Source organism: Nothobranchius furzeri, chromosome 10 (genome assembly GCF_043380555.1).
Source record: "Nothobranchius furzeri strain GRZ-AD chromosome 10, NfurGRZ-RIMD1, whole genome shotgun sequence".
Taxonomy (NCBI): Eukaryota; Metazoa; Chordata; class Actinopteri; order Cyprinodontiformes; family Nothobranchiidae; genus Nothobranchius; species Nothobranchius furzeri.
This window is the reverse complement of record NC_091750.1, coordinates 47,355,927-47,644,284: the sequence shown is the minus strand read 5'-3', so window position 1 is coordinate 47,644,284 and position 288,358 is coordinate 47,355,927. Positions and strand designations below refer to the sequence as shown.

General features: G+C 43.0%; 10 protein-coding genes across 20 annotated transcripts; 4 read left to right on the top strand and 6 right to left on the bottom strand.

Annotated features, from left to right (window-relative positions):
- Positions 1 to 50,499: 50,499 nt before the first annotated feature.
- On the bottom strand, positions 50,500 to 65,944 carry LOC107386477 (carotenoid-cleaving dioxygenase, mitochondrial). Its single transcript, XM_054730572.2, has 12 exons — positions 65,774 to 65,944; positions 61,632 to 61,836; positions 61,348 to 61,559; positions 60,872 to 60,987; positions 59,803 to 59,905; positions 53,079 to 53,207; positions 52,826 to 52,986; positions 52,571 to 52,738; positions 52,354 to 52,491; positions 51,781 to 51,963; positions 51,520 to 51,630; positions 50,500 to 51,095 (listed from the first exon to the last, which is right to left on the bottom strand). Exons 1-12 carry the CDS (start codon positions 65,787 to 65,789, stop codon positions 50,976 to 50,978), a joined length of 1,662 nt encoding a protein of 553 aa, XP_054586547.2. The 5' UTR covers positions 65,790 to 65,944; the 3' UTR covers positions 50,500 to 50,975.
- Positions 65,463 to 77,297, top strand: snx19a (sorting nexin 19a). The gene is made up of 14 exons (XM_054730570.2): positions 65,463 to 65,661; positions 69,046 to 69,268; positions 72,095 to 72,180; positions 73,073 to 74,530; positions 74,802 to 74,940; positions 75,110 to 75,210; positions 75,291 to 75,410; positions 75,571 to 75,689; positions 75,844 to 75,931; positions 76,000 to 76,129; positions 76,347 to 76,470; positions 76,552 to 76,736; positions 76,813 to 76,900; positions 77,017 to 77,297. Exons 2-14 carry the CDS (start codon positions 69,229 to 69,231, stop codon positions 77,159 to 77,161), a joined length of 2,823 nt encoding a protein of 940 aa, XP_054586545.2. The 5' UTR covers positions 65,463 to 65,661; positions 69,046 to 69,228; the 3' UTR covers positions 77,162 to 77,297.
- Positions 77,298 to 150,922: 73,625 nt separating this feature from the next.
- On the bottom strand, positions 150,923 to 163,237 carry adamts15a (ADAM metallopeptidase with thrombospondin type 1 motif, 15a). The gene is made up of 8 exons (XM_015960895.3): positions 162,089 to 163,237; positions 157,023 to 157,155; positions 156,780 to 156,947; positions 154,491 to 154,774; positions 154,233 to 154,410; positions 153,976 to 154,148; positions 152,052 to 152,227; positions 150,923 to 151,894 (listed from the first exon to the last, which is right to left on the bottom strand). Exons 1-8 carry the CDS (start codon positions 163,016 to 163,018, stop codon positions 151,102 to 151,104), a joined length of 2,835 nt encoding a protein of 944 aa, XP_015816381.3. The 5' UTR covers positions 163,019 to 163,237; the 3' UTR covers positions 150,923 to 151,101.
- A 1,991-nt stretch (positions 163,238 to 165,228) lies between these two features.
- On the top strand, positions 165,229 to 173,329 carry stk36 (serine/threonine kinase 36 (fused homolog, Drosophila)). 3 transcript variants are annotated; one of them, XM_054730569.2, is made up of 20 exons: positions 165,229 to 165,446; positions 165,525 to 165,665; positions 167,518 to 167,595; positions 167,668 to 167,798; positions 167,875 to 168,124; positions 169,181 to 169,274; positions 169,386 to 169,558; positions 169,636 to 169,790; positions 169,873 to 169,933; positions 170,121 to 170,252; positions 170,328 to 170,504; positions 170,578 to 170,669; positions 170,742 to 170,805; positions 170,893 to 171,003; positions 171,088 to 171,162; positions 171,247 to 171,367; positions 171,439 to 171,565; positions 171,656 to 171,836; positions 172,057 to 172,971; positions 173,102 to 173,329. In XM_054730569.2, the coding sequence occupies exons 1-20, from the start codon at positions 165,363 to 165,365 to the stop codon at positions 173,195 to 173,197; spliced, it is 3,258 nt and encodes a 1,085-aa protein (XP_054586544.2). In that variant the 5' UTR covers positions 165,229 to 165,362; the 3' UTR covers positions 173,198 to 173,329. The 3 variants fall into 3 exon arrangements, with proteins under 3 accessions (XP_054586544.2, XP_015816378.3, XP_015816377.3); XM_015960892.3 differs by having other exon boundaries at positions 169,873 to 169,972; positions 171,250 to 171,367; XM_015960891.3 differs by having other exon boundaries at positions 169,873 to 169,972.
- Positions 173,330 to 175,064: 1,735 nt separating this feature from the next.
- Positions 175,065 to 178,222, bottom strand: atf5a (activating transcription factor 5a). Its single transcript, XM_015960893.3, has 4 exons — positions 178,084 to 178,222; positions 176,965 to 177,213; positions 175,472 to 176,660; positions 175,065 to 175,387 (listed from the first exon to the last, which is right to left on the bottom strand). The coding sequence occupies exons 2-4, from the start codon at positions 177,104 to 177,106 to the stop codon at positions 175,201 to 175,203; spliced, it is 1,518 nt and encodes a 505-aa protein (XP_015816379.1). The 5' UTR covers positions 177,107 to 177,213; positions 178,084 to 178,222; the 3' UTR covers positions 175,065 to 175,200.
- A 5,085-nt stretch (positions 178,223 to 183,307) lies between these two features.
- Positions 183,308 to 212,964, bottom strand: phldb1a (pleckstrin homology-like domain, family B, member 1a). 9 transcript variants are annotated; one of them, XM_015960883.3, is made up of 25 exons: positions 212,823 to 212,964; positions 206,695 to 206,790; positions 205,605 to 205,728; positions 203,429 to 203,599; positions 202,327 to 202,452; positions 200,352 to 201,397; positions 196,911 to 197,132; positions 195,012 to 195,143; positions 194,793 to 194,930; positions 194,256 to 194,384; positions 193,679 to 193,834; positions 193,502 to 193,612; positions 193,337 to 193,426; positions 193,099 to 193,230; positions 191,726 to 191,848; positions 191,446 to 191,604; positions 191,139 to 191,279; positions 190,792 to 190,911; positions 190,642 to 190,708; positions 190,218 to 190,356; positions 189,794 to 189,884; positions 187,768 to 187,914; positions 186,837 to 187,056; positions 184,200 to 184,285; positions 183,308 to 184,051 (listed from the first exon to the last, which is right to left on the bottom strand). In XM_015960883.3, the coding sequence occupies exons 2-25, from the start codon at positions 206,749 to 206,751 to the stop codon at positions 183,911 to 183,913; spliced, it is 4,068 nt and encodes a 1,355-aa protein (XP_015816369.3). In that variant the 5' UTR covers positions 206,752 to 206,790; positions 212,823 to 212,964; the 3' UTR covers positions 183,308 to 183,910. The 9 variants fall into 9 exon arrangements, with proteins under 9 accessions (XP_015816369.3, XP_015816368.3, XP_015816366.3 ...); XM_015960882.3 differs by lacking the exon at positions 212,823 to 212,964 and adding an exon at positions 212,565 to 212,763; XM_015960880.3 differs by lacking the exon at positions 212,823 to 212,964 and adding an exon at positions 208,810 to 208,944.
- A 1,397-nt stretch (positions 212,965 to 214,361) lies between these two features.
- On the bottom strand, positions 214,362 to 215,313 carry h2ax (H2A.X variant histone). Its single transcript, XM_015960878.3, has one exon. The coding sequence runs from the start codon at positions 215,288 to 215,290 to the stop codon at positions 214,784 to 214,786; it is 507 nt and encodes a 168-aa protein (XP_015816364.3). The 5' UTR covers positions 215,291 to 215,313; the 3' UTR covers positions 214,362 to 214,783.
- Positions 215,314 to 217,239: 1,926 nt separating this feature from the next.
- On the bottom strand, positions 217,240 to 270,127 carry c2cd2l (c2cd2 like). The gene is made up of 14 exons (XM_015960876.3): positions 269,765 to 270,127; positions 224,653 to 224,748; positions 224,358 to 224,477; positions 222,909 to 223,019; positions 222,368 to 222,481; positions 222,157 to 222,256; positions 221,951 to 222,083; positions 221,593 to 221,657; positions 221,209 to 221,330; positions 220,234 to 220,405; positions 218,951 to 219,052; positions 218,534 to 218,667; positions 217,907 to 218,120; positions 217,240 to 217,628 (listed from the first exon to the last, which is right to left on the bottom strand). The coding sequence occupies exons 1-14, from the start codon at positions 270,125 to 270,127 to the stop codon at positions 217,375 to 217,377; spliced, it is 2,100 nt and encodes a 699-aa protein (XP_015816362.3). The 3' UTR covers positions 217,240 to 217,374.
- On the top strand, positions 270,092 to 274,534 carry LOC107386468 (E3 SUMO-protein ligase KIAA1586). Its single transcript, XM_015960877.3, has 3 exons — positions 270,092 to 270,228; positions 272,406 to 272,466; positions 273,420 to 274,534. Exons 1-3 carry the CDS (start codon positions 270,226 to 270,228, stop codon positions 274,322 to 274,324), a joined length of 969 nt encoding a protein of 322 aa, XP_015816363.3. The 5' UTR covers positions 270,092 to 270,225; the 3' UTR covers positions 274,325 to 274,534.
- Positions 274,535 to 281,646: 7,112 nt separating this feature from the next.
- Positions 281,647 to 286,567, top strand: dpagt1 (dolichyl-phosphate (UDP-N-acetylglucosamine) N-acetylglucosaminephosphotransferase 1 (GlcNAc-1-P transferase)). Its single transcript, XM_015960875.3, has 9 exons — positions 281,647 to 282,043; positions 282,134 to 282,254; positions 282,336 to 282,549; positions 282,720 to 282,866; positions 284,290 to 284,374; positions 284,465 to 284,653; positions 285,589 to 285,676; positions 285,893 to 286,048; positions 286,127 to 286,567. Exons 1-9 carry the CDS (start codon positions 281,877 to 281,879, stop codon positions 286,190 to 286,192), a joined length of 1,233 nt encoding a protein of 410 aa, XP_015816361.1. The 5' UTR covers positions 281,647 to 281,876; the 3' UTR covers positions 286,193 to 286,567.
- Positions 286,568 to 288,358: the final 1,791 nt, after the last annotated feature.

The window sequence follows — 288,358 nt, the reverse complement described above, 5'->3', positions numbered from 1 at the left end:
GAGTAGATTCCCTTTTTCTCCTGCAGAGACATCATCGTTGGACTGGTTCTGCATGTAATTAGTTCTTATTGTTTGTGGTCCCAGATGCAGTGGTGCATGCATGCAGGCTGGATTTGAGGCTGTTTGCCTCCATCCTGTGCATTCTGAAATCTCCTTTGCTGCAGACAGTCTGGGGTGCAGTGATGTAGTGGGGGTGGGGGGTAGAAAAGGGGGCAGCGGACATGGCGTCAGGCCAGAGTCAATTGGCAGTGTAATGAGATGGCCTGGTGCCAGGTAACCATGGAGCTACCCTTCTTCCCTGTGTACAAGTGCAGAGTTCAAAATTAAACTGAATGAATTGGGGGGGGGGGGGGGGGGGAGAAGATGAAAGACCGTGGACTATTTCTAAAGTCTGCAGTGAATCGGACAGAAGGCCTGAGGTTCACCTGAAAAGGAATTGTGGAAATATTGGTTCTGTTTGTTCTTGTGTCGGGGCCAGGTTCCAGTTAGGTAAAGAACATCTTCAGATCATAGTTCCTCCTCCTCCAGCCTGCCTTCTTCAGAGAACCTAAAGAGTTGTGTTATAAATCTCCTCTCCTGTCACTGAAGATGTGTTGTTACTGAGCATTTGTCTTCATTCTTACAGTGATTAGTACCAGCCAGATGAAAAGAAATGAAGTAATTAATACAGTAATTAGATCCTTTTCTTGCTCCTGCAGCCTTACCCCTGCTAGGTTATTGTGCTTTAAAGGAGCAGTCAGCCAAAATGGATGGTCGGCCAAACGCTGAAGCACTGGCACAATAAATAATACTCAGGGAGATCCATGCAACCTGGCATTTCAGATGGATTTACCTAAAGGTGTCGAGAAAAAATTACGTACATTTAGCTCTTATTGTGTTTCTTATTTAGTTTATTTCATGACTTTTATTTTTTAGCTAAAACAATCAAAAAGTTGACCGAAGATACTTCGACAAACATATTTTGGGTTCACTCGACATTTTTTGTTTGAACAACAGGGCGAATCTGAAACTAGCTTGTCCTAATATGACCCTTGTGTGCTTTTAATGAGTCCGTTTCAGCTTGTATAGCACCGTGTGTGTGCGTGTGTGTGTGTACGTACAGTGAAGGGTATGTTGAGGCCTGGTGGCCTCAGAGAAACACTCGGCTCTCTCCCTGCTGCTGAAACAGCCCTGAACCGTTTGACCTGTGCGTGCTCGCTGACGGAGAGAGACGAGACACCGGGCCAAGATGTCTGTGGTGTGGATTAATGGGGAGGACTGGAGAAAGGGTGCCGCAGTTGTGCGTGAGCAGAATATTAGATGGAAGAAGCCAGAGGAGGGACAGTAAGCGACAAGGAAGAGAGGTGTTTGATGGAACGGGAGAAAAAAACCGATGAAAACAGACCGAAGCACAAGAACAAAAATGTAGATTTATTACAGCAACTGATTTAATCTGATTTATCCTCTACGGCTTGGCCTCTGCAGTGTTTTACACTTCTGTTCTGACTGATGTAGATTAAATAAACCCAAACAAGCAGCTGTTGGGTTCAGAAGATTAATTAAGTCAATTACAACATGTGCTGGAAGCAAACTGCAGCAGACAACAATGCTGAACATGTGATCATCTGGATTGTGTTTTTGGCCAGAAGAGAAACGTTAGCCAGGGGCACCCCCAGAAATTTTTGATAAGGGTGGCCAGACAGGAAGAAAGACAATTTTGGGGTGGAACACTAAATTAGTCCTTGTGGTAACTCTGGGACAGTTTAGCCTGAGGCGATGCATTGCATTGCTCCTTTATGCTTTTTAATTAAAAAATAAAATGCATCCAAAACACTTAACTCAAAATTTGAGAAACACAAACATGTCAGAAAAATACATTTCAGGTATTTGAAATGATTTGTTCAAAATTTATTTTAGAATTACATTTTTTACTTTATTTCACTTGTTGCTCTCTTCACAAAAATCTATGGAGATATAAACTTTATTTTGAAAATGGTGAAACATATATGATTTTTAAAATTTCTGTTTACTTCTTTACTCATTAATTGTATAGTTTTATTGCGTTTCGTATTTATGTCCTGAATAAATAAAATTAATTTATGGTTTGAGTGAACATTATTTTGAAACTAGTCTTCCCTGGGGGAGCAGCAATTTTCTAGGGATGGCCCCCCCCGGCCACCCATTGGGGGCGCCACTGACTTTAACCCAGTGGTTCTTAAGGGTTTGTCAAGGGCCGTCAGTGAGGCGTGAATCAATATGTTTGGGTCCACAAATCAAAATAAAACTCAGAGTTTATAATATTCAGACTGGACGTCTCTGGGATTGTTATTCTGTGGGTCAGAAACCACGTGTATATGTGCAGTCGTAACTGGTGTGTTTGGATTTATTTATCTTTGTGGTGTTTCACAAAGATCTGCAGCAGGCAAATGGATTCATCTGATGCTATCATGTCTGATTTTGATCGGAATGATTAGTAATCACATTAATAATGCAAACAGGACGTTATATGGGTTATTAATGTCTAAACCTAAACAATCGGACATCTGCAGCTGCTTTTCATCTATGATGGAGAAGCAAAATTCAAGCATTTTTTTTACCAAGAATCCAAGTAATTGTTGTGATTAATTTATTATTAGTAAAAACTTAGATTAATAGACTCATGAAGGCAGACTCTGCTTTTACCTGACAGGAAAACATTCATATTTATTGGATTTCAATCACAGCAGAGATGAAGGCAGGGATGTAACCCTCCCAGCTGTGCATCATAATCCTTATCAGTGATCTGTGTGAATGCACTTTAACTTATCTGATTCTACACCGGGGTCCGAGAATAAGATTCAATTCTTACAGTCTTCATAATTGTACGTCCAAAATCCTAATTTGTTGTTGCTGAAGCACACTGTTATTAATGCAGAAGTGTGTTTTATGTGGCATTAATTAAATGCAGTTGCTTATTTACTGTTATTTAGAATAAACACGACTTCTGTTTCTGCAGGTTTGAGCGAGGATGTCCAGCTCAAAGGCTGAGAGTGAATTTTCTGACCCAACGTTCCCGTCTGATGATTCCTGCCGGTTGTTGGCAGCTGCTTCTCTCTTCCCGGTTTTCCCAGGCTCTCCGTGGGTTTAAGGGGTTACCTTGTTTGAGGTTTGGGGTTATGTCCGCGTCGCTCGCTCTGTTTTCTTCAGCCCTCTGTTTCTGGAGAGGCCCTCCTCTGTGGTGGCACTGAGGCAGGCTGCTTGGCAATATCCTGAAAGTCAAATCTGTTCATTTGGATTCAAGTGGTGACCATGGAGCAGACAGCGGCCCATTGGCATGCTGTGGTCAAACTGGTGTCCAGGCTTGCTTAATATCCTGAACGCAGCGTTTGTGTGTTTTTAATAACACCAACAAGCTGATGCTCATGGATAGGTCCGTGTGTTTTTATTCGACCACGTAGGTGAATCCAAATGCTCTCTGCAGCTGCTTAACTTTCTTTTTTTAACCAGTTTTCTTTTCTATAAGATTTATTCAATTGTTGAAAGCTAGAACTAACGTAAAGTGCTGCTTTATGGTATGAATTTTATTTAAAAATATAAAAAAGAAATGAGTTATAAATGAGTTTTTATTGTGTGGAAACTTTCGGTCTGGAATAAGTCGACATTGCAGCGTATGATCAAAAGGTGTTTTTTTATTTTTTAAATGTTAGAAAAAATCACTGCGGGTTATCTACAATGAACAAATCAGCTACAGAAATTTTCATTAAATAAAAAGCTCACTTATCCCTTCGAATGATGCAGGAGACTTGTTTTTAATGAATCCTAAAGCTCGGCTGCATTTGGCTTTAAAAAACCTAAGAGGTGGATTTCATAATCATTTGACGTTTTTTAGAACTTCTGTGTTTTAAACGCCGTCCGACTTTTGGCCAACTCTGAATCTTAACAGCATTCCAAGTATTGAGGCAGAATAAAGCAGACACTAAAGAACCACTTCCTGGTTTTAGCCATGAGAAGCGTCGCTGCAAATACGTGGAGCAGTTGACGGCTGCAGCGAACCCTCTACTACCATCTGAGCTGTGGTGACGTCAGAGAGTAAGCATGGAAACCAGAGGAGTTCATTCACATAAATCATAACGTGTGCCTAATAAATGTTCTGAAGAGGTAAAAAAAATGTTTTCGTGTCAAGGATTTTATTCAAAGAGAAAAACAGGAAAATGGAAACAGAAAATCATGTTAACACATTGAAATTGAGATGTTGCCATGACGAAACATATTCGTTATTGTCACACTAATAAAATTGTAAATATTTGTGCACATATACATATTTTTTACATGTAATCTGAGCTGTTTAGGAGATAAACAACAAGCGATAGCAGCTATTCAGCCCCAGACAGCTGCAGGCCTTTCGGCCACTCTGAAAGATAGCTAATGGGGAAAAACGAGGCGTAAAGGAGGAGAGGGGAAATATGGGAGAGATGCTGGCTGAATCGCCCAGCCCTCCCCTGTGCAGGACGGGGAGCACCTCTCCTGCTCCTCCTCCTCCTCCCTGCTCCGAGCTGCTTTCTCTCAGCCCTCAGCCATTTTGGAAAGAGGAAAAAGTAGCCGCTTTCTCTCTCTCACCCTCTCTCTCCCCTTCTCTCAATACGTGGCATAGCTTTGGAGAGGTTTCGGCAGCTGTGCTGAAGAAACACTTGCAGCTCGCACTTTAGAAATAATCAGTATTCAGTAAAAAAATCGAGTGCATAAAAAAACCTGCTTCCATTTTGACTTTTAAAGAATTTTTCCTTTGCGTTTCGCTGCAGAGCTTTTCTCCTTTTGGCTGATTTCTTTATTAACTTTCACTGTAGTCTTGTTGGCAGATCCTTTCAACTTGCACGGCTACAACTGTTCCCCTCGCCTCTCGATTTAATTTTGTGCAACAAGAGTTTAAGACAAAGGGATATGTCCAAATTTTTTGCCAGCTGCTAGAAGAGACAGAGCTGCAGCCAAGGATCCTGCTGGGATCCAAAAGAGCCAAGCAGAATGAAAAAAAAAAAAAAAAAAAAGAAAACACCACCCTTTCCTTTGCTTGGTCACAAATTCCACTTTCTCTGTAGCCAGCCCTGCGCTGCGACTCCTCCTCATCCACATCTTACCGCATTCAACCTTTTGCCTTTTCTCTCTTGCCGTACCTTTTTTTCAAAGCCGATTTGAGGTTTTGCACCTTGGAGGACTGGGACCGGACGGCGGGTTATGAGGGCGACTGCGGGGATGCTATCTGTTTACTTTTGGGTGTGATTTGGAGCTTTTTCCCCTGAACTGTTGCTGTGTTTTAGTTTCTACTCTGTATGTTTTGCTGGGAGGGCGTGCTTGGACCACCACGTGTTTTCTTAGTGTGCAGGTTTTTGGGGAGTGTGTGTAAATGAGTCTCTTATCTCTGATCTGCTCACAGTTCATTTGTGATGATGCTTTTTAAATTTGCTTTTGTTGCTTTTTAAAACCTTTTTTGTATTTTACACTGAAGCACCGGCCCGCTCGGCTCCCCCCTGAGCCTGATTCGTCTGATTTTAGAGGACATTTGACCATCAGGTCCAGCCTGTCCCCCTTGGTATGTTGGTCATTTAGAACACTTACCATTTTTCTCTCTAATCAACATCGTATTTTGTGTGTTTAAGGATGACTTAAAACCAGAGGGCACGTATTTTAACTATGTTCTATTTTCTTGTTTATTTAGCAGATTTAGAGCGAAAGTGAAGATTTAAGCATAAAAATGATCCGATGATTCCTTGGGAGGTGTTTACGCACAGCTACTTTTATTCTCTGTATTAATCTACTGTGTTACTTTAGAGGACATATAATTTGTTGTAAAAATGCATTTAGTGTTTCTGTTAGCAACTGTTTCTTTTTCTTATCCTAAAGCGGTCCAGCGATCATCTATGGCTGTTTATTCATAATAATGTTTTTATTTTATAAATCTTATACACATCATTTCCATTGAAATTGTACCCAATTATTCAAATATTCTACTATTATTAGTGATGCTGCGATTCTGTGCTTTGATATTAAAGATGCAGCATTTCATTTAAAGAATGATAATAAATGTTAATCATAAAAGCATGGGATGAGCACAAACATCACCTCCACCTTATGGGCTCTGGCTTCCTGTACCATCATGTCATCAGGCTCCCCTATAGGTGACTGGTTTTATGGCAGCCATTTAATAATTGACATATATTCTTCATTTGTGTTGTAATGCTGCGTGTTGTCCTGGAAATGCTGTAAAAGTCTAAACATGTTGTGTTCTGGTTGTTTAAAGATGGCTGTAACTTGTATTCTGATGCACTTTGTGTCTCCTTGGCTTCAGGACTTGGCGTTAGAAGGAGCTCAAAGACTCAGGGGAGCAACACACGCCGCTCATTCCAATGTTTTTTCTGGGTTTTGCTTTTCTTACATGCAATGAGAGGGCAATGCCTGCTGCCACAAACCCGTAGATCCGAACTTGTGGTGACTGGGTGCACAAGCTCGTATCTATAGGTATGTGTCTTCCTGGCAAACACAGCACCTGCCCGATGCCTGTAAGAAAAAATAAATCAAGCAACAGATTTATTCTGCAGCAGGTTCTGATCTGTCTGGATCGTTAAACCGACAGGAGAAGCTTCTATCGATTTACCCCGAATCTCAGATGCCGGATTTTCTTTGCTAGATTTATCCCACGTGTGACGTCTTTGTGCAGCGACCCCACCCAAACTCTCCGAGCTGTGTCATGGTGACCTTGTGCATGACTTTGGTGGATTTTAGCAAACATGACTGCAATAAAAAAATATTTCCTCCATGTTAAAACCTTGTTTATTTATGTAAGGTTGTCCTTAAGTCCTCAGAGGGCGTCCTGCAGGTTCCTCTGGTGCTCCACAGGTTGAGGTAGTAGGTTGTATAGTTCAGAGTGACACCACAGGAGATAACTGTACAGCCTCCTAGCTTTCCCTGAGGACACACAACACACTCCGTAAACGGATGGATTATTGAAACTTCTCTGCAGCGCGAGTCTGCGCACGGATGGCTCACGGTTTTACGGCAAACATCTCCTCCCACCTGACAGAATGAAAACAATCCCTCGGATGATGTTTGCGAGTTTGTGAAACGTGCTGTAGCAACGAGGTTTTTGGGACGCTCTAATGAAAGAGGTTCCACTGAAGGGAAACACCATGCAGCCGCAGGGGGGGGGGGGGGGGGGGGGGGAAGCGCGGTCTTGGCAGCCAATTATGTACAAAGTTCAGTTTCACTTAGCCAAAACGATATATTTCCTCTGTGGTGAAGAGACTGCTGTGATGAAAACAGGCTGGAACACCTTTCACTGCTTCAGAACCAAGAAAACCCACAGAGCTCTCAGAGCTCGGACAGCCATTTGAAAAGCGCTGATTTATGGTTTCATTTGAGCGTTTATTCACATGAGTTTCCTAAGCTTTGTCTGAAACTCTGCTCTCAACTCTTGAGCTGCACCATTTGGTTGCTGATGGACTTCTTAGGTCTTGCAAATAATGAATGACGATCGTGCCCCCCCCCCCCCCCCCAAAAAATGTTATTCATCGACGTGCAGTAATAAAGGGCTTATAAAAGCTAGAACGATGATTCCTTTGAAAGCCGTTATCCGTGCAGGAGCAGGTCCAGGAGATAGAAAGAGGCTCTGGATGGTATCCTAGCAGTGTGGTATGCTGCTGTGCGCAGATGTGTAGCGCAAAGAGTGTCATGGTGATGAGAGACTGTTTCCACTTAAACTCTTTGCTCTCTGTCTCAAGGCCACCGGGTTCGACGGCGGTGGGGTAGGGAGCTCTTTGAGTGGGAATGAAGAAGGGGGCCTCTTGGTATGGGGCAGCTTTTACTGAGAGGGTGAGCCTTCAGTTACAGTAGATGCAACATTCATCTACTGAGGTTTGTTTTGCCAGTGCATAATCACTCTGCTTTGTATATTTTAGTCTTTGTGGAAGCAGTTGGTTTTGTGTGAGCAGAGCGAGTACAGTAGGAGGCATCGTGCAGCTCCCCCTGCTCGTGCCTTCGTTGAAATGATCCTTATGAACAAGTGAATGTTGCTGAGAGTTTATAACAGGATTTATAACTGGGACAGTAGAAAAAGATGTCTCACGATGAAGAAATGTAGAGAAATGCATTCAGATGAGTGGAGGGGAAGAGGGAGACAGGACTGGACCACACAGAGTTTTTTTCTTTTTTTGCTGCTGTCACTGATCTCGCTCTATTGTGTGCTGTCCGTCAAAAGAACCCTGTTCCGGTAATTCCCTCTCCTTCCCTGTGGTCTCGCTTTCGTTCAGTCTTTTCTCTCCCTCCTCCACAAGGCTTTTCTTTCTTACTTTACAGTGAATAATCCTGATCAAACATAGGACGACTAACCACCCGGCTTCCACTTCCATTTCCTTTACCTCTTCCTGAACTAGTGCGTTTGCTCTTCCCTGCTCCCTCCTTTTCTCTTGTTCCCACCCTCCTTTTTCTCCGCGAAACGCATGCGGTAATACCCACTCACTTTCACAGACACCGAGGGCGAGAGAGACAGGAACAGAGTACTGGACCTGCCGGCTGGAGGACGATTTTTTTCCCCTTGAATGAAAAGGAGCACAGAATTTGTAAGATAAAAACAATATCTAATATCCTTTCTTTCTTTCTTTCTTTCTTTCTCTCTCTCCTCTGCTACTGTACGCTGCCCTCCACTTTCTCCCTCATTCCTCTGCCTCTCTGTCTCCTTCCTTCTCTCCATATTGCAGGCCTTCATAGTCTAAGTGATTTCAGCTGTGGGAGGAAATGAATGGATATTTATTTCTCTTTTTTCTCCCCCCTCCTCGCTGTTCTCGTGCTGTTTCGATGCTGTGTGTGACAGGCAGAGGGGGCAAGGAGAGGCTCCACAGTTTGTCTGCCCTCGGGACTTGAGACTGCAAACCATGAAGCATGCAAGGCAGAGGAGGGAAAGCAATCACAGAGGCACAAGCTCGAACCCAGAGGTGTGATACAGCCAGAACAAAGCCCCCCCCCCCCCAAAAAAAAGAAAGAGCAGAATGAAAAAATGTGAGACAGATTGTGCCCGGAGATCAGACAGCCAGAGAGACAGACAGTGGTGTCACATGGAGAAATGGGTGAGTAGCAGCAGCACGACAGCAACAGGCGCTCCACGTATTTCACTAATATTCACTCCTGTGGCTGTTTCGGTGCTCTGCATGAGGCAGTTCTCACAGCTTTAATCATATCTGCGACATTCAGATGGCTTTTGTTGTGCTTTCTCGTGATTTTAGGACGTGGTGTGCAGCTGCAGCTTCGGGGAATGCTGAGGTTGTACATTCTTGAAGCATGTGGCATGAATATTTCTAATGCTGTGGTGGATTTGCATTGGATCAGACTCTCAAGTACAAGTACTCAAGTAGTTGGTCATTTGTACTATACAGTACATGCTGGAGAGCAGGCCTGTTGCTCTGCCCTTTTCTTACATGTACATGTAAACCGGTCTTTTTGCACTTTTCTGTAGCTTTCATTGTGTAGATGATGCTTTGTGTCTTTCTGCTCTGTCAGTGTTGCATCAATCGTTCTCTCTTCTAACTCATCTCTCCCTGACCCCTTCACATCTGCACCTGCTTTCCCTCGCATCTCTCTCTGTCCCTCCTTCTGTCTCTACCCGGATGCACATGGTATAGTCTCGCAAGTCGGAGCAGCAGACAGCGAGACAGCAGCAATCTGCTCGAGCAGCCTCATGTGCTGCTCTGAACGATGCGCCAAACAAAGACCGAAGAAAGCAGCACTAAAAATCTTCCTTTACTTGTCTCTGCAGCATTCCTTCCCCCCCACCCCCACCCCCCACCACGCAGATCTCTCTCTCTTCATTTCGTCCACATCCTCTCTTCCTCTGACCGGCGCAGACACACAGAGAGGACTGCGGCAGCCTCCGCCACCAACTGAGGGTGAGTTTTTCTCTCCTTCCTTGCACCTCTCCTTAGCACTCCTCCCAGCCTCCTCATCATCTCACGAGCAGTCAGATTTTGTTCTGTCCACCTGACAAATTAGCTTTCCCTCCAAAAAGTCAAAGCCGCCTGATTGGCAGGTGCAGTCTCACAGGATTGGCAGACCTGCAGGTCTCATTCAGACAGGATTTAATAAAAAGATCGAGCTTTTCTCTAAGGATATTTGTTAATAAAATCCTTTTAGCTTTTTGTCCGACAGGTGTGTGTGTGTGTGTGTGTGTGTGTGTGTGTGCAGTGAAATATTTTGGATTTCTAATAGAATAATCAATGAAGTTGTGTGCAGGCTGGCTGTTGAAGCTACATGTGCTAAAGCTAAATTTTTCCTATGAACAACATGTGAGAGTATATGTATGTCTGGGTACCCCCCCCCACCCCCCCGCCCCCCGCAGTTTGTACTGTACATGCTGCACATTTACAAATGTGTTAAAACAGCTCAGATTGTGGGTTAAAGGTTTTTATATGAGACGTTTTTGATGATCAAAGTCACACCCTGGATGCCAAACAAAATCTAAAAGTCTTCATGGGGTTAACACTGTTGGGAAGCCCAGCCTTGGCATGGTGGCAGCGCCGCACAAAGTCAAGAAAAAGCTGCATTAACCTGAGCCGTAGCGCCCAGGGAGCAAATCCAAAAGTCCAGACAAAAGGCGATCTGTACCTCTCTCATTCCCTGAGACCCTAACTTGTGACGTTTTGCTGTGATGTGCACGGGTTGGGTTCTTGGGAGCTGCGAGGGGCGCGCTGACATCTCTGTTGCCTAAAACAAAACCAAGTGAAAAGCAGATAGGCTTATCACGGCGGAGGGACACAAACCGCAGTGGAGAAGGGTCGGCTTTGCTTTTTAGGCAAAAACACTGACACGTTTGATCTGATGCTAACAAAGACAAAGAACATGAAGAAAATTTGGTTTTTTTCAGAATACGTTAGAGTTTAAACCCAGAGGCAGGAGGACTGTGGAGCGCTGGGTGGGGAGCAGAGGAAGGGGAGGGTGTAGGGGCAGATGATTAGAAGAATGTGGGTATGAAGGACATGTGACCGGGGAGGAGGGATGACCAGACGAGGTGGGGTTTCATGGCAATGCACTGTCACATTTTCAGCATCATTGTTTTTTTGGGATGGGTACAATGAATGGATGAGGAATTTGGGACTGCGGTTACACCCACACGGTGACTAATGTTACTCATGCTAACACGCCTCAGCCAAACCGCAGCAGGACTTCACTCAGCCTTGGTTCTTGGTATTGTACGTGTTCGCCGTGCATCGTAGGGATGCTCCTACAGGAGCACGCTGCAACCCCAGATCAGTGATGACCACGTTGTTAGAATAGTAGTAGCCACAGCTTTACCGTGTTGCATTTGGTTCTAAAATAAAGTCCTTTTTATTGTCCACAGGCTTTTCTTTCCTTATCTTGAGAGCAGCACAAAGTACTCCTGAGAGCGTGACAACGAAAGCTCAGTACACTTGTGTTTGACCTCATGAATTTCACCTCATTTTATCTACTTTTAACCTGTGAGTCAGTTTTTTCTCTACTTGTGAATGAAAGTAGTAAATAGAAAACTGTACACGGCTGCGTGCATATTAAGAGCTACTTGTGTGTGTGTGTGTGTGTGTGTGTGTGTGTGTGTGTGTGTGTGTGTGTGTGTGTGTGTGTGTGTGCAGCAGGCAGCCTTAATCATCGACTGTCAAGATTGTATTGATGCAGCTTTACATTTAGAAGTACCTTCAGTGGTGATTGCGTTTTATAGATGGACTGAGGAGCAGAATCAGCGTATGCAGGTTTTTGATGCAATCCAGCTCTTCTAGTGAGGCCACGTGAGGTCGTCTTCGACTTAGCATCAATGAATAACATTTTCAAATGGGCCATTCTCCCTAAAACAGTGTGGCGTGTGTATGGAGACGAGTTCCAGCTTCTATAATTGGTGGAGGATCTGTGATCACAGTTATCTCCCTGGTTTCAGCTCTCTGCACCCAGCATCCACACCTACAGCATGCAACAGTCCGCATTGTCTCGCTCCTCGTCATCTTCGTCTCTCACTTCGCTCTCTGCTTGTTTTGTTTTTTTTTTCACAGGGAGATTCGGCAGCATTTGAACAGACGCTGTTTGATGTTTTTGTCCTCATTCTTTCATTAGTTCGGATGGGTTGTGATCGTGTGGTTCCAGGACAGGTAGCTTTGAGCTCAGGAGCTATTTTTAGCATTTGTTTAAAAGTGCTCAGATGTTTCACAAATAGATGCAACTTTTGGATACCCACACGAAGTGTAGCTTAATAAATAGGTCTTTCATTTGAATTGATTCTGTTTTCCGCTCACTGTGTTAGCTTACAGCTGCTAAAATGGATTTATGCTGTATTTAATGGTAAATGACTGCACATATCTAGGCTGAAATGAATGATCGAATGGTTTGATCCATTAAATTCCTCCAATCATTTTTTTACTGATTCAAAGCTTTGCTAAATGTGTGCACCACTCTGAACACACTTTACTGGTGCACAATGGGGAAATCTAGGTGCTGAGGAGGAAAGTAGTAAAACCAGCAAAACACAAACCGCTGTAAAAGGCAGAAATAATCCAAAGTTTGAGATCAAGGGTTAAACTATGGGCAGATTGGCTAATGCTAATGCTAGCAGGAAGCATGCTCAGGATCAGAAAAAACACAGTGGTTGTGAATGACCAAACTCTACAAGCAGAAGAAAAATCCTCACCATCTGATGCAAAAGTGATGCAGTGTAAAACGCTACAGCCAGTGTTTCTCCTAAACAATCATAACATTAGAAGTTTAGTTCTTTTAGGAAGCTGGAAACCCGCTCCTAAATCAGTTCTTTTTGTTTCCCCCCTTTAAAATTCCTCTCTGATTCTGTAAACCGACATCATTCTGAATGTCTGCTGCAGACATCAGCTCCACACTCAGCCTCAGATTTAAAGAACTGAACTATTCAAGGCCTTAAACTGGGATTTATTATTAGTTAAAACAGGTTTGGTGGGCCTTATTGCAGGTTTTAATTAGAAAAAAATAACCTAGCAGATAAGATATTGAGAGAATGGATTGTTTGTAATAAAGCTGAACAGAGAAAGAGAGCGAGGGGGGCTGTGAGCGAACAAATAAACATCTGTTGCCTCCAATGGGATTGAATGTCAGTATTTTACCTGCAGCTCATTTTGTTATCCATGAATAATAATGCGTGGCGTTGTTGTGTCTGTACAGCATGTGTCCATAAATAGTCCTGTCAGCTCTACTTCTTCTCTCTATTTCTGGTTCTTTGCCTGCACTCTGACCTCCCTCATGTCCTGAAATGCCCTCTAAACCAGTAGCTGGACTAGCATCTGAGTCCGTTTCTCCTTTTTCTGCCTGCTTCTGGCTTCAGTAGCTGCTGTTGCTCCAGCAGCAGCAGGTGTGTCTATCTCCTGTGCGGCCCCTCCTCTCTGTTTCCTGTTCTCTTATCACTGCAGTACGGCAGCTCTGTCTGGGAGGCAGCCATTCTATTGTTCTCGCACCCGCTTCACTTATCGGTGCTCTCTGGGGTGCTGGCGTCTCTCTGCCCACTCCACCTTGTGGACATGTCTGGCTCCAAATCACTGTGACACTTGGCACTTTGGTGTCCTGAGTCGGCTACAGCTTTTTGTATCTCCTCTCTCTAGACATAGCGTGCTACGTTGTCTGCTGCAGACTGACGCCATCTTGTTGCTGTCTGTGCTGCCAGGCTGCCACCTCTGCTGCAGTCACACCAAACTAACTACAGTTTTTCTGCATCTCTGTCCTGTCCCTCCTGCTGTGTGTCCACACCTGTCCTGCCTTTTTGTTGCTTTAGTCACAACAGTTTGCTGCACTCCAGCTAATGGACACACCTGAGCTTTGAAGAAGATATCATCAGAGCAAAACTCAACAGACGTCATGAGACTTTCAACAGACTTGGTTTCTAACACATTGTAATGATTTAAATCATTCTGTTACAACATTTACGGTTCTTATTCTAGGCTGGATTAGAGAAACTTTGCCCTTAAATGTTAAATATGTGTCTGACTGTACAGGTATAAGAAATCCACAGTAGGGTTGAAACGATTCCTCGAGTACCTCGAATAATTCGAGTACAAAAAAGCCTCGAGTCAAATTCTCTGCCTGAAGGCTTCGTTTAATTCATACCTAATTAATTAATGGCTTTGCAGTCGTCCGGGGTCATGTTTCACCCGGACTGAAATAAGTGATGCACATACACACTGCACTGAATGCACACGCGAGTAGCGAATGTAACTTAACTTTCTCTTAAGCCATGGCGGACAACGTGGACCCCGGTGGAGTGCGAAAAAGACAGAAAATGTCAAAGGTGTGGGACTATTTTTCACGTCGTAAGGCAGAAAACGTAGTCCAGTGTAAATACTGTAAAATGGATTTAGCCTATCACAATAGCACATCCTCGATGCTGCATCATCTGACCCGGAAACATCCACATGTAAATGTCACTTCTGCATAGCGGACTCAGAGGTCCGCTATATATTCTGCGGACGCTGCGACTTTTTCGCTTGTAGCACTCAGTTTCAGCTCACACTGTGCGTCTGGTAGCAACACGTCGGACCTAAAAATGTGCTAAAACCAGCAGTTTTTACACAACACATTGGACTTTATATTATGTTGTTATTCATGTCTGTTGTCCCTCGGGATTGCCACAGGACACAGGTATTTATGAGAGTGGTGGAGGAAAAGGAAAGAAAGTAAATACATGTTTTGTGATCAGTATAATTTGACATAACCACGGCAAACATGCTTTCTCGACAATCCTTGTGAATGTGTGAGAAAAAAGTGTAGAAATTAAAACGGACGTGTGTTAATACGGAAACAGCTGGCGAGCCATGTTTGCGCATGCGCCGTGAGCGGTTCTGGTGCTGTTTGATTCTCGCATGAGAGGAACATCGGCTCAGGTTGTATAGACCCTTTTACTACCTACGTCATCAAAAGTTGCGCGCGCAGCCTGGCAACGAGAGTGAAGGCTTGTTTAATGACATTTTTCTGGCTTTAGATTCAGGTTTCCATGTGGTTCTGGTACTTTTGGATCTATCTGCAGCATTCGACATGATCGATCATGACATTTTGATTACAAGACTTCACACTTGGGCTGGCATTTCAGGCACAGCCCTGGATTGGTTTAGGTCATGTTGGATGGCTGTTCATCCGAGTTACAGCCTCTACGTTGGGGTGTCCCACAAGGTTCAATTCTCGGCCCGTTACTGTTCAACCTCTATATACTGCCCTTGGGAGCCATTTTCAGAAAGCACGCTGTCTCATACCATCTTCACGCTGACGACTGTCAAATCTACTTTTCATTTAAGCCAACTCAATCAACGAAAGTTCTGTCTGATTGTATCCTTGAGGTCAAGCAATGGCTAGCTGATAACTTCCTCCATCTCAATGACTCCAAAACTGACTTAATCGTCTTCAGTCCTTTCAGTACCACGGCGACTCATCAACCTGACCTCAACTATCTCTCACCTAATGTATCCTCTGTAATCTCCAACCTTGGAGTAAAAATGGGCCAGGCTCTGAAGATGGATGCCCAGGTCAATAACACAGTTAAATTATGTTTTTACCAACTAAGACGCATCTCGAAACTAAAGCACATCCTGAGTGTCCGTCTTCTGAAATCGGTGGTCCACACTTTTATCACTTCAAGGCTGGATTACTCTAACTCCTGCTTATACGGCATCAGTAAAGCAGCTCTTTCTAGACTTCAGCTGGTCCAGAATTCTGCAGCTAGGTTGCTGACTGGAGCTGACAGAAGACAACACATTTCTCCAATTCTGAAATCTCTCCACTGGTTGGCCGTGCAGTTCAGGATAAACTTCAAAATTATGCTTCTCACTTACAAATCCTTGAACCATCAAGCTCCTCCATATCTGTGTGAACTTGTCCATTACTACAACCCGCCGCATGCTCTCAGGTCTGAAGATAAGCTCCTCCTAGTTGTTCCGAATGCACGTTTAAAAAGCCGTGGAGAAAGGGCTTTCTCTGTCTGTGCACCGAAGCTGTGGAACGCATTACCACTGCTAGTGAGGCAAGCACCAACAGCTAGCATTTTAAAATCACGCCTGAAAACTCATTACTTCAACCTAGCTTATACAACATAATTATGAACCTCACTTACATCTGCACTGTTTAAAAATGGACTCCACAATTATCGACTTCCGTACTATTGAGGTTCTTTTTTAAAATGTTTTTCTAATTTTTTATTCACCCTGTGTCTTATTGATTTTTAGCTGTTATTTTTGGGAATTTTGTTGTATTTGCTTTTTATCTTTTATCTGTGTTCGACATGTTTGTATAACGCCGGTTTAATTAACTAACATTTTTAGTGTACAGCGCCTTGTTTGTTTATAAATAAAATTGGATTGGAATGGATTGGAAGGCTTCCTCATTCACACTCAATACTAAAACAGCATTTTAAACCCTTTGTTTTGAAGTTCTGAGCACATAAAAATGTCGGGTTTTTGCGTTATGGATGCCAGAATCGCTTCTCTTCAAGCAGTGGACTGAAACTTTACAGAATTCCGAAGTTCTACATTTTTCCTGCTCAGGTCTTTCCATGCACATGCCTGAGGTGTAACTGCAGCCTTTTCTGTTTTTCCCATCCTAACACAAAGCTCAACTTTGAATAAAATTGCTGCTGCGTGGCTGCAGCATGACCCAAGTCTGGAACATCAAAATGATAGAATTAAACAAATGTATACGCTTTATTTCATGCTTCAAATTAACATTTCATTCTAATTCATCTGTATTTTCCCACTGCATATTAGTATAAACTGTATTTCTCTAAAATTAACATGATTGTACTCTGAGCACGCTAAAAAAAGAAACCTATGCATACTCACCCTGCCATGCAGGTACAGTTGGCTGTGAAGACGTGGTTCTCTGGTTTGTTTACTATGACCCAAGCCTCGTACGTAGCAGTCTTGTGTCCTTGTCTTTGGCTAGGAAGGACTTCTGCCTTCAAGACGCAAAACTCAGAGTCTATGTCGTGATATTTTACTTTCTGTACGTGGCCACAGACAACATAGTTGTATGCGTCTAACGCTTTGTATGCCCGTAGCTTCTCACGTGTGTACTTACTGGGCCTCTCCACTTAAAACGTATGTATATCGGGCCACAGGATATCTGGCCACGCACCTACATCTTCCACCCATTCCGTAATGCCACAGGGATCCGGGAGTCTGTTGCCATTCGTTAAAGTGAGTTTAATAATATAACATTCAAGATTTGCCGGTGATAACCCCACAGCGTAGCTTGATAAAGCCTGAAACAACGCCATTCTCTGTTGCCAAGCTGCGCGCGCATTCTCGCTGACGTCATATTGTTTACAAACAGTAAAAGGGTCTATACTTATTTTTTGCACAGGCATTTGTTTACTGTGAAGTAAAGTTGAAGTGCTGAAGTTTTGAAAACTAATTTTGAATAAAACTTGAAGAATACCTGGCAATTGCTTGCTCATTTTAAGAGGTCTTTCATATTTTATAACATGCTATTAGTTAAATTGGTTTACAAACACAAAAGAGTAATTTATTAGAGTACTCGATTAATCGATAAAAGATTAGATGGAGTACTCGATTACAAAAATATTCGATAGCTGTAGCCCTAATCCACAGAGCTCACATCATTTAAATATATAAGTACACCAGTTGTGCTCAAGACACATATAGCCAGAGGTGTGGACTTGAGTCACATGACTTGGACTCGAGTCAGACACGAGTCATTATTTTAATGACTTCTGACTTGACTTGATACTCTCTATAAAGACTTATGACTTGACTCGGACTTGAACGCCAATGACTTGTGACTTGAATCGACTTGCATCTGATGACTTGAGCATATTTGATACTTTAGCAAAAAAGCGGCAGGGCATGGACAAAAATCATAAATCATTCTTCATCCTGGGTTTGATCTTGTACTGCTAAATGCAGCAGCACTTTGTTTATAATCAGTTTCAGTTACACTTTCCACTTGTTTGAGCAAATAAATGAAGCTTTAAGAAGCATTTTTTTTCTGGAATTTAGTCATCATTGTCATTAAATTGACGCTGGACAGATGACTTGATTATGACTTGAAAATTCAAAGTTAAGGACTTGGACTTGACTTGGACTTCCACATCATTGACTTTGGACTTGACTTGGACCTGGTTGTCTTTGACCTGGACTTGACTCGAGACTTGTCTGGAAAGACTTGTGACTTACTTGTGACTTGCAAAGCAGTGACTTGGTCACACCTCTGCATATAGCTAGCCAAAAAAACTTAATGCAAAAGCTGAAACTGAAACAAACTAATCACCCCCTAGTGGCTGGCTGCAGTACATCATTTGAGTTTCATCTCTCCCAAACAAACAAGACATTTTCTAAATGAAAACTGAAAAACATCTTTAAATAATGTTGACCTTTGTTGATATTGGTAATTATTATCTCAAATCTGTAGGTTCAAATTTGTCCAATATTTTTTAGCTTTAGTAGTTAGTGAGTAGGCGAGACTTTCAGCACCATATTATCAGCGCCCTGGACTTGATCACCAATTATTATCTAACACACAACAATTTGTGAAAATGGCTGATGTCACTTCTGAACGTATGGGGATTGCCTGTGGTGTCCCCCAGGGGTCAGTATTAGGACCTGCTCTATTTAATATATATATATATATATATATATATATATATATATATATATATATGACATTTTTCAAGTCTGCAAAACTCTGAATATGATCTTATTTGCTGATGACACAAATTTGTTCTACGCAGGAAATGATCTCAATGAAATAATTAATATTATTAATAAAGAATTAAGTAAACTAAAAAATGGATGAATAATAATAAATTATCATTGAATATAGAAAAAACAAAGGTAATGATGTTTGGCAATTGTAAAAACAAAACAGAAGTATGTATAAAGATTGACGATGGAAAAATTGAGAATGTTAATGAAATCAAATTTTTGTGTGTGATACTGGATAATAAACTCAGTTGGAAGCCCCACATTAGACACATACAAACCAAAGCAGCAAAAAACTGTCATGATCTGTGCTGAATTACCATCTCTGTTTGAGTTTTGTTTACAGGTGGGTGTGTCTGGTGAGCTCAGCTGTACCAAAACAGCTCATCAGCGGTCAGGGGATTTAAGGAGCAGCAGGACAACTCACCAGTGCGAGATGATACTCAGTCTTGGGTAGTTTCTAGCCCTCCTCCTGATCTTACTGAAAGATTTTAGAATTTGTTTGTCTGAAACGTTCCTGCCCTTCAGGCAGTTAACTTGCTCTGCCCTCCTGATTCCTCCAGGTTCCAGTCATCTTTTCATATTCGCTTTCTGCAATATCACCGGAACCATCACCAACATTCCAGTCCTGTCGTTTGACCCTGATCGCCAGCTATCCGCTACTCACTGGTCCACCTGCAGCTCCTCAGTCTCCCTGTTCAGCCAGGTCTGGCAAACCCTCCCAGAAAAACCCGGATCATCCAGGAAACCGTAAGCCTTTAACATCCTCATCATCATCTCACGTTGTTCCAGACTCTGACCTCTCTTCCTCTCTCAGACCCCCACGGATCCTTTCCTGTCCATCGGAAGCTACTTCAACCGCACCATACAAAATAAATAATTTTTACTTGCCTTCCAACTCTTTGTGGTGATTCTTCACGTCGTGGGTTAAGAAATTGCCCTCAAACATGACAATCATCTGGCCAAACTCCTGACCCCACTGTCAAATCACTTCCGTCCGTTATATCCACAGCTTTCGCCCAACATGAACACTCCATACAAACTCTTCTCGAACATCAAGCCGGCACTAACCAACGTTTGTTACAGTTAGATGCCAGGTTAAGGGAACTGAATGATAAACTGTCTGCTCTGGCTGCTTCGGATTCTCTACCACCACCTCAACTACCTCCGGTTCAGCCTGGTCCGTCAACACAGTGGCACTTCTGGGTCGCAGACTCGCCTCTGCTCCAGATACCTTCTCCGGTGAGTCCGGTAAAATACGATGTTTTCTCCTTCAATGCATGTTAACTTTTGACAGAACTCCAGAAACATTTATCAGTGATCCTGCTAAGATCTCTTACATTGTTGGTCTGCTCCGAGGTCGTGCCTTACAATGGGCAGAGGCAAAGAGTCGGGAGCCTGGTTTCCTCAGAGGTACCCTAGACAATTTCCTAGTAGATTTTAATAGGACTTTTGGTCGAACAGAAACCCTCAGATATAGCCAGGATCATTTGGAACCTGAAGCAAGACAAACAAACAGTTTCAGACTTTTCAGTTGATTTTAGAACGTTGGCAATAACATCTTGTATGGACGAGGAGTCATTAAAGGGAACTTTTGCTCGGCCCCTCAACGATAAGATCCAGGACCAACTAGCTCTGTGTCCTGAACCTGGGACTCTGGAAGATCTAATAACATTAGCCATTCGCATAGAGAAGTGACTCAAGACCCGTCCCAGGCCCGCTCTGCCCAGTTATCAGTCCTACCAAACCGCTCGTTCCACTCCTCCTCCAGCTCTGCCATCAGCTTTTGCCGCTGCTCCAGTTCCTCCACAGGTTTCTTTGCAGATAGGTCGGGCCAGTCTGACCCCAGTGGAAATACGACGCTGTATCTCCTCCCAACTGTGTTTGTACTGTGGTCAGTCTGGTCATTTTCTGTCTAACTGTCCAATACGCCCAAAAGGAAGAGCCCACCAGTATGTCCGGGAGTTCTGGTGGGTATCAATACAAACAAATAGACCTCCCGGTGCATATTAACCTGCTCTGTTTTTTAACCAGCTGCCTTTTTCAACTGCGGCCCTGCTTGACTCTGGTTGTGAGAGGAACCTCCTAGATCAGTCTGTGGTCACCCGACTGAGAATTCCCACTACACCTCTCCTCACTCCAGTTCAGGTTTTGTCATTGGATGGAACCACCATCACCCACCGAACTGTGCCTGTGAAGTTGCAAGTATCCGGTAACCATCAAGAGGTCATTTTATTTTTTGTTTTTCCCTCTCCTCAGTTCCCAGTCGTTTTGGGTCACGAATGGCTTATCACGCACAACCCCCACAACGATTGGAGGACGGGTCAAGTAGCTTTTTAGAGTCCGTACTGCTTGTCCCACTGCTTGTTGTCTGCTAGCCTTCCTGTCCAGGTTCCTGCTACCAGTTCTCCACCCATTCCAGACCTTTCTTCAGTGCCACTCGAATACCACGACCTGCAAACAGTTTTCAGCAAGGATCGAGCTGCATCCTTGCCTCCTCATTGTCCGTACGACTGCTGTATCGATCTGCTCCCAGGTTGCACATTCCCATCCAGCAGGTTGTACAGTTTAACCAAAACTGAACACGAATGCATGACCACTTACATCTCTGAGTCATTAGCATCAGGTCTAATTCATCCCCCCACTTCTCCCTTGGGCGCTGGTTTCTTCTTTGTTTCAAAGAAAGATGGTTCCTTGTGTCCTTGTATCGACTATCGAGGCTTAAATCAAATCAGTCAAGAATAAATGCCCTCTGCCTTTGCTTTCTTCTACCTTTGACCCCGTACAGTACGCAACAGTCTTCACCAAACTGGATCTTTGCAATGCTTATCATCTCGTCAGGATCAGGGAGGGTGACGAGTGGAAAACAGCCTTCAAGACACCTCTGGGCCACTACGAGTACCTCGTCATGCCTTTTGGCCTGACCAATGCTCCCGCAGTATTCCAGTCCCTGGTAAACTCTGTTCTCACAGACTATATCAACAAGTTTGTCACTGTATAGCTCAACGACATTTTGATCTTTTCCAGTAATCTCTCAGAACACCGTCAACATGTCTGTGCTGTCCTACAATGCCTCCAGGAGAACCACCTTTTCGTTAAAGCTGAAAAGTTTGACTTTCACATTTCCTCTGTGAAATTTCTTGGATTTGTACTGGAGAAGGGACGGCTGAGAAAAGATCCTGAAACGGTAGAGGCTGTCCGTGACTGGCCCACCCCCACAACCCGCAAACAGCTACAACGTTTCCTCGGGTTTGCTAATTTTTATCGGCGGTTTATTCGTGGCTACAGCCAGGTGGCTTCTCCCTTGACACAGTTAACTTCTGTTAAAAGAGCTTTTGTGTGGTCAACTAATGCTGAGAAGGCTTTTCAGGAGTTAAAGACTCTTTTCACTCAAGCCCCTGTTTTGGTTCGCCCTGATCCCTCCATTCAGTTTACCATGGAAGTTGATGCTTCAGATTCTGGTGTGGGTGCTGTCTTATCCCAAACTTGCCTTCGGATAACCTACTTCACCCCTGTGCTTTCTTCTCAAAGAAACTCTCTCAGGCGGAGCAGAACTACGATGTGGGAGACCGAGAGCTGCTAGCCATCAGATTGGCTTTGGAAGAGTGGCGCCATTGGCTAGAAGGTTCTGAACATCCCATCAAAATGTGGACGGACCACAAAAATCTCGCCTACCTGAAGGAGGCCAAAAGGCTAAATCCCAGACAGTCCCGGTGGTCCCTGTTCTTTACTCGCTTCAATTTTATCATCTCTTACACCCCTGGAACCAAGAACGTCAAACCAGATGCTCTATCTCGCCAGTACGCCTCAGACAGAGATCTTGAACCCGCCACTATTCTTCCTCCATCCTGTGTTGTAGGAGTTGTTTCCTGGGACATTACTAATAAGGTGCTGGACGCCCAACGCACAGACCCTGACCCAGGTAATGGTCTTTCCCATAAACTGTTTGTGCCTCAACCGGTACGAGGAGCCGTGATTCACTGGGCACACAGCGCCAAGTTTTCCATTCACCCTGGAATTGGTCACACTCTCGCTCTGATCCGCAGGTCTTTCTGGTGGCCCTACATGTTTAAGGACACGAAGGAGTACATCAACGCCTGCCATGTCTGTGCCCGGAATGAAACCGCCAACCAACCCCCGGCAGGACTTCTAAAACTTCTCCCCATTCCTTCTCGTTCCATGGTCTCACATAGTAGTGGACTTCGTCACCGGCCTGCCCCTCTCCAAAGGGTTTTATGCCATCTTCACCATCATCAACAGATTTTCAAAGGCCTGCCATTTCGTCCCTGTAAAGTCGCTTCCATCCTCCACTGAGACTGCTAACCTCCTAATAAAACATGTTTTCAGACTTCATGGCATCCCGTTGGAGATCTTGTCAGACCGTGGTCCCCAATTCCTCTCCAGGGTCTGGAAGGAGTTTGCCACCTTATTGGGGGCTCGTGTTTCCCTGAGTTCTGGTTACCACCCCCAAACTAATGGTCAGTGCAAATTGATCAATCAAGAGTTGGAGGCAATACTCCGTTGTGTCTGCTCTTCTAACCCTACCAGCTGGAGTACCCAACTACCCTGGATCGAGTACGCGCACAACACCCACGTTTCTACTGCAACCAGTAAGTCCCCGTTCTAATCCTCCCTTGGTTATCAACCTCCCCTGTTCCCTTCGGATCTCTCCACCTCTGTCACTATCCCTCAGTTTATCCACCGGGCTAGGAGAACCTGGATCCAAACCCGGGCGGCTCTTCAACGCACCATGGAACGCAACCAACGGCTGGCAGATCGTCACCGCAGACCTGCGCCTGTATACAGTCCGGGTCAACAAGTCTGGCTCTCTACCAGGGATATCAGTCTCAAAGGCACCAGTAGGAAACTTTCCCCTCGTTTCATCGGTCCATACCCCATTGAGGAGGTCCTCAGTCCCTGTTCAGTCCACCTTGTCCTGGCCCCGTCTATGAAGATCCACCCTGTTTTTCATGTTTCCCTCCTGAAACCTGTCTCGTCCAGCCCGTTGTGTCCTGTCCCTGCTCCCCCTTCGCCAGTTCGTCTCACCGATGGTGGTCTGGGTTATCGTGTTCGGCACCTTCTGGACGTCAGGCCCAGGGGTCGGGGGCGTCAGTTCTTGGTGGACTGGGAGGGCTATGGTCCGGAACATCGGCAGTGGGTTCCCAGCTCCTGGTTTGATGATCCCTCCCTCATTAGGGATTTTGACGCCGCTCGGGCTTCTTCTGCCTCCTCCTCCGCTGTGCAGCCGCCGGGTGTTGGCCTCTGATTGGGGGGGGGGGGGGGGGGGGGTTGGTACTGTCACGATCTGTGCTGAACTACTATCTCTGTTTGAGTTTTGTTTACAGGTGGGTGTGTCTGGAGAGCTCAGCTGTACCAATCAGCTAATCAGCGGTCAGGGGATTTAAGGAGCAGCAGGAAAACTCACCAGTGCCAGATGACACTCAGTCTTGGGTAGGGATGGGTACCTTTGACATTTGAATCGATCCGGTACTAATTCCCGGTACCTACGCATGGATACCGGTACTTAACGGTACCAATTTTCGATGCTTTTGAGTGTTTATTTTAATTCTCTTTTATAATTAAATATATATTTTTCTCAATATATAACAACATTTGATATATATCACGATAAATAACATTCAACTGTTTGTATTTTAACATCGTCCTTGTAGTTTTATAAGCTGATAATTAAACTGAAGCAAACATCTTTACTGTGATCTAAATTTACTGTGTATCGTCATTCCTTTTGCCGTCCTTTTTCATTAGATTTTTCCTACTGGGAAGTTAGAATTTCTGAGGAGAAAGCGAACGCACCATTAGATGATAACAATGGTGGCATAGGAAGCTAACATATCAAGCTAACGTTATCTTAGACAGTTTATTTAACTGCTGGAGCAGATTAAAACGATGATGCCTCACACTTAGATCGTTGTCACTGGTTTCATCTTCACCCAATCACCCGTCGCATTTAGTAACGTAAAGCCAAAATTTAGAGCGTGTTCATGTTCTTCTAGTCAGAAATTCAGAGTTCCGAGGAGAAAGCGAACGCACCATTAGTTAAACGGAAGCTAACAAATCAAGCTAACGTTATCTTAAACATTTTATTTACCTACCAGAGCAGATTAAGATGAGGATGTCTCACTTACATGCGCAGCTGTCTAGGCTAGTTCTCGTTGTGAAGGACGGGTACCGAAACAAGGCACCGTTTCAAATGAAGTGAATCGGTGCTCGGTCGGTACTGTGGAATTCGGTCGGTACCTTAAAAAGTACCGAATTCGGTACCCATCCCTAGTATCACCGCATCCCCCAGTAGTGATACAGACCTTAGCAAAATGAAAAACTACTGAAATCAGTGCAGTTGTCCCATTGTTGCCCAGTGAGTGTAACAATTTTTATTTTTATTCTCACCGGTTAACAGCCCTCTCTACTACTTAACTGACCAGATCAACGTTCCACAAGTTCAACTGACTCAATTCTGGACTTAAATTTAAAATAATTGCTTTAATTTATTCTGAGCAGGTGTTTGTTGCTGAGTTGTGGCTGCAACATGAGTAAATCCAAGTGTTCAGCTTATTCCCTGTTACAAACGTATAGGGTTTATTTATTCTTACGTGTGCAAAACTGTGCTTTTGAAAATAAAAATAATATTTAAACATGTGGATGTGAGTGGGTGGAGACCAAAGTGATACAGAAGTATCGGGTTCAGAAGGTCTTCAATCCTCTCAGACTCTCTGCCAAGAAGACGGCATACCAATCAAATTATAAAGACCATAAAAACACTTCATCCCTGGAGAAAACATCCTTTTATCTGAGGTTGGCAGGCTTAAAGCTTTTCTTTAGTCTTTACATAAACAAGCTCTATGAATTCGTCCAAAGTAAAACCTGTACTGTGTCAGGCTGTCATCCTTTACCTTGTGTTTACTTTTTAAGGCCATTGGAGAAGATAATCTGTGTTACAGCTGCTTATAAGGACAAGACTCGTCAAACTTAGCAACTAGAAAATGGCCGCATTAAAATAAAAAGAATCACGGCTCAAGGAAAAGCAGCAGTAACGTCAAAATATTAGGGCAACTATTCATTATGATACATATAAAAAAAAGATATTCTGTGTGCATTTTGTTAAAAAAATGTTGAAACTGCTCTTTATTAGAAAAAATAAGAAACAATCTTTTATATAGCGCTTCTCGAGATAAAAATGAAAAAAAGTGATTGACTGAAAAAAACTTTTTTTTTATCGTATTTCTGATTATAATCTGTTACTATGAGTTTTACATGCAGGTTGAACATGAAAGTAGTCTCCTGATTCATCCCCTCTGCACTAAGACTGTGTAACTCCTGAGTTTAACTGGTACTGGCATTATCCTGTTACACAATGCAATACTCAGTATGTGTTCAATACTCGTGCAATACCGGATTTACATAGTATTTCTGTGTCCCTTGCAGTAAGCTGAATAGTGCTGGAAGTGGAACTCAAGTTCTTCATTTTTATTTGTGGTTTTTAGTGGTTGAAGATTACAATACTAGCTCACTGCCTGTGTGGATCTGTAACAGACCCAGAACTTGGGCCTGTAGACAAGATTAAATGTTCCTGTAAAACAGGAAAAAGATGGGACAGAGACGACAGGTGCTGTTTATCTTTGCCTCACTTTTTCTGTAATACAGTCCCATTCTCTCAGTACAGAAATTCACAATTATATGAAATGTGTGTTTTAATTAGGGATGCAAATTATCGAGTAATTCATTAATCAATAGTTGTTTCATCTTATCGATCGATGATCGATTAATTGATAAGCGGCAATTTTTCTGAAAAATTGAATTAACCTCTGAATAGGTTCCATCTGCTATATATGCAACATAAAATGCCATCTTCTATATGATATAAAGAAAAAATGCTAATAATATTCCTTAATCAAAGATTTATTCTGGGATCAGGTGACGGCAGGGAATAACATTTGGTAGCAGCTACTTGAAATGAAAATACATTTGTGCTTCTCATCTGCGACTGCGACATTGGAAACATAAATAGCAGCAGCATAAAATATACATTCCTGAAAAGAAGAATACAATATAGGCTACTTTAACATAGTGCACTGTTTCTATGAAGAATAATAAAATAAATTCTGTAAAGCAAATAAGGTGTCACATGTGGACCATCAGCAGTATTTCTAATCTCTTTTTAACTGGGAAATGTGACAATATCACAATTACATTGGTAAACCAAAACTGTAGCTAAAGTTAACTTAAAATATAGGCTCCCTGATGACAGTCTTCATAAAACAAACAAACAAAACATCCCTAGTGCTTCTCATAGCATAGATAGACTTATCTATTTTTGTTCAAGAATATCAGCAAATCCACATGGTCAGGATTAACCCCGGGTTTCCACGGGAGCCGTCAGCAGCACGTTACTGCAGCAGCATGTCTTGCTCGCGTAAGCTGCTGCTTGGCCCTTCCCACGAGACGCGAAGCAGCAGGGGAGCAGCTGTCACCGACCGAGCACGAAGTCACACTAGTGACTTCGTCAGTAAACACAAAAACAAGCAGGAGAAAACTACAACATGGTTTGTGTTTTATGTTCTGTCCGTTTTATAATCGCCAATACGGACCTGAAAAACAAAGGAGACCGCTAGCTATGTGATAACTTCTCACGGGGCCGCACAGTTAGTAACCTTTTTTAAAAGTAAAGCAACTGTAAGGCAGTACGTTCTTTATTCTGAAAATCTCCGGAGCTTCTCTCCATTTCCACGTCCGATTTCCTATCTTTCCTTCCCCAAAAATGTCGAACTTGACCCGTTTCAGAGGCGTCGCGCGTAGAAAATAGAACCGGCGCGTGAAGGCCGCGACATGCTGCTCCTGAGACGCGGCCGACTCGCGCTGCTGACGGCTGCTGACGGCTCCAGTGGAAAAGGTTCTGTTGACCACAGCGGTTCCTATCAGCAGCTATGACGTGCTGCTGCAGTAACGTGCTGCTGACGGCTCCCGTGGAAAGCCGGGGTTAGTCGTGTGCGCAGCCTGTTAACAGCTAGGCCAGCTGCTGAGAATACTCGCTCAGAAGGGACTGATGTGCCTGGTATGGCCAAGTACTTTCGTGTCAGGTTTGCCAGCCTTGGAAACCATCCTTCATTGACTTTCCACCATGTTGTGGGACTGGAATCAAGGAGTGGTGGCAGACCCTTCAGAAAGCCGTCCACCTCTTTTTCTACATCATCGGTGCTCCTGGCGGTATAGTTATCACCCATGAGCAAAGCATACGCACTGCGTCTCTGAAGTCCAGCTGCCTGAACTGGCACCGCCCAGCCCCCGACCAACTCCTGCTGGCCTCCAGTCCTATCTGCTGACGTGGAGCTCTTGCATTCAGCTTCTGCTTCAGTCTCAGCCAGAACTTCAAGCTGTTCGGCACGAGCTGTAACCCTCCTTGGTGGGGTCAGAAATACCAGATGCTTGTGCCTAGGATCCAGCATAGTTGCTATCATTGGTGGTGTTAACATCAGGTCATCAGAGGCAATCTGTGAAGAAAAAAATTAATTATATCTAAAGTGCCTCTTCACTCCCTGAAGATTGTAAAGCTGCTGAAACACTGAGCTGCCTTAAATCAAAACTCTACTTTTAGAATTACTTTTGAATTATGCCATAGCACATCATTTTGTTTCTTTTCAACTTGCTGCAACCATCGACATATACATATATGGACAATGGGTTTCCATAGCTCCAATAACACGTTTTTGAGGAGAAATGGGAGGTGGCCACCACCGCCATTTTGACCGTGTCACAGGTTGCGTCAAGCCCAGACAATTCCACAAAAGGGAAGAGAGAAGGAGCTGAGGGTGGGGCTGTAAGGCTGGGATCAACTGACGACACCTGGTCGAACTAGCTACAAGCTAACCCAAAGCTAACGTGGAGGTGGGAGCTAAGCTAACGGAGTTAGCAACCTAGCTACAACCGGAGTTAACTGTGCACAACACCAGAGCTTCTGAGTCAGAGATATGCTGGGCTGACCGCTGGGTAAAACCGGGTGGAACACAGAGGTCTCTGAGAGCTCCACAAACCAGCAGCGCACAGCAGACAAGCGCCACTGCGATCTGAGATGCGCAGAGCTGCCGCTGGGGAGAACCGGGTGGAAAGGTTTCCATCCGAGAGCTCCACAAGCCGGCAGCCCGCGCAGCAGTCAAGAGCCGTGATCAGACAGAGATGTGCCGAGCTGCGGGGACGGGAGAATCGGGTGGAAAACATCGGTTTCCATCCGAGAGCTCCACAAGCCGGCAGCCCGCGTAGCAGAAAGGAGCCGCGGCGATCAGAGATGCGCCGAGCTGTGGGGAGGGGAGAAACGGGTGGAAAACATCGGTTTCCCGAGAGCTCCACAAGCCGATAGTCGGAACCCAGCTCCACCAACATGTTATATTTCAACCCATTTTCTAAAGTGCAGCATTATGTTAAATGCACTGGGTTTTACCCTATTACATTTAAATTTCATGGTTAAACAGTACATGTTAAAATCTAAGCTCAGCAGTGACCTAAAATACATAAATATAATTTTACTTACCGAAAAAAATGAAGTGGAGACTCCTTGGATGCTCTATTAGTGCAATTAATGCCACAGCAAGTAGTAGAACTGTGAGTAGAACTGCTGACTTTACCCGCCAGCCCGGTTCAGTGTAGTGGCATGTCACTGTGATGTAGCTTTCTGTAGTCAAGGAAGTCCAACAGTCTGTTGTGAGGGCCACATTCGCAGTTGCAAGTTGCGTTCTCAATTCGGTCTTCTTCTTCGCGTAACTTGCTTCCAAGCGAGTGGTTATAGTTGTTCTAGAAGGGATATTGTACCCTGGCTCAACGTATTTGATCAATTCTTGAAATCCCTGTCCTTCAACGACATTTATCGGCAGCATGTCTGTAGTAACCATGTTACATATTCGCAGGGTAATGCCCTCTGTTTTTGTGGAGTCACGTACCCTTCTTCCCAATGCCATGGCGATTGTAGGCTGAGTGCCACTCGCAGTTTGTAGTACGGCTGAATGTGATGTACTTAGGTGGTGGTTCAATGAAGTTGAAGATTTGTTGTACTTCAGAATACTTCCACATATTGTGCATTTGGCATTGTTGTCATTGACCAACGTGAAGTGGCTTCATACTGCACTCCGTTTTGTCCTCCTCATCCTCTGCGTATGCTTTCTCCTCTGTTGTTGTCGTCGGAGCCTTCCTCTTTCCTCGCTTGTGTTCCCGCATGTGCGCAGCGCCAAGTACGTCTGGCGTCAAGCGCGCCCCCACGTGGACTGGTGGGGAATTACATGTTTAAAACACAATTAATTAATTTTAATCGAGTAATTTCTTATCGACACATAATTGATTATCGATTAATTGCTTGCATGCCTAATTTTAGTACATTTTATCTATGACTTTAATCCAAAATATCCATTTATGATTTCAGTCCAACATATTTTTATTCTGTTTTTAACCAAAATATATTTATTCTGCTTTTAACAACAGTACCCGGGCTTGTTACAACACCCAATTAGCTTAGTAGCTCACAAAAGGCATCATGGAAGAACCACATGTACTTTGGCAGGCTGAGCATAAACATTCTCCAAAATCACTTTTTTCGAACCAGTACTGCCAACGCCATCTTAATCTATTTATGGAACGTATCAGGAGACAACACGGAGCTTATCCAGCTAAAACAGCATGAAATAAGTGTGATGTAAATACACAATAAAAATCAAAATGGCGGCCGCAGCTGACCCGATCTCGGCATTTTTCCAGTCTCCCTACCTCTTAAATTAAACAAATAGCCGCGTCTACACCCTGGTTCATGCTTCCACATTGAGCTGTGTTTCTCATCAATAGTTTACAACCGTTTTCATGTTGTTTCACTCAGTTACTAACCTGTAAAACAGGAAAATGATGAGACAAAGACAACTTGCGCTGCTTATTATCTTTGCCTTGCTTCTGCCTTTACCCTGCTACTCTGCCTTACTATTCAAGGCGCCACCCTGTGGCCTCGCCGTGTAATTACAACCAAAAGAAAGATATCCGCAGAGTCAATTTCTCTCATTTAAATCATCACCATTTCTAATGGGAGTACGCATTACTGTGTCACATATATGCATATACCTTGTTATTATTTTTCTTCAAATTATTCTCTTAAGTGTTGGTGCTGCTGTAGCAAGTGAATTGTTTCCCCATGGACGATAAATAAATTCTATTCAATTCTATTCTATTCTACACCTATTTCCTGCATTAGCTTCTGATAGAAAACAGATGGTGAAACTCTAGGATTAGAAAATCCTGACAGATCTACGTCACACTGTGAATTTGTATTCATGGACTCACCGATCTTGACTTATGGTTGGGAAGGCTGTTGATGTGTTTAGCTCGGGAAACCGCAGACAACGCCTTGTCTAGTTTAAGCAAACCGTTAGCATTAGCAACTTTACCACACAGCTGAAGCTCACCCAGGCTTGTGTTTTTTGAAGAGCTAAAACATCGACGTTGCAAGAAAGTGGTAGAGTCATGTTGCTGTTATCAAATCCAAGGCAAGATGCCCAAACATCAGGGAACAAGAAATTTAAAACCTGCCATCTGAAGCTCAGTTGTGTTATGGGCAACATTTAGGCCCAAGGAATGGTGCATCAGTATATTTTTTCCCCTAAAACAGAGTTTTAAGGCATTCATTCCTACTAAAGACCACCGCAAATTATTGATTAAATGAGTGAACCACTCCTTTCAAACTCAGTGTAATTGAAATGCTTTGATGGACTGGTACTCTGTCCAGGATGTAACCCGCCTACTTGCCTGTAGACTGCTAGATATAGGCACCAGTCCCCCGCAGCCCTACCTGGACCAGCTGGTACAGATAATTATTCTCCACCATTCTGTAGTGTTTATGATTCCATCTCAGCCTGCATTAAAACTGAACTTTGTTTAACTTCTTGATTCCTTTTCTTGTTAAATGACTTAAATCCAAACTTCATGATTGATTGGATGGAATACTTAAGTCTGAAGAAGACATTTGGCTAAATTATCTCAACATCCATATTCTGTGGTTATAAAACAAAAGCCCCCCCCCCCCCGCCCCCCCCCCCCCCCCCAAAAAAAAAGCTACAGAGGTTGATGGTTTAAATATATCAATGTTTATGTTGATATGAGTTAGTTTTTATTATGACACAACATCCTCTTTGGTCTCGTGTGGAAGAGATTCCTTTTTTTAGTTATCTTGCTTCCCTGTATACATGTTTCTCAAACTTTAATTTTAAGCACCTTTACGTTATTAAAACGAGTAAACTTTTGTTAAGAGTTTTCCACAGCGTCTGTTCCACATGACACTGTCAATAGTCTGCAGAGCGCCCTGCCTGTGAATGATGTTTTTTCTCTTTAGCACACAACTTTGTAACTCTGTCAGTGAGCAGCTGTTGCTTCTTGGAGCTCCAGAGCAACAAACTGCTAATCCACCCAGTTTCCATATGCGTGAATTGTTATTTGTGTTTGCACATGAATTTTGCAGTATTGATTATTAAACGGATAATGGCTCATTGCAAGAACTAGAAGCATGTTTGTTATTATTCCCTGAAAATAAACAGAAAAACTGAAGTCTTTATTTCAAGAAATCATCAACCTGACAAGACAGCATACTAAATAAATAAATAAATAGAACCTCCATTACACAAATGCACACTTCGTCTTCCGGTCTGGCGACCAGGTGTGGCTCTCCTCTGCTAACCTGAGGATGCCGGCTGGCTCCCGGAAGCTCACTCCTCGCTTCCTGGGTCCGTTCCCTGTCCTCAGGGTCATCAATCCAGTCACCTACCGTCTGCGCCTCCCGGCTACTCTCCGGATCCACCCGGTCTTTCACGTCTCCCAGCTTAAGCCGGTGATCTCCTCTTCTCTCCACCCTCTGCCGACCCGGGTGCCTCCGCCCCGCGGGGTTGAGGCGGATCGCACCTACACGGTCCGCAGGATTCTGGACGCTCGCCGCCCGGGACGAGGTTGGCAGTACCTCGTGGACTGGGAGGGGTACGGACCTGAGGAACGCTCTTGGGAGCCCACAAGCTCGTTTGTCGACCCTACCCTGCTGACTGACTTCTGGGCCCGCCGTCCTGGGACTTCGGGAGCCGTCCCTAGAGGGGGGGGTCCTGTCACGAACTCATCCCACTGACTTCTGTCCCATTCCTGCCACCAACGTGGCGGCTGACGTCATCACGCCGACACTACTTAAGGAAGTGCCGGCGTTTCATTCATTACTCAGTCATCGTTCTCACCAGACTTTGTATCGAGTCTCCAGGCTTACCAGCCCTCTAAACCTTCAATCCGAACCTTCAGGAGATAACCATCACTTCGCGTCTGGGCAACAGATCCTCTCAGTCACGCTTCAGATCTGCCAACGAACCTGACAGGACCAGCTCTATACCCTTAAGGGGGTCCTGGAGGGTGCGTGGGAGTTCTCCCTACCAATCTACACGTGTTTTGTGGATTTGGAGAAGGCATTCGACCATGTCCCTCTGGGTGCCCTCTGGGAGTATGGTGCACCAGGCCCTCTGATACGGGCTGTTAGGTCCCTGTATGACCGGTGTCAGAGCTTGGTCCGCATTGCCGGCAGTAAGTTTGGCTCGTTTCCAGTGAGAGTTGGACTCCACCAAGGCTGCCCTTTATCACCGATTCTGTTCATAACTTTTATGGACATGATTTCTAGGCACAGCCAAGGTGTGGAGAGGATCTGTTTTGGTGACCTGAGGATTGAGTCCACTTTTTGCCGATGATGTGGTCCTGTTGGTTTAATCAGAACGTGATCTCCGACTTTCGTCGGAGCGGTTCGCAGCCGAGTGTGAAGCGTCTGGGATGAGAGTCAGCTCCTCTAAATCGCTTGGTCATTTGGGAGGAGCTCGGAGTAGACTCGCTGTTCCTACACGTTGAGAGGTGCCAGTTGAGACGGCTTGGGCATCTGGTCAGGATGCCTCCTGGATGCCTCCCTGGTGAGGTCTTCCAAGCATGTCCAACTGGGAGGAGATCCAAGGGAATACCCAGGACATGCTGAAGAGACTGTGTCTCTTGGCTGGCCAGGGAATGCCTTGGGATTCCCCTGGAGGAGCTGGCCCAAGTAGCTGGGGAGAGAGAAGTCTGGGCCTCTCGGCTTATGCTGCTGCCCCTATGACCCGACTCTGGATAAGCGGTTGAAAATGGATAGATATTTAAATATTGAAATTTGCTGCAGATGTCCATACAATTCACTGAACTGACTATGTAACATCATTGTGAGGTCACAACACCAGTTAATTAGCATTCGATTAAACAACTGCTAAAATTCTGACTTATGACTTTGCTTTTATACTAACAGAAGTTTGAGAACAGGCTTGGCTTTTCTGTAGCTAATTATCTCAGTAGCAGAAGCTGATCGTATGGTGTGTGGCAGTTTTTGTGTGGATTCTAAAACACAAGGCAGTGATGAAGGCCAGATGTCCCAGTCATGCATTTGAGCTCAGATGAAAATCATGCACACACCGAATGGTTAGGTTTTACTGAGAAACAATCATCGAAGAGTGTCACAAAAAGAGAAATTCACAAATAAAAATAGTAATGAGGTTGCAGTAATGAGTTGCTCCTACATCACCTGGTCACTGTTTGCTTAGCAACTAAAGCAGTTTCAAGTTAAAGTAACTTAGAAATAATCTCTAGAATCTGGTTGTTTGCTTCAAATTTTGGCAGAAAATTTTAAATTAATAAAATGTGTCAAGTTAAGGGCTGCGCAGTGGTGCAGTGGTTAGAGCTGTTGCCTTGCAGTGAGAAGGTCCTGGGTTCGCTTCCCGGCCTGCGATCTTTCTGCATGGAGTTTGCATGTTCTTCCTGTGCATGCGTGGATTCTTTCGGGGTACTCCGGCTTCCTCCCACAGTCCAAAAACATGAGTGTTAGGTCGATTGGTCTGTCTGAATTGTCCGTGTGTGTGTGTGTGTGTGTGTGTGTGTGTGTGTGTGTGTGTGTGTGTGTGTGTGTGTGCATGATTGTTTGTCCTGTGTGTCTCTGTGTTGCCCTGTGATGGACTTGCTCTCTGTCCAGGGTGTACCCCGCCTGATTGCCCATTGACCACTGGTGATAGGCACCAGCCCCTCCCGCAACCTTACGTGGACAAGCGGGTTCAGAAAATGGATAGATGGATGGATAAATATGTGATAATTCAAAGGGTTTGGATTTCTTTGAATTTAGACATTTATTCTCTTATTTTCCCATTAGATCGAAATGCTGTCACTTCAAGCATTATAATGTAGATTGGTTATTTTCTGGAAAGGTTTAGGATAATTTGGCTTCTTAACTCAAACCAAAATATATAAGAATCGTTAAGAGTTTTTAATTTTATTGCACCTTATTTGCAGCTGACCCCAAACAAGCACGCAAACCTCTGTCCCAAAACTCATCTACTGTAGGCTGCCTCGCTTCTTTTCTCCTCCTACTTCTCACATATTTAGTCACACACACACACACACACACACACACACACACACACACACACACACACACACACACACACACACACACACACACCAATGTACATACACGCATGCACACAAGCACTCATATATGCATGCAAACACGCACGCATGCACATGCACGCACGCAAACACACACACACATACACGCATGCACACACGCACACACGCACACACATATACATGAAAGCACACAAACACACACGTGCACATGTACATGCATGCACACATGCACACACATATGCATGCACGCACGCATGCACACACACACACACACACACACACACACACACACACACACACACACACACACACACACACACACACACACACACACACACACACACACACACACACACACACACACTATCTTTTGTTTGGGGTCAGACGGCGTTGAAGGCAGATCCTGTGGCCCATCTCAGGAGAATGTTAATACGCCGGCTCCGGTCTCTCCAGGGACACAGGAATTGTCACACTAACCCTACTAACTCCTCTTCCACAGCAGCGGTAACACCAGAACCTGCTCCAAAACACACCTATTGCCACTTACTGCAGCTTTGCTGTTCGTCGGCTCCCTCATTAAACAAAACTCACCCTCTCATGGATGTTTTTGTGTGTAATTAAACCGTTTTCAGTAACATTGTATGCAAAAGGGTTTGTTGTTGTAGGTAATAGGAAAAGAAAGCAAGTGCAGACCGATTCATGTTGGTAAAATGCTGGAGTTTGTTTATTGTCAGGAGATTAATTAACAGAGGAGAGGAGATGAACACCAGCAGCAAAAGATTGGATGCAAAGAGGAAATTCAGTTAATTCAGGAGAAAAATCTGACAGGAGAAAAACGGGAAAGACTAGAGGGTGGGCTGATGTGTGCTTCTAACTGGCTGCAAGAATCTGGTAATAAGCAAAGTGTGGATCAAGAAGCTATGCTGCAGCCTGATGAGATGATGAGACACAGGTGTTGAAGGTGGTCACCATGGAGACGGCCAGGCAGAAAAACCACATCTTTTAGGTTTATTTTGTCTCTCTGTGATAAAGTTAATGACCATGTTACATCTGATATGTTAAGAAACAAAACCAAAGCAAAAGGTTTAGGCAGAAGCACCTGCAAGAGCTAGCTGCGCTGGTTGAACTCATCAAGGTTGACTTGAGCTGAGCCGTGACTCATGGAGGTCACTAGATCTCACAGATCGGTGGTGGGGTCGGTCTGTAAAGACGAGAGGGTTACTGAAAGTTTACATTACTTGTTTTATTTCGGAGGTGCATCCCTACGTCAGCAGAGCATAGGTCACAAAAGCAATATTGTGTTATTTCCCAATGTTGACCTTCATCATTTTGCTTTAGATGATGTAAAAAACTCTGTGTTTTGAACATCTCTGCTGAAAAAGGCATCCACACTTTCCCCAGTAACTTCAGATCTTTCAGCGTTTTCTATTTTTGTATCTGATGTCATCTGTAGGTGGAACATCCAGCATTGAATAGTTTTACAACGGCCTCTCCTTTTACTCTCTCTTTCATGTGTAAATAAATTTAGGCTTTAGCCATTTTGTTAGTGACATCTAAAAACTGTGCTGGTGTGTGAATTTAACCAAGACCTATTTCATCTGTCCCTAAAATGCTCCAAACTCAGTTTATATTTTCGAACCTAATTTTGATCTCTAATTCCTACTGAGATTTAATGAAGCCGCAAACATCTGCCCTGACTAATGCTCACGAAGCTCTGCTGCATAGTTTCAGAACTAGTCATTACTTTTGATTCTGCACAAATGGAAAAATGACCATGTCTGTTCAGCATGCATGCCAGGGGGCCATGTTCAACTGGAGCCATGGTTTCTGATAAATGCTTTGATAAAACATTCGAGTCAGACAAATTAGTCCACAAACCCTCATGGTGACTTTTTAAACACAGCTAACTCTTATTTTAAAACCTCTTTCTCCAATCAGATGCATTATTCTGTGATCTGATCATTAGGAATTCTTCAAGTGGAAACGTGCGGAGCATCTTTCTCTGCTCTGCGGTGTGAGAATTTGTTCACAAGTGAAAATCTGTGACGAAATTCTAAATTCAGTCTGACATCTCGGAGCGATCTAACTCTCCAGGAAGCAGATGGAACTCTGTTTTTCTTCTTCGGTGACACAAGGCTTCAGCCCAACTCAGGTTCCTTCCAGCTGCTCATGTGGACTTTGAAAGTGATCTGAGCGCTCCACCAGCAGCTGCTCCCCACTTAAACAAAGAATCGTGTCACGTTAGTTTGTGTTGGTTGGTGGAGATGATCTCTGATAATGCTGGTGGAGACTTGTCACCGTCATCACACTACAGCTATTATTCGTTATATTCTAGTTTTGAATGTACTGCCATCAAACACACCAAAAGAGACTAATATGAAATTCTTTTTACTGACGGAGTCTGTGCTCATTTTATAAAAGCAGTGATGTTTACATGTTGAAGACATTAAAACTGTCAGTAGAAACTAGCATTGACTATATTGGGAACTGTAACTTGACTGGACTGTAATGAATGGTACTGATCATTAAATTAAACAACAACTTAAGGTTCTCTTTAAAACCCTAGTGTGCATTCTTTTTACCTGTTTACTATCAAATTCTGTGCATCCCCCTCCTTGGGCTGCCACCGTGGTGAAGGGCTTCGAGTCTCCCAATGATCCTATAGGAGCTAAGTTGTTTGAGGCGCCATGCCTCAGGGTCACCCATAGCAAACAGGTCCTAGGTGATCAGACAAAGTGCAGCCCGCAGACCTCCTATGATGAGCGATATAAATGGAAACAGTGTTACCTCGCACGAACGCGGGCCACCGAGGACCCCCCTCTAGAGCCATGCCTGGAGTTGCAGCACCATTGGCGAGCGCCAGGTGGCCAGACTTTCAACCGTGGGTGACTCAAGCATAAAGGTGTTCATATGCGCTCTTGGCACCAGGATACCTTAGGTCGCAGTTCAACGATTAACTATGTTGTTGTCTCATCTGATTTTTGGCCGCATGACTTGGTCACTCGGGTTAAGAGGGCGGGGGCGGAGCTGTTATCTGACCAATACTTGGTGGTGAGTTGGCTTCGATGATGGGGAGGAAGCCGGTCAGGCTTGACTAGGGATGGGTACCTTTGACATTTGAATCGATCCGGTACTAATTACCGGTACCTAGGAATCGATACCGGTACTTAACGGTACCATTTTTCGATACTTTTGAGTGTTTATTATTTTAATTCTCTTTTATAATTAAATATATATTTTTCTCAATATATAACAATATTTGATAAATATCACGATAAATAACATATAACAGTTTGTATTTTAACATTGCCCTTGTAGTTTTATAAGCTGATAATTAAACTGAAGCAAACATCTTTACTGTGAACTAAATTTACTGTGTCTTCATTCCTTTTGCCGTCTTTTTTCATTTGATTTTTCCTACTGGGAAGTTAGAATTTCCGAGGAGAAAGCGAACGCACCATTAGCTGATAACAATGGTGGCAATGGAAGCTAACATATCAAGCTAACGATATCTTAAACAGTTTATTTAGCTGCTGGAGCAGATTAAAACGATGCCTCACACTTAGATCGTCACTGGTTTCGTCTTCACCCGTCACATTTAGTAAAGTGAAGCCAAACTTTAGAGCGCGTTCATGTTGTTCTAGTCGGAAATTCGGAGTTCCGAGGAGAAAGCGAACGCACCATTAGCGAAACGGAAGCTAATATATCAAGCTAATTATATTTACCTACCGGAGCAGATTAAGATGAGGATGTCTCATTTAGATAGTTGTCGCTGGTTTCATCATCCAGTTACCCATCACATTTAGTGAAGTGGACCCAAGCTTTAGCCTGCGTTCTCTCTACCATGCTGCTCTGTTTACAACTGGTTCACAGCAAGCGACGATAAAACGCTCTTGCGCATGCGCAGCTGTCTTGGCAAGTTCTCGTTAGGATGGACGGGTACCGAAACCAGGCACCGTTTGAAATGACGTGAATCGGTGCTCGGTCGGTACTATGGAATTCGGTCGGTACCTTAAAAAGTACCGAATTCGGTACCCATCCCTAGGCTTGACAGACCTAATGTATTGCGAGGGTCTGCTGGAAACGCCTGTCAGAAGGAGCTTCATTTCCCACCTCTGATAGGATTTTGAACTTGTCCCGAGGGAAGCGGGAGACATTGAATCCGAGAGGGCCGTGTTCTGTGCTTTCATTGATGAGGCGGCTGACTGGAGCTGTGGCTGCAGGGTCGTCAGTGCCTGATGAGGTGGCAACCTCCGCCAAGGCTGCCCTTTATCACTGATTCTGTTCATAACTTTTATGGACAGGATTTCTAGGCACAGGCAAGGTGTTGTGGGGATCCGTTTTGGTGGCCTAACAATCAGGTCTCTGCTTTTTGCAGATGATGTGGTCCTGTTGGCTTTATCAGAACGTGATCTCCAGTTTTTGCTCTGGCAGTTCGCAGCTGAGTGTGAAACAGCTGGGATGAAAATCAGCTCCTCTAAATCTGAGACCATGGTCCTGAATCGAAAAAAGGTAGAATGCCTTCTCCTGGTCAGGGATGAGGTCCTTACCTTGAGTTTAAGTGTCTCTGGGTCTTGTTCACGAGAGAGGCGAAGATGGTGCGTGAGCTTGATAGGCAGATTGGTGCTGCGTCTGCAGTGATGCGGCGTTGTAACGATCTGTCATAGTGAAGAGAGAGCCGAACCGGAAGGCAAAGTTCTCGATTTACTGTTATGTTTCTCTCACCTACGGTCACGAGCTTTGAGTAGTTACAGAAAGAACAAGATCATGGATACAAACAGCCAAAATGAGTTTTCTCCACATGATGGCTGGGCTCTTTCAGCTACAGGATGAGAAGCTCGGCCATCCGGGAGGGGCTCGGAGTAGACCCGCTGCTCTTCCAGGTTGAGAGGAGCCAAATGAGGTGGCACCTCTGGCACCTGGTCAGGAGGCATCCTGGATGTCTCCAGGAGGTTCTTTGGGCATGTCCAACTGGGAGAAGACCCAAGGGAAGACCCAGGACACGCTGGAGGGACTATGTCTCTTGGCTGGCCAGGGAACGCCTTGAGACACCCTAGGAGGAGCTGGCGCAACTGGCTGGGGAGAGGGAAGGCTGGGCCTCCCTGCTAAGGCTGCCGCCCCTGTGACCTAACCTCAGATAAGTGGAAGAGAATGGATGGATGGACAGATGGATGGATAGTCCACAAACTTGTCCTTTTTTATTAATTTTACTCACCAACATCAATTTTAAGTATTTCTCTCAGCTTGAAATTTTACACTTTTGAACACATAAACTGTGAAATACTGTAATACAGTAGCTTTTTAGGGACATACGAGCTTTGCTCTTTCACATGATGTAACGTGAAAGAAAGAGTGAAGGGCAGCAGTACACCTTAGAAGCAGGGAGTCTACCAAACCAACTAAGAAGAAAAAAATAGCTGCTGAACTCGGTTAGTTTGAATAACAAACAAAGAAATCAAAAGAAATGTTAAATTAGCCAGGACCTCATCATGTCCAACCCTCTGCAGCTGCTTATGATGAGCTCCCCGTCTGCTATTAGCTGGACCCCCGCCTCCAAGCGGTGTCCCTAACTCCCACACCTCAAGTTGCTCTTTATTCATGTTAGAGCTCCCGATCTGGTCCCAACGTATCTTCAAAATGCCTCCTAAAGTTCCTTCTACTCAAGTCACTTCTCCTCCCTCAGTCTCTCTCCCAACTGTCACGGTTGGAGGTGAGTGAACACACCTGACTCTCATTCTGTCTGATTGCAGATGGGCGGAACCGGAATGCAGCGAGCCATCTGCCACTCGTCAGTAGGCTTCTTAAGGAGCAGGGAGACGCGCCTCAGCGCTGGATGATTACTCAATCTTGGTAGAGCTACCTGAGTGTCACAAGCCTTTTATCTTTGACCAGACTGTCTTCCGAGCTTCGTCCCGAGTAACCTTACCTGTTTCTCCCTCCCCTTCAGGTCAAGCCTCCACTTACAGAACCTGCATAAGTCATGGATCCACGCCTGTCTCCCACTCCCAGCCTCTTCTGACCGACCAGCTCTCCGCCACCCGCTGCACCCCCCTCAGGACTCCGAGGATTTCCCCCCTACCTTCGAGGATCACCCTGTCCCGCGCTCCTCCTGCCACTCACCTGCCAACCGGACCCTCCTCTCCTCTCCTCCCTAACCCCGAACCTTGAGCCCCAGGACTAAATGAACTGAGCTAAGCTCCTAATCATCACCTACCCTTTTACGGTGCTCCTTTAGTTGGGACTAATAAATTATTGTTTGGTTTCTCACCCATCCTCCTGACTCTGAGTTGATTCTGTATGTCTTGGGTCAGACGGTTAACACCCACCATGACACCAACATGTTCCAGCACTCCTCTGCTAGCCGGTGGCTAAGCTAGGCTCTGCATCAACCTCTGGCTACAGCCAACCCCCCTTTGCTAGTTGATGGCTAACAGGCAGCCATGAATGTCCATCTCCACTGCAGATCATGCCAGCGTTCATCCGTTAGTGGCTAAGCGGCAGCCACTGTTTACTTCACTGCTGCTCCCAGAGCCACGGCCACCCGACCCCTCCTGCGTGTGTGGATCAGTGATGGCTTCAAGGCCTGACAAAACTTGCTTGCTTAACTGACAATAATTTCATCTAAGTCAATTATGTTTTGGTCAAAGAAATTGGCATCAATAATTCTTTAGTGGCAAATTTTAAATCGATTTATGAAGCTTCCACATCCTACTTTATACATCAAACATGTTTTAATAAAAACAACAGCCATGATTTTAAGATCCAGATGTTTTGATGGAAGTTTATGTTTATGTATGTAATATTACACCTGTACCTTTCATTTGAGGTCTTCAAAAATGGTGGAAACATCTAAAAAGGAGCCTCAAAGGCAAACTCATTAATGTAACTTCCATTACGCTGAAAGACAGGAGACTAATTTTGAATAGAAGCATGGTACTTTAACATTATTCATTTTAACAGCCTGGAAAAATGACGTCCCTCGTGAAAAAACTCTTGATGATTTTTATCATTTAGTTTTCAGTTGAAGCTTCAGAGTCCAAAAAATTTACATTCATATTATTCTCTGATGGGTGTTTACTCCATCTAAGTTTTTTAATTTCCAATTTAACGTCATACTTTCTTATTCTATAGGTGTTATTAATTAGTCATGCTGAAGATCTCTATTTTTATTGAGTTAACCCAGTTTTTAGTTTAACTCTGGGAAAGATAAAGATTGCCTTTCAAGAAAATCTTTAATTTACTACTATATCAGATCAGAAATTGCACAATCTTGTTAGAATATCTCATTTCTCATAAGCATCTAATCTGGTTTGTTTCAGAAGGTTAAAACTTATTTCTCTGATCAGAGGCCATTCAGGAAGCCATCTAGGGTGGAATAGAGACTTCCAGACACACTCCTGTCGAGGATGAGTCCAGAGGACCGCCTTCTGATGACGGCTCAGTTAAAACTGCTGCACATGCACGTTTGTTAAAAATGTGTGTCCCTATAATTTGTGTGAACAGCTTCGGCTCTTAAAAAAAACGAAAATCTTGCAGAAGTAACTCAGACACAGAGACAGACTCAAACAAGTCAAACATTAGAGAAACACACTGAGCGGTTCCTGTCATGGAGTCGTTTATCTCTGGTCTCTGTGGTCGCTGCATCTAAAGGCCTTTTTGGCCGAAGTCCACGTGGCACAAAAAGGCCGCGGCATTCCTGATGTCTGTGGCTAATCTCTGGTGTCAGCTTGTGTTAATGCTGCGCCAACAAACAGGGCTGGAGAATACTAAAAAACTCCCATCAGCAGCATTCCTCCATAGGAGAGCAGGCCTGATGAGTGCAAGGGTCACCTGAGGTCGAACATTAGGTGTGTGTGTGTGTGTGTGTGTGAGAGAGAAAGAGAGAGAGAGAGAGAGAGAGAGAGAGCTGCTCCTACTGTAACAGTGTGATCCACAGGTCCGGAGGTGGGGCCGAGGCAGGATGGAGGGAACTCACTTCAAAGGAAGAGCGCTCTCCCCTTCTCCGTCTCCATTGAAAGTGGGCTAAATGAGCTTTGTGGGGGATTTTCTTCCTGCTATTAGACGATTCAGAAAGTCGACAGAAAATGCTGAAAAGGACAGGAGGTCATTTGAGTAGTTAATTATTCCGAGTCTAAACCTGCCAGATGCTCCCTGCATCATGCCCTCGCTGACCTCGTATGACCACGAGATCTTGTTCTGCTAAATTTGAGCGATCTAGTGAGTGTAAGTTCAGGCTGGTACTACCAAAAGCCACGTGTCAAATTTCACAGAGCTGTGAGATGGAGACTTTGTACTTGAATGCAGGCGTTTGTCTTCAGAAACCAGACTTTCTCCTTAAATAGAAATAAAAAAGTGAAAGTTTGTTTTGTGGATTACAAATAAAAGGACAGACATGTAAACGGTTTTATCACAGCAATGTCTGATCAACATACTAATCAAGTGAAGTGTTAGTGTTTGTGTGGGGCTGATGTGCAGACATGCAGCATATGCTGAGCTCTCCTAGACTCCCAAAGGGAACGGACAGGAATGCATTAGGGGTCAGGGGTTGGGCAGACATGTACATGTGCAGCGTCATGGCAACAGGTGCTGCAAAAGACTCACAGAAAAGTAATTTTTTTTTTTTACCTTTAATTCCCACAAACGTTTAATCAATCAGAATTTGTTCTGCGTCCTTTACCACTGTTTGTCGTTGCTTTCTTTTGTTTGCGTTTATGTTGGTGCATCTTGTGCGATTTGGGTTTATGTTGATTTTTAAAAGATGAAAGTACAAGAAACTGAACTGCAGTTGGAAAGTCGGCACAAAAAGAGAAGCTGGGAGCGCAGGGGCTGGTAGTGTCTCGAGAAATGGGAGTTATGTGCCAAGGTATTCCTTCTCCTCAGAGAGGCCCCAGCTCTCAGCACAGTGAGGTCAACAAGTACAGACCATTACCCACCGCCCCGCGAATGCACGAACACAAAAACTTAAGTATGCAGGGCTGCTCCTTTAAGACGGGATGACAGGAGCTGCCTGAATGCCCTTGCAGACGTTACTGCCGCCACGATGGAGTGAAAACGATGTTGCACTGAGGTGGAAAAGGATCAACTTGTTTCGCTGCTTCTGCTGCAAAGCTGTAAAGCTGCAATTATTCATATTGTAAAATTATGGGTGTCAGTTTTCTGATTGCGCCACATGAAGAAAAAGAGTCTTGTTGCTAGGAGAGGAGAGATTCAGTCCTCTCCTATTGGCCACTTGGATGCGTAAGATGGACCAATGAGAGCCCTCGCCCCAAACAGCAGAGCAGTAGTAGAGCTACCCCCACATGCAGACCTGATTAATATGTCAGACATGTTTTATGGGTTAACTTGAATCAGGCTGGATGTATCGAAAAGACTGCTGCAGTGTTGTGTGTGTGCACGCCTTTGTGTGTCTTTTCGACATGCACGCCAAGGGGTGAGGGGGGAGGAGGAGGGAGGGAGGGAATGCTGACATACACACAGCGCAGGGGCAAAATTATGCTCGATTCTAAAATAAATGTTCACACACACACACACACACACACACACACACTCACTGGAAAGCAAACGAGTGGAAACACGTGAAAGGAGTCCTCCCATCTGCACAGTTAGAAAGCTGCATGTAGACAGGGAATCTTTACCTGAGTTTAGTTGTGATGCTCATTTACAGCAAACACTACTCAGGTACATGGTTCACACCTGGACCACAATGGACCATAATAGTGACTATAAGGATGTTTAGACATGAACTTGAGTCAAACACTCTCAGCATTTTATCCATCCTCCTGATCCAAGCCAATGCCTCTGTAAGACAGGGCCTGTTCCTTACCTGTACTCTGGTCACATGACCCGGCTACAGGTGACGGAGGAGTTTATCTTCTAAGTGAAATGTTACTGGTTAGTCTGCAATAGATAGTGTTACCTTAAAACCAGGGACAGACCAGTCAGAGGGATCAAAGCTTGCTACCATCAACAGCTGGTAGCGATATGAAAGATACCTGAAATCACCTGCTGGCTCATGCACGGCCATGTTCATTGGACTCAGAAATCATTTAAAACAACAGTTTAAACATGGAGTCAACAAAAACCTGTGGAGATTTTTATCAGCTGAGATAAATCAGGCCACCTGCGCATGGCGGTCCTACTTTAAAGATCAGATTCACAGAGAAATGTATAATACCCGTTCAGGCTGAACATAGAAATAGTCTTCTACCCATATTTCCTGCATTAGCCATAGAAAGAAGATAGACGGGGAAACTCAAGGTCACATTGTAAATTAGCTTTATGGACTCATCCATCTTGGCTCTCAACGAGCAAGGCTGTTGTTGGTTTAGCATCCAGGAGAGAGCAGAGCATGTCTGGGCTAGCAGAAGCTAACTGTAGCAACTCCACCACAAAGCAGAACTCCTTCAGGCTTGAGTTTTTTGTGGAGATACAACATCAGTGATGCAGAGCAAACAGAGGCAGTGGTTGAGTCACGTTGCTGTTTGCCAATCAGAGGAGAGAGTTCATAATCTTTTACGTTCTTTTACACTCCTCATCATTACATCATCATTACACTCATCGTGTATCGGAGTGTTTACGTTGTGAAGTGCCTTGAGACAACTAAAAGAGACAATGTGTAGTTTATAACCTTAATTTTTTGAATTATCCATCAAAATGTTGATGAAAATGAATGAAATGATAACCAGTTGTTGAAAAATATTGGCAGCTTCGTAACATATAACCATAAAAATCAGGTCTGAAATACATGGGAGCGGGTCTAAGTCTCTGGGCGACGCCATATTAGACACCATGCTTCCTTCTACGGGAGCCCATGAGGACAAAATGTGTTTACTAAATTGTATCAAACGGATACAAAATGTTGTTGTTTTACACATTTACCTCTTCACATGTTGCCAGTGATGAAAGGGAGTCTGATGTGTTCGTTATTTTGCTAAGGTTTGCACTCCCGAGGGCTTTTTGACCCTAACGGGCATCCGTTGGTACGGTCTTACTCCAACACAAAAATACTGCTTGCAGCAATTTAGGTATCTACTGCCCACTATCACAGGGAAAATCACCCTGTCACTGTAAATAAAGCAAACTGAATTGAATAATGAGTAAGACTCCAAACCTTACCATCTTTTGCTCCCCTGTTCTCCGGCTAACTTCTACTTCCTGAAACAGAAAACGTTTTTTCACAGAGAGCGACTCACAAGGTGTTCATTTGTACCTGAGACCAAATGTACTGATCTCAACACATGTTTACAGTAGACATTTAATAGGTCATTTCTATCTTTATTTACAAGTGTAATAAACATGTTCAGTCATTTTTATATTATTGGCTATAATGTCATCCATCAACAGGATATGAGGAGTAGATGACACCTTGGTTTCCACCTTCTTTCTGTCAGCCTGAGCAGAGGAAACAGAATGTGTGGGTGTGCAGAGCCAATTAAGAAGTGATGTACAGGAGCTCAGACAGGAAAAGTAATAAACTGCATCACAAGGTGAGCAAACAGCCGGTAAATCGGTGACACATTGGTACATATCAGATCTAAACATATTTACTCATCAGTTCTATATAACCCATCTGTCAGAATATTGATTTGGTGCAATCATTAGTCAGTTATCATGGTCTCTATTTGAATTTTTTGGCATTGTTTAAATATTAATGGGGCAGGACTTGTGGTTAAGTCATGCTGATTGGTTGTTTGTAAAACTGGAAGAGTTCCTGGTTAAGCAAAGCAAAATGAACGAAAAGAAGCAGCTTTGACGCTGCTTTAAAATCGCTGTTTCTAAACTCCCAGCACAAAAAACACTGTGGAAATCCCCACAACGCAGCAATTCACATATGTAGCTATTAATCTCACAGAGCACTGTATTAAACGACACTTCTTCTGGTCATTAAGTGCTGCTTTTTACTTCATGCAGCCTCTTTCCTCACCCCCGAAGGGATTAAAGGCACACTTGGCAGCACTGGCTTGCTTTTAGCACCCCTTAGTGTCCATTTAGCAGAACAAAAAGCGAAAATGATCTCCTCTCTGTGTGTTTGTCTTTTTAACGTGTGTGTGCACGGCTCTGTGTGTCTTTTTGACATGCATGCCAAGGGGTGAGAGACGGAAAAGGAGGGCGGGAGGGTATGCTGACATACACACAGCACAGGGGCAAAATGATGCTCTTGGTTCTAAAATAAATGTTCACACACACAAAACACTCACTGGACTGCAAACAACTATTCAAAACAGACTAAAGAGGAGTGTAAACATATGAAAAGGGTCCTCACATCTACACAGAAAGCTGCATGTAGACAGGAAATCTTTACCTTGAAATTAGTTGTGGCAACAAACACTACAGGTCAAATCAGTCTGGGACCTTTCATCAACAGAAACATAAAAACTGTGCTTGACGCCTTAATCTAACTGCTGAAATGTCTCCTCAGCCTCCATTAGTGTCTACACGAGCCGATTGTCACTAAATCAAACAAATAAGCTGTTTTCATGATCTAAGACATGCAGGAAATGTGCTAGAAGTAGACTGCAGCGCCAGGCATGTCAGCTCCACTTTTTGTATATCCAACAGGTGGTGAACCACCACTCTGAAGATGCAAGTGCGACATTCAGTCCACAGAGTGCGTTGGAGACCTAAATGATATTTCATTACACTGTAAAGGGTCATCTTAGCACACTGGCTCAAAAAGATGATTTTACAACTATGAAAAATTTGCATAGTATGGCTTTAGATTATGGCAAACTCTAGCAAAATAAAACTGTTAATGTTAATGCTTGTGGTCTAAGGAGGTCAAATGGGTCCCAGAGATTTAAACCCAGTGGGATTTTTAAATCTGGGACTCTCCACCATTTGTCCTTAGAACTGAAGAAGCCTCTCGGATGAGAGGTGAAACGTCTTCAAGCAACTCAAAGAAGTCCAGACGCTTTTCTTTCAAAGCTCCTTAGACTACAATGACCTGGAAGACTGAGAACCTTCACAGACTTAATGCTTGTGACGTGGACACCTTCTGGCGCTGATCAGTGATGACACTCACAGCCAAAGCAGCGGTGAAAGGCAGACATCTTGGTAAAGTCCTGAAGAGGCTGAAAGGAGACAATGGCTGAGGACCAAGCGATTGTATCTCCTGGTCACTTTTCTACTTCCTAGAAATTTCCCCGAACTCCTTTGGTAGAAACACAGCTATTTAAGACTTTTACCCTGTAATAAGTTGTTTTTACTGTTATAATTTACTATAAGGCCAGAAACCACAATAACCACAGTAGACTTTTGCAGAGATGACAGTTTTTAACTGTATTACAACTGATCTGCAAAAAAATCACCAAAATCAAGTTTAATAATTACTGTTTTAGAGTATTTTTGCATCTAAAGCCTGATAGCTGCAGCTCTGATCTCAGCGCCTTTCTTTTAAATCTCCAGTTTTTCCAGCAGCAGCTTTTAAAGTTATTCATATCACCAAAGGAAACGAGCTAAAAATAAACGCTGTGCTTCTTATGCCACAGCTGACTACAAACTACGATCCTGCCAGAAAAAACGCACGTCCTGACCCGAGCCTCTGTGAGACACTCCAGTCGGTGCCCAGCTTCCACAACTCCTCAAATCTCTCAAATCAACCCAGCTTTGAGGAGTCGATATGGAAGTGATGCTATAAATACTGCAGGAAAACAACAGCTAAAAGCAATCAAAGGACACAACTCCAGGTAAAATGCACTGTAATGTGTGCTGTTTTAGTAAAAGGCATTAGTTTGGCTTCAGTTTTAATTTAGTCAAATATTAGTCATGGATTCCTGCTGCGTGAGCAGGACCAGTGTGAGTTAGTTTGGTCTTTTCAGGCTAAATTTCTTCCAGTGACTGAGTTTATTAGTGCTCTGATTTATTGATCTCTCCTGTAGGGAATTATCACATTCCAGCATCAAGCTCCTGCCAGCATTCAGACAAATTAAATAAGCTGGAAACTGTAGATGAAGTCCATCTATGATGCATGCTCTGCAGTCCAAAACCATCCCAGAAGATAAGATTTGAAGGTGTCTTTTTGAAAAGTCTGTTTCCTGTTGCTTTAACGGACGGTCAGGAAAATGCTTGAAGTTTTTCGTTTCTTTTGTTCAGTCCTCTGTGGGAATCTGTTGACCACCCACGGTCCATTAAAAGTGAAAAAGCTGCAATTTTTTTTCTTTTTATTCCACCTTATTTAACATTTTATTTTCTCTCCCTGGTGGAAGCTCACAGTCTCACAACGTCCCACATGTGTGCAGTTTTTAAATGACTACTCTGAGTTGGAGTGGCGGGCTCCTCTGATGTTTGCTTTGTGTTTTCTTTTCTGTAAGAGGCGGAGTGGACCGGTAGCTGCAGATTGTCCCTTTGTCAGAGGGTTTGAGTTTGATCCCCTCATAGCCGGTCTGCTCATATCGAGTACACCTCCCTGCTTCAGCTCTTTGTTCAAACTGGTTTATAAAAGTGGATTTAGTCAGATTTACAACTGAAAACAGGCAGTTTAGAGTTTATTTTCAACAAGCTGCACTCTGGTGCTGCAGCTGAGGAAGTTATCTCATAGCTAACCCAACAACATCGCCCACAACAAGGTTACTTTTTTTTTTTTTTTATTGTGAACTCATCCTGGTTAGGAATTCAGAATTTCATGTAAAACTATGAAAGCACATGACCACTGTGCCACACTGACCCCTAGTGGACTGGTATCTTACTGCAGGTAAAAAAGGACTCGAGCAGCATGAGTCACGGTTGTATCTTTCATCAGTCTTTTGACCTTTCAAAACATTTAAGTTCATTTTATTTATTAACAGTTTGTAAAAAAATAATCTAAATAGTAAAAAACTGTTTGTTGAATGTGCATCTATAAATATTACAGCTGACTGACCTCAGCAAGCACAAAAACTCAAGCAAGGGTGTTGCAATAATGCATAAAATCAAATGTCATTTTATTTTCCAGGTTTGACCAAATTTCACCTATTTCTCAACAAAATGATCATAACAGGAAAGGAATTGAATCCAGGGAATGCCAGACCTTCAATTAATAATGTTAAGTTTTATTGATTGTAATAATTCAGATTTTGTGATTTCAATTCTTGCTTTGTGTTTTTTATCATACCTTATTCGATTCAATTTCAAGAACATTGAGTTATTTTTTTCACTTGTGATATAAAAGGCTGAGTTGAGCTGAAAGATTATGTTAAAAAAATCTGTTTAGTAGACCAACATTACACAACTGATTTGTTGCTTTAGAAAATATCCGTATGACTTATATTTAAGTTTATTTCCCAAATGTGTGTTTATCCGATGTAGATGAACAGTTTAAAATCTTTATTTTTGTGAATCTGTGCTGCTGGGACACTAGCATTTGCACACACAAGGACAAAAATGCATTTTTTATTCAAATAAAATACAATCGCATATAAAATCTAAATATCTATCATTTGCATTTTAATTTATCAAAGTGTGTTTTTGTGTGTAATGTGAGTTTTGCAAAGACTATTTTCCAAACTATAAAAAAATGAACATAAGTAAAAAATAACTGTTTATTTGAATATAATATAAAAGCATTTGATACACAAAAGTAAAAAAGGAACAGCGGTTGAAATAGTCGCTGTGGCACTTCATTACATATTAAAGGGTCCAATGTTTGGATGACCTTTTCTGCTGATGTTTCACATTAAGCTATGGATGTGTGATAATTAGGAATAATGTGATTCTAACATATAATAACTATCAGCCATAATTCTGTCTGTAACACTGAACTGAATAACACATAAATGCTGTTTTTTCATATGTAGCAGCAGGAATATAGTGGTTATGCTGCATCATTTCATTTAAAATCCAACATAAGCAGGTTTATTGTTCAGAGGCAGCGAAGGCACCATGGAAACCATACGCCATGTTTACAGGAACACCGGCTCTTCCCAGCTCAACAAATGTTTTGGCATCCAGAATAAGAAGGAATGTCCCTTTGTCCTGCAGGGGGAAAAGTATGATATATGCATTTCCATTCCAACATATATTTACTGAGTAAACGTGTCTCAGGGTAAGCCTGACTGAGCGATAACAGGTAAATTTCAGGAGGATAAGGTTTAATGAGTCCAGTTAGTATTTATGTAGATGAACAAAAACAAGATTCAAAATGTTGGATTCACATTCTAATTAAATTTAATAACACTTTATCCTGCCTCAGATTGTCACTCTAAAAACAAAAATTCATAATGTTTTAATCAATAATATTGATCATGGGGTTTGGGTTAGGGTTAATAAAATACACAGAATAACTTAAATCTAAGCTTAAAAGACTGAAACATAAATAATTATAATTGATAGCAACAAACATGGATTTGAGTAGGATACGATTATTCTGACATGATCCAGTCTGCAGACAGGAAGTTACCTGCGAGGGGGTGAGGACCACAGACAAAATGACACCATCATCCTCCTCCACAGCATCAGGGGATGCAATAAACACAGGTTCTGATGGGTAGAAGCCCTTCTGGTGCCAAGCCTGCAGGGATCCATACACCAAATACACCTTTTAGTTAACTAATCACACACACACACACACACACACACACACACACACACACACACACACACACACACACACACACACACACACACACACACACACACACACACACACACACACACACACCTTAAGTGTCTTGTCCTTTAAGTCCATCTTGAGCAGTGAGTCTCCCACCAAGTGTCTGAAGCCACAGCCATAGAAATAGCGGTACGATCGGGTGTTAACTCGGCTGTAGTTGATCTGAGGGAACTCCAGACCGCCAAAGTCATAAAGGTCGTCTCCATGGAGATCCTCATGTTGGCAGAACACCTGTTGACAAAGACAGAACCAATATGGTTACTTAATGTTAGCCGAGCTGCTCCTGTTTAATTTATTCCAAACGTCCATCCATTTTCGTCTGCTTTTCCAGAATCGGGTCACGAAGGCTGCAACCTAAGCAAAGAGGCCAAAGTTTCCTCTTGCAACTTGGCCCACTCTTCTTGAGCCAGCTCCTCTGGGGGAATCCAAAGGTGTTCACTGGTCAGATGAGAGATAGTCCCTCCATCATGTCCTGGGTCTTCCTTTAGGTCTCCTCCTGGTTGGCTGTGCCTGGAAAACCTCACTAGGTAGGCACCCTTACCAGATGCACTAGCCACCTCAAAAGGCTCCTCTCGATGATTCCAAACGTATGATCTTATGAGAGTCTCAATGCTAACTCACCTTCTCTGGGCTTATTTTGACACAGGTTGCTTCACTGGAGGCTCTAGTGTTCAAGTTCTGACCCATTGGGGTTTCACTGGTCACATTCAAGGGCAGAACAAAACGCCGAGGGAATGCCTTCTCTATGGAGTTGTAAAACTGGGAGGAACACAGTAAGGTCAAGCTTTAGAAATCCCTAAAGAATGTTTTAGGATGATTAATTCATAATAACACTGACTTCATCAAGCGCCTTTCCAGACTTGCGTAGGTTCTGGATGAGGTAATTGTTGATGACTTCGCCACCATCTGAGCAGCACATATCAAGCACCAGGAAACCATCCTCCTCAAAGGCGTTGATCTGATGGAAGGTGGAGAAGGCTTTGGCATGGTACTTTACAGGGACAACCTGCAAAACAACAAACATAACTGGTCCAGCAGGAGTTGCTGGGTTGGATTTGATCATTTCCTGTTGTTGGTTTAAAAATCATCTCACCTCGCCTGTATGCTTGTTAACAAGATGGAAGACCGTTTCCTGTTTGGGATCCCAGTAGATGCCCTTACTCAGAGCCGTTCCTCTAAGCTTGCAGGTGACAATCTTCAGGAGGTCCATCTTAATTGGCTGCTCGATGAACACCACGTAGTTCTCGGACATGCCTGGAAGCAAAGAACAGGGTAGAGGATGGGAATGGTGAACTTAGAGAAACAATTCTCAACTAATGAGCAGGTAACGATCAGAAGTGGTTTACCAAAGCTGTGGTAGTAGGAGGGATGGGACTTGTTTGTAGGTGCTAGAGAGCAGAGAACTTTGGCTCCATGTAGAGTGTCTTTGCTTTCAGCCTTCTCAGGAGGGACCACGATGATGTTGTACAAAGCTCCTAAAAAACATGCTTTAGATATTTTCTCTGAGATAACAATCAGCTAGGTTAATGTTTACAGCTGGTGAACAGTTTTGTTTAACATAATTGGAGTCCACTGGTGTAAATGAAGTTTCCTCTCTTTTATGTTCCACCTCAATCTTCTTAATGCTGCATTTTAATATTATCTAAACTTTTAACTTTTTATTGACTGAGGAATGGCTTTAACAAACTAGAACTGCTTATTTCTCAGCATTAATTGAGGAGAATAAGCATAATCCTAAATTTCTTTTCAGTACAGTTGCTAAACTTACACAGAATCATAGCTCTGAGCCATCTATTCCCTTAGCCCTCAGCAGCAATGACTTCATGGGATTTTTTACAAGTAAAATAAATTCTATTAGAAACAAAATCTTTACCATCCTCCCTAACGCAATTTCTTCTTCCTCAGTAAGTGAGGCAGCATCAGAGGTGACTGTAGAACAGTGGCGGCTGGCCAGTAGAGGGCGATAGGGTGCCGCCCTCCCAGTTTTTCCGTGTTTTTAATTTTTATTTAAAAAAAAATAAATTAAATTAACAATAATCACATTTTCTAAGTTAATTGTGTGTTTTGTAACAAAAATAAATCATATATATATCTATCTATATTGGTCTCTGCCGAGCTCTGCCGAGCTCTGCCGAGCGGTGGAGGCTGTGTGCTGTTTTTCAATCGCCCAAACAGGACGAGACCAGCTGTCCAATTGCTGACAAGAATATCAAAGGGTAGGAATGGGAATGTATCCAATCAGCGTCGACGTTGTTTCAGAACATTTCAGAAGCATGATGGGCGATGGAGCTAACGCCAAAGGATTCGTTGGTGTTCGGTAGAACTCGGCAGAGTCGTTTTTGGTCGTGACGCATATGTAACATGGACGCCGCCGGTGACTACAACCAGCATGGATACCGGATCTCAGCAGCCACTGAATTCAGTTCGGTCTCTTCTCCAGTATCCGTTCGAGAGGAGAACTATGGTGGAAAAACTTAATGTCAAAGAGCTTGGACCAGATCAGCCCGACGTAAAGATAAGCCAGCAGGAGAAGGAGAAGGGTAAACTGTACACACTAGGCTTCTCCCGAAATTGGTACACCAGGAAGCAGTGGCTAGCTGGATGCAATCACGCTAATGCGTTATTTTGCTTTCCGTGTTTGTTATTCAAAACGGCTGGGACAGATAAGGCATGGATGAGTCAGGAGTTACAGACATGAAACATTTTTCTGAGAAGGTGAAGAAACACGAGTCATCCCGGGCACACATGGACAACAACACGGTGAAGCTAGCCATGCTAGGCAGCAGAGCTAACGTTGCCATGCAGGGAACAACAGCATGGTGCAGAGGTAAGCTGTACATTACATTTCTGTGAACAAGACAATCAGAATCAGAAATCCTTGGTTGTCCCACAAACCGGGACATTTGTTTAATAACATGTTTAATGTGCAATAACTGTAAAAACTAATTTCAACACACATACTTATTATACATATTTAATCACGTAAATGTGTATTTCATGTAAATTTGTACATACATCAATCTGATTCCATTTTACTTGTTACACTTCTGCTGCAGCAAACAAATTTCCCAGCTTTTGGGACAATTAAACATTTCTGATTCTCAATTAGATGTTTTTACCTCAAATGTAAAAACATCTGATTGAGAATCAGAAATGTTTTATTGTCCCAAAAACTGGGAAATATGACATTTGTAAGAGGATACTGATGACATTATTTCCTATGAAAGTGTTTCCTATGTACTTATCTGTTGTTTTTTATTTATCTTATGACAGGTTTTTCACACCATCCTGAGCCATGCAAAAGAAGATTCTTGTCACCACACCCATGACCACAGCCGAATCAGAAAGGTGCTTTTCTACTTTAAAGAGGATTAAGACTTTCCTTGAGGAACACCATGACACAGGATGGGCTGAATGCTCTTGCCATGCTCTCCATGGAAAAAAAAGCTTGTCACAAACATTCCTGACTTCAACAAAAAGCTAATCGAGAGCTTTGCCACTCAGAAGGACAGAAGGGCAAAATTTCTGTACAAATGAGGTAACACACACACACAAATGCATCCACTTGATCTTTGTATAAAGTTGACCTTGGCACAACACTCCAGAAATATTTAACAGTGTAAATTTCTGGCATTTTGTCTAAGTGGTGTTTACTACCATAACTGTAACAGTAACCTGCTCGTAATTTTTGGTGTTCACTCAAATGTTGAAATTAAACAAAATGTTTTTGTTACTTGCCTCTTGCATTGCCTATTTACCATTTATGGTTGTGTTATTTTATGTGCAATTTAATGCAGTATTTTTCAACCTTGGTCTGCAAGGCAGCGTGCCAATAGTCAGACACACCTGGATTAATCAGTTTGTCCAATGATGTAAGACAGGAAATAAAAGAGCTGTGCTTAATTCAGGAAATAGTGAAGTTGTGCACAAAGCTCAGAAAGCACAAGTTTGTTTAAAACTAAAAAAATAGCACAGCCCCACCAAAAATATTTTTCACCAGCCGCCACTGCTGTAGAACCTCATCTGTGCTTGAACTGTTTTGATCCAGTTGAGCTTTCAGATTTATCAAAAATATTAACTTCATCTAAACCTTCAACTTGCATTTTGGATCCAATCCCAACCAAATTATTTAAAGAAGCATTTCCTTTGGTTACTGCCCCATTCTAGATATAATCCATCTATCCTTAGTAAATGGGTATGTACCACAGGATTTTAAGGTTGCTGTAATCAAACCTTCACTTGAGAAGCCTTCTCTGGATCCAGATGACCCAATGAATTATAGACCAATATCTAACCTTCCATTTTTATCCAAAGTCCTGTAGAAAATAGTGGCCATCCAAGTATGAGCATTTAAACACTAATGCTCTGTTTGAGGAATTTCAGTCTGGTTTTAGAGAGTATCACAGCACTGAAACTGCATTAGTGAGAGTTACAAATGATATTCTCATGGCCTCAGATAAGAATCTTGTGTCTGTTCTAGTCTTGTTAGATCTCAGTGCTGCCTTTGACACAGTTGATCACAATGTTCTTGTAGAAAGACTTGAACATGTTGTAGGGATCAAAGGAACAGCGCTAGGCTGGTTTAAATCCTACCTGTCTGACAGATTTCATTTTGTAAACGTACATGACAAATCTTCTTCATACTCCAGGGTTACTTGTGGAGTACCACAGGGTTCAGTGCTTGGACCAATTCTTTTTACTATGTAAATGCTCCCAATTGGTAAAATCATTAGACAGCATGGGATAAACTTCCACTGTTATGCTGACGATACTCAGTTATATTTATCCATTAACCCTGATGAACCTAATCGTTTGGGTAGATTACAGGCTTGTCTTGAGGACATAAAAATTGGACGACTCTAAACTTTTTGCTTTTAAATCAAGACAAGATGGAAGTTCTCATCTTTGGACCAGAAATCCAGAAAAGGAAATTGCTTAGTCAATCACCTGACATGAATGGCATTACATTAATCTCCGAGAACAAAGTAAGGGACCTTGGTATTATCTTTGACCAGGACATGTCATTCAAATCCCAGGTTAAACAGGTTTGTAGGATTTCCTTTTTCCACCTTCGGAATATTGCTAAGATTAGAAGCATCCTTTCCAGGAGTGACGCTGAAAAACTAGTTCATGCATTTATTACATCAAGACTGGATTACTGTAATTCATTACTCTCAAGAAGTCCACAGAATGTAGTTAAAAGTCTTCAGCTTGTCCAAAATGCTGCAGCTAGAGTTCTGATGAGAATTAAAAAGAAAGATCATATCTCTCCTGTCTTAGCTTCCCTACATTGGCTACCTGTTAAATTCAGAATAGATTTTAAGATCCTTCTTGTCACATATAAAGCTCTTAATAATCAAGCTCCATCATACATCAGTGATCTGATTGTTCCATACGTTCCTAACCGAGCGCTTCGCTTTCAGACCGCAGGTTTACTGGTGGTTCCCAGAATATCTAAAATTAGGATGGGAGGCAGATCTTTTAGTTATCAGGCTCCTCTCCTGTGGTACCAGCTCCCAGCTTTAGTCCGTGAGGCAGGCACCTTTTCTACTTTTAAGACTAGGCTTAAAACATTTTTATTTGATAGGGCCTATGGTTAAAATCGGATGTTAGCCTAAATCTGTGGGGGAGTAGAGGGAGGTGGAGTGTACAGTCGGTAAAGATGGCTCTCCCTTGCCCTGCCTCCAACATGCCTCCATCTAAATAGGACAGATTATCCAGAGTTATCTCTTTAGTTATGCTGCTATAGGCTTAGACTGCTGGAGGATACACTGACCACTTTTCACACTCTACTACTTTCTTCTACAATCTGCTCTTTAACTGTATTATTTTCTGCAATTTCAGCTGTTAACTTTATTTTCTCTCTAAGTGTTTTTCTCCCCAGAAGAAGCTACAATGATGTTCTGCTGAGCTGTGGTGGCATCATGGAGGGGGCCATCGTCTAGCACAGTGGTTCCCAAACTTATTTAGCTGCGCACCCCCTTCTATGTCCCGACCATGTCGACACACCCCCCCCCCTCCACCCCCACCCCCCACATCGGGGCATGGCTCTCTCTCTCTCTCTCTCTCTCTCTCTCTCTCTCTCTATATATATATATATATATATATATATATATATATATATATATATATATCAGATGTCAAGCTAAACAGACAGGGTTAAAAAAAATTCCCCATCAATTTCATTTTTTTAAATAGTAAATAATAAACATTCGATACCATTACAATTTCCTTTGATTTCATTTTAAATAAATATTTGGAGTGCCCAGGTAGCACATAAACAATGCAATTTAACGGTTTTCTTAAAGTAGGAACGTTTAACCTGCGGCCAGAGCGCTCTACTTCCTTCTGCTCTGCGTAAACCTGAACTGATCACCTACTTGTGCGTAATCAAATGTCAATAGGGGACAAGATATAGCCATGATGTTCACTTTTACCTCAGACCGACTTATTGCTGTTTTATGGTGTGGCTGAATCTGCGATCCGCTGCCACGCTGACTGGAATAACAAATGCTGCAGTAACATGAGATGTGGTCAGGTTCATGAGGAGTCACTGGCTGTAGCGGACCCGACTCATCCCAGAAGCTAATATCTTAATTTGACCTTGAATGAAAAATAACCTCTTAAAAGTTTTTATCATGGTGGAGGCAGCGTTCATTTCTGCCTTCAGTCTGACGGCGCGCCAGAGTTAAAGCAGCGTGTGTGCTTATTGAATCTGTGTGTGTGTGCTCGCGCACGCGGCACAGCCGCTCAAGTCACCGTGTCTCGTTATTGGCGCTATTTAAACTTCTGCCCAGCCCAGATGTGCTCACATGTGCACCCGTGAGCCGTGGTTCAGCCGGAACGCGTCTGACCTCTGACAGACGCACTCTGAACTTCAGATCTTCAGCGCGCTGTCAGTAGCCTGAATGGGAATCATTTCTTGTTATTTAGTTACATCCACAATGTTCTGTGTGTGAGGTTTACAATGTCAGAACACCTGCATGAGACAGGGTGTTAATTACAATCTGCCAGAATGACTCGCCACCTTCAGATTCGTCCAACACCGTTAAAAATGATCAAATACGGAACATATCGGCGTGCGCAGGCCAGAGTGCTGAAGCTCGGCGCATTGTTATTATGAAGCTAGGGCACATGTGGAGGACGCGCGCGCGTGTACAAAAATATACTTGTTTTCAATTACATTTATTGGGCCCACTTACTTTTTCTTTGGCCCACCCACAAATGAGTTTCTACGCTAATGGTGACACATGACAGACTTCTCTGAGCTCCGCAGCCATTACACTTTTCACCTCGCGCACCCCCTAGCGGCAGCTCGGGTGCGCGCACCACACTTTGGGAATCCCTGGTCTAGCACACTGCTGCTAACCACCTAAACATTCTCCCTGTCCTGATAATAACTTTTTGCTTTCCTTGACGTTGGATGTGCTACTGCTAGTTTATCCGTTTAATTATAGATCCAATAGGATAAATACAATAAAGTTTATCTCTCACCAAATAGAATATTTACTAAGAAATCACAATATAACTATAGACACATTACTTTGTCTTTGTGTGTGTGTGTGTGTGTGTGTGTGTGTGTGTGTGTGTGTGTGTGTGTGTGTGTGTGTGTGTGTGTGTGTGTGTGTGTGTGTGTGTGTGTGTGTGTGTGTGTGTGTGTGTGTGTGTGTGTGTGTGTGTGTGTGTGTGTGTGTGTGTGTGTGTGTGTGTGTGTGTGTGTGTGTGCGCGTGCCTGCTCTGTCTTCTCAATCCCCAGTGAGTCGTGGAGGATGGCTGCTTAAACTGAGCCAGGATCTTCTGGAGGTTTCTTCCTGTTAAAAGGGAGTTTTCCTCTCCACTTTCGCTTTATGCTTGCTTAGTATGAGGACTGCTGTAAAGACACTGACACTAGTCAGTGACTTGATGCAATTTGCTGGGTCCCTTATATAGGAAACATTATTTCTGATTGGCTTAATGAACTGACCTGAATTAGAATGTTTATTACGTGAAGTGCCTTGAGACGACTCTTGTCGTGATTTGGCGCTATATAAATAAAATTGAATTTAATTTAATTGAATGGTCCGGTCTAACCTTTGCTTCCATAGGAGTTGCCCATATTGTAGGTGGTACCATCTGGATCGTAGTGTGGGTGAGCAGTGGCTCCGTTCACAGCAATGAACTTACTCCAATCAACCTGCAAAACCAAGAGGAACATGTCTGGTTTCCTCCTCTCATTTTAGGGAAACTTGGAGAGTTAACTGTTATAAAACATCCCAAAGTGCAGTCTGAGACTCAACCAGGTCATATTCAGAGCTTTAGCTAAAGCATTTATGAGTCATCATCATTTCTTTATAAAGCACCTTCCTACAATAATCATACCCAAAGTGCTGTGCACAATAGAGTAAAACACACAATTAGGTACAGAAAAAAAGGCATCAGTTAAAACATTCTCAATACAGAAGAGATTAAAATACAACATAAAACTGTTTTATATCCAAACAGTAGCAGTGACAGAATCCAAAATGCATTAAAAATGAAGACATTCCAACTCCTTTAGAAAAGTTTAATAGAAGTGGGTGGGTCTTTTATCTACTCTTAAAAACTCCCAACAATGGAGCTTGCCTGACCACCAGCGGGAGGTCGTTTCATAATTAGCAGCTGTGGCTACATTGTAGCTCATCACTACCAGCATGTGAATGGATGATGACAGTGTTGTAAAGTGCCTTGGGGGGTTGTGGAATTCTAAGAAGGCACTATACAAATACAGATCATTTACCATTTGCCTTACTTTTTCTGGCAAATTTGGACAAACTGTAATCTAGAGACTGAGGCTTGATTAATTCCAGCAAAGATTTACCGTAATCCAGACGAGAGGGAATAAACACATGGGTTACTGTATCTAAGTGGTCATGTGACATAAATGGTTAAGCCTTGCAATTTGATGCAGGTGGAAAAAGCATGATCTAATAGCAGAATTTATCTGGGTATCAGATTTTTATTGGTTGAGTTCTTTTCCATCTCATCCTTAAACTCACTTGTAAACTTGACTAGAAATGACAGCTAACAGTTGAACTACATGGCAAATGACAGCAAAAACACACCCTTAATGTTTCATAACTTCCACTAACAGTGATTTATGTCACCATTCTCTTCTTTGTACCTTTTCCGATGACTCCATGTTGTCTAGGTTGACTTTGTGCATGAAATTTGTCTCTGTACTGACATAGTAGTCCCCTTCGTATTTGACAAAGTTCACACTTGCATTGTCTGTGGGTTCTGCAACAAGAAACAAAACTTTTTCTTTGGTTTTTCATTCTCAAACTCCATTTTAGGCTTGAGTGTTTCTCCAAAATGCTTTGTAGGTATGTGAAGCATCTGCTCCCCTCCCCAGTTCTCCCACTACATTCCATCATTACGTAACATTGGCACAGATAGAGGACCAAAGAGTTCCTACACAGCGTGCATACAGACTAATCTTTCACTGATTGTCTAGTTCTTCTCAAATAACCAAATGTATTTTACTTCAACATAAAATCTTTGTTTCATCCAGAGTTTGAAGATTTAAAACAATGTATTTCCACTCAGAACCAAGCATGTCTCCTTTTCTATTTGCCCAATAACCTTGGATCTGCTCACCCATCATCTCAAAGCGAGAGAGGAATCTTTGGAAGAAGTTTTTACACGGGTCAGGCATGGCGAGGGTACCAAACTCAGAAATCATGATGCGGTCCCGTTCTCTGTTCCTCCTGTAGGTGTCGCTCTGCAGGAACCGACTCATGTAGGTCACCTGACCTTTCTGGATCTTAAAGCGGTGCAGCATGGCCATCCCATCAAACCAGTGGTTGTAGCTGCCAGAAACACACACACTAAGACTTTGTGTTTGAAAGTGTGTTTTAGCACCAACCTACTTTCGAACTTACTGTGTGTTACCAAATTCAAACCTCCCTGGTCCATTACGGAGGAAGTTTCCATTGATCCAGGAAGGGATGGCACCATGCACTGTGGTCACCATCGGCTCGGGGGTTTCCTCCACAGTACAAATTAGAGGAGCAATCGACTCTAGTCCTGCTTGTGGTTTCATTAAACCTTTTTTGGCCTTGCCACCATCAGCAAGTTTGGATTTATCTGTAAGAAACACAGTAAAAAACACCATCAAACTTAAACTTCTGTCTGTTGCCTCTATAATGCAACCTTGGTCCTGGAGAGCCCATATCCAGCGTGTTTTATTTGTTTCTCTGCTCCAACACACCACAACATTATTGATAGGGGATCCTGAGGATCAGGGTTGGGCACTATTAATGTGGTTTCAGGTTGGGCCACTCGACGTTGGATGCCATCAGCCATCTGGATTTGGAAATCAGGTGGGCCCTGGTGAACTGGGAGTTGGTGGTTGCAGTGTTCCTTGACATAACGCCTAGTACATGTTATGAAGGGATGGACTTCTGATCTCCCTACATAAGGCTAGAGTGCTGGGGAGGATGCTGTGGTGGATAAGTAATTTCCTGAGTGATTGAACAATTCAGGTGAGGGTCAGTTCTGCCCTGTCTGCCTCAGTAGGGGTGGGAAATGGTGTCCCACATAGCAGTGTGCTTAGTGCCATGCTTTTTAACGTTTTAATAAGAGGTTTGTTCGATTCCCTGGGTGCTGGTGTTGGGAGGTTCTTGTTGGTGGACGATACAGTGCTTTGAAAGAGGGGCCGAAATCTCCGGCATGTTTTTGCCATATGCAAGTAGGTCTGAATGGGGTAGTGGCATGGTCGAGGTGTTGAGTTTAAGCTCTCCTTCACTAAGATGAAATATATGATGTTCGGCTAAAAGAGCAAGCTACCTGTTGGGGGGCTGTTGCTTGACTCGGTGGCGCTAGAGAAGATGTCTTCAATCTGGTATTTGGGGATGTGGCTGGATGAGTGGCTGGCTTGGGGTGTTCACATCAACGGCCTGATGGCTAAGTGTGGCCGTGTCCTGAATGACCGGAGGTGTTTAGCAGGCACTGATTGGAAAACGGAGAGGGGAACCTTGATGATCCCAGCTGGGATTTCACCTTGGTTGCCGGATTTCTGATCATATCTCTGTGTTTACGACTGAGCTGGTGGCTATTGAGCGAGCTCTATGTTGGCTGGAGGCATGGACGTAGTTTGACTTTTAGTGATGTGACATTCACAAACGAATCAAATCTTTTGAACGGGTTTTCAAAGTGAATGATGAGAGCCGAGTCCCAGCAGAGTAACAAACCTCCCCAGAAGTCGGTCAAACTCACCCGCTCAAACCCCACCCTCTGCTGTGACGGACGTAGGAGGAACCATAGATATGTACATAAACACGTGTTTATATACATATCTATGGGAGGAACACTAACCAACCCTGTGCGCCCTCACGGACACCGCAGAAAAAGTTGCTCAAACGTTGATTTGTTTGGTCTTACAGCATGCTGTCAGTTTCCAAGCAAAAGTCAAATGACCTTCTTTGCTCTCCCTTATTTCCTCTGCAGGTTCGCCAAAATAAAAGCATGCCATATAAAACTATAAAAATAAAAACATGCAAGAACAATCACTTATTTACAGAGCCTTTCCACAGTTACTTACACAACCAGCGTTAGGACGGGGGGGGGGGGGGGGGGGGGACGGGGGGGGGGGGGGGGGGGGGGACGGGACTTTACAGTAAGTATACAAAAGATATGTATAAAACTGTAGCCTGGAGGTTCTTTTATGCAATGTCAGTAACGTGGATCTGTCAGGTACACAGGTGGCAGGAACGGTCAATCACACGTTGGCAAGTATCAGGAGAGCCAATAGATGAGCTTATGGTCGGTTCTAATGGGGGGAAAAGCTTCAACACAAGCGGTTGCTTTCTGCTCAACCAGTGTCTGTTTAATACAGCATAATATTGTTTTCAGATGGTAAAATGTGCAGGGAACACAAATTGACTTTGGAAAAAGTCAGTCCTCCAAAGGCGGGTTTAATGGACCGGTTGACTCGCTGCTCGGAGGTGTGTGGTTGCTTTTCTTTGAGTGCCTGCTCATGTCGGGGCGGACGGTGGAGTTGTCAGACAAAGAGGCGAAGCATGCTCTCCTACAAGCTGACGTGGGGAGAACTATGGGGTATGATCAGCCGGAGTGGCCTCCGGGATGGGTTGTTTTTAGTTGGGAGGCATCTGGATGGGAGGGGTGGGTGTGGGGAATTGTAAACAGTGGAACATGTACTCCTGCATGGTGAGAGGTATGTGGAGTGAAGGCAGGTGTTCGTTGGGGGTTTTATGCACGCTGTTGTGTTTAGCTAACACACGCTGTTGGCTCTACATAATGAATACAGGGTGAGGGCACTCATGGGCTTCCTGCATGTGGTGGGGCGAAGGACAAGCTGTGAGCATGAATTCTGATGAGAGTGGACTGTTGGGCCGCACTATAGCTCCAGGGTGTCCAGCCTGCAGAAGAAGAGCTGGGCACACCTGATCTAATGAAACTAGGTGGGATTTTGACTTGCTATGGTCTCATGTCACAATGTTATTTGAAAAACAGACCTTGTTTAATGCCAAAGTTAAGCAAATGACTCTAAGATATGTCTGATGATTGCACATGAAACTAATAACTCGTACTGTTTAGCTGGCTGTAAGCAAATTTTTCAGGATTCTGTGTGTCCTGAAAAAATGTTTACTTTTACTCTGTTAAAAGATGCATGTTGAGCTAAAACGCTAACGCTAACTCAAGCAGGATAAATATTTGTCCGAGTATGTTGGGCATACTGACCTTAATTAAACAAGCGGGAACTTCCTGCCTCTCTTATTTATTTCTGCTGAATCATTTATAAGAAGGAATTTCAAGGACTTCATTGGAAAATACATTTAAAAATACCACAAAGTTATTAAAGTTTCAAGAGCCATATACTTACTTACATCTGTGTGGTGGTTTTCCACATGAAAAGAAAAAATAACAAGTAAACAATCTGATATTTAAATAACGGGGAAAACTGTTAGTGTTTTTGAACAGCAAATCTTTTCAGAGACACTTTTGGCTCCACTGCGTTATTTTCTCCACTCATCCTAAAAAGATGCGTGACTTCAATTACTGAAAGCATTTTGACTGTTTCCATGCTGCAGCTCTACAGCCAGATCTTGCAGTTTTCTAACACGGATCTGAAAATATGCACTTTATTTTTCTTGGAGAACACTGTTTAATTCAAATGCAGCAATTTGATTTATTCCGTCATCAGATTTTGAGTGAAATGAAATAAACTTCTTATAAAACAATGGAAGAAATGTGTTGCATGTATTGTGTGGATCTGTGTTTGCATCTTGGTTTTGTTAGACAAAATAAAACTGGAGAGAAAAGAAAACCTTTACTCATAAAAAAAAGAGATAATAAAAAAATATTATTTTGTGATTCCAGCAGTGATTGGATTAAGAAAATTCCTGATGAAATTCTGAATGTCCTGCCTACTGGAGAGTCAGGGTGCAGAAGAACGTGTTAAAGTGAACCAGGCAGTGACCTGATGAAAGAAGTGCCGCATGGCTTAATAACTGAGTCAGTTTCACTGATGTACAGTATCCTTGACGGATAATATGACATCATTGTTTGGTATTTAATAAATTCATGTTTTCAGCACTTAGTTGGGATTTTATTAAAATAATCTGATGCATACTTGTTCAGAACAAACACGCGCAAACACCGCAAACAAGCTCACAAGTTTCAATTTATGACGTTTCACCTACATGCGCGTATGGTGGCTGTTTTACCGCTCCAGTTTTATTATAACCCAACGTTTAAACTACCTAAAAGGCAGGAGCATCTTTGGTTTTGCATGTTCATCAACGAGTATAGACATGTTTTTTTCTTCTTTAGGCTAACGAAACCATACACCGTTCGTGCAGAAAAGACATCCTGTTCTGCAGCGCAGCGCCACCTTCATCAAACTCCTGAGTCATGTCCATAAATTATAAAGAATAAAAACAATAAAAGGTAACCTGAATTTTGCTTTTATGTAAGTGAAATGCGATATTTGTATTGTGTCTGAAAGCAGGAGTATCAGCAGCAGAATGACCTCACAGCTCTCATGATGATCTCAGCCTACCTGTAATCGGAGACATGATGACGCAGGATGGACGCAGCTTTAGTCCTTTATCTGTCAGGACATAAATGTCCTCTACAGCGCGTGCAGGGATCTCTCCTCTGACGTGATCTATACCGTCCGTCTGCGACCCGGGAGAGAGAGAGAGAGAGAGAGAGAGAGAGAGAGAGAGAGAGAGAGAGAGAGAGAGAGAGAGAGAGAGAGAGAGAGAGAGAGATCACCTGCCCCTTTTGTCCGAAGTGTCCAAAGTGCCCTTTTTCCGGTCTTTCGTCAGATTTTACCGTTCAAAACTGTTATACTGTTACTGAAACATATCAGACACTAGGACCATGCGAAGGCAGCCGCCTCAAACTGATGCCATGTTTCCCTTAGATCCGCTCAGGGCCGTTGCTAACTATTTTGGTGCCCTAAGCACAAAGTCTTCGTGGTGCCCCCCCCCCCCAGTGAGATCATGGAATGGGATCAAGAATTTTCTACTGACAGGAAAAAGATCTCAGCTAACATAGCTGTAGATCACACTGGATAACCCTCTGTGGTTGCATTTATTCTACTACCTCTTACTAGAGCTGTCGTTAGTAAGTGCAAAGTCAATTTGGTTGTACACCTGTGCAATAGCAATAAATTATCTTGAATCTTGATTCCTGTTAAATGTATGAGCGACCTTGTAAGGCTAAAATAACACAATGACAAATACAGACAGAAGAACGACTTCTTTCTTCTTTTTTAATGCGTTGCATCACCACCTGGTATCAGAACAGGACTCAGAAGATAATCAAAAATCAAACAACTTGGACTCAGATAAGGGGCAAAAATGTGGTTGTAACATCTCTAGAAATGCCAGCTGTAAAAACTAAAATTATTTATGAACTAACATTAATGACACTAATTGATATATTTTTATTATGTTGTTTGAACCCAGGGGTCTCATTATCTGAATTTTCTAACTTGTTGGATTGTGAATCTGTTTAAAAGTTTTGCTCTATAATGCTGTCACATCAGTGTCCCTTTAATAATTTTTTTTTACAAACATCCCATGCTAATTTACCTGAGTATGACGAGTTAAGGAAATTCTAAGAGGATGTTTTTGCATTTATTGTTTCTGCTGAATTAATGGGACAATTAGGGGAAAGGCGTGTCCGCTCCAGCGAGCCTTTATTAGAACAGGTGTGTGCCGCGCTGAAAGAAGAAAAAAAAGGAAAAAAAGAGACAACGCCGGACATCCGAGCGTGGAAGTGATCAGCATGGGCGCTGAAGAGGATCGATCCTGAGGATTAAAGCCGAGCAAACTGCAGGGTTTGACTGAGGTGCCAGTGAGGAGCGCGGAGGCCACAGCAGAGTCACCTGCCCGGTAAAGCCAGAGAGAGGGACAGATCGCGCTGGAGAGCCGTGACGACTGGGCTCCTTCACTTGTCGGCTTGGTCACCTCTAGGATCCAGAAAGCTACCGGGCCCGACTCGAAGCGAGAAGCAGACGAGAGCGTTTTGCGCAAGACGAGTAAATAATTTGGGGGATTAAGGACAGATAACACACACACACACACATATATATGTATATATATATATATATATATATATATATATATATAGAGAGAGAGAGAGAGAGAGAGAGAGAGAGAGAGAGAGAGAGAGAGAGAGAGAGAGAGAGAGAGAGAGAGAGAGAGGTAAATTCTTATAATTTATAAATAAACATAGATGACATTTGACCTGCAAACATAGGAAGGCAATCCCAGATAATCTCTGATCTGTTTGTTTATGTCAGGCGTGCTGGTGAGTGAGACGGAGGTGAGGATCCACATGCGGGTGAAGAAGGAGGCAGGCAGGCAGGCAGGCAGACAGGAACATTAAAACAGGGATTTTAATCAGGAACACGCTAACATAGAAACAATGATCCAACAAGAGACACAGAACTGAAGGGGTTTAAATACAACAGGGCTGGGAGCTTGGGTGTTTGGGAAACTAGAGGCAGGTGGGAGCAATTAACATGGACACAGGACTGAACAGAATGGGGAGACGGGACAGGGTGTGACAGTTTACTCATGAATCGTATTAAATTCTGCTGCCTTATGTAACCAGAAGCTGTTATAAAAGACTTGCTGAGGTTAACTCTTTCTCACCCAGACAGGTGCATCCAACTGGTTTAGATGTAGCTGTCTCCTTAATAAAACAACAAAAGATCAAACTTAGTACTTTATGTTGTTATTGTTGTCATAGGCTAATGTTAACAGCCCAACAACAATGTCTATTACCACTCCATTTTTTTTACTTTTGACACACACACACACACACACACACACACACACACACACACACACACACACACACACACACACACACACACACACACACACATTCACCATGCTGGAAAGGCATGTGAGGTGTGGTTGCATTTTCCTTGGCAGATACAAAGTTATTATGAACTCAACATTCAACTTTCACACCAATAATAAAAAAGCACACTGTAAAATTTGTAAAATAAGTTCTTCCTGAGCTCAAGTTGAGTACCAGGGCATTACAATCCTAGATAAAATCTAAACACAGCTAAACACTGCGTTCAGATAAGAAGTTAAAATAGGCAAAAAGAAAGGCTAGTAGACACAATCTGTTGAAATCAGACCAGAGGCCAAAAGAGGTGTTGTGAGAAAGTAAAGAAGTTTCACTTTGGCAAGTCCCAGGTGAAGTTGTGCATCTAATTTCCAGTGGAAGGCCCTTCCACAATTTTGGGGCAAAAGCTTGATTTCCGCAACTCCTAAGCTTAGTTCGTGGAACAATCAGTAGGTTATTGGCAGTGGAGCAAAGTTATCTTAAGGGGGCATGTTTTTGCAAGAGCGACGATAAATAAGGTCATGACTGGAATGTGAACCTTGATCTCAATGTTATTTTTTACTGGAAGCCGCCGCAGTGCGTGTAACACCGGAGTGATGCTCCGATTTTTTCATTCCAGAAATTAACCTTCCTGCAGAGTTCTGAACATTCTGCTGCTTTGGCAGTGTTGAAGTAGTCAGGCTTATATACAGAGAGTTGCAGTAGTTGAGTCTGGAAAGCACAAATGCTTTTTAGACAGGATAGGCTTTATACTTGCCAGGCGCCTAAGCTGAAAAAAGCAGGACCTCACTTCAGAATTCACCTGTCCATCAAAGGTCAATCCAGAGTCCAAGCTCACACCAAGATCAGTTACCACTTTGCATTCAAATGGAGCCAATGATAAAAGGTCTAGGCTCCATGGTTGATTGCCATTAGGAGAAAATAACAATAACTTCTGTTTTGCTCTTATTGCAGCTTAAGGAGTTGGCCGACAACCATGAATGCATCTTTTACGCACTCCACCAGAGACTCAGCCCATCCAGACAACCCCTTTTTTTAACTGGTATATAAATCTGGCAGTCGTCAGCATACAAATGAAAGTCAATAACGCACCTGCGAAAGATCGTGCTGAGTGGAAGTAGATCGATTGAGATTGAGATGAGGGACCACCCATTTCAGCTGCTTCTTCCAGCTCTTGGTGGGTGCAGACACTTTTTTCCTCCTCTCCTCCATATCTTATCCTCAAGGCCTTTGTCTGTCTCTGTGTGCTGTGTGCACGGCTGCTTCTACATTTTTCTGGAAATTGGAAACTAAACTACACTTAAATGGATCTCGTCAGCTGGTCTCAACGCGATTGATAAAATTTTTTCTACGATGAGAACGGGAGAAGGGGCTCCCTGATGTCCTGCCGGTACAGACCCAGTTGGACACATCATGGACTCCTGGAAACAGTGGAACTTGATTTGTCTTTCTCAGCTGTCTGTGGAGGACTCTGAAGACGTGTGGATATTCGTGGTGTTGGTGTCAGGTTTCCTGCTCATTGGCCTTGGAGGCTACCTGGCTTACCGGAAAATCAATGAGCTGTCGAGGAATATTGGCCTGATCCCAGAGCTCACAGATGGTTTGCACCGCGCTGTGAATTCACAGACTCAAATAATTGTCGAGATGAATCGTAAGCTTGGAACTTTGGCAGAGATTCATTCTTTGGCACAAAAGATGGATGCCATCAAGGAGAGAGTGGACGATTCAGCACGGATTGGGATAGATTAACGTCCATTATTGGGATTCTGAGAGGTTGAGGACCAACAAACTGTAAGACAGAGGAAATTATCTCTGTCTGGCCCCAAAACAATTTGCTAATCGGAATCTGGCGTCCTTGAGCCTGCAAGGCTCCAACGAAAACTCCCCCCTCAGAAGATATGGGGAATGTGCTGTCGCTATGGCAACTCAACTCTGTCTCATTTCTCAGCCTGGGCGGGACTGCGGGAAGGCCGCTGAAGCGTCCAGGGTCACTGCAACCCTCCAACCCTCAATGCGTCTCCCCCATCCACACTGAGGTGACATGCTCTGCTTCATCGTGGCTGCAGGAACTGAAGTGGGGATGGTCCCACCCCACCACCCCACCTAGTGGACACTTATGTTGTGTTGTCTGAAGTCTTTTGCATATCTGTCTGAGGTGTTTTTTTGCAGAGCAAAGCAGCCCTCCTGGTGGGAGGGCAACTCTGAAGTGCCTTTTTTTCCCTCCACCTGAACCAATCCTCATGTAACACTCTTATCTCTATTAAGGTAGTGCAACTCAGGGTTACGAATGACCACAGTCACCAATTCTTGTCATGTGTCTTGCCCATGCATGTCTGATCTCTGAATTGTGTGTACTGAAACTCTAATTTCCTCCTGGGATTAATAAAGTATCTTTGATTGATTGATGATTGATTACCTGTAGGAATGCTTATAGTTCTACCAGTCAGGTAGGACCTTATCCAACTCAGAGCTGCTCCTGAAATCCTCACTCACTGCTCTAGGCGCTCCAGCAGGACCTGATGGTCGTCAGTATTGAACGCTGCAGTCAGGTCAATAATCAGCAGCACCACTGCCTCCCCAGCAACAGTTGTCAGGAACACATCATTGAGCACCTTTAAGAAGGCAGTTTCAGTGCTATGCCCGGCTCTGAATTCAGACGGATGCGGTTCCAGGATCTCATGGGTGGCTACTAATAGAAAGAGCTGATTATAAACTACCTTCTCCAGATTCTTTGCACAGAAAGGACGGTGCGAGATTGGCCTCTAACTGGAAATAACTTCTGGGTCCAAGCCTGCTTTCTTGAGCAGGGACTTCACCACTGCATGTTTAAAGTTGTGAGGCACAAGGCCATGATTGAAGCTGCTGTTTATGATGGACACTACCAATGGAGCTACCACAGGAGAAACCGCTTTAAAGTACCAGGCAGGCAAGATGTCACACAAGGAATCTGACGGCTTCATTCTGGAGACCAGTTTCAGCACATTGGGCACAGAAACTTCTGTAAATTAGTCAAATGTTCCTGACAGTGGAGATGGAGCCAAGGGGGAGTATTGTGGATCATACTCTAGAGAGGCTCTTGCAGTTGCAGGTTTCTCCAGAAAAAAACAGAGATATTCTTGCAACTCTCAGCTGAGTCATCCACTGTGCTTATCAAGCCCCCTGGGTCAAGCGCTGAACTCAGAGTTTTAAAGAGTACTGGCTGGTCACCCCAGGCTGAGGAGATAATATCAGCAAAATAGTTTGTTCTAGCCATGTTACCTGTCTCGGTGTAACAAGTTAGCTTGGACCTGAACAGCTCTAAAGAGATTTGAAGTCTGCCTTTCTTCCACACCCTTTCAGCCCTCCTGCAGTCACGTCTAATGCGTCTGGCTTCCTCTAAAGTCCAACGTTCCGATTTTTTCCCAAGACTTGGCAATCTCATCCAAGACTGATGTGCATAGCAAGTGAAAGCCATCACAGAACAACTCTGGGTCAATCCCGGCTGAATACAATGATGGCCACCTGTTAGAGACAGCCGCAGAGAATTTAAACATGTTTGAGTGTTCAAAAACCAGTGACGTTTAAGAGCAATTGTTCTCACTACTGGTTGAGTAATGATATCACAATCAAACACAAGTGCACCATTGATGCCCTTAATATCACCAGACCACCATGCTTCAACAGAACTGCAGGACTTTTAAATGAACAATTAGCCTCATGAAATAATCAACTTGGATCAACATCCAAGCCAGGAGAGCGATATAGAGAGCTGGCAGCTTTGTCTTTCTTGCAAAAATGTAGTGATGTCATTCAGTCTCACTGGATTAATAATAATTTTCTGTGCAAAACACAAACAATTTCCACGTGAGTTCAGACTGCTGAGCCCAGTCAATCAGAAATGTGTTTAGCTGTTATTCTGCATCAAAGTTGTTCTTGGTCAGTTGTATTTCCTTCACCAGAGGACTGGGTTGTGTGGACGCTAACAGGTGAAGCTCACAGCTAACAGCCCATCTGTCTCATTTAGATAATCTAATCTGGAGGATTAAAGCTTCCTGCCTCAGGAGGAGGAAACACCGTTGGATTTGTGCTTCATGCTTCTATGCTACACAGGTACTGTGTAATGATTTAAGTTTATTTGGCTTTAATTTGAACAATTTACAGATTTTTTTTATAATTTAAAGTAAATTGGACCACAGATTATGTGTGTAGTTGTGATTTTCATTAAGCTAAAGCCTGAAGCTAGGGAACCATATGTAGCTTTTGCCATTGGTCACAATTTTGCACAAACTTTTAACAAATGTATCCCTAATGAGTTAAATATTTAGCCGAGTTAAACTGTTGAATAGATTTCAGTGACGCTGCAGGTAATAAGAGGTGTGGAACCTCTCACATGAAACTAGTTGATCCAGTGTAACCAGTGACCTAACACTCACCGGCTCCAAAATCTTTCCTGTTTCTGTTTAAACAAACATACAAGCAATGTTTTTGTTTGAGCTAAAGCCTTTCTCCTCTCATCCTTCACATCAGAGGAATAATTAACCAAATAATTGTTAAATTTATTACATGTTATTCTCTAGTAATCCTTTAAAAGGCTTTAGCTATGAAAGCTTTTAGCCCAAAATCTCAAAAATAATAAAGAATGTTGCGTTTTGTGGATGATTTACCTGCAATTGTATTTCTTTATTTTTACCATGTTTTATTTTGTTACTAAATGTGTAACAGGCTGGTATTCCACTGTATAAAAGGTATAAATGAGTATTTTTTATAATAAAAAGTTGGGACCGGTACCTGACTCTGGATTTTGATACACAGAGTCCAGAAATCAATCGAACAAGGAAAACAGAACCTGGCAGAATTTTGGTATTAGTGATGTAACTGAAATCAAAGCCATAATTAGATGTGAGTGGTGTAATTGGAGCAGCAGCTGTTACAGCACCATTTAAATTAAATAAAAAGAGAAACACATTCATTTCTTCGCTTGTGTTAACGCGTGTGTTCTCAGGTCGTCTGGTTCCTGCCGTCTCTCATGCCTTCCTCTGGGAACTCGGTGAAATGGACGTTACCAGAGTTCTTTGGGCAGCGGAGGCTGTTGGGTCTTGGAGCTCTGCTGGCGTGGCTCATTCTCTTCCATCTCCTGGTCAACGCCTGGTTGCTCTGCATCTTCACCAGCCTTTTGGTGGTTCTGGGCAGTTGGCTGGGGTCCAGAGCGGCTCTGGATGCCAACAGCTTTCTACACTTGGAGCACTTCCTGCCTCTGGGTAAAGCTAACCCTCAGTGTTCGCCTGAGCATGAGTGGAGGCTGAACCACGAGATCCACAGCGCTGTCCACAAAGCGGTGCGTGATTTTGTGTCCTCGTGGTATCGCACCATGCTGCCTGAGGTGGAGGGGGAGTTTGAGCGTGCAGTGCGTAACTCAATGCTGGAGTCAGTGATGGAGCTGAAAGAGCGAGCTCGGCGAGTGGACAGGAAAGCGCTGGTTCAGCGCCTGCTTGAGCTGTACGGCTGTCACCTGCAGAGCTACATGACAGTGAGACAGGTACAGTCAGCACAGAGGGAGAGGGGGGAGAACATCAGCCTGTGGCACATCTACAGTCAAGTAGATTCTCCTCATCCAGCTGTGAGCAGTCCCACCACTGAGCTCACCTACTCCAGGGCTCTAGTTAACCTTGTGCTGCAGGTTCTGGTCCCGTATCCCCAGATGGAAACCAGGACAGGTAGTTATATGGTTACAGAACTCATCACCTGCAATGTGCTGCTGCCGCTCATAAGCCGAGTATCTGACCCCGACTGGCTCAACCAGACCATTATGGACATATTCACCAGATCCAGAGAGCCACAGGAGATCAGCGCGGAGGACTCTGCTGCTGAAACATTATACAAGTGTCCAATCCAGCACGAGTCCTGGACCAAATGCAAGCCTCCATCAGTTTGTGATCCGGCTGATTCAGGGAGCACCATAGACACCGATGATCGTCAGAATCAGAGCGCCATCTCTGCAACAAGCTCCTCCATCAGCAGCATGTTCAGCATACCAAACACAGAGAACTGCTGCTCGCTCACGCCTGACTCGCTGTCATCAGGATCAAAAGTGGTTTCCCTGGACTCTCTCATCCCTTCGGAGTCAGGCGAGGACTTGAGCAGAGCTCTCTGTAACTGTGGTCCTCTCACCAACCTCTGCAGCCCGCTTGCTATGAACGATGAAGAAGCTGCCGGTTGTTTTGGGCCTCTGAGGAATCTTGGACCAAAGGCGATTGTGCCGGACGACTCGCTGTGGCCAGCAGGAATAGCTCAGGAAAAGTCTCCGGCATACCCTCGAAGGAATCTGCGTCTAAACTCCTTCAGCCTTGACTCCCCCACCGCTTCAGCAGTGAATTTCCAAAACCTGCATATTTCTGGTACAGTCAGCGTCAAGGAGCAGCGCAGCACCGGCACACACACCTACACACTCTTCAATGTACAGGTAACACGATATTAACTCATTCATTTCATTTTGATTAGTTTTGATCACATTTGAACTCATACATATGAGCAAATACCCACAATCTGGACAAGGAAATGCTTTTGTGTTTGGCGATTTTAGGTGAAACAAACAAATAAATCTAGATCATTTTCATCACAGATGTAACATGACCACCGCTCTTTGTAGAAGACAACTCATAGCTCCCTTTCTCTGCACCCTGTAATATCCTTCAATGTGCATGTGAAATCTGAAACCTGCCTCTGTTTTACAGTTTGAGACCACGGCTGATGGCGACACCCCCGGCACAGCACGACCTGCAACCTGTCGCACTGTCAGACGCAGATACAGCGAGTTCCTCAACCTGCAAGCTCGATTAGAGGAGAAGCCTGAAGTCAAGAAATTAATCAAGCGTGAGAACGGACTCACAAAATGTCACCATTTCCAAATATCCTGAGACAGATTTGACATGACGACCGCTGGAGATAGGCACCAGCCCCCCCGCGACCCTACATGGACAAGCAGGTTCAGACAATGAATGAATGGATGGAAGATTTGACATGACATTGTTTTGTATTTTAGACGTCAAAGGCCCAAAGAAGATGTTCCCTGATCTCCCTTTTGGAGGTCCGGATGGGGAGAAGGTGGAAGCTCGTAGAAGTCAGCTGGATGCCTTCCTGAAGGTATTGGGATGAAAACGTGAACAACGAAGGAGGGATTGTTGCATAATCTGGTTGTGAGATAATTGATTTATTCGTTGTAGCAACTTAGCAGCATTCCTGAGATAACCAGTGGTGAAGACATGCAGGAGTTCCTTGCCATCAACTCAGACGTCTGCACGTATTTTGGACGAAAACCTTTAAACAAATCGAGGATTGATAAGGTAGACAAAAATAATCCAAACCTGGAAACTCACTTTTGCTGAATGAGTTATATTTTGTTTCTTGGTAAAACTGTACCCGGAAGCTGGATAATAGTTTGGCTTTTTACTGTTTTTTTTTTAAATTCTGTTATTAATCTCATGTTTGAATTTTCCTTTGAAGATGATGGAAAACGCTTTAGATACGTTCAGAACAGCATTCCCTCACCCTGAGATTCCCAGTCCCATGGAGGACGTTGAAGGCGACACTGAAGGACGAACGATGGATTACAGGAAGTACAGGTTTGGGCTTCATCAATCCTCTACTGCATAAACTATTGAGTCTGTTATTCACCATCTGTTAAGACAAGCAAAAAGTGTGATGATCCCAGAAGATTTGGTTTTATTTCTTGTTTTACTTTAAATCTTCATTCCTCCTTTCGATTTTGTGCTTCAGAAGGTTGTTCCCAACCAAAGTGTCTCCATCTCTGAACATGACCGACCTTCATCCTAAAGTGACCTACTGTTTCAGTGAAGGCTGCACGGTGAGGAGTCTGTTTTTGTCTTAAACAGAAACGGGACAGCTGATCTGGTTTCTGTTGGGGCTCTGCAGGTTCTTAACAGGATGTCGCTGTCAGGCCTGGAGGCTTTTGTCAGGGAGCAGGAATGTGGGCTGAACGTGACAGAACCAACGAGGAGCTGTGAGCTCCAGGTCAAAGACAAGAGAGTTTCAGATAAATCAGGTTGTGATTTTGTTGGTTTAGTTAATGCAGAAATATCCTTTTACAGCCTCCTATAGAAGATCCATGCAGTGTCTCAGAATCTCCACACAGGTGCAGCATCGCTCTGATGTTTGTCCAAGCCTCCGCTAGTCCCCTTCCATAAATGGTGTGTTCAGTCTGTACTGAGATTCTTACATTTTGAGTTAATATTATGCATTTTTCTGTGTGTGTCATTCAGATACAGCTGTGGCAGATGTTGCTTTGAACATTTTGTGCCTTCTGATGAAGGATCATTGGAGCTGGTTGTGCACAGAAAACATACAAAAGGCTATCAGGTTGCTGTTTGGCACCTTCATTGAGAGGTCAGATGCTTTCTTTCTGAAGGGTTGAAAACTCCACGGACTGAGAAACCTGCTGTCTTAAACTCCTGATTGATGTTTCAGATGGTTGGATGTAGGCGCTGCCCACCTCACTAGTGCCCCCTGCTGGGTGATTTACCTCCAAGTGCTGCAGGAGGCTGTGTGGCCAGGCGGCAGGCTGCCTGCTCATCCCCGACCCGAGAGAAGCGCAGCAGAGAAACAGGAGACAAAGGAGCGGTGTTTAAACTGTGTGATGCAGCTGATCCCTGGTACAAAGCTTCTATCAGAGAGAGACTTCTGGTGGCTTTGATTTGCAGGAATTCTGAAGGTTTTGTTCTTCTGCAGAGCTGATAGCTGACATGCTGGGCAGTGAAAAGTTTAGGCTGAGCTTGGAGACCATGCTGGAATCTCTACAGGATCATCAGATAAACAAGTGAGTATTTCTGTGCTCACACCTCTGATAAAAGATCAATACCTCCACATTTTTCATATGATACACACACAAAAAGTTGGTTTCTGTTCTTGTTGATGTTTGTGTTTATAATACAGGCATCTGATCTACTGCATGTGTGACCTGCTGCTGGAGTTTCTGATCCCTGAATCATGTGACGAGGCCTTCCAGAGGTCTCTGCTGCAGACTCTGGCTAAAGCCACGGGGAGGGACGGCCCCCATATCAGATCAACAAACTCGTAGATTTGATCTCAAGTGCAGGAAGCAACTGATCAAATTAATGAGGTCCAGGCTAAACAAGCAACATGAGTGTGTTTTGTGACTTTATTCATTTATTTGTTAATGCAAATGTTTGTTCTTGCAGATAAGATGATGTTTGCAAGTGATTGTGATTTTAATTGAAACATATTTTAAAGGTTGAATGATCGAACGATTCAACTGATTAAAAGAAAAGGCTTTTCTATAAAAAGGTAAACATAACAGTAAAAAAATAAATGATTATTTTATCAATGTGACCAAATATTTTTGGTGATGTGATTTTTATTGCAGCTTAGTTCTCATGTGTCCTTTCCACTGACACAGCTCTAAGCCCTGATAAAAGCTGGTGCCTCATTCTGATAAAGGATGGTAGCAAACTTTGTTCTTTTTATTATTTAACAGGGAACCATTTCTGCCTTTAGCCTCTGGTGTTATGGTGTGGCTCTTGCTGTTGCTCAAAGAAATTCGTATTATTGCTAAATGAGGTTTTCCAATCTCTCTTTCTGGCTTTACCAAAACGTTTCACAGAGAGCTCAGATAAAAGCAGAAACTTTGATTGTTCTGATTTAAACTTGGATTCAGTGCAGTTTTTGAGAGAATCCCTGTTTAATCCACCAGAGCTGTCCTTAAGACACTTCAGAGCTTTTTTAACCTGTGTATTCACTTCTCTGTGTTCAGCAGATCATCCCATTTTCCAGCTTTGAAATGCACCTTTTGTAAAAATCATTTGGATTAAAATCCATCCTGTTTTATTTGATTTTATCAAAGTGAAATTATTCTTTAGCTCACCTGCAACACATCATGCAACATTAGTCTGGCCATGACCAGTGTTGGGAACGTAACTTTTAAAAAGTAATTCATTATAGTTACAAATTACTTGGTCCAAAAATAAACTCAGTTACTTACTGAGTTACAAGATTATAAAAGTAACTAATTACCAAGAATATTAATTATTTGGTTACTTTTTTCATAAAGAATGCAAGAAAAATGGGTTCCTCATTTAAAGTGACAGTGTGTATTTTTCTTGGCAATAGGGGGTGTAGATACCTAAATCTTTGTAAGCAAGCAGTATTTTTGTGTTGGGTTAACCTTACCAATGGATGCTCATTTGGGTCAAAAAGCCCTGGGGAGTGCAAACTTCAGCAAAATAACAAGCACACCAGACTTCCTTTCATCACTGGCAACTAATGAAGAGGTACATGTGTAAAACAACGTTTATGAATGGTGAAAGTTTTGTAACTGTTTGTTACAAATCAGTAAATGCATTTTGTCCTCAAGGGCTCCCATAGAAGGAAACATGGCATCACCCCTTAGACCCGCTCCCATGTACTTTAGACCCGATTTTTATGGTTATATGTTACAAAGCTGCTTATATTTTTCAACAGCTTGACATCATTTCATTCGTTTTCAACAACATTTTGATGGATATTTACCAAGATTAACAGTAAAAATTGTTGTCACTTTAATGAAACTGACTTCTTTACTGTAAATTACTACAATGCTAAAATTCACACCTGCAGCAGTGAATCTGCGGGTCTGCAGCCATAGACTATTCATCACGTCCTCCTCGCTCCTCACAGCCATGATGCATTTGGATGAAAACATCCGCCCCTTTAGCTCCCGATCAGCTGATGACAGCTTCAACACACCGCACTGCTGAATTATAGTAATGCACACATTTTCCTATCGGTAACAGAAACGGCGTCATGACAAAAGAAGACAGTAATTTATTAGATTACTAGTTACTGAAAAAACTAACTTCGCTGTTGTTTTTAACACCATTATTCCCATCACTGACTATGACCCATAGACAAAGTAGGGGCAAAATCAACGGCTGTCTTTCAAACTGTCTCCGCACGCAAATGGCAAGTGCTTGGACCAATCAGAGCAACAAACAACATGACGTATTCATCGCTACCAAAATCAGCCAACGAGGCAGCCTGTTTTCTAACCCTTACCCATCAAAGAAGAAAAATACAATAAGAAGCAAATACATCCTTTTTAGAAATAAATTACTTACCTGATTCTTCTCATGTCCTAAAATAAAAGTCCAAGTCTAAATCTTCCAAAGGTGTTTCAAAAAGCACCGTTTGAGCCGCCGACATCTTTGTTGTTTTATTCTGCTGCAGACTTCCATCATCATAGACAAAAAAGACTCTCTTGTAAGGTTGCTAAGACAACGTCTCTCTAAAACATAGAGTTAAATTTAGCTGAGCCTATGCGAGACCTGCTGAGGCCACAGTGGACTGTGGCTAGACCAGCCTTCATCTGTTTGCTACTGCTACAGTTTGTTTAGATTTCTGGGCTGCCTTAAAGAAATAAAAGCAATTTTAAACTCCCTAAAAAGCAAGTTCACTGAGAAACAGTCTTTTACTCATTCTTTTTAAAATATGATTGGTCACACTTATTTTCACATACAGTACACGGTGACAGTGAAAATGGTCGTCAACACCTTTTTCCTGAATTAGCCCGCAAAAGATAACAGACAGTAACATACTCTGGTCAGCAGACACACCGATCCAGGTCACACTGTAAATTTACTTTTATAGACTCACCCATCTAAGCTTATGACTGGGAAGGCTGTTGTTGATTTAGTGTCCAGGAGAGAGCAGAGCATGTCTCGGCTAGTAGGAGCTAACTGTTAGCATTAGCATCAAATTTCAGTTTGTAGTTTAGACTTGTCTTATTACCATGTTGTAATGATCAATTTTAATTACATCTAATTAAGGACCATAAGACATTAAAAATGCATATGTAGTATCTTATGGACACTGGGTTATTTAAATCAGAAGATGGGATCTTTTCATTACAGGGACTTTAAAATAACGCTTTGCATTAACTGAGAGACAAGAGAAGAGAGAGAGACTTTCAATGTTTAAGTAAATGTATTACTAAATAATTTTAAACAATTTAAGAAGACTAATTCTCTAATGATGGATGTTCTGTTTGAATGGAGTGTGAGGTGAATGGTGTGTGTGAAAGATGTCAAATTCAGAACCCTCGCATCCGTCTTTCTGTCTAATTATGTTATGCTACGGCCATTCATGCGCTGTGCGCCGGAGACCTGCTGCTGCACCGCGGCTTGTATTCGAGTGCGGTGTGTGTGTGTATGTGTGTGTGTGTGTGTGTAGAAAACCTTTTTTGTTTTTTTGTTGGTGCGGCTTATATTGAGGTGCGCTCTATAGTCCAGAAATTACGGTACTAACTTCCTCCCAGCCGATGATGCTCAGATTAGCACTCAGCACTCTGATTTATGAAACCACAGAGAAAACTTTAATCTCTGACTCAGGAGCAGACAGAATCTGCCAGGACCTGACAACTGCTTCCATATGGGAGATTAACTCCATCTGACAGCACACATAATACTGTTACACGTGAGTACAACAACATCATAAAAACAATTCAGATGAATGTGTTTTCTGTTCATCAGAGCCCAGACTCGTGATTGTGGTCAGCTCTGTGTTTACTCCAGACACCTTTTGTTCTTGTACAACTGTCAGGATGGTCATTAGGAAAAGAGACAAGCAGATCTGAACATCTGGAGGAAACTGGACCATCAGTAATCTCACAGGCTGCTGAAGATGATCAATGAAATGTCAGAAATTCAAAACCAATTAGGGTATTTGTTTTTCCGAACTGTTTGTAGAATGTTGTTGACATATTCACTTTGTCAGTCTAAGCTGTGAAAAATAATCCATAGTTTTTGTTGTCATCATTGAGGTACATAGGAGTTTTTGTCTCATCCACTTTTCTGATTGAAGAGTAGCCTTAATGGAAGCCTAATCGGACCCAGCCACCTCCACACGCTCCTCAAGATCTCCAAGTGTCCCAGCCTGGAGCTACGATCCCTCCAGCGTGTCCTGGGTCATCCTTGGGGTCGCTTTTCCCTCCTGGAAGGACACGCCTGAAGCTTCTGAGGTGTCCAGGAGGCATTCTGGCCACATGTCTGAACCATCTCTCCTCTCAACATGGAGGTGCAGTGACTCCAGTCTGAGAACTTCAAAGAAGTCATACCTCAATACGTGGAGTAATCTCATCTTGTTTGTCTGAGTTGATGAATCTTCAGATCATTACTAAAGCTCAGGACCATCTAATGTTGGATCATTCACCAGTAAATCAAGAGTTTTGCCTCCAGTTTTGCTCTTTGTTCACCACAACGACCTGGTAGTCGTCGCTTTGCTGCAGATGCTGACCCTGTTCCACCTCCTGAGGACCCACCACCAACAGGAGGAGCTTTGAGGCTCTGGTAACATGTGGACTGAGACAGTAGCTTGGCAGTCTAATGCCCAAGAAACTTTTATTTTGAAACAATAAAAGATTTTCAAATAAAATCCAACCAAGAGCCAGATTTTTCCAAACCACATAATTTCAGCCAACAAAACATTCATGTTCTTCTCCGGACCTTTAATTGGACTCATGGGTCTACGCTTGTTCAGACTGATTTGGTTGTGCAATTTTCTGAAAGTAGGACTCGATAAGTCTGTTCTGAAAGAAAATAGAAGAAGCAAATCTTCCAATAAAATTCAAATGAAGCAGTTTAGTAAAACAGTTCTTGGACAAACTCAGTTTTTTATGAAAGTCAATGACGACACACACTAACTATGTTAACTACAGTTTACTGCACGTCATAGACACAACAGCAGCATCCAAAATCATGGAAGTGTCGTTTTTTCTGATTTAAACTTACACATGTATGTGTTAAAATCCACTACTTTAATTTCAACTCTCTGGTCAGAAACCCACTTTTAAAACTAGACCAGAGGCCCTTTATGCACAACTCACTTCCTTTCTCATAAGATTTCTGACTGATACTGGCAGGTGTCCACCTTCTGTCTCATGCTTTGGGACTCAACTCATAATAAGAGACAAGAAGCTCTCACAGCACCGATGGTGGCCTCATACATGTAAAGCTCAAAGGGACTGTAATGACTGATCAGTGGAACAGCATAAACACCTGAAACCTCAGTTAGTTTTCTTGTTCTGTTCAGAATAATTTTATGAGTAACTTCAAATATTTTCTCAAAATGTACAATCTATCTTTATTTCACCCACAACCTAAAGGTCCACAGTGCCGGTGTGATAAATGTACAATGCTAGCTTTGGGCTGCATGGTGCAGTTAGTAGCATCATTGCAAAAAGGTTGCAGGTTTAAATCCCTATTGCCACTTTAGCACGGTGTCTCCATGTGTGGTGCTTCTGCAGGTGCTACACTCCTTTAGAACAACATCCTGCAGGTCAGGTTAATGCTGCAGTAGACTTCGGTGTTTTATCTTAAAATTATCTGAGCAGATTTTAAACAGGTAGCCCACCATGTTTTTATTTGTTGGTGATGTCCTTGAGCCCGCCTCCAACTCCTGATAAAAGAATATGATTGGCTGAAAGTAATTGTTTATTTTTTTCATGTTCGAAGGGAAAGTAATGTCAGTCCCAGTCTTAATACACCAACATCTCCATTTTGAAAAATGTGCCACAAGGACGCGACGACTGGCAATCAAAGAGGGCGGAGCAGCAGCGGTGAGTGACACGGAGACTGGAAGACAGATGGTGACCGAGAGTGATGCTAGCTCTTTTGACTCTTTGGATTTTTCTCCTCCTCCTTCCCAGAGGAAAGGGACAAAGGCTTTTAGAAGAGGCAGGACACCCATGAGTAGTATCGTTTTGAGCCAATAGCTCGTGAGTTGCCTGAGACCGCTGGGGCGAGCCAGCGGGGGCATCACGGCATAGAGATGTTAGTTCTGTATCAGCCGTGGGAGCTGAGTAAGTTCATACCAGTCCATTCTGGGCAGCCTTTATGTTGTTGATGCAAAGCTTACGTCTGACGAGGCTAAATCACAAATATGAACACAAGTAAAACAAAAGAGGGGAGTTATTAGTAGTATAGCTCAATATCAGGTCTGTTTTTCCACTAAGCTGCTTTTAAGGTGACTGAAGGATAAATGACGAATGACCTGCACTTGTATAGCGCCTTTCAGAGTCAGAGGACTCCAAAGCACATTACACGACAGTGAATCATTCATCCATTCACACACTGATGCTGATGAGCTACACTGAAGCCACAGCTTCCCTGGGGCGCATTGACAGAGGCGAGGCTGCCGAGCACAAGCATCACCGATCCCTCCGACCACCACCAGCAGGCAAGGTTAGGTGTCTTGCCCAAAGACACAACAGCAGAATTCTCTGCCATCAGGATCATCAGGCATGACACTGTCCACATTTTAACTTGAGATTTCACTCAAATTTGCTGTTTTATTTTCCTTTCGTTTGAATTTCCACTGAAAGTAAAAACCAAAGTATTGCAAGTAAAAATGTAAAGCATCATAGTGTCGAAGTTCTCTGCTTCTTCAGAAAGCCCTCAGCAGAGTTTCATTTTGAGGGATAAAGTCCTGTCCAGCTCATGAGGGCAGTTTAACCCTCCCACTGTTCGATTGGGTGACCCCGCCAGGAAAGTTGACCATTGAGCAGGATTGATGGTTCATCCCTTGAGGTTCACATAGCTGAGGTGAGGTGGTGCTCACTCCTCACCCCTGCCATGTGAACCTCAAGGAATAAACCATCAGTCCTGCTCAATGGTCAACTTTCCTGGCGGGGTCACACCCAATAGGACAGTGGGAGGGTTAAAACATGGGTACTACACAGGATGATGAGCCCAAAGACATCTACCAGTAATATGGTAAGGATATTAAAAAACTGTCCTCATAATGTGTCATGGCACACAACAGCAGATGTTGTTTTTGTTTGTGTGTGATTGCTGGGAAGTCAGCTGTAGGTGTCAGCAATGACTGCACTGAGTCCAACCACAAACCAGCCAACAGCTTCAAGATGATGAAGACGATTTTGTTTTTCCTGGATCGGTCACACAAATGAAGAAATCTCTCAGAGTAGGAGAGTTCAGGGCTAGTATTAGCTGTAATCCTACATATTTCCATCATCCAGTTACATACCCAAACCAGAAGACAAGTTTATTACTCTGGATTAGGAATAAACTATTGTGACTAAGATTTGAAAGTGTCACATTTCCATCTGAAAAAATGTCACACACAGTTTCTCCTCCTCATCCAACAGCAGCCTCCTGCATTTTTTCCTTTGAATTTGAGGTTCAGGTGGAGATTTTATACATAAATTATGATAAAAGTCGGCAAACTCTGCAAAATCATGAGACTTTAGATAAGAAAAGTTTCGACTTGTCAGAACTTTCACCAGAACTCTGACATGGTCTGAGTCAAACCGGCGCTGGCAGCCCGGATGACTTGTTCAAGGTTTAACTTGAAGCTTATCTGAATTCTGCTGGCTCATCAGCTTCTGTCTTCTTTAGTAAAGAGTAGTTATCTGGTGAAAGCCAACAGCTTTCAATCGTTCTGGGACCTCATCTTTGAAAAGACTCAACTTCAGCTTCCACATATAAAAACTTCTAGTGTTTGTGACATTTGCCGAATTAGGTCCTTTGAGTCCTCATGTAGAACATTTGTAAGTAACATTAATTCAGGGTCATGCATAGTCACAGAATACACTTGTAAGCATCAATTCGTGCAGGAGAGATTTTTGTAGTGTGAAGTGTGCATTTGTGTCTCCGGTTGCAGCTCACCTGACTCTAGTTTAACAGGGACGTGGTTTAACATCTCAGAGCAGCTGTCTCAGGGTGAGGAAATTATTGCCCCTCTTTTCCACCAGTGAAGGATGACGTTGGACCGAGGTGCTTCTGGAGGTTTAACGTTATGCAACGTGCTCCTAAAAGTTTCTTCCCGCCCTCAAGCACACTTTCTTTACATTAAAGCTGTTACAGGCTGCACCGCAAAGGAAGTGTTAAAAACATGCCACCTGTCATTTTAATGACTATAACTTATGGACAAAAACCACACACACACACACACACACACACACACACACACACACACACACACACACACACACACACACACACGTCTGCTCAAATCGATATGGCCTGATGAGAGGCTTCTACACTCTGATGACAGATTAATTCAACATTGCTTGCAAGAGGACGAACAATCATTTTAATATGGTTTTCATCAAAACTGCGATTTCTTTTGTTGAATGAATTGAAGTCTCAAGTTTTGAGATCTAAGGAAATGCAGTCTTGGTATAAAATGAAGTGAACTGATGATCCTAAAAGGCTCTGGCCAAAATCGCTTCAAAGGATTTTTAAAGTTTGCATTTTAAACTCCACAGGAAAAAAGTTTCTGAAATATTAAAAATGAAAAAGCGTTGCAGTCATAACGTGACTAAAATATGGCTAAATAACAGAGGTGTGGACTCGAGTCACATGACTTGGGCTCGAGTCAGACTTGGGTCATTATTTTAATGACTTCTGACTTGACTTGATAAAATCTATAAATACTTACGACTTGACTCGGACTTGAACGCCAATGACTTGCAACTTGAATCGACTTGCATCTGTTGACTTGATGATGATTTGATCATATTTGATATTTTAGCACAAACGTGACACGACATGGACAAAAGTCATGAATCCTTCTTGGTTCTGGGTGTGATCTTGTTCTGCTAAATTCAGCAGCACTTGGTTTATAATCAGTTTCAGTTGCACTTTCTGCTGCTTGAGCAAATAAATGAAGCTTTAAGAAGCTTTATTTCTGGAATTTATTTATTATCATCGTCATTAAATTGAAGTTGGACAGATGACTTCATTATGACTTGAAAATTCAAAGTTAAGGACTTGGACTTGACTTGAACTTCCAGATCATTGACATTGGACTCGACTTGGACTTGGTTGTCTTTGACTTGGACTTGAGTTGAGACTTGACTGGAAAAACTTGTGACTTACTTGTAACTTGCAAAGCAGTGACTTGGTCGACACCTCTGCTAAATAACTAATTGAGACGAGACACAGCCATGAACTTTTGCACAACTGTTGCAAATTGTTTCTGCAACCATGTGACCCAGCCTTACACCAAAAATGGTTCACAACATCCTCACAGCCTTTTGCTCTTTTTGGCACAACAACATAAACTTTTGGCATTTGTTTGGACATGCTAGTGCTAAAAAACACGTTGTACTTCAACTACTGTTTTCCTATTAGAAGATATAAAACAAAACAGATAATGATGCTTCTATTTAACAGTGAATAGCTGATAAAGAGGCAGCTCGGGGCAAAAATGTCATTATTTCAGTCAAGGCAAGGTAGATGTTTATAAAACAGCATTAAATAAAAGAAACGATTAGAGTCATTAGAGATCACTTTGGAACTGGCCCCACATATGCTCTTAATATTTTTCACAAATTTGCTGAACTGTGGACAACAAGATGCCCTTCATCATCATTTTGGAGAGAAGAAGTCATCAAAGCTATCATCAGAACACAGTAAATGGTAAAAGGCCTGTATTTGATATAGCGCCTTCTAGAGTCTTGGACCCCCCAAGGCACTTTACAACACAATCAGTCATTTACGCATTCACACCCAGGTGGGGATGAGCTATGATTTAGCCACAGCTGCCCTGCGGCGCACTGACAGAGGCGAGGCTGCCGAGCACAGGCGCCACCGGTCCCTCTGACCACCATCAACTCTGGTGCCACCGTCACCCCCAAGACAGATGAACCTTTAGCTCACCTCAAGAAGATTATTGGAACAGCACATCATTTGTCAGGCTCTGCTAAGACCATGGAATAATTGAAGTTTTATCCAGGATTTGCTGCTCATTAAGATGATGTTTTCTTATCTCTGGACAGTCACAGGGAGCAGAAAAGGAACGAGTTATGAGCAGATTCAGCCACTGTAGTCAGATTCTGCAGAAACAGACTGAGATGAAACAGCAGTGACTAAAGCATTAGAAAACATCCATTTTTTTCTCATAATATTGTAAAATTGGGCCTCTGTGTATCACACTGTCAAAAAGAACAAGTAATCCCAAACAAGGAGAACCTGGAGAGATGCTCGGCAGATGTACAGACACACACTCCGGCGCTTTACAAGCCTTGTGCAGTAAAACTGTTTCCCCACTCCCCTCTGGTTCATGTGCAGTAAATCAACATCAGTGCAGCAGATGGAAGTTTGATACCACCCATATGTACATTTTATAACAAGAAAGAAATTTAGATTTTTGTTAATTATGACATCATTTTGATATCCAAACCTGCACCAGGGACTTGGATGGAGGTGTGTGGAAGGATGATGCTTCATGTGTTTGTTCATCTGGATGCAGCACAGCTTTCCAGACCGGCTCCTTTGCAGCTTTACACAGAATGGACAGTGTCTGCCGGTCTCCGCTCTGCTATGGCGACAAATCCTTGTACTAACAATGACTTCAGAGGATGCACGTGATCTCTGAGTTTAAATGTGGGAGCCAAGCGTGTACAGAGAGGGAAAATGTCAAAGCCTGCAGAACATGGAACACCAAAGGACAGCTGAGCTGACATAACACAGAACAACCACACTAAAGTAAGTCAGTGCTGACGTAGCACTCTTATCATCTGCAAAGGCTTAGCAGTTCAAAAAAGCGTAACCCCAAACCCCCAATTCTGAGTAGGAAGGGGCTTAGTGCGGTGCATGGAAGCAGACTGATGAATTAGCTGAAAGAAGTGATCCCAGATTATCGGTTCAATCTGTAATCTATCAAAAGAGACAGAAAACTTTCTGAGTTCTAACAGATTCTCTTTCTAAAGTCTAACTGGTTTTGCTTGTTTCTGTTGGGTTAATATTTTAAAGCAGCACAAATATTGAATATTTCCTTTTACTTCCTTTCTGATTCACCAGCAACTCTTACTCACTGAAAGGATCAGCGGCGTGGAACGTTGCTGCTTCAAATAGAACCCATTATAGTCTATGGGGGTGTCTCAAACCAGCTATGCCGCTGCCATTTTCAGGCGCATCCCAGAAGCGGCACGACGCAGCGCTAAAGAGGATCGGGTTCTCTTTTTGCTGCAAGCCGCTTCTGGGATGCGTCAATTTTCCCAGAATGTAGAGCTGGACAGGAAATCACATACGGTTTCAGTGTAAAATCCCTAGTAATTTACAAAATAAAAGTATTGCAGCAATGTGATTTCATATAAATGTGGCTCACGCGGGACCTAACATCGCCCCTGCATCCTTCCAGAAGTGCAGAGGTGTGTTCTTCATGGATTTAATCCTGGCGGTTGAGAGGAGCAACATCAAATATGACATCAAACGTGATTTCTTTCTTTATGGTTTAATGACGGATTGCATAAACAGACCGTGTACTTTAAAGTCTTGAGGTATCTTGTGATCTCGTGAGTCCAGTGATGAGCACAGCAAGGAAGCCGCTCCGCTGCCTAGACTCTTCCGGTGTACTGGACCGTGTTGAAGCTCACGAGTAAATTGTTCTGCTGCCGCTGATGCTTCCAGTGTGAAATTAGTGGTTACAATTGTACAAATGCTGGATGTTTGGCTACGTCTGTCAAAATAATTTCTGACTGAGTCACAAACAATCAGCATGAGTTACCCACAAGTCCTGCTCAGAAACTCTACTGGACCATTTCTGAGTAGGTACCCCAGTTCAGGTACTCAGTTCCCTGAAATGTCCCGAAAACGGTGCGTCGTGCCCACGGTGAAGGCCGGTAAAGGTCACCCAGAAGTTCTGATAGTGGGGATGGGCCTGTTGTGTTCATTCTGTAATAGCATGTAGTGAATTTAGGTGAATGTGACATGAAAGGGGTAGACCAGAGAGGCAAGAATAAGTGAATGATCTCTACATACACAACAATGGAATTTTTGTAAAACCAAGTAGGGAAAACCTAGATAAGTTTGGAGCGATATGGCAGGTTTACTCTGGAAACATTGCTTGAATGAATGAATGAATGAATGGTTTGTTTATTGAACCAATACAACATGTGAAACAATGGTAAAATCTCTGATAAAATAAGGCGAATTATCAGCAGAAATAAAAAAAAATAAAGTCAATGATCTCCGTCACACTGTCACATAACATTCATGAACTCACCCATCTTGACTCGCGATGGGAAAGACTGTTGTTGTAGCATCCAGGAAACAGCAGAGCAGAGAAAGTCCTGGCTGGAAGAAGCTAACCATTAGCGTTAGCATCGTCACCACACAGCAGAACACAGTCAGGCTTGAGTTATTTGTGGAGATAAAATATAAATGTTGCAGAACAAGCAGAGTTAGTGGTAGAATCGCATTGCTGTTATCCAGTCCTGAAGCTCTCCTTTGACGTGGCTCACTTCTGGTTCCTGAAACTTTCTCCCTCTCCTGATAATAACTTTTTGCTTTCCTTGACGTTGGATGCGCTACTACTAGTTTACCCGTTCAACAATAGATTATCTAGGATAAATACAATAAAGTTTATCTCTCGCCGAACAGAATATTTACTAAGCAATCACATTGTAACCATAGACACATTGCTTGGTGTGTGTGTATGTGTGTGTGTGCGTGCGTGCGTGCGTGTGTGTGTGTGTGCGTGCGTGCGTATGTGTGTGTGTGTGTGTGTGTGTGTGTCTGCTCTGTCTTCTCCATCCCCAGTGAGTCGTGGAGGATGGCTGCTTATACTGAGCCAGGATCCTCTGGAGGTTTCTTCCTTTTTAAAGGGAGTTTTCCTCTCCACTGTCGCTATATGCTTGCTTAGTATGAGGATTGCATCGTCACTGACACTAGTCAGTGACTTGATGCAATTTGCTGGGTTGGAAACATTTTTTCTGATTGGCTTAACGAACTGACCTGATTTGGAATGTTTATTATGTGAAGTACCTTGAGACGACACTTGTCGTGATTTGGCGCTATATAAATAAAATTGAATTGAATTGGTGCACCAAGGCTCTTTTACCCCAGAGTACGTCTCACAAGGCATTCATTCCTACTAGACGCCACTGCAGTTGTACTGCTTAAATCAGTGATCCACATCTTTAGCGTTTAAGCTGTTGAAACTTTCTCAAACATTTGAAAACAAATGTTTTACTCCCACCACCAAGTACAAATAAAACATCAACACTTCTTTCCCACTGTGTTATTTTGTTTTAGGACCGCAGTTAACTCTCAAGTCCCTCTTGAGTGCATCGTGTTCCCTCAAAAATCACATTCAGTCCCAGCAAATAAAACTCACGATTTTCTTTTTAAAAGTAGAAGTGAGTGTTCATTAAAGCTCATTTTTGGTTCTTTATTTCCCGCATAAAACCATGTAACCCCCAAAACCATACATGTGTGATCACCAACCCAATCTGCTGCTTGCAGTTTTTTTCAGATCTACATTTTTCAAGACTTTTTTTCTTTAATTTCCTTAACCTGTAATCCTGAGGTCATGTGTGTTTGTGCATGTGTGCTTCTCACAAGTGTGTGGTTGCCATGGTGACCCTAATGAGACATTGGCAACATTGTTTGCCTTTGTGTTCATTTTGGCTCCCTTGGCACTTCTGATATAATTGTTTTTCTTTCATTTTTCCCATTTTAGATATTTAACAAACGATTGAAGTTAGTTTTTGGGTTCATAGAAAACAAACATTCAAACATTTGAATTAGCTGCATTCGAACTTTTTAATCTATATTCAGGAATGTTTAAGTTTGTTTCAAACCTTCTGCAAAAAAACAACACAGAGATGAGAATAAAACAAAAAATAATCATACAACTCACTTTTTTAAACTCAGCACTCATGGAAATACTGATTCACAGCCTCTTAGTTTCTCTGACCACCCACCGTCTGCATGGGGATCATAAATGGCAGAACTCCAGTCACTTAGCAAAAGGTTAGAAGAAATAAAATGCGTGTTTAGGTTTATTTTTTTCAACATTCATTATTTAAATGGATTTGGAGCTGCAGCATCTCCTAATCCATGTATTTCTAGGAATCCCAGGTGTTCCATCATTAATCCAAATCTTTACCGGATGATGAACTATGAAAACGATCAGGCCTGTTATGGGCTCGACACACGGGAGGCGACATCGCCTCTCCTCCATTCATTTTCAATGAGACATGCGCGACAAAGCGATAATCGCGGGTCTCCTTCCTACCAAGCGAAACGCGGAAAATGTGCGTGCGAAATTTTGCGCTCATGCACGTGTCGTACGCAGGCGACCCAGCGACGCAATCCCAGAAAGTTGAAATATTTTCAACTTTTCATCGCTGTCGCTTGGACGAGGACCAATCAACGGAGGTTTCATTCACTGACCAATGAGCGGACAGGATGCTCCGTACACCTCCGAGCAAACATGGAGGAGAAGTTGATTATTGTTATGGTTTATATAGTAAAATCAGAAGTAAGATTTCACATAACTCTAGCAGCACCTTGTGAAACATCATATCTACCACTTTATTAACTCTGAACCGCTTAAATAACCTTAATTCCCTCCTACCTGAACCAGCCAAACAAAACAACGGAAGTTTCGATTTCGCCATGGAACAGAACGCGTAGACGGCTTTGCCGCTGGCCGCTGCCGCGGGTCGCTTCCCATGTGTCAGGTAATAAAAGCAACAGCAACAAATTTTGCTGATCGCGGTCGTTTGTCACCTCCCGTGTGTCGAGCCCATAACACAGCGTGTAATGGGCTCGACACACGGGAGGTGACATCGTCTCTCCTCCATTCATTTTCAATGAGACATGCGTGACAAAGCGATAATCGCGGGTCTCCCTCCTACCAAGCGAAACGCGAAAAACGTGTGTGTGAAATTTTGCGCTCGTGCACGTGTCGTGCACAGGCGACCCAGCATCGCGATCCCAGAAAGTTGAAATATTTTCAACTTTTCATCGCTGTCGCTCGGACGAGGACCAATCAACGGAGGTTTCATTAACTGACCAATGAGCGGACAGGATGCTCCGTACACCTCTGAGCAAACATGGAGGAGAAGTTGATTATTGTTATGGTTTATATAGTAAAATCAGAAGTAAGATTTCACATAACTCTAGCAAAACCTTGTGAAACATCATATCTACTGCTTTTTTTTACTCTGAACCGCTTAAATAACCTTTATGCCCATTATTCCCATTATGGGCTCGACACACAGGAGGCGACAAACGACCGCGATCAGTGAAATTTGCCGCTGTTGCTTTTATTACCTGACACATGGGAGGCGACCCGCGGCAGCGGTCAGCGGCAAAGCCGTCTACGCGTTCTGTTCCATGGCGAAATCGAAACTTCCGCTGTTTTGCTTGGCTGTGTCAGGTTGGAGGGAATTAAGGTTATTTAAGCGGTTCAGAGTTAATAAAATGGTAGATATGATGTTTCACAAGGTTTTGCTAGAGTTATGTGAAATCTTACTTCTGATTTTACTATATAAAACATAATAATAATCAACTTCTCCTCCATGTTTGCTCGGAGGTGTACGGAGCATCCTGTCCGCTCATTGGTCAGTGAATGAAACCTCCGTTGATTGGTCCTCGTCCGAGCGACAGCGATGAAAAGTTGAAAATGTTTCAACTTTCTGGGATTGCGTCGCTGGGTCGCCTGTGCACGACACGTGCACGAGCACAAAATTTCACACACACGTTTTTCGAGTTTCGCTTGGTAGGAGGGAGACCCGCGATTATCGCTTTGTCATGCATGTCTCATTGAAAATGAATGGAGGAGAGGCGATGTCGCCTCCCGTGTGTCGAGCCCATTAATGGCACTGGACTCTTGTTTCATGCAGCCATCAGATGATTAGTTTACCAACTTTAAGAAGACTTTTCAGTGTTAATAAATTCTCAGTGAGATCCCGTTCCTCTCAAGTTGGGATGATGAAGAGAGGGCTCGTTTTGCTTGAGCCAGAGCTGCATTCACCTCCTCCTCTGCCTCCTGTTGAGTCAAAGGGTTTGCATTAACACTTGGCTCCACACTCAGGGACTTTCTGGAACACGGCTTGTTCTTGGAAGCTCGCTCTCTGCTGCAACTCAAAGCTGTTTGAACAAAAATCAGTGGTCGACGCTCACGGAAACAGCACAGAGCTTTGTTACTGCTTTTGTTATCAGACTGTCGCAACTTATCACGCTGAACGGATTGTGATCTTGGAGATTTAGCTAGGCACTTATGCATTTTGTTGAAACTGGATCTGGTTTACATCCCAGCTGTGGGACTGGGATCAACTTTTGAACCATTTCCATATCTGTTTTTGACAGTTCAACACGTGAAAGCAATAAAAACAGAAACACGGTGTCTTGTTCAGAATTTGTTTTACATTTTTTCCATGTTTGGTCAAAGCTGCTCACAGCAGAAGTCTCTTACATGCAATCAGCTTCAAACAGAGGATGTTACAATTATACAGGTCTTGCTTTTCTGTTATCTAACTGTTTCAACCTATTCTGCCTATTTTTCAGAGGATCTTACACAAAAAACGTATTCTATGCTGAATGATCACACTTATACTCCTCTTGTGTGCAGTTACTATCTCTGCTTGTTTTCTGCAAAAGAAAAAAAAGAGTGTTTTCATTATTTATCACCTCCTTACCAAGATTTCACTGTTCTCCCTCCTTAAGATGCATGTAAGTAGTTGGACGTTCTTTATGTGTTTCACAGAAAAGTAGTTTTAAGTCTCAGTGGAGGGAGAAGGGAAGGACAAATGACGTGTCATTTTGAGGAGTTGGAGGCAGAAATCACTTCTCGTAAAATAACAAATGAAAGGGTGAAAGGAATTTAGAATATTAGCTCAAATGTTCAGACGTATGTATAAAATTAACTGTTCCATGTTGTCAGACAGCAAAACTCTAAGCTAAGAGGGAAACAATGAACATCAGGGTGTTTTCTCAGACTTTAACCCTCTGTAAGCTGGACCAGTATCCTCACATCTCATCACTTCCATCTTTTTTCCCATGAAAGAAAAAGACTCCCAGCAGGCGGTCCAAATGTAAAAGAAATTATGACTCAGCGGACCCATTTCTATTTTCCATCCTAAAAACTCCAGTGGGTCAATGTCTAACAGTAAGATTCAGACTGTAGAAGCAACCTCAGCTCTACTCAGGCACTGCCAATACTTGCTCACGTTATCTTAAAACGTTAATCTCTTCTTTTTAATTCCCCTCCGGGATTAAGTATCTTTGATTGATTTTAGACACAGGCGTTCATACCTAATAACATGTGTCACAGTTTTCTTTCCGTGATGACGCCCCCATTTCTCAAAGACCCCGGTTTGTGACCACCCCCTCAATCAGGCCTCTGCCGCAGGCAGCAGTGTGCTTCCTGACAGCTGCGAGAGAGGGTTGGTGAATTATTGTTCAGGTGTTGGGAGGCCTTTGCTACGAAGCAAAATAAAGGGCAAGTTCACTGATGTGCAGGGTCAAGGTGCACATGTAGACAGGTGGAAGCCCAGTTCACTCATCATCCCGCCACAGAGAGGAGCTGAGAGTGCTTGACTAAGATTGTTTAATAATCCTTTCACCTGCAGCCCTGCGAAAGGAACCAGGTAGTTTTAAGGTTGCTTTGCTTGTTCCCGCTGGTGAAACTTTGGTTATTGCTGTAAAACTCACTGGTAGAACGATCCCAGCACTTGGCAAAAGCCTCAGGCAACATGTCTGTTTGTGATTATGGTGAAAAGGTTATGAGATCATGTGAAACGTCAAACTCTTTGTCAAATTCATACCAGTGATTGAGACGTGCAGCTGGGACTGATAAGTGGATCTTCGATGCCTCTAATAGTAAACTGAACAGTTTTCACTAACAGTACGTCTTTTTCCTCACCAAAGGACAGGAAGACATAACTTTGCCTGAGTGGATGTGCTTTCTAGTGTAGCGTCAGCTCTTTGGTTCTGAGCTGTTCTCAGTGTTCCCCACCTTGTTCAGTATTTTCAAACATAATTATTGAAAATCAATAATTAATATGTTATAGAAGTGGTGACTCATGTTAGCATCCAGCCATCCATCCGCTTATCCAGAGTCAGGTCGCAGCGGCAGCAGCCAAAGCAGAGGGGCCCAGACTTCCCTCTCCCCAGCCACTCGGGCCAGCTCCTCCGGGGAATCCTAAAGCATTCCCTGGTCAGCCAAGAGACATAGTCCCTCCAGCGTGCCCTGGATTTGCTTTTAGGTCTCCTCCTGGTTAGACGTGCCCAGAACACCTCACCAGGAAGACGTCCACAGGGCCACCAGATTCCAGAACGCACAGACACCTTATAGAAGCTAATTTCAACCACTTGTATCCAGTAATCCACCATTTCAGTCAAAACTTAAATTTTATTAGTTCTTATATTATTTAACCAGATAAAAATCCTTTGGAATCAAAACTTTTTTTTTTCAAAGCACATGCCACTTTACAAACAATACAGCCAAGACAAACAAAAATACTTAAAACCTGGTTTGGAATAATTTTTTAAATATAAATATTTTACATACAAACAACAACCCCAGCACAAGACGATGAAACAATGCGATGAAGGAAATACATGATTGTAGAAGAGAATAGAGTTAAATAGATTGTGTTGATCCAAGAGTGCGGAAATCCAGTTATTAAAGGGACTATGTGGAAGTTTAACATCCAATACATGTATAGAAATTTAAAATTCCTTCCTCATACATTCTCGTGCAAGGCCCTGGTCCTGTAGAATGATCCCTGGCATTTTTACTGCGATTGCCTCTGTGTTCCTGCAAAATCACAGAAAAAGAGCATGTTCGGGTCGAACAAGCTTGCTTCCCCAGTGCCTTCCAGAGGCAGCGTAGTGCGCGATGGCATCGTGCACGTTCACGCCCAGGCAGCCCGTAGTGTTTGTTATCTGTAGCTTAGCGGCAAAGCAAGACTTTGTTGCTGTTCCTAGCAACTTTTTGACCCCCCTCAACATTTTTTTTTCCGAAAAAGCAGCTAGCAACAAACCTAGCGACATTTCTGAGGGTCCTTTGCTACATTCTGTAGAACTTTCTTGTAGATATTCTCTGTAGATCAGCAACAAAGTAACAATTTGCATTCTGAACTGTTATTCCAGTAACTAACTAACCATCAACTTCATCTTTCTCCACTGACTGAAAGAGCTTTTTAGAAATCCTAAAATGCCACAGAAAAGGTTTGTAGTCGTGACCTGATTTAGGCTGTTATTACTCAGTACAAAGTTTGAGGAACACAAATAATGTCATCTTTCTTAGCAGAAATGCTGACACAACCTCTAAGTAAAGAACTAAATGGTTCAAATGTTTTATATGGCATGTACTTGCTCCGAGGTTAACTCAGTTGTTGGCTTCAGAACAAAACAACTACAAGGCCTGATGGTTTTCTTTTCCTTTCCAGGAGAGTGTAGTTGGGAAGGGAAACTCCAGTTGGGGTTTTGCAAATATCCTGGAACACTCAAGAGAGCAAATTCGTTTTTTTTGGCTTTAATTGTTGTTTTTCTGCCAAGTCATGAAAAAGTACCGCGGCAATATGAAGGGGAGTGGCTGCATATTTGTGATGTGATGCTGACTGTTATAATGCAGCTATGAGTAAACCTCACAGGACGATCAGGAATCAACGCTCTGGGACCTTCAACCTGAAACATCAATGAGCAAATGGCTGAATAACAGCCTTTCTGTCAAGCTCTGAATACTTTTTAGAGTTACTCTCTCCAGAGGGAATGAATCCAGTCAACAGATAAGGGAACAAACAGCTACATAGAACGTGGTTGCTTTCACAAGATGACGATGCTAATCACAAGATGATTTATTCTACGGTTATTTTCCCCTGCTTGGACACTGCAGATTTGATCAAAACGATTGATTAGCATCTCCTGCAGAACCTGATGAAGGCTGAAGAGACATGTCAGTAGTAAGAATCAGATGTATCTGAGCAGGAACATACTGGAAACATTACTTTTCTTTTAGCGCTACAGAGCCACAGGGAGCCTAAGTCACAATGATACTTCCGAACCGTGGATCCCCTCCTACAAAAAATGAATAAATAAATCAATAAATCAATAAATAAATAAATAAATAAAAGAATAGGTCTATGGGCTGATGACATTTGTTTTCTGATGCCATTTGATAAACACCATTGATTTAACAAATTATATCTGTGAGAGCTAACTGCTAAAGCACTAGCACTGCTAGCTCATCAGACACCTGCCAATCAAAAGGACAAGCCCCTAATAATTCATGATGTCCAACTTTAATTACATGTAAATGTCTGAGTCCTACATGAAATCACACCATGGACCACAGCTTTAAGTTTTTGGATGAACACTGAGTTGCACAGTAAGAACAGAGAGAATATGACTCTAAAATAAGAAAATACAAATCTTTATTTTTTGTTGCTCAACTGTATAAAATCAGTTTAACTTTAGAGGCAGATTACATTGTTTTAAAATAATACCATGTACCACAACAATGTCTGAACTCAGGCTTAATCTTTAGTGTTTATATTATCTTAATGATTAATTACACTTTAGAAAGAGATCGTAACTCATCTTGAACAAGGCTGACCTTCTGACATAAACTCCCACAGTTATTGTGGCACATTAATCAGCACAAAGCAGCCAGACAGCACTGTTTTATGAAGAACACCAGCATTGGGGCTTGAGCAACACACTGCAGGGTGCTGTGGTTTTATGAGAACTTTACTGATCCTGTTCTTTAAAGTAAAGAAGTGAATTCTGGTCACCCTGTATGAGCCTTGCTGCCAGGAATCTGCTGCTCACGGTCGCATGACAACACACTCTCATTATTTAATTAAAATAAACAGAATGAATCAAGTTAGTAAAGTAGTTCCCAGAACTGGGATCAGGACCTCGTTGTGGGTCATGAAACACCTCAGGGGACATCATCACTTAAATGTATAAAATATAATTATGGCATGAAGTATTTTCTACAAAAATGTTAACAAACAGAAAATGTCTGAGTTGTCAGGGTTTCAATGTTTAATTTAAATAATTGATTTTTGTCATTTTAAAAGTCAATTTTAAATTCCTTTAAAATCTGTGTGTATCTGTGTCTGTACTTTTATGTTAAAGTGACAATGCAAAGGTTTTTTAATCTCTGGAAATATCCATCTAAATGTTGTTGAAAATGACTGGAATGATGTCAGTTGTTGAAAGACAGTAGCAGCTTCATACTCTATAACCCAATTACCATAAAATCAGGTCTATGGTACATAGGGGGTGGGACTGCCATCTTTGGTGGACGCCATGTCTCCTTCTTGCCCGCTCCGGGTCCTGTTCCTGTCGATTACATCACACCAGAGGGTTGGCTGGACGTACAACTTACTGAATTAATGTTACCGCGTTAAAAAACATTCAGGCAGTAAGAAACAGAAATTTAATAAAGCTGCTAAACGATATGAAAGAATAGACTAGAAAAAGAGATGCAATATATTTTGGCTGAGTGGTATTGCCGTAGTATAATGACATCATCTGCTGGTGCACGACCCTGAACAATTTCAAACTACAAAACCTGGAAACTACAATCAGCATTGCATTCTCTCAATGGAACGAACCTCTCCTTCATGTCTTGGTCCTGCCCCGATACGTCATCAGAAACCGTCAAGGCGTGTTCCAGTGTTCATGTTCTGCCGAGGCGTCTGTTCTCCGTTTGTTAGCCGTTTAGCTAGCTGAGCAAGGATACACGGGAGGTGTCTTGTAACCTGGCCTCGGCCAAAAATTTCCCAGAATCCACCGCAGTATTTTCAAAAGGATGGCGGATCAGGAGCCAGCAGCTACTTCAGGGAGAAATTTCAAGTTTTAATGTAAGTCAGCTAATTGTATAGCCTAGTGAACTAGACCAAATTCTTGCTTTGCAAAGTTTGGTCTAGGCATGCTCCATTGGAACCTCAGCAGCTCCTACCAGGACTCTGGCTAGCCAATCACAGCTCTCTAGAGGGGTTTCAAACACATAAAGAGCTGTGATTGGTCCATAATGGTGGGCCAATCATATTGTTTTATCTGCTTAGTGAACAAATCACAGAGCTTTATCCGCTTTGTGGGCCAATCAGGGCACTCTATATGCCTGGTGGGTGGGATGATGCAACAGAGTGAAACAAGAGTATGTCACATTCAAAGTCCAGTGGAATGCGGAGATCATTTGAAAGACAACGGTAGAACCCGCCTCACAACCGAGAGCCGTCAATGGAGCATGGCCAGACTAAATAATACATTTATTTAGTCTGGCTTGCCAGGCTACTAATTGTAGCTATCGGGCTGACATCTGAAATGTGTTTTTAATATCCAAAGCAGTTGGTTAGTATGGTTGGTTAGTCCCAATAGTGTCCTTATAAGTAAGGTGCCTGGCCTAGCAAGACATCACCATGTGAGGCCAGGCTCCTTGGCATTGAGAAACACCCTGAAAGTCCATCAAAGTCTGAGGAGTCATGCAGAGGTTTCATGCTTTCTGCTCCATGGGTAACAACATTTACCGTAATGCTTTTTTTTTTTTTTTACTAGCAACAGTCGCAGTGATATGGTGTAAAAGTACCCTGAAATGGAAGTACTGCCCCCTCTACACACTGCCACTTTAAAGAAAATTAAACACAGGTTCCAGCTGACTGAATATTTCTGTGGACCAGATAAACTCCAGAAAGTTTAGGCAGCTTTCTTATTTAATTAACAACGGGGTCAGGAAAATAACTGCCAGGACAGCTGTGTAAACGTGTGTGTGAAGGTGTGAATGAGTGATTGTGTTGTGAAACACCTTAGGGGGTTGTAGAACCTTGAGAAGGCGCTATAAAAATACAGGCCATGTACCATTTGAATATGTATGTATTAGGCCACAGCTCCATTCAGATTGTTCTATAAAGCCAAGTCTGCTGGAGTGAATGCGCTTCAAGTCATTTTTATTCCTAGACAGCTGAACCTTTGGCCTGCTTTGAACTTTAATGCATTTTTGTGTATTTGCAGAGTGAAGTGAACGCCTCTCAGTGGATGGGTTAAAATGCATGTTTAGCCAACATTCAGGAAAACCTCGCTGAGAGTAGAACAGCCTGACAGCCAGTTTATCTGCAGCACACACTGCCAGATGCTTTCAACCAGCTCAGACTGATTTCTCCTTACATGGTGCTTTGTTGAGACCAAAGATCGCTACTCAATGATGATTTATTTCAGAAAAGGAACTTTTTTAAAATCGCCATTTTTATGAACTGGCTAAGATGTTTAATAGGTTCATGAAACTACAAGTTTTACTACTAAATATTCCTCTCAGTGTTTAATTATAGGGGCCAAAAAGGGAACAACTCTGCAAATGGTGACCTCATTGGGTCGGTATTTGATATGTGGTTTAACATTGTTATAAACACGTGTTTTAAAAGTCTCTTATATTTGAATGGAAGGGGATTTGCAGATTCTATCTTCAGTGCTTATCTGTCAAACATGTTCCAGACGACACCAAATAAACTCAATAATCCCAGGAGTTTGGGCGGATTAAATCTACACTGATTAGAATTTAAGTAATAAAAAATAAAAATAAATAAATGCAGTGGGGACACTATGGTTCTGTTCTCAGCAGCAAATAGCTGCTTGTTGATTTGGCCAAATAGACACTAATCTTCCCATGGGCTCACCACTCATGGGAGGGGCCAGTGGGGTCGGATGCAGTGTGTGACAGGTTGTAGTCGAGGACGGGGACCTTGGAGGTCTGATCCTCGGCTGCAGAAGCTCTTGGCACATGGAATGTCACCTCTCTGGTAGAGAAAGAGCCTCAGTTGGTGTGTTAAGTTGAGAGGTTCCGACTAGATATAGTCGGACTCACCTCAACGCATGGCTCTTGCTCCGGAGTCAGTTTCCTTGAGAGGGGTTGGACATTCTACCCCTCTGGAGTTGCTCCAACTGAGAGGCACCGAGCAGGGGTGGGCATAGCAGTTGCCCCCCATCTTGGTGCCTGTATGTTGGGGTTTACCCTGGTGAACGAGAGGGTAACCTCCCTCCGCCTACGTGTGGGGGGACGGTTCTGACCACAATCTGTGCTTATGCACCAAACTACAGTTCAGACTACCATCCTTTTTGGAGACTATGGAGGGGGTGCTGGAGAGCACTGCTTCTGATGACTCCCTCGTTCTGATGGGGGACTGTAACTCTCACATGGGTGACAACAGTGAGACCTGGAGAGGTGTGGTTGGGAGGAACGGCCCTCCTGATCTGAATTTGAGCGTTGTTTTGGGGGGTCTTGGAGGGTGCGTGGGAGTTTGCCCATCCAATCTGCTTGTGTTTTGCAGATTTGGAGAAGGCGTTTGACCGTGTCCCTCGGGGGGCCCTGTGGGGCCCTGTGGGGGTGTAGTACCAGGCCCTCTGATACGAGCTGTTAGGTCGCTGTATGACCAGTGTCAGAGCTTGGTCCGGCGAGCCCGACTTACTGCTTGCCGGCAGTAAGTCAGGCTCTTTTCCGGTGGCTGCCCTTTGTCACCCATTCTGTTCTCAAATGTTATAGACAGGATTTCCCGCTGGAGCTTTTGACAAGTAATAAAAAAATGCACCCACATTTTCTAAGTCAACACACATTTCTTTTAACAATGGTAGTTCTTGCATCTATACTGTTCCCCTGCTTCAGCCCTCTCCCCTGCACGGCAGCCGCAAACTGACTGGTGTTCCTGCAGCCTCCCAAAGTTCCCTGCTGCTCTAAACATTGAAAGAATAATGGAATTTTCTGTTCCTCATCTGTGGCAACGATTACTTTCAATGGCGTCTATTTGTTGCAACCACCAGGTACAAAAATTGTTTTTTATTTGACTATTTTTCTGTCCTGTGTTTGTTTATTATCTTCCTGCATCTCCTCTCAACCCTAAAGAAAAACTGCTACTTGGCTTCATACATTTTCACCTCATGAGTTACCTTTGAACTGCAGTTCAAAAAGATCTACCAACCACAAAAATAGCAGAGTCCTTATTACTGTTATGAATTTGCATAAAGGTACTTTTCTTTACCCTTTCTTGCTGTGTAGTAACTAGGGGTGGGAATCGAAAACTCCTGTGCCACCTATGGGTGACGGTGGCACAGGAGTTAAGTGCTCGCCCCGTAATCGGAAGGTTGCAAGTTCGAGCCCCGCTCAGTCTGTCGCTGCCATTGTGTCCTTGGGCAAGACACTTAACCCACGTTGCCTACTGGTGGTGGTCGGAGGGACCGGTGGCGCCAGTGCTCAGCAGCCTCGCCTCTGTGAGTGCGCCCCAGGGCAGCTGTGGCTACATCGTAGCTCATCCCCACCAGGGTGTGAATGTGTGTGTGAATGGGTGAATGACTGATTGTGTTGTAAAGCGCCTTGGGGGGTTCCAGGACTCTAGAAGGCGCTATATAAAATACAGGCCATTTACCATTTACCATTGTTCCCATTGCTTCAATTCCTAGGAATCGTTTGCCTGTCGATTCCCCTTATCAATTCCAGTTGACGCGAATGACGTCCCCACGCACATTGCGTGGCTTACGAAAGCAGGAAACATGGCAACTAAGCTGCACAACAGCCATAAAGTTTGGTTATAATTCACGAGAAAACATCACAACAGGGCAACTTGTAATAATTGTAAAGTAGATATTTCATCAAGGGGAGGAACCTCAACGAATATGCAAAAGCATCTGGGCACAAAATACGCGATAACTTCAAGGTAACAACGTGTTTTGACCCGCTTTTTGACCAGTGAATTTCAACGCAACAGCAGCAGTGACATTCGCACGTCCTCTCCTGTAAACACTGCCCATCAAGTTAGCGTCATTTGCCTTATATACAAACCTCCGCACTAGCAGGCTCCTCCAGTGACAAAGGTCTGGCCTGTGGTGAGATTTTTCCCACCTTGCAAAAGCTACAGCAAGACGACGACTCTGCCTTCACAAGGAGCATAAAGCAAAACACTTGGAAAGGTCTTTCCAACCAATACAGGAGCAAGTGATGATTTATCACAAATAAAATGACAGTCATAATGCAGGAGACCATGTGCAATTAGTTTCTTGCCACCTATTGAACTCCTCTGGACTTGATAAGGGAATTGGACTGATAGAATCGACTATGCAGTTGAGCCCTATTAGTAGTAGTAACAAGGAGTAAAAGGGGATTGACTAAATACATCCTTATACATTTTATACATGAATGGCTCTAGTAGATGTTTTCAACCTCAAAAGAAACGTGAAAGTATCTTTATTAGTAGAAGTAGTTCCATTAAAAGAACAAATGTTTGGTTGTCCTGTGGATGAATCGGATATTACACTGGCGCTGACGCTGAAAAATCCTCCCTGTCACTGCCTGCAGAACCCAACAGAGGAGGCACAATGGTTTATTTAATTTTTAAAAACCATGAAATCTACATGGTTTTAGAAAACCATGACTCTTGAATTATCTACATCATAAACAGTGATTGAGATCATCGTAATTTGTCCAGTCAAACCTCTGGATTTTGTCTTAGTTGTCCAGAGCATCTTCTTTTGTTTGTGAGAAACATGTGACGAGCACGTGTTTGGCTCCCTTTTATCATTTAAATCATCTAATTTGTTAGAATTGTGTTCATGTTTGGACTAAAAATGTCTGTACTAAAGACGTTATGGTATAAAATATTTGGACAACTCAGCAGCACTGATTAGTAAAATTTGAAGGACTTTCACTCATATTTCTTTAAAGCTAATTAAAAGCATTCTTTTTGTACATTTTTTTTATTTCTTTTGAATGACAACCTTCAAACTGACTAAAAGCAGAAAACAAATTATTATTTTTCATGTGTTCTTGTTGGTTTAAGCAAAATGGAGTCACAAATCTGTTTCCTTTGATTTTGAAAACAAAATTCTAGATACTGATGTTTGTGTTGCGGTCAGAGTGCCGCTTCTTTCAGCTCATTAGCAGGATTAACGTTAATAATCGAGACAGAGTCACCTCATGAGGTCACCTGGGAGCACCACCTGAGGGGCTTCCTGCCAAGCAGTAAAACTGACTCGGACATTTGTGAGTTTGAAGATCAGGAAGCCACAAGCAGGCCAAGGGGGTCAGACCCTGAAGAACATTCTGAGGACTGCATGTCAGAACACAAGCCTGAAAGTCAACCTCTCACTCAGAAAGGAGCCACACTTTAAAGCAAGAATGATACTCAAAGCATCTGTGCTCTAGCCTACAGTCGCTCAGTGACCTGTTAGCTTATGTGACTGCTCAAACAGGCGTGCAGATGCTTGTGCGCTATTCTGGATTGTAGCTAAAGTCAAAACTTAAAGTGACAGTTCAGAGCCATAGAAACTGGTTAATCGCTGCTTTTTGGAGAAGAGGAAGTAAAAATTGTAACAAAGCTGATGAGTTACCGTTTACCTGTATTGGCTAATTCCCTTCCTGAGTGGTTGTAGTTTTAGTTAAACATTTACAACCATGTCTGTTTTGTGATTTCTGCATAAACATCACAAAAATCCTGCTAAAGAAGGTCACAGGCTGCTCTGGCATTGTCCTTTGCATTTGCAACTTCAGTAAGCCAAGCCAATTGTTAGATTATTCTGAAAACAGGAGAGGTCCTGCACGTGGTGATAAAAAAATAATACAGCCAGTTTTGGCCCTGTGTGTGGCAAAGACAACACACCACACACAAAGTGACTCAGTTCTCAAACATTCCTGGTCAGACAGGAAAACTTTTCAAGTGTGAGGCAGAGTTGGGGTCCCCTCACACCGTGCTTCCATCATCTTTAATTTTTAATTGTCTAGGTGTCACATTCATCAGGCAGCACAATTGTTTATCCTCGATAATGGGCCAAGACAATCCAATGTTAAATATTTCTGATTTGTGATCAGAGAGGTCCTGACATTTTTCAGAGCCGACCAGAGCACTTTAAATACTCCACACACGGCAGGAATATCTTATAAGATTATCTTTAGACCCATGGCAACTGGGGGCTCCTTAAGATTTTTGTAAGGGTACAATGGGTCAAAAATCGAGATAATTACTTTAATGTGTGAACCAATTAGAGTTTCATCAGCTTATATGGTCTTAGTCCATGTTTTTGCCCATTTAGAAAAAGGCTTACAGTAAACTGTTAATGTTTACTGTAAGCCCTTGATAAAACTGCTTTCCATCCCCTGAGTTCACTGGCTGAATCTTCACCCCACCATTTGTTTTCTGCCTTGCTTTTACTTTTATAATTTCCTACAACATGCCTGAAGCAGTGTTTCTCAGATGGTGCAGATGAAACACAAATTGCAGGCTGCACTGGGCTCACAGGCGCCAAGATCTGGCAAAAAAAAAGCCTTTAAAAATGCTGGCAGCTTTTAAGCCTTTTGGTTCTAATTAAAGCCACACGTCTCTCAAGATGGACACCACGCCGATTCATGTCAAAGCCTGTTGGGAGGGTGTAAATCACTGATATCTTTATTGTATGGAGGATATTTAAAGATTTCCAGTAGTAAGGATAATTAGATAAGTTTAAAATGCTGACATCTTGGTGATTTTTTTACGTATAGGCAATAACAGGTAAGTGTTGCCACATTGCATCCTATTGTTTCACTGAATAGCCATGTGATGACAGTTTGTTTACTCCACTTACTCCTCATCCTCTACAAGCAGGTCTCAGGCCTCCTGCTGACTCATAAACCTGTTTTATATGACCTCAGGTGTTCCTGTTCAAGAATCATATACGCTCAATGTCGGCGGTCTTCATTCCTAAAGTGGTGAGAGGTGATGTTTGGTCTTATCTCTCTATCCTCTCACACGTGATTCTAATAAAGTAAGGACAAATGCAGTTATCTTCTTCAAAGACTCATTGCACAATTTCCCCAAACAAACGTGATAAATCCTCACTTTGCATCATGCCTGTTTAGGATCCAAAGTGACAAAGTGTTCTGATTTCTAATTGTTTGTCCCTGCTGTTTTGATTTGGTTTGATAGCTGAGTAACAGTTTCTCAGAAGGAGGGAACACGACATCATTTTAGAGAAAACAAAATCGGATCATAAATTTGTTTGTGTTTATACTAAAACATGTTTTTAAATTTCAAGATGTGCAACGAAAAACTGTTTCTAACAGTCCCTGAGGGGTCTATTGAGATAAACAGATGAGTTGTAACCCAATTCTTGTGTGTGTGCATGCGCGCGTGTGCTCGTGAGTTTGCATCTGCTTGGGATGGGATTGAGGGTGGGAGGATACAAAGGGGATCTCATATGTGAATCTGTGTGGGAGGGGTGGGAAACCGACTGCTGTGTGGTTGTTTTTAATGTTGTAAAGAGCTTTGAGCTGCATTTGTATGAAAGCGCTTCATAGATGAATTAGATTTGATTTGATTTGAATTCTCAATGCAGATGTTTTTAAACCCCCTTTCAGCTTCCCTTCTTTAACCACAATTTAAATATTCTGACGGTACCTGTAGGAAGCAGGTCCACTTCTTGTTTCCTTCCAGTTTTTGTTCTTGCCGTGATTGGATGGAACAGCTTAAGTGGCTTGCACACCAACAGCTGCATCCTGATGTGAAACCTGTACTCAATTACAGACTGGATCAGAGTTCAGGGTAAAATAGAAGTAGCTCCCAAAACTATGAACAGACATAAGTTTGGTGAGTGGTAATTCTATCTGTTTACCCCACCAAATGATCCATGGACCTAAAACTGGTGGCTGGGGACAAGTAGTTTAATTGTTAGCTTTAGAAGATATTCTGACAGTCTTTGTCATTCAAACTGACTTCAAATATTCACTACAACAATTGGGTTGCATTCTATTTCTTCTCCAAGCTTCAAAGGCAGTTTTACATCAGCCTGCCTTCCTTGACATATTCAAAGAGTTTGAAATCTGAGTATCCTACAGGTGTCCTTAGATGGACGGGGACAGCGTGTCTGTCAGATAGCAGCAGCCTCATCTGACCTGCGGGCTCCCACACTGTTGGTGGAGATACTGTGTACATGGTGCAGCACATCCTAGATGTCCGCCCGACCAGAGGGTCCAGGATTGGCAGTGCTTGGTAGATCAGGATGGCTATGAACCGGAGGAATGCTGTTGGAAAATGGCCAAAACTATCTTGGATCCTTCACTCATCCTGGACTTTCACGCTCATTACGCCAGACTGTCTGGAGCTGTCAGCTTCATTGATGCTCTCTTATATTTTCTTTAGTCTTCATCCTTTTTTGCTCAACCTCTTGTAGTTGCTGGTCCTGCAGGAGTTATTTGCAATGCCAATTTCTTTAGTGAGCGCCTGTAGCCCATACATCAACTACCTGTCAGGTTTCACCCCACACTTGCACTTCCGCATTTAGGTCTGCCGACATGCCACAGCCCTTCTCTGTCGCCGCTGGATACTCTCTTGAGTTCTTTGTTTACAAAATGCCCTTCTAGGATGACCTAGCGGAAGGTCAAGGTCGTTCAACTCTGTTCCGTGGTAGAATGACAACAAACCTGGCTCGACTCCCTGTAAGAGATGGCTTTTCACGCCTCTCACCATGCTGCAATGCCAGGCCTCTACTGTGGAGGCGGAGCCAAGGATTGCAGCCCTGAAGAAATTAAACAGCATTGACTGCTGCCCTGATGGACTCCTCACTATGCTAGACATGACCCAGTGTAGTGTACTAAATGGCCATGTTTTTCATCAAAAATGGCCAGAAGCTAACTTTTAATTTACAGGCAAAACTTCTTCATACAGGTCAATCTGACACTGTGGATTATTCTTAATCCTGCATACGTCATGAGTCCTCAAGGCTGCAAGACCAGGACTTCTTATCTTTGACTCTCTGAATAAAGTCTATCTTCCCACATATAAATGACTTTAAAACTTCAGAAAATCATATGTTGTTGAATGAACAATGTGTTTAAATTCATAGTGTCTGAATAGTGTGTCTTTTACTTCACACAAACGAATTATGTGTTAAAGTTCATATTTTTCCTGTAATGATTTATTGCAGATCTTAAACTACACCAGATCAGTGTTTGTTGAATTAATAATTTCATCTATCAGTATGAGCATAATGATATAACAATATTATTATTAATGTTTACCTTTTTGCTCCACAGAACTGTTATAACATTTTCACTTCACACAAAGAATAATCTCTAAGTATCAGATCTTCTGAGGTCTTTGTTAACGCCCTTTAAAACTTGTCAAATTCTGATTTGTCTAAATTTGTCAACAACAGTTAATGAAGGTTAGATCACTTCCTGATTTAACCAGTTCTTTGCCAGCTTTCTCGGTAGGCGTACTGGGTGAGCAAGCATTTGGAACCGTCCTCTCTTTTGACCCCAAGGTCAAAACCACTCTGCACTTACAGCTCCTCAGATGTGGAACTGCTAACTAGCAGACCCTGGTTGCATCTCATGGCCGGTGATATCTGAATTCAAAGGGAGCTACAACTCTTTGAGATTTCTGTAGCCATGACGTCTGGTGAACTCACCGATCTGGCTGCTCTTCCTTCAGACCTCCGAGAGCGACCGTCACACAAGGGATATAGTAGACTCTGCATGATGGTTTCGGATGGTTTTCTGAATAATTGATAGCTTATTAAACCATACAGTCAAACTGATTTTACAACCCAGACATCACAAGACTTCTCAGATACTTAACAAGGTTTTGTTACAAACATCTAAGCTCTATCCTCTGCGTCCCTGTACTCTGGGGCAACTCCTGGATCTCTGGGGCTTGGAGCTCCCTTTGTCTTTTTCACATCTTTGGGGGCAGATCTGTGGCCCCTCACACTCTATTGGACGCTCCTATAGAGAAACCTTACATATACAAGAGCGTGTACACACACAGGTGCTCACATGGTGCTCTCATAAGTATGGACGTGGGCATTTTCAACACGTCTTAAGACTGTGGTTGGCACTAAATGCACTGTGATTTACTATTGTGTGATTGTTCAGTAAAACAATGTTGATCTTATATTTCCTCATCAGGTTGACACAGTGATAGCTTGCTCTTGTTGTATTGTTGTGTGTCCCCTTTTTGTTTTGTTCTTTCTGCAGGTCTAGAAGCAGACTCTTGTTAATAATTAATTGTTTTTTATTTTTGTGGACCCTCCCCCCCGTCTCTTCCCATCTATTTCACCACTGTCTCCATGTCTGGTCAGATTTAAAAAGCATTCAAAAAACAGTAACAATAAAGTTTTAAGTATCAGACATGGCATTAAAACAGAAGCTTTGATGCTCCTGGGAGTAAATCTGTAAGGATTGTCAGCAGCATTCAGACATTAATTCACAGCCAGGCAGGACATGCAAAAAAAAAAACATCTAAGCTTCATTTCATTCATACTTTGTCATGTAAAATCATTAGTTTAGACAGATAGAATTAAAATCATTTTTATAAACTATATCCTTGACTCTGTCTGAATTGATATGAAGTGTGTGTTCCCTGAAAGGTCCAAAGAACCTAAGAGTATTTGTGGCAAGGTGGAGAAATGAGGGCCCGGGCGGGATTCGATCCCCAAACTCCCAGGTGAGAGTCACGCGCTAATCAGTCAGCCAAAGGGACATCCCCTTGGCCAAGTAGCCAGGGCGCATGATCAATCGGGGCACTGTGACAGGACGCTCACACTGCTACATCTTCCCCCCTCTTTCCCCAACATGTCCTCATGCTCCCGTGCAGGGTGCTACAAACTTCACATCCACGGACCTACTTGACAGTACTACATGGATGCTGCCGACAATGCCAAATGTGGCAAGGGGGCGAAACGATAGCCCAGACAGGATTTGATCCCCAGACTCCCGGGTGAGAGTCACGCTCGCTAACCAGTCAGCCAAAGGGACATTCCCTTGGCCAAGTAGCCAGGGTGCATGATCAATGGGGACACTGTGACAGGACGCTCACACTGCCGCATATATCAAATCAAATATTCAAAGAGCAATCAGATTGATAATTCATATTTATGTCGTATCACATCTTATTGATCATTTGATAAATGTAGCTAATAATCACCGCAACACCAGCCTAATTGTTACTCCACCCATCAGTCCCGAATGGCCGTTCTCACCTCCCTCCTGTCTGGATGGGCCCAAGAGCGGGCCCATCCCCAAGAGTGGGCATCCCCTTACAAGGCCAAAGTACCTGCCTGTAGAGATTACACACTCTTCATCTAAGAACTAAAAATTCCCTAGCAGTGATGTTGGCGCTGACACCTAGATACTCCAGCTCCATCAGAAGACCTGTTCAGTATGCCATTATGTCTCAAAGTTCCACATGCTTGTAGCAAGGCTGAACTGGAGAAGTACTGCATTACACTCAGTTTTTGTGGAGGGTTTTGATGGCTATGTACAAGACGAGATGGTGGGTCGAGACACTCTGGAAACCATTGACAAGGTTGTCAACCTGGCTATGCAGATAGCCAAGAAAGTGATGGTTTGTCTTCGTCCTGCTGTGGACTCCCATCCTGTTCCACGGCTATGAGCGCAGGACCTGACAAGAACCTTCCAGGAGTGGAACCAATTGTCCTTGGGGATCTCCCTCTTTCTGAACACATATGACACTGGCACTATGTACTTATTGTGCATCCCCCCAACACTGGAAAAGCAATCTGTCCTGAAAGGATGCAAAATGGTCTGCCAGGCGGACCTAAGGGGTGTCCTACCTGGCATTCAAATACCCACAACTTTCTCCTTATTCGAGTGCCTACAGAACGGTGACTCCTTGACTGAGGCCTCTGCACTACAAGACACCAGAACTGCAAATAAATTCATGGACCAAACCCTGGCTGCCTGACTGGAGATACCCTGGGTCCCTCTTCCTTGAGAGATTCTCATCATGTGGACCCATTTAAACCATTACACATCAAGAAACAGACCCAACCAGTAACTATGTGCATCAGGAACCATCAGGAAATCATTCAGTTGTTCATACTGGTGGCCCCTGCTATGTCCCTCATCTTGGGGTACCCATGGTTCTGCCTACAGGATCCACACATTTCCTGGTCCATGGATCACATCAAGAACTGAGTCCTAAAATGCATATTGCAGTGTTTCCTCCCCACCACTCTTAGCCTAACCAAAGAACAGTCACACTCTCCAGTGCCCGTGGATGTGTCCTTCGTCCCTCCTGCCTACCACCACCCGGGGGAGGTCTTCAGCAAGACCCAAGCTGGTAGCCTGCCTCCTCACAGAATTCACGACATGACCATCAACCTCCTCCCAAGCATATGGCCTCTAGTTCTTCTTGTCTTGTGAAGAGACCCAAGCTATGGAGGACTACATTGCAGAGGCTTTCCAACAAGGATTCATCAGATCCCCATGCCCTTTGATTTCTTGGCAAACGCCCACATTTTTTATGTACACCATGCTTACTGGCCCCGGATTCCAAAAACGCCCAGGCTGACGCCGTCTCTCGCAAGCACTGAATGGTTCCTCCTGAGTTGTGTTTCTGTGGAGCATATATATCACTTTACACAGTTTACTGATTCCCTCATGCTATTTTTGTCACAAGTAAAAGTTGCCCAACAATTCCTCCAATAGTGGCCCTCCATGCCCAGGGATGTAGGAGAGTTCAAAGCTGCTAGTTGATGTCTGTGTCTTATCCAAGATCTCCATCCAGCCTGCCATGGGGCACCTGCAACCCCTACCATTCCCTAAGCACACCTATGTGGGATGCAACTTTGTTACATAACTCAAGGCGGTGATTACCGCCCACCGTGTGGGGGACGGTGGCACAGGAGTTAAGTGCTCGCCCAGTAATTGGAAGGTTGCAGGTTCGAGCCCCGCTCAGTCTGTCGCTGTTGTTGTGTCCTTGGGCAAGACACTTAACCCGCGTTGCCTGCTGCTGGTGGTTGGAGGGACCGGTGGCGCCAGTGCTAGGCAGCCTCGCCTCTGTCAGTGCGCCCCAGGGCAGCAGTGGCTGCATCGTAGGTCATCCCCACCTGCGTGTTAATGTGTGTGTGAATGGGTGAATGACTGATTCTGTTGTAAAGCACCTTGGGGTGTTCCAGGACTCTAGAAGGCGCTATATCAAATATAGGCCATTTACCATTTACCATTACTCTGAACACTATATAGCATGCATTTCCAAAACTGGCCATCTGGTTGCTCTTTGGGGCCTCTTGATTGCCAAACAAGCTACTGAACTGTTCCTGAAGCATGCCAAATTCCCAGTCAACATGGTCACCAACAAAGGCCTCCAGTTCTCAGCCTATCTGTGGAAGGCCTTCCTCCATCTGATGGGTGCTCCCTCTTGTCTGTCCTCCAGCTATCACCCCCAGACCAAAGGTCAGACATTATGCACAGCAGCACTGGCGTCATCACTGTTCTTCAGCCTAAGGCTGTCCACTGCGCACTTCCAGCTCTGAGTGAACTACGCTAACCTCAACCCTTGCTTCATTGGCTATTTTGAGGTACTCACTCAGTCACATTAATCCAGTCACCTACCACCTACGCCTTCCTCAGGAAAACATGGTTCCCAGGTCAAGCAGCGGCTCATGCCCCCCTTGTTGCCACTGCTCTTCCAACCTCCAGCCCCCCTGCGTCATTGATGGGGAGACTGTTACTTATATTATTATGTCAATGTGATTATTTACTTTGAAGCAGATGATCTAAATAGGCCTGAAATCTATTTTTTATGATGTGACATTTAAAAGTTTTGTTTCAGGTTATGTTAAAGTGAACTGAGAAACAACCACCAGTTACACGACTTACTCTGGCATTCCACTTAGAAACCCAGTGTAATCAGTGTAAAATCTGTTAGAGTGGATGATTTATCAGTTCTTAGCTTTAGGGGTCTTCAAGGTTGCTTTTCCAGCCTCAGACTCATGAAATTAACACACAGATGGTTAACCAGGTTCCAGCAAACAATTCTAACTCATTTAAATAATAATAATAATAATAATAATAATAATAATAATAATAATAATAATAATAATAATAATAATAATAGTTGTTGCAATTATTATTATTAGTATTAGTATTATTGTCTCAATGTTGCAAAAAATAAATTTTTACAGGCTTGATACTGTTTTATCTTTGCTATTTGACGTATAACTTCCATGTGGAGTTACTGACTTTGTGGCGTGTAGGCTAATCTGTTGTCTGAAAAGTTTCCACTTAAAGATTCCCCAAAACCACAAATCCTCCAACTTCTGGAAACATACAGCAACCACAAAAAGGGGGGTGCATGTACAGATTCTTACAATTACAATGTTGTCTATAAACACATTTAGAAGAAAATTCCTCTAATCAAAAAATATTTGGCACAATTCTAACATTTAATTTCTTTAGAGACTGAAGAAACACTTGAATTACTTTTGGGAATGGTTTAAATGCTATGTAAATTTTTATTGATATAATATTTCATTATAATTACATTATTATTCATTACTTATATTATATTATCATATTACCTGTAAATGATCATCAGCAACAGCTGTTTTTCATTGCAGCCCATTATCCACAGTGGAATAACAAAAATATATATAAATAAATAAAAAGAAATCTGTTTATGGACTCTCAGCTCAGCTATCAAACATCTGGCCTGTTTCTCCTTGTGCCGTGCAGCTTTCCTTTAAACTGTTAGTTCACTGTTCGTCTGGGACGTATCGAAGCTGAAAGCGAGGGAAGAGCTCCGTATCTTTCTGCAGATTGTGTTGTTAACAGAATAAGTAACACTGTTACAGGCAGATAAAGACACAACAGAGAAAGCTTTTAAGCTGATGAATGAATAAATAAAAAAACTACAAATACTTTATTTCAAAGCCACGTGGGCTGAAACATAAATAAGAAATGAGTAATCTGAATCTGACAGCTTTTACACTTAATACTCTTTGATGGGTTGTTAATGAGGAGGATGGTTTCAGGCCCACTTTGCAACAGATTTTGCTCTTTTTTCCTCATGTTCAGTTCAGTTTTGGACGCCGTTTTTGTTCCAGCGGAATCATCTTTCTGAGAACGAGGCCTGTTCTGTGCAGCTGTTCTCGTTACAGCTGTGGTCGGTGTCACCACGACTCAGAGACAGTTTTACGTGTGGGAGCTGAGATTAATGGAGCAAAGTTTGGTTACCATCTGAGCCGTGCTCTGGATGAGACCACAAACTAAGAGGAATAATGGGCCACCTCAACAGGATGTAGCCCATAATCTGCCAGGTTTCTGGCCGTTCTTTTAAAACTCTGCCACGTCGGTCATGTTTTAGGGACAGATGGCAGATTTTTGGTGCAGAGGTGAGGCATGGGTACAGAAAGGAAATTACCTCTAAAATGTACTCACATGTAGAACATTTATGAAAGCATTTAAAGGGAGCCTGTGCAGCACATGTTCACTTTCTTGCATAAAGCCCAAAAGTGATTTGAGACTCGGTGTCACGGTCTGAGGTGAATGACACACTTAATACCTCTCCTGAGCTAATTACAGGTGGGTGGGTCCCGGGGAGCGGCCATCTGATGGTCTGGCTTCTTAAGGAGCTGGGAGACAACTACACCCTGCTGGATGATTGCTCAACCTGGGTATTACCTACCGTGAGTGTCGTCAGCCACTAGTCTCTGGGGTTGAGGTTTGATGAGAGGCATACGTTGGGGTTGCACATATTCGTGGTTTGGAGGCTAAGTGCAAGCGTGGGCTGAACGTTATGCGTTGCCTGGCTGGGATTGATTGGGGGTCAGACAGGGACTCCTTGTCGCTGGTGTATAGAGGCGGGATTAGATCTGTCTTGGATTATGGTTGTTTTGTTTGTGGTTCAGCTGCTATTACAACCCTGAAATGCCTGGATGGGTTGCGTGTGTACACGTGCAAATGACCTTCTGGTTACTGATCAAACATTACTGATTATCATAAACAATAATTATTATTAACCAAAGAATAATAAGTCATCTCAGTAATTAAATACATTTATAATGAACCATGATGATTATTTATGATGATTGTTTTGAACCTTGTAATAAACAGTAAAAAGAGTTTATTAAAAATGATTATTTTAAATCTTGGTGTCCTTCATCTTGCGGAGGAACAGCAGGCAGATTAAAGATGGTTTTCAGCAGACTTATGTCAACTGGAGTGTCTCTCCAAGATTGGTCGAGTGGCACTGGACATGTGGCAGGCCTCCTGGGATGTGGGGATTGCTGGGAGATCATGTTATGAGTTGTGGCATCATGTGGGAGCCCGTGGGCTGGCCCTTGTATGTGGGAGGAGAGATTTTGTGGTCTTGACGTGCCGGAGATTGGGCCATAGCTGCCTTAGGGGAGGTTTGTTTTTGGTAGGCAGACACTCGGATGGTTCTAGCGATTGCAGGGAGTGGGAAATGGCTGTCCATGTCCTTCTGCACTGTTGTTTGTACGTGGTGGAACGGCGGGCCCTGTTTGGTTTTGTGGAGGCTGTTGGTGTGACTGTGTTTGGTCTGCGGGCCTTGATAGGGGTGGAGGATCGGCGTGTGGTGGGGACGCTTCTGGCTTTTGTCCGGAAGGTTGGTGTAAATGGGAGGCTGTGATTGGTCTTGGGCTGTGTGCCATCGTTGCTGAGGCAGCAATACGCCTTGTGGGCATCTAGCCTGCAGAAGAAGAAGAAGAGCCACTAGTCCTTTCTAGTAAACTCTCCTTGTTTGTGTTTCGAGTCTCACGAGTATCTACTGTTTTGCCTCCAGATCCAACTGCAACCTACAATTCTCCTGCCATAAACTCCTGGTTTCATCTCAAGCTCACATCTCGCCAGCCAAGCCAGACAGCCCCGCTCTCTACCGCTCACCTGTTCCTTCGGCTCTTCTGCTCTCTCGACTCTAACGTCCTGAACCAGCATGCTCATTGCCACTCACCTGCAGACCACACACCTCTCTTGAGACACACACATCCCAAATAAACAGTAAGGCGGCCTCTGCTCCATAACGAAGACTCTGAACACCCTGCTCAGGACTAAATTGAACTGTGTTTCAGAGAACGTCTCCAGTTTCTATTGGATCCTCACCTCTCGCCGATGGGTCCTTATAATTTTAGGAACTCTTACCTTGATTTTGAGACAGATTCTGAATGTCTTGGGTCAGACTGTTAAGCCCGAACAAGGCATGCTGTAATGTCTTCTGGCCTCTGTCTCCCCATTCCTTCCGCGTTCTTCCCTCTCTCGGTCTGTCTTTGCTGTTTCCTGGCACCCTCGCCAGTTTTATCATCACCTGTGGCGGGGCGGATCAAGGATTGTTTTGACTGTGGGGCCGTCAAGGGGCCACAATATTTACTGTATAGAGTAATAATAACACTTCGTGGTTTAGGTAAGGTAGATACATTTCATCACTCACACCGTGTTGAAACCATTTATTGCAATTTTAAATGCATTTGTATTGCACATAAAACACAACATTTGAGAAATTTCAGCATTGTATTGATGTTTAACCCTGGTGAGTCATTCCACGTGCCGGCTCACAATGAAGCGCTGGTCACCTTACTCCCGTTATTACTGTTATCATGCAACCAGGAAACCACTCAGCTTGGTTCCAGCTTGTTTCGACAAAAGAGCTTAAAACGAAATGGGTGGTGATTTAACATGTTCATCAAAGTAAAAGTAAGACATTTAAGGTAAGTATTTCATGCCAAGATAAAGGCGCTTTTTGCACATTCAATCTGTGGCAGATGCAGACCAAAATCCTACAAACAGCTCTGTCGGCTCTCACTGTTACATGCCGTAAGCTAGGAGAGAAATAGGACAAGCTCATCCTATAGGCTGAGATACAAACCACAACACCCAGTCACTCATAATTAGTTCACCCAATCGCAAAATCATGCGTTAATAGTTGCTAGGTGCAGAGAGGGAAGACGTTCTTCAGGGAGTTCGCTTGTTGCTGCTTCCAGGTGGACAATGTCAGGAAGGACACTCACTGGATTTTTTAATCATCTGATGTTCCCCTGTGTGTTACGTTGAGGCTTGGCACACATAAACTGTGGCTTCTGGTCATACCTTCTTTGTAAATATATGTATATAGTTTAATGTAAATAAATGTATATAATTTTGTGGCTTGCTAAACCAGATGGACATTTTTGGAAGTGGCAGATGTAGACAGAAAGTGTGTGGAACTCCATTTTTAGCATAATTGCAATTTTACATGAAAAATCTTCTAAACAAACTCAATGTAAATTTTTTATTGCTAAAGGTCCCGCTAGATTACGTTTAGCACCAAAGTGTCTGCAGTTGCCTGGATTTCCATTTGATTCAGTCACTGTTCTCACGCGCACGCACACACACACACACACACACACACACACACACACACACACACACACACACACACACACACACACACACACACGCATGCATGACCCAGTTATGGACATAACATAAAAGTTCAAGTCCTTTATCATAAAGGTTTTTAAACCCAATGGATCTAATGCCAGTTAAAAGACAAATTTCTTGCAGCTAGTAGGAGAATATTTCCAAACAGCAGAACTTTGTTTATTTGTGCCGATGTGTCACATCCTGAGTAAGAGCTGTTACCAGAGACGATGATGATCCTATTAGCATCATCTGTGCAGGCAGCTGTCTGCCAAACCTTTATTAGGGGGAAAGTAAATACTGCGTTGTGTTGACAGTTTCTCCACATTGTGTGGATGTTTGTGTGAAAAATAAAAAAGCCATACAAAATAATCCAAACAAAGATGAGGGGTAGGGGTAAAAGTTTCCTGGTGCACTCAAAAAGTATCATGTTGTCCCACTGAGAACAGATTCTGCAGAGGAGAAAAGAGGTGTGTTTATATCTTCAGTCTGCTGAAGGCGTTTATAATATATTTCAGTTGAGACGTATTTTTCCGTGAATTCCTACAAACAAATAATAAAACCTTCCATTTAAAGGTGTTGTTCACTCATTTAATCAATACATGTGCAGTGGTTTCCAGTATGAACAGATAGCTTGTAAGTTGTACTTTGGGGGTAAAAGCTCTGGTGTGCTTGTTTCAGGAAGTAGAATTGAGCCAGATCAGAGGGGAGCTACAGACGACAGGACTTGGAGTCTTACTTCCTGATGTTTGAACATATCACCTCTGATTGGATAACAGCAACATGACTTTACCATTGACTTTGTTCCCTATTTTTTTCATATAATCAAAGTTGTCTCTGGGAACAAAAGCTAAACAGATAAAGGTTTCATGAACATCCTCGTGATGTTTTGAGTGAACCAAATCACAAATCAGGTTTGTTCACAGTACTTCTCATATGGAGATTTAGGTTTCAGGTTAAACACACTGATGGATGTTTAACTTGAAGTTTATCCTCTTTTATTAAAGTCAAACTACTGGAGAAAGTGTGAAGCCCTCTGCTTTCAATGACTAACTGACCAGCTATGTTTCTCTCACTGTTTTACACTCCTTTACAAGATTTCATGCCAAGATTTCCATTTTATGTGACACACCACTGGTGGGAGTGCATCTCTGCATATGGAACCAATCTGCTGTGAGCTAATGAGTTTCACAGGTGGTTGGTTGGAGTTGCGTGCTACACTGTAGTTGGAAACAGAGAGAAGATCCCGCAGTTTGGCTGAGGTAAGCGGTGGATTGCTGAGGACACAGATGTGCCAGTTTGTGTGCTCACCTTCGATTATGACTTTTCTGACTACATAAGCTTTCTTTTCAGCCACTGGCTGGACCTTCCTAACTAGTGTCAAATCAAATCTGAACTTTACGTCTGACGTATTTCCCTTGAACGCAATTTCAGTTCATTCAAGTTCACTACAAATGAGGTAAAATAATCCTGCTGTGCAGCCATGATGCTTCTGCTGAAGCAAACATGGAACGGGGTAACCCCACAGCTGTTTTACAGCTAAATAAAACAGATAGTTTTAGCCTCTGGGAGAGAGAAAGGAAATGTGGAATATTCCGTGAATGAGTCACTGGGCGAAGGGTGGCGTGATGATGACCCAGTCTTCACAGCTGAGAGAGCGAGGGTGTCTGTTTGGACGGGAATTATAAAAAATCCCCGGGGCAATCTGGGGCCTGAGCTGCTGCTCAGATATACAACAGCACACTCGTGCATAAAATCACCTAATACATGCGCACGATGAGTGAAGCAGAATGAACCACCCAGACTTTATGTGTTTGGAGCTTCGGGTCTCCTCAGGCTGGACGTCTCACTGCTGACTCAGACTCTGAGTCCTGCGCCAAAATATGTGAATCTGTGGAGAATAAGAGCATCTTGGCCAAATCTGTAAGCTGTCATTCATCTCTCATTACATTCATTTTTTACATGAGGTAACTGGTTCACTTCATAACAAATTCATGGTGATTAATGCTTAGAACAGACAACCAACAATAAATCTTTTGTGTATTTTTCACAGGTGAAAACGAAGCTCCGTGTGCAGCAACATCAGAGCTAGAGAGTCTCTGGCAGTCTAATTAAAGTCTTCTCATCCTGTTGTGCCTGAAGTAGATTTTCCAGAACATGCTGCAGGTTTGACTTGAGAATCATGTCTGGTTGTGGCTCCCTGTCAGCTGGCTTGGGGCTGGTCTCCCAGATGCCTGATGGGTAATTCGACTGTTCAGGAAGTTGCAGAATAAATTATATCTCTGGCAGCTCATTTAGGTGTGCATCTGCACTTTGTGTTCATTCAGCCAGATACACACCTGTCTGTTTAAAAATGTTTATTTTACAAGAGAGCATCTCAGTCAAGCTGACAACACGGTTACATTTATAAACACACAGCAGATCCACAATGGTTGGTAGAAGAAGGTCTAAAACACACACGCAGTCTTCCAATACAATTTAACAGAAGTGTGACACTGTGGCATCATCAAGCCATCTCCATGTCATGTTTTTGTTCTGCTCAGCAATTAAACCAGGTGATTTCAATCAGTACAGTGAATTAACCTGGTTGAGTTCATTTCCAAATGTTTTAACAAACATTTATTTATTCAACATGAAAACTGCTGCTTTTTTTTGTCTGTATTTCCATGAACAATTATTTCTCAGACAGAAACCAAAGGGTGACACAGTTTCTCTATGGTCTTGTGTGTTCATAATGCATGGCCCAAGTGGTTGAGCTTTAGAGGCCGTACTAGCCCCACTGGTCTTGAGCTAAGGCTGATTCCATCACAGTTGTGGAGCATAGTGAGGTCCTCTAGAGTCTAGGACAAGAGCCAGGACATCACGTGGTGTTAGGTGTGTAGGAGATTGTCTCATGCAAGGACGTAATTTTTTTTGGGGGGGGGGGGACAGGGGGGCACATGTCCCCCCCACTTTTTCCAAAGTCAAGTTTTGACCCCTGCACTTTTTACCATCCAAAAACAATGTTACGCTATATTAAATTGACACTGGTTGAGCTCTAGGACCAAGCGGAAAACAACCGTTTGTGTTGAAGCCTGTTTCCCATTAGAACATACTGTAAAGATCCCCCCCCCCCCCCCCCCCCCGTGTCCCCTCCACTTCTAAAGTGAAAATTACGTCCATGGTCTCATGGATGTTGGAGGTAGCAGGAAATACCTGTTTGGTAACTTCAGAAAGTAGCTGTGTCTTCACATGGATGGTCAAATGTGCAACAATTCATTCACATTCCTAGTGGTCGGTGTCCTTCATGGAGTGCATAGAGGGTTATCCTGTATGAAGAACCATCTGAAGGATGCATTCAAGGGGACACAGTATGCATAACTCACATTTAGCATCTTTTAGTGCTGCTATGTGGGTCTCTACTGCCTCTCCAAATACTCCAAACATTAAAAAAAACATGTCCATATTTTTTGTCAATGTTCGGTTTCAGGAATTATGTGCCTAAAGTTAGTCGCTTCAAAAATTCCCCATTTGTGACATCACAAACATTTGCATAGAACAACCTCTCACCTCTGCAGGCTGGAGGAGCAACGGCACTACTTTGAGACATTCCCAGATCTTCTCAGCTTGGATGGGTGGGCGTGGCCAGCTCTCGCTTGTTTCCTTAAAGTGACAGATCCCTGAAAAGGCTCATTCTGGAAGGAACTGAAACTGTCAATAATTAAACTGCTAAAATCACTTCACATGAGAGGGATTTGGTGCAAATGTCTCCTTAAACATTTTTGTGTGGAATATTGAACGATTATATCTTTTTAAAGTCACAATATGTCTTTTTTAAGCACTATAGTCATGCTGGTTTAGGTTTGTCTGCATTACCTCCTGAAGCTTTGCTAAATCTTCAGGCTACTGCATTGAGTCCTTTCGCTGGTGGTACTTTAAAATCTCTATGAATTAAACATTTGCTCTAAAAATTCTTACCTTTATTGCTGGTCGCTTGTTGAATAAACAAAAGTTGTTGAAAGTCTCTGATCTATGGCCAAACACACAACAAATCTGTCAGGTTGTATAAAACGTCTTTAAGAAGGAGGTGAAGTGGAGTCGAGTGACTCGCTCCTCACTCTGAAGCATGTCCCACAGCCTGGGCTCCACTTGATGGTCCTAACTTTACTGACGCCACACATCCTGGAGTGGATCTTTGTGTGACGGTTCAGGCAGAGCTCTGCAGCAGCAGGGGGAGTGATGGTGACTGAAATATTTATTACCTTCCATCACTACTACAGCTGCACCGACAACTATATTTCTGTATTTGACAAGTGAAGTAGACAAAAACAGAAAGAGTGAAATGGGCCGCTGGTGAGGTGGGTTTGTTACACAACAACCAAGAGCTGACTGAGATGAATAAAGAGGACAGAGGCTGGAGTGTGGATCCTTTTTCCTTCAGTTGTGTTTATTAGAGCTAAAATTCATGAATAATTGCAGCAAACATGTCATCTACATCCCACAGTCAGCGGATCAGCACTGATGTTACAGTCAGACAACTGAAATATGAGGTCCTATGAAGTTTAGCAGATTTCAGTGTAAGATGAGAATTTTATTTTCTACAAACTTAAATGTGTCATGAGAGATTGAAAAGTACTGTAAAACCTTTGCTCTGCAGAGATTTATTTATACAAAAGATGCACAAACTGAATCTTTTTAATTTTCCACAGCTTTTATTTTTAATTTTCAAATGATTGGTCCATTGCTTTTGATGTTCGACAGGTCCACCATCCAGAGCATCCTTATGTACTGCAACACAGTGGGGTTCTCCCACTGAGGCAGAACGGCAGAAGCTCCAGTGAGTAGTGAGAACAGTAGAGAGGGTCTTCTGCTGCCCCCTCCCTGCCTTGAAGGACATTTATGCCTCCCGCTGCCTCAGTAGAGCTCGGGCAATAACCAGGACCAGCACACATCCGGCCCTCCATTGTTTGACCTGTTGCCCTCTGGCAGGCAACAGGTGGCTCCAAAGCAGGACCAAAAGACTCAGAAACAGCTTTTCCCCCAAACTGTTACGACTCTGAACACACATCTGAGCTGTAGGTGGACACAGAGTCTAGAGATGTGTTTTGATTGGGCTACGGCAATACTTTAAAATGTTGGTGCCTCTTGCTATCTGTTTTTAACAGCTTAATGTTTGAGATTCTTCACCGAGAAACTATTTTTAACTTATTATTTTTGAAAATGACTGGCCACTCTGAGTTTAACATACAGGCTGAATGTGGAAATAGTCTCCTACACCTATCTCCTGCAGCAGCTTTTGATAGAAAATAGACGGTGAAACTTTATAGGATTTGAAAAGCCTGAAAGATTTACTCTCATGGACTCACCCATCTTGATTAATGACGGGGAAGGCTGATGTTGGTTTAGCATCCAGGGAACAGCAGGGAACGTCTCAGCTAGTAGAAGCAAACCGTTAGCATTGACAATGTCACCATGTGGCAGAACTCCTCCAGGCTTGTGTTATTTGCGGAGCTAAAACATCAACGTTGCAGAGCAAACAGAGTCAATGGTAGAGTTGGGTTGCTGTCAGCCAATCAGAAGAGATGTCCAAATATGAGAAAATAAGACTTCAAATCAACTCTGATCTGGAAATCTTTTAGCTCGTGAAACATGCACGCCAGAGCTTTTTTCCACAGAGTATGCCTTAAAAGGATTTCATTCCCATCAGAGAACTCTGCAAATGTATTAAAATATGAGTGAAAGACGTGTTTAAGGAAGGAATGCTGCAAGCATCCAAAGAGATGTACATATTTTATACCTTTCATATACATTTGTTATAAACCAGACCTACTGGCTGAATTCTTAGTTATTAAAGTTTCCCAGCTTATCTTGGCCTGACCTTGACTCTAGGGACTCTCAGCCTGAATCTGGACATCAACTCGAAATGCAGAGAAAACTCTCAGGGAAGGTTGCCAGGAAGGGCCAAGCTCTGGAACACAGTTTAGCTGCTTGTACATGTGCTCTTTGGGGTTTAACTCCCTCCTGACAACATTTTTTTATACCACTAATAATCCTCATAAGGTTTGAAGAGCTAAATAACTGTTTTCCTGATCTTTTCATCATTGGCCACCAAGGAATAAGAATAAAACATGACAGATGTCTCAGTGGTGTTCTGACTTCCTGCAAAGATCAGATAAAATGGGAACACAAGATTCAAGTACAATTGCAGGCAAATTGGGGTTAGAACACCTCCATCAGCATCATGGCATCGTGAAGGTTTCAACTTTCATGTCCCCGCTCATCCATCCTCATGCGCTTCATATCAGCACAGCAACAACCCCACATTGATCCCACCTCTTAGTCTTGGTACTCTTTGTAGGGACTAAAATGCATTCTGTCTATTATTAATATTATTTAAAAAAACTACACAGAGCACATTTGAATGCATGCCAATACGGAAGCATGGACTAAACTAATCAGGCGAGGCATATGAAGCTAAACTGCTCCACCAGTGAGAGTAAAACTGTAAGGCTTGTCTTCGAAACTCAGATATCAATTCTTATTGCTTTACAGTCGGACAGCACACGGGAAAAAAATAAAAATAAAAATAAGGAAATCTACTATACTAAAATGTTCGTTATGTGTTAATGTTTGACTAAAAGGCCAGAAATAGTTTATTTACAATATTTTTTCCATAGACTATGAAATATACTATATAATATGTTTTCATGATTCATACCATACTTTATATTTTAAATTTTACCATCCAAAATGAAATAATACAAAGTTTAATCTGTTAAGGTTAACTAATACATCCAGTATATAACAAAAAGTATTTCTATTTCTAATATTGTCACGGTCGCCCCCTCCCGGCGTCCTACAGTATACCACCTGACCCCAACTCCTGGACTCAAATTCCCTGGATGCCCTCTCACCAGATTTCCTGTTTCGCTATCACGGCAGTCCCTCTCCTCATGATTCACACTGGGTGTTTCTCAATGCCAAGGAACCTTGCCTCGACTGCCCCGGTTGCCTAGGAGATACGTCATCAGAAACCGCTAAGGCATGTTCCAATGTTCATGTTCTACTGAGGTGTCTGTTCTCCATTTGTTAGCCTTTTAGCTAGCTGAACAAGGGTACACAGGAGGTGTAGCAAGGCGATATATTGATAGGCCAGGTGTCTTGACATTGAGAAACACCCTCAGTCTTCATTCCAGCAAATCTACCTCTCACGGATTCCACTCTGAACCCAAACCTACGACCTTGGATCTGCCGCGTGTTCTCGAACAGCTTCCAGTTCTGCGCTGCGGTTCCTAGACCAAACCACGTGTCTGTTAGACCCAGCGTCAGTCACTCAGCGTTTGGGTCGTACTCCACGCTACCGCTGAACTCTTGCTAGCCAAACTCAGTCCTGCTTAACCATCACAAATATAAATAAATACAGTAAATGTTAAAGATGAAACAGCCTGTAGACAATAAAAGGTATCTAGCTAATATTTTTGAAGGCCTCTTTGTGCCTCAGCACTAAATAGTTTATGAACCAGAACAGGTACGAGGGCGGTGGTGGAGCCCTGTTGAAAAAAACAAAACTTGATTTTGATCTTAAAGTATTCATGTTGTCATTTACTTGTTTTTAAATTAGTAAGTATGTATGTGAGTTGTGAACAAAGGACTCCATGAATCTTGGCTTGAGTCTTAAGTGCAAAAACAGACAGAACTTTCCAGCCCAATAGGAATTAATATTCAGAGAACCAGTGATTGGTAGAAGGAGACGAATGAACTTCTCATCCATTCTCCCTCTCGGTGGATGGAAGTACAGCATCGGGTACTCTGGATCTGTCAACCGTTGACCACTGGACATTTCACCCACTTACTTCAATTTTTTTAACTGTTGTGTGACTGTGTACTCTTTCTTTCCCACGTGAGTCACCACTCATGGTTTGTGAGAGCATGCACTTTCAGGGGATTTTTCCCAATTAGATTTCTGAGAACACAAAATGAAGTTTATCATGTAAACATCTCTGTAAGACGACCCTGTGCTACAAATAAAGGCATTTACACAAAAACAGCTGTGATAGTTGAAAACAAAAGTTAAATGTTGCCGGAGCAGGGAACGTTATCAGATCTGCGATTTATTTCGAATAAAAACAGGAAACTTTTTTTAATCAAAGTTTTTAAGTGTTTTATTTTCTTAGTAGGAAAGACGGGATCATCAGTTTTTATCTTGTTGTAGTGTAAAACCTTTTGAGCTCTTGTGGACGTAGTCTAGGAAACACAAATCCCAGATTTTCTTGTCTTCACTACATCATCTCACAGGCTTTAATCCTACATGTGGAAAACCACAACAAAGCCCCTGCATGTCCTTTCCGGTGATGCCGTCTCATTCTTATGTGATCTGTCGAGCGTCACGTTTGGCAGCCCAGCCTTGATTCATCAAGCGTTCATAATTTATAAAACCTACTGGGCCTGCGTTCAGCTGGCGTAGCTCCACACAACTGCATCAACATGTGGGAGCAACAAACGAACACATTGTTATTACTGTGAAACAATAGCGTAATGGGACAAGAAGCATCTCATGGTGAGCTAAAAAGTTGTGATGAATGTATCTTGTTTCTCAGGCCGGGTCCTCGTTGTTTCTGTTCTGAACATTCAAACATAAACCTTGAGATGACTGACGTTAGAGTAAGTACTGCTCTAAAGACATCAAGCTAAACGTTGGTGTCAAATTAGCTAAGAGTCACACAAACATTGTGTTAGGCTGTTTGTTCCATATTCAGCCTTTAAATATTACAATCATAATAATAAAAAGCAATATTATTTAAAAATAAAACCTGAACGGGGTGTTTAGAGGTGTGCAGAATGAAGGTGCAGTATTTGCTTTAAAAGCTATACTTTAATTTAAAAATATCAAATTTTTATTTTGATGACACAACACTGGGTTTATGTTTACGTCTACCAGCCAATAGAGGGCACCGTTGCAGGTTTCCAAACAGTCCGCTCGGCACAGCAAGTCTGGCCCTGTGGAAAATGGCGGACTCTGCAAGTCAAGCGGCAGCTTCTGAGCCCAGAAGATGTCTTATCTTTCTCATTCAAGGAGTGGCCAAGATCTCAAACCAGAGTGAGTTTAGGTGAAGCCTACAACAGATGGACCCAAATAAAAAAAAATCACCTATCGTCAGTGAACCTGGCATCCCGACAGCTGGAAACTTTGTTCTATTGTTGCAGCTACGACCTCCAGAGGTGGAAAGTAACGAATTACATTTACACACTTTACTGTAATTGAGCAGCTTTTTTGTATATTTATACTTTTTAAGTCGTTTTTAAAATCTGTACGTTTACTTTTACTTGAGTATGTTTTTAAAAAAAGAATTGTAATTCACTACATTTTAAATCATATCCGTTACTGAGTAAAAATAAATTGTAGGCTTAATAAATTAAAAATAGTACGTGTAGCAGCATCGGAACAGAAAGAGACACCCGCATGAGCGTCGCATCTAAGGGGGGGATGTAATATGAGCAGTGTGTGTGTGTGTGTGTGTGTGTGTGTGTGTGTGTGTGTGTGTGTGTGTGTGTGTGTGTGTGTGTGTGTGTGTGTGTGTGTGTGTTACACATATAGGACTGCATGAGACAGCATGGTTTCATCAAACCATGCATCTTATTTCTTGGCTGAAGTAATGGCTCAGGAAGAAAACTTATATTTCATAAATAATGACATCTCTGCAGTGTTTATAATAATATTTTATCTTATATTGTACCAATCTTTGGTCTGGGAGGTGTAACTTGTCATGATACAAACCTTTTAAAACATGTTTAAGTGTTACAAGAGGAGATAAATGCATGAATTTAAAGTTCATGTTTGGAGACCAACCTTCACAGTTTGGAGACTCACGCTGGTGAGGAGACACCATTAGTTCTAGTAACACCTGGGCTACCAAGGCTTATTCTGACAGGATGGACATTATGAGAGCCTTAAGGATTCCAGTTGGATGATTGGAGGATTATTTAGGAGGATTGGAATGAACAAACTGATTTCAGTGGTGAAGGGTTAAAGGTATTGGCTCGGCATTAAAATTGTAGAAATGCAAAATAGGCTCTTGCTTTTGTGAGGTAAAAAGCAGTTCAAGCTCCAGTTAAAATGTCCCAGATAAAAGAAGGTCCTTAAAAGCTTGCTTGGGCTAAAATCGGTTAAAACCACTCATCTTTAAAAAAAAGAGATTAAAAGGAAAATAAAAGGTGTAGAAAACTATTAAAACCGTGTTTAGGCCAGAGTTGAGCGTGGACCGTGACAGCAGCGTCCTGCTCTTCTTTAGATCAGTGGTTCTCATCAGTCTACGTGACAAGCTAATCAGCCATACACTTATACACATGACGAGATAATAAAGTGAAAGTAATTTCATGCACATAGATATGTTCTTACCCACACAATCATAATATGAGAATATTTAGAACAGAACTCACTTCCTGAGTGATTCAGCTCGAGATCAGTTCAGTTCAGTTCAAGTACACCTTCGGAGTGGCCAAACCTGAAGGGGCTTTGAACCATCAAGGCTTTCGACAAGCCAAAAGCTGCCTGCAGCGACACAGAAACTTGCTCCTTTAGCTATTCAGAAACAGCTGTTCTAGACGCAAACTATTTCGTTTATCTGTTGTGACTTGGGAGGCATCCTAGGACTGACTTGGTCCCATCAAGGTTTTCCTACGAGCAACGTGCATTGGGGTCAACGACTCCTTGACATCTCGGATCCAAACAGGGTCTCCATGAGCGAGAATGTAGGCACGACATGAATTGCGTCTGATGCCGTTTTGATAAATCAATTCTTCAGCTTATAACAACCACAAATTCTTTTCACACCCAGAACTCGGTTTCTTCTAGATCCAAGGTTCTGATAAACATCACACACCATTCCATCATCACACCTCACATTCCATCCACTCATATTCATCCATCACATAACGTTGTTTATAGCTGGTCATGTTTTATAATTTTTTTAGAAAATAAATTCCTTATTTTTATAAACTTGACTCAGTCGGAATAAATACGAAGTGTGTTATGATCACTGAAAAAGCAAAGAATCCTAATTCTTCTGATTAACATTCAAAGATCAATCACGTTGATGTATTATATTCATATAGAATATCACATCTTATTGGTCATAAGTAACGGTAGTATATTGAGCTTAAAAGTGTAGCGACATGAATGGCCTCATATTTGTGACCCAAAGGTCACACTTCCCCAGCTGGGTCAAGCTGTAACTTTTGTTCCACAGATCAGGAGCCGTGCAGTCTGCTAAACATCATCTTTATCTGTCTGCTGTTCCGTCCCAAGATGAAGGACACTTCAAGATTTTTAAATAATAATTTTAATAAACAGTTTTTACTGTTTATTATAATCATATAATAACCATCATAAATAATCATCATGGTTCAGTATAAATGTATTTAATTACTGAAATGACGTATTATTTTTTGGGTTAATAATAATTATTATTTATGATAATCAGTAATGTGTGATCAGTAACCAGAAGGTCATTGGCACGTTTACACATCATGCAGGACTGAAGCTTTTTGAAAAAAAGCTTTTTGACGCTGAGAGGGCGTGTTCTGAGGTTTTGTTAAAACCAAATCCCCGCAGCTGAAGTTCAGTTCTTGAACCAACCAGAGGACGAGGGTCGGACGCCTGAATCCTCACTAAGCGTTCTGTCACGCCGATAGAATTGCTCCGAATAGACGCACCTGTAACCAGCTGACGCAAAACTCCTTCAGAGTTATTGATTTTGAGACGCAAATAGTTTCATCAGTCGTTGTGACCCGGAGACATCTCAGGACCGATTTGAGTCGCACTAAGGTCCTTCTACCAACCTCGTGCTCGGAGGAAACCAACTCCACCTGACATCTCGGATCCACAGAGGGTCTCCTGAACTGGGTGAGGTAGACACTGTCTGACAGATGGCGTCTGTATGCTGTTATCTCTAAGAAACATCAGCTAGCTGCAAAACACTATCTTTCACCCAGAACGGGTTTCTCTCTCTGAAAGAAATCTTCTGGGATATCATCCACGCATCCAAACCTCACATTTCATTTTAGCTTTTCATTCAGACACAGGTTTGCTGTTAATAACAAGTTTAATATCAAGCTGTTACAAATTGTCAGTTACAAATTGTCATTTTCAAATTGTCATCTTTAAAATTCTTAGTAATTAATTCTTAATTTTATTAAACCTGACTCTTCTTTGAAATGAAACAGAAAGGTGTATATTTGGTTATTGAATAAGCAAAGATTCCATTAAGTCTTATGTTTAATAAATAAACTTTTGCTATTAATTTAAATATCTTAAATTAAAAAAATAATCTTTGGATTAAATATAGACCAAGCCTGTTGGCGTATGAACTTCTATCGATTATATTAATATCCTAGATATTTATATATGATTCATTTGCTAACTTGTTTGATCTTCTTCAGAATCTAACAAAGCTGATAGCAAACAGCGTTAATTCTAGTGTATGTAGTTTAACCACGCTACAAAAGCAACATCTTATACCCTCTTACACATTCAATTTGTTTTGTGTAATTTGTGAGTCAAATAAAAACTCAAAATTGTAGCTGTCAAAACAGTTATCCATACAAAATTCAAATCTAAAAAGTCTCAAATTGTGTAAAATATTAAAATTGTAAAAAAATAAAAACACAATTCACCAACTCAACTGGTGGTTTCCTGTATTTCAGTCAGATTATCATGAGTTAAAACATTCTCATTGCTCCCTTGTATAATTCCAGTAATTACCCTAGACCATTTCCATGTTTCACAGCTGCAAAACGATGATCCATGATGAGCTGTACTCTTGAGATGGTCCACTCAGACTGATGCACCAATGCATGGTGTACTTATGCATTCCTGAGCTTCTAACATAAAACAACAGTGTTTGTTTTTCTCCTCGGCTTATTTCACATTTATAGGTGAAATTGGCTAAAATCAAAGTGCAGCACATTTTATGGATGTACCATCGACTCGAGCCCTTCTCCACAATCAGGACATGATTTTGTTGTTAGTTTCCAACTGCTGAGGGTCCAAATTATTCCCAGTAAATTTGAGGTTCTTTTGCATGCAGCGGTTTTAAATTAGTGGGCTTCTGGCCTTGGTTGCTGTTGTCCACAAATCACGGTTTATAATTCCAGTTCTTAGCTGCTCATTTAGGGATCAGATATTTAAAACTTGGGCAATAAATTCTTTTAAAAGCCTGATGTGTGTTTTGAAATGTTCCCAAATTTAAATTCCAAGCAAATGCCCAGCAGAACTAATTCACTTTATTCCAGTTAAACTCTCATTTAGAGCATTGCTAAATGACTTCATCCCTCATGCATTAAAAACATCATCTTGAAAAGCATCATGTTGTCGGGACCTCCAGCAATGACAGAAAAAGTTGTAGGTTTGCATGATCTTCATTGGAACCAGAAAACTAGCCTCTCAGCGAAACAAATAACCCTAACCAGATTAAACAAAGATTTAATTTTATTGGTAGATTAACACCTTTGTAGTTTTATTTTACTGGGATCTCTACGGACACAAAAACAAAGTGCCAGACCACCCAAAGCCTTTAGACCAGGCTCAGTCCTGCACTGCACCTTTAAAAGACGTTTGATTGATGCCTTATTTTCCTTTGCCTGAGTTTTTCCTTTTGATCCAAATTAAAGTGTGTAGAATAAATCTCAGAACCGTATACCAACCCTACTTCTACCCACTTTTTGGTACTTGCTCTCCAATAAAGACACACATGTTTCTGTTAAGTCTTTCTTCATACTGGGACCTTAAAACCACATGATTAGAGTAAATGGAATATGAAACCCCAGATTTGGGTCTGATGTAGAACTCGGAGGCAGCGTTATGTATCGGCTGTGCTGAAGCAGGGCCTGAACAACATGACTTTTTCTGCTCGGTTTGAACACACAACCTGTTGAAAGACAACCACACTTGTAACATTTGCTAAAATATTTGTTTTCTTTGAATCTCTACAGGTTATCTTCAAAATGTGACAAAATATGAATAATTTCCAACAACGTTTTTTTCTGAAAACTCCCAGAACCAGCCTTTATCTTCCTTTAGCTAAATCAAAAGCATGTGGTTTTGTTCATTGTGGTTTAAATTCTGTGTTTAGTTGCAGAAACACAGAGACACCATATCGGTTTTGTTTTAGTGCCAGAGTTTTGATAGTGTTTGATATCCAAATTATTCTGGATTAGTCTATTAAAAAAGAAAAGATTAAACATTTGTAAATGCATTACAACTGTTTTCTTTACCTATTGGATTTCGGCGAGGTGGGCTGGCAGCAGCAGGAGTATCCGTGATGCAATCCAAGTCTGTCTGAGTGTCGTCACGAAAGTCCCTGCCTCAAAGTAGGAGCTAAAATGGTTCTAAGAACCAAAGGGACAGGTTCCTAGTTCCTAGTTGTCTGAATGCGTGCAAAAAGGGGCTGGTTCCTGGAAATGTTACAGGAACTATAAAAGGTTCCTACAGTCCAAAAGCACCTTTTGAAACTGTTGATCATCACCTGCTACTGGATAGGCTGAGAGACTGGGTAGGCCTATCAGGAACTGCTCTGGAGTGGTTCTCCTCATATCTGTCTGAGCGTCCCTTCTCTGTGGCCGTCTCCAAGTTTCGGTACTCCCTCACCCATGATGTACCACAAGGTTTTGTGCTGGGGCCTCTACTTTTCTTTCTGTATCTGCTTCCTCTCCAGCACATCCTGAGCTCCTTTAAAGGAATCTCTTACCATCTTTATGCAGATGACATCCAACTGTACATCTCTATTACAGTTTTCTTCGATTGCTAAAACGCGTTTTTCAAAACTGTACGTTTCTTTCAAAACTGCACACACAAAACCCCAAACATCACACACAAATTGCTAAACCCTGGCATCCCTTTGCAAAACAACTCTGCCATCAAATCTCGTAACATGTTCACAAAATTGAACACGTGTTGTCATTTGGTAAACACAGCCATATTTTCACATGACACACGCATACCATTCAATGAATAAACACAAGTAGCTTTTGGCTGAACACTTCCAAGCATGGAAAGAACACTGAAGAGCAAAACTGAAAACACAATTAGAGAAATGTTTATGTTTATTCATTTGGCAGACACTTTTATCCAAAGCGACTTACAATTTATAACCTATAGGGCTTGTTGTGATCTGTGGGGAAACCGGAGTACCCGGAGGAAACCCACGCATGCATGGGGAGAACACGCAACTCCACGCAGAAAGGGCCGAGTTTCGAACCTGCAACCTTCGTGCTGTGAGGCAACAGTGCTAACCACTGCGCCACCATGGAGCACACTGAATCTATTACAATGCCCACTTCTCTCATAGACAAACATTGGACATCACACAAATTTTGAGACAAAACATTTTATTTTAAAAATGAAGATATTAAACAGTTTTTAAACCTTCTCTCTCTAGTTAACCCTCAAATATATTTCCCTTCAAAGGTCAAAGGTCAGAGTTCAGCAGTCTGACCATTCCTTTTGGCCAAAAGGGAGGGTTAACCCTAAGGTCCTAGAGTCAGTGTCTTCATTCTTTGATGTTTTAAATCTAAAACTTTTCAGGAATCTGATCTCTGTTCACAAACTCAGAAATTGTGTTTTTGTTTGTTTTAACACGAGAAAATCAACATTTAGGAGATGCTGCAGTCGTAGCTAATGTAATGGGACCTGTAATGCAGACCTGCTCCCAGAGAGAGCTGGACATGATGGTATAATCTGAACCCGTGTCCATGAGAGCCTCCCAGTCCAGTACCCCCTCCAGGGTCACCGGGATGTGAGGTTTATTCGTAGGACCACGTCGGGTGATACTGCAGAGAACTCTTCGTGGAAGTTTGATCGGTGAGCTCGGTTTGCTAGGTCTGGTTTCAAGTTCTGTGGTACTAGAGTACTAGCGCCGATAGAAGCAACCACAGGAGGTCTCACCGAGACCTCAGGTGTCGATGAATGCACCGTTGTGGCAGGTGTCGCCTTTGCAAGACCTGCCTCTACAGCCGAGCGACAGGCAGGTTGAGGAGGTTCTACCGCAGTAATGCACAGAACCGACTCACGTACCTTGGAATCTTCAACAGGTCAATTAATATTTCTCCCAGTGTGCAAATTTTGTCTGGAGATCGACTCCCAGAATCAGCTCTCTGCCTTGGGGCAGGACTGTAGTCCTTGCAAGGGTTACGCGGTGATGTTTGGCCCGAAGGAGTGCGTCTCTCGCTTGGGCGAGGTAACTCCCTCCTGTAGGAGCCTGGCGAACCCCCTTTTTCTCTGAAAGAAACATGATGTTTATCGCATCCTGGTCGTGGTGTCTTAGGGTCCCCTCCACGAGCTGGTGGAAGGGTCCGGGGTCTGTTTGGGTTTTGAGGCCTGTTGTTTGGAAAGCCTTTTTTGCTTGGGGTTGTTATCAGGTTTTTGGACCTGTGGTTTGGGTCCAGCTCTTTGGTTTTTATATTTATGAGTTCCGGATGCAGCACCCTCGAGTCGCAGCGAGGTCTTTTCCTCCACCGCCAGAACTGATGGACTGCTCGAACTCTTACTGGTTTTACCAAATTGTGTAAAGCCACAGCTCACCATTCTTCTGAGCTCATCCATGGGTGTGGTTTTAGGATCCACTGTACCCATGTATGGGCTATACTGGGCATGTAGGTTCTCAAGGAATAGTCCCTTAAACCTTTTTCCTCTTCCATCCCGTCCTTGCATTCCGTACCAAAGTATGCATTGAAGAGACGTTGATAGAAGACTTGTGGGTCTTCAGTACGACCCTGTTTGACTGACAAAGCTAGCTGTATGCCAGCTTCCTGTGAATTGTAGGTTTACTCTTTTCGAACCGCAGCTTCCAGCTTTTTGTAATCGTTCGCGATTAAATTACGCTTGCGATCAATAAGCGAACCCACACCATCGGAGGTCAACCTTATCAGAAAGATCTTGTCCTCCAGGGTCATTCCTGGACATCGCCGAAAGTGATGTCGGAGGTCGCTCAGGTATCCGTCAACCGGGTATGACTTACCTGGTTGAGGGCTGAACTTCTTGACGCTCCGAGACATCCTGTAGATGTCAGCTATGGGCACAGGTGTGGTCGGTTGAGCTAGCTGAGGCAGGTAAGGATGGACTGGCTGAGGAGCCGGGTACAGGTGGGCTGGCTGAGGGTAGCCAGAATAAAGGGCTGGTGGTGGGAACGGATGAGTCTGCTGAGGAGCCGGGTAGCCCGAATGAGGGGCTAGAGGTGGCCCATACTGGCTTGGCTGAAAAGGTGGAGGTAAATGTCCCCTTCCTGCATCAGCAGATGCACTTCCACCCGCCGGTGGAACAGCACCTAAAGCATCAGCCGGAGGAGGAGGTGGTGTGAAATGTCTTCTTCCTGCTGCAGCAGCTGCACCTCCCCCAACCACACAGGTGGAGCAGTCACTGCAACAGCCGGAGGAGGAGGTGGTGGAGGAGATGGTGGAGGAGATCACTGGTGTGACTCCTGTTTTAGTCCTGTGAGTTCAGACATCCTTGATCGTAAAAACTCCAGTTCCGTTTGTCGGTTTTCTATCTTAGCTTTAAGCAGATTTGCTTCATATTTTAATTCTAATTTCTCCATTTCCAAGTTGGTAATGTTGTCTTCCAGCTGAATCTTTTCATCTAACACTTTATTAGTCTTTGCCACAGCTAATGATAGCTGGTCTTGGACTTCGGTTAGTTGTTGTTGAGCCTCGCTCAGCTTCTCCTCAGCGTCAGAACCACTTGTTTCACCTTTTTGCTGTTCAAGAAAAGCATGCACCTTACCTTGTGTCTCCATATGAGCAGTTACCTCCCTGTCCCAGAGATGAGCTAACAACACTGCGAACTCCACCAGGGACTCTGTGCGGGCATTTCACCTAAGAGGTTTCCTTGAGGTGGGGAGACTTCTAATGTTAGTTTGCAATAGTTTCATCAGGTCATCAGCTTGGTGTTCCTGCAAACCTTCAGCATAGCCGTGCTCAGACAAGCTTGACTGTCCTAGCACAGACTCCACTGCATCAATCACCTGTCTTCCCAGTGAGTTAAAGGTTAATACCTCTCCTTCAGACATTTTTTTTAAATAAAAATGACTGTTTCATCAAAATGAATGTAATGAACAAAAAATCTGCGAGATGGCGGCGGAGCGCCATTGGTGGGTGCGGGCGGGGTGTTGACGTCACCGTGTGTTGGCCCGGTTACCCAAAATGGCGGCGGCCGATGACGTCACCGAAAAGCTTTAAACACAAAAGTGAATAAAACACTGCTAAAACTGCACAAACGAGTTCGGCGTTTTACTCTTACGCGTAGCGGATTTTGGTATGCAGAAACGCTGCGTCGAAATCGCTTGATAGGTTGTCGGCACGCATATACCGCTGTCTTACCGGGAAGCTACTAGTTAGCACTGTTATGCTAAACTAGCACAGGCCTGGAGCGACCAGGTTTTAAAGCCCGAGCACTAAACGTTCGTGAGTGTTGTCGTTATTCGGACTATAGCGTTTGCACTTCGTGTATGCAGAGAAGCTCTTCCGTGTCAAACTTTAGTTATTAGCGGTTTAATGCTAGCAAGCTCGACCGGGTTTGGTAGTAGGGGATCAGGCGGCTAACGATGGAAGCGAACTTCCAGCGGGGATATTTCTATCTCCTGTTACACAATAAATTGTACACAGTGCCACGTACACTAGAGAAAGAACATGAAAATAAACAGTATTCACCTTCCAAGACAGGGGAAACCTTTCAGTGCAAGGCCCAAAATGGCCTCTATATGCCACGTCAGCCTTAGGGTGGTTTGAAATGAAACAACGCCTCCTGTGGAGGGTGACTGACGCCAACCCCCCTTTACTTTAATGGAGATGCTACTCTCTAGTGGCTGAATTTGAGATTGCCTCGTTTCAAACTAGAACATCAACTTTTTTTTTTTGTTTTAGATGGTTTAAAGAGTTCAAATATGTCTCAAACTTGACACAAAGTGTTTTAAAAATGTATAAATATCTGCCAAAGGCTCGGCCATTATCGTAATGGATGATAAAGAGTTACATTTTAATTAATGACCAGAGATATTAATGATCCATATCTAGTATGGACCCCATCTCTGGACACTGGGCTTTTTAAATCAGAAGGGTGGTTCTTTTTATTACAGGGAAATTTAATACACTTTGCATGAACTGAGAGACAAGAGAAGAGAGACCTCCAAACGTTTAAGCAAAATTTATTATCTAAATGATTTTTAAACTATTTTACAGGACTAACTCTCTAGTGATGGATGCTCATGGAATGAATGTGAGGTGGAGTGTGTGTTGGTGCGATGTCGGATCAGAACCTCCGTTCTGGAGAAGCGAGTCTGAGTGGGAGATGATGTTTTGCTCCTAACTGATCAACGTTTGAACCGTGGTCAGAAAACAACATGAGACACTATCTGTGCCGTTCTACATTACCAGTCAGTGAGACCTCCATCTTAGATCAGGCTGCCAGGTTCACGACCTTCCAATGGTACTGGAGCCGATGAAACAGCGTCCTCAGCACGTCAAACCAGTCTTTGGATAGTCTCCAGGTAAAAAGCAGCAGGTGTTTCACAGCGTCAAAGGGACCCCCTTTGGGTCAGCGAGTTCAGCTTTTATTCTGAAGGAACTGTTGTTTTGTTGATAACAACGACAGGATTTCCCAGCTTGGCAGTTCTCACCTAAATAGTAAAAAGTACAGGTGGCTGGTCCGTACTTCACTTAGCGATGAACTTCAGGGGATCTTGAGAGCTGGCTGAATACTGAACTCAAAATGGCGTTGTTCTGTTTTATTAATCTTGATGTTTACGATTCTGGACGAATCACAGCTGACAGATTAAATAAACACCACAGAGACTCTGCCACGCTTCAGAGTGAAGGTTCTGATTGGATTTGCGACTGGAATGTGTCATGATTATTTATCTTGTGTATCAGGTGACTAGTGGCTAGAATGCATCATTTACTTATCAAAACATTAATCATAACATTGTGATTTCACAGATCGGTCACATGGTTATTATTGACTAACAGTTGTTTTGATTAGCTTTATTAAAATAGAGTTCTTTGATTAATTAAAAGAAAAGAGTTCATTCTTCGTTCTTCTGTCTTCACTGCTGGAATGGAAACAGATTAGAAGTGAATGCATGACCTTGAGGCTGTTTCATGCACACTGACACTGTGTCAAAAAGAGACAGCTGTTAGAGGGGAGAAATGGCTCCTTCATCATTATACACTAAAATGTTTATTTTATTAAAGTTTATGCAAATAAATACATGCATTTAAAACTGGCATATTATTATTCTAATAAACTGTTCAAAGTTATTTATAAAAATGATTTGCAACATTGTTTAAGTTTTGCATCATCATGGTAAAAAACTGCAGTAATTTAAAGAATACAAAACTCATTTAAGCTTACAAGATTTAGTAAAATCTCTGTTTCCTTTAGATTTTTATAATTTCCTTAAATGTTTAGTTTTAGAGATATTTTCAAATTTCAATTCTGAACCATGAGCAGAGGTTTGAATTTCCTCACATGGCCAGTGGCACAGATTTATAACAAATATAAAACCATTTCCAATCTGAAACAATATGTGCTGAAGGTATTTGTCAAACAAATAAAATGTTTAAAAATGTTTATTTTGATAAACCAAAGCTCCCAGCATCAGCTGCAAGATGACCCACACACTTGTGAGCGAAATCACTGATTCAATTCGATTTTCCAAATACCACATTCAAAACCCACATTTATAATATCATAAAACAGAAACCTGTTTATGGAAGAAGAAAAACTTTCAAAACAGCAAAATATTCATTGTTTTAAGTTCTGTTTTCCCCCACAGAACTGGATCCTCACAACAATTTTGTTTGTGATTCATATTGTTTGGTTAGTACGGCTCTTTGTTTCCATCCATCACCAAACACATCTTAATCCATCCTGACTTCTGCTTTTTCCAAAGCAGAGCTGGAAAACCAACAACCAGGAGAATCTCCTTCCAGATTGTTCCGCATATTCCTTAAACCAGTAGGGGGTCTGTCTGCACCCCCCCCCCCCCCCCCCCCCCACACACACACACACACACACACACACACGCACCACCACCACCACCCCCACCCCACCCCACCCACCACCATCACCCCCACCACCCCCACCCCCAGGGGTACCCACAAGATTGTCACTGTAGAGATAGTGAGGTTATCAAGACTATATATGTAAAAATGCAGGGATAGGAGTAGATATTCTGCTGGGGTGGGGCTGGGTTGGTGCCCTCGGACTCCGTGAGGCTCTGTGATGCTGCTGCTTTGGGCAATGGTAAGATGGGCTGGGGTCTCCATGCCCTGGGTGGCATTTTGGCAACAGAGGTGCCTATTGGGGCCAGTGAGGGAGCTGGCTCCCTGGAGGGCTTAAGTCCAACCAGCCGTTCCTCCCCATCCCCACACATTTTTCTCCTCCTGCTCCCTCACATCATCACACAAACATGCACATAGGACCTTGGGGGGTGGACAAGTCAGGGGGTGCGGGTATGGACTCCATTTCTGCATTCCTGTGGGAACCAGCCCCCAATTTTATTTGCACCTTAAACACTTCCACCAACGGCATTCCACGCAAACACACACTTAGGGCCTTGGGAGTGAGCACATTCAATGACATTTGGCAAGGGGATCTTTCAGCCTCATCCCGAGTGCCGGTGCCCACTACCAATTTTAAACTGCACTTAGACACTGAGGGCTGTGGGTGCAAGTGGGGTGGTGTGGTGGCATCATCTGGCGTAGGCCAGACGTTGCCCGCACTGTCCACTCACCTCAGCCATGGAATACACCTCATCAACACGCACTAACACTATATTGCAGCAGGCGGAGGGAGAGTAGGGGTCGTAACACACCTCTGTTGTTGCTTGGCTTCCCAGGGCTGGAGGCTAGGAGGGAGATCTGGCCATCTGGTTGGGGTCTGGGGTGGTGGGTTGCTTTGCTCAGCGTTGGGTGGGGGAGCCTGCTCATCAGCACCCCAGCAGAAAGGGTCGAACTCTGGGAACCAGTAATGGTTGTACCCCTTGTGCAGCAGTACCGGGACCAGAGTGAATAGGGTGTGTATGGGGAGCATGAGTGGGTGACCCACATGCATTTTTGTAAGTCGTTGGTTGAATGTGTATGTGCGAGCATGAGGGAGGGAGAGTGTGACTGTGTTTGTGTATGGCTGTATATGTCAGGTGGGGCCTTTGACTCCTCCCTTCTCCTGGGACTTCTTTTGATGCTATACATCTTTGTCGTCGTCCCCCCCCCCCCCCCCCCCTGCCACACCTGGTGTGGAGTGCAGCGCCTTGGTCTACCTGAGTGTTCGTGGCTCCCGGGTCAGGGGGTTTAAAATTTTGGGCGTCTGCCTGATCAATCCCGGTGGCTGCCTGGTGGGATCTGGGTGTCTGGGATCTGCTGGGTCCCCGGCGGGGGTGGTTGCCCCTGGGTACCGGGTCGCTGGGTTCCGGGCTTGGCCGGCTATGCGGTGGGAGGCTGCAGATGGCCCTGTGGGCTTGCCACTGATATCTCCCGGGACTCTGCCAGCTGCTGGTTGTGGCCCCCCGGGGCAATCTTCTGCTCCTCTCGAGGGGGGCAGGGGCTTTTCTGGTAAGAGTCTCCTTGAGGACCCTGCGCTCTGGGGCAGCTCCTGGATCGCTGGGACTTGGAGCTCCCTCCATCTCCTACACATCTTTGGGGAGCAGATCTGTTGCTCCTCACACTCTCTGTTGGACACTCCTATAGAGAAACCTTACATACACAAGCGCGTGTACACACACAGGTGCTCACATGGTGCTCTCATAAGTATGGACTTGGGCACGTTCAACACATGTCTTAAGGCTGTAGTTGGCACTAAATGCACTGTGATTTCTTATCGTGTGATTGTTCAGTAAAACAATGTTGATTTTTTATTTCTTCATCAAGTTGACACAGTGCTTGCTTGCTCCTGTTGTATTGCTGTGTGTCCCTTTTCTGCAGGTCTAGAAGCAGACTCTTGTTCATCATTGATTGTTTATTTTTGTGGAACCCTTCATCATTCATTCCTGTGTCTTGGACACAGAAAAGGGGGTCCACGTGAAAAAAGGTTGGAAACCACTAGACAGTCACATGTTTGGCTCGATTCTGAATCGTTTAACCATCCTAATCCAGGTCATGCTTTCTCAAAAGAAGGCTCAATAAATATAAATAAAACTGGGGTAAACTCTACATCTTGGAGGAGCTAATGTCCTGTCTTTGCTGATCATTTGCCAAATTTAGATCTTTATAACATCTAGTTTTACAAATGTTTGTTATTCTTTATGATTTGGCATCGACTGTTCAGGTCTTTGTCACCTTTGATCACACATGCACCCGTCTAAAAAGTACTTCATCTCCTGTTGGAGGTTTCCCAAGCCAAGAGGGGATGAATAATATCTCCTGCATTGTTCGATGTGGTCTCTACCCAGCTGGTCGCCTCCCTAATGTGTCTGATTTCCTCACTGAATAGATTTTAGAGCGAGTTTACAGACCAAACAAGACTACCTCATTTCCATCGGCTCTGTGGTCTTGTTTGGTCAGTCACACTGAGCTCATGACCTCCAGTGAGAATCAGTATTTTTTTAAACGGTTTAATTATTCGGGGCAGAAACTCGGGGTGGGTCCAGAGCTGATGATACAGTTTGACTCAGCGGCACAAGCCTGAATCAATGCAACACCATTTACGTATCTCCTCGTCCGTTATGGTCCTCCATTTTGAAGGGTGTTCCTGCTCCTAGTGTTCTCCTTATAAGCAAGCAGACATCTCGTTGTGGATTTCCACGTTCCAGCTGATGTTCACAAGGACAAAGCACAAATCGCAAGAGATGGTTTAAAGAGCAGGCTGTGGTGTGAATTACTCATGACTCAGCCAAAAGCGGCACAAACAAATATTTACTGCTGATCAGACAAAAGATGCCAAAGAGGATATTTTACCCTCTGCTTTAAGTGCTAACAGACACACTCGGTTTGTGATGGCTTCGCTGATGGTGGGTTAACGCTTCCTCGGTCATGAGGGAACCACAAAACAGAGAAAAAAAAAGTGGACTGTTGGGTTATTTATTTAAACAGGAAATGCAATAAAGATTATGGTTCAATGACTTTTCTGCAGCTGTGGAGAGGAACTCAGGACAGCAAAATGAGACTTATTGTTATAGAAATAAAAGCACACACAAGCCTGGGTCCACTTATTTCTCTACATCCTTGTCTTCCTCTGAGAAAAAAGTTTTTGCATGTGGAGAAGTATCACATGGATGAAGTGTACGGGTTTACTCAAAAGGAATGTGACAAAGTAACAAAGAAGTTATTAGTCAGTGGAAATGTGGGATAAAATAATTATTTCAGGAAAACACTTTAGACTGATGGTCTACAGTGTGATTGTTGATGTTAACGATGGGACGTTCCTTATGAGATGGAGGGATGGATGGATGGATGGATGGATGGAAGAAAGGGATGTGATAAATGGTTGGATGGGTGGGTGGATGGAAGAAAGGGATGGATTAAATGGATGGATGGGTGGGTGGATGAATAACTGAATTTGCTTCCTCTGAGATGGAGTTAGGGATGGGTGGAAAGATAGATGGATGGTTGGAAGAAAGGGATGGATGGAATAAATGGATGAGTGGGTGGATGGATGGATGGATGGATGAATAACTGAATGGGCTCCCTCTGAGATGGAGGGATGGTCAGACGGATGGATGGAAGAAAGAAAAGGATGGAATAAATGGGTGGGTGGATGGATGGAAGAAAGGGATGGAATAAATAGATGGATGGATGGATAACTGGATTTGCTCCCTCTGAGATGGAGTTAGGGATGGGTGGAAAGATAGATGGATGGTTGGAAGAAAGGGATGGATGGAATAAATGGATGAGTGGGTGGATGGATGGATGGATGGATGAATAACTGAATGGGCTCCCTCTGAGATGGAGGAATGGATGCATGGAAGGAAGAAAGGGATGGGATGGATGGATGGATGGATGGATGGATGGATGGATGGAAGAAAGGGATGGGTGGCTGAATAACTGAATTAGCTAAAATCTTATATAAAAGTAATGATTCGAATGAATTATCATGAAGTTGTGTTTTAGTCACTAACTTTGAGATTTTCAGAATTTTTTATTCCAAACTTGAAACTTATCTATAAAAGAGATATTTTTACTAACTTCTCACTCCTTTGAGCCAACGAAGATCAGTCACCTTTGGTCTAGAGTTCAAATAACACACAAGCATTATAACATGATACTTGTATGATTTAAATCTTGATTTGTGAGAAACTTTCTCAACCAAACATTCTTTTGATAAGAATTCTGGCTCATTCAGTGACATAAAGCAACCAGATATAACTACAAGCCAGGCATCCAGTGGAACAAATAAATATTTCCATTGGATCTCCACCAATATTTTTTTCCTTTATCTGCTTATGTAGGTCAGACTCTGCAGAGTTTTGATTTTTTATTGCTTTCTTTTCACAATTGATGTCTAAAACAAGACTGCCTACAGACCTATTTCCTAGAGCCAGACAGTCAGACGTACATAAGTCGTCATGTGAAAACTGCACTATTCCAACTTTCCACCTCAACAGCTGCATTCTTGGACCAGACAGGGAGAATGAGTTCACATCACCACTCAGCCGGTGGAAAATATTTGTAGTTGCATGGCTAAAATGTCGGCCGTGAAACAAATTCACGGTAAAGTTGAGTTTGTGATCTAGAGTGAAACGCCACGAGGCATCATGGCCACCCACTTTTACACTTACTGTAGCTGCAGGTGTGTGAGCTGGTAATTAATGAAGTGCATGTAAACAGCAGGAACAGAAGACTAATAAGCGACTGTTCTTGGGAATTTTTTAAAGTTCACGCTCATTTACTTCCCGATCTTCTTCTGTTTAATGATAAGGAAGACCTCTAAATTTGCTCAGCATGCTATTATTGTTTCCTGCTCTGGAACAATTTTTCCATGAATAATCACCTAAAGCTATTTACATTCCTTCTTAAATAGTTTTTGTATGCCTTCAAAAGCAGAAAGTTAGGAGATACTGTTCTGCATGTGTGAGAGAGGGTTGATAATCCCTCAACAGCTAATCAGCATTAGCAAATCAGTCATTTTTACAGAAACTGAGCTAAAATCATTTATTATAGTAGCTGAATTCATAACAGAGCAGACTTAGTCAGATAAAAACTCCTGCATTAAAAGCAGTAGATGATTTTGTCTGTGGACAATTAAACAGTTGATCATTATAATAAATTATTCCTAGGTATCAAAGGAAGGTGTGCATATGTGACCAAAGTGTGTCCAAGTGTGAGCACTTAGTTTATCATCATGGCAGTAAGGGATGTGTTTGAACACCTAAAGGCTGCAGCAGCACCAGAACCAGAGCTTTTCTCTACAGACGTTTCCGTGCTGAAGGTGACTCTTGATGGAAGACACATTTTTAATGCTCTAACCATGCTTTAGAAAAGATTTAGCAGAAAACTGTCCAAGGTGGCTGCAGTCTCATTGAATGTTAAATTCAATAAAAGATAAATGTTTCTCTCAGCTACCCGTCAGGTCATTTTGGAGAGCTTCTGTTTTCCAACCTTTCGTTCTTGTTTTGTCTACTTAGTTCATGCTCTCTATTGTAGCCAGAGCTCACGGAATCATGTCCAGTTGGTTAGGACAATAGAATGCTTTTGAGCTTCTCCTTGCGGTGACATAACCCTCCAGGGCACATTTATCACCTTAGAAACCTCAGAATCACACGAAGCAGCTGATTTGATTCATTCTGAAAAGATATGCACTTGACCACTGATGCCAACTCCTTCACACTGGATGGTGGTGCCAGAAATAGGCCAAGATGACATTTCCAGGGTATTCGTGTGTGTACTGGGGTTCAGCAATGTGCATGATGAATCATGCCCAAGGGTTCCAAAGAAATGACCACTGTAACGTCACGAAATGGCCTGATTTTGAGATCCCACAGGTCAAATTCACAGCCAGGTCAACTTATCCCTGGCTATGACAACCTACAATCTTTTCCCCTCACAGGAGTCTGAGAGTCTGCACGTAGTCCCTTTAATCAGAGCCTGCTTCCTTACATCAGCTGGACTGCAGCTCTGAGAGATAATAAAACATAAACAATAACATTCTCCTCCAAGGTCCATCACAGAGGAACTCTTTTAAATAAACTCCTTTATTCCAAGAAAAGGAAGAAAGAAGATTTTATAATTAAGGTAATCATTAAATATTGCTATTTATAATTATATAAAATGAAATGTCCATTGATCTGTTTAATGATACATGTTTAGCATGTTTACTGGATGAGGGCTTCACCATTTGCACACTCACACAAGGACAGAGTAAGTTAAGTTAAGGCATGACACATAAGTTAACCTTTTGCCTAGATTCGGAGTCTCCATCACAGAGGGTGTGTCTCTGAGATGCATGGTAATATCCTCAACGTGCCAACTTTTGGTTGGCTAGTCACGATAACATCAATCCATTAAAATTAGTTTACTCTGGTTTTTCCCTCAGTTCAAAACAGTTCAACAGTTCGAGGGTTCTAGAGAAAAGCTTCAGAACGGCCATCTGAGCGAAAGCCTCTTTAACCAGAAGGATTTTGACACGTTGTCAAAACCTTAAACCTTTTTCGCACCTGCGAAGCTGAAACAACAAGATATTTTCCTGCAGAACAAAGCTGACTCAAAACTCCTTCAGAGTTATTTTTAAGACGCTTGGTTTCATCTATTGTTGTGACCCGGAGACATCTGAGGACTGACGTGACTTTGGTCACATCGAGGTTTCTCCACGAACCAGGTGCAGTGGGGTCGTCGGCTCCTGGACATCTCGGATCCAAACGGGTGAGGTAGAGCACAGCGCGATAGCGTCTGTATGTGGTTCTGATAATAACATCTTTCTAGCTTATTTGCAAACCAAATTCTTTCCATCCAGAACTCCGATTTCTGAGATACGGAGACTCTGAATACGTTATATTCACACAAAAGTTCCAGACACCATCCTTAGTTCCATCCACTAACAGTATAATAGTTTAACCAATTTGTCAAGTCTTAATTGTTTGTGAAATAAATTCTTAAATTTTATAAACCTGACTGTTTCTTGAATCCAACAAAGTGTGTACAACCCATTAATGAATAAAAGAATCCTAGAATCTTCTGACTAAAACAATAAGACCAAGCAGGTGATATTCTAGTTAAATAGAGTATCACCGCTTATTGGTCACAAGTAGTGTTAATAATATAAATAGCTTTTAAAGCAATTTACTTAACCAAACATACTATTTGTCTAACATTACACCATCAAGAAAGAAGAATATTAGGTCCTCTGGAGGTCCATCTGTTTAAGTCTGGTTTATACAGCAGGATTTTTAATCTGTTGGCTGATTATCAAAGCATGGGAGACCCCACACCAGGTGATAAAAATCATGGATATATTAGTTTTTGTCCTACAGTGTGCGGTATGCAGCAACTAAAACTACACTCAAACCAATTTTACACGCAAACATTCTCTTGGTCAGACGGGAAATCTCACAAAATCAAAGTGACTTTGAAGCAAACAAACATGGGGGAAGAGGAGCATGCTGTATGCATCCATCACCTCGCATTGTGGTTGGCTAAAGGTCACATTCCTCAGGCAGTAAGTTGGTTTGTTCCCAAAAGCTGGTGAGATTAAAAAATGGTGAATATAAACCACATTTTCAGACTTGTATACCCTCCCGAACACACACACACACACACACACACACACACACACACACACACACACACACACACACACACACACACACACACACACACACACACACACACCACCTGGTCTCTGGACTGAGAATAAGAAGGAGGAACTCTATTTAAAACTGTTTTTTAGATATCACACTACGTTCACATGTACATCTTCATATTGTCTGACGTGTCACAGTGCCTCTGTTGTTAAACTATAAACTAAAACTTCACTTGAATATCTTTAGCCTGGCCAGATATCCTATTTTACGGCTACCAGCCTGCTCATTGGGATGCAGAAGCCAGGATCACCCAGCCCTGGAGATCAGCCCGACATCGCCCCTCCTCCTCTCTTCCAGGCTGCTGAGGAGCACAGCTGAGCGGAATCCTCCTGATGAGCCACACCTGGGATAAAAAAGCTGTGCCTTCAGCAGTCTGGGAGGCAGCAGTGCAGGGGTTCTGCTGTCCTCCACGCCTCATTTTGTTTTCAACCCCTTCGAGTTGAAGAGTTTCTGTGATACAATTTTATTGACTTTGGTTTTAAAACGCCTTCTGTTCCGGTAAAACTTTTAACATAAGTTTTAACCAGGTGTTTTATGTCAATAGATTGTTTTAGAACTTTTATCAACTTTGTGGATTTTGAAACACCTTCTGTTTTGGTGAAATTTTTAATAATTTTTAACCAGGGGTTTTTAATGTTGTTAACTGCTCTTTTAATGTTAACCTTTTGGAGGTTTTGTTTTTGGAGTTTTTTTTTTTTGTTTTTGTTTTGCATTATCTTAATAATGCTTGCCATCTGTTTGCACTTGATTTTTTAAACTTTTTATAACAATTAAACCCATTTTAACTCCACTGTTGCATTTCTTATGTTGCCTCCTTCACATTTTAACACCCCCTGTAGAGGACGTAACACCTATAAATGTGAAAATAGTCTGCCCACCACCCATTGATAGATCTCAATTGTGGGGCAGAATCTACCGGTGTCTTTCAAACTGTCTCTGCATGCCATTGGAGAATCAACAACATGATGTGCTCACTGCTACGGAAGTCAGTCGGACGGTTCACCATACATCTTAGAAAAAGATGCAAATACTTCCTTTTTCTAAATAAACTCAAGTACTGCTCTTGACTCAAAGAAAAGCCCGAGTCTGAATAGTCCAAAGGTGTTTTCAAAGTGATTCAAATGAGCCATCGCCATCTTTGTTTTGCTCAGTCGCAGTAACATCCTGCCCACCAGACTGATACGAGTGCAGTGATTGGCCAGCAGACTGGCCAGGCTTGCTGAGGTTCCAGTGGAGCGTGGCTATACCGAGAGGCAGAGCAAAATCATTTCCCTTCAGCTGCTGTCTGTCTGGATTGCTAGAATATCTCAGCAATCCCAGAGCACCTCAATGCAGCCTTTTTGGATGCTGTCAATAAAATGATGATTGCCATCTTCCTCTTTGCCTCCATCCTTCCTCTGACATTTATTTATTTATTTAATCAATTTATGCCCACTTCTATCGCTGTGCGTATCCACTGCCCACCGCTACAATACCACTGTGCCACTGGAAGGCAACAAAACAATTTTTCTGTGTCTCTGTTTCGTTCCCAAGAGTCTCAGTTTCCACAGTCACCCATGAAATGCCACCGATGTGCCGGGTCATTTATTTGCAGAGTATTCATAAAGTGTTTTGCATTTTTTTATGGTAGAAAGCGGTCAGGAGTTGGGACCCAAAATCACAAGAGCACATTTCTAGGATGGGTGTAATTAATAAAGCAGGATTTACACATAGCTATGCATAATCAGTGTTTTATATGTTGAACAATTAATTTGTGTAAATATATAATTTTTTTCTTTTTGCGTAGTTGAAGTAATGATTCTTTGAAAATTTGTATAAATGAGGCCCTTGTTGATTATAATCAGGTGTGTTAACCCTCTGGAGGCAGGCGTTGCAGAATTGCAACGTTCAAACCTACCTACCTGGTTACTCCACACACGTGTTTCATGAGCATTTTTTAACTCAGGAGTAACCCTGAAGGACTTAGTTGTTCGTCCTTTTATCACAATTTATTTTGAGCCTGAGAGGGTTAAAGCCAGAGGTGTGGACTCGAGACACATGACTTGGGCTCGAGTCAGACTCGAGTCATTATTTTTAATGACTTCTGACTTGACTTGATAAAATCTATAAAGACTTAAGACTTGACTCAGAATTGAACGCCAACGACTTGCGACTTGAATCGACTTGCATCTGTTGACTTAATGATGACTTGAGCATATTTGATTTTTTAGCACAAAAGTAGCACGACATGGACAAAAATCATCAATCATTCTTTGTTCAGGGTGTGATCTTGCTCTGCTAAATGCAGCAGCACTTTGTTTATAATCAGTTTCTGTTGCACTTTCTTCTTGTTTGAGCAAATAAATGAAGCTTTAAGAAGATTTATTCCTGGAATTTATTATCATCATTAAATTGAAGTTGGGCAGATGACTTGATTATGACTTGAAAATTCAAAGTTAAGGACTTGGACTTGACTTGGACTTCCACATCATTGACTTTGGACTCGACTTGTACTTGGTTGACTTTGACTTGGACTTGACTCGAGACTTGACTGGAAAGACTTGTGACTTACTTGTGACTTGCAAAGCAGTGACTTGGTCGACACCTCTGGTTAAAGCAGGTGGGACCAGGATCCCCCACCTGTGTTTTGGTAAATGGGCACATCTAGATTGTCAGAAGGGGAAGAGCTTGCCAACAATTGGCATAATTACCTTGGAGAGATGACACTTTGCAAGTATTAACACACCACAGTGTTTATATGACAAGGACATTAGAGAAAAGAGGCATATAACTGTATTTGTTTAGGGAATTGCTTTATTTTGGAATAAATATACAGAAGTCAAAGACAAATACAATTTTTTGTGTAAAAAAGTAATAAATTTGTTTTTGCACAGAGCTGAATAAATGTATACATAGTATACAGTACAACTCATGAGTCATTGTTTTCTTTTGCTGTACAAATTGCAAAATCTGATTTAAAAAAATAAAACTTATACTATTTGAACTAATGACTGATCCATCTGGGCTGAACTGTTTAATGTGGCCTCTCAGAAACAAGCAGATAATGGATACCAGCATTACATCAAGACTGTGGAAAGAACAGCTCAGTTTGAGACAGCAGGAATAAAGATATTCTGGAATGGCATGTTTCCTCTGGGCTCTAGTGATTCACTGATAATAAATTATCTGTAGTAACTGTTCCAGAAAGGCTCGACGTAAGAGGCTTCAGAACTGGCTGAAGAATACAAAGCGTGAAGATGAACGATTAAGACCAAGGTGGTGGCTGCAGTGAAGTTTTCATCACATGTTGATGCAAGATTTTAAAAGTAAACACAGCGTGCATGATAGGGGGTGATGTTAATCATGTTTTAAAAATCTGCAGAACAACCTTGATGAGAGCTGATTGAACCTTTTCATTAAGTTACTTCACTCATATTTCTTTTACATTTGCAGTGGTCTCTAGTAGGAATGAAAGCTACTAGATAATTAAGCTCCGGTGCACTTGTTTCAGGAACTAGAAGTGAGCTGAACACCACAGGATTTAGAGTTTTATTTCCTGATATTTAAACATCTCGCTTCTGATTGGATAACAGCAAAGCATCTTTACCACTGTTTGCTCTGAAACGTTGATGTTTTATTTCCACAAATAACTCAAACCTTGGGAAGTTCTGCTGTGTGGTGCAGTTGCTAATGCTAACGGTTAGCTTCTACTAGCGGAGACTATCTCTGCTGTTTCCTGGATGCTAAACCAACAGCCTTCCCCATCGTGAGTCAAGATGGGTGAGTGAATGTTAGTGTGACGCAGATCTGTCAGGCTTTTCTAGTCCTGGAATTTCACTGTCTTTTTTCTATCAGACGTTAATGCAGCAGATAGGTGTAGGAGACTATTTTCATGTTCCGCCTGCACGAAACACTCAGAGTGAATGATTACAGTCATAAATAATCATTAAAAATGGTTAGCATGTTAAAATTTCACCTGACTAAATGAATCTTTTTGTTTCCCAGCACAAGCACCGTGCATAATTCAAAAGCAGAATTTAAAAACAAGTTGATCTGAATTATTGCTCAAACATTTGGTCCATCAGATAAAGGACACCAATCATTTCTTTTTATACACCAAGTGATGTTTTTTTTTAAACGATCACAAAAACACTGATTGATGTCCTAAAGTTATAGTTTAAAGATCAATGCTGGACCAAACCCACAGTGACAGTGGACCTGGTCCTAATGAACGCAAACGTCATGTTTCGATTCAAACCCAAAATCGGGCTCACAGACTCAGATGAAGTATTCAAACATAATTAATAACTGCTCTGCTTTTATTTCTGTCATGGCTGCTGGAGGAAAATCATGTTTAACGTGGTCGCCATTGTCAAAAGGCATCAAAAATGGTATTTTTCATCTTGACTTACTGATGGTAACTGATCGCTTTTGCATATAGACATTTGTTGCTGCAGAGCATCTGCAGAAATGTTAGAGTTTGCTCACATTTCTTTTATGAATTAACAAAAATATTCAGGGACGCTCCTACAATGGTGCCAGTTGTCAGTCTGAGAGAACGGTAGCTGCTACAAAAACTATTGTAGTAACATTTTGTCAGCTGATCTATTCTGACAATGATCCTGGGGCATGGACAGTGAACTTATTACAACATCATATAGTTTCCAGAACGAAGTAGATTAGCTGTTTATAAATGCATCCTTCAGTTTAAGACTCTCGAGAATTCCTGTTTTTCTTGTTTTCATGTTGATTTGTTTTGTTTCTTACATTTATTTGATTTCATTAGTCTGATTTCCATGTAAGAAACTTTACTTATTGTTGTTTATGCTTGTTTTTATTCTAACGTCAAGCTCTTTCTGCTCTTTCGAAACATGATGCTGAAATAAATTCTGACATTCAAGGTGCATTATGTAGAAATGAAGTAAAAATGACATCCTGTGGTAGAATGTGGTTACTGCAACTACTTTAAACAGCTCTGGAGCTTTGTGCCGGCGCTGCAGTATTAGCTCACAGGAGACACGGCACCCCCCACACTCACTGATGGTAAACAGTAGTTACGTCCCTCCTTCCTTTGTTTTGAAAGGAGAAAAACTGAAAATGCCCACAGCCAGCTGGATATGAAATATGTCTCAGTGTAACCTTCCTTCCGCAATGACTGAAACATTAAACTCTTTGGGATTTTCTCACTGCACAATTCTCACTTTATTCTTACATACTGCACCTTTAAGATTTCAAGCAATGTCCATCATTGTCCTTAAACAGTCCAGCGGCGATGGCGTAGAACAATATTTATGAAAAAGGAGGGTTCGGTTGTGTCCTTTGAAAACATAAAGTTTACAGTTTCAGGTCGTTAACAAGGCCTTACATTACAGAAGTCCAGCTCCTGTGGTTTACGAAGTCCACTGCAGAGATCCCGTGTGAGAAGATCCCCCATCTGGTTTTTGCAGTGCAGAGGTCGTCTCTTGAAGCCCTTCCCACAGGTTCTGGAACAAGGCGTCCACTGCCCAATATGCCACTCAGGACAAGTGTCCTCACAAACTCTAATGACCGAGGGTCTTTGTGAAGAATCACAGTCCAGCCCCGGCTTCCCATCTGGTCTTAGACACTCCACCATCCTTCTCTGGAAACCACGCCCGCAAGACACTGAGCACTTTTCCCAAGGTGTGGAGATCCATTTCCCAGGAGCCAAATCCTCCTTGTTGTAGGAGCTCTTCAAGGTGTCTCCTCCTTTTTCAGTGCCGCCCTCTTTTACCAGAACACTGTTCTGGGAAGATGCACGTTCCTCTTTCTTCAGAGTTTTGTCTTCCTTGGTTTGACGGTGCAGGTAGAAGGAGTAACGGATTCGAGGAGGGGTCAGTTTGCCTGCACAGAGCACCTCAACGGTCAGGACTTCTCCCAGGGGCTTTGCAGCCTGAAGTGTCTCTGAGAGGCCGGTTGTCCCGCTGTAGCGCAGCAAGCTGTTCTTTACGTGGATGTCCCTCTCTCCAGCTGAAACAATGTAATTCCCGTTGAGCAGGTAATGGCCATTGCTGTTCTTCACTGCCAAGTAGTTGTCATCACTCAGCATTCCCTTGTAGCCTCGCTGGCGAATGTCTATGTTGGCTGCACCAGCTGGCAACATGACAACAAAGTTGTAGCCATGCCTGCAGGCCAAAACATTTTAGTTGAAACAAAGCTGATGAAGCCAGAGAGAGAGGGTCAAAAAAACACTATGATGAATGTAAGTCGCTTTGGACAAAAGCGTCTGCTAAATACATAAACATAAATACAAACATGATGATGATAATGGGGTTTACTTACATAGGCTTAGTGAAGAGGCCCGACACCTTCTTGCATCCCTTGTTGTCACCTCCACAGATTCCACATTTATCAAACTTTTTGGTGGAGCCGATTTTGCCATCACATCCAGCCTTGATGCACTTTCCTTGGACACAAACTCCAGTGGAATCTGGTGAGCATGGAGTCCCATCCACGACCTGGGATTCACAAACACGTCAGGCAAATACATTTTCCCAAAAATTCAATTTTTTCAATTCAATTCAAGTTTATTTATATAGCGCCAAATCACGACAAGAGTCGTCTCAAGGCACTTCACATAATAAACATTCCAATTCACAGTTCATTAAGCCAATCAGAAATAATGTTTCCTATATAAGGAACCCAGCAAATTGCATCAAGTCACTGACTAGTGTCAGTGACTATACAGCAATCCTCATACTAAGCAAGCATGCAGCGACAGTGGAGAGGAAAACTCCCTTTTAACAGGAAGAAACCTCCAGAGAATCCTGGCTCAGTATAAGCAGCCATCCTCCACGGCTCACTGGGGATTTTAAAAGACGTTTAAAATCACATTAGGTCTGTTCCCACTGTCGGAACTCCAGGGCACATTTACAGGAACTTCCCGACATGTGAGTGTCTCCACTTGACTGGGCCAGGCGAACAGCCATCTTTCTGAGTACCGGATCAGGGGTAGGAGCTCCCGGTGGAGGAGCTGAGCAGAACTTTTGGTTACTCGCACTGATTGTAACTCAGCCGACATTGTCCAAAACAACCAGCAGTAGTAAAATTAGAAGAGTTGCTTGTGAAGAACGGAAGCAAAAGAAAAAAAAGCACTGCTTTAAAATTTCCATAACTAAAATCCCGACACCGGAAAACACAGCGGAATCCCCCCACGACGACTTATTTCACGGGGCTCTGACGTGCCACAGAGAGCTGTAAAAAACTGAGCTTCTTCTGGTCATTGAACGCCACATTTTACATCACACAGCTGCTCTCGTCCTCCGAATGGATGAAATCATGATATACTTCAACAGAATAAAACTTTTAATGCTATCGGTATAACTGTGGATGCTTTTTGACGCTGATCAGTGACACCCCTCCCTGCAGAAGCAGTTGCAATATGCAGATGTCTGTGCAAAGTTCTGAAAAGGCTGAGTTTGAGAGGCTGTAAGGACCGGGACATCGTGTCTCCCGCTCAGTATCCCCCTCCCAGAATTTACTGTGAAGTTCTGACAGTGGAAACACGCCTATAACGCAGAAATAAACAACAAACACGCATTCCTGCATCATCAAACTATACAAAATCACAGTTTTGAGACATGCTTGAGTGCAAAAGATGTACTTTACATGTTTTGTAAATTTGTTGTAAAGTTTCTGTTTTTCTTCAGTGTTTTATATTTGTGGTTAAAGTAATCAACAGCCTGAAGTGATGTGTGAACTCTGTCCCACTGCTGCTCAGGCTCACCCCACACTCTGCTATCTGACGGAGATAAACTGTCCTCCAACTTCATTCCTTCCATTAGGCTAAGACTCCAGGCAGCTGGCTGACATAAAGTCATTTTATCCTACAGTAAATTTTACTATGTTCCCAGTTCATAAAATGAGCTATTTCTGTCTGCTTGGGGTGTTTAGACCGCACACGCGTGTCCCTGCTAAGTTACTCCCATGCTGGTTAACAGCCAAGCTAAGTAACAATAATTTACTCTGTAAAGGACCTCCTGTAAATAATCATGTAAAGAGAACTTTTAGACAGAGTAAAGGCTAGTAAAAAATGATTTTGTATGAACCAAGTGTGAAATCTTGCTGATTGGACTTGTTTTAATACAACAAAACAATCCCTTTGATCTAAGCTGTGACTAGCCATTAGCTCATCAACCCAGCCATTCAGTTTGCGTTAAGATTGTTCAGGTAATAAAATAAGTCAAATAAAATGAAGGTAGTTTACCTTGGGTGCCAGGACGTTGAAGTATCCGGTGCCGTTGGCCCTGCAGATGAGTTTGCACCTGTCGTTCGGGGAGACTCCAGAGTACTTTGGTACCCACACCACGGTGTGTGTGATGCGATTGCTGGTGAAGCTGTTACCAGAGGTCTGACACTGCTCCTCACGATAAGTCAAAGCTACACAGTGGAGGAAGGGCGCATCGAGTCAGATGTAGGACAGCTGTTGGTCTCGTGTCCAAACCTTCTCTGGGTGAGTCCTACCTGTCTCTGGGCAGTGATTCAAGTTGCAGGAACGATATTTGACCCGAACACCTTGGCAGTATTTACCCCCGTTTGATGGAACTGGGTTGTTACATTCTCTTTTAGATAGCTGTACACCTCCTCCACAGGAACGAGAACAGGAACCAAACAAACCCCACTTTCCCCATCGTCCATCTACCTGGAGAATCAATTAAGAAGTGCGTTCATTAGAGACGTCTTAACCTGGTCTAGCAGTTTGAGTCTTTATCTGATGTTTACCTTCAGACGTCGAACGTATTTGGAGGAGCAGATCCCGCGGTCACAGACCTGTCCATCACCACACTGCGTCCCGTCAGCCCAGGGGAAGTGCCGAGTCATACACACCAAGTGCCCACTGGACTGTCCCGTGCACCACAGCCGACTGCATGGTGGCTGCATAAAAGGACAAGGCTTGGAGCCTTCTCCGAAGGCCAGCTCACACTGACGGTTGAGACTGTAAGATGATCCAGGCAAAGTATCAGAAAGAGCTAAGGTTTTCTGGGGCTGGTCGAGCAAACAGTCCCCTGGAAGAGAGAAACAAATGAAATGACAGTTTTACTAAAGTGGTCTCTGGTGTGGCGCAGGAATGTGGTTATGACATAAATAATTTTACGCTTTTGTAAAACTTGTGAGTGGGATTGTGTTGGCTGCAGTTTAAGCAACTTTTTCCCTGCTTTTTGGTTTCTTTGAACAGAAAATAGTTTAAATGTGTGTAGTTTACACCAGAGATGTATACACTAACATGCACAAGCAACCCACACACAAATATACCCCAACCCATCCTCAAGTTGTCCCACTTAAACCCACAAGCCCACCCTTGTTCCTCCATCTGCAGCAAGGGTGGGCTTGTTAGACAACGTTAGATCCTAAAATTACAGGCAAGGCGTGACAAGGTCAGAGCTTGGTTCTTAAAAGTTGCACACTATTCTTTTGGGAAGTGCAAGAAAAGGGTTTCCAGAAGAATGTTTTATGGCCACTTGTCTTTCTGGAGAACCATCACATTCAAAAGAAGGATTGCGGTGCCTGAAAGGCGTTTGTGATGTCATTTGTCATCTGATGAATTCTCAACAGATAATAAGGCTGCGAATAAATGAGCAGCAGCTGGCGGCTAACTGGTCTCCTTCCATTTAGACTTGGCAGAAGAAACGTCTTGATTAGCCGATAGAATACAAGTCCCCCTGCACCTCTTGCTTCCTGTTCTCACTCAGAAGATCAGTGATGAAAAACAACAGCTTGGCAGTGTGAGTTGTTATGATGAGTAGCGGACTAATGATTGTGGAAGCAAACATCACTCTGTGGAAATTGTCTCAAACACAGAAACATGTTTTTTTTTCTTGACATTTGAATTTATGATAACTGGCAGGAGAAATCTGGTTCAGTAACAGAAGAAATCGTTTTGGGTTGGAGCTAAAGATGTCCTTCACGTGTCTCTGTCTGCTTGTTTCTTCACTTCCAAAACGGACGTGCAGAAAAGCAGGAAATCGTTTGTCTATTTGGAGTAAACCTGGATAGATGCACCTCATGTCCAAACCACTGGGGTGACTCTCCCAGGACCGAACCCTGTAATCTGGACAGATGTGGGCGACGTTTTAAAATAAAAGTTTAGGATTGCTCCCAGGCTGAGAGGCCTGTGGTCTGGTCTGGTTGGCAAACAACCTGCATCCTAAATGCATGAATCTCTTTTTAAGATTTTTTTTCTCTGAGCATTAGAATATAAGCATGGATTAATTTTCATTCATCCTGTCGCTTATTTCCTCATGTTTGCAGCTATCTTTGGACTCCGAAACTAGAAAAATGTTGATTCTGATTTACCATACCAACTTTATTTTTATAGCACAGTTTAAGACACAGCGTGAGAGCTGACCAAAGTGCTGACCAGGCAGGATCAATTCAAACAAAAGTTAAAACAATAAGAAGATAAAACACAACAATAGAAACTATAAAATCATAATACAATAACATTGAATCACTGCCTAAAAGCCAAGTCATAAAAGTAGGTTTTTAAACGAGATTTTAAAACAGGCAGAGAGGATGCCAGCCTAACTGTAATGGGCAATGAGTTCCAGAGCATGGGGGCAGCATGGACAAACGCACGTTCACCTCGTGATTTGTAGGCCACCCGGGGAGTGCAAAGCAGTAGACGGTCAGCTGACCTCAACATACAAGTAGGTACATCGGGAGTCAGCAGGTCGGACAGATAAGGAGGAGCTAGGTCGTGTAGGGCTTTAAAAACAAGCATCAATATCTTAAAACACACACGAAATGTGATGGGGAGCCAGTAAAGACGTTTCAGGACTGGTGTAATATGGCTATGTCGTCTTGTGTTTGTTAAAACCTAGCAGCAGCATTTTGGACAACCTGCAACTGGTTCAGAGCAGAGACAGGAGTTCCAACTAACAATGCATTAGTGTAGTCCAAGCGAGAGGTGACGAAAGCATGGATGACTGATTCCAAGTGCTTCCTCTTTAAGATCGGTCTTAAATGAGACAAATTTTTCCTCTGCCTTCAGATTGTTTGAACTCGGCTCACCGTGTCCTCCATCCAGGAACTCAGTGATGATGGCGGCGCTGCAGGGCGACCAGGGGCTGGTGCGATTGATCTGAATGAGTGTGGGAGACATCATGTGGTTTTCCTGCAGTTTCCCAAACACATCCTCACAAGCTTTCACGTTGTCGTGTGGCATGTTGAACACGTGTCCTGTTGAGGTGCAACACATGAAGAATGTAATAAAAACTAATATGTCTTAGATTTTTTTTTAAAAAGGTCACAAACCAAGCTCATGAGCAGTGGTGAAGGCGGACGGCAGACCATCATCTTCAATCACAGAGCAGCTTCTCTTCGGGTCACACATGGTGCCAACGTCTGCCATCCCAAGGGTGTCACAGGTCGACGCTCCACAAAGATCCTTCATTAAAACAACAGGAAGTACAACCACTTAGCAGAAATAAAAGCTGAAAACTAAAGATTTTCTACTTGTTCTTGAAGGTAAAACTCAACGACTTATTACTTCAATTCTAATTCTGCCCTTTAAACAATAATAAATAATAGAAAGTTGGAATTGGAAGGAAGCACCATCCCTGGCTCAATGAGTAAAATAAAAGTATTTTACTTTCAAAAGAGCATCAGCACTATTTGACAGATGGCTGTGCTATAATTTGAGTTTAACGTCTGGATTTATGGAAAAGGACACACCTAGAGACTCGCTGTCCTTGGATTAGCAAAGCCCAATAAAATATTGGCAAATAGATTTTTGGTAAATTTGTCAATTTAATTTGAGGCATTTTAGGGCCTCGGTTACTCAAAAGATGTTCCAAGGATCCGCTGAAAATGCCATGTGTTTTTTTAGCTTGTTCTTAATTTATTTGGCTTTGTTTTCAGTTTCAGCTTATTCTAGTGTTGATTGTTTCCCAAAGACGGAGGCTGAGTAGCCTCTTACACCTTTAGGCACTCAGTAATCTCCTTCCTGTGTGTGTACTCCCTGCTTTCTCCACCTGCCACATGGACTGTCTCTCATTTCCTGTCGCGTGTTGCTTCTTTTATTACCAACACATCTTTTCCTCTTTGTTTTTTCATCCTAAGTGTGCATGGTTGGGTCCAACCCCTCTATTGCGTGACACATCAGCAACCAACTGATGAATCCTGTTGACGTGGTCCGGGGTCAAGCCTTAACCAGTAGGTTTGGTGCAGCTTGATTTCTGTCTTTGAAACATTTGTAATGTTTAGCAGCCTGCACAAAACCCCCAATCCGTGTGAAAAGGTCAGAAATAACAGAAATGTGACTCATTTGGCTCAGTTATCTCTTTGTGAAACAGGCTGTAGTGAAGTTACTTTGATGACAGATCTTTGGAATAACTTTGGTCGTTAGACCACTAAAAAGATTATTAAACCATCCCGAGCTGCAGAGCTGTCTGACTCCGCCCAGTCTTTAAGTCGACGGTGTTTGGAGCACACCTTCGTCTATGAGGTAATGTAAGTGTCCCCAGCCGTAACATTTCCATGGCAGAGCAGTTTCCAGACGACCTATTTCTCTACCACAAAAACCCAGCCTTAGCCAGTGTCCACTTGGACCTGAACCCCATAATCACAGGACAAACCCAGCTCTAAATGCCACAGAGAACCACACGTGGCCCAAAAACAACCCTCCAGCACTCCACGGCTCCAAAAGCACGGAAACGGGCAACGAGCAGCCAATTTAATCTCAAACATCCCCCATGATCCTTTGCTGTACTGCATGCAACAATGAAACGTGGTGCCAAGTGAAGACCTTGACTGCTTTTGTCAAATCATTCCAAGAATAAACTGCGAAAACCACATTTGTTGACCGGTGCAAATGGAGTCCAGATGTGCTCATGTGCAGAGACGACATGCGAAAGCTTGGGCCAGTCGAGTAAAAAAATAAATAAAAGCAGCGAGATGAGCAGGAGGGAAGAAAAGGCCATGTCAGGGAGTTTGTTCTCCTGACCTACTTCTCATATCTGTCAAGATGCCTTTAACTCCTCTCTACTTTAACACCTATAAGGCTTTTATGACATTGTTTTTATTATCAGACGAGGTTTAAAGCATCCAAACACGGACCTTTTCTTTGTTTCTCAGCCCACTGTCACGATGCAGAGTGCAAGCACAGCCTCGTTCCCTAGGGAAACTTGCAGATTTATAGTTAGATCTAATCTTTTGGCCGCTCTGTGTAGCATAATGAACTGACTAATCTTGCAACATTCTTTCACAGCAATCAGGCTGTTTGTTGAATTTAAACACAACCACAGTTGCCTCTGGACATCGTCAAGTTGGTCTTCATAAAAGCTGCAAAATTACACTGTAGGCTGGTTAACGGCACACAATGAATCCCAGTTTAAAGACGCTGTAAACAGCAAAATAACACATGGACTTAGTGGACTCATTTATAGTCATCATGACACAAATTCACTAGAGATGAACTGTGGTCTGATGGCTGGGCGTTGCATGAAAGACACTGTTTGATGTCTAAAAGCAAAAATCTGGGATGGAAGAATTTTCAGTCCTGAGCGATGAAGGATGTAGTCGAATACATCCGACAGCTGTGCGTGCACTTCTGTCTGATGAAAACTGATATTTGATGTTCTCTTTCTGCACTGCTCAAAACAGACCTGTACACGCTGGCTCCTGAAGGTGATCATTGAGGAGATAATGCGTTGTTTTTACTGTTAATTTCTGGAAACATCCATCAAAAAGTTGATGAAAATGAATTAAGTGATGCCCAGTTGTTTGAAAAGAAAAGAAAAAAATATATATTGGCAGCTTTGTAACATATAACCATAAAAATCAGGTCTAAAATTCATTGGAGCTAGTCTACGGCCCGATCCCAATAATCGCCTTTCCACACTTGCACCCTTTAATCCCCACCCGGGGAGCGAGTGTGTAGGGTGTCCTGATTCTCAAGTGCAGAAATTGATCACACCCCTTTTGCACCCTTGATCTGCCCTCAACCCAAGTCTGCATCAATGTGGACTTGGGTGAAGTGTATTACCCACAATCCATTGCTGTGGGAGAAAAGGCTCAAGCGCCTTTTCTGAAAATACATATTTTCAAATGAAAGTAGGTCATTTCAAGACGATTCATTGATGCTGACAAAGCAGCAATGAATGTAAATATATTTTAAATAACTGTTTGGTTGTTTGTTTGAAAGTTGTTAATAAAGTTTTTTTTAACTTTATTAAAAATGCTCAGCAATTGAGCGTCTTCAGGGAGTACAGAATGCAGCGGCTATAGATTCCTGACAAACACCTCGAGACGCTGTCACATTTCACCTGTCCTTGCACGCTTGCACTGGCTGCCTGTTAAATACCGCATCCAGATTAAGGTTTTGACCTTTGTTTACAATACCCTGAATGGTCAAGCCCCTGCTTATCTGTCAGAACTGCTCATGCCTTATGCTCCAACCAGAAACCTGAGATCGGCAGATCATTTGCTTTTGTGCATCCCAAAAATGAAGTATAAATCTCGTGAGGAGCGGGCCTTTGCATTCGCTGCTCCTAAACTCTGGAATGCTCTCCTCCTTAGTGTCCGACAAGCCCCAGAACTGGGTCGATTCAAGTCTGTACTGAAGGCCTACTTCTATCATTTAGCTCTTGATCAATGTTGTTGTTTTTATGTTTTTATTGTGACTGTTGTTTACTCTAGTAAGTTTCTTTAAAATTTTAGGTTATTCCTTTAATCTCATATATGATTTTTATCTTGTTTTTATCTTGGGGTTTTTCCTTTTTATTACTACTGTACAGCACTTTGGTCAGCTGTCATGCTGTTTTAAATGTGCTTTAAAAATAAACCTGCTATGGTATGTAATAGGGCGCAGTGCAAGTTTTGGGATTGGGCCTAAGTCTCTGGGCTTCTACGGGAGCCCATGAGGACAAAATGCATTTACTGTTTTGTAACAGACGATTACAAAACTTTTTCCATTCATGAACATAGTTTTACACATTTACCTCTTCACTCGTTGCGAGTGATGAAAGGGAGTCTGATGCTCTTGTCATTTAGCTAGGGGCTGCACTTTAACAGTGACTTTACATATCTTTAAATGACACCAAAATGTACTCAAACAAAGGCGTTTGCTGTAAAAACTGCTCTGTAACAGCTTTAAATAACCTTGGTTTCTATGAGCTTCATTTAAATTCCATCATTGCTTTTTTCAGACATAACAGTCTGGCCCACAGAAGAGAAGTTTTCTTGCTTTTTTTCTCTAATGAAACCTCTGATTAATGCAGATGAGGTCAATATGAACTGAAACAGCGATGGAATTCCCATGGTGCCTGTCTTTCTGCTTTACAGCAAATTATATCCACATGACTCACTGAAGACAGGCCTGGTTCAGTTTACTGGGGTCATCTGAACTGGCTGTAGAGTTTATAACATCAGCTCTATACATGTGGAGTCAAAAACCCTGTGACCCAGTGTGTGGATTTTCAGTTTGGTTCACTTTCAGCGGAAAACAAGGTCACGGTCAACGTTCCTAGGCTAGACGCACATCCAGTGTTTACTCTCCAGGAACATTTTTGTGTCTAAAGATGCAGCTGCAGCTGGTAATGAATATATCCTCTTGAGCAGGAGGGATGTGGCCATGATGTAAGGCACCACCTCTAACCCCACCCAGTCCTCCTTTAAGAAGCTAGTTTAATAAGATGTGGGGTGGTGGGAAGGGCTGGAAACCCCCAACCAGAGGATCAGGGCAAACAAGACACATCCAACAAGCGCATCCCCAGGGCACTGATGCTCATTAGAGCTCAAACACGCTGTCACCAGCATGACGTGGTGACAGCAGCATAAATAAGTCAGAGTGGATTCTGACTTTATAAAACCCACAAAGATCATTTAAGTTTGTTAGTTTTTTCTTTTATGTATTTGTTTATTTTGTGTGTGTGTGTGTGGGGGGGGGGGGGGGGGGTAGAATAGAGTCAAATCTGTGATGTCATTGGGTAAGTGTGTTTTAGTGCAATAGAAATAAAGTAATAACATAATGGATTAGAAGGAACAGCTCCCAAACCTTCCTGACCCATAGAAAAACACCAACATCATCAGCTATTACCAAACACACTGGTGAAGATGAAATACACCAGGATACGGTCACAACACAGCTTCAGCTTTCATTACTTACAGACAAACGTAAACTCTGTATTATGAATGAATACGTTAGAGATTAGTTTCACTAGAAATCTTCACAAGAAACAGAAGTATAGTGTTGGACGACCCAAAGTAGGGCTTGGAGCCAAACATTGGCAACCATCACTAACGCACCGGCCCACGTCCGCGCGCCTGTGCCAAATCAGAACAGAGCTGCTGTTACAGAAGGTGAACTGGTTCCTGTTTACCTGTCTAGTGAAAAGAATGGCTGTGTCCCAGTAGTCAGGGTGCTTGTCGTTGTTTTTGTTCATCTTTTTCTGCCAGGTGCAGAAGTTCCGAAGCGTCATGGCCGCGTTCCCAGACACCTTCGGTCCTTTGTCTTCTTCGGATATGATCATGATCTTCACGACTGTGATGCTGATGGAGTTCAGAATGGTCGGGTGCCTGTAGAGCCTCGCTGCCACCGACATCAGGGTCAGGAGGTAGTGCTTCAGGTCATCTCCGTGGAACTGCGCCATGGACTCGTCCGCCACCACGAGCGTCTCCACGTATCTGGGCACCGAGGCGAACCTTTTGGCTCTCCCCATCTTCATCTTCTGCAGCATTGTTTCTGTTACATTGTTGTAGTCCTTCAGCTGCTTGTATTTCTCCAGCGATTGCGCAACTGAGAGACTCAAATCGGTGTCCACCGCGCACCTAGATGTCGCGCTACGCTTGAGATTGTGGCTGGTTCTGCGCCGGATGGTGTGCGCAGCCTGCGCGCCCCGGGTGTCATTTCGCACGGGGCTGATGAAATATTCCCAGCCTTGAAAGCCAAACGCACCGTTTAATCCTTTGCAGAGACTCAAAGCCGCATAAGAGTTTGGGTCACCGTTTACGTATCCTGCGTAAAAACACCGGCTCAGGTCGCCGCTGGCGCCAGGAAGCCAAAACGCGTCTTCGCTAGAGAAGGAAGGCGCAATAAAATTGGAATCTTGCTGCAAATCAATGACTAATTCCTGCTGAAAAGCTTTTAACTTTATGGCTAATTTTCTATCACTGGTGTCTACGTCGTTGTCAGAATCCCTCCTGCCGCTGTGATCCAGTCTTATCGGAAAGCAAATCTCACTTTCCATGCTACAAGTCAACGTCAAGAGTGACAGCACAAAGTAGAGGAGGAAGGTTGTTCTGACAAACATGACGATGTTTGCATTCAGCAAAGAGCGGCGTCCAAATGAATCTAATCTAAAATCGGCGGTAAAACCCACAGATCAGGATGGAGAGCATAATCCAAAGAGCAGAGTCCTAAAACAGCGCCGGTTGTTCGAGTCCACTTAGAGAAAACTCCTCCCGGTCATGACCCGTTTCCATCTTCCACCTGTGAGGACTGAGCCGACTGATGCCTTCTCCGGACTTTATGTATTTCCGTCATGTGTGAAAATATGGAAACACAACCTCTGCTGTTGTGTGTGTGTGTGTGTGTGTGGGGGGGGGGGGGGGGGTGTCTCTGAAGGCGCGCAGTGGATGCGCAAAGCAGCTGCGGACTCTCTGCTCACAGCAGTCTCATTTTCCCCATCGGAAGTGACACAATAAAGCTAAAATATCAGATTATTTTATAACACCAGTAACATCAGCGCCAAGTGTCCCTGTTATTTCCAGGGTGGGATTTAAAGTTATGGCACAATTTGACCGCAATTGTATCTGAAGTGTGTGTGTGTGTGTGTGTGTGTGTGTGTGTGTGTGTGTGTGTGTGTGTGTGTGTGTGTGTGTGTGTGTGTGTGTGTGTGTGTGTGTGTGTGTGTGTGTGTGTGTGAATTTCCACTGTATAATCGATTCTATTCTATTCTATTCTATTCTATTCTATGTCTAGGAGTTTATGGAACACAGTTTATTCGTGTGTGAACCACTCACGACATCTGGTGGACAACAAAAAAATTGAAAGGTTTAGCCCCAGTGCCACATTCGCAATGGGACGCAAATACAGATAGAAACTCAAGCAGAGCCTGGCAAGCCATCCTGTTTGGGAGACATGCAGAGGAAAATCATTTTTGCTGCTTCTGTCAGTCCAGATTTCTAGGCTATAAAGAGGTGCTGGAACTTAAAGAGCAAGTCACCCCCTACAGAGTCTTACTCCACTCCCACTTCATGTTTGAAAAATGCAACAAATGTTTTTGCCTGGCAGACCGAGAGGGCGGAGCCACTAACAAATACACACACACACAGGCTCACAACGGTATTGTGATGAATGGATGAATAGTGGTTTTTATTACAATAATATCAGCATTATAAAGGAGAAATTAATATTTGATAAACGGTTCACTTGTTTATCTCCACCCTAAAGTATAAGGTAGCTACTTATAGGGTAAAACATATTGTTTAAAATAATTCCACTTATTCATTTAAAAATAGCATTAATTTTATTACAATTGTATTACTTTTTATTCTTGATCATGCTTTTGATTTAGGGTTTGTAAGACAGGTCAGAAACCATTTAATAGTAAGTAAGTAAGTAAGTAAAGTTTATTTCTAAAACACTTATCACAAAACGAAAAATAACAAAGTGCTTTACAAAAAATAAATAAACAAGTCATAAAGTCATAAATTGTAATGAAACAGAACAACTAATTATCACAAAATAAAGATAAATGATAATTGGAATTAGAAAACACCAAACATTTAGATAATAGTAAAAACTATTTCTTCTGTTCATTGATTTGATCACTTATTAAGCTTGTAAATCTTATTTTTTCAATAATTATATAGAAACTGTTTTTTGTTTTGATCAAAAGATGCCACAACGAGATATCGAACATTTTTATTTGATAATTGGTTTAAGAAAATTGCTAAAAGAAAACTCTTAATTTCAGCACGGAAAACATCATGATGTCATCATTAGCCTAAATAACCTCGTTTTTTGTTGTTTTGTGGGACAATAACGTCACACATTTGTGAATTACTGATTCAGTACGTTGAGATGTTTAGTCTTCAATGGGTTTATTTTATCAAGAAAAACAATCTTCCGTGCAGAGACCGTTTTCGATGACACCTGATGCGTTTCTTTTGTTGTCCATTCTACGTCTGTTGCTAGGAACGCAACGACCGTTGCTAGGCTAAGGACTCCGGTTTGTTAGTCGTCTAAAGAAACGCCTGATTTACTTTAGCACTTCAGTGTTAAATGATAACTAAATTATATGTACTTTTTCTTTTATAAGTAAAGAAAATTCCATGCGTGTTAAATTTATTTTGCATGTACATTAAGTCTAACTACTCCGTATTGCTTTTCTTTTATTACTTATTTTCTGAACAGGCAGTTACGTTGGGCAGCATGTAATGATTTTTACGTTGCACGCTCTGTAGCCGCTCTGAAGTAGAAAAGTCGTTGTCATTAGTCGATAGAAATATCTCTCGCACTTTTATTTTAAAAATTTGGCATCTAAATATAAGTTTGTGCAAATATGGACCAAGAAATGTAAAAACGTGTAGTTGTTTGACCAACTTACATCGTTGCTGTTGAGTTTTTCTTTTCCGTTGGAAGTCGTCATAATGAACTCGTATGATGTTTTGGAGCTGGTGGGAGAAGGCTCGTTTGGTCGAGTTTACAAGGGAAGAAAGAAATTTACCGGCCAAGTACGCGTTTATCTGAACGTAAAGTTCATGCGTTGTTCGTCTGTGCTTTTCTCACCGTGAGTTGCTTTTCCTCGTTAGGTGGTGGCTCTGAAGTTCATGCCTAAAGTGGACCGTTCTGAAAAAGAGCTACGGAGTCTCAAAAGGGAAATAGAAATTATGAGGGGTCTTCAGCATCCTTATATCGTTCAGTTCTTTGACAGTTTTGAGACTGAAACTGAGGTATGATGATAACTTTCTGTTTAAAACACGCATGGTCTAGTTTACACTAAACTTTATTTGGGGAATGTAATGTCCCTAGGGAGGCACCAATATGAAAACGTGGGCCGATATTGATATCCGATATTAATATCGTTGTTATACCCAGTAATTAATATTACATTAAAATAAATTTGGTTCTTGTTCAAGAGCGAGGGAAAGCTGAAGTGCGAGACCGCTAGGCAGATTGGTGCTGAGTCTGCAGTGATGCGGTCTGTCGTGGTGAAGAGAGAGCTGAGCCAGAAGGCAAAGCTCTCAATTTACTGGATGATTTACGTTCCTAACCTCACCAATGGTCACGAGCTTTGGGTAGTGACCGAAAGAACTAGATCGCGGATACAAGTGGCCGAAATGAGTTTCCTCCGCAGAGTGCTGCTCTAACTTAGAGATAGGGTGAAAAGCTCGGTCATCCGGGAGGGGCTCTGAGTAGAGCCGCTGCTCCTCTCGTCCTTGGTGAGTTTTTCTGGGCACGTCCAACCAGGAGGAGGCCTAAAGGTTGGTTTATGCTTGAAGGTCCGCGCGGAAAAGTTGCGTCATTTTAACAACCACGCCCCTCCACCGCGTCTTCGCACTGCTCAAAATTTCCGCAACGCGCTCCTCGGAAAATTTCTAACCATGCGGACAGATGGACGCGGAAAACCATGGTGGACTGACAAGAAGTAGTATGGCAGAGGTTTGTAAATACAGACATTTGTATGATTCAGCTCTCAGAGATCACCGTGATCAACATGTTGTTTAATAATTCGTGGAGAGAAATAGCTCGCACTGTCGGAAAAGACGAGGACGCTGTTAAAAATGCTGAAATGCCATGTTGTAAACAGTAATTTCTACTTCTACTATGGTGTAGTGTTGTATGCATGCCGTAGAGCTCCATGCTGCCCCCTGCAGTTTGGGAGAATATTGGCTCACCGCAGAGATGAGCTGCACGTACCATAAACGCTGCGAGTTGTGAAGCGCGTTCCATCCGCGAGCCGCATCACCAAGCGGAAAGTAAATGCATCAAGCATAAACCAAGCTTAAAGGGATACCCAGGGCAAATTGGAGGGACTATGTCTCTCACCTGGTGAGGGAACACCTTGGCTCCCAAGTGGCTCGGGAGAGGGAAGTCTGGGCCTCTCGACTTAGGCTACTGCCCCCACGACCCGACTCCGGATAAGTAGAAGAAAATGGATGGATGTATATAAGTAGGAATGTACGAAAGTATCAACAGGCTGAAATATTGTAATATTTTGTGTAATGATACTGAATCAGTATTTTAAAGCAGTGTATTATTTTTTATTGATAATTTAGATGCAAATTTTTACTATATTTCTTTTGTGTGATGCATTCAAACCCCAACTGCTAGGTGGCAACAGTTTTTAACTGACAGAGCAACAAAATCTTGCGATAACACTAGACACACTTGGAGGCATCTGGTCTGAATTTTGCATCTAAGTTGAGTCAAAAAATGACTTATCTCTGACTTTTAGTATCACAAGATATTTTATCATCTCCCCTGTATATTGATATATCTAATTGCCAATAAACACCTCAAATATAAGAATTATGTATAATATAACATATCTGCACCACACACATTTATATCACTGCGGTATAATCAAACAATTACACATTATCACCCCCTCCCCTTCTGAAACTCATACACAGATGACTACTAGATGGGAAAAAGATATTGTTTGTTAATATCGGCCAAGTTTCACATATCGGACCGATACAGATGTGTTAAAACATGGCTACCATTGGGCGACACTGATATTGGTCCTGATATATTATGCATCCCTAGTCTTTGCAAGTATGTATTGTTTCTTTGGAACAGGTCGTAGTTGTAACGGAGTATGCAGAGGGACAGTTGTTCCAGATTCTGGAGGATGATGGACACTTGCCAGAGATACAGGTCAGACACTAACACCCTAATCTGTGAAGGTTGATTGTACATGATGGATATTGATTAGTTTCCTTTTCCAAGGTGAGAGAGATCGCCTGCCAGCTGGTCTCAGCTCTTTATTACTTACACTCCCATCGTATTCTTCATCGTGACATGAAACCACAGAATATCCTGCTTGGGAAAAATGGAATGGTGAAACTTTGTGACTTTGGGTGGGTTGACTGTTATAATGTTACCAAAATGTTTGGATTCCTAAGAAGAATGAATCACACTTAAATCTTTCTGCAGATTTGCTAGAGCCATCAGCGTCTCTACTTTGGTCCTGACGTCCATCAAAGGAACTCCGCTGTACATGTCCCCGGAGCTGGTCCAGGAGAAGCCCTACGACCACACAGCTGATCTTTGGTCTCTAGGCTGCATCCTGTATGAGCTCCACACGGGGGCGCCACCTTTCTACACTAACTCCATCTTCCACCTGGTGCAGCTTATAGTGAGAGATCAGATCAAATGGCCTCATACTATGAGCGACACTTGCATGGTAAAGTCAATAGTTCATGTTGAACAGAAACAAATTAAATTAGGGTTTTTTAAACAAGTGATAAAGGAGGGAAGCTGTAAAGGTTTTGATTTATAAGCAGATTGTTAAGATTATTAGATTTTATAGGTTCAAATTTGCCCAACACGTTTGTAAACAATAAGTATGATTATCTGCTTACCAGATTTTAGGGATGAACAATATATCGGCATCAATATCGGTATCGGCCGATGTTACTCATTTTTTAACATATCGGTATCGGTTCGATAAATAAAACTGGGCCGATATTAACAACCAATATTTTTTCTATCTCGTTTCCATTTGTTTGCCTGTTTCAGTGGGTGAGGGGGGTGATATGTAATTTTTTCGTAATGTGAATAGTGAATGAAATCATCTCAGAACTGTAAATGTGTGTGTTGTGTGTACATAATAACTTAAATTCAGCTTTAATAAATGTCATTTTATACAAAATCTGCTGATTTTAGAAGCATTAATGTCAGTATGTCAGCATATCGGTATTGGCAAATATTGGTTATCGGCCATATCAGTGATATTAATATCGGTATGGGCGCAAAATTTTCAATTCTGTGCATCGCTACCAGATTTATTATTTAGAGGTCAGAAACATCCAATGTATATATATATATATATATATATATATATATATATATATATATATATATATATATATATATATATATATATGTATATATATATATATATGTATATGTGTATATATATATATATATATATATACATATACATATATATACATATATATATATATATATATATATATATATATATATATATATATATATTGATATATATATATAGATATATATTGATATATATATATATAGATATATATTGATATATATAGATATTGATATATAAGACTGCAGGGTCTGCCCTGACTTCACAAGAGGTGCCCCATCTTGTGACAATGCTGTCTGACCCAGTGCATTTTGGTATTTATAGTGTTATGGGTGTTTTTACTGTGCATTTTGCTTTTTATCATGTATTATCATTATTATTTTTACTGAACCTCCTTCACAGAGCTTCCTGAAAGGTTTGCTGACCAAAGACCCTCAGAAGCGGCTGTCATGGCCACACCTCCTGCATCATCCCTTTGTCGCTGATGGAGTTTTAGGTGATGCTAACATTGTTTTTTTAAGCATTTTATTGAAATTACTATTTGTGTAGCACTGCACCATTTTCACATGTTTGTTCATGTTTTGTTTCTGTGTTGCTGTGTTGACAGTGCTGTCGGAGGAAAACGTCTTCAACCCTCTGACGGTCCTGCCCAGCCCAGACATGCTGGCACTCAAACTCAAGCAAGTGGCAGAAAAGTCTTTACCAGGATCTGGAGAGAGCCGATTACTACGAAAGGTCCGGGAGCAGATGGCGAGCAAAAGGAAACCGGTGGATGAGAAGGTGGTTTATTTTGTGTCGGGATCAAAAAGTCATTTGAAGATCATGGAGGAGCTTTTAACCTGTTTGGTGTTCATTAGGAGAAAAATATGGATGAAAATCAAACCGCTAACACACTGAAAGGCCACAAGACCCCTCTTGTAGAAGTTCCTGAGCCCTCAGATGGATCTGTCTCAGCAGCTGCCAAAGAAAAAATGAGTCTGAGGAGTCAGGATTGCACAAGATCTAAACAAAGGTGTTGTTTCTAAGCTTTAATAAAGATGACCCACGTACTAAAACATCTAAAAGTTTCTTATTTGTGGTCGTTGTGTTCGCAGGGGACAGATCAGCAGGGACTACGAGCAGGAGTTTCCCTCCGTGGAGATCGGGCCACGAGTGGTGAGACGATCCAATAAAGACAATCAGAGTCACAGACAGGTGGTGAATTTTTCTAAGGATAAATAAAAAATAGTCTATTTCAGTTGCTAATTCCTTCCTGGTGCTCGATAACTTTGATAAATAACAAGAAAGGAAATTGTGTTGAAGAAATGTGCCTGGAAGGATCTGTCACCTCCTGTTCTTTCAGGATGTTGACAGGAAGGAAATGTGGGAGAATCTCGTGCAAGAATCAGATCCCAGCGGGGAGCAGACAAAACGCTTGAACTACGGTGACATCATATCTCAAATTAAATCTGAAATCGCAGCATTTCAAGCTCAGGTGCAAAGCTGTACTTTGACATAAACAAAAGGGTTTTAAAAGCATTTTAGCATGAAACTATTTTTGTTTCTTCAGCTAACAGGTGGAGTTTTACCAGAGGTGCAGCGGATTCTTCCACCCCTGAAGGTCCTGCGTCATTTCATACTGACTCCTGAAACGGAGAAGTTGCACCACATCAGCCGAGAGCTCGAGCTACCTCACATCCTCTTTGACCTGATCCGAGGCTCTGTGGAAAACTCCAGTTTCATAAAGGTTGCTGCTCGATAACGAAACTACACATTATTTGTCCATCAACGTCTGATTGTTTTGCTCGTTCTCTCCTCAGCATCAGCAGATCGTGCCGGTCTTGGGAGAAATTAGCACGTTGCTTCTGATCTACTGGGAGAATCACAGCGACTGGGTGGAAGAAGTGCCCAGGTGGGATGAGTGGTCTGTTTTTATTAGTTCTGCTCTTTTACAGGCTGACTCTCAGTATCTGCTCTCATCCAGACTGGAGGAGTTCACCAGGCCCTTCATCACAATCCTTCACAAACCAAACCTCCTCCCCGTGGCTGTGAGTCGACGTGACTTTAACGTTCTCCTTTATCCTAACGTGACAGAATGTTCTGTGACCCAGCTGGTTTCTGTGTTTTTGTTTTAGCCTGTGGCCGCTTCCATCTTGTCTCTCTTCACTCAACATGATGTCGATGTGTTTTTTGATCTGGGGAATTTAACCTCCTTGCTGAAAACTCTTCTTCTGGACTCATACAAGGTTTTATTTTCTTGTTCTAAATGTTTTTCGTAATAGTTTAATCAACCTTCAGTTATTTACATCATTTTCTTTTTTCTGTGTCAGCCACAGATTTCACTACCGTCTGGTTGGGGAGTGTGTGACGGCCTTCTGTCCTTACTTCTACACACTCTCCATGAGGTTGAAATGAGATGAAACCTTTGCTGACTGGATTTCAGACTCTAAACCATATTAATTGTACGCACTGTGCCTGTTTTTCCCCAGCAGCATGAAGATGCTTCAGTTTCACCTCTTTTAGATCCAGTTGTGTTTGTTGCTGTGTGGAAGAAGATCGACTCCTCACTTCGAAGCACAACACCAAAACTGGACTTTTTTTCAGCAAATGGTAAAAAATACAAACTCTAAATTTTTTTTAAATAATTAAAGTAAAATAAAAGGAACATTTATCTGTTTCAGGGCTGTACTCCTTTCTGTGCGTCGTGCTGTTCTTCTTCACCAAGGATCCACACTCATGTGTTCCTCTTTTCACCAAGAACAGCTCAACATGTGTACACACACTGGGGCGGCTGCTGGCCCCTGATTGGTTAGTGTTTAGATACTTTAGCATAATTAAGCAAAATGTTATAAAGCTGCAACGCCTGCAGCTGACAGCAGCAGCATTTTTACTCCACAGTCTCCGAGCGTCTACTTACGACCCTCCTGGGAATGCTGACATAGAGCCGAGTTTCTACAGTCTGTCCTCGCTGAGCTGCCACCTGTTGTGTTTTCCTTTTGCCCTGGACCTGCCGTCACACACCACATCCACCGTTCTGCAGCTGTACGATAGCTGTGGGATTGTGTCAAGCCTCCTGCAGGTTAGGGCCTTTTCTCAAGCTCTGATCCAAATCTGACTGATGGGTAAATATAATAAACCTCTGATGCAACACAGGAAAACTCTTGCCCAGTGCTAATGTGTGACATGCACTGGTGTACATTTTGATGGCTTTGTACTTCTGGGGCAGGATTGTGGTGTTTTTTTATTGACAGTTTGACATGTGACAAGCCCTCTAAGTGATTTTTTTCATGGTGTTGCAGGTAATTCAAACACTTCCTCCTGCTTTACTCGAGCTGCCTCTCTCCCTGCTGAGCCGTTTGCTCCTGTGTGACGCTGAGCGCTCCGTTTCTCACCTCGGAGAAGCTGCCTCTGGGTTCTTCTCATTGCCGCAGGACGGTCAGACTCTAACCAGGACAGCCAGCTCTCTCCTCTCTGAATTGCTGCAGATCAATGTGCTATGGGACTCCGCCGTGGAGCTCCTAAATCTGTTGTCCCATGTGGCCCGTTGTTCCCGTCAGCCTGCCTGCCCTCAGGTGCATGTTGAGTCTTCCGTGCTGCAGCGGGCGCTGACTCACTCGTATGACCAGATCAAGGCTGCTACATGCAGATTTCTGGGAAATTTAGATCTGTTCAGGCCTTCTGCAGCAGACACGCTGCAGCTTGATGTTTTCAAGCACATGATAGACTGCCTTAATGGTTCCTGCATGCCGATGCGGCGAATGGCCTGCAAGGCTGTTGGGAACTGGCTGGGCTGTATTGCATCAGGGACAGTGTTTAAAACCAGTTGGTCCTTCAGGGAATCCACTGACACTCCAGAGTCGCATAAAAAGAAGCAACATAAGGAACCTGTGTGTTCACGTACCGAAGCAGCCACTGGTTTGGCAACAAAAGATCACAATGATGATGAGATGGAGGGAAGAAGATGGACGCAGGAAACTAAGAGGGCAGCGGTCATGTTGGCGAGTCTACTCTCTGACCCTGATGCCGTTACACGGCGTCACAGCTGTGCAGCGCTGGGAAACCTGGTGCATGTGGATGGAGCTGTGTCTGTAGTGTTGGAGACGGATATCTGCAGCTTACTGCTCAGGGCGGCATGCACAGATTCCCATAATGCAGTGAGGCAAGCTGCCGTAAGGACTCTGGATCTGTTCCGCCAGCAGGATGCAACACGCCAGGTAAAAAAAAAAACAGCAGCCTAATGGATGGTATTATTTTCATTCTTAGAGTGAAAACTTTTTTTATTTTCAAATGTATTATTATTGCTCTAATTAAAACTATTTTCTAACTTTTAATGTTTCTCCAAAGGTCCTGATATCCCTTGATGCCAATGAGAAACTTTCTCAGGCATCTCATCAGGCTCCTCCACAGCGTGACTGTCAGCAGCTTCCTGGGAAGATTTAGGAGTTCACCAGAAGTTAAAGAGAAAGTTCAAATATCTCACTTTCCGTAGTAAACCATATGTTCATAATCAGATAGTAGGTGTTTTACCGTTGCTTACAGTTTTCCTTTTCACTCTAAATAAATGTACAATAAAACAAAAGACATGTTTTTGTTCGTTAATGCTACAGCTGAATCAACAGATTGTGTTTTTTAATTAAAAACGCAAAAACGTGGTAATTTTTAGACAGATTTTAGTGGCGTTCAGCTGAGATTTGGACAGCTTGTAAAGCTTTTTGCAATAATTGTTAGTCAGGAAGGTATTTAGGTGTGATTGGTGAAAACAGGAGGATTGACCAAGATTTGCAATTGATAAAAATATCGACTTCACATTATTTATTCATGTTTGTTTTTTCAGCGCTAGGTCAGAAGATGGTAGCCTTTTCAAGTCTAAATAAACAATTACATTGAAAAACTAGATTTTATTTGCCTTTTCAGTTGGTTCTTAGAAAAAAAAAACCACCGACCAGTCAGTGTCACACTTTATTTTCCTTTTTGTAAAGAAGCAAGTTTACATGAAACAAAAGAAAAGTGTGAACAATAAAAGTTAAAACACAAAGCATAACATATGTTGCATTTTTGGTTTCAACTTGTTTTATTGATAGTACACCGCAGGGCTTAAAAACATCCTGACGTGAACTTTTAGACAAAAACAGACACATGAACTCATGTCGGCTCTAATAGTCAAGATTGTCTATAAATAAATGTGCAAAGAAAAAAAATTCTACTGACATAATTAGTAAATTACAAAATAATCTTCAAATAAAGTTTTCAAAAAGTAAAAAAAAAACACATTTGTTTCCTCGAAAAATAAAAAAGTTGTTAGAAATTAGTGCAGATTAGCTGTAGGCTAAAATTCTTATTACCTTAAGCAGTTCAGAGAAATAATTCTCACTATTCTATTTCAGAAAGAGCACATTAATGCAAACGCATGCAGAGGCTAAAACACAAAAACCTGTAATATTTGCACAGATGTAAAACTCCAACTGGGAAAATGTTAAATCTTTCCCACATAAAGATGAAGAACTGAGGAGCTTCCAGTTTATCTCCATCTGGAAGATAAATGTGAATCCTGAGCTGGAAATACAATTCATTTACTACAAAAGAAGCAAGAGAAGAATCGTCACAACAAATTGTCAGTTTTCACCTCAAAACTGTAAAGGACACAATATTTGTGTTTTGGTCACAAGTAAATTGGACACGATTTGTTACTATTGCTAAAAATGTTGCTGTAGTTTTATCTGTTACATAAAAAAGAAACCGTTACAAGAAAACACATTTAAAATAAACGTTTCTTAAAAAGCAGGGTGAAATTCTTACAAATCTCAATAACAAGAATATTTTAAGCGGTGATTCAAACAAAGTCAGAAGTTGTAACAATTTTTAAAAAACGAATGAAGCCAGTTTTGAGATTTTCTTTTTTTATGCGAGTTTGTTTTTGCGATCCTCTTAACAGTAAATCTGATAAATAGATTAAGTGATTTAGTATTTGTACGATAATGGAAAGCTTAGAATACAAAAACTGAGAATGGAAATAGTAAAAATAAAGTAAATTAAGACAAGAAAGTAGAAAGTAATAAATAAAAAACATTCAGGGCTATTGCTGACATCAATTTTCATGTAAGGCTATTAAAATATATAACCTGCTTTGTAAATTACATTAATTTCTAAAAATAAAAGGAAATGAAACTAGTCAATTCACAAAGAGGAAGATCTGTTAAAAATGATTGTCAGTAAAATGTGGTGCAATGCCACAGTGAAGGCTCGAGTGATTTTTCTGTGATATCAATGGAAGATCAAGTTGATTTAAAGTGTAGAAAATAATTTACGTTAGCAAAGCATGCAGTTGTCCTCACACCATAAAAATAATAACGAATAAAATAAATTCTCAACATAAATGAAAAACACTAAAGGCTACACGTTTTTCCCGCGAGGCTGGATCGTACGGTACTTGCAGGAAACCGTTGCTATGCCGTTGAGTCCTGCTTGAGCCTTTGGCTGCGCGCCTTGTAAACTTCAATCAGCAGGTCTTTAACGTACTGGATCTCTCGTTCTACCGACTCCGCCTTGTCGCGCAGCTCCCGGTTCCTTCCCTCGAGGCAATGCAGTTGCTCTTCTAAAGAATCTAGCTCCGCCCTTTTTCGCTGGCGATACCTGCAAAAAGTGGTTTTAGGAAAAGTGTATTCCTCTTTTTTTTATTTCAAAATAAATGTTAGTCATCCAGTGTGAACTATTTACCTATGGGCGGCAGTTTTGTTCTGATCCCTTTTCTTTTGTTTTCGCTCCCCTCCTTCGTGCGGAACGATGTCCACTTCGTATTTCACAGCGCAGTGGTCTTCCCTCAGCCTGCAGGCTTGCCTGTGCCCTGGAGAGTCCAGGTTCAGACTCTCTCTGGCCATCAGAAAACATTCTGGGGCTTGATGCTCTAGGTAATTACAGTGCAACTCAGGCTGAAGTATTTGGAGACTCTCCGTTTTCACCTGTTCATTGATATTTCCCAAGAAACTATGGTAGGCTTCAGCCTGTGGCGCTGCAGGAACATAACACCCGTCGCTGCTGTCGCTTTTCCAAGACACCGTGGCTTTTGTCACCTCCACGCTAGTCTTGATACTGCTCAGCACTTCGTTGTTACTGGTGCCTCCACTGACCTCCCTCATGCTGTACATCAACACATCCTCCTTCTTATGTTGGGCATCAGGAGACCCACCAAAGCCAAAACCACCACCAACGACCTTTGCACCACTTATCACATCTTGAGTAAAACAGCAGTTTTTCTCTTCTTTGGGTAAACTGGCACATCTTCTAAGCTCGATAGTACTACCCAGACAATAGCTTTTCCCAACCAATTGATCATCCTCTACACAACCGTAACTACCGTTAAGGGCCACAGCAGAGATACCTGAGTTACTTCCTTTGGAGCTCAACAAGCTGTTGTCATAGCCTTCACTGAACCTAACGCCGTCCACAACTCTTTTCCTACCACACCCACTTGGGCGACTGCAGCTGTACGGGGTGTGTCTTGGAATCTTGGATCGCCCAATCGACCCACCACAGATGCTCAGCAGGTCCAGCTCTCCGGTTGCCAGGGTAACAAGAAGAGGGTTGGAATCCGATTGGTTAGACGTGGAGTAGGATGCATATGGCAGTTGACTGAACGGCTGAGGACCCGCCGGCAGTGGACCCCTGTCGCATTTTCCCAACCTCTGCCCTTTCTCTTGCAGTGGTTCAGACAGGAAGTAGTCCTCTAGTTGGGCAAGTTCCTCTTGCAGCAAAGAGGTCATGACCTCCAAGTCAGAGGGCACCTGGATATCATTCTGAAGGGGTGAAGGGGGAAGGGAGGCATTGGTGGAGGAGGGAGGGGAAGGAGGGTTTGGGAGGTACGAGGAGAAATCCACTTCTTCCGTCATCCAGTCAGTGAGACCATCACCTATTGTGGAAGGAGAAAACAGGTGTTCGTTACAAACCGACTGATGGAAAGAATGTCACACCTGAAAAATTACGTTCATGCAAAAAGAAAATAACAGTTATTAGTAGTGCAAGTAGAAATTCGGTGAAGATATATTCTGACTGATGATCGCACATGCATAGAAGAATTTAATCGAGTTACCCAATGTCGAAATAACAGACGTAGCTAGTTTTTTACTTACTGCTCAAGAAGGACGAATCTGCTGCAGTGCCGAGCCCACCTGAAATGGGGAAAAATATAAAAAAACGCACTTGCTGCAACTCACCAATTAAGTGCTGGCTCTCCTCTGACACCTCCCCCCTGCACCCCTGTGATTGGCTGTGGCTAGCCTGTGGGTGAGAGAGAGTGAGGGGGTCTGCCGGGCAGACACGAAGAGTCTTCCAAACATGAGCCGATGTTGCCATCATTTTGTCTGCTGACGCTTTGATTCAGTCCAAGTCCGGGCATAGGCTGAGAATGAGCGGGGTCTGACAGATGGGCCACAGAGAGCAGGGCAGGGTGAGCATAATGAAACCTAGAGGGTAAACGAAAACAAGGATCAGAGAGCTGTGGGACTTAAAACACACGACCTGTCCACTATACTGATGGATAGCAATCTGCGTAGTCCTCAGGAAGTCATTACAGCGCGATTAAGTTTCATGATAACATGCAGCAATGGGATATCTTCTCATGGTGATATTTATAACACAATTTACACATGCAGATGTTACACTTAAGCCACTTGCACTTGAACAAAAACAACCAGATCCAGAAACCAAATATTAGATTGGACCAATAAGGGATCCAGATGGGGCAGAGGTGTCCTTTGGAGTCTAAAGTGCCTCAAAGCAAAATGAACTTCACAACCCTAAACACACGTGGGACCCGGCTATGCTGTCAAGGGCCCTGCTGTTGACAAGAAGCTCCACAGTAACCAGGTCTCTCAAGTGAGAGGCACCCTGGTGGTTAAATTGGATTAATGCAGATCAGCTGCTTCTAATCCTTGTTCTTTTTACATTAATCACCTCTCTTTGATCACATAATCACTCCAGATTACAGAAAAGGACCAAACATCAATAGACTGTCACTGTTTTTATTTGGGGTAGAATGTAGATTTTTAATTGCACTGAAGGAATTAAGCAAGGCATTTATTTACATTTATGACTAACAAGGCTGTTGATGACTGCAGACACAGTTTAGTGTCTTAGACAAACAAACCAATAACAATAACAAACACTTCTCTTAGAAAACAGCAGGGCAAACATTTGACTTTAATTAAATATGCAGTAGAAAATAAACCAATCAGTGAACGAAACTCAATAAATCAGGTATTTGCAACAAACAATGTCAACTAAAAATAAAGCGCAGAGACAGCTGAGAAGTGAGCAGAAAGAGTTTGACTTACTCCATTCTTGCAGAGAAACTGTAGAGTTCTTGGGGGTGCGTTGCTAAAGCAAAGCACGGGCTTCTTTCAGGGTCCAGCAACAAGACGGAATCAAAGAGCCATAATTTAGCTCCGAACAGCGGGGACAACGCAAACGGACAGAGATGCTGCTTTGTTGTGGTCGACCTGTAAACTGAGGAGGAGCTTAATTGAGACAAAGCATCAGTTCATTCACACCTAGCAACCAACTGCGTCACCGGAATAAAGTGTTGTTGCTCAGCCGGAGTGGATCCCTCCGCCCCTGCCTACATCCCTCTGCGGATCACCGAAGGACGTCCCACTACTCCCACCGCCGCTGGAACAAACCGGTGAACTTTATTGTTTTAAAAGTTATATTTCCAACTGTTTAAAGCTGTTAAAAGTGGTGAAATTTAGGTTATAACTATCAGACAGTAGCCGCAAAAGGAGAAGACATGCGACAGAAAAACAAACAAAACTTTTCTATATTTTAATACAGGTGCAACACATACAAGCAATTAAGATGTTTTATCTAGTTCTACATATGTTAATGACGTAGTAAGAATGGCCAAGTGGCTACTGTAAAGGGTTCCACCTGTTTCATCTTTGTTGCCATAGTGATGAGGGATGAGGCACCGTTAGCTTAGCAGTGCGCAGCTGCTTGTTAATGTCCATAACCAGGTACGACAAGGCCTTGTTTTCATGACTACAGCTCCCTAATGTGCACTTCACTACACTTTACTACAGGGTATCATACTACGTTAAATATTGTGCTGTAGACGGACTATTTGCTTCATAGCACACTTTATTTGGCAGGACCGCTGTTGCATTGTCGTTGCATCAGTGATCCACGCTCAATCTGATTGGCTGTTCAGGCTCAGATTGACGTGCTGTGATTGGTTGGAGTCGACTCTGTCTAAAATATGATTGGATAGTGGTAGGCAAGGCGAACCATCACTGTGTTGATGTCTTTTTTCCCCCTGCACTGCAGGCTGTGCACATGTTTCATGTAAACAAACCGGGTGTGGAGTTAGGTGAACCAGGTTTCCAGACCTAAAAGTGTTTTTATCAAACATTTTCTGAAACTTACTTTTATTTATGAAGGACAGAATAGCTGGAAGTGATGAATTATCAATAAAATAATAATAATAATTAAAAAAAATTACGCAGTTACCTGTAATAAACCCATATTTTTTCCAAGCACCATTAACTGATACTTTTTTCTGTTTCCACAACACAAACAGCCTTTTTAAATTATTTTATGCAGTTATGATCATTTTTATTTAGAATAAAAGTTAAATGTGGTACAAATCTATAAATATAAAGATCTCACACACACACACACACACACATATGTATGTATATATATATATATATATATATGCTTCTAAAACCATTTTTTTCTGACTAGTGCAGTGGGAAAAACTGATTGATCTAAACAAAGTTACTGTCAGGGACAATCAACATTAATTATGTTGTAATTAAAGCTTTGTTTTTTCTGCTTTCAGCAAATCCCAAAGCTGAGCAAGTGTGCTGCTCTCCTGTTGCTATAGAGATAGCGGACACTGCCCCCTATTTTAGACTTGTTTTTTGGTTGCTGTTGCCATGGGATTTGCATCTCTCTCTCTCTCTCTCTCTCTCTCTCTCTCTCTCTCTCTCTCTCTCTCTCTCTCTCTCTCTCTCTCTCTCTCTCTCTCTCTCTCTCGCTCTCTCTCTCTCCCCCTCCCTCCTTACCTACTGTTTTCCTTTCAGCTCACCTCTATAACTCTGCCCCTCCCTGTCCAACCACTCCTCCTTCCCACTTGCTGAGTTGCACGACTGTGACATTATCACTTTGCCAAAACCAATAGATTTGTTTCCAGTTCTGCTCAATTTACATATTGATGGGCCCTTTAATAAATTTGTCTGCCAAGAAGTGGATTTAGTGGAAGTGTCTGGGCTTCAGACCTTAACTGATAGGATACAATGACATGATCCTGACAGATGAACAGTTTCCACACTAAAGCCAAACACATTTTAAGTAGAACCAACGAAATCTTTGTAACTTTGAATTATGTTAAAAAGTAAACTCTTTCAATCTGTTTAATGGAAAAGTCATTAAAGGGACAGTTCTTTTATTGAGAGGCTGTTAACCAAAATGCCCACTCTGTTGTAACTACTTTATGAGAGGAGCTTTGAGAGATTTGTAGAAATGCGGCCTGATGCAATCTGGATAAATGTGGTCGTAATGGAAACCAGATTGAGATGGTTTTAGCTGCTGAAGTTGGCAGGTCTCACAGGAAATCGCTGACTGCTCTCTCTGTCGGTATTAATTGGCCCGCTGAGGGCTTCCTGTTTGTGCGTCACAAGAGAAATCTAAGGTGCTGCTCGTGATGGTACGGCTGCATTTCCCTGTTGTCGCCACTCTTAGGAACAATTTATTTAGAAAAAAGAGGAGTTATTTACACAGGAAAGCACCTTTATGTCTGCTTGCTTCAGATAAACCCCTGGACTCAGCATCTCAGAGCAATAACAAGATAACACACATTTTCCAAATTGTTGAAACAGCAAAAACGAAGCTAACGAGCTGATGCACCCTTCACAAACGACTCTGGTCCAAGCTGGACTTCATGTGTGTTTTAGATCTTTGTCATGTTCTTTAGAGCAACATCAACTGATGCCCATATTAATTGAATGTTGTGCACGAGTTGAGAAGTTAGAAAAGTCGACGCTGCATGCCAAGTGCACGTATGACACGTTAGTGAGGCTTACACCATCGTTTCATCATCATCTCTCTCAGAATTTATTGTCCTCAACTTTTGCCCCTCTTTGAACACACGGAGAAAACATGTAGTGCAGTTACCACTTGTGAATGGAAGCGTCTCAGAGGGGATTTGGGGATGTTTCTGCCTGCTGATAGCTTACACGTTTGTCTGTTTGGCATGAAAACAGGTGAATCGATTCTGAGAAAGGTGGCGACCATAATGTAATTTACCTTTGTGAAAGGTAAAACTAAGACTAACTTTATTTGGCGTTCAGCTGTGACGGCACAGAACCAGACGGTCACAGGTTTGTGTTCATTTACCAATCCTCAAGGGCTTCATGTTTCATGTAAAGGAATACAGCAGCCTGGATCTCAGCTTTTAACTTTCCCGTCTTCTTGTTGGTTTTGACTCCTAATCTTTAACAAAGTGCTCAAGGAAGAAAAGATCTGGGATGACAACAGGAGGCCCGTTGAGAGGAAACGAAAGGTCAAACTCAGAGTCACGCAAAAAAGGTTTTATTTGGCCAAAATGTACAGAAAAATTGAAGAAATGAAAAGTTCCATAAAAATATGATGTCTGTGCATCACTTGTGGGCATTTAAACCAGACAGGTCCCATATGGTTCCTTTGTGTTATTTACAGCACTCAGAGTGTGTGATCCTGCTCAGCAGAGACCCCAGAGGCTCGGCGTCTATCACCTCTGAGCTTTACACAGTCCATACTCATTCAGGCAACATGCTTTCTGCAAGACGGGTCTCATGGCAATTTGTCACATAAGCACTAAACCAAAATCATGTTATTCAAGAGGATGGATACCACCTGAGAATTTTTTTTTCCTTTAAGTGACACATTGTTCAGCTTTCAGAATACTGGAGACTTGTCACGCTGTCAGGATAGAAAAGGCTGTTTTCTACGTTTATGGAAGCTGCAGGGCCTGGTTTATTATGCGCAACATGCTGTTGGGTAAGATAAAGCAGTAACAAGCCCTTTACAGATGTAGTTAAGTAACAAATAATCTAAAAGATGTCTGATTACAACAGGAATAACAATCTCCCACGCTGGAGCCAGAGTCGCGGGCTGGTCTTATTAGGCCGACTCTGGTAGATTTCCCCCTCTGGGTGTTTTTCTCCCAGTATTGTTGCATGCCATGACATCTGAAAAACATTGTAATTTAATGAAGCTGTATGTTAGGCGGCTTGTTTTGAATTAGTGTCAATTTGCATTCCCTTCAAAGAAAAGTGAGTTTGATTTGTTCAAAGTGGTAAAAATCAGCCGTGAAGGATGCTTTCATCTGCTATGCCTGCGCGCACGTGTGTGTGTGTGTGTGTGTGTGTGTGTGTGTGTGTGTGTGTGTGTGTGTGTGTGTGTGTGTGTGTGTGTGTGTGTGTGTGTGTGTGTGTGTGGATGGGCAGTTGAGTTTTTTTCTCTTTAATCTCCTACATTAATCTGAACTCACACAGGGGGGAAATGAAAACGCATGAATTAAAAATGCTTGACTGAAATGTTGTGAAGGTTTTGACTTCCGCTGCTTTAAAGTTTCCGTCTGAGCTGAGAGACGTCTCCATTTCGTCAGGTTGTTTTCACACAAGGCTAATTTCTCCCATTAATACCGACACACTCGTGTGAGACCTTCACTGATCCGCAGCCTACCCAACAGGCGACGAAGGCCTGGGGGGGGCTTATCTGCTGGTGAGAAAGTGAGAGGCGATCACCCTCATCAATAAGGCCAGGTGTCACTCATGCTCGTCGCCACAATCATGAGCTAACATCGCCCTCTAACTGATCTGCTTATGATTCAGCTGGGTGCACCTGAGGCTCGGAGACACACCGACGTGTGAACATCTCTCCCAAGGTCAGAGAGAGCAAACAGCACCAGGCCGCAGACAGGCTCAGCCTGCTCTAAACGCCTTTCATAAATATTACACAACATAACCAACCGGGGAATTAGGGATTAACGTTTCAGTCTAATCTAATCAGCACCCGTCAGAAACAATCTGATTACCTACTGATCTGCTAAACATTCCCCCGATAACAGCAGGTGAACAAATCACACCGCTGTAAACTCCGCATACGTCTCAATCATCATTTGAAACAAGAAGCAAAGCAGGAGTCGGGCTTTCTGACGAGATAAGAACTATTTTGTGGGACGCGTGCATGTGTGGTTTCGAATTTCTCAGCGTTGAATCATGCATGTTGCATGTAATTTCATTTTTTTATGTAGCTCACCTATTGCAGACACGCTGTATAATTAACCGGGCAGCCCTGGAAATACAAATATGTGGTTTGATTTGGACTCTTCTGGTCCAGATCCTGTAAATAATCAGAGTGAACACGTTAAACCATCCTGTGTACGTAAACAAGTCGAGTACACCCTTGTGAACGTCGGCTCATTGAGATTATTTAAAGAACGTGTAATTAATGAAGCGCTAATTAAAACATAAAGAGTTTTAAAACCCACCAGACAAAACAAAAACTCACTTGTGTTTTTATTTATTTAATAGTTGTTTTTATAGAATGTCATTAAAGCAATTTAATCAACAAAATATTGAGACAAGAATTTACTTTTTTATATGCAGTAAAAAAACGTTATTTACCTGAAAAGCTCTTTATATAAATATACATATTAACAATGATATTGTAAAAATCTTTAATAGATAGATATCTGGCACAAAGCAAGATTCAAATCATTGTGTGACATTAAATGCTTCTTAAATGGTTTATTATACGGTTAGTGGTTAGAAATATTATTATTTTTAACAGAAAATGTTCCCAAATTCAGGAGAAAATGTAAAAATGCATCAAAAAGGTTACGCTGCAGGAATTCAGTTTGTTGTAAACAAAATGTAAGAAATCTTGTCCTGAATGATCAAAAAGCTAATTTCAGGGATTAAAAACAGAACTTGTCGTTTCTGACTGAGTGTTTCCTTCTTAAATCCAAACTTTTCAAATGCATCTCTGTTATTATTTAGCCCTGATTCACTCGGAGGTCTCAGACTTTTCTCCCCGTCCGTTACCCTCCGCCAGGCCGCGTGGTGCTGAGCAGGTGTCTCCGTCTCTCTCTGTCCCCATCTGTCCCTCGGAGGCGTCTCAGCTCATGAACTGCGTGTAGCCCTCTGCTCCCGTTACTATGACGTCCATCCAGATCCTCATGGCCTCGGGGGACGGGGCCACCATGTAGTAAAGTCGGTCGTGGGTCTTCACACAGAAGGTCAACGATGGATTTGGGCTCTGGTCACAGAAAAGTAAAAGGACATTTGTAACCAACACCTGTTGCATCTGTTTTCTAGTAAGGAGAAGCTTTATTAGATCTTAAATTTACTGATATAATTAGAATAAATAACACCTGGAACAGAATAAGCCTGTCGGTGAAGTTTACCTTGGCGGCGCTGCGCAGGTGATCATAATAAACCTCTTCAATCGCCTGAAAGTAAATGAGTCCTTTCAGCTTTGTCTCATGCTTGTCTGGGAGGAGGAAAAACCGGAGAATTAAATTAAGACACATCGTGTAGCTCTGATGCAAGACCTCTGCCAGCTCAGACACCAGACGGGAGAGTCAACCACAGATGAGCGGAAATATGAGAAAACAGGTGCGGGACGTTTCAGAAACATCTAATTCCTCTGATGGAGTTTCAACAAAATAAAAGCTGAAACAGAATTTTTCATTTTGTGTTTCCCAAAATCAGGAACAAACTTTTTGGAAAAAAAAGATTCAGGATTTTTTTTTTTGTAGTTAATTTTTAAGTAAAGTTTTTGTCTTTATGAACATTTCAAAACAAAATCTTATAAAAATAAATGTCCTACAATGTGTTCATCTATTTATCATCTTTTTTCTGCAAACTCAACAAATACAATTTTGAATATTTGTCTCATCAGCAACTCAAAAGTGAAAAGTTCCTCAACCGTAATACTTTTTTTGGACATTATTTCCTTTCTCTTGAGTCGGTGAAAAGAGGAACGGATTTAAATACAGATCAGGCTGATAACAAGGTGACAAAAACATCCTTTTTTCCTGGCAACACATCAGCCATGAATAGGTATGAGCCGGCTGGTTCAGAGGAAAACTTAATTAAAAGTCTATTTCCAGCCATGCCTGAAGTCCTCTCCATCCTTTGAGTCTGACTTGTTTTCTTCACTTCTGGATTGTCTGCATTTTTCTTCTTCTTGTAACCTTTTATGCTTCTGGCGAGGTTGGAGGTTTTTTTTTATGTTGAAAAGAAACCCAACTTTAGGATATCACATTTGATCTTCCTGTTCAGAACGTGGCTTAAAGCCGGTCAGATCTTCTGTCCACCGTTTGTTCGCTCCACGCCGAGGACTTGTAACCTGATGATGAACATCACTGACATGATGCGGTTTTGGGGTGTTAGAGGCTAAACTATCAGCATTTCAAAAAGAAGGATCCCTTCCTCTGGATTCTGCTTAAAGAGTTTCTGAATCCCACTCTAGCTCAGACGAACAGCGGTCTTTTCCTTTAGTCTCGTGCAGAATGAAGCCCACAAAGGAACAAACACCCACTAACAATTAAAAGCAATCTTTTGAAATGTTTTTCCACTTGTTTTTTTCTACTTTCCCATAAGTCAAATCTGCTTAGTAATGAGATAAATGTTTTTGAAATGTGAGTTTCGTTTTATTAGTCACGAACAAGCCAGGAGCTAGCCTCCTCCCCAAGAAAAACACATCCAGAGACACTATTGCATCTTATTTCATCACCGTCATCACCATCATCTTCGTCAGGAGCGAGGGGGTGAAAAGGCCCAGCCAAGTGAATGGAGAGAGGAGCGAGGGGAGCAGGGGTGTCAGTAGTGAAATTATACCCGCATTTTATTTAGAACTTGACTCTAAAATAATGCTTCAAAACTTGCGCAGAAAACTGTTCCGATGGACGTGAAACACACACGTTTAAAAGTAGAGGATGGAAAGTCCGCCGTGGACGGAGAAATCGACATCCACACGAGTGAGGAGAATGACGGTGAAGGAGGTCCAGCAGGAGTAAACGGTGGGAATCTTCATGAACTGAATAAAGCAGGAGCGGTCCTGTCAGACAGAGAAGATTCAGGTGTGTGTAAACACGGCTTACACACTAAAGCCAGACACAGCAGGCCCCTTAAACCCCAACTAGCCATTCACGTGTAAGACTCGTGGATTCAGAGTGCAGAAACTGGAATTTTTAGTCACATTTTCAGGTTTGGAAGGAGCTCAGATTAGCAGAAAGATGATGGTTTAGGTGTCTAAAGAAGGACAGACATTTTATGACTTAATTGTTTTGCATTACTTTCCCATAATGAACCTATTTAAATCAGCATGCTGAAACACCCTGCATCATAACACGGTTACTCATTTATTCATCCTATATTCCTGGGGGAGCTGGCCCAAGTCGCTGGGGAGGAGGAAGTCTGGACCTCTCTGCTTAGGCTGCTGTCCCCGCGACCCGACCCCGATGGCTGGCTGGACGGACGGTTGGTTGGATAGAGTTTTTAAACTGTTTATTTTGTCTGTTATCCCCAAACAATTATTAAGATTTATGCTTTTTTTAAAAGGTGAGCCTAAATGGCATGGGGGGGGGGGGGGTTCCACCACTGTCAGTGATTTTGAGGGACGTCTTAATTATTATTTTGACCTAAACAATTTACTTTCTTCGTGTCTCACGCAGGTTTTTATTTGCTCTTCCTGCTTTACCACTCACCTGTGCATCATCAGATCCATCTTCCTCCTCTCTCCCTGAGCTTTGTTTTCACTCTCTGCATTTTTATGTTCTTTATTTTGATCTCTGCTTTCATTTTGCCCTAGAAGGTTTCTGCCTGCTGGCTAGTTTACACAAAAAAGAGCAGGAGATAGCAACAAGCAGATGAACCTGTTTTAACGGATGTTGTGATTTAACGAGAAGGATAAACATATTAATTAACAAGGGCTGCTTTAAGTTCAGAAGTCCTACTCATTAGCAACAACCAGCATGCGCCCGTTCGTCTTCTGTACTCTTGTGAAAATGTCAATGAATAAAACTCAAATTCCTCACCAGCGTAATAACAGAAGTTCCTCTTGAGGCGGTCGAAAACAAACCAGCGTTTCTTCCACGACTTGATCTTCCCTCCCATCTTCACCAGGTGACCTTTGCACATTTTCTCTGAGAGGATGACGAAGGGGCAGGTGTCAATGCAGTGACCGCACGACTCCACGTGAGCTCGCAGGTCAAACTCTTCTTTACGATTAGGCAGATAGCGCGTCATGGGACGGGCCTGTGGAAGGAAACGGTTGTGACGAGGACGAACATCATTTCTGATCAGCTGCTTAAACGCTTCTAGTTTCTAGGTAATCCGTTTTGTGGCAACAAGAGTTAACTGGAGATGCTGTATATTTCAAAGCTTAACAGCATGTGTTTGTTTATTCATTAACATTCATAAACAACAACAGGATAAATATGTGTGTATGTGTGTTGTCTTTAAATGCCTGGAGGTGCAAACTCATCCTTTATCTCTAACAGAGCAACAAATGTTACAGTTTTCTCCTAAGATGAGATGAACGAATGAAAATGTCTCATATTCTTGTAGTTTTTATTCATTTTTGCTCAACACTTCTGAATTAGAGTTAAAAGAACACACATTAAATTAAAACGACTTCAACGATGATGTCGGTGTTGTGTGGCTTTTTAAAAACAGATTCCTGAGTCAGACGATGAAAACAAAGGTCGACCAATGGGAAGATTCTTCATTAGACGTCTGTCGGATCTAAGCTTATAATAAATTATGTGGTTATTTTATTTTCTGCCCTTCCTCTTTTTTGTTTTCCCTTCACTCTCCCCTCCTCCTCCTCTTCATCTTTCTTTGACAATCTTTGATCTTCTTTTTCACCCAACCTCCCTTTAGTGTCTCGCCTCTTATCCTCTCTCCCCTCGAGTCACCCCTCCCCTCCTTCCCCTCCCCGTCTTCTCCTCCCGCTGTGCCACTGACCTGAGAGAAGTGCTTCTCTCTCATCTTCACCTCCTCCTCCACCAGCCTCCGCCTATGGGCCGCCTCGTCCTGAAGCCTCTTCTCGGCCTCCTCTCGTCTCCTCCGCTCCTCCTCCAACATCTGCCGCCGAGCCTGCACCTCCCTCTCCTGGGAGCGCCGGGTGGGAGAATGAAGAGTGGAGGAGAGGAGAAATAAGGAGAGACGGGGAAATATGTTCATGGAAGGCAAATATTGCAAAACAAAGCAGGTGACTGTCAGAAGATGCTCAGGAGAATTCAAGTCCCAATCCAGGGTTTTGTAAAATATATGTCTTTTGTCTGCAGACGGAAGAGGAAGCTGATGTAAAATGATCCTTTGTGGCTTTCAGATACTTACTCACAGGCCTGCTTTATTTCAGTATAAAGAAATAAAACAAACAAAATGTTTTACAGCTTCGTTTCACCATTTCTGAAACTGTTCACTAGTTTAACTCAAAATTACGTCTCTTATGCTCTCAGTGGAAATAAAAGTTTTTTGTGATTTACTGGCAAAATGTACATTGTTTTCATAAATCTGCTGTGCGGATCACGAGTTTTCACCTACGTGTTTGGAGCACAACAACTCAAGTCTGGTGTTAGGTTAGGGTTAGGGTTTTATTTTGTGTTCAAGTGAAATTTAAAACCAAAGAAATAATTTTATTATTTAATGCGTTTAGGAGCAAATGTTGGAGAGAGAAACCAGTGAGCTTCATGCTGTTTGAGTAACGTAATGAGGTCACCATCCCCAGGTGGGACTGCAGCAGGAAACCCTTCATCATTTGTTTGTATTGCACTTTTATGCTTGTGGATCTAGTATTTACGTTTGTCTTTACTTTTTCCATCAAACTACAGCATCTGTTAAAAATTTTTCTGCAAGTTTAATTTTGTGAGGAAGCTTTGTCTTTAGTAAATAAGTTCGAGTAAAGAATATGTCTCAAAAAGGCAACTAAAACCACTTTCTAAACCATGGGTGTTAAGTGTCATGTAAAGGAACACTAAAGGTTTTTTTTTTACACTTTAACTCATTCACTGCCATTGGCGACTAAAGCCTGCCAAACACGAGAGCAATCTGCTGAGCAAACGGCCTCGAATGACTGTTTGTTCAGCAGATAGCTCGCTGCTGTGTGCGCCTGATTTTCACTGAGTTTTCCGCCTCACGAGACGCTGAGGCGAATATCTGACTGGTGAGATATTTTCCGCCTCACGGGGGGTTAAGACTCGCCGTGTGCGCACTACGTCAGCTGCTGGCTGTGCTGAAATATTCTAGTGGCCAATCAAAGCGTGTTCCCCGCTCACATGATTCCAACGTAGCTTTGAACTAGCTTCCAGGTTCGTGGGATTCAAAATAAAAGGGCCATCAAACACATATTCTCCCGTCATCTTTTGTTGTGGGATTTGATTGCGTACTAGACATTTTATTAAAAGAATATTAAAACAATAATCAGAATTTATATGTTGCCATCACAAACATAATCAATTAGTTCACACGTCACATCTTCATCATCATGCCTGTTTTACTTAAATCGACCACTTGTTGGCGCAGTATAGAGCAAATTAATCATCACAGCGCCTCGAACCAGTTGATTAGAAAGCTTCAGTTCATCACAAGGCTTCTCAACATCACTACTTTTAAGAATGAATATTTTTTAGCGTGGATCATTATACTTTTTTATCAGTTGGCTTGCATTAGCGCTAGCTCATTTTTAGCGCTAGCTATAGAGGGCTGAAGCAGGGTTGTTTAAGGCAGTTGTAATTCCACTTTCAACCAGTAGGAGGGAGAGGCGGGAAACTTGTTTATTGTGGCTTTAAGAAACAGAAAATGTGCAAAGTTTAAAATCAGAAGACAGGGGTACAGAAATGTGTTATTGTTGGTCTAGAAACAACTCATCCCTGCAAACATTAATGACATGGTGTAGCTCTGTGGACCTGAGGGGGTGAAGTGGTGGGACGCTGTCATGCAGTTGTGCAAAGACTGATTTTAACATAAAAGCTCTGCAGAAGTAACTCACTCTGTTCTCAATCAGTCTGGCTTTCTCCTGCTGAGCCTCCTTCAGCATCTTTTCCATCTCCTCTAGCCTCTGGGCCTCCAACCCACAGGCGCTACAACACACAGGGGAAAGTTGCATTGATTACATGCCTGTGACAAGGCTCGGGATGAAAAAGGTAAACAAACATGCCTGGAAACCAAACACCCAAAAACAGCAGGAGACCAAGACGAGACACGGGTTCCCCGTTAACACTAGTAAACGTAACTTCATAAACTTGAGTGGGTTGGCATGGCAACAGCCAACGTGGTCACGTGAGCAGGCCTGTAACAAAATATGTTGTCACAGTAACAAAGCACAGTGACCTTTCTTCAGAAGAGAGGGAGCAGATTTAGGTGTTCCCATGGAAACAGAGGCAACTGCTCCTCTGTTTCTTCCAGCCTCTCACCTTTCTGGGGTACACGTGGAGTTGGAGACACTGGTCTCCAAGCTGTCTGAGCTCTCCAGACTCAGCGTGTCATATGCTTGGTTACCACCGGGTGGCGACTGATGATGCAGGTAGGAGTGATGGACTGTTGGTGATGGGTCTGTACAACATAGAGAGCACATTACAGACTTACACTGCCCTCTACTGGTAGAAGCACATCGCTGCTGTCAACAGATCACAATCACACTGATCAGCCACAACATTAAAACCACTAAACTACTGATCTGAGCTCCAACTCTCAGAGAAAATGTTGCGTGGCCCTGGAATAAGCTTTAGAGTACAACTCGGGTTTTGTTGTTCTGGCTGATCCAGTCCGTACGTTCTCATATAAAAGTTGTAAAACTGTATCATTTGATGATGTGGCTGAACCAAGGGACTCGAGTACCTTTGCATTCCAGAGCCACGAGTTTCCTGGAGTCCATGTCTAATGGGTTTTTCTCCCTCAGCATCAACTGTGAATCCAAGCAGAGACACAAGAAAACATCACGCTGTGAGCTGCGTGGAGCTGATGATTGTTTAGAGCATAAAAACTGACCGTGATAGGTGCAGCTTTCTCATGCCTGAAGCCACTGGTGTGTGTCAGGATGGTGGTGCTGCAGGCTGGAGAGCTTGATGCTCCTTGTCCAACCTCACCGTCTGATTTGGACTTTAACAACTGTAAGACAAAATGTATTATTTTCATTTCTTACTTCATTGGTTTTAATGGTGGCCATGTTTTTCTTTTGTATTTTGTGGCAGAATGAATGGTCACCGACCAGTCTAACCAGTGCTGGAGGGTTTCTTAATACATATTTGCTTATTTCTAACAAATAACAGAAATATTTTATCTCACGATAATGCACTGATGTTGGTGCTCATTGTCAAAGTAGAGTGCACATTTACCTGCCTGTGTCTGCGTGTGGAAAAAGACTTTGCAGGCAGCGGTGGAGGACAGGACTGAGGCTCTCCAGCAGCCATGATGTCCTGGTACCAGCGCTCAAGATTAATGGGAGGCATTGCATTCCTGCTGAGCTCAGGCTGGCTCTGAGGTGATCAAAAGCATCCAGCCAAAAAAAAATAACAAGCGAACAAGCTTAAAACTGGCAGGAAAGATTAAACGTGGTCTTTTAACAAGACAGCAGAGATCATAAAAGTTCAGGGGATTGGGGCAGTGCTGTGAAGAGGAAATGTGTCAGCTTGAAGGACAAACCTGCGCAGAGAGGAAAGAGGAAGGACCACATGCAGCCGAGCGGCAGGAGAAGGTGGATTCAGACTGGGCCAGTTGGAATGATGGAGTAGAGGAGGAAGGGGAGGGGTTAGCTCGCTGCATCCCAAAGATCTGGCTTAACTGACTGACTGTGATGTACTCCTTCACACGGACACAGAGAAATGCAAAAGTACGTTTTCAAAATAGGGAGAGAGCAGAAGTTAGAGAAGAAAGTATAAAAAAATAACATCAGAGCCTTTAAAGGAGCAGAAGAGCTGTCTACCTCACGTGGCAAAGCTGGAGATACAGTAAGAGAGAGGCAGTGGAGAGCAGCGGGGGAGGAGGAGTGATGCTGCAGAGAAGCATTTCCATACATCCTATAGACATCAGACAGCCTGAGATACTCCTGCATCGACAGCCAGGAGACAGTCAGTCAGTCAGTCAAAGGATTCACACAGTAAAGGTCATGATGCTGCAAATTACAAGGCCTCCATGTTTGAAATAATTACAGATTGACTTAAGTTTAATACGTTTTAAAGGACATTTTAATCTTATTTACAAACATAGAACACAAACTCACCTTACACTGCAAAAACTGATTTTCAAGAAGGTAAAAAAAGCCTAATTTTATCTTCTTTTTTTGTCTAAAAAGAAGCAAAACAATCTTCTCTGCAAAAACAGCACTCCTGGAAATAAGGTAAATATTCTTAAACGGGATCACACTTTCTTGCTTTGAGTAAAAGAAATCTTCCAGTGAGATAAGCTAAGTTGCTTTGCAAGAACTCTTAAAGGTGGAATTTGGAATATTTTAATAAAAAGCTAAATTGTTTAAAATAATACCTCCACAGGATGTTTAGAGTATAGAATGTATGTGTAGTTTCTCCTATAAAAGCTATAATTAAAAAATAAATATACAATTTTTTATTTTGACGGGCACGACACTGGGTTTATGTTTACATCTACTGGCCACTAGAGGGCACCATTATGGTAAAAATCCGCTTGGCAAGGCGAAGCTAGGACTGTGTAAAATGGCGGACTGGTTAAGTCAAGCAGCTGATTATGAGCCCAGAAGACGTTCTAACGGTAAATACTGCCATAAATAAACTTATTAGTAGAAATGAGTCCTTACCTTGTACAATTTTTCACCAGACATGGTGCTGGCTGGTCATGTCACATATCAGCAGTGAACCAACACCCCCCAGATCCTCGGTCAACCTTTCATTTAAAACATTTGGATGCGTTCTGGTTGCACCATTGAACGATAAACCCACTGTACCATAACATCTACACCTTCTAACACCTTTCCCCTCACCCCTCCCCTGATGGCTGGAAAATGTGTTCTGTTGTTGCACTACCACCTCTAAGCACTAGATGTCGCTATAGTGCCCGTGTTCCATATTCAACCTTTAAGACTAGCAGAACCTAATATCAGATTTGTTTTATAAGTTTCAAAAATTCCAGAAAATGTTCTTTTTAGACAAATAATAGGATAAATGTTCTTCAAACTTTTTACATTTTTGAAAAAAACTTTTTGCAGTGTACTAATTACACACCACAACCATCTGCTGTAAGCAGATTTTTGCGAACACACAACATGCCCCATTTTTATGTAGAAGCATTAAATTAGTTTGTTCACACTAAACTGTTCAGATTTACCTCTTGCAGCCTGACAGGACAGAGTTCAGGGGAGGGGATGTGAGAGGAGGAGAAGGAGGCAAAGGAGGGACAGGGACTATGAGGAGGCCCGTCCACATAAACAAGGTCAGGTTCGCTGATGTGAAGCAAATCCTGTTCAGAAAGTTTACTCAAGTAAAAAAATATGTCTACTTTTTGCAATAATTCCAGCTCAGACATCGCAGGTGGTCGGGACGTCGCCTCACGTGTATCTGCTCACCTCTTTCATGCTGCTGGAGGACTTTGGGAAGCTTCTTCCTCCTGTTAGGGTGTGGTACTTCCTCTCCAGGGAACACAACCTGTCTTGTTCCTGGAAGGATGGACAGGTATCATTCCACCAGCTGTAGCTGCATGCACCACCATTTTTAAAAAGCGAACGACTCACCTGATGTAGCAGCTGCAGGGTAATCTTCTTATCATGTTCTACTTTCTCACACTCCTGAGATGCCTGGATCCCCAGCTGCTTCACCTGAGCATCGAGGGCAGCCATCTTCTCCTGTGAATCCAGATGTTGTAGAAAACTCATCGAATCTCTCACAAATGTTTACGCCTGCGGTCCCACCTTTCTCTCGGCCACACTGCAGTGATACTCGGCTCGCTCTTGGAGAAGCTGAAAGCGCTGAGCCTCCTTCTTCTCCTCCAGACCGCTCTCCTCCTCCAGCTGACAGAATTCCAGCTCCTCAAACCGCTTGGTCCCACACTCCAGAGCGTCAGCTTTCTAGACACGGATAGTCACGCTCAATACTCTCGCTCTTAAAACCCAAACAGCAATGCAAAGCTGTAACACTGACCCACTAAGTTTTATACTGCTCTGGATGAAACACACACAGGTTAGAGGGAGTTGCCTGTAAAAAGCATGCAAATATGACTAGCAAAGCTGTTAAGAACAGAATTAATTGTTACTGAAATCTACAAACATCATCAAGCATCCATAAAGAAGCTCTGAAAGCTGAAGCCACCGCAGGAGGCACAAATGCATCCCTCTGTTTGAATTTAAACGCAGTAGCCATGAAACGTTTAGTTCTGAGCGCTTCGGAGCCGAGCGTGTTACATCTGAGGCAGATCAGAATGCATCTCTGTGGTGTTCAGGATGATATAACTCACTGTTGCCAGCCAGTGGGCTGCGTGAGAACACTGACCCTGCTGAGCTGCTCCTGCAACTGTTCCCTTAGTGACAAGGGGCACTTATCAAACTGCATCTTCAGCTCATTGTACTCATTCCTCTGCTTTTCCAGGACCTTCCGCTCAGCCGACACATTAGCTCTCCCCTAAAAACACACACACACACACACACACACACAATCGTGTCCACGTTGAGACCCAAATACCACACCGGGGAGGGCGAAAAAATATCAAGAAGAACTCCAATTTCATGCATTTGAGCTCTGAAAGCTTTAAGATAGCCAAAGCAGTTAAAAGGTTATTCAAGGAAGTTAGTTTGGTGGTTTTAATGTTTCGCACGTTTGTTAGAATGAGACAGGCCAAACGGTTAAAAGAAGCTTTTTTGTGTTTCCAAATCAGCTCTTGCAAGATTTCTGCATTTTTTTTAAATGTATTTTTAAACCGCACCTCGTAGTGAATACAGTCTGGAAGCAGTGCACGTCTGAAATGTGACTTCACATCCAGGAAGGAGCGAGTTTGTGTACTCAGGCGGACGTGCAGCAGCGTTTACACACCTTGTCCTTCTCTCTCTGAGCGTTCGAGTCCAGCTGGCTGAGTCTGAGCTGCAGCTGAGAGATGATCTGGCCTTCAGCCTCCACCTGCTCCTGCTCAGCCCGCCTCTCGGCCTGCAGCAGCGCCTGCTCCATCTCCACCTGCACACAAACACCCAGTCAAAGCTAACACCTAGAGATCTCCAGATATAATCATCTGTGATTGTTCAGGGGTGTACCCACCTCCTGTTTGGTCTCCTGTAGCAGCTGCTCCAGCTCACCCACTCTGTGCGTCAGGTCATCCACCCTGACCAGGATCCTCGTCCTCTCCTCCTCCAGGTAGACCTGCTCCCTCCCAGAAAACAGCTCCTCACACTGGGAGCAGAGGTTTTAAAAGATGACACAACTGCTAACAAAACTAACTAAAACGTTCATCTTAAAATAAAAAAAACATCTCCAACATTTTATTTTGCTGATTAAACACAAAATAAGGAGTGGATAACACTAAGATTAAATAAACAAGACGCAGATTTTCAATCACCCGGTAAACTATAAACATGTTTAATTTATTTTTATAATGCGTGAACTTAAAAGGTTAAGAATATGAACATATGGGTTGTCTCATTCTGTTAGGTGAAGAAAAAATACTTAAAACATCATCAAGTCTCCTGATTTTACTATAATAAACATTTTTGTTCAGAAAGACCAATATCTGCACATTACATCAACTTAAAGCAGATTCATACCTTGTTCTATGTTTATGTCTCTTTAAATGTGAATTTCTCTCCAAGACACCTTTGTTACTGAGGAAAATGTTTACATCTATAAATATTGTGTCTTAAAGAGCTCACGTTTATTTATTTTTATCATAAGGAGGATTTTACCAAAGATGTCTGTCTGTGACCGAGGGCACAGGAGTTATCTGAACCACAATAACAGCTTATTAAAGAGGCCCTTCACTCATATTTTAATACGTTTTCTGTGGTCTGTAGTAGGAATGAATGCTTCAAGCGTGTCTGTGTCGGCGCAGAGAATTTAGCTGGAGGAGAAAGTAGCTTCATATGACAGGATTTGGAGTCTTGTTTCCTGATATTTGGACATCTCTCTTCTGATTGGCTAACAGCAAAACAGCTCTATGACTGGCTGTTGGCTCTGCAATGTTAATGTTCTATCGCCACAAATAACACAGGCCTGGAGGAGTTCTGCTGTGTGGCAGAGTAGCTAATGCTAATGGTTAGCCTCAGCAAGTTGAGACATTCTCTGCTCTTGCTAAGCCAACAACAGCCTTCAGCATTGCAAACCAAGATGGGTGAGTCCATGAATGTTGTACATCCGTCAGGCTTTTCCAATTCTAGAATTTCACTGTCTGTTTTCTACCAGAAGCTAATGCAGGAGATATGTGTAGGAGACTATTTTTATGTTCAGCTTGCATGTTAAACACAGAGTGACCGATTATTTTCAAAAATAAAAAGTAAAACATGGTTTCTCAGTGAAGGACATCTTTGAAGGGTTCTTAGTCTTCCAAAACAAAACAATGCACAATTTGAATCTAACTAACACAGAAAATCAGTGTTACGGCCCCTGCAAATGGGAGAAAAAGCATCCAGCCTGTGCGCAAACAAATGTTGCTGCGCGTGAAACGAGAGTGCGCTGAACACCAGTCGCCGTTTTCTATGTTCAAACCTCTTTTGTTGTCTGTGACTTCAAATGGTGTTTTTCTTTTTGGGACTAGTAGTTTGTTCTAAAGTTAGAGCGGTAGCAGCCGGCTGTTTCTCCTTCTCTGATATTATTGAATGGAGAACCTCTCACACCAGTGGTGTTCTGTTGCTAAACATGCAACTGCCTAATGAAAGGAGGACCCAGGGAATGGCGGTGGTTCGGCAAAACTGACAACCGGATGGTCCAATAGTTGCTTTGGGTCTGAAGTGCGTTATTGGTGGAGAACACCATGTTAGAACGTTGTTAAGAGGCACGAGAAAAATGTTTTCAAATAATGTGTTTTCTAAATTTGCCAGTGCAGCTTTAAGCTTTCCTAAAAAACCCGTATTGGATTTACTGAACAGGCTGAATGAATCAACCTCAGAACATCTCAACAATAGATTTGGATCAACTTAAAAACATTTCTGTAAGGTAAGTTTTCACCTCTTGATGTGTGCTCTCTGTGCTGCTGGACTCCTCTCTCTGGTTCTCCTCATCGTTCTCCTTCGGTTTCTGAGCCCAGTCTGCTCCCTGAGGAGACGCTCCCCCTCCGGGCTCTGAATCTCCGGCGCCCCCCAGCAGTCCACTCCCCTCCAGCCCTGCAGAGCTGTCTACCTGATTGTACTCTGCACACAGATTCAGGATGGTCTCCAGCCTCTGACGCTCCTGTAGGAGAAATGAGAGTCCTGATGATCTGTGTCCCACTGAGGTTAGGGTAGGGGAGGTCCAGCCTAACACCTTCCAGATCTTGGAGTCAGGATGGGCTCTGGCTTGTAGATGGATGCTCAGATGAATCAAACTGTCATGTCCTGTTACGCCACTTCAAGTCTGTCATTCACTTCCAGGCTCGATTACTTAAACTCAGTCCTTTATGGTATCAATAACGCTTTAATCTCATGTTCAAGTTCAAAATGGCAGCTAGATTTCTGACAGGTACAGGTTGGAGACAGGACATCACTCCGATCCAATCCCCACAGTTCCATGTACATTTCACAATCCTGTAGTTTGATTTTAAATCTCTGAACAGTTTAGGCCCCAGCTACCATCTGAGCTCCTTCACTCCTTCAGAGCTCACCAGCCCCTCAGATCAGCTGATCGTTACTGACAGATTCCTATAGAGTCCAGGGTAAATCTGACTTCTCAGTCTAAACCGTGGCACAGCTGCAGATTAGGCTGGCCCTTTCACCACTTTAAGGCTTGTTTTAACCTCATTTTTATGTACTGGCATTAAACATTGAGTGATTCTCTTTTTTGGTCTGCTTTTTTGCGTTTTTCCTCCTTTAGCTGATTATTTGTTTGAAGTATTTACTATTTTTTCTGGGTTTTTTCCATGTGTGTTTATTCTTGATTTTCTTTACTCTGAACAGCACTTTATTCAGCTCTCACTCTGTTTTTAAACATGCTCAACAAACAAACTCGATATGGTTACTTTGCTCTGATTTGTCCAGATCTTTTAAAATGGCATGGGTGGCACCTATGGTTATGCCTTTTTTTAAACCCCAAGCCTAGTTTGGACAATATAAAGTCAATTTAGAGGAAATTCAGTGGGGTGGAACCAGGGGTGGCCAGTCAGATTTAAGGGTGGCTACCCCAGGCCACTCCCTGGACACGCCTCTGGATTTGCGGTCTGTTTTTCTCTTGCTTTTCTTCACAATGGCTTTGATTTTACATGAAATGTGTCACCATTGTTCCAGCCTAACGTTATTTAAAACACTGTCTCTTGGTTTACTTGATTTTGATCTGCTGCATGAATCATTCAGAGGGACAATCACCACACTGATGCTCTGGTTGCAACAGCAGCTTTCAGACAGTTTTAGATGACAATCAGAAACAAATAAAATGTCCTAATGTTCCGTTATGACCCCCGTGTGTTTTGTGGAGCAGCATCAGCCAAAACTCTTTTTCCGTTTGGTTCTGTTGCTAAGCAAATGAAAAAACAATAACCAAACGCATGCATGAATTACTGCTTTGGGGAGAAGAATCCCTCTCTTACAGTCATTCTTTTTTTGTGTTTTATTTCTGATTAGGATATCTACAGGCGGGGGACATCCTAGACAGGACACGTGAAGACTAGAGTCTCCAGGAAAACCCAACATGTTCCTGGCTGGTCTGCAGGAGGGACCCAGACCACCATGCGGAGCATACGCTGACTCAGCACAGAAAGGATGAACAGGGATGTGGCATTGTAAAAGTCTTACTGTGAGGCAACAGTTCTACCAACTGCACCACCATGCAGCCTCCTCTGACATCTAAATACCAAAAACTGATTATTTCTGGAAAGAAACAAATCTAGCACCATGATGTCCCTATAACAAAGCAATTAACACTAGAACTCCCAAGGCAGTCATTTTGACTGTTTTTTGTATTTTGACAGTGTAGCTTTTGCTAAGCAACCAACTTTCCAGCTCGAGCGCTCCCTCTCCATTCATACTGCGTGTGAAATGGTGGCTGAAACAGCTTTTAGAAGAACATTCTCAGTGAAGCAAGCATGAGAAATGAGTCTGCTTCAGGTGGAGAGGGGAAAGCTGATGAAAACTTTGTCAGTAGGAAGCGGCAGAGACTCTGACAGCAACGCGGAAGACGATCTGGGACCCCTTGCCCCCACCCATGGAGAAGATCCGTGTCGGTCACCCAGCAAACACTAGAGATACTTCTTTTCAAGGTTTGGATTAAAATTATAGTTTCTTGCCATATTAGGTTCACACATCCATAAAGAGTTCATTAATAACGCACTTGAACCATTTTACTCCACAAAGTCATCGTCAGCCTGCATTTAATGGCCAAAATGACAGACGTCAAACTGACGAATCCTTTGAGTTCTAGTGTTAATAGATCAGGGGTGAACATGTCTTTTTCAGGTGAAAAGTTTTCACCCAACGGCTGGGAGGGCATCTCTCAGCTGGAGTATCAGCTAATTGGTTTAGCCTTCTCCAAGAAGAAACAAGATGATCTAACTACCAGCTCCCAGCTTCAGTCCCGTTTCCTGTGAGATGAAGGGCTGCACTGGCTTCTAAACTACAGAAGTGTATATGTCCTCAAAAAAGGATAAAACAGCTAAAGAAAAAGTGGTCCTGCATTTCTATGCCAACTCTGCTGCAAGAGCAGAGGGCCAAATATAGAGTTGATCTTGCCGAGGGGGAATCCTCCCTTTGTCTCTCAGCAGGTCAAGAACTGAGATTGTTGGTTGCTAAAAAGAAAGAAAGAACCAGGAGCAGAACTCTTTTTAACTTCATTCAAATGGCCGCAGTGGATGAAACAGTGACCCCCCCACCCGTGATCATCAGGGTCTGATGGTCAGGAATGGGCGGGGAGAGAATTCCAGGTCGAGTGATGGATGAGACAGAGTTTGGGTGCTGAGCTGAAGATAAAAAACAAGTAGGCTGTCTGTGATCGTGTGCAGGAACTCAGCAGAAAGAGATTCGATTCAAGTGGAGGCAGCTTTGAAACTAGATGCCTGTAGATTTAATGTGGTGCAACAACCAGCTGCGCCCTCCGCACCGGACCCCGAGACATCTGACATCCGGACCGACGATGCCAGTGATGTTCAGAGGAGGGATAAACTGTTGGCGGAGCACCAGAGGATTTGGAGAAGGCATCAGAAAGCAGACGTGTGTATCAAGCCAGCAAGTTTCCACTAAAGTCTGTTTTGCTAATTTTAAATCATGTTTGCGGACCTTCTGGGGTTCTGTTTCTTCTGCTGATCAAAAAGTATTTTCCACATTTTCCTGTTTTTACTTTTTAAATTTTCATCGTCGTTGATTGTTTCAAAGAGGATTTACGGAAATAAACAGAGCAAACTTCTAAGGAGACATTAGCAGGATGAGCTGCATATCTTACCCATACAGAATAACCAATCACACGAGACACGTCCCAATCCAGACTCACCAGCTTTTCCATTTCCTGTTCCCGTAGCCTCTCCTCTCTCTGCCAGCGGTGGTATTCCAACAACTCATCCTCATTATCGCTGATCTCTGAGATGCTGTTCTTGCGTTCCCGGGTGTAAGGTTTCGTAACATTTCCTTCCTTTCCAGTGGATCCTTTCACGCTCATGTTGGTGGTCTTCCTTTCACTACGAGGGCTCGCCAGAGGAGACAAACCAGACACTGAACCCAAGCCTGGACCTGCAGGGCTAGGTCGTAACAACCTGCCTCCTGACTCCTTTTCCAGACCCTGCAGCGGTGATGGACTCTGCGTATACAGCACTCTGGTGGTCTCTGCCTTTGAAGGAGTTAGAAGCTTTTGGTGATCGTGGGGGCTCTCGGGGACTCCATGTGAGCCTGAAGATCCTCTACAGGACACGTCAATGCTGAGAGCAGGAAGCTCTCTGTGACTGCTGGACCCACTTATCCTCTGAGGAACATCAACGTGGGAGAAAAGCTGCTCCCTCAGTGGGCTAGGGGATCTCACCTGTAGAGAGGACCCTCTCAGTCGAGGGCTGGGGGGAGCTGTTTGTGAAAACCTGATGGAAGAAGGTTTGGTACTTGAGTTGTCTGTACCTGATCCCCTGACTTGTGGCTTGGGGCTTGATGGGGCCTCGGCCCTCACGTTCCTAGGAAGCTTTGGGCTCTCCTGGGTCCTCTGAGCCACACCAGTTCCACTCAAACCCACAGACAAGGATGTCCTTGTACGGGGAACGGGAGCCTGACTGGAGCAAGTTGATCGGGATGGTACCGCGGGGGTTTTATTGCCAACGCTGGGACCCGCTGAGATGCTGCTGCTGTTTTTGTGAACGGAGCTCCCTGCTGCTGAGCCGTTCCTCTCGTTCAGCATGTCCACCGAAGATGTTTGGGGAGGTCGTTTACCAAACCCTGGAGAAGACGATGACCCCCTCAGCACCAGGGTCTCCTGCAGATTTTTCACCACGCTGTTGAGTTTGACATCGCTGTTGCTTGTGAAGGACTCAAGGTTTCCATTGGTGACGCTGCGGGGGCCTGCAGAGGAGACAGAAACACTCGTCTGTGAGCGTTCCAGCTGAAGAGGACAGTTGTAAAAACACTCATAAACAAACAGCTAACAAAGGCCATGTGTCTTGTTTACCCAGCTGAGCTCAAACACTCCTCGGGAATGCTCTGAGACCATAAAGGAGTCCATAAAAGGAAAAATAAGCATCCTTGCTTGTGTGTTTAGGCACCCATGGAGCCGCTCAGGAATCTACTACATCTCCTATGGAGTCCATGCACTGGTGCTCAGCTGTGCTGAAAACCCGCAGGCTGCCAAATATAAAGATGAAGCTCATTCGAAGCAGTGAAATCAGGGTTTGGTCAGGAAAGAGTGGGTGACTCACTCTGGGAGGGTGTGGTGCCTTTTACTGCATCACTAAGAAGGTCACAGGAGAATGGCTGCTAAATATCACAGAGCGTTACCGCCAGAGTCACGCCGCAGCTACTGCAACGGCGACTAAAAACTAAAACGTGGAGGCAAAGATTACAACACAATGAGGTCAGCACTCCAATCACAATGTAGGCCGCTGATAATTAGTTCTGAACGAGCTATTTCTGCTCCCCGTCAGGAGCAGGAATGATTCAGGCCAGGGATGTGAAAAAAGACAGAGTTTGTGCTAAGTTTATCAAATACTGAAGCAAATTCTGTTTTTAGAATGTTTTAAATTTGGCATTAAGGCTTTATTTCCTGCAGCATCCAGACTCCAAATTCTCCCCCAAATCCTGCAACCAAACAAACATTTTTGTAGTCAGATGAAGGAATCTGAAGAGTTTTATGAGCCTGGAGCATTTGCTTTGCCCAGAATAGCTGCTGCAGCATTTGTGCACACAGTTGTTTCTGCCGGGTTATTTCAGGATCAGAGGCATTCTTCAGAACGACGGTGGTTGAAATGTAAATGGTTTTATTTGATTGTTTTTACCTGAGGAAAAGGGTTTTGTTGAGTTTGTTCTGAGACTCCCTCCAGGCAGCATGCTCTTCATCCTCTGAGCCTCCTCTGGGTGGTTGAAGCGGAAAAAAGCCGACTGGCCAAAACACAGCATGCACCCTGCAGGCAGCGATCAGACAGGAAGTTTATAAATCACACTTCACTCCCGTTTGTGCAGTGGTGTCCAAACCAGTCAGCAGCTGGCCTACAAAACGATACTTGCACTGGTGACATCACTGAAAAACCTCTAAAAAGGAAAACTTGTTATCTATTTTTTATTTTATTTTATTTTAATTAAGACCGAATGAAAAAATATAGTTAGTTTATTTTCTGCAGATCTTCTGATGACCCAAAGTGGGTTTCAAGCACCAATTTAGGCATTAACTGATTCTGACGTGTAATTCAACATGTAGACAAACTTTAAATTTTATTTCTAGAATTTTGCCATCTATTTGTATTTTATCCCCTAAAAATGCAATTTGAGATTAACCAAATATAATTAAAATAATTAAAAAAAACTTCTTTTTTTTTCAGGTAATAAAAAAAGAACAGATGAGGTTTAAATCAGCCACCAAAGCTTTGGGTCTTCTATTGTTTTTGGTGTTTGGTTTGATTTAATCCTCTTTAATAATCACTACATATTAGTTAAATTCACATATAATTAAACCATTTATGATATCACCTCCTTTATGATTTCTGGTACCTTTCCAGAGCGTCTGATTTATCCCCTTCGCTGAAATTTTCCACAGGAAGTTTGAGAAATTAGTCCTTCAGAGTCCAGAGTGCTGCTGTATTATTCCTCAGTTACAGGTCCCTCTGTTTCAGGATGTTTTACTCAAAGGGAGAACATAGTCCTGAAAATGAGGAACAGCCTCCTGTATTGTTGCCCAACAGCTGCTGCCTCCCCACACACCAGCTTCACATGCCGTTCTGACTCTCCCTCTCTTGTTGGAGCTGCTGGGCCAGAGGGAAGGGGTCTGAGGGGGCGGGGCTGTTGGGCTCTTTGCTACTGAAGGGACATGGACGTTTCTGGGATGTAGTGAAGCTGGACAGTAGATGAATTATAATGCTATCAGTGAGTATGTGATGGTGCTACCTTGTGTGAGGCGGTAGGGTTTTGTGATGGGAAGTCCGTCCACAGAGCATTGGTTTCCACATGGGTACAGGGTGATGCTCCCCGCCTGGTTTTCGATGTAGCAATGCTGAGCTGTAATGCCCGGGCCCTGCAAGGGGATGTCTGTCCCATCACTACCCAGCGTGGTCCTCCCTGCAACGACAGAAAACATTTCCTCATCAGTTCCTGGAAAGACCTTATTGACCTGAATATGTCTGATTATTTTTAGGTCTGTGGTTCAAAGCCAAAGGCCACATGAGCTGAGTCGCAAACAAAAACCGTGAATAGCTGAGTGTTATGAAACGGGTGCAGATCTCTAAAAATGTGCCTGAAAGAATTTCCAAAATTTCAGATGATTATCTGCAGTTTTAAGGTGTGTGGAAGTTTCACTCTGTGTAGAAGTTATAAAACACTATTTTTGCCTATTCTAGACAGCTTCCTATAGCTTTGCTTTAGAGAAATAGAGTTTGGGTCCTTCAGGACTGATGAGCTAACAGCTAGTCTCAACCCAACAAAGACCAGATTGGTTAACCATCACCTTAAATCAGCTACAGTCTCCAACATTTCACAGCAGTTCACACAAACTTTTACATCATCTTCATTTCATGGTTGAACCACAAAAGCTGCATTTAGCTAGCCTAGAAAGCTAGTCGTACCATAACAGTAGCAGAAGATTTAGCTCTGTAGGTCGGTCTGGCCACACTCCATTGTAGCTTCAGCAGGTCCACCATTGGCCTGTGTCTGTTCTTATCTCACACACAGAGTAGCAAAGTTTTCCCTTTTGGCCTTATTTTGCTGAAAGATTCGGCTTCATACAGTCGCCTTTGTCAGAGCTTCACCGATGTTGATGGTGTCACTTCTTTTCTTATCCATAATGGATGAAAGAGGTGACTGAGATAAGGAGATGTGGACCCTGGACCATGAATAGGGATTAAGGAGTTTACACACTGGATTTTTCATGAGACGTGGTGATTAAGGAGCAGACAGCAGAGGACGACGTCGTCCTCTGCTGTCTGCAGATAAACAGCAACGGAAGTGACGTCATCAACATCGGTGAAGCTCTGACGAAGGCGACTATGAAGCCGAAACTGTCTGCAAAGTAAGGTCAAAACGGAAACCCTTGCTACTCTGTGTATTAGATAAGAACAGAAAAACAATGGAATTGGCCTGAAAAGTTTTAGGTCCAGCCACACAGCGCTCTCTTTTTAATCAGACGTAAGGCAGGCTCAGCACCAGAGCTGCAAGGGAGAAAAACTACAAAGATGGCGTCGGCTCAGGAACGATACTTGCTTGAAATGGCTTTGGCATCAACTTTGGACAAAGTAAACTTGGGTTTTTCTTTGAAACAACAGACAGAGGTACTTAAGTCCTTTATTTTGATAGTTTGAAGTTTGTTTTTGCTTCTTCTTCAACGGTGTATGGTGGACTGCCCCACTGACTGATTTCTGTAGTAATGAAAAGTCCTGTTGTCCGTTGCTCTGATTGGTCCAAGCATTGGCCAATTGTGTGCGGAGACAGTTTGGAAGACAACTACGACTGAGCTCTATCTATGGGTTGTGGCCAGACAAGATATTTAAATAAACAGGATGTCTTTGCAGGCTACAGCCGTTAGCTGTTGGCTGTTGGCAGGGACATTAATGCTTGAAACCAGATAATTTCACGTAAAAGACCCAATAAAGCTCTAAAAGGTCATTGCTGTGAAATGTAGATTATTGGAGCTGTTTAAAGATGGCTGAAATACTTTATTTTTGAGGAGCCATATGAGCTCATGAATCCTGAGGAGGTAAGACTCTACAGGTAACAGTAATGTAACAACTGATAGCAAACAGTGTTGATTCTAGTGTGTAGTTAATCCTACAGTAATGATTAAAACTTATATACAGAAATCCACATCTTCAGTTATCAGTTATATTCCAGAAAGAGCAGCATACAGTGATGAGCAGTAACACACCACATGTTGTTTGCAGCACAAGCACCATCATCACACCCTATCCCTGCTCTGACTGGGAGTATCCCACAGGAGGACACTGGGCACCAGCAGCTGCAGCTGCAGCTGTGTTTCAGTCTGACTACCAACAAGACCTTCAGAAGGTACATGTCAGTTCCTCAACCCCTACTAGTTGTAGCTTATTGTTCAAACACACAAACAGCTCCTCACCTTCCTGCAGCGGTAGCAGCGTGATGGCTGTGCTCAGACGTCCGCTTCCCAAACTCACCAGGTGGGGACGCTCTGCCTGGACCTTCAAGGACTTTCCTGTTTCAATCAGGTCCAAAGGGGTGTTCTGTCAGCACAAAACAACCAGAGAAATTATCAGTAGCGACAGTGGCACAGGAGTTAAGTGCTCGCCCTGTAATCTGAAGGCTGCAGGTACAAGCCCTGCTCAGTCTGTCACTGTCGTTGTGTCGTTGGGCAAGACACTTAACCCACCTTGCCTACTGGTGGTGTTTGGAGGGACCGGTGGCGCCTGTGCACAGCAGACTTGCCTCTGTCAGCGTGCCCCAGGGCAATGGGTGAATGACTGATTATGTTGTAAAGCGCCTTGGGGGGTTTCAGGACTCTAGAAGGTGCTGTATCAAATACAGGCCATTTGCCTTAAACGATGAAGTTGTTTCACACGTTCACAAAATGATTTGAGTGTTTTTAAATAAACAAACTCTCAGCTGAACGTTTCTGATGTAAAACCACCGATAAATCTGTATTTCCTTCCATTTTCACATTTTGATTAAAGATATCACAATCACTGACCACGAAAGATAAAAGACCCATAGGCTGTGAAGGTCCGGCAACCTCTCCAGGGTGTACCCTGCCAAATTGCCCTGAGACAGCTGTAGGCACCAGGGCACCAATCCCCCCCGGCAGAAGTGGGTATAACAGATGGATGGAAAAAGACCCACAATTATATCTTTGTTTTTTGCCCTTTTAACATATAAATAAGAACTACAACTAGGAAGCATGCAGTTGGGTATTGGTTAAACAAAAAAATGTCATTATTTTTAATTCACCACACCAGAAAATGTTGTAAAATCAACAGTTTTTTGCTGCTCCAATGATCTTCATGCTTATTTGATTTAAAAAGTAAAGATTTTCAAGTGAAAATTTGAATGAAAAAGGAACTAAATTCATAAATGAACATTTAAAAACGTAGTAAAAGTCTCGTTGCTTAGATCAGCATCGATCGGCAGACTTATGACGGATGATGAAAACATCCACCTCCCAGCTGTCCCATCCGTGTGGTCGCTCAACTCACCTGTAAGACCTGGTGTGTTTGACGCTCCTGCTCCACTTTACTCCTCAGTCGCTCCATGTTGGCAGAACAGTCAGAGGAGTCTGACACATGTGGATCCTGAAGCACGCACACACACACACACACACACACACAGCACCAGGTCATGAATGGGAGCGTTGGGAATACTGCCATACTACAATGGGAACAGAGCTTTCCTTAGAAACCCTGCTGCCCTAGTTATGCACCCATGTGACCAAACCACTATACAGAGTAATTGTTTCTCCACGACGCTGGACAAAAGCAACATTGATTCAAGCCCCAGTCGTAAAACTTTACATTCAGGAGAACAAAATAAGATAATTATATGTTTAACATCTTGCAGAGGGTGTGAACTGGCTCTGCAGGTGCTTTTGAAACACCAGGGGTCAGATCGGCGCTTCCTCTGACTGCGGTGAGTCACTGAGACTCCTCCACAGACCTTTGAGCGCAGACAGATGCAGAAGATTAGATTCAGCTGTCTGCTCATCAGACAGGACAAAAACAGCAGCCATGCCCGGCACAATCACACAAGCAGACCAGATGCCACAACGCGTTTCTGTCTTTCACCATCGATGTCATCTATATGTATCCCCAGGGATCAGATACAACTGTCTGTTATCTAGAGTCTGTTTTTGTCTCACAAATATTAAACATGGACCGTAAATCTTGTCTGCCATCAGGGCTGAAGATATCTGGCACTGTCATTTCCTAGAGAAAGGCACATCCTGTTATTGTAAATGTATGTCTTCATCTAGAATATATAGAATATAGAGGAAGATGACCAGGAGCTATGCTAATGCCCAAAAAATTGACCAATGGAACAATGATCCAGATCTCGTGACCATAGATGAGAGTCTCAGGTAAACACCCAATGAACTGAGGACTTTCATCTAAGTACAAGACATCACGCTCAGGGCTAAAGGTTCACCATTTTTTTCAGTTGAGAACCAAACCTCAGGTTCAGAGGAGCAGACTGTCATGCAAACTGCTTCCTAATCAGCTGCAAACCCTCCCATTCCGTGTTGAAGGTCATGGCTTGAAGACAACAACAAAACTGCATCATCTGCAAAAAAATGAAGGTGATATTTCCAAAATCAGGTACTCTCTTCTCCTTGATCTCACCTTCTGCTGATCCACAAAACTCATGTGGATCAAAGGTTCAAGCTCCCGCCGTCCCCTCAGCAACATGGCATGAGTGAAGAACTAGTTCATCGTTCCACGACTCAAACGCTACACTACTCTTCCCGAATCTGTGATTCAACAACTGGTTAAAGCTCCCTTTCCAGCACCCTAGAGTAAACGCTGCCATCTCATTAGTGATAAATAAGTGATGCAACAAAAACAAATAAGTGATTTATTTGTACTGTCATGTTGTCATCACGAATCAATCAGAATTCTTGCACAACTAGCCAAAAACCCTCCCCCTTCTTCTCTGATCTAAGTTTAGTTCAGAGACAAAAGGGCGTTCAGCTGGCGTCTGATGTCACTCCAGACGAGGCCAGCGGGTGAAACCACATGTCTTACAATCGTGTTTAGTGTGTGAGCCCAAGAGGAGCCGGTGACACAGAGAACAGACCGTTCCCTCTGTTCCCCCTGACACTGGAGCCTTGACGCCTCCGCTGTCAGCCCACTGCCTGTCAGCGCCGGCCCTGTTTGAGACGCGCTCGCAGACAGAGGACCGGAGAATGGGCAGGGTAATGTGTCTGCCTGACTCACACACACACACACATGCACATTTGCTCCCACAAACCTCAGTGATTTAAATGTACACACCCAGGCCAGAGAGCAGTTTTAATGCTTCCAAATGCAGGGCCTTGCACTGTAACCTGTCATTACGGAGGCAGTTATGCCCTTCAGAGATGCCATGAGCCTCTGAAAATAGATACTGCCAGCTCCACAGTCTGGGCTGCTACTTTTAAAACACGCTGGGAGTCAACAAGAACAGCAAGAAGACACAGAAGTTTACGTTTTAAAAAATGCATTAAAGTAAAAGACTAAAGTGGGATTGTTTTGCTGAGGTGGCGTAAAACTAGAGCAGTTCTCACAAACATTTCCTAATCCTGTCTTCTGATTTTCTAACACACATGCTGCTCTTACCATCTCGTTACTGTTGCAGTGTCTGGAAAACAGGTGAGTCCATATTTGAAGAAAATGAATTCACAGATCAGTGTCCACATAATTCTCCTGCTCCTTGCTGTTTTGCCCTCTCGTTCACTCGCTCAGTTTCTCTGGTCTTTCCCTGCTCCCAGCTCTGATCTCCTCCCCATCCCGGTGCAGAATTACATCCTATCAGAGTTTCACACAGCGAAGGGGGGGGGGGGGGGCACCGCACTGTCCAAAACATTCTCAGATGCCATTTTTGTTGGTTTTCTGTCTGTATTGGTGTTTCTTGCAATGTCTGACAGGTCAGAATTTCTCCACCAGACAGTCTGATTCATGAAGGAATAGACCTCATGTCCTCTGACCTCCTCCTCTGAGCTTTGGACCACTGATGTAACAAACTGCAAAAGAGGGTTTTCCTCTTTAGGACACATTGTATGAATAAATGAGTGCAGAGGAACATCACAGAGCCTCTCCTCTTCATGCATCAGCAGAGATGTTCCACAGGAAGCGATGGAACACGTGTGAGTTCTTCACATGTCCCACAGGAACAACGTTTGGCTCACAGACGAACACAGAGAGTGGGAGAAAAGCTCCACTATTGATCTCTGAAGGCTTTTCCCATGCTAGGGGGCTCAGAGAGGAGATGGAGGAAATGATGACGATGATGACTCGCTAATAACAAACAAACAGAGGCAGCTAAGAAACCAGAGGGGCTGCAGACTTGTAAAGTCTGGAGTGAGTCAGGCGTCTGTAGTGATGATGTGGAGGTTACAGCTGAAAGCAGAAATTTAAAGAGCAAGTCAACCCCAAATCACGTTTTTTTGCTGATAAACTATATAAAGGAGTGTCTAATCATGCTACAGACACGTGTAGTCAATAATTTGGCACTTCAGTGCATCTTGGTTAAAATTCAAATATTCTGCCTAAAACTGGCAGTGTTGCGCCGTCGTCAGGGAAAAATTCTGCACTTTATTTGAATTTAAATCTGCCATCGCTATTGGCTAAGAGGTATGCTATGATGTCATCTGGTATATTATGATGTCATAATGCCATTGTGAGCCTGTGTGTGTGTATTTGTTAGCGGCTCCGCCCTCTCGGTCTGCCAAGCAACAGCATTTGTTGCATTTTTCAAACATGAAGTGGGAGTGAAGTAAGTTTATTGTAGGGGGTGACTTGCTCTTTAATTACTCCACTTTAAAAGCTGGTCTTAGTTCCAGATTAGTCGCCGTGGCGATCCACCCCAAAATAAAATCAGAAATGTTAGAACAGAGGAACGTAAAAGCTGATTATGAATGTTGAAGCCCTTTTAAATCTTTGAAGTTCTGAAATTCCGGTTGTCAGTGAATGCAGCATCACTTTTATTCGCTCTAAATTTGTGTGTTTTCAAATGAATGTTTACTTCAACATTGTGACCTCACAGCTACAGTTACAGTCCCTTGTGATTACTGTCCTGATGTTTGGCTCGTCGCTTCCTGTTTTTCTGTTTTACTTGGTTTTTCTGGAGAATCACATTTAGTTTCCATCCCTTCTTCAGTAAATATTGTTTAATTAGCTGGTTAGTCTAGTAGCTAATTAACCCACACCCCTGTTGCCTTTCCCTGAGAGCTTGAACCTTTGTTTTTATTCTTTACATGAAAAACCCCAGTCCAGTTGGAGATTTTAACAGTTTTAGTTCCATTTGCATTGATAGAAAAAAAAACATTTAATCAGTGAACAATCACTATAGCTCTAAGAAATGAACGACAAAGACGGATTTAATTATTAAATTATTGCAAACTTCCAACATTTGTGGAGTTTTTGCAACGGTGCGCTCTGTGGTTGACAGCTTTAATGGTGCACGCTCACAAATGGTGACTCGAAAAGAACCCACAGTAGGTAAGAAATCTCTGATCGAACATTTTGTGGTACCTGAGAGACTGGGTGGGCCTATCAGGAACTGCTCTGGAGTGGTTCTCCTCTTATCTTTCTGAGTGTTCCTTTTCTGTGGCTGTCTCCAAGTTTAGGTCCTCCACCACCTACCTTACCCATGGTGTTGCACAAGGTTCTGTGCTGGGGCCTCTGCTCTTCCTCCTCTATCTGCTTCCTCTTCAGCACATCCTGAGCTCCTTCAAAGGAATCTCCTACCATCTTTATGCAGATGACATCCAACTGTACATCTCCTTTAAGCCCCATGAGATGTCTAAGCTGCAGCTGTTACACACCTGCTTAGACTCTATCAAAACCTGGATGGCTGGGAGCTTTCTTCAGCTGAATGAAGATAAGACTGAGATCCTCATCTGTGCCCCAGACAAGCTGGTTCCCAAAGTCAGAGACTCTCTTGGTCAGCTTGCTTCTCACACCAAACCTTCCATCGGGAATCTTGGCGTGACCTTTGACCCAGCTCTCACCCTGGATTCTCATGTCAGTTCTCTTGTTCGCTCTTCCTTCTTCCATCTCAGGAACTTTGCTAAGCTGAGTCCCATTCTGTCCCGCTCTGAACTTGAGACAGTTATCCACACCTTCATCTCCTCACGCTTAGACTACTGTAACTCTCTTTTCACGTGTCTGAGCAGAACCTCCATGAACCGTCTACAGGTGGTTCAGAATGCCTGTGCTCGGCTTCTGACCAAGTCCTCCAAACACACCCACATCACCCCGCTAATCCTCCAGCTTCACTGGCTGCCAGTCAACTTCAGGGTTCATTTCAAGATCCTGGTTCTGGTCTGTAGGGCCTTACATGGACAAGCACCATCTTACATTGGTGATCTTCTTAGTCTCTACACCCCCAGCAGGTCCCTGAGTTCCAGTGATCAAAGCCTACTGCTTGTGCAGCACCAGGCTAAAGACCAAAGGTGACAGATCATTTGCTGCGGTGGCCCCCAGACTCTCGAACTCTCTCCCTCTGAGCCTGAGATCAGTGGACTCAGTGGTCTCCTTTAAAAGGCAGCTGAAGACTCACCTGTTCAGGCTGGTTTTGTATGACCTTCTTCACCACTCTCTCGTTATTCTGCTCTCCCCACCTATTCCACCTTCCTCAGGATCCACTGATTTCCCTCTTTCCCATTCACTCTCTCGTCCTTAACATTTTGTTTTTTAATCACAATTGTCTATTTTTTGCTCATTTTAAATGTATTTTTAACCATTTTCTAAATTCATTTTTATATTTTTACATTTCTTGTTTTTGTGAAGCGCCTCGTGATTTTTATCTTGAGAGGCGCTATAGAAATGATATTTTCTTCTTCTTCTACCTGCACTTCTCAGTTGAACAGAGACGCTGAGACCCCCAGGTTCCTGCAGGATGGCTGGAGATAACAGCAGACAGGTGGAAGGACAAGGGGAACAATTACTCATCACTGAGTGAAGATAAGTCACATTCAGGCTGTCTTGAGGCTGATGAGAACCAGATTAGGTGGCACCTATTCACTTAACAGCTCTCAGTCAGCACTTCCTCTCAAATCCAGCCTGTTGGACAAACACCGACCAGTCTAAAGAACTGATGCCAATTTAAACATACACACAAAGCTGAGATCTTTTAGTAGGAGAAAGGATAGTAGCATCCATCCATCCGTTTTCAGCTGCTTGTCCGGAGTGGGGTTGCGGGGGCAGTAGCCTAAGCAGAGAAGCCCAGAAGATAGTAACTGATTTCCGAATAACTCAAAGATGAAAAGATTCAGCATCTTCCATTGAGCCCACTCATCCCTCTGTCACATCTAGCCACAGGTAACACAAGAATGTGTTTCTCTTCTTTAGAAAGTTAAAAACACACTCACCCTGGTTCATGCGCAACTCACACTCCCTCCAGGCAAACACCAAATCACATTGCTAGACGCCTAAGCTCCACAGGCAGCCATCGCTCTCACGCAAAAAGAAAAGCATCCTTCACAAATCTGACCAGGTGACTTCCACCTGCTCCCGTATCAAAGTAAGTCCGCTGGGAGAAAATCAGAACTGGGTCATGTTAGATCTGCATAAACAATGTTTCTGTTGTATCTCTCCACAGCACACACAAATGCTCTGTTTCTAATTACCAAAGCTGGCAAAGAACATTTTCTTTTCCATGGATGGATTCCCTCCAAAATTAAAAACACAAGGCAAGGCACGCTCCCAAAACTTCATGAGAAAATTCCCCCGGTTGTCTCCGGGATGGAATCGTAACGTTCCCTCTGCACGCCTGCAGAGTTGCTTTCAAAGTGAATGTGTTGGTGCATCGCCCTGCCAGGTCCAACCCTCTCCACAGCTTTTTTCCTCCTTCTCTTCCCACTTTTCATTCCTTTCCCCGTTTAAGTCGAAACACAGCTGTGTTTATCACTAAAAAACACTAGATCTCTAGATTTCCCCAGAAGCACATTTTACAGAATGTAAGTTTGACTAAATTTGGTTTGTCCTGGATGCTGCTTCCACATGAACCCTTTAGCCACAAACAGCTGAAAGCAGGCAGAGCGGTGAATTTAAGGTCTGGGTTAACCATCTGGCTTTCTGAGGCCGGATGTTGGTGTTGGACACGTTGTCAAGGCCCGGGTAATTGGTTCAGTTTGCTGCTTTTGCCATCAATAAAACAGCCAAAGCAAATGGAAATGTCTCAGATTTTGCTGTCATTCATCGTCAAACACCATCACCAAAAATGAAATCTGGACCAGACCCTCCGGCTGAAAGGTGCATGAATTCAGGTAAACTGAATTAACCACATCTGTTGGGACACCTACGTATAAACTATTGCTGTCAGATGTGCTGTGTGGACACGATGAAGCTTTCACACATCTGTCGTAGACTTTTCATGTGGAGTAAGAGTATGGAAGAAGACATGGGGAAGAATGAAGCACGTGCAGATCTCACAGGAAGCAGTCAACCTCTGGTGGTAAAACCAGTGAACAACATCCCCACCTTCACCTCAGCAAACATAACACTCCTCATGTCTTCATACACAGCTTCCAGATTTTTCTTTTAATGTTTGAAAGTGATGATTTGGACACGCAGCAGCAGCTCAGGAGGTAGAGTGGGATGTCCAGTAATCAGAAGGTTGTAGGTTTGACCCTTGCTGTCAGAGAATGCTGCTGTTGTGTCCACGGGCAAGACGACTAACCCACCTTGTCTGGTGGTGGTCGGAGGAACCAGTGTACAACAGGCCTCGCCTCTGCCAGTGTTCCCTAGGGCAGCTGTAGCTACACCGGATCTCCATCACCACCAGCGTGAATGTGCGTGCATGGGTGAATGACTGTGTGTGTGTGTGTGTGTGTGTGTGTGGGGGGGGTTGGGGTAAAAGGGCTATACAAATACAGGCAATTTACTACTTTGCAAGTACTATTATTTTTTCTGCAGGGATTCTGAAGTTAGTTTTTATCGGACTGCTCATCACCCCTCAGTCCAGTAAGTTGAGTCAGTGGTACAGGGACAAGAACTGAAAAACGTGTAAAAGAAACCACAGAGGAAGCCATGAATGTTAACACTATCTGCTCGCGTGTTTTTCTCCATGTGCAATAAGGAAACACCTGGAGCTGCTTGAATAGACAGCCGTTAGTACATTTCATTTGAGACTTCACCACCACACAAACACGTTTCCAGGTGACAGATGTTGTCTTGCAGAACTTTTAATGAAACCGTTTTGTTGTGAACAGGCGTTTCACATGATGAAAACATACAGCAGCCCTGAGAACCTGAGTGCAATGCATAACAAATGTTTAGTTGCCAGTGTGTGCAGCTAGCATTGGATCTGGTCAGTTGCAGAAGAGTTGCTACTTTAAATAACATTCAAGGATGAAAAATAAACTCAGGATGAAGATTTTCAAGTGACATTTCAGGCTAACTGGGGAAATTTAGCCTAATCTTGTTTCTTAGCAAAGGATCTAGCCTGAAAGAAATTACCTTAACACAAGCCTTCAATAACCCAAACAAAATATGCTTTGAGCGACATTGATAAACTAGAAAAGTTGCCCTTTCGGTCGGTGGTTGGCCCTTAAAAGGGCCTTTGGGTTCATTGTGGTTAGCCGTGAAGCTAATACTCCTGAGACTGAGAGGACGCCTTCTTTCCCGCCTTGCCGGAGCTGGGTGCTGCCTGGCCGGCCTTCTTGGGCAGGAGGACGGCCTGGATGTTAGGCAACACGCCTCCCTGAGCGATGGTCACGCCACCGAGCAGTTTGTTCAGCTCCTCGTCGTTACGGACAGCCAGCTGAAGGTGGCGAGGAATGATTCGGGTCTTCTTGTTGTCCCGAGCGGCGTTGCCAGCCAGCTCCAGGATCTCGGCGGTGAGATACTCGAGGACCGCAGCCAGGTAAACAGGAGCTCCGGCGCCCACTCTCTCAGCATAGTTTCCCTTGCGGAGGAGACGGTGAACACGGCCCACAGGGAACTGCAGACCGGCGCGGGAGCTGCGGGTCTTCGCCTTGGCGCGGGCCTTAGCACCGGTTTTACCTCTTCCAGACATTGTTGAAGATCTCTTCCACGAATATGATTTCAATGCAGAAAATCGCAAAGTAGAAAGAAAAAAGGCTCGCCGAGCCATATATAAGCCTCCACGTTAGTCCCGCCCCAAACTACTATTGGATGCTAGAGAGAGAAGCTCTCATTTGTTTGGCTTTAGGAGATCAAACGTTCCAGGAAGCCAGTAACTATTGGTTTGGCTGCTCTGGCTCTACACCAATCATCGAGGAGTCTGACCAATAGACAAAGGTAATTGGTTGTTTATTTGTTCACCCAGTTTCACGCGGGTCACGTGTCAGAAGGAAGACCAATAGACGGTCTTCCCTCCAGCTTTAAACGTTTTGGCGCGTTACCGAACGAAAAGTGAACATTTCAAGCGATTTAATGAGTATTGATACAGTAAAGTATTGAATAATGTTGTCAGGGTTTTTGACCAAGATCGAAATGTGGTGACACATGTATCACAATTATACATGAGGACAATTTATTAAAATGCGCAAAATGTGCTTGAAGTAAGCTTACACTGCACAAACTGTGTGAGGGAGGGCCAGCAAGACATGGAAAATTCCACCATCCTCCCCCACTGAGACGAAGCTAATCCTAGGCAGCTCAGCAAATAACCATTTTACTGGTAAAAATATATACCTTTTACAAAAACAAGACCATATTAACTAAGTGCACAATCAACATTAGGGTTGAAAAATAATTTATTTGCAATAAATTACATTTTCAAAATATAACTGGGGCCTCACATCTTGAATTTTACAGCCACTTTTTCAAATTACATTCACATATCACTACATGTATATGTATGTGTGCTTTCAGGCAGGAGAGTGGTTTTGATCTGTTCTGCATTTTTAATTAGTTTGACAGTATTGTCCATACAGTACTGGCTTAATGTTTGGCATGTCCATTTGATAATATTTAATCAGATTAAATATTTATTTAAAAACACAGTAATTGAATAATTGATTTTGGTTGTTATGAGGTCCCAAAATTATTGCAGTTATTTCAAATGAGGTTTTTATAAGAGAAAAAAAATCATATGTACAGTTTTACAATTGGTTCTGATTGCTGCAGCAATTATCATTTTGTGTGTCTAGTTGTTAATATTTTTTTTCCAGCCCTGAGAGCAGTTCCACGTATAAAAAACTCTTAAACTTGGTTCTAATTGCCTGAGCTGAACCCTGACAGTCCAAGTGGATTGAATTAAATATGTTTATGACAATAATTCTCCTAAATACAACATTTTGCTGTTTGTGTAATATAAATTAATCAAATGTGTGACTGTTTGTTGTAAAATATGTTTTCTTAGTGAAGCACTGAGCTGCTGCAACTCAGCTATACCTGATCATTGTAAATCGTTTACCGACATGTTTATTTTTAAAGTTGATAGTCTTTCTTTATTTTTATTTTTTATTTTTTACAGATTAAGCTTATTGCCCAGCACGAGATGCCTGCTGACTGAACTATCAAAATCAAACCATAGTTATGATATTCCACAGAAAATAATTATCACACAAAATTACGATAAATACACCATCTTCTCTGCTTTTTATGCGATTAAACATGAATTTTAAAAGTAATTTTTAAGTAATCACAAATAAACAACACATTTTAACAGAGAAAGTTATATTAACTTACTTAAAGGTCTTCAAAATTAAATTTGCATAGAAAAGAATGCCAACGTCACTATTTTACAGTGCAATGCAGCGAGGATGACTTGTTTTGGGTTGATGAAATAAATAATATGGTTTATAAATCACACAGAATAATAAATTATCATTTTACACCCAACAAAATTTTACATGTGCTGTAAAAAAACAAATAAAGCATCAGTCCAAAGTGCATTTACATCATTAGTCTGAGTATATCCACCACCGATTCTGATCAAACCCTCTAGTGTGTGTTAGGAGTGTTTCATCGTAGTGACTTCCTTCTCACCAAGCAGCACGATTTTGTCTCCTCAAACAAACAAAAAGAGTTCATCATCACATTTGAGATCCAGCATTGCTGTCACAGGACTTCTGTGTTGAAGGTGCAATTCCTTGTTTCTAGACAGGATCCCTCCCAGCGGCATCCTTAGAAGTGTGGGTGACAGCCCACAGTGTGTGTTCAGCGATTCCAGCAGCTCCTTTTGAGCTACAACGACCTTCGTGATATCGATCAGTTCTCCACTGAACTTGCTCCTCCGTTCGTAGAAGCAGCTTTGCCTTTTGACTTGCCAGACGAGCGTAAGGAGAAGCGTTTGATGAGACGCCGCGAGAAGCTGCCAGACTTTTTACGGATGCTGCTTGCAGCTGGAGCAGCGAAGTTGTTGCCAATGTTGGAGATGTCCTCGTGGGACTGGCTGAGGCAAGGCTCCTTCTCTCGATGCTTTCTACGAAACAAAAGCTTCGAGCCGCTCTGGAGAAAGCCCACTGCAGAAAGCAGGTACATCACTTTATCTACTGATTATATGACATCACCATTTATCCAATGTAAAGCAATCATTGTGAAAACCACCAGGGGGCAGCATCAGCACAGTGATCCTTAGAAGTTATGTAACGCTGTTCAGTTTGTAGTGACACTTTGAAATTATGCTTTATTGACAAAAAACAATATGCAAAATAAATCTATTTAAATTAATACATTTAGCAAACATCTGCATGGAGTTTTTAATTCCTGCTCTATGTCAACAATGAGCAAACATTATTACCTTTATGATCCTTCAGGCTGCGGGTTTCCAAGGCACCAGCAGAACCAGTATCAGACTCTACATCGTCCACAGACGGACGCTCCGACACCTCAGAGGGAGTGGTTTCATCCGGGTCCTGGTGATGACCTCCCCTGTAATGGTTGCCGTGCATGGCTGCATCCATGGATGCTGCGTAGCCGCTTGACAACGCACAGTGATCCTCAGTGAGTGGAACCTGATATGCAACAAACATCAAATCATTTATTATGTATGAAGACAGGAAGCTTGTTTAAGGTCTGCTCTCATGATAATCAGTTTCTTTAGTTTTACTAATAAAAGCAGACGCTTCCAGTGGCTTCTGTGTCAAGGGCACCAACTTCACACACACACACACAGACACACACGGGGTTTCTACAAATTTTCTTCCAACAATCAGGTCAGTAGACTCGTTCTACTAGTGTAGTAGGGCGCTGTGATGCGAGACTAAATTTAGATCACACTCCTCTCGCCTGCGTCCATGTGAGTATTTTATATCCTTATCAGACTTCACTTCCAACATCTCAAAGGGCTACAAAGAATCATAACGGCTCATCGCTAAAAGGTAGAGATGTTTCATGTGTAATTCTGGAAGGAACAGCGTCCTCTGACCTTTGACACTCCGGATATGATTAGTGTGCTCCGTTTTGTTGGGGTCTTCCTTGCTGTTTTGGACGCCGACTCTGTCAGCTGCCGAATGGCCGTCTCCGCGACGGGATCCAGGCCGTTAGAGAGCCGACTGCTCTCTGTGCAGCAAAAACACAAATATGGAAATCAGGGCTGCTTGTTCGATCCAGTTGCTCAAAAACACGATCAAGCTGAGCTTTCTGACACTTCACAACCTTTAAAAAAAGCATATTTTATTGTTTTTTTGTATTCTGTGGGTTTGGGTAGAGCAGCACTCGCTCAGAGGGAATTAAGGGTGCCTAATAGTGCTTTCCTCTCCACTCAGGTTACACGGCTGCTCGCCGCTTATCCTGCTTTGCATCTGTTTTGTGAAACAATGTCGGGTTTTTAGTCTGGACTCACTACTCGGGTTGGGGCTGCCGCTGCCGTCCCGGTCATCAGACACCACGGTGGCTTTGCTTTCATTCACCTCCACTTTGGATGAAGAAGACAAGGGCGAGTCACCTGAAACGGCATGAACATTTGACATCACTCTAACACTTAATACAACAAGGGTCCTTTTATTAACGTTACTTAGTGCATTATTAACAGGTGTGTACACAAGTGGTCCGCAGGTGCGCATGCGCTGTCAAAATAAACAATGTGCACTTGAAAAAAAGCGGCAGCACGCATTTGCGCACCAAAGATTTTGTGGAGGAAGAAAGACATTTCTGGAGCATTTTAAAAATGTCCTTTAAGTAATTATTTTGGTGTTCCTCCGCCTCCAAAAAAACGTCAGACTGAGTCGGAACCGCAAAAGAAAAGAGTATTTGCGGAGAAGAGGCTGCAGGAGGTCGGCTGGCTTCAAACAAACAATGAACGCACAGAGACGTGATGCAGATTATGCCGTGAAAATCCCACCCTGGCAGACAAAAACGGCGCCTTTTACATAGGCACTGAAAACTTCAATCATCCAGCGTTTGATAAACATACTAACAGCAGACAACATCAGAAAGTTGTCCTCTGCTGTGTGTGAACTGGAGGAAGCCAGTCGGGATAGTGAGGAGGAGGATGATGAGGATGATGAGAGTCTGTAGAAATAAAAACGGCATTTATGCCATTTAAAAAACTTCAGTGCTCTGAAATAGGAATTTTGTTAAATGCTTTAAAATTAATTTTATTTGATTTTTGTTATCACAAAAGCAGCTGTTTGCACTTTGTGTTCTACATTCAGACAATTCAGTCATGTTATTTTAAAATGAGAAGTTTTTAATATGTACCTGTTGTACTTAATGTTTTTAGTCAAAATTAAAATATGTTGCATCATCAACGCGTTACTCTGTTTTGTTTCTATTGTGAGTTGGGTTAATTATTAAGTGCATTTAAAAATGTGAGGACCAAGCAACAACCATAGGTTCTCCCCTGAGTACCAACCCAAAAATATTATGTGCACCCCTGATTATTAAGCATTATTGTTAACTATTAAGTGTCCTTAAGGTTAGAACAAAGGGCCTTGGGTGTCTGCTTAGTAATGCATTATATAATATTAACATTATTATTATTAAGCAGTTGTTAATACTTAATTAAATAGTTTATTAAAGCTCAATAATGCACTAATTAATGTTAATAAAGGAAACCTTATTGTAAAGTGTTACCTTTGTATCACCCCGCCAAAATAAAATACCTAATCGTGTAGATTTATTCACCTGGGCTGTGGTCGAGTTTAACTCGGGACTGGACCGTGGTAACCGTGGTGACGATGGTTCCATCCGGCATGACGGTGCGATCCACGTCTACTTTCTTTGTGGGGGTGAGCGAGGAGCGGATTGGCAAAGCATCGTGGGAAGTGCGAAGCTCCTCGGTTTCAAGATACAGCAACTGGTAGAGTGAGAGCAGCAAACAATGTGGTTCTTCACAGATGGAATAGTTATGTTTTTTCTAAAGAAAAAACTAAGGTAATACAACTGTTTAATGTTTCTATTGACGACATTAAGAAGTTTTTAACACATTAACCAATTCATTTAAAAGTGGGGGTTTAGTGATTTAACTAACTTCACATGGGACAGCACTCTGCCGCCCCCTGTTGACCAGAAACAACACTTAACAGTTTGGTGGGCAGGTGCCCTAGGGGGTGCTCTTTACCTGCATAATGGCTGTTAGCTATGTTCTGTGCCGGTAGCTAATTTAAAGGCTAGCAGTTAGCTTTATCACTTTGCCGACTGTCAATAAAAAAAACACAATTAGAAAAAAAGATGTTTGCTTTTTTGTCTGCATCATGGCGGAGCCCCGAAGTAAAAGTCACAGAATTATGACTTTGAGACAAAGAGCTAAACCCGAGTGAACATTGGCACGGCCTGCGACAGAGCTAAAGTAGGCTATGAAATCACAGACTGATGGTGACCTGCCTTTGTTGCTGCTAGACTTGTAAGTATTAATACTTTTTGTCCAACAGTGTGGATCCTTTTACTTCGTGGCTCATGTTAGTGTTGCTAGCACTAGCTACAGGGTTGTTTATGGCCGTTGAAATTTCCCCCAGCAGGACGGAGAAGCTGAAAACAGCTGGGTGTCATTTTAAATTCCAGTTATTTTGTTTACAGTCCTGTAGTGAAGTGATTCACAGCTTAGGAATGGCTCAGAACACTTTCTCAAGTTCCAGAGTTGTAAGTCATGTAGCTTCTCACCTCAGCTGTGATGGTGGCATCTGGTGCTGATCCATGACCAGGGTTTATGAACACAACATGCTGGCCTGTGGGGATTTTGTTTTGAAGGTTCAAAGCGATGGATGCGTGGCCCGGAAGAAACTCTGTCAGAATTCAGCATAAAAGCAAAAATCTGATCAAAAACAAGCAAGTAAATTCCAGCTCAACACATTTCCACACACTGCTGCCACTGTGCACTTTGACCATATTTCTAAAGGCCGTTTAGGGAGCAGCTGACACCAAAGACCATTACAGTGGGTCTGCCAGCAGTGCATTTCAGGCATGGTGATTTTGCTTAAGCAATCTAAATGATGTTGCTGATCAGGTTAGTAGACAGCAGCGGATTGGTACTGGGCCAGGTCTTACGTTCTCTTGTGCCGCTCCGCTCCACGAGCCTTATTCTGAGCTCTGTGGTTTCAGGGTTCAGCTCCCTGGAAATACAGACAACAAGCATGTCAGGAAAAGTGAAAGCTCAGTGAGTAGGTCTAAAAAAACAGTTGAGCAACATGCATTCATGCATATGTGGCAGTCAAAAAGAAAAACACTGATGAATACATTCATTATGATTACTGCTGTGTATGAGTGTGTTTTCAGCAGATTTGACCCACTGACTGTAAATCGTTTAATCGGATCTTTTTGAAATAATCAGACCTGTTCACATTGTGTGTCTCATCGGACTGAAAACCTTTATTCTGCCACTTTAAAGTCATGTGGTCACCCTTACAGTGTCATCTCTTCACTCCATTCTAGGACAGTGTTGGTGTTGGTGCACACCGGCAGGAAGCAGGTTTTCCTTTCTGCAGAAGGTTGGTCCAGGCTGAGGATGCAGCAAAGCTCTCCTGATCTGGACCACTGACCTGAGAACGACACTAAAGTCAACGAGACCCCGGATCTGAGGAAATGATCTGATGCTGAGGGAGAACATCTGACCTTTACTTAAGGTCACCCTGAGCTGCCGGAGGAGGAGGCGTCTCACCAAGACGCTGTGGGAAGTGGCGTTCACTCCCACTGAGAGGTGGTCCACAGGAGACTGGGGGAGATGATGACAGAGATCTCAGTTTTATCTGTTTAAGCCACTTCTTCTTTTACCACACTCAGCGGCATCCAGCCCTTAAACACTAGAAGTGCAAACATTCCTCACCAAACTGACAGAAGCAGAAGTCTTGAGGTTTAGCACCATGGCTGGCTGAGTGCTGAAGAGGGTGTCTTCTATCATTCCTTTGATCGTTTCGAGGTCTGCCTCTGCCTCAGCACCCTGACAAGAACAGAACAGCAGCTGGTTGCTATCTGGTGATGCACCAAACTGAGCATATGGAACTACAAAACGATTATTTCACACCGTTGTGTTCTAATTAATGTTTGAATCCCAGAATGTTTGAAAATAAATCGGATGCTTAATTCTACTTTTTTTCTCTTGTTGCCTCTGACAGCTGAGGGATGCACGTGTGTGTAACATTATGATCCGCATGTCCTCGGACTCACGATAGGTTAAATGGGCTGAAGACTGACTCACATTCTTCATTAAGGGTTGTCAGAGACTTTAAGAGAGTATGAGCAGAAGAACACAATGGTTTGCATGTGAGCTGGATTTCTGCACACTTTCAAAAAGACTGAGCAGATTCAGAAAGGACACTTGGACTGATTGCAGACAGAACAGATCAGTCAACATCAGCTGTTCTCACCTGCCTCTGCAGCTTACACGGGGACACCGTCAGGGTGAAGGACGGCTGCTTGGACAGAGTCCAAGATATCAGCAGACCCTCGTCCTCCACCTCCTTGAGGAGCACCTCCACCTGATGGAGACACAGTATGGGTACAACCCACTTAAACATCTGCAATTTCAGAAAAAATTAAACATCTGACTACTACTACTACTACTACTAAACTTTATTTATATAGCGCCTTCACATGGCCCAAGGACCAAACAAAGCGCTGCACAACAGAAATGAACATAAATAAAAACATATAAAACCATTTAAAAACCAACAAAAACATGTAGATAAAATCTAGGTGGGGGAGGAAAAAGTGCAAAGCTACCCGTTAATGAGGTTCCTCTTGAGTAAAAGCCAAAGAATGAAAGTGTGTTTTCAGACGGCTCTTAAATTGCCGAGCGTGGTGGCCTGTTTGACACATGTAGGTAGCTCATTCCAGAGCCTCGGCCCCAGTATGAAGAAAGCACGACACCCCCCGCCCCGCCCCGAGATTACAGTCTGTGTTTGGGAACAACCAACAGTCCTTGCTGTGCTGACCGAAGGTTCCTTGAGGGAACATAAGGATGGATCAGATCCGATAGATATCGTGGAGCCAACTCATTTAAACATTTAAAAACAAACACCAGCACGTTAAATGAAATTCTAAAGGAAACTGGAAGCCAGTGTAGGGATGTCAAGACAGGCGTGATGTGTTCAGATCTCCTGGTACCAGTTAGTAACCTGGCTGCCACATTTTGGACCTTCTGTAGTTTCACTATGGAGGCCTGCTTGATGCCTGCATAAAGCAAGTTACAGTAGTCCAGTCTGGTGGTAATGAAGGCGTGAATGACAGTTTCCAGATGTTTGCGTGAAAGAAACGGCTTAATCCTAGCTATTCTCCTGAGATGGAAGTAGCAGATCTGATTGTTCCATTCACCTGGCTGTCCAGTCTGAGCTCCACATCCAACTTCACCCCCAGATTGGTGACCACAGCCTTCTCAAAAAGTGCTAATAGAGGAGAGTTAATCCCTTGGGCACATCCATGTGTGTTTTTCGAGCCGAAAAGGATAGTCTCAGTTTTTTCTGGATGAAGAACAGAAAATTCTGAGCCATCCATAATTTGACCTCCTCCAAGCAGTCCAAGAGTGGTTTAAAAGAACTTGAGTTATACTGGTAGGTAGATAGATCTGACAAACATCCGCATACAGGTGAAACTTGACGTTGTGCCAACGAAACAAGTCACCCAGCAGCAGCAGCTATAGGGAAAGGAGGAGGGGCCCAGGACGGATCCCTGAGGCACTCCACACTGCAAATCAGCAGTATCAGATAAACAGTCCCCCAGTCTTACACAAAAATCTGGCATCATCACACGGCTGAGAGAGACAACGACAATCGGACATTTTTACATGTTAATAAGACCAAAGTGTCGGGCGTCGGTACCTCTGCCATCATAGGTGCAGTAGTGATGTGGTAGGTGTCCATGGAAACAGCAGCAGGTGACTGCTGGGTGACCGTCACAGGGAACGTCAGCGTGTCTACCCAACAGTTACAGAACAACACCTGCAGAAACAAGACAACCATCATCAGCTCAGCGTCTCAACGACAAATACAAATAAGTAATTATAATAAAAAAAATATTTGATTCTAAAGTATTTTAAATGAAAATAAAAGACACAGATCATCTTAGCTGCTGTTTAATCTCCTGACAAGAGGTTAAATGAATTAGTTTTCTTACGGTCCTGTTTGGTGACTGGTCTGTGCAGGTCACACTATCTATCGCAGAAGCAGCGGTGAGCTGGAGGCTGCTGTCAAAAGTGATCTGGAGGGAGCTCTGGGGAAATCAGAGGAAAGAAAAAATGTCCTAAATATAACACGAAAAAGACCAAACACACTCGGGCTAGCACGAGACAGGATTATGGGATGCCCTGTAATACAAAAGACTAAAATGGTTTTCAAGTGGACTTTACAACATCGATCTTTGATGTAGTAAGACGTCGTGATGACACTAACTTCTGCCACCAAAGAGGAACACAAATGATGAAAGTCCAGGCAGCTTTGTGGATTAGTGCACTCAGATGAATGCTGCTGGAGGTTATTGGCACAAAACATTACAACATATGTTTATCCCAGGGGTAGTGAGGAGGAAGTAATACCAGTCTGTGTGCTATGGCGGTCGTTGGCCTTTTATTACATTTCCTCTGATTAAAGCTGCACAGACGACCCGGGTCATTAATAAAGCATCCATTATCAAAACTGCATCCGGTGATGCTTGGTTAGGCTGGCAGCAGGGCAATGTTTCCTGTGAGAGAGACAAGGGCTGGAGGATTTCCATCTCTGAAGAGTGATCAGAAACACCGTTGGCCACCGCCTCTCACTGCCTGCCAAAGAATCTGTTCAACTGGACGGCTTCAGCCGACTCAAGAAACAGAATATTTTATTGTCAGAGAGTAGGTTTCTCTGGGCCCATTCTGCATCAAACACAGTGGTGGAGGTGGGGCAGGGGTGGGGGAATGATATAACAAAGTTTGTGGTGTGTGTCTGAGTGTGTTTGTGTCCTGGCCAGAGGCCAAATGCAACGCTGCATGCTGTCATAGGGTCCCCGGAGCAACACGGCAGTCACATGATTACAGCCTACAACTGGCTGTGTTTTCTTCAGCTGACTGGTCCATTATTTCACCTCAGAGTGCAGCCAAATGCCACGTGAATTCAGGTATCACCCCAACGAAGCGGGGGGTCTAATTACTAAAGGTTAAAGCGCTGCAGCTGACAAATCTGCAACAAAAATCTGAAGTTGTTTCATCAGCACGAAGGAGTAAGTGCTGATGAAGTGAAAATGTGAGGAAACACGTGGGTAAAGACCCAAAAACAGACATCTTAGCCACAAAAACACCCTAAAACGCACACGGATCAGAATGCATTTATAATAAACACATTTCTGTTTAGGATACACAACTGCTGTCCTGCCAAGATGGATCAAATGAAATTTGTCCTGAGGGTCACCAGAGTGTCACTCCCACGGCGGACTGATGGGCCTTCTGTTTGGTTTGTGAGCTGAACTCCTTAAAGACCAATGCAGCATCCTTTTTATAATCCCTCTATTGTCTAAACCCACATCTCTCCATGTGTATCTGCAGGGAACCAGAAGCGCTTCTAGACCACAGCACAGTTAACAGACATCTATCAACCAGCAGCAAGCTGAATCACCAACAACCCTCACACATCCACCAAAACGTTCAAAAGGAACTTCAAACAACTCACAACAGCACTAAAGTCTTTTAACCCTCCCACTGTCTTCAGGGGTGAGGAGTGAGCATCACCTCACCCCTGCCACGTGGACCTCAAGGGATAAACCATCAACCCTGCTCAATGGTCAACTTTCCTGGCGGGGTCACCCATGAAGAGAGTGGGAGGGTTAAAAAAATATAAAATTTAAAAAACTGTTTAATTCATCTCCAAGCATAGACTCGGCCTTGTTGTTATGAAATTAGAGGGATCCATTTCTTTTCTACTGGGGGTGGTGAGGTGGTTTGTTTTATAAATAGCCTTAACTTTTTTACTGAACTCCATTTTTGTGTATGTGTGTGAAGGTGCCTAGATTTTCTGCATGCCTCTTCAGCGTGTGTGACTTTCAGTTAAGTGTGTATGTGAAGGGCAAGTCTCCAGAGGGCATTCGTATCGTAGCATCATGTCAGGTTTGTCAGCATGGCACCCCCTGGGTCCAGCTGGCTAGCTAAAGCATGTGGGTCAGCCAAAAATACATCATCCCTCTGGCTTCCAATGACCCTTTTGGATGAATCCTTTACTGCAGTTTTCTGAAGTGCAGGCTATAGCATTAAATGGTCAATTTGTAGCAATCCGTTTGTTGTTGGAGGAACAAATGTGTACATCATGCACAGGTTACAAATGGTGTTCAGACCTAAACACACAAGAGCTACAATGTAATGGTAGAAATAAAAACCAAAGAACAGATTTTCTGTCAGTAAATGTTAAAGTAAAACTAAAATCTACACTAATGGAGCGACATGAATGGCCTCATTTGTGACCCAAAGGTCACACATCCTCAGCTGGGTCAAGCTGTCCTGGCTGTACTTCTATCTACAGATTATCCATCACAGGAGACGCGAAGTCTGCTGTAAACCATCTTTAATCTGACTGCCTGTATCTGGCTGCTGTTCCATCCGCAAGATGAAGGACACTTCAAGATTTTAAAGAATCGTTTTTCATAAACTCTTTTCACTGTCTATTACAAGGTTCATAAATATTCATCAAGGTTCATTATAAATGTATTTAATTACTGAAATGAATTATTATTCTTTGGTTAATAATTATTATTTATGATAATCAGTAGGGCTGCAACAACGAATCGATAAATTCGATGAAAATCGATTACTAAAAGTGTTGGCAACGAATTGCGTCATCGGTTCGTTGTGTCGCACAACTCTTCCAAAAGCGCAGACCAGAGCAAGTCAGATCAGCGCGAGGGAGAGCCGCAGATCAGCAAGAGGGAGAGCCGGCAGATCAGCGCGAGGGAGAGCCGCAGATCAGCGCGAGGGAGAGCCGGCAGATCAGCGCGAGGGAGAGCCGGTACCGGCAGATCAGCGCGAGGGAGAGCCGGTATCGGCAGATCAGCGCGAGGGAGAGCCGGCAGATCAGCGCGAGGGAGAGCCGGCAGATCAGCGCGAGGGAGAGCCGGTATCGGCAGATCAGCGCGAGGGAGAGCCGGTATCGGCAGATCAGCGCGAGGGAGAGCCGGTACCGGCAGATCAGCGCGAGGGAGAGCCTGCAGACTTGCGCTGCTGCGAACCGGTTCCGCATTGTTGCGCAGCGATCCAGGCAGCTGCTTCCAGCGCATGGTCCATTCTCAAGACGCAACCAAAAAACTATAATTAGCACACGATCGTTCTTGTCTGCTCATGTTCTCTATTTTCTATCTTATTTGCCTGAAGCGCGCTACTGCGGAGCTCATCACCTGTGCTGTGGTGATGTCACCTCACGCAGCATCGAAAACGCGCTCTGCGCTTTTCGGTCAGGAGATCCCTTTGACCTGCTCAAAAGTAACTGATGAGGTGAAAAGGTAAGAATCCAGGCAACAGATTTTCTGGAGAATTATGAGGAGATGCAGGAAGATGAGAGACAGACAGGACAGGAAAATAGTTAAATAAAAACAAGAAAACAAAACAAAGTGTTGAAAAGTAAAATGTAGGTAGATTTATCTCCACTACAAGTTTTTACCAGAAAAAACTATAAGTTATACACATGTCATATTTATACATCTGATACAATTCAGATCACCTTCAAAACTCAGTCACACACCCAGGGCCGTTTCAAGACATTTTGGGGGCCAAGGCAAAATGCCCCCCCCCCCACCCCCCCCCCCCCATAACTGGGCTCCCCAGAAGCCTCTGTGTAATTCACCCTCTCCAGTAGTGTTAGTTATACGGTGTTTATAAAAGCCCCTCAGACATTACTGACATGTTCTAATATTATCAGATGAAAAACTAAATTATCAGACATGCTGTCTCATCTGCTTCTTTTCTAAACTTTCAAAAAGTAACAAAACCATTTGAAAGCCACTATTTGTGGATTCTCTGAAAGTTTCCATGGAGTGTGTGACAACTTATTTTTTCATTGATCCTATCGTCTAATCTCACAGCTGAAACAAGCATCCTTAATAATCTGTGCACAGGAAGCTTACCGATGCTGTAGTAAAACAAAAGGTATAATAATTTATTATTAATAAAACCTTGTTGCAGCACTAAAGCATAAAAATGAGATTTTGCATTAAATATGCAAAATATTTACATATGAATTGTTTTAGAGCCCTTTTATTGGCAGAATCTGATATTAATTTAGTTCTTACAAAAAATGGGTCCCAACATGGTTTGTGTGGCGTTGCCATAGTGTGACGTCATAGGCACAGATCCCCTGTCCTCTTGTTTGGAAATGGAAATATGATCACCCTATATTAAACTGTCCACCTGGGCTTTTGCGCTGCACAGAGACGCTTCGCTGCCTGTGACTGAACGTCAGTTGAGAGTCAGTCTCATGCAGACTGACCAATGAAGAGAGGGCCTCAAGTTAAGACCCTCTCCTCATTGGTCAGTCCACACGAGGTGGGTCAAAGGTTACTCTGGGCGGGTTACGTGTTGTCAGGCATTCAAGTATTGAGTATATTTACTGCATATTACAGTAAAATATTCTGTATGTGACCACATTATGTTGATCCTCGGGTCGTGATGATGGAGCCCTTGAATATTGTTGCCCAGGGTACAACAAAGTGTTAATCTGGCCCAGGTTCCGCCGTCACATTCCCACAGAAACTGGTTGATCACACCGGGGCCAGACTACTAGCATGTGGTTTTACAACCACAATGTCCTCTGAAGCAAAAACGCTTTTAAAAGGGAGGGAGGAGTCCTAACTGTTGCTGCAGGCGTGTTGTGTGAGAGTGCAGTTATATACTGTTAATATATTTTTGGGTTCAGTTGCTTTCATGTGGCCTAATGTGAGTCTATTTGGGATCATTGGAATGATCAGCAGCATTTCTTGATGTGACTTTATGGCAGTTGCCCAGGGCATCATCGCAAGGAGGACGGCATTCATTTACGTTTGTTTTATTTGGTATTTTTTCAGTCATTTTTGGAAATAGTGATCAATTTTGATTAATTCACAGCCTATGTTTAATTACATTTAAAATAAATGTCAACAGATGAGATCAAACAAAGCAGATGAGAATTGCCCTTAAGCTGTTTAACTTGGACCAAGCATTTTAGGTCACAGATAGATGTAGCTTAGGGTCTCTGTCTATACACCTTATAAGACAATTTAGGTGATGGCATGTTGTTTTTCTGCTATTGAACTGTTTTCTAATAATGTTGTGTTAAATAAAGTGAAGGAAGGAGAGAAATAACGTTTCCTAGCAGTTTTTAAAAATTTCCCCATGTAATCCGATTAATCGATTAATCGTGTCGAGACCCCATCCGATTAATCGATTATCCAAATAATCGTTTGTTGCAGCCCTAATAATCAGTAATGTTTAACAGTGACAAGAAGATCATAATCAATTTCCCTCTGGGATTAATAAAGTATTTTTGAATTGAATTGAATGTGCACTTATACACACCATGCAGGACACAGTAATCAGGTTAAAGTTAACTGCATTCACATGTCTTTGTTCCCTAACACCAGAGCTTTCTATCTCTGAGAGGGAGTGTTCTGAGGTATGTTAAGTCCTACCCTCTAACATGTCAAAATCTAATTCATTAGAATAAGATTACCGGTCGTCTCTTAAAACCTAACTCCTCAGTTCAAGTTCAGTTCTTGAGCTCAACAAAATTCTCTCCGTGGCAACGAGACCCCAGAGGATCGGGTCGGCCGCTCGAAACCTCTACTAAAGCTTTTCTGTCACGCCGATAGAACTGCTTCAACAGAAACACAATCTGCAACAAGCTGACGCTACGAGATTCCTTAAGAATCTGCTCGGAGGCAATACCATCCTCCTGTGTGCCAACGGCAACTCTAGGACCAGAGAGTCGGTACCACTGGTCTACCCTACCGACAGAGTACCCAGAGGCTGATCAACATCCTCCCTTGACCTCCGGATCCAAACAGAGGGTCGTCTGAATGGTGAGGTAGAACACAGATTGCATCTGAATGCCTATTTTAAAGAAATAACTCTAGTTTATGTAGCATCATGAAGGTTCTCTAATTTGTGGCAAAGGTCACATCTACCCGGCTGGGTCAGCTGGGTCAGACTGTAACTTTTAAATCCACAGATTAACCCAGGAGTCATGATGTCTGAAGAACATATCATTATCTGCTGCTGTTCCGTCCCAGAAGGGTACTTCAAGTTCACGATAATAATTAAATAATAATATTAATTAAAGCTGCAAGCAGCGTCGTTCGGCCCTCGCAGCGAAGCTGCTCGCCCTCCTTCTGCACCCCCTCCGCTCCATCCCCGAAGCTCTCCAAACCCATCTCCGTGCTTCTCCATCCTGGCCGGCAGCCGAGGGCACCAGGGCACGTCTGGCGGAACAGAAAGTCAACCACCCCGACACCAGAAACCGTGAACGGCCTCCTCGTCCACACCTCACCCTGACTGAGCATCCCTTCTGAGCCCACCATTACACGTCTCACCACTAGGAGATTATCTTTATCACACTGGTGACGTGATGTTCAGTCTCGGGCAAATCAGAGGCTGTTTGTGGAAGTTACAGTCAAACGTAAGGTCACAGCGTCACGCCAGAAATCGCCATGGCATCAAAGCCCCTCCCTTTCTGAAAAGCTATCAGATCTGAATGGTCATTACAACATCATGAAGACAGTGCATGACCTTAGTGTCATCTTGACTAAATTAGAGGGGACAAATATGGGCATTTCACCATAAAACAGTAGACTTCCTGTAGTCAGGGGGCGGGGCTTAGGTGATGTCAGCTGTCCACATTGTCACTGTCTTCAGATGTGGTCAGTGATAACACAGACAAAGTTTGAAATTGATCTGATCATGCACATGGGAGTTATTAAGTCAAATAACGTAATGGCGACTGGTCAAAGTTTGAGGCTTAGCCACGCCCACACCTTTATACTTATTTAAAATCCGACGGTTGAATTTTTTCCTCTATGTCTTAAGAGTATATAGCAGAAGTTTGAAGGTGATCGTTGGAAAGAACGACGAGACATCATTCTCCTAATAACGTGTGCGAAAACCACTAAATCGAGTACTTGGACCAAAATGGCCGACCTCCTGTGCGACATTGCGCTTGGCTCCAAGAGACTTTTTTGTAGGTCCTGAGACACTACATTAGTGTGCCAAATTTTGTGATCCTCAGTCAAAGCATGGCTTGGGGCTGATAGTTTTAATGGTCCTAGGGGGCACTGTTTCAGAAAATAGGCCACACCCACAAACTTCAGCTGTCCAGTTCTATTAGGGGTCAGAGTAGGATCAGTCATCAGAAATTGTGTGGCAATGTCACAATGATTGAAGAAATGAGAGACAAACGTATTTCCATGGCGTGATGGCAAATTTCGCCATGCTCCCAAAGCCCCGCCTTTATTCGAAACCTGCCAGTACTATAGACCAAGTGACCTCAACTTGTCTGCTGCTATTTGCCAGTGATTGCTGGTAATTGGTTAAAAGGAGTCCAATAGGGAGCTGTGGAAAAAAAGAGTGGCGTGGCGACAGGTGAAAGTTTGAGGCTTAGCCACGCCCACACCTTTATACTTATTTAAAATCCGACGGTTGAATTTTTTCCTTTATGTCTTAAGAGTATATAGCAGACGTTTGAAGGCGATTGGTGAAAAGGGCGATGGAGCATCACTCTCCAAACAACGTGTGCGAAAACCACTAAATGGCGTACTTAGACCAAAATGGCCGACTTCCTGTGCGACTTTACACTTGGCTCCAAGAGACTTTTTTGTAGGTCCTGAGACACCACATTAGTGTACCACATTTCGTAATCCTCAGTCGAAGCATGGCTTGGGGCTGACAGTTTTAATGGACCTAGGGGGCGCTATTTCAGAAAATAGGCCACGCCCACCGGATGTTCACATGAGATCTTTTGGGGGGCCGGACTAGGATCACTCACAAGACGTTTTGTGGCGATATCTCTAGAAATGACGAAATGGGAGGCAAACGTAAGGCCACGTCGGTACGCCTGACTTCGCCGCGCCGCCACCGCCCCGCCTTCTGCAGAAAACTCCCATAAAATGACGCCAAGCAACCCCAACTTGTCTTCAGTTATCTGCTACAAATTTGGGTTGATTATTTGAAAGGGCGAATTTTGGAAAATTTCCCAGTAAAATTTGACCTTTTAAGTCCTGAGGGGGCGGAGCTTATGTGACATCATCAATCGACCATTCATTTGTCTTCGGGGGGCGATGACGATTGTCCTTAGAACATTACTTTAACTGTAATTCTATCATTTATGAAATTATAGCAATTTGAATTTTCTTGGCGAGTGCTCAAACTTTGAGGCCTGGCCCCGCCCCTTCAGTATTTACGAAAAGTCAATTTTATTGTCTCATTTTAATCGTCCACCGCTTCTGTTCGATCGCACACTATTTTTGAGATGATCGTGCGAAAAATGACCAAACTGTTCAACCAAATATAGACCCTAGAAATGGCCAAAATGGCTAAAAATCGCCATTTCAACCTAAAATGGCCGACTTCCTGTTTGATATTGACCATGGTTGCAAGAGACTTTTCTGTGCGGACTGTTGAGTACTACAAGTATACCAAATTTCATAACTGTACGATAAACTAAGCTTTATGGAGAGGGGTATTTTTCACTTTCTAGGGGGCGCTGTTCAGCCACTTTTTTATGAACTTTCGCATTGCCAGTGAAATACGTAAATTTCACGCACTTTCTATACTGGGCCAGAATTTGGTGACTTTTTGGATATGCTAAGACCCCCTAAAGGCCAGCCAAAGACGCGGAAGAAAAAAGAAAGCGTAATAATAATTAAAGCTGCAAGCAGCGTCGTTCGGCCCTCGCAGCGAAGCTGCTCGCCCTCCTTCCGCACCCCCTCCGCTCCATCCCCGACGCTCTCCAAACCCAGCTCCGCGCTTGTCCATCCTGGACGGCAGCCGGGGGCACCAGGGCACGTCTGGCAGAACAGAAAGTCAACCACCCCGACACCAGAAACCGTGAACGGCCTCCTCGTCCACACCTCACCCTGATTCAGCATCCCCTCTGAGCCCAGCATTACACGTCTCACCACTAGGAGATACTCTATCTTTACCACACTGGTGATGTGATGTTCAGTCTCTGGCAAATCGGAGGCTGTTTGTGGAAGTTACAGTCAAACGTAAGGTCACAGCGTCACGCCAGAAATCGCCATGGCATCAAAGCTCCTCCCTTTCTGAAAAGCTATCAGATCTGAATAGTCATTAGAACATCATGAAGACAGTGCATGACCTTAGTGTCATGTTGACTAAATTAGAGGGGACAAATATGGGCATTTCACCATAAAACAGAAGACTTCCTGTAGTCAGGGGGCGGGGCTTAGGTGATGCCAGCTGTCCACATTGTCACTGTCTTCAGATGTGGTCAGTGATCACACGGACAAAGTTTGAAATTGATCTGATCATGCACAAGGGAGTTATTGAGTCAAGTAACGTAATGGCGACTGGTCAAAGTTTGAGGCTTAGCCACGCCCACACCTTTATACTTATTTAAAATCCGACGGTTGAATCTTTTCCTCTATGTCTTAAGAGTATATAGCAAGAGTTTGAAGGTGATCGGTGGAAAGGGCGACGAGACATCATTCTCCTAATAACGTGTGCGAAAACCACTAAATCGAGTACTTGGACCAAAATGGCCGACCTCCTGTGCGACATTGCGCTTGGCTCCAAGAGACTTTTTTGTAGGTCCTGAGACACTACATTAGTGTGCCAAATTTCGTGATCCTCAGTCAAAGCACGGCTTGGGGCTGACAGTTTTAATGGTCCTAGGGGGCGCTATTTCAGAAAATAGGCCACGCCCACAAACTTCAGCTGTCCAATTCTATTAGGGGTCAGAGTAGGATCACTCATCAGAAATTGTGTGGCGATGTCACAATGATTGAAGAAATGAGAGACAAACGTATTTCCATGGCGTGATGGCGAATTTCGCCATGCTCCCAAAGCCCCGCCTTTATTCGAAAGCTGCCAGTACTATAGACCAAGTGACCTCAACTTGTCTGCTGCTATTTGCCAGTGATTGCTGGTGATTGGTTAAAAGGAGTCCAATAGGGAGCTGTGAAAAAAAGAGTGGCGTGGCGACAGGTCAAAGTTTGAGGCTTAGCCACGCCCACACCTTTATACTTATTTAAAATCCGTAGGTTGAATTTTTTCCCCTTTGTCTTAAGAGTCTATAGCAGAAGTTTGAAGGTGATTGGTGAAAAGGGCAATGGTGTAACACTCTCCAAACAACGTGTGCGAAAACCACTAAATCGACTACTTGGACCAAAATGGCCGACTTCCTGTGCGACTTTGCACTTGGCTCCAAGAGACTTTTTTGTAGGACCGGAGACACCACATTAGTGTACCAGATTTCGTACTCCTCAGTCAAAGCATGGCTAGGGGCTGACAGTTTTAATGGTCCTAGAGGGCGCCATTTCAGAAAATAGGCCACGCCCACAAACTACAGCTGTCCAAATCTATTGGGGGTCAGACTAGGATCACTCACCAGACATTTTGTGGTGATGGCACGATAATTGAAGAAATGAGAGGCAAACGTATTGCCATGGCGTGATGGTGAATTTTGCCATGCTCCCAAAGCCCCGCCTTTTTTCAAAACCTGCCAGTACTGGAGACTAAGTGACCTCAACTTGTCAGCTGCTATTCGCCAGAGATTGCTGGCGATTGGGTAAAAGGAGTCCAATAGGTAGCTGTGAAAAAAAGAGTGGCGTGGTGACAGGTCAAAGTTTGAGGCTTAGCCACGCCCACACCTTTATACTTATTTAAAATCCGACGGTTGAATTTTTTCCTTTATGTCTTAAGAGTCTATAGCAGAAGTTTGAAGGCGATTGGTGAAAAGGGCGATGGAGCATCACTCTCCAAACAACGTGTGCGAAAACCACTAAATCGAGTACTTGGACCAAAATGGCCGACTTCCTGTGCGACTTTGCACTTGGCTCCAAGAGACTTTTTTGTAGGTCCTGAGACACCACATTAGTGTGCCAAATTTCATAATCCTCAGTCAAAGCATGACTTGGGGCTGACAGTTTTAATGGTCCTAGGGGGCGCTATTTCAGAAAATAGGCCACGCCCACCGGATGTTCACATCACATTTTGTGGGGGGCTGAACTAGGATCACTCCCAAGAGGTTTTGTGGCGATATCTCTAGAAATGACGAAATGGGAGGCAAACGTAAGGCCTAAGCGGTACGCCTGACTTCGCCGCGCCGCCACAGCCCCGCCTTCTGGAGAAAACTCCCATAAAGTGACGCCAAGCAACCCCAACTTGTCTTCAGTTACCCGCTACAAATTTGGGGTGGTTATTGGAAAGGGCGAATTTTGGAAAATTTCCCAGTAAATCTTGACCTTTTAAGTCCTGAGGGGGCGGGGCTTATGTGACATCATCAATCGACCATTCATTTGTCTTCGGAGGTCGACGACGATTGTCCTTAGAACATTTCTTTAACTGTAATTCTTTCATTTATGAATCTATAGCAATTTGAATTTTTTTGGCGAGTGCTCGAACTTTGAGGCCTGGTCCCGCCCCTTCAGTATTTACGAAAAGTCAATTTTATTGTCTCATTTTAATCGTCCATCGCTTCTGTTCGATCGCACACTATTTTTGAGACGATCGTGCGAAAAATGACCAAACTGTTAAACCAAATATAGACCCTAGAAATGGCCAAAACGGGGTCAAAATGGCCACTTTAGTCCAAAATGGCCGACTTCCTGTTTGATATTGACCATGGGTGCAAGAGGCTTTTCTGTGCGTATTGTTGAGTTCTACAAGTGTACCAAATTTCATCACTCTACTATGAAAAAAGGTCAAAGCGGAGGGGTATTTTTAATTTTCCAGGGGGCGCTGTTGAAACATTTTTTTACCAACTTTCACGTTGCCAGTGAAATACGTAAATTTCACGCACTTTCTATATTGGGCCAGAATTTGGTGACTTTTTGGATATGCTAAGACCCCCTAAAGGCCATCCAAAGACGCGGAAGAAAAAAAAAGAAAAAAAAAAAAAAAAAAAAAAAATAATAAACGGAGCAGATACAATAGGCCTTCGCAGCTTCACTGCTCGGGCCTAATTAAAGCTGCAAGCAGCGTCGTTCGGCCCTCGCAGCGAAGATGCTCACCCTCCTTCCGCACCCCCTCCGCTCCATCCCCGATGCTCTCCAAACCCAACTCCCCGCCGCTCCGTCCTGGCCGGCAGCACGGGGCACCAGGGCACGTCCACGGACTGAAACGTCCACCACCCTGACACCAAGAAAAGCTAACAGTCACCTCATCCACACCTCACCCTGAATCAGCATCCCCTCCGAGCCTACCATTATATTACATGTCTCACCACTAGGGCATACTTTATCTTTAGCACACTGTTGGTGTGATGACACAGACCAACTTTAGTGCTTTTTTGCCCATATTTATTAAAGTTTTCGAAAGTTAAAGTTATCTAGGGGGCGCTGTGATCAATTACAGAAAAATCCCATTGAGGTCAGCTTTGGTTGACAAGGACAGTTTTCTGTTATTTTGGCATCAAACGGACGTTGTGTGTGTTATCTAAAGCCAGTGAGCTGAAAGGGGCGGAGCTACAGGGATTTGAATCAACAACCACATCAATGTGTTTGGTGCAGTCACGTGATGTCACAAGCCAAGTATAATGCCATTCTGACTTTGACTTTAGAAGTTAATAAAGTTTGAACCCATCTAGGGGGCGTTGTGACCATTTACAAGTAAATGCCATAGAGGTCATCTTTGGTCATCAAAGATGGTTTTCTGTTAATTTGGAATCAATCAAACGTTGCATGGGTCATCTAGAGACAAAAAGCTGTAAGTGGGTGGAGTTAAAGTGAATTGAACAAGTGATCACATACATGTGTTGATTGCAGATGTGTGATGACTCCCACAATGTTTGATGTAGTTTGGAACTTTTTTGCAGAAGTTACAAAGGTTTTTTGTATCTAGGGGGCGCTGTCCCAAATTTAAGAATTATTCCATGAAGAAGTTTGTAGGTTGATGACAGTCATTTGTGTGCAGTTTGGTGTGAATTGCATCATGCATGTGTTATTAAGGGCCTAATATCTGTCAGGGGGCGGAGCTAAAGCAATATCAACAACTTACCACAGGACTGTGGTGGGTGCCATTGTGTGAGTACACATAGCAAGTTTGGTGCAGTTACGACCTCGTCTGTAGGAGTTATTACAGTTTTAATGGTGTGTAGGGGGCGCTGTGGTGACATTACACAACTTTCACCAACGGTGTGTGCCTCGTTGAATAAAGGGCATGATTGTTGATTGCCATGTTCAGTCTCGGGCAGATCGGAGGTTGTTAGTGGAAGTTACAGTCAAACGTAAGGTCACGGCGTCACGCCAGAATTCGCCGTGGCATCAAAGCCCTTCCCTTTCTGAAAAGCTATCAGATCTGAATGGTCATTACAACATCATGAAGACAGTGCATGACCTTAGTGTCATGTTGACTAAAGTAGAGGGGACAAATATGGGCATTTCACCATTAAAAAATAGACTTCCTGTAGTCAGGGGGCGGGGCATAGGTGATGTCAGCTGTCCACATTGTCATTGTCTTGAGATGTGGTCAATGATCACACAGACGGAGTTTGATATAGATCTGATCATGCACATGGGAGTTGTTAAGTCAAGTAATGTAATGGCGAAAGGTCAAAGTTTGAGGCTTAGCCACGCCCACACCTTTATACTTGTATAAAATCCGACGGTTGAATTTTTTCCTCTATGTCTTAAGATTATATAGCAGGAGTTTGAAGGTGATAGGTGGAAAGGACGACGAGACATCATTCTCCTAATAACGTGTGTGAAAACCACTAAATCGAGTAATTGGACCAAAATGGCCGACTTCCTGTGCGACTTTGCACTTGGCTCAAAGAGACTTTTTTGTAGGTCCTGAGACCCCACATTAGTGTACCAAATTTCGTACTCCTCAGTCAAAGCATGGCTTGGGGCTGACAGTTTTAATGGACCTAGGGGGCGCTATTTCAGAAAATAGGCCACGCCCATTTGATGTTCACATGAGATCTTTTGGGGGGCCGGACTAGGATCACTCACAAGACGTTTCGTGACTGTATCTATAGAAATGACGACATGGGAGGCACATGTATGGTCACGGCGGTACGCCTGACTTCGCCGCGTCGCCACAGCCCCGCCTTCTGCAGAAAACACCCATAAAGTGACGTCAAGCAACGCCAACTTCTCTTCAGTTACCTGCTACAAATTCGGGCTGATTATTCGACAGGGCGAATTTTGGAAAATTTCCCAGTAAAACTTGACGTTTTAAGTCCTGAGGGGGCGGGGCTTGTGTGACATCATCCAGCGACCATTCATTTGTCTTCGGGGGGCGATGACGATTATCCATAGAAAGTTACTTTAACTGTAATTCTTTCATTTGTGAAATTATAGCAATTTGAATTTTTTTGGCGAGTGCTCGAACTTTGAGGCCTGGCCCTGCCCCTTCAGTATTTACGAAAAGTCAATTTTATTTTCTCATTTGAAGCGTCCATCGCTTCTGTTCGATGGCACACTATTTTTGAGACTATGGTACGAAAAATGACGAAACTGTTCAACCAAATATAGACCCTAGAAATGGCCAAAACGGCTAAAAATCGCCATTTCAACCCAAAATGGCCGACTTCCTGTTTTATATTGACCATGGTTGCAAGAGGCTTTTTTGTGCGGACTGTTGAGTAGTACCAGTATACCAAATTTCATAACTGTACGATAAACTAAGCTTTATGGAGAGGGGTATTTTTCACTCTTTAGGGGGCGCTGTCGAGCCACTTTTTTATCAACTTTCACATCGCCAGTGAAATACGTAAATTTCACGCACTTTCTATATTGGGCCAGAATTTGGTGACTTTTTGGATATGCTAAGACCCCCTAAAGGCCACCCAAAGACGCGGAAGAAAAAAGAAAGCGTAATAATAATTAAAGCTGCAAGCAGCGTCGTTCGGCCCTCGCAGCGAAGCTGCTCGCCCTCTGTCCGCACCCCCTCCGCTCCATCCCAGACGCTCTCCAAACCCAGCTCCGCGCCGCTCCGTCCTGGCCGGCAGCCGGGGGCACCAGGGCACGTCTGGCAGAACAGAAACATCAACCACCCCGACACCAGAAACCGTGAACGGCCTCCTCGTCCACACCTCACCCTGACTCAGCATCCCCTTTGAGCCAAGCATTACACGTCTCACCACTAGGAGATACTCTATCTTTACCACACTGGTGATGTGATGTTCAGTCTCGGGCAAATCGGAAGCTGTTTGTGGAAGTTACAGTCAAACGTAAGGTCACAGCGTCACGCCAGAATTTGCCATGGCATCAAAGCCCCTCCCTTTCTGTAAAGCTAGCAGATCTGAATGGTCATTACAACATCATGAAGACAGTGCATGACCTTAGTGTCATGTTGACTAAATTAGAGGGGACAAATATGGGCAGTTCACCATAAAACAGTAGACTTCCTGTAGTCAGGGGGCGGGGCTTAGGTGATGTCAGCTGTCCACATTGTCACTGTCTTCAGATGTAGTCAGTGATCACACAGACAAAGTTTGAATTTGATCTGATCATGCACATGGAAGTGATTAAGTCAAGTAACGTAATGGCGACTGGTCAAAGTTTGAGGCTTAGCCACGCCCACACCTTTATACTTATTTAAAATCCGACGGTTGAATTTTTTCCTCTACGTCTTAAGAGTATATAGCAGGAGTTTGAAGGTGGTCGGTGGAAAGGACAACGAGACATCATTCTCCTAATAACGTGTGCGAAAACCACTAAATTGAGTACTTGGACCAAAATGGCCGACCTCCTGTGCGACATTGTGCTTGGCTCCAAGAGACTTTTTTGTAGGTCCTGGTACACTACATTAGTGTGCCAAATTTTGTGATCCTCAGTCAAAGCATGGCTTGGGGCTGACTGTTTTAATGGTCCTAGGGGGCGCTGTTTCAGAAAATAGGCCACGCCCACAAACTTCAGCTGTCCAATTCTATTAGGGGTCAGAGTAGGATCACTCATCAGAACTTGTATGGCGATGTCACAATGACTGAAGAAATGAGAGACAAACGTATTTCCATGTCGTGATGGCGAATTTCGCCATTCTCCCAAAGCCCCGCCTTTATTCGAAACCTGCCAGTACTATAGACCAAGTGACCTCAACTTGTCTGCTGCTATTCGCCACTGTTTGGTGGTGATTGGTTAAAAGGAGTCCAATAGGGAGCTGTGAAAAAAAGAGTGGCATGGCGACAGGTCAAAGTTTGAGGCTTAGCCACGCCCACACCTTTATACTTATTTAAAATCCGACGGTTGAATTTTTTCATCTATGTCTTAAGAGTATGTAGCCGAAGTGTGAAGGCAATTGGTGAAAAGGGCGACGGAGCATCACTCTCCAAACAACGTGTGCGAAAACCACTAAATTGTGCACTTGGACCAAAATGGCCGACTTCCTGTGCGACAATGCACTTGGCTCCAAGAGACTTTTTTATAGGTCCTGAGACACCACATTAGTGTGCCAAATTTCGTAATCCTCAGTCAAAGCATGGCTTGGGGCTGTCAGTTTTAATGGTCCTAGGGGGCGCTATTTCAGAAAATAGACCACGCCCACCGGAATTTCACATCAGATCTTTTGGGGGGCCAGACTAGGATCACTCACAAGAAGCTTCGTGGCGATATCTCTAGAAATGACGAAATGGGAGGCAAACGTAAGGCCTAAGCGGTACGCCTGAATTCGCCGCGCCGCCACAGCCCCGCCTTCTGCAGAAAACTCCCATAAAGTGAAGCCAAGCAACCAAAACTTGTCTTCAGTTACCCGCTACAAATTTGGGGTGATTATTGGAAAGGGCGAATTTTGGAAAATTTCCCAGTAAAACTTGACCTTTTAAGTCCTGAGGGGGCGGGGCTTATGTGACATCATCAATCGACCATTCATTTGTCTTCGGAGGGCGATGACGATTGTCCACAGGACATTTCTTTAACTGTAATTCTTTCATTTATGAAATTATAGCAATTTGAATTTTTTTGGCGAGTGCTCGAACTTTGAGGCCTGGCCCCGCCCCTTCAGTATTTACGAAAAGTCAATTTTATTGTCTCATTTGAATCGTCCATCGCTTCTGTTCGATCTCGCACAATTTTTGAGACGATGGTGCGAAAAATGACCAAACTGTTCAACCAAATATAGACCCTAGAAATGGCCAAAACGGGGTCAAAATGGCCACTTTACTCCAAAATGGCCGACTTCCTGTTTGATATTGACCATGGTTGCAAGAGACTTTTCTGTGCGGACTGTTGAGTACTACAAGTATACCAAATTTCATAACTGTACGATAAACTAAGCTTTATGGAGAGGGGTATTTTTCACTTTCTAGGGGGCGCTGTTCAGTCACTTTTTGACGAACTTTCACATCGCCAGTGAAATACGTAAATTTCACGCACTTTCTATATTGGGCCAGAATTTGGTGACTTTTTGGATATGCTAAGACCCCTTAAAGGCCATTCAAAGACGCGGAAGAAAAAAGAATAATAATAATTAAAGCTGCAAGCAGCGTCGTTCGGCCCTCGCAGCGAAGCTGCTCGCCCTCCTTCAGCACCCCCTCCGCTCCATCCCCGACGCTCTCCAAACCTGGCTCCGCGCTTCTCCATCCTGGCCGGCAGCCGAGGGCATCAGGGCATGCCTGTCGGAACAGAAAGTCAGCCACCCCAACACCGGAAACCGTGAAAGGCCTCCTCGTCCACACCTCACCCTGACTCAGCATCCCTTCTGAGCCCACCATTACATGTCTCACCCCTAGGAGATACTCTATCTTTACCACACTGGTGATGTGATGTTCAGTCTCGGGCAAATCGGAGGCTGTTTGTGGAAGTTACAGTCAAACGTAAGGTCACAGCGTCACGCCAGAAATCGCCATGGCATCAAAGCCCCTCACTTTCTGAAAAGCTATCAGATCTGAATGGTCATTACAACATCATGAAGACAGTGCATGACCTTAGTGTCATCTTGACTAAATTAGAGGGGACAAATATGGGCAGTTCACCATAAAACAATAGACTTCCTTTAGTCAGGGGGCGGGGCTTAGGTGATGTCAGCTGTCCACATTGTCACTGTCTTCAGATGTGGTCAGTGATCACACAGACAAAGTATGAAATTGATCTGATCATGCACATGGGAGTTATTAAGTCAAATAAAGTAATGGCGACTGGTCAAAGTTTGAGGCTTAGCCACGCCCATACCTTTATACTTATTTAAAATCCGACGGTTGAATTTTTTCCTCTATGTCTTAAGAGTATATAGCAGGAGTTTGAAGGTGATCGGTGGAAAGGGCGAGGAGATATCATTCTCCTTATAACGTGTGCGAAAACCACTAAATTGAGTAATTGCACCAAAATGGCCGACCTCCTGTGCGACATTGCGCTTGGCTCCAAGAGACTTTTTTGTAGGTCCTGAGACACTACATTAGTGTGCCAAATTTTGTGATCCTCAGTCAAAGCATGGCTTGGGGCTGACTGTTTTAATAGTCCTAGGGGGCACTGTTTTGGAAAATAGGCCACGCCCACAAACTTCAGCTGTCCAATTATATTAGGGGTCAGAGTAGGATCACTCATCAGAAATTGTGTGGCAATGTCACAATGATTGAAGAAATGAGAGACAAACGTATTTCCATGGCGTGATGGCGAATTTCGCCATGCTCCCAAAGCCCCGCCTTTATTCGAAACCTGCCAGTACTATAGACCTAGTGACCTCAACTTGTCTGCTGCTATTTGCCACTGTTTGGTGGTGATTGGATAAAAGGAGTCCAATAGGGAGCTGTGAAAAAAAGAGTGGCGTGGCGACAAGTCAGAGTTTGAGGCTTAGCCACGCCCACACCTTTATACTTATTTAAAATCCGACGGTTGAATTTTTTCATCTATGTCTTAAGAGTATATAGCAGAAGTGTGAAGGCGATTGGTGAAAAGGGCGACGGAGCATCACTCTCCAAACAACGTGTGCGAAAACCACTAAATCACGCACTTGGACCAAAATGGCCGACTTCCTGTGCGACTTTGCACTTGGCTCCAAGAGACTTTTTTGTAGGTCCTGAGACACCACATTAGTGTACCACATTTCGTAATCCTCAGTCAAAGCATGGCTTGGGGCTGTCAGTTTTAATGGTCCTAGGGGGCGCTATTTCAGCAAATAGACCACGCCCACCAGAATGTCACATCAGATTTTTTGGGGGGCCGGACTAGGATCACTCACAAGAAGTTTCGTGGCGATATCTCTAGAAATGACGAAATGGGAGGCAAACGTAAGGCCTAAGTGGTACGCCTGAGTTCGCCGCGCCGCCACAGCCCCGCCTTCTGCATAAAACTCCCATAAAGTGACGCCAAGCAACCCCAACTTGTCTTCAGTTACCTGATACAAATTTGGGATGATTATTTGAAAGGGCAAATTTTGGAAAATTTCCCAGTAAAACTTGACCTTTTAAGTCCTGAAGGGGCGGGGCTTATGTGACATCATCAATTGACCATTCATTTGTCTTCGGGGGGCGATGATGATTGTCCATAGAAAGTTACTTTAACTGTAATTCTTTCATTTATGAAATTATAGCAATTTGAATTTTTTTGGCGAGTGCTCGAACTTTGAGGCCTGGTCCCGCCCCTTCAGTATTTACGAAAAGTCAATTTTATTGTCTCATTTTAATCGTCCGTCGCTTCTGTTCGATCGCACACTATTTTTGAGACGATCATGCGAAAAATGACCAAACTGTTCAACCAAATATAGACCCAAGAAATGGCCGAAACAGGGTCAAAATGGCCACTTTAGTCCAAAATGGCCGACTTCCTGTTTGATATTGACCATGGATGCAAGAGGCTTTTCTGTGCGTATTGTTGAGTTCTACAAGTGTACCAAATTTCATAACTGTACGATAAACTAAGCTTTATGGAGAGGGGTATTTTTCACTTTCTAGGGGGCGCTGTTCAGCCATTCTTTTATGAACTTTCACATTGCCAGTGAAATACGTAAATTTCACGCACTTTCAATATTGGGCCAGAATTTGGTGACTTTTTGGATATGCTAAGACCCCCTAAAGGCCAGTCAAAGACGCGGAAGAAAAAAGAAAGAAAGAAAGCGTAATAATAAACGGAGCAGATACAATAGGCCTTCGCAGCTTCACTGCTCGGGCCTAATTAAAGCTGCAAGCAGCGTCGTTCGGCCCTCGCAGCGAAGCTGCTCGCCCTCCTTCCGCACCCCCTCCGCTCCATCCCCGACGCTCTCCAAACCCAGCTCCGCGCTTCTCCATCCTGGCCGGGGGCCGGGGGCACCAGGGAACGTCTGGCGGAACAGAAAGTCAACCACCCCGACACCAGAAACCGTGAACGGCCTCCTCGTCCACACCTTACCCTGACTCAGCATCCCCTCTGAGCCCACCATTACACGTCTCACCACTAGGAGATACTCTATCTTTACCACACTGGTGATGCGATGTTCAGTCTCGGGCAAGTCGGAGGCTGTTTGTGGAAGTTACAGTCAAACGTAAGGTCACAGCGTCACGTCAGAAATCGCCATGGCATCAAAGCCCCTGCCTTTCTGAAAAGCTATCAGATCTGAATGGTCATTACAACATCATGAAGACAGTGCATGACCTTAGTGTCATCTTGACTAAATTAGAGGGAACAAATATGGGCATTTCACCATAAAACAGTTGACTTCCTGTAGTCAGGGGACGGGGCTTAGGTGATGTCAGCTGTCCACATTGTCACTGTCTTCAGATGTGGTCAGTGATCACACAGACAAAGTATGAAATTGATCTGATCATGCACATGGGAGTTGTTAAGTCAAATAAGGTAATGGCGACTGGTCAAAGTTTGAGGCTTAGCCACGCCCACACCTTTATACTTATTTAAAATCCGACGGTTGAATTTTTTCCTCTATGTCTTAAGAGTATATAGCAGAGGTTTGAAGGTGATCGGTGGAAAGGGCGAGGAGATATCATTTTCCTAATAACGTGTGCGAAAACCACTAAATTGAGTACTTGGACCAAAATGGCCGACCTCCTGTGCGACATTGTGCTTGGCTCCAAGAGACTTTTTTGTAGGTCCTGGTACACTACATTAGTGTGCCAAATTTTGTGATCCTCAGTCAAAGCATGGCTTGGGGCTGACTGTTTTAATTTTCCTAGGGGGCGCTGTTTCAGAAAATAGGCCACGCCCACAAACTTCAGCTGTCCAATTCTATTAGGGGTCAGAGTAGGATCACTCATCAGAACTTGTATGGCGATGTCACAATGACTGAAGAAATGAGAGACAAACGTATTTCCATGTCGTGATGGCGAATTTCGCCATTCTCCCAAAGCCCCGCCTTTATTCGAAACCTGCCAGTACTATAGACCAAGTGACCTCAACTTGTCTGCTGCTATTCGCCACTGTTTGGTGGTGATTGGTTAAAAGGAGTCCAATAGGGAGCTGTGAAAAAAAAGAGTGGCGTGGCGACAGGTCAAAGTTTGAGGCTTAGCCACGCCCACACCTTTATACTTATTTAAAATCCGACGGTTGAATTTTTTCATCTATGTCTTAAGAGTATGTAGCCGAAGTGTGAAGGCAATTGGTGAAAAGGGCGACGGAGCATCACTCTCCAAACAACGTGTGCGAAAACCACTAAATTGCGCACTTGGACCAAAATGGCCGACTTCCTGTGCGACAATGCACTTGGCTCCAAGAGACTTTTTTGTAGGTCCTGAGACACCACATTAGTGTACCAAATTTCGTAATCCTCAGTCAAAGCATGGCTTGGGGCTGTCAGTTTTAATGGTCCTAGGGGGCGCTATTTCAGAAAATAGACCACGCCCACCGGAATTTCACATCAGATCTTTTGGGGGGCCAGACTAGGATCACTCACAAGAAGCTTCGTGGCGATATCTCTAGAAATGACGAAATGGGAGGCAAACGTAAGGCCTAAGCGGTACGCCTGAATTCGCCGCGCCGCCACAGCCCCGCCTTCTGCAGAAAACTCCCATAAAGTGAAGCCAAGCAACCCCAACTTGTCTTCAGTTACCCGCTACAAATTTGGGGTGATTATTGGAAAGGGCGAATTTTGGAAAATTTCCCAGTAAAACTTGACCTTTTAAGTCCTGAGGGGGCGGGGCTTATGTGACATCATCAATCGACCATTCATTTGTCTTCGGAGGGCGATGACAATTGTCCACAGAACATTTCTTTAACTGTAATTCTTTCATTTATGAAATTATAGCAATTTGAATTTTTTTGGCGAGTGCTCGAACTTTGAGGCCTGGCCCCGCCCCTTCAGTATATACGAAAAGTCAATTTTATTGTCTCATTTGAATCGTCCATCGCTTCTGTTCGATCTCGCACAATTTTTGAGACGATGGTGCGAAAAATGACCAAACTGTTCAACCAAATATAGACCCTAGAAATGGCCAAAACGGGGTCAAAATGGCCACTTTACTCCAAAATGGCCGACTTCCTGTTTGATATTGACCATGGTTGCAAGAGACTTTTCTGTGCGGACTGTTGAGTACTACAAGTATACCAAATTTCATAACTGTACGATAAACTAAGCTTTATGGAGAGGGGTATTTTTCACTTTCTAGGGGGCGCTGTTCAGTCACTTTTTGACGAACTTTCACATCGCCAGTGAAATACGCAAATTTCACGCACTTTCTATATTGGGCCAGAATTTGGTGACTTTTTGGATATGCTAAGACCCCCTAAAGGCCATTCAAAGACGCGGAAGAAAAAAGAATAATAATTAAAGCTGCAAGCAGCGTCGTTCGGCCCTCGCAGCGAAGCTGCTCGCCCTCCTTCCGCACCCCCTCCGCTTCATCCCCGACGCTCTCCAAACCCAGCTCCGCGCTTGTCCATCCTGGCCGGCAGCCGGGGGCACCAGGGCACGTCTGGCAGAACAGAAAGTCAACCACCCCGACACCAGAAACCGTGAACGGCCTCCGCGTCCACACCTCACCCTGATTCAGCATCCCCTCTGAGCCCAGCATTACACATCTCACCACTAGGAGATACTCTATCTTTACCACACTGGTGATGTGATGTTCAGTCTCGGGCAAATCGGAGGCTGTTTGTGGAAGTTACAGTCAAACGTAAGGTCACAGCGTCACGCCAGAAATCGCCATGGCATCAAAGCTCCTCCCTTTCTGAAAAGCTATCAGATCTGAATAGTCATTACAACATCATGAAGACAGTGCATGACCTTAGTGTCATGTTGACTAAATTAGAGGGGACAAATATGGGCATTTCACCATAAAACAGTAGACTTCCTGTAGTCAGGGGGCGGGGCTTAGGTGATGCCAGTTGTCCACATTGTCACTGTCTTCAGATGTGGTCAGTGATCACACAGACAAAGTTTGAAATTGATCTGATCATGCACAAGGGAGTTATTGAGTCAAGTAACGTAATGGCGACTGGTCAAAGTTTGAGGCTTAGCCACGCCCACACCTTTATACTTATTTAAAATCCGACGGTTGAATTTTTTCCTCTATGTCTTAAGAGTATATAGCAGGAGTTTGAAGGTGATCGGTGGAAAGGGCGACGAGACATCATTCTCCTAATAACGTGTGCGAAAACCACTAAATCGAGTACTTGGACCAAAATGGCCGACCTCCTGTGCGACATTGCGCGTGGCTCCAAGAGACTTTTTTGTAGGTCCTGAGACACTACATTAGTGTGCCAAATTTCGTGATCCTCAGTCAAAGCATGGCTTGGGGCTGACAGTTTTAATGGTCCTAGGGGGCGCTATTTCAGAAAATAGGCCACGCCCACAAACTTCAGCTGTCCAATTCTATTAGGGGTCAGAGTAGGATCACTCATCAGAAATTGTGTGGCGATGTCACAATGATTGAAGAAATGAGAGACAAACGTATTTCCATGGCGTGATGGCGAATTTCGCCATGCTCCCAAAGCCCCGCCTTTATTCGAAACCTGCCAGTACTATAGACCAAGTGACCTCAACTTGTCTGCTGCTATTTGCCAGTGATTGGTGGTGATCGGTTAAAAGGAGTCCAATAGGGAGCTGTGAAAAAAAGAGTGGCGTGGCGACAGGTCAAAGTTTGAGGCTTAGCCACGCCCACACCTTTATACTTATTTAAAATCCGTTGGTTGAATTTTTTCCCCTTTGTCTTAAGAGTCTATAGCAGAAGTTTGAAGGTGATTGGTGAAAAGGGCAATGGTGTAACACTCTCCAAACAACGTGTGCGAAAACCACTAAATCGAGTACTTGGACCAAAATGGCCGACTTCCTGTGCGACTTTGCACTTGGCTCCAAGAGACTTTTTTGTAGGTCCTGAGACACCACAATAGTGTACCAAATTTTGTACTCCTCAGTCAAAGCCTGGCTTGGGGCTGACAGTTTTAATGGTCCTAGGGGGCGCTATTTCAGAAAATAGGCCACGCCCAGTGGATGTTCACATCAGATTCTTTTTGGGGCCGGACTAGGATGACTCCCAAGAAGTGTCGTGGCGATATCTCTAGAAATGACGAAATGGGAGGCAAACGTAAGGCCTCAGCGGTACGCCTGACTTCGCCGCGCCGCCACTGCCCCGCCTTCTGCAGAAAACACCCATAAAGTGACGCCAAGCAACGCCACCTTCTCTTCAGTTAAATGTTACAAATTTGGGCTGATTATTCGAAAGGGCGAATTTTGGAAAATTTCCCAGTAAAACTTGACCTTTTAAGTCCTGAGGGGGCGGGGCTTGTGTGACATCATCAATCGACCATTCATTTGTCTTCGGGGGGCGATGACAATTATCCATAGAAAGGTACTTTAACTCTAATTCTTTCATTTATGAAATTATAGCAATTTGAATTTTTTTGGCGAGTGCTCGAACTTTGAGGCCTGGCCCCGCCCCTTCAGTATTTACGAAAAGTCAATTTTATTTTCTCATTTGAATCGTCCATCGCTTCTGTTCGATAGTACACTATTTTTGAGACAATCGTGCGAAAAATGACCAAACTGTTCAACCAAATGTAGACCCTAGAAATGGCCAAAACGGCTAAAAATCTCCATTTCAACCCAAAATGGCCGACTTCCTGTTTGATATTGACCATGGTTGCAAGAGACTTTTCTGTGCGGACTGTTGAGTACTACAAGTAAACCAAATTTCATAACTCTACGATAAACTAAGCTTTATGGAGAGGGGTATTTTTCACTTTCTAGAGGGCGCTGTTCAGCCACTTTTTTATGAACTTTCACATCGCCAGTGAAATACGTAAATTTCACGCACTTTCTATATTGGGCCAGAATTTGGTGACTTTTTGGATATGCTAAGACCCCCTAAAGGCCACCCAAAGACGCGGAAGAAAAAAAATAATAATAATAATAATAAATAATAATAATAAACGGAGCAGATACAATAGGCCTTCGCAGCTTCACTGCTCGGGCCTAATAAGAAGAAACGGAGCAGATACAATAGGCCTTCGCAGCTTCACTGCTCGGGCCTAATAAACGGAGCAGATACAATAGGCCTTCGCAGCGCTTCGCTGCTCGGGCCTAATTAAAGCTGCAAGCAGCGTCGTTCGGCCCTCGCAGCGAAGCTGCTCGCCCTCCTTCCGCACCCCCTCCGCTCCATCCCCGACGCTCTCCAAACCCAGCTCCGCGCTTCTCCGTCCTGGCCGGCAGCCGGGGGCACCAGGGCACGTCTGGCGGAACAGAAAGTCAACCACCCCGACACCAGAAACCGTGAACGGCCTCCTCGTCCACACCTCACCCTGACTCAGCATCCCCTCTGAGCCCACCATTACACGTCTCACCACTAGGAGATACTCTATCTTTACCACACTGGTGATGTGATGTTCAGTCTCGGGCAAATCGGAGGCTGTTTGTGGAAGTTACAGTCAAACGTAAGGTCACAGCGTCACGCCAGAAATCGCCATGGCATCAAATCTCCTCCCTTTCTGAAAAGCTATCAGATCTGAATAGTCATTACAACATCATGAAGACAGTGCATGACCTTAGTGTCATGTTGACTAAATTAGAGGGGACAAATATGGGCATTTCATCATAAAACAGTAAACTTCCTGTAGTCAGGGGGCGGGGTTTAGGTGATGTCAGCTGTCCACATTGTCACTGTCTTCAGATGTGGTCAGTGATCACACAGACAAAATTTGAAATTGATCTGATCATGCACATGAGAGTTATTAAGTCAAGTAACGTAATGGTGACTGGTCAAAGTTTGAGGCTTAGCCACGCCCACACCTTTATACTTATTTAAAATCCGACGGTTGAATTTTTTCCTCTATGTCTTAAGAGTATATAGCAGGAGTTTGAAGGTGATCAGTGGAAAGGACGACGAGACATCATTCTCCTAATAACGTGTGCGAAAACCACTAAATCGAGTACTTGGACCAAAATGGCCGACCTCCTGTGCGACATTGCGCTTGGCTCCAAGAGACTTTTTTGTAGGTCCTGAGACACCACATTAGTGTGCCAAATTTCGTGATCCTCAGTCAAACCATGGCTTGGGGCTGACAGTTTTAATGGTCCTAGGGGGCACCATTTCAGAAAATAGGCCACGCCCACAAACTTTAGCTGTCCAATTCTATTAGGGGTCAGAGTAGGATCACTCATCAGAAATTGTGTGGCGATGTCACAATGACTGAAAAAAATTGAGACAAACGTATTTCCATGGCGTGATGGCGAATTTCACCATGCTCCCAAAGCCCCGCCTTTATTCGAAACCTGCCAGTACTATAGACCAAGTGACCTCAACTTGTCTGCTGCTATTTGCCAGTGATTGCTGGTGATTGGTTAAAAGGAGTCCGATAGGGAGCTGTGAAAAAAGAGTGGCGTGGCGACAGGTCAAAGTTTGAGGCTTAGCCACGCCCACACCTTTATACTTATTTAAAATCCGACGGTTGAATTTTTTCCTCTATGTCTTAAGAGTATATAGCAGGAGTTTGAAGGTGATCAGTGGAAAGGACGACGAGACATCATTCTCCTAATAACGTGTGCGAAAACCACTAAATCGAGTACTTGGACCAAAATGGCCGACCTCCTGTGCGACATTGCGCTTGGCTCCAAGAGACTTTTTTGTAGGTCCTGAGACACCACATTAGTGTGCCAAATTTCGTGATCCTCAGTCAAACCATGGCTTGGGGCTGACAGTTTTAATGGTCCTAGGGGGCGCCATTTCAGAAAATAGGCCACGCCCACAAACTTCAGCTGTCCAATTCTATTAGGGGTCAGAGTAAGATCACTCATCAGAAATTGTGTGGTGATGTCACAATGATTGAAGAAATGAGAGACAAACGTATTTCCATGGCGTGATGGTGAATTTCGCCATGCTCCCAAAGCCCCGCCTTTATTCGAAACCTGCCAGTACTATAAACCAAGTGACCTCAACTTGTCTGCTGCTATTTGCCAGTGATTGCTGGTGATTGGTTAAAAGGAGTCCAATAGGGAGCTGTGAAAAAAAGAGTGGCGTGGCGACAGGTCAAAGTTTGAGGCTTAGCCACGCCCACACCTTTATACTTATTTAAAATCCGTAGGTTGAATTTTTTCCCCTTTGTCTTAAGAGTCTATAGCAGAAGTTTGAAGGTGATTGGTGAAAAGGGCGATGGTGCAACACTCTCCAAACAACGTGTGCGAAAACCACTAAATCGAGTACTTGGACCAAAATGGCCGACTTCCTGTGCGACTTGGTGCTTGGCTCCAAGAGACTTTTTTGTAGGTCCTGAGACACCACATTAGTGTACCAAATTTGGTAATCCTCAGTCAAAGCATGGCTTGGGGCTGACAGTTTTAATGGTCCTAGAGGGCGCTATTTCAGAAAATAGGCCACGCCCACCGGATTTTCACATCAAATTTTTTGGGGGGCAGGACTAGGATCACTCCCAAGAAGTTTTGTGGCGATATCTTTAGAAATGACGAAATGGGAGGCAAACGTAAGGCCTAAGCGGTACGCCTGACTTCGCCGCGCCGCCACAGCCCCGCCTTCTGCAGAAAACTCCCATAAAGTGACGCCAAGCAACCCCATCTTGTCTTCAGTTACCTGCTACAAATTTGGGGTGATTATTTGAAAGGGCGAATTTTGGAAAATTTCCCAGTAAAACTTGACCTTTTAAGTCCTGAGGGGGCGGGGCTTATGTGACATCATCAATAGACCATTCATTTGTCTTCGGAGGGTGATGACGATTGTACATAGAACATTTCTTTAACTGTAATTCTTTCATTTATGAAATTATAGCAATTTGAATTTTTTTGGCGAGTGCTCGAACTTTGAGGCCTGGTCCCGCCCCTTCAGTATTTACGAAAAGTCAATTTTATTGTCTCATTTGATTCGTCCATCGCTTCTGTTCGATCGCACACTATTTTTGAGACGATCGTGCGAAAAATGACCAAACTGTTCAACCAAATATAGACCCTAGAAATGGTCAAAACGGGGTCAAAATGGCCACTTTAGTCCAAAATGGCTGACTTCCTGTTTGATATTGACCATGGGTGCAAGAGGCTTTTCTGTGCGTATTGTTGAGATCTACAAGTGTACCAAATTTCATCGCTCTACAATGAAAAAAGGTCAAAGCGGAGGGGTATTTTTAATTTTCCAGGGGGCGCTGTTGAAACATGTTTTAACCGACTTTCACGTTGCCAGTGAAATACGTAAATTTCACGCACTTTCTATATTGGGCCAGAATTTGGTGAGTTTTTGGATATGCTAAGACCCCCTAAAGGCCATCCAAAGACGCGGAAGAAAAAAAAAGAAAGAAAGAAAGAAAGAAAGAAAAAAAAAAATAATTAAAGCTGCAAGCAGCGTCGTTCGGCCCTCGCAGCGAAGCTGCTCGCCCTCTGTCCGCACCCCCTCCGCTCCATCCCCGACGCTCTCCAAACCCGGCTCCGCGCTTTTCCATCCTGGCCGGCAGCCGAGGGCACCAGGGCATGCCTGGCGGAACAGAAAGTCAGCCACCCCAACACCGGAAACCGTGAAAGGCCTCCTCGTCCACACCTCACCCTGACTCAGCATCCCTTCTGAGCCCACCATTACATGTCTCACCCCTAGGAGATACTCTATCTTTACCACACTGGTGATGTGATGTTCAGTCTCGGGCAAATCGGAGGCTGTTTGTGGAAGTTACAGTCAAACGTAAGGTCACAGCGTCACGCCAGAAATCGCCATGGCATCAAAGCCCCTCACTTTCTGAAAAGCTATCAGATCTGAATGGTCATTACAACATCATGAAGACAGTGCATGACCTTAGTGTCATCTTGACTAAATTAGATGGGACAAATATGGGAAGTTCACCATAAAACAATAGACTTCCTGTAGTCAGGGGGCGGGGCTTAGGTGATGTCAGCTGTCCACATTGTCACTGTCTTCAGATGTGGTCAGTGATCACACAGACAAAGTATGAAATTGATCTGATCATGCACATGGGAGTTGTTAAGTCAAATAAAGTAATGGCGACTGGTCAAAGTTTGAGGCTTAGCCACGCCCATACCTTTATACTTATTTAAAATCCGACGGTTGAATTTTTTCCTCTATGTCTTAAGAGTATATAGCAGAAGTTTGAAGGTGATCGGTGGAAAGGGCGAGGAGATATAATTCTCCTAATAACGTGTGCGAAAACCACTAAATTGAGTAATTGCACCAAAATGGCCGACCTCCTGTGCGACATTGCGCTTGGCTCCAAGAGACTTTTTTGTAGGTCCTGAGACACTACATTAGTGTGCCAAATTTTGTGATCCTCAGTCAAAGCATGGCTTGGGGCTGACTGTTTTAATGGTCCTAGGGGGCACTGTTTCGGAAAATAGGCCACGCCCACAAACTTCAGCTGTCCAGTTATATTAGGGGTCAGAGTAGGATCACTCATCAGAAATTGTGTGGCAATGTCACAATGATTGAAGAAATGAGAGACAAACGTATTTCCATGGCGTGATGGTGAATTTCGCCATGCTCCCAAAGCTCTGCCTTTATTCGAAACCTGCCAGTACTATAGACCAAGTGACCTTAACTTGTCTGCTGCTATTTGCCACTGTTTGGTGGTGATTGGATAAAAGGAGTCCAATAGGGAGCTGTGAAAAAAAGAGTGGCGTGGCGACAGGTCAGAGTTTGAGGCTTAGCCACGCCCACACCTCTATACTTATTTAAAATCCGACGGTTGAATTTTTTCATCTATGTCTTAAGAGTATATAGCAGAAGTGTGAAGGCGATTGGTGAAAAGGGCGATGGAGCATCACTCTCCAAACAACGTGTGCGAAAACCACTAAATCGCGCACTTGGACCAAAATGGCCGACTTCCTGTGCGACTTTGCACTTGGCTCCAAGAGACTTTTTTGTAGGTCCTGAGACACCACATTAGTGTACCACATTTCGTAATCCTCAGTCAAAGCATGGCTTGGGGCTGTCAGTTTTAATGGTCCTAGGGGGCGCTATTTCAGAAAATAGACCACGCCCACCGGAATTTCACATCAGATTTTTTTGGGGGCCGGACTAGGATCACTCACAAGAAGTTTCGTGGCGATATCTCTAGAAATGACGAAATGGGAGGCAAACGTAAGGCCTAAGCGGTACGCCTGAGTTCGCCGCGCCGCCACAGCCCCGCCTTCTCCAGAAAACTCCCATAAAGTGACGCCAAGCAACCCCAACTTGTCTTCAGTTACCTGATACAAATTTAGGATGATTATTCGAAAGGGCGAATTTTGGAAAATTTCCTAGTAAAACTTGACCTTTTAAGTCCTGAAGGGGCGGGGCTTATGTGACATCATCAATCGACCATTCATTTGTCTTCGGGGGGCGATGATGATTGTCCATAGAAAGTTACTTTATCTGTAATTCTTTCATTTATGAAATTATAGCAATTTGAATTTTTTTGGCGAGTGCTCGAACTTTGAGGCCTGGTCCCGCCCCTTCAGTATTTACGAAAAGTCAATTTTATTGTCTCATTTTAATCGTCCGTCGCTTCTGTTCGATCGCACACTATTTTTGAGACGATCGTGCGAAAAATGACCAAACTGTTCAACCAAATATAGACCCAAGAAATGGCCGAAACAGGGTCAAAATGGCCACTTTAGTCCAAAATGGCCGACTTCCTGTTTGATATTGACCATGGATGCAAGAGGCTTTTCTGTGCATATTGTTGAGTTCTACAAGTGTACCAAATTTCATAACTGTACGATAAACTAAGCTTTATGGAGAGGGGTATTTTTCACTTTCTAGGGGGCGCTGTTCAGCCATTTTTTTATGAACTTTCACATCGCCAGTGAAATACGTAAATTTCACGCACTTTCTATATTGGGCCAGAATTTGGTGACTTTTTGGATATGCTAAGACCCCCTAAAGGCCAGTCAAAGACGCGGAAGAAAAAAGAAAGAAAGAAAGCGTAATAATAAACGGAGCAGATACAATAGGCCTTCGCAGCTTCACTGCTCGGGCCTAATAAACGGAGCAGATACAATAGGCCTTCGCAGCTTCACTGCTCGGGCCTAATAAACGGAGCAGATACAATAGGCCTTCGCAGCTTCACTGCTCGGGCCTAATAAACTCTTTGACTTTATTACTGTCTCAACGGGGCGACGGTGGCACAGGAGTTAAGTGCTCGCCTTGCAATCGGAAGGTTGCAGGTTCGAGCCCCACTCAGACTGTCGCTGTGTCCTTGGGCAAGACACTTAACCCACGTTGCCTGCTGGTGGTGGTCTGAGAGACTGGTGGCGCCAGTGCTCGGCAGCCTCGCCTCTGTCAGTACGCCCCAGGGAAGCTGTGGCTACATTGTAGCTCATCCCCACCAGTGTGTGAATGTGTGTGTGAATGGGTGAATGACTGATTGTGTTGTAAAGCGCCTTGGGGGGTTCTAGGACTCTAGAAGGCGCTATACCAAATACAGGCCATTTACCATTTTTACCATTATAATCATCATAAATAATCACTTGGTTCAGTATAAATGTATTTTAATTACATGAAATGAATTATTATGCTTTGGGTATAATTATGGTTGATGATCAGTAATGTGTGTTCAGTAAATCTGAAGGTCACCTTCCATTTATCCATCTAACACAGCGAGTTTATCCAGAGTAAAGGGTAACTGCCATCACATGTTTTGACGCATGACCAAAGCTTTCTTGCTGAGAGTGGGCGTGTTCTGAGGACTTTGTCAACTAACTTTCAGCAGCTTTCACGTCAGTTCGTGAACCAACACCATCCTAAGGAGACGGGAACTGAACAAGTTGCAGAGGTTATTAACGTGGTCAGGACAGGGGAGAGGTTCCTGCCAGGAATAAATAAATATTGAACCTGATAAATCGTAGAGTAGCGGGTTGTCGTTTACATTCAAGGAGTCGTTCTGTGTGGAGTTGGGTTTTATTTTGAGATGCTGTCTGAGAGGGCAGCCTCTTCTGAGCTGCCAGTCAGTTTGATTAGTGGTTATCTTGACAACACTGTAAATTATTATTATTGTGCAGGATTCTCTTAGTTGTAAAATAAAATCTGAACTGGAATTGGATCTGTGTGGTTTATCTGTCGCTCCATAATGGGTCCCAAATCACAGCATTGATACAGAAGGATCTTCTCTGTGGAGAGCGGAGCGCTGACGGAGGACGCGTTACCTCAGGAGTGCACACTCTGCCAAATCCTCCAACACAGGACGGCCATGATATAATGTCAGATTCCTGTCGGTCACAAATGTCTTTAATTGATTTTAGCACCAATTATGCAAAAAAGCTGTTTTTCCACTGACATAATTATTTATTGGGTAAAAAAAAACTTTATAGATGGGAAACGTGTGAATGACCGAGACCTTCAGTACTGCGGTTCCCACGTTCTACCATTAGCTGCATGTTAGAGCTGTTCTTATGTTTAGGAACATTTCCACACACAAGTACAAATCGGTAAAATCGTTCCTACGCACAGATCTGTTACACTTGATAAATGAGGACCCTGGACTTGCAGACCGCACTCTGGTGTCACATGTGGAATCTGTCGGTAAGCATTTCTTTTTGTCTTTAGCTTTGCAGACCATTTATTGCGGCACAAAAATACTTATCACACACACACACACACACACACACACACACACACACACACACACACACACACACACACACACACACACACACACACACACACACAGCTTATATATAAAATTGTGCATTACGTTTCGTTTAACCCCGCCTGCCGACACGAGATCCCAAACTGTGATAGAAACGATCTCCTGAAATTACAGACCCGTACCAGAACACGCTGGTTCACAATAACCCGCTCTGCTCCATGCCGCACCCTGCAGATGAATCTGAGTCTTTAATGACTGGATCTTGATCCATCCATTAAATTGCTCCTCTGACTGACCCTCTCCCTATGAACGTATGCACAAATCTCATGTTATTAGCTTGGTTCAGATGAAACAAAAGCAAAGCCAGAGCTGGGCTAGCTCCAGGCTTCTGACAGCCTCCTCGTAGTCCTGTGCTGCCAGTCAGGAGTTCTCTGGACTCTGTCCTTGCTGAAAGTTGAAGGGAGGGAAGCCACTGGGACCTAGATCTGAGATCGGGCAGGGAGGACTGGACTCATTACAATGAAAACCCCCTCCGCCACTTCCACTAAAGCTACATAGTTGAACAACAATATAATATTCTAGCTAAAAAAGCTAGCCCAGCTCTGGCTTCAGCTGAGTCTTTCTGACTGGCTCCCAACTGGCAGGAGGTTCTGATCCATTCGGACCAGAACCTCTCACCACATGAACAGTTTTTTTCCCCTCTGCTGTTGGGACTCATGAACGACAATCCTAGGACTGCCCACTCCAGTCACTTGGTTTCAGTTCATGACCCGGTGTTGTGTTGTACCTGAACTGGTCCGCTCTGATCGGTACCTACACTGTCCTGTATAAAGCAGCCATTTCTCTAATTATTGCCACTTTATTTTATAATTTTATCATGATCATATTCTTACTTCCTATATTTGCTTATCTCTTATTTTTATCTTTCTTGCAGCAATTTCCTAATGTTGTGTTTTCTGGCACATATGGCAATAAAACCCTTCTGATTCTGAAATTCAGGCTGTTAAGTGTAAAACTGGCTGGTAATGCTGAATCCCACCCACGTCAGTAGCTGGAAGATAAAAGGGTTAGTTTCCTGCTATTTCAAATCAAATGAGCACTGAGTGTTTAATGTCCCCGGCCGTTATAAAGGAATCTACTTGAGCATTAATCATGTTCCAGCAACTGGCAGTCAGAGAAGAGAGAAGTGAACTGCATCTTTAAGCTAATCACAAGTCTCTTTATAATTGCAGGTTGTGCAAAGATGAAGCGCTTCCTGCAGATGCAACTTGTTTAGTGCTCTTCTACCACCCACTAATGTCTGCTCACATCTTGAGTCAGCTGCAGATGCTGCAGACCATTTCTAAATGGCAATCTTGGATGGCTGATCAAGCCTTTCCCAAAAATTCACCCAGCCAGCGACATGCAAGCATGAGATATCAAGGCAGGACGATATTCAGAAGCTGCATATTAACAGGAACAGAGTCAAAAGATGAGCTGATACTCTAAAAAGGTTTAGGGGGACATGATTCTTAGGGATGTCCACATAAAACTGCACTTGTGTGTCTATGTTTTATCAGATGACACTGTATGATTTTTTTACTGTTACCGACCATTCGTAATCAATTTTGTTTGTTGGTGAAAAGAAAACATCAGAAAATGTGAAATGATCAAAGAATAAAATATGCAGTTTAAGTCCAGATCATGTATGATTGAGTTAATGAGTGTTAGAAGAAGATGAGCAGCGACTCCTTGCTCGGGCATCCAGGCTCCCAAAGCAGCTCTTCTCTTCTTTTGTAGCGGCGTTGTCTATTCAGGCTGTCTTCTGATCAATCACGGATCAAATAAATGTTCACATTTTAAACAAATGTAGCAAAAGTATGTATTTGATAAATAGGCCTAAACATTTTTATGGTTGTTTATATTAACTCTGTGTGACACAAACACAAATTTGGTGTTAAGATCGATACTCTGCTAATGCCGATTAATTCATGCTGCTTCTTTAAATTGTGAACTCTGGATGATTTATCTAAGTCAGTAATTGTGGTAAATAATGGTGACTTTGTTATAGACCAAAGTGGTTTTTAAACTACAGGAAATCTTCATAACTATTGAAAAGTTTAACCAGTTGGGTAGAGTGTGGGCTGAGCAAAATCCCTTTAAAAACACCGTAAACCAACCAGAACAGAAAAAGTTGCCTCTTGTGGGAAAAGTGAAATAATTCCAAACAATCAAGCTTAGAGCTAATTCCAGATTAAATTTGTTTTTCTAACTCATATAAAATGCTGTTCAAAAATACCTTATTGTGGATATTTTGTTTTAAAATACATAACAGCAGAGTTTTCTAGAAAAAGTGGCCTTTCTCAGCAAAGCTTCTAAAAAAGCTCTTTTTTCTAAATCTGTACCTCTGACGTAACCAAAGGGAGTTAGAAGCTAGGCGCTGCCTCAGCTCAGTTTGGAGAGTGGCTGGTTTTAGGGTAGAGAGGTCATGTTATCCAGTCAGTGTGTGTTTACTAGTTTTGGATTGTGTTCATTAGATAAACTAGAGTCTGTGAAGGCTGTACCAGCTCCAGCCTGTCTGGACATCGAGTCCACGGGTTTCCAGATAAGAGAAACAACACCTCCATCTCTGTGCCTGAGGGCGTTTTGTGCAGCTGAAAAGACGGACTTCTGTAGCCCGCATCGGTCGGTACCGGGACAGGGAGGTCCACGCTGGGCTCCAGAGACCCGTGGTGGGGTTCAAAAAAATTAATTGTGGATTTCTGGAGCTCAGATCACCGTCAGAGCCAGGTCAGAACCGACCACTGCTTAGCAAGCCAGTAGAGCTGGTGTCTGGGTTGGATCCAGCTCACAGAAGCCCGCCTGAGCTCCAGAACTGGATGACAGGTGTCTCTCTCCCTCTCTAAGCGCTAAACTACGTTACATGAACGGATATTACCGAGTATGAGACAGCTGACAGACGCCCATTAGTTTATTATTGTCAAGTATTAATATTGTATTAACTGACCAATACTATTGTAATTGTCTGGTACATGATAGTAATCTGTACAATATTGTGATGTTGGCACACGAGTTTAAGCTAACATCGTTAACTCACCTGCTGCTCCCCGCTGCTTCTCCCTAATCTCTCTGCTTTGGCTGATGGTTTCTCCCTCTGGTTTGTCTCTGCCCTCTGGGGCGTGCAGCAAACTCATAACTTTATGGGTCTGGTCCATCAGAAGTAGAATTAAAAACATTTAAAGTTTCCTCTGTGTCAGAGCTGGCATTAGAGTCCATATTTTTCTCTGGATTAAGCTAACAGGACTCCTTCAGCTGACGTCATTTGGTTTGACAAAAAAATAAATTAATAAATTCTCACAAAAATGACTAAAAGCCTAAATAATTTATGTATGTGTAAAAAACTGTTTGAACCAAGTTTCTACTATGTTTCTTTAAACATTGGTTCATAGGAGTCTCTAACGTGCATTTTGCTCTTTAAGAACCGCAAATGCACCTTTGATCAGCTTTCTTTTTGAATGTACTATGAAGTCATTTACCTGCAGAAACATTTAGCTTCATTCTCAGCTGAAAACGTTCAATCAGGCTTGGAAAAAGCTGAAAATAATAATGAAAATATAGAGCAATGCACTCATGGAACACAATTGCGTGTATGTCTGTAGCAACCTAAATGTTTGACCCGTCCGAATATTTTTAACCACGTTTACGTGAACACTGCGGTCCGCTCAGGAAAGCACGCAGTTTTGACTCTAAATTACTGCGACAGAAAGGGTTCCTGGTTTACTTGTTTTCCTTCTGAGACGAGACTAACCAGTCCCATAGAAACTAAAGATAAGTTACACACCGACACATTAAAGAAATACTTTTCATTAAGATGAAACTTTTAAAAAAACTGATAGTGATGCGCCATTCCAGAGAAAAAAAAATCCAGTAAAAAAATGTTTTAATCATTACGGAAATGTCAGAAATGTTCCTCTGATCAGCTCCTAACCAGGCGAGCAGATTAAAAAGCAATACGTCATATGTTGTGAGATTATAAAACCTAAAACGTATTATATTTCCTCCTGACCTTAAGAACAATACTGTCTTAAAACCCATTGTCTGATAAGTTCCACCATGCACCTCATACTGATTTCCCTCTCACAGTTAAAATCCAGTTGGGTGTTCTGCAGGTTGTTTGGTTTGCAGCAATGTGTGGGCGGGTGGTGCTTTTCAAAACAGCACCAATGTGAATGTCAGGTTTCAAGGTTTCCTAGCTGAACGTGGTATAGTTGCATCTCCAAGCTTTGGACTTGGCATAGAGACAGGATCATTATTGGGCTTTTATGTAATATTGTTTTGAATAAATGATTTGATCAAATGCTTGTTTATGGAAAACAGGGTGATGTTATGGGGAAGTTTTATAGAAAGCACATTTTTAAAACTGCACCACATCCTACTCACACTTCTAGTTGAGATTAGATAATCCCATTAGGGTGAAGGACGTCATTGACAGGCTTTAAACAGAAGAGTCCTAAAGTGTATTTCCATAAAAGTGAACTGGACTTTTATTTTAACATACAATGGTGGATACGTTTCCAATAAATAGATTACTGCATCGTGTCAATCATCAAGGCCCATTTAACTTGTCGGGATAAATTAGAACATTAAAGGTGCCAGCATAAAGTTAGAATGGCATCCTGTGGTCAAATTTGGGAACAGCAATCACTTTCTCACTGCCCAGGAGACTCTAGACGACAAGCAAAGATGAATCAGACACAGCAAGTTGATAAATTGATAAATGAATGGTCATATCTGGTGCTAGCACTCTGAGTGTTTTACAGCAGAGTGAACTTACTACACTTATTGTGGTAATACGCCTCTGACATTACAGGAAGTGTGGCTGTTTGCCATCCTGCTGTTAGCTTGCTGTTATAGTCCTGAACACAGACGTTTATACGTAGGCGCCCCGTGGACTGGCGCTGCTTATTGGAGCTGCCGTAGTGACTCACCGCTAGAGTTGGGCGTCCTTTGATTTTGAACGATTCCGATTCCAATTCCTTGTTTCGATTCCGGTTTCTATCGATTCCAGATTCCTTCAAGACATGACAAGTTTTACATGAGCCAGCTAACCACAGGCCTACTTGATGAAATAATCTTAACTTCAACATGAATTTTAATTCTATGAACAACAATGTCACCTTCATTTAGACAAAAACATGTTTTGGAGAAAAAAAGAAAAAGACTTGCAGCACAACTAGTGTGTTTGTTTCTGACAACAACCAAAGTCTGGAAGAAGCCTCTGGGATGAGAGGCTAAATGTCTCCAACGTATCCAGAAACGTGCAGCTGTTTTCAGCTAAAACTCTCAGGATGATCATGTCCAGGATGACTGAGAACTACACCTCCATGCTGCAGCAGCATTCAGTCAGAACAGAAAGTGAAACTTAAATGTAGCTGCTGTCCATAACAATCTAACAGATTTTAAACATTAAAACTCAACAGAAATAGTTCAGAAAGAAAATTACAATTACCACAACTTTGTGTAATTTATTATCCATCCAGCCATCCATTTTCATCCGCTTATCCACAGTCGGGTCGCGGGGGCAGTAGCCTAAGGCAAGAGGCCCGGACTTCCCTTGCCCCAGCCACTTGGGCCAGCTCCTCCAGGGGAATCCCAAGGCGTTCCCTGGCCAGGTGAGAGACATAGTCCCTCCACCATAACCTTTATGGACAGGATTTCTAGGCGCAGCCAAGGTGTGGAGGGCATCCGTTTTGGTGGCCTGAGGATCAGGTCTCTGCTTTTTGCAGATGATGTGGTCCTGTTGGCTTCATCAGAACGTGATCTTCAGCTTTCGCTGGAGCAGTTCGCAGCCGAGTGTGAAGCAGCTGGGATGAGAATCAGCTAAATCTGAGACCATGGTCTTGATTTGGAAAAGGGTAGAAAAGGGTAGCCTTCTCCGGGTCAGGGATGAGGTTCTGCCCCAAGTGGAGGAGTTTAAGTATCTCGAGGTCTTGCTCACGAGTGAGGGAAAACTAGAGTGTGAGATCGATAGGTGGATTGGTGCAGCATCTGCAGTGATGCGGGTGTTGTACCGGTCTGTCGTGGTGAAGAGAGAGCGGAGTCAGAAGGCGAAGCTCTCGATTTACTGATCGATCTACGTTCCTACCCTCACCTATGGTCATGAGCTTTGAGTAGTGATGGAAAGAACAAGATTCATTATTATTATTATTATTATTATTATTTATTGTGGCAGAAGCTGGTGTGGTCCACCACAGAGAAGCTGCTCTAGCATGATGACTTTAATTATTCTACAGGTTATTGTTCAGCCTTCTGACGCTCACGCTCACACACACACACACACACACACACACACGAGTGTTGGTGAGCGGCTGTGTCTGACTGCTGATGCGCCGTGTGTGTTTTTATTTCTGCAGTGAGACAAACTCACCTCACACCGTCCAGAGTTTGTTCTTTAAAGCTTCTCTTAAATCCACCGTGTTGACGTATTTTAACAAGTTCCCTCAAAGCCGCATTTTTGGCTGCAGGTATTAAAGTTTACATTACAGAGTAAAAGTTTGGCAGACGCGTTTGTTTAGATTTGGCTGCTGCGGGTCGGATGGGGGGAGGGGGGTGCTGCACACAGACAGCTGGTGTGATCAGCTCAGAAAAGCATTGATCACAATTTACAGATCACGTTTATTTTTCACAGAGATCAGCCGCGGATTCCTCTTACGGTCAGCATTCTAGGAATCAAAATAAAAAACTGAACGATTCCAGGAAAAACTAACAGTTGGAACCAGTTCTAATCGATGCTCGATGCCCAACCCTACTCGCCACCATCTTGGATGGGTCTCCATTCGCCCCCAGTGTATTTATTTCTACTGAGAAAGGTGCTTACGCAACTAAAAAACACATTTCAACAAGCTAATTTTCTAAATCACACACATGGTATTATGGAATAATAAAATATAAATAGAATTCAACTAAATAAATTAAAATATAAAAATTCCTATCAGGTAAGCTAGAAAAGTATTTCAATAGTACGTCAGTTGCAACAGTAGGCTGCACAACAAAACGAGCAAAGTTGTCCACCCTGCGTTGACTTTAGATAGTGAGGAGATCCATCTCATATGACTGCAACAATGTTACACTCTCCAGCGCCCAAAGGGGTGTCTACAGATTCATGTCTATGGTTCTGAATAACCAAGGAAGAAAAATGTCATGATTGATTAATTACTGACTTCACACATACATTTAACTGAAATACTGAGTTGTTGATCATTAAAAAAGTCGCTTGAGATATTTTTAGAGCAGACTATTAGATTTGAATTCAAAGTTAACATTGTTAGCTCAACATTAGCCTCTATCCTGCTTCACCCAATGTTAGAGTAAAATAAAACGATGCCATAGCTTCTTAGGGGTACAAGAAATAACTTCTAGCTCGCTCCAGTTTACTGGCTTTGGTTCTTTAAACAACTCAGGAGCTTTTTGCCTGCCGGTGTTGAATTACAAATGCGCTGCAGCAGGTTCTGCAATCTTGCAAACTCACTAGTTACATGTGCACTGACCAACAACTAAGTCAATCCAGGTCAATCTTATTGTAATAAGATGGGAGTCTTTATCCAAGTTTACATGTGCATTAGAAAACCGGCATCTCAAATAAAGTTTGTTCTAGGGCTGAATGATTTTGGAAAAGAATCTAATTGCATTTTTTCTTCAATATTGCAATTGTGATTTAATTTACAATTATTTTCTCGAGGAGCTTTTCTCATATTTTTCAACTAAGAGAAGCAAAAAAAAAAGTATCTAACTTGTACTGAATATAAACAAGTTTGTGTATCTACATATTTATCTACATATTATATCAACAAGTTTATTTGTCTACATATACATAAACCCTCACAAGTAAAGACATTTGAAGGATATGCTTTGCAGTAAGGAGCACATCCCTTGAAGGAGCATGGGTATTAGCATCAACTGTGAAAATGTACTCGCAGGAAAGAAGTGTGTCCCATTTATTGAAGTCTTTTGTGTTTAGAGTTTTTGACATCTTGTCCATGCAGAGCTTCCGTAGTTCAGTTGCATCCATAAGTGCTAGCCAAAACGCAGTGGAGTTAAAGCCTCTTACGGTTTTCTAGCTTTACTAAAATATCTGTCTGTACTTTTTTGATTAATGGCAGATTTGAATTTTTATTAGACTCTAAATGTAATAATTTGGTACCTTCCTAATTTGTAATTTGTAAGAATATAATTGGTGATATTAGCATTGGCATCCCTATGGGGTTTTCCAAGTATATTAGCATTGTGCTAACCACTCGCTGCCAGTCAAATCGCAGCCTTTGCGATTAGAAAATCTCTTTTTGTCATATTGCAATGTAATTGCATATGCAATCAATCATTCAGCCCTAGTTTGTTCAACTCCGGTACAGAAGGTGGTGACATGCATCTTTTCATTTCGGCATTCTTCCAGTTAGCTTATAGGACCACAAGCAGTAAACAGTGGCCCAATCTTAGTACTCGCACTTGCACCCTTGCGCCCTTCATTTGTGCATTCCCAGCCAGGGCTGCGAGTGCATAGGGTGTCCCGATTCTCAAGTGTGGAAGTTGGCCACGCCCCCATTGCACCCTTAATCTGCACTTCACACAAGTCTGTAGCGATGCGGACCAAGGGCGATGCAGACCTCGGGCAAGGGTATTACCCACAAGTCATTGCTGCGGTAGAAAAGGCTCAAGTTCCTTTTCTGAAAATATGTATTTTCTAATTAAATTAGTTCATTTTAGGACGATTAGGTGGCGCTCTGAATGTTTTAGACAAAACAGCAATGAAGTGAAATTTATTTCAAATAATTGTTTTGTTGTTTGAAAGTTGTTAATAAAGGTTTTTGAAAAGTTTCACAGCGACCAGCATCCCGGCATGCATTACAAATGATGACGTAATGCTCTCTGTCTCAGTTCGGCTATTATTTTCACACTTGTGTACTACGCACACGAACCCTACAGCACACTTGATCCAAGTGCACTTTGCTGAAGTCCGCAGGGCGCAGTGTGAGTATTGAGATTGGGCCAGTGACTAGAAAGAGGGAAGCAGACAGAATTGTAACAGGAAATGCAATATAGCTGAAGAAATGGACAACAATGCTTATTTGGTACGTACTGTACTGTTTGAAGGTGTTACTTTGTGGCAGTGATATTATCAGACTGCTTCCGTGGTCTTGTCACTTCCGGAACACGAGCTTTCTACCGGTTTAGTTCAGCTGACCAGTTTACATGCAGAATGTATTAGGATTGCTACCGCATTATCTGGGTGCTTCAGCTCGATTAGAACCAGTTCGCCTTCAGCCAGACTAACGCGTTTACATGAAAAAAAAACAACGCAACTCATTTTTAGGTAGTACTTAGATTTTCTGATGCGCATGTAAATGCACCGACTGACTGTAAATGGTGACTACTACATCCCTCTTTATTTATTGTTTCTTTGAAAGAAGAAAAACTGACAACCCCAACCGGCTGGAAATTAAATCTGTTTCAGTGTAAACCTTCCTTCTAACATGATTGAGACATTAGACTGTTTTGTGATCATTTCATTGTAGATTTCTTACATATTGTTCCTTTAAGAATAAAATCTCCTGTCAGCATCGACTTTCAATGCTGAAGATGTAGTCAGGTTAAGGTGATAAATGACTCAGGTGATGATGACACTGAGGTTGGATCTGCACCGCACGGTGCTCCTCTGGGGAAGCTCCTGTCTGATGCAGAAACATAACCAGGAAGTGGAGGACACTCTCGTCTCTGCTTTCAGCATAGCTGCAAGGACCTGCCAGGCCGGTGGCAGATTCCTGCTGCATGTCAGAGGTAAAGAATGCAATTGACACTTATACTTTATCCTAGACCCCTAAAGCACGCTCTTCCAGTCTGGTTTTAAATAAGAAAGTAAAAGCTTCAAGACACTGACTCTAGATTACATCTTGTCAGTGCATCGTCTCAGTCAGACGTGTTTTTTCATTGTTCTCGTTTGAAGTTTCCTTAACAATTAGCTACAGCTGATTTGCACACATTTAGATTAGCAGATTGCTTTGTGCAAAGTCACAATGATTGGCAGATAGTTTATTGTGGTGACGAGAAGCTGGGCAAGCCTTGGCTCACACACGCAGCTCAGAAATAAACAAACACAGGCAGCTCGTCTACTCAGACCAACAATGCACTTAAAAATGTCAGTTAACTAACTTAGACTTTCATTTTAAAAGCATTTAATAATCCAAAGAGTTGTACTACTGTGGCTAATACTTTTAAATACTAAAATTCCTCCAAATTTAATTCCCTAAAAAATGTCTTAATGCTCAGTATTTATTGTTGTTCAAAAAAGACTTGAATCCTCTCTATATGAATGACAACAACTCTGTACCACACTAGAGGTGTGATAAATGAAAGTCCGATGTGGCCGGCATCTGGAAAAATAAAACACTCTTAAGTCCAAAGGTCTCTTAAGGCTCAGTCCAGATAAGTTTCTGGCTACTGAGAGCTTCAAAGTGCAAAACGGATCAAGCAATCAAGCCATTGGAAGATAACCAAACAGTACACTCCCATCTTCTACCATGTAGTACAAAGGACAGCTTCCACCAAACATCAGAGCCCTTCTTATCTAAACAAGCTGGACAAGATGAAGGCAGATAGTGGAATCCCATGAGGCAAAAAGCAGAAATGCATCAGGAGTTGCATCGTTCTTTTTTCATGTTACTCCCTTCTATTCTGATTTTGCTATGAAGTACCTCTTGGAAACGGTGCATTCACTGACAGAAAAAAGCAAATGAATCTCTAATCTCAACATTATGAAATCCAACTGGACTTGGAGCGAAGAGGAGAGACCAGGAAGCAAATTTTAAAATGGTGTGCAGGTGTTTCTGGGACAGATTGCAGGGGTGCCCAATCCTGGTCCTGGAGGGCCGGTATCCAGCAGGTTTTAGTTTTAACCCTTTTTAAACACACCAGAATTCAATAAGCAGGTCATTAACAGGCTTCTGTAGAGCCTGATGAACTGTTGCAAAGGTTATTCAACCACTGAATCAAGTGTGTTGGAGCAGAGAAACCACTAAACCTGCTGGATACCGGCCCTCCACCACCAGGATTGGGCACCTCTGGATTAAAGGATCAAGAGTGGCTGTCATCATCCTTATGGGCAATGCAGACAATCTGAAGATGGTTTCTGCATAAACGTGTCAGTAACTAACTACATTTCTATCTGATTGGTGTCTTTTTGAAGAGTTTTCCTCCTACAGAACTGATGAGACCAAAGTGTGATGCTGCTGCTTCAAAACAGCTCCAATCTCCAAAAGGAGACGTTCAAACGTCATTTTCCAAACCTTACATTACAAGCCACACCAATGTTGCATTAAATAGCCATCTACATGAAATTACTGAGATGTGCAAATATCACCAGCAGCATCTATGTGAAGTAAAAATAACGTCAGAATTAGAAATGGAGCCACTCTTTATCCTTTAAGCAGCACCCATTCCCTCAGGAATGCCAAATCTGTCATTCTGAACGTGTTAATTTAACTGTATTCTTTTAATGTACAGCGCCTTGTCTGGTTGTAATGCCATGTTGAATGCGCTTTATAAATAAAATGGTATGGTATGGTATGGTAAATCTTGGAGCTAAAGCCAAAATTATTCACCTGAACTTTCAACTGGATGCTGCTTTTAATCAGTAAAAGTGAGCGACGCTCATGAATCAGAGCTGTTTATGGAGCAAGTCCTCTCTGACCCCTTTGACCTCCCACACACACTCAATCAACAAGGGGACCTCTCCTCTGTGAGCTCTCACAGGAAACATCAGACCCAATGTTTTACTCACACAAGATCAAAGGTACTATTTAAAGAAGAAGGCCTTTAGAAACTTACAATAAGCTTCAGACTGCCAGCTGTCTGGAGCACTGACCACATTCACGCCGGAGGCAGGGATGAGGCTTGTGGAGGGCTACGGTGAGACTACCTAGCATGATGGAACCCAAATCCTGCCTGGGACTATTTTTATCGTCTGTGTGGGTGTAGCTGTGCTGACTCGATGCCCCTCTCTTCTCTTTTGTGCATTGATTCAGAGCTGTTATACAAGAACGCTGCCCCTTCCTCATCCTCTCAGATACACACCCACACCTCCACCTCTCTGCCTACACACACTTCCAGCAAACATGAACTCTTTAGTGGAGGAACCTTCCACGCAGTGAAGCCATGTTCATAGATCTCCACTCACCCCATGTCTCTGAGCTTGTTCGTTCAGGGCCTTCACCCAGGTCCTCTGCCAGTGCTCCTTGAAGGACTTGAAGGAGAACAGAGAGGTCAGCAAGCCTTTAACTCCGGCCTCAGATGCAGGTCTCCCATCCTTCCCAGAGCGGAGCTTCAGCAGGAAGCCCCACACCCCTCCAGCATGGCTCTGGAGGGGGTGTGTGAGGAGGACCTGCTGTTTCTTCTGCCATGTTGTCTCTTTGGATGATTTTCTGGATTTCCACTGCTGCAGTAAAGTCCAGGAATGCTGGATCAGCCACCTAAGCACAATGAGCAAGGAGGCTAAGAAGAGAGCCACCATAGAGAGCCAGCTAAACTCCTGGAACTCCATCAGCGCCTCCTGGAGCCTCTCATATCACCAGGTCCAGATGGTCCAGATGGAAGTAGGAGCAGCTCAGCCCTCTTCAGCCTGTGAATGCCAGCACACAAATGGTCAGGCTGGTTGTTGTTATTATTGTTACACATAACGCATGCATGATGGAGACTGGAATCAGGGTAACTCTGATGTGGTTGCGTTCCGTGAAGCGCTGCAGAAAAGCGATGAAACAAAAACTGCGTTAACGATTACATAAAACTAAAGAGATGCGCAATGGGAGCTGCTTTATAGCGCAGGTTATATGAAGCAGCCAAATCATCGACAGCAGAATCACACCAACCTGAAGTTTAATTTAAAGCGTCTGAGCTGCAGACTCCTGGTAACCGAAAGCGAAGAAGCTGGCATGGCGACATGGAGCGCTTCGAGAACCAAACGTAAGTCCCATTTCCCTGACCGTCACAAGCGCTTTTATTTGCGACTTTCCGCTTTCAGGTTTCGACACAAAAACACACCTTCTGCTCTCTGCGAGAGGACTACAGGCTCCGAAGGGTTTCGAATCTGTGCTGTTGGTGCCCTTCTGCCGCTAACGATGACGATTTGACATGGCTACCGCCTCCAGGTGGCGCTGTGGGACAGGAAGTTAGGAAGAAAAACGGAAACAAGAGGCAGATGCTTCAAAATAAGAGCATTTCTAAAGTAATTTCAAAATTAGTATAAAATATTTTGGATTTGAATGCTGACTGCTGAAAAACACAGGTGAAGTGAAAGTGGAAAACAAAAAAAATCCGAAAAAAATAAGGGGAACAAAGAAAATATTTACTTCCACATTGTTTCACAACCTTATCCATAATGCTAACAGTGTAGAGCTACTGTTGTTTATATTTGTGTCTGGTCTTGTTCCTTTTCTTTTTTCATTCTTGAACACTTTTGTCCACTGACCTCATGCCTGTCAAGACAATCCAAAAATGGGAAAAGAGGTGGAGCTGAGGGTGGAGCTGTTACGTTTGGAACAGGGTTGAAACAAATGAAATGGTGTAGCTACTAGCTTACTTAGCTAACTCCAGAAGCTAAGGGCCTTGATATACTTGCTGTTTGACACAGGCAGCAGGCTGCGTCTTTATTCACATACTTGCTGCTGTATATCACTGCACTGCACGTAGTACTGGGGTGTTCCAGGGGTGCATTAAACTGCTCAGACCAGACAGAGGGCCAGGTTTGCGGGTACAACCAAAACGAACATGACATCAATAAAAGAGATCAGTAACTGGTTACATTTTAGTTCATGATAGAAAAAGAGACAGCAGTGATATCAAAGATGGTATAAAAAACCTCTAAACCAGAGATGGAGTCACCATGGTGAGCGCATCTCACTTGTTTTGTCGACTTCACCTACTGGTTACTCATATATTGCAGCGTTCGGACGTGCCGCATTAATTTCAGGGGACGCGCACAAACAACGCTTCGAATCAATGCAAGTAGCAAGTGGCAGCCATTTTAAACATGCATTCGTGTCGTCAAACAGCAAGTATATCACTGCCCTAAGAAGGGCTCTGGGGACTGGGGCAGCCCACTCGCAAAGCCCACTGGCTCCTGTTCGAGGGTGTAGTCATGCTGGTCGCCTGTCGAGATCTGGACCGGGACTGTTAAATTACAAGCAGAACCTCAGACCGCTGTGATCGTAGCCGGGCGTCATGGCTTTTTACATCAGCTCATGCTCCACGGTCGGAGATCAGCAGGACATTCGCTGCATGCTAACCCAAAACTAACCAAGTATTTTGAGCGTTATCAGCATGACAAACATGGTAGAGTGACACCAAAGTGAAGGCCTAGTAATAACTAGGTAAGCTGACAGATGATATTTTGCTTTGCTGGCCCACCGCGGTCAAAGATCCGCAAGTACGTCATTGTAGATTGTCCCAGCCCTGAGCCAGGAGTCGAATGACCAGGTGGTGTTATAGTAAACATGTAGAATTTCGCCCCATTCAACCAGCAAACTGTTAGTGAGAAAAATGCGGTTGAGCAACTCAAAAGTGAAGCAACGTCAACTTAAAGAGCTGTAATTGCTAGACATGAATGGACAATGAAGAGCAAATGTATTGTAAATAATTAATTGTATTGTAAAGAATTATTATATTGTATTTTTCAAATAATTTTGAGTTATCAGAACTGAATTTGGGGAACCCCTGAGAAAAGTTAGGCCAAGAAGAGCATTGATAGCCTGGGTAGAAGTTTCTTTTTATTTTCAGTTGCTACCTGTTTTGGCTAAACTAAGTCTTTTCTACATCTGTTTTAGGTCCGTACGAACGTGGTACCAACGATGGACATCAGGAGCTTCTTTCAACGAAAAAACTCAGGTAATTTTTTTCATATATATTCAGTTTAATATATTTGTGTGCAAAACGAAAGGATATTTATTAGATCACTATATTTACTTTACTTTAAATTTGAACAACCAAAGATAACTAGCATTTCAAATAAAGAAAAGTGAATGAACAAATTCATTTTCTGGCTGAGACATCAATGAGAACTTGAAGAGGGCACTATATTTTAAACATTTTTTTTTTGCATCTCCTTTGCAATTTGTTGCCCAATTGCTGTGGCATTCTCTATGAGAAGTTTTGTGACACTGCAGACGGTACATCTTAGGAGACAAGCATCAGTAATTAATAAAATACAAGTTATTGTTTTATATATTAGCTTTAAGACCTGTTGAACAGGTTAGTGATGACCTATGGAAAAAGTTTTGGCCACCCTAAACCCTAATAATATGTGAAGTTGTTGTTTCTTAACTAGCTGAATTTGCATTTGAATCATGTTCCTCCCTAACCCATGATTCAGATAGAGAAAGATGTGAATTAGAGTGAAACTTTATGTCCTCGTGTTTTCTATAGGTGAACACCTACTTTAAATAGAGTAGATGGCCCCCAGTTTCACCCCTCTAATGTCTAAAAGTTTACATGTAATTAACACCTTCCTTTATCTGATACAAGCACAATATGGCCTGACGAGATCAACAACTCCTTCAGTGGGTAGGGAAGAGTGTAATTCAAATGAAGTTTCAGACAATTAAACGGCTCTATAGAGTATCCAAGCTAGAACATTCCAGTTTGATCTGACAAAGGTGACAACTGAAATGTTTTCAAGGTTCAACAGACCAACGTTGTGTAGTTGTTTTAGTTCAGCTAAGGTAAAAACAAGCCCCTCTTACTCCGTGTTAAATGGAGTATGAAAAAAAGAATTCTAGGCGTATACATACTGTGGTTCTTTCACATAATTCTAAAACAATTACTTTTTTCTGATTTTTCAGATGAGTCAAGAGAAATTGAGGAGGAAAGGACACACCAAACAGTCTCGTGGCTGAAGCCTTCAAAACGAAAACGATCAGAATCAGAGGTGGACTCCCAGGATGATAACTCCCACAGCCAGCATAATGTTGCAGCCGGTCAGAGTGAGACGCAAGCTTATGAATGCAGCAGCAGTGACAGTGCTGAGGTTTCCACGACTACTGTTGATTATGCTAATGACACATCCGCTGACAAGAACAATGACTTTGAGCAACAGTGGCCAGAATGTTGGTCCCAAGCACAGATACACTATTTCTCCACAACGTATAGGTGGCTAATCAGCAAAAATAAAAAGTTGGGCTGTAGTACTTGTAGCCACATAAATGCACGCAAGGATATGCAGCAAGGACAGAGAGTGTCACCGGAGTGGAGTCGGTGCTTAGTTTCTTCATTTGGAAAGGACAAGGCTGCACAAAACAACCCGCTGCGAAAGAAAATTAAAGAACACAAAGACTCAAAATTTCACAAGAAAGCAGTTGAGATAAAAGAGAGGGCAGCAGACAACACTATGAAAAAACACATTGAGGACATGCAAAAGGCTGATTATAATTCCACTTGTAATGTGTTTAGAACAGCATACAAGACTGGCAAGCACGTGCGTCCCTTCACAGATATGCCAGTTGATGTCCAACTGCAAGTTTTAAATGGAGTGAATATGGGCCGAGTTTTGCACTCAAATAACACGTGTGCACACATACTGGATCACATTGCAGCTGCAATGAAAGAGAAAATAGTTAATGAGATTGTGATGAATCGTAGAAAACTGTGTGTGCTCATTGATGAGTCCACTACAATAAGTGGAAAGTTTGTGTTAGTCGTGTGCCTTCGCTCAGCTATAGCAGGTAGAGCCAGATACTATATTTTTTGAACTGATTGAGCTGCAGGACACTTCAGCAAAGGAAATAACTGATGCACTATGTCTTCAAAAAAAGGCTTTGACCCTTGTTTTTTACAGGACTATTTGTTGGCCTTCGCTTGTGACGGAGCATCAGTGATGCTTGGGAGGAAAGCAAGAGTCGCTGCACAGCTTTGTTGCAAATTCCCTAACTTTTGTCTGGCATTGTACTAACCACAGACTGGAACTGGCAGTATGTGATGTTTTGAAGGAGGTTGGGGGAATCGATCACTTCAATTTTTTTTAGATCAGCTGTACTCCCTCTACCATGCATGCCCAAAAAATCAAAGAGAATTAACTGAGAGTGTGTTGGACAGTGTCTTCTTGTGATTGGATGTGTTTTATCAGTGTGTTGGGTTGCTTCAAGTGAGAGAACAGTGAAAGCAGTATGGGAAAACTATCAAGCTCTGCAGATGCACTTCAAAAGTGCTGCTGCTGATACCAACAGGAATTCATGCGAGAGAGCAAAATACAAAGGACTTAATGACGTTCTTACTTCTGTCTTCTTTGTGGCCAATCTTAGTGTCATGTATGATGCTCTCACAGAACTCCGTGACCTCTCAAGAATGCTCCAGAGACGAGACGTGACATTGGACCAAGCCGACAGGTTGCTAGCCCGGCAAATCCGTGTCTTTGAGTCAATGGTGTCCACACCTGGTTCACAAACACAAGTGGCAATCGAAGCAGAAGAGAAGAAAATCTTCAGAAATGTAAAGCTGCATGAAAATCAAAGGGTTCCAAAAATCAATCCCGCACAGTTTTTCCGTAGCCTGGCTGTAAATGTGCAGGATGACTCCCAACAACTTCCTCACATGTCAGCAGAACCTCGTCTGTAAAGACAGACAGTCTACTCCTCAACGATGTCCAGGTCCTCCAGTCTGACTCCTGGCCTGCAACACCAGATATTCGGAACGGCGTTGCGGAGGTCAGACGTTTATGTGAGAGATTCAAAATTGAGGAAAGGGAAAGTGTCTTAGGATTTAGGGAGTATAAAGACCTAAAAGCTTCCAAAATACCAGCAGCCCTGAAGCCTCTTCTTAAAGCTGTCCACACCATTGCAGTATCAACAAGTGAATGAGAATGAGCTTTCAGTTCAATGAATGACACTCTCACTGATAAAAGAAACTCACCTCACATCAAAAGGCTTTCAAATCTGATTTTCCTCAAATGCAACGGACCACCATTGGATCAATTTAATGCAAAAAAGTTATGTGAGGTCATGGCTGGCAACAGGGAGAAGGAGTGCAACATGTACATCCTGTGAAGCCCCTAGTGCTAACAAAGTGAACCCCAAGGCCTGCTGGAGCCTTTTCTGAAATGACTTGGACAATGGTTGTGTCAGGTTTAAGCACCTAAGACACCATATAACAACACAACACAAGGAAAGAGACACAAAAGTCAGAATTCTGCTCGAGGAGAATGGAATAAGGCCACACCAACCCAGTCTCCACTGAGCTGACAGTTCCTCAAACCATTCTGGCCTTTGGAATCCGAGCACCTCTATTTGTTACAAGTTGGGAGCTTCCCTAGATACATGCCTGAAGAGCTGATCTAAAGGGTGGGGGGGAACGCAGCTCTCAGTCTTAAACTGTTACAAGTTTAAAACAAAGAGCATTCATTATTACACAAAGAACTTTCAGTGTCTAATCACACGATGAGTAGCAAACAGTTTGCACGAGTCAGCAATTGACAGAACAGCAGATCTCCACAGGTCATCATCCTCAGGTCACATTAGGTCAGATTTTAACACCCATAGACTCTCATGAGGGGACTTTACAATACAGCAACTGTTTAAGCATTCAAATGGTAAAATCATTAAGCATAAAGCATGATAAATGAAAACATGAATAATTCCATCAGGTTGTTATTGTATGTGCAATTTGTTAATTTGGCACGGCACAGTCTGGTTACATTTTTTAAATTACTTTTGAAGATCTGAAGATTTTAACTTGATATTATGCTTGAAAATGTTCTATGTAGTTTCAACAAGTTACATATAAGCTAAAGTCACTGGCGTAGTGTTTTTATTAGTTAGTTTATGTATATTTTAACATTATTTTGATCTCCTGCATAATTTATTTAATTATGCATAAGTCACTTTGATTCACTATTTCAAGAATTTCTGTTACGCTGTTGTAGGTTGCCTGATTGCTAATTAATAAAGCAAAGGAAATGGTATACTTTCACTTGAAATCGTTTAATGTCCTGATTTTTTATTTTTTGGCTCCCTGCCTTTTTGGACTTATTCTTAATAAAAGGATTTTATGTTATTGCTCCACTGTCATCTGGTTCTCTGCATCTTTGGGTCCTAACCTCCTCTTGGCTCTCCAACTTAACAAGAGGAGAATCAAGGTTGTCCATCATGTTCTTCATAATCTGATGTATCATCCTTTTCCAGCCAGCTCCCATGATTAGAGCTCTTTTACAGAGTCCAAATGGTCAGTTCTGTGGTGTTAAAGGAGACAAGGCCTTTCAAGGCCTTTCAAAGATGTCTTTTGAGGTCCTTCAGTATCAGATGGCGTCTGACGGTTATGGGGCTGCAGTCAGTACCAGTAGTGGCACGTGACATCACATGCCTCGTGTAGCTAGCCTGCCTCGGTGCAGGGTAATCCTCAAGCATGTGTCACCACAGTGAATGAGCAAGGATTCAGGGCTAGCCTCATTTGTGGTACTGAATTTTGGCTAATTGAGTTGAGTTTGTACATAAAAATGTCTGTTTTTTATTTATTTCTGGTTTGCTTAGGGGAAACAGCATGTAGCAATGATGGCAGTGTGGCAAGGTGGAGAAACAAGGGACTGAGTGGGATTTGATCCCCAGACTCCCAGGTGAGATTTACATGCACTAACCAGTCAGCCAGAGATATCTCCATGGCCAGGTAGCCAGGGCGCATTGTTAATCAGGGATACAGTCACAAATATGGTCACAGAAGCAGAGCTGTTGTGGGTCAGTGCTGGTGAAATTCTTTTATGTTGACTTCTTAATCTTGATTTCAGCCCTTCCTTTGACTTCTTGGTGGCTCAAATCTCTGTATGTCTCTGAGCAACAACACTAAAAAAGAAAACAGATTTGGCCTCCCTAGACCTCTCTATGTGCCTAGGGTGTTTCACACCCTAAATTCTCTCAGGATCTTGCCTATCAAGACCTTCCTCCATTTTTTTCTTGATGATTGGAAATTGCTTTTGTTGGACACCCATTGCCCTCTGGTGGTTTTTAAATAAAATAGCATCACTCCAAAAATAAACTTTTCTAATGGTTACTTTATCTGATGAAAGAAAGCAAAAAATAAAAAAAATAAATAAAAACGTATGATGTTGTAATCTTATCATGCAAAACACTACACATATTTTATTCAAAAAGTGAATGAGTGGGAATGAACTTCAGCTTGTTAAGTCACTCTGTTACACGTTTTTAACCCTTTAGAATCCTTTTAGAACCAAACCCCAAATCAAATGACCTCTAAAGTTCTTCATAAAACATTTATGTTAAAGAAAATAAAAGCCATAATTTTTGTTTTGCTAAACAAAAGCATATTCTGTTAAAATATATAAATACTTAGAAAGATGAGCTAAATTAATTATCAAAGAAATCATGTTAAGGAACAATGAGTCCCTTATTAACATTAGTTAACATTAGTTAATGCATTATTAAGCATTGATAGGATATTTAGGAACAAAGGATATTTTTATTAACATTCTTAAAGTGACATTATGTAGTTTTTATCAATAATCTCTGGAAATATCCATCAAAATGTTGTAGTGAATTACTTAAAAGATGCCCATTTGTTGAAAAATAATGGCAGTTTCATAACATAACCATAAAAATCTGTTCTAAAATACATGGAGCGGGTCTAAGTCTGTGCGCGATGTCATATTGGATGTCATGTTTCCTTCTACGGAAGTCTGTGAGGACAAAATGCATTTACTGATTTGTAACAAATGGTTACAAAACGTTCACATAAACATTGTTGCTTTACACATTTACCTCTTCACTCATTGTCAGTGATGAAAGGGAATCTGATGTTCTTGTTATTTTTCTGGAGGTTGCACTCCCAGGGATTTTTTTACCCTAATGGCCCTCCGTTGGTATGGTCTTATTTGAACATAAAAATATTACTTGCTTGCAATGATTTAGGTAAGTACTGCCCCTATCACCAGGGAAACTACACACTTTAACTTTAAAGTGGTTATATCCAAGCCTTCAATCTTTTCCAACAACTGGACATCCTTTTTTTATTTTCAACAACGCTTCGATGGACATTTCCAGAGATTAAAAGTAAAAACTACACACAGTCTCTTTAAGGTTAGGACAAAGTGCCCGGGGGGTGGTCTGTTTAGTAATGCATTACTTTCTATTAACATTAATATAAGACAGTTGTCAATACTTAATTTAATAGTTTATTAATGCTCAATATTGCACTAAGTATCGTTAATCAAGTTACCTAATGTAATACCAAGTTTTGCTCAAACAGTTTTGTTTATGATAACATAAACCATTTTGAACTGTTACCTTTCAGAAAAGCTCTTTTTGGCCTGTAGCACTCCAGATGCAGCTGATGGGTACCAGCAGTCCAAGCGGAATGCAGCTCGGGTGGTCATGGAGGCAAAAACCTGGGCATGGGACGAGTTCGGAGAGACCATTGAGCAAGACTTCTGTGTGGCTTTGAGGAGATTATTTTCCAGCATCCAGCATCTCAGGAGGGAAAACAGTGCACTACCAACACTGTTTACAGTGGTGACGGTGTGCTGTTGACCTCTACTCGGGACAATATGGATCGGTGGGTGGAACACTTCAAAGATCTCCTCAACCCCACCGGCATACATTGAGTTGGACTCTCCAGTCTCTGGGGCCAAGGTCATTGAAGTGGTCAAAAAACTCCTCAGTGGCAAGGCCCCGGGGGTGGATGAGATCCGTCCGGCGTTCCTTAAGGCTCTGGATGTTGTTTGGCTGTGTTGGGGCTGTTCCACTGGATTTGCAGACTGGGGTGGCGGTCACCCTATTTAAAGAGTGGACAGCACAGTGTGTTCCAACTACAGGAGGATCACACTCCTGAGCCTCCCTGGTAAGGTCTATTCAGGGTTTCTGGAGACAAGTGTCAATCGGGTTGTCGAACCTCAGATTCAGGAGAAACAATGTGGTTTTTGTCCTGGCCGTGAAACACTGCACCAGCTCCATACCCCTGGGGGGGGGGGGGGGGCATGCAGGGTGCATGGGAGTTCGCCCAATCTACATGTGATTTGTGGATTTTGAGAAGGCATTCGACTGCGTCCCCCCGGGGGGCGTGTGGGGGGTACTGCAGGAGTGATCTCCAGTTTTCACTGGAGCGGTTCGCAGCCAAGTGTGAAGCAGCTGGAATGAGAATCAGCTCCTCTAAATCCGAGGCCAAGTTCTTGATTCGTAAAAGGGAATGCCTTCTCCAGGTCAGGGATGAGGCCCTGCCTCTAGTGGAGAAGTTTAAGTATCTTAGGGTCTTGTTCACGAGTGACAGAAAAATGGAGCGTGAGATCCATAGGCGGATTGGTGCTGCTTCTGCAGTGATGCTGGTGTAGTACCAATCTCTCGTGGTGACGAGAGTGCTGAGCCAGAGGGGCTCGAAGTAGGCCCGCTGCTCCTCCACGTTGAGAAGAGCCTTGGCTCGGGCATCTGGTCAGGATGCCCCCTGGACACCTCATTGGTGAGGTTTTTCAAGCATGTCCAACAGGGAGGAAACCCAAGGGAAGGCGCAGGACACGCCAGAGGGACTATGTCTCTCGGCTAGCCAGGGAACATCTTGGGATTCCCCCGGAGGAGCTGGCCCAAGTGGCTGGGGAGAGAGAAGTCTGGGCGTTCTGACTGAGGCTGCAACCTCAGTGACCCCACTCCGGATAAGCGGCTAAAAATGGATGGACCTTTTAGAAAAGGAGGTCATAATAGGCAAGTGTCTTGCCCTAGGACAACACAGCAGAATTCTCTGGCGGGAGGTGGAGTCCAACCTACAACCTTCTATTTAAAGAACAACCTGCTCAACCTCTTGAGCTACTGCTGCCCCTAAAAAATGGAAAACTCTCTAGACCAGGGATGTCAAATATGTGGCCCCAAGAAGGTTAAATCCGGCCCGCGAGCTGGTTGTGTAAACTTTATTTTCATACTTTACAATGTAGAGTGAAAATAAACTTATCTTTGTGAGCAAGTTTTCTCTGTAATGAGTATAAATGCAACAAAGCTGCGCTCAAGGCTCACACAAGAACTTGAATCACATCCTGAAGTTGGCTGTCACTCAGAATGTGACTTCTGATATTGATGTGCTGGTGAAAGCTAAAAGATGTAAAGTAAAATGAGTCAAATATACTTTAAGTGCTGCATGAAACTGATGTAGCCATGTGATCTGTAAGCTCTTTGAATCACTAAGGAATGTCTTTTTTATTTATTTTTTTAATACAAATTTTCAAGTACACTTCAGGTGTTGTACTTGTACTATTTTGGATTCACTGTCCTCAGGCTCCAGCTTTGTTTTATATTGATTGTATTTAAACAAAGAAAACAATTTGAAGTTGTTTTTAATTTACCTGTCCGGCCCACTTGGGACTAGATTTCCATCAATGTGGCCCCTGAGCTAAAATGAGTTTGACACCCCTGCTCTAGACTGAGTGGGTTCATTCATTCATTCATTCATTCATTCGTTCGTTCGTTCATTCGTTCGTTCGTTCGTTCGTTCGTTCGTTCGTTCGTTCATTCAATTTATTTAGAGATTTCAGAATGGGTATTTGAAGCTATTTGAAAGGTTTCAAAAACCCAGACTTTTCCCATATTTATGAATGAATGGATTATTCTGTTTTAAAATAAATCAGAATAAAAATTACACAAACAAACATAATGTTAAAAAAGTTAGTTTTGAACACCATTTTCGCACATTGATTAATGATTCCTCCACAAAGTGGCGTTAGTTTGCAAAAATGTGCTTAGTGTAATGAACAAGTTTGGGCACCAGATAGCAGTATAAAATGCTTCACGTTTTTAGCGAAGAAGAAAATATTACTTCCGTGTCATTTTAGCACTTATGTCACATATTCGGAAGTCACACAATACATGCATTTATGTTTGTGTTTTAATGAAAACAAAACCTTTTCATGATCAATTATTTCGTAAATACAATGATAAAAAAAGATGTATGTACTTTGATCAAAATATAGTTGTGTTTCCAGCTGCTGAGCAGGAAACACAGACGGTTTTTATTTTATTGTGAAGAGCTTGACCGGAAGTCCGACTGCATGACGATGGTAGACATTTACAGAATAAACTGTTAGACGTGGAGTTTAGACCATAGACAGCCAAACAGTGGCAGCGCACAATGAAAGGTGGTAGGGATTATCACTCTGATTTGTGGATTTATTCTGCTCTGACGACGGAATTACCGAGATGCGTTGTGGTCTAAAATGACGCGGTTACCTCGTTAAAAACCGCTTCCTCGTCGATCATCGTGTGAAAGGACCACATCAGTCAGATATTCTACTGCAGCAACTCGATCTGATCTGTGACAGATTCATCAGAATGCCTGAAAGCATGTCACCAGTTCCCACCGTGCCGCTGGTGATTAACTGCTTCCTGTCTGTTCTCGGCTGTTTGGCCACACTCAAACTCATCCCTGCTTTTAAAGATCATTTCATCTCAGCTCGACTCTGTGGGATGGATCTGAACAAAACAACAAAAAAAGAAGTGTACGTTGTTTTTTACTGTCTGGGTTCATGAAAGCCTGATCATTTTTGTGTAATGTGCTCTTGGTCCTCATTTTCTTTCCTTTTCTGCAGTCCAGAGTCTCAAGGAGTCATCAGTGGGACAGTCTTTCTCATCATCCTCTTCTGCTTCATCCCAGTGCCTTTCCTCAGCTACTTCGTAGGAGACCAGTGCATGGGTTTCCCACACGATGAGGTGGGCTGTGTTTGATCACCAGTGTTTCTCTCATTAGTGAACCTTTGAACCCAGACTGACCTCTGTGTGTGTTTTGAGCAGTTTGTGCAGCTGATCGGTGCTCTTCTGGCCATCTGCTGCATGATCTTTCTGGGCTTTGCTGACGACGTGCTGAACCTCAGATGGAGACACAAGCTCCTTCTTCCCACCGTGGCTTCTCTGCCCCTGCTCATGGTGTACTTTACTAACTTTGGTAACACCGTCATCGTGGTGCCCAAGCCTTTCAGAGCTCTACTTGGGCTGCACTTGGATCTGGGTGAGATTTCCTCGAGCTGGATTTGACAGATTAATCATTCAATGTGCTCTCTGTGAGAGACAGCGCTCATAAAATATGAATCCTCATAGACAGCCACCTAAGTTGGAGTTTTTTTTTAATGGCTGAAATGATCAATAAAAAGCACAACAGCTGATCTGTTTTTTCTGCAGGTATCCTCTACTATGCCTACATGGGAATGCTTGCTGTTTTCTGCACAAATGCCATCAACATATTAGCAGGCATCAACGGCATCGAGTCAGGCCAAGCCTTGTTCATCTCTGGCTCCATCATCATCTTCAACCTGCTGGAGCTCAGTGGTGCGTGATTGTTGACCCTCTACCCTGGCTGTACTAACATTTATCATCTCCTCTGAGGGAATTGGATATTTGGTTGGAAGGTATCGCATGTAGAAACCATATCACAGAATAAAAAACGCACCAGAGCAGCCCCCTCCACACCTGGTTCTTCCTTCTGAAACAGAGTGTGCAGCTTCAACGCTCAGCATAACAAAGACAACAACAACTTTCACAAAGTTGTACTCCAGGTCATGACCGGCCAGTGGTTTTCTCCACCACCAATGTGCAGGCTGGAGTGAGAAGAGTCCGTCTCAGGAAGGCCAAAGGGCCTGGTGAGATCCCTGGCTAGATTCTGGAGGCTGGCACGGCACAGCCATTTTTACAAAACAATGCTGTCAATTTTTTGCAATTCCACGGCGGCATCAGGGTGCCTTCGTTCATTTATAAGTGTTCAAACCGTGGCAGTAATGTGGCGCAATCGTGTCCTTTTTATAAAAGATAGGCGATGGCGGCATAAAGGGGGTACGGAGGCGGTCCCTGCGCTGCTGCGGACTTCCGTTTATCTTGGACTTGTTTTTAATTGTGATTGAAGCTGCGATCGTTACTTTTTTTTTAACAAGCCGCTCCTAAAGGTGTCTGTCCTCCCCAGTCTCTGGTGATCTGAGCTCCAGCTCTAATGGAGAAAAGCTGTTTGCTGATTTTGTTCAAAAAACAAAACTTATTGCCCGTGTTTACTTTCATTTTCAATATAGCTGCCGACCGTAGCTCGGCATTAACTCCCCACATCATCATGACACCTCCCTCTGTTGCATCAAGGCGCAGTCGCTGTTTATGAGACATAATTACTGCAATGTTACTACCAAGCGAGGTGAGACAAATGTTGCAAAGTTTGCGCAACACCATGTTGGCGTGGCGCATTTCCAAGACACAGTGTTGCTGTAATATTACGCCAATTTGCCGGCACGGTGTGTGTTGTGAAAAGAGCTATTATTGACATAATGAACCTGTCACAGGGGCAGGAGGTCATTCCCACATATCTGAAGACCTCAAACACCGTGCCAGTAGAAAGGATGGACTGGATGATTTTCGTCCAGTTGCATTCACATAAACCATCACCAGAGAGATGAATCGTTTCCTTGATCCTGCACTCCACCCTGGCACATCTGGACACGGCCATCGCATATTTATTATTTATTTATTTTTTCAACCTTTATTTTAGCAGGTAAAATGCTTGAGAACATGTTCTCATTTACAAACATGGCCTGGCCAAGAGGTCTTGGGAGAAAAAAAATACTACAACAAAAAAAAACTGCATTTCATTGTCTGTTTGCTTTTTCATTGACAAAAACATTTATTCTAAATTAATATTTTACAATTTGCATTTTTGTGATGTCATCGCCCACGTGCAACAGATTTGTGACGTTTGTGTTCCTAAACCTTCCAGGAGATTACCGAGACGACCACGTTTTCTCTCTCTACTTCATGGTACCGTTCTTCTTTACCACCTTAGCACTTTTTTACCACAACTGGTGAGTTAAACCTGCAGCCCGGTACTTTTGGATGTCTGAGTTAGAGTATAAAGTCGGATGTCTGTCATCCTTTGCCTTCTCTTGTGACAGGTATCCCTCGTCTGTGTTTGTGGGAGACACTTTCTGCTACTTTGCTGGGATGACCTTTGCTGTAGTCGGCATCCTGGGACACTTCAGCAAAACAATGTTGCTGTTCTTTTTACCTCAAGTGATAAACTTTGTGTATTCTTTGCCTCAGCTTTTTCACATAATCCCCTGTCCCAGGCATCGATTACCCAGGTAAGCCATTCATCGTCATTCATTGTTCCCTTATTGGTTGTTTCCACTTAGTTTTTATGTAGAATACACAACATGGAGCTAAAGTCTTGACTCGTTTCCTCAGTTATTGTACATTTATTCAAAGAATCCACAATTCCTTGGGATCCTATAAGTGATCTTAAGTTTTCTGAAAGTTTAAACTTTCTGATTTTAAATGTGATTTAAACAGCATTTTTGTAAACTTCAAAAAAAAATTGGCTGAAAAAACATACTTTAAATGATTATTTCTGATTATAATGGGTCACTCTGAGTTTTTCATGCAGGTTGAACATGAAAATAGTCTCCTACAGCTATCTCCTGCATTAGCTTCTTATAGAAAATAGACCTGACAGATCTAAGTCACATTGTGAATTGGACTTAGGCCTACTTGCTGTTAAACCACGCATACGCCTGTTTAAAATGGCTGCCAAGTGTTTGTGTGTATCCCCCGAAATTAACGCGATGCGTCTGATCACTGCAATATACGAGTAACCAGCAGGTGGAGTTGACAGATCGAGTGAGACACACCCACCGTGGTGATTCTCTCTGGTTTAGAGGTCTTGCATACCATCTAGGATACCACCATGATCTCAGAACTAACTAGTTACTGATCTCTTCTATTGAGGTTTTTCTTGGTTGTACCTACAGCCCCGGCTCTTTTTCCGATCTGAGTTCTCTAGTGAGACCACTGCAAATGCATTGATTAAACGAGTAATCCACACCTTTAAAAAAACGTATCTTTGTAAATATGCTGTTTAAAGCTTGTAGTTAAGGACTCACTGAGAGTCTTGTTGGTATAAAAATACTTGTCTTTAATACAGTTTTACCATAAACTCTACTGATCCATGTTATCCAGCCTCTGAGGTAAACTAGACTTTCAAACTAACATTTTCTGTCTTTTTCGTTCTAACTACAAGACTGGATCCAGATACTGGCAAACTGGGGATGAGCTACTCTAAATTTAAACTGAAAGACCTCTCCCAGCTGGGAAACCTGATCATGAAGGTAAAGCTTGTCTCGCTGATGGGAGATCTGATCTGATTTATTACTCTTAATTGTCTATTTTAGTGATTTTCTTTCAAAATCTCAACCTCTTGACAAAAACTGCAGCAATAGATGGAAAAATGTAGAGTTCCTGAAACCAGACAAGTCAGATGTGGTTTATCGGTCGAATGGCTGCTCTGTGTTTTTGGATTAGTCGTAATATTTGATCACCAACAGACCGCAGAGTTCTTAAAGCTGCTGGAGGTGCGCCGAGGCCCGGAGGGAGATGATGAGTTTATTGAGTGCAACAACATGACGTTAATAAATCTGGTTCTGAAACTATTTGGACCCATCCATGAGAGAACTCTAACCATCATCATGCTCCTCATACAGGTACGCTGAACACCTGCTGCCTCCAAAGCTGCTGCTTGGACACCTTTCACCTGTTGCTTGTTTCTTTTCCTCACTCAGGTGATGGGGAGCGTGGTGGCTTTTGGGATCCGTTACCACCTGGTTCGTCTCTTCTATGACGTGTAGACAGGACGAGGCTTCTTGTTGTGGTGCTGCTTTAAAGGCTTGTTATCCTTCTGCCTTTAATTAGCTCAAGTCTCTCTGGTTTCACTCAGAAAAGCCTCAAGAGATATTTCACGTTTATCTCACCTGGAAATGCTCCCAACTGGACTGCAAGTGCAAGTGGGTCAAAAATCAATTTAGTCCAATCAGAAAAGTCCATTTTTTGTATTTTGTTTTTTTAACAAAGCACAGGAAGGAAGGCCAAAGTTTTGTTTTTACAAAGCCAGCATTCTTGGCTGAATTTCTCTTGAGTTTGTGTTCTTTTAATAACTAATTCAAGACGGTGGAAGAATCAAAGTAACGAAATGCATTAACATTGCACTGATGGGGACATGTGGGTTCTTGCTTTGATTTTTGCTCTGAAAGAACAACAAAGACTGCCGGCGGAGCTAACGGGGAAGCCTATCAGTCTGAGAGCAGGGTGGATGTGGGGAAATGGAGGGTGTATTAGTGCTGATCGAGGAAGCTAATAGTGTCTGTGCTGTTGTACGAACAAAAGCTTTATGAAGGGTGATGGTTCTCCTTAGTAATGAGAATGGGCAGAAAACCATTTAAACAAGCGGGTCCTACGTGTTTTTCTTAAAGAATGTAATTTAAAGTGAAACACTGTTTATTCATGAGATTGAATACAGAAATTCTGAAATAAAAATTTTAAAATATGTTTATTTTTCCATTGTCATTGTTTAAACTCATTTAGATCATATTCCGATCCAAAGCAAAAGGTCAGCAAATAATAATATAAGATTTTGGAAAGTGTGCTGTTTATTTGAGTCTAACTACTGCAGGTTTAACCCCTAACCCAAAGAATTATGTTAAATAATCTCCCAGTGATCTATTTAGGATTCATTTTATTTCGCTTGTGAAATATGAGTGGTGATGATGGAGAAATGCAGTATTAGCTCATGACAAGTCACATTTTGAGAAATGGTTCAAGGCATTAGCAAAAAACTTGATAATGTAAAATTCTTAAAGATTTATGTTGAAAACTATTTGCAGAAAAGCTTTTCTCTATGGTGAATAAGCACCAAATAAGATGTTTATTTCATTTTTACGCTGCTTTAGACCAGAGGTGTGGCCTCGAGTCACATGACGTGGACTCGAGTCAGACTTGAGTCATTATTTTAATGACTTCTGACTTGATTTGATAAAATCTATAGAGACTTACGACTTGACTCGAACTTGAACGTCAATGACTTGCGACTTGAGTCAACTTGCATCTGTTAACTTGATGATGACTTGAGCATATTTGATATTTCAGCACAACGGTGACACGATATGGACAAAAATCATAAATCATTCTTGGTTCTGGGTTTGATTTACTTCTAAATGCAGCAGCACTTTGTTTATAATCAGTTTCAGTTGCACTTCCTGCTTGTTTGAGCAAATAAATTAAACTTTAAGAAGTTTTATTTCTGGAATTTATTATCATTGTCATTAAATTGAAGTTTGACAGATGACTCAATTATGACTTGAAAATTCAAAGTTCAGGACTTGGACTTCCACATCATTGACTTTGGACTCGCCTTGGACTAGATTGTCTTTGACTTGGACTTGACTCAAGACATGACTGAAAAGACTTGTGACTTACTTGTGACTTGCAAAGCAGTGACTTGGTCACACCTCTGCTTTAGACCTCTAGGCTGGATGGGCACTCCCAACATTTAAACACCAGCTAAATAAGTCAGATGTGAAGGCTATAACATTCATTACATGAAAAACATGTTTATTATTTATATTTGCTGATGTTTACTATTATGCAGTTATGTGAATTACCTTTCATGAAAATTTCTTTGCTTTGACCAGAGTTGGAAAGTAACGAATTACATTTACTCACATTACTGTAATTGAGTAGCTTTTTTTTGTGTGTATTTATACTTTTTAAGTCATTTTTAAAATCTGTACTTTTATTTTTACTTGAGTATGTTTTTTTTAAGAATTGTAATTCACTACATTTTAAATCATATCCGTTACTGAGTAAAAATAAATTGTAGGCTTAATAAATGAAAAAGTATTAACAGAAAGAGACTCCTGCATGAGCGCCACATCTAAACCGGTGTCGGTACAGGATCTACTCGGGTCCAGGATCGGCTTGGGGGCGAATCCAGAGCTTCGCCTCCTAGCTCAGCTCTC

Coding starts and splice junctions, on each gene's coding strand:
- LOC107386477 (XM_054730572.2), bottom strand. Junction 60,988..61,347: donor CTCTCGCTTTGAGATGATGG/GTGAGCAGATCC, acceptor TTCTTGTTGCAG/AACCCACAGACAATGCAAGT. Junction 51,964..52,353: donor TCAAAATAAGCCCAGAGAAG/GTGAGTTAGCAT, acceptor CTTTGTCAACAG/GTGTTCTGCCAACATGAGGA.
- snx19a (XM_054730570.2), top strand. CDS start 69,229: ATGAGGGACCACCCATTTCAGCTGCTTCTTCCAGCTCTTG. Junction 72,181..73,072: donor CATGCTTCTATGCTACACAG/GTACTGTGTAAT, acceptor GTGTGTTCTCAG/GTCGTCTGGTTCCTGCCGTC. Junction 76,737..76,812: donor TGTGATGCAGCTGATCCCTG/GTACAAAGCTTC, acceptor GTTCTTCTGCAG/AGCTGATAGCTGACATGCTG.
- adamts15a (XM_015960895.3), bottom strand. CDS start 163,018: ATGTTTGTCAGAACAACCTTCCTCCTCTACTTTGTGCTGTCACTCTTG. Junction 154,149..154,232: donor GAATCACTGCCCAGAGACAG/GTAGGACTCACC, acceptor TCCACTGTGTAG/CTTTGACTTATCGTGAGGAG. Junction 151,895..152,051: donor GGCCTCTTCACTAAGCCTAT/GTAAGTAAACCC, acceptor TTTGGCCTGCAG/GCATGGCTACAACTTTGTTG.
- stk36 (XM_015960891.3), top strand. CDS start 165,363: ATGAACTCGTATGATGTTTTGGAGCTGGTGGGAGAAGGCTCGTTTGGT. Junction 165,447..165,524: donor GAAAGAAATTTACCGGCCAA/GTACGCGTTTAT, acceptor TTTCCTCGTTAG/GTGGTGGCTCTGAAGTTCAT. Junction 170,505..170,577: donor AAAACTCCAGTTTCATAAAG/GTTGCTGCTCGA, acceptor TTCTCTCCTCAG/CATCAGCAGATCGTGCCGGT.
- atf5a (XM_015960893.3), bottom strand. CDS start 177,106: ATGATGGCAACATCGGCTCATGTTTGGAAGACTCTTCGTGTCTGCCCG. Junction 176,661..176,964: donor GGAGAGCCAGCACTTAATTG/GTGAGTTGCAGC, acceptor CTTCCACAATAG/GTGATGGTCTCACTGACTGG. Junction 175,388..175,471: donor AACAAAACTGCCGCCCATAG/GTAAATAGTTCA, acceptor CACTTTTTGCAG/GTATCGCCAGCGAAAAAGGG.
- phldb1a (XM_015960879.3), bottom strand. CDS start 207,900: ATGTTGCTGAGGGGACGGCGGGAGCTTGAACCTTTGATCCACATGAGT. Junction 187,915..189,793: donor CCAGACTGATTGAGAACAGA/GTGAGTTACTTC, acceptor CGGCGCTCCCAG/GAGAGGGAGGTGCAGGCTCG. Junction 184,052..184,199: donor ACCTGCGCAGCGCCGCCAAG/GTAAACTTCACC, acceptor TTCTGTGACCAG/AGCCCAAATCCATCGTTGAC.
- h2ax (XM_015960878.3), bottom strand. CDS start 215,290: ATGGCTCGGCGAGCCTTTTTTCTTTCTACTTTGCGATTTTCTGCATTG.
- c2cd2l (XM_015960876.3), bottom strand. CDS start 270,127: ATGGAGTTCCAGGAGTTTAGCTGGCTCTCTATGGTGGCTCTCTTCTTA. Junction 224,749..269,764: donor AACAAGCTCAGAGACATGGG/GTGAGTGGAGAT, acceptor TGATTTCCCCAG/AGCTCCCTCCAGATCACTTT. Junction 224,478..224,652: donor ACCAGTCACCAAACAGGACC/GTAAGAAAACTA, acceptor TTGTTTCTGCAG/GTGTTGTTCTGTAACTGTTG.
- LOC107386468 (XM_015960877.3), top strand. Junction 272,467..273,419: donor CTTTCAACGAAAAAACTCAG/GTAATTTTTTTC, acceptor CTGATTTTTCAG/ATGAGTCAAGAGAAATTGAG.
- dpagt1 (XM_015960875.3), top strand. CDS start 281,877: ATGCCTGAAAGCATGTCACCAGTTCCCACCGTGCCGCTGGTGATTAAC. Junction 282,044..282,133: donor AAAACAACAAAAAAAGAAGT/GTACGTTGTTTT, acceptor CCTTTTCTGCAG/TCCAGAGTCTCAAGGAGTCA. Junction 284,375..284,464: donor GCACTTTTTTACCACAACTG/GTGAGTTAAACC, acceptor CTCTTGTGACAG/GTATCCCTCGTCTGTGTTTG.